Source organism: Misgurnus anguillicaudatus, chromosome 7, assembly GCF_027580225.2.
Source record: "Misgurnus anguillicaudatus chromosome 7, ASM2758022v2, whole genome shotgun sequence".
NCBI lineage: Eukaryota > Metazoa > Chordata > Actinopteri > Cypriniformes > Cobitidae > Misgurnus > Misgurnus anguillicaudatus.
Genome location: NC_073343.2, coordinates 30,306,269 through 30,594,626, shown reverse-complemented (window position 1 = coordinate 30,594,626; position 288,358 = coordinate 30,306,269). Strand labels below are relative to the sequence as shown.

The window sequence follows — 288,358 nt, the reverse complement described above, 5'->3', positions numbered from 1 at the left end:
TTTCAAATACAAAATATTGTTTGACTGGACGCCCAAGTGCATCGAATTATTAAACGAATGATTGTTTAATGAACAAAATGCTGGTTTTTCCCGACCTTTAAGAAAACATTCCCTGAGGGCATAGACAACAGAAATCTTCCCTTTATTAATATAATATCAAGTCTCTATTGCTCTTCAAAATGAAGATGGATATCTACTTCAGCTTGTCAACACATCATACACGTTTTCCATCCTGAAGCTTCACTCAGTGGGTTAAAGAACACGCACGATCTTAATACGTGCAGCCGTAATGCATTTCCAATTAGTGAATATTCAGGGTGCTTAAAAAAATATAACATTAGTAACACACGCTATCCGGGTTGTTTACAAAGCAATGACATCCCATGATGAAAATATTGCATAAATAAAAAGTAAAACGGTCTCGAACAGTGAGGACACTACCTTTAGTCACCATGGCAACAAGAGCCAAGCAGTTTCTACAAGGGCAAAGTAGTTTGTTAGTACTTTCGTCCACTTAAAAGATGCTTTGAAAGCAAACAGCCAGCGGCACTTCCAGACGTCATCTCACCACCACCTCTGCAGGTCAAAAGACCTTCAAAAGAGTATCTGACCCAGTCTGATGGCTAAATAAATGGTGCGGTCTTACTCTCGTATAACTAAAGAACGTTTGGCAAGATGGACATGGCAGCATGATGGGCATATACAAGAACAAAATATGAAATTTATTAGATTTTAAAAAAGCTTTGCATGTTATTGGACATTACTTTTTTTAGAGAATGTATAATGAAAGAGATGTTAAAAAAATAAAAATTTCTCCCAACTATTGCTTGAAATCCCTCGAGTACTAAATCCCAATTACTTCCAGTTCCAAAAAAGCAGCGTTTTTTCTAAGAAACAAACAAATAAACCAAACAAAAGCAACGCCAGTAGCACCAGTAGACTGCGTGGACAGTGATGCAGACAGCGTGGCAGCACGCGATTGGAAAAATCTCTACAGCAACACAGATGAAAGTGCAGCAGCGGTGTGAGGGACGGACTGCCTTGTGCATTCTCCTGTTAGACTGCGTGATAAATGATTCAGTGCATCTGAATGTGTAAAAAAATGGTCCCAAGCGTCACTGAAAGTCCGAATATGTACTATTTAGGTATTTATGTATAGATTTGGCACTATTATGAAGTATTTATGTACAACGGTGTACTTCAGTACCTCAGTGACAGCGAAGGATCATTTAAAAAAAAAAAATTGTGTACATAAGTGAGAATGCATAAACTGTACATGTGTATGAGACGTGGACCTCTGAGAATGTATATTTATATGCTTTTTTGTGCGTGTATATATGTGCATATCAGTGAGGGTGGTCACACCAGATTTAATCGTGTTAGTCCGTGAACCAGACCAAGGTAGTAGATTCATTAAATTGGTTAAAAAAAGAACACAACACAAAATAATATCAGCAAAGTTAGTAAAATTCTTACTAAGAATGTTTATTAAAATAAATGCCAAGGAGGTTAATAAGAAAAAAATAACAGCATACACCATAAAAACTAAATGCAAGCATGTAAAAATACCTATGACAAGAGAGAATAATAAGTCGCTAATGAGTTAAACAAGCTAAGAAATCAGCAAGAAAATATAACTAGGAAAGGCAACGCTCCCGATGAGAGAGAGACAGATCTGAGTAAAGAGAGTGGGCTGAGACGGAGGCCGGAGGAGAGAAATTAATGTCATGTAAAAAAAATCATCATCATCATCATCATCGTGTAGTGGGCTTCGTCACAAAAAGATATCAGAAAAAATGACTTGTACATAGAAAATGAAGTTAGAAAAATACATTAGAAACCTGTAACAATGGCTGTAATTTACATTATTACACATGTAGTAGGCAGGCGGAAGAGAACGAGAGATTTCTCTCCTTACACCTGATAGACTAAACCCAAGTCCAAAACATTAAACAGCACATAGTAACACAGCAGAGGGGATTCTCATAATACTGTCCATTTCTCTGCAGTCTTCTCTCTGCTCCTCTCTAATATTGCATTTCATTATTTCAATAGGCTTATAAATGCTTTATAACACTGAGAAAAAGAAGCATTGACCTTTTATGTGTAACAAAATTAAACAACAAGACCACACCAGAGACTGCCAGGGTTACAAAACTTCAATCTTTTTGTCAATGAGATAAACGCTCCCGGTTGTTTCAAAGATCGAAAACTGGGGCTGGGATTTGATACTGTGGCTAAGCTTTGGCACTGTGAACATCCCGGCAAACCCTCTTTCCACATTGTAAAAAGTTAACTGGTTGCCTTAAAGAATTAGTCAATTTAGTAAAAAAAAATCCAGACAATTTACTCACCATCATGTCATCCAAAATGCCGACGTCCCTCCCTGCTCAGTCGAGAAGAAATTATGTTCCCTAAGGAAAACATTCCAGATTTTTCTCATTTTAATGGACCCCAACACTCAACAGCTCCAATGCAGTTCAAAACCGCAGCCCCAAAGGACTCCAAACAATCCCAAACGAGGCACAAGGGTCCCAACCAGCAAAACAACCGTCATCTTTAGCAAGAAAAACAAAAAATATGCACTTTTAAACCACAACTTCTCGTCCTCCTCTGGCTGTGTGACAAGCCAGCGCGACCTCACGCAATTGCGTAGTGACATAGAAAGGTCACGTGTTACATATATGAAACGCATGTTTGCAGACCATTTTAAACAATAAACTGACACAAAGGCATTAATTAGTATCATTCCACATACAACATGGGGCGTAGTTTCGCATACGTCATCCGTGACCTCCTGATGTGACGACGTATTACGTAAGGTCGCGCTGGTGCGAGGAAGTAAAGAAGTTGTGGTCCAAAAGTGTACACCTCTCATCTTCTTGCCAAATATAACAATCTTTTTGCAAGATAAGACCCTTATGCCTCGCTTGAGATCGCCCAGAGTCCCCCGAAACTGCAATTCCAAACTGCACCAAAACTGTTAAGTGTTGGGGTCCACCAAAGTCCATTAAAATTAGAAAAATCCCGAATTTTTTTTCCTCAAAAAACAATTTCTTCTCGACTGAACAAAGAAAGACGTCAACACCCTGAATGGCATGGTGGTGAATAAACCGTCTAGTTTTTAAGAAAATGGACTAATCCTTTAACATTTTCATTTGATTCAACGTAAATTTTAAGGCAACCTTTTTTTACAGTGCAGTAATACTTTAACTAAATGCAATATTTCTACTTCTCCATTGTTTGATCAGTGCAAGACTTTTCTCGTCTTTGTCTAAAAAAACACCATGTGAACAAAAAACTTTACCCTTTACCCCTAAAAAATAAAATAAAAAACTTCCTTGGCATAAAAATGAGAGTAAATTTTGGCAAACGATTTATGCTTTCAAGAAAGAATGAGACCGTGATCGAAAGCTTCCAGTTTGCAAATCTTGAAACAATGAGAGGTTTAGGGGTAAAACCCCGAATCTTAAAAAACAACCAAATTTACACCTGGCAGACTTCTATAACATGATTGGCAGTTGTTCTTGACAAAAATCACAGTAACCAATTATATAGACAGCATTTGTCCTCATAACACAAGAATATAATGCAATAAAATAAAGACAAACAAAACACTTTGTTCAAATGGGAATTAAAGAAACAAAAATTTTGGGAAGACGAATCATGGCACATAGTTAGCTGGTCAAATGACTGCTATTCCTTTGCATAGAATAGATTCAGTGGCACAACACTGCAACAGCCTTGTGGTTTAACTCCCGGGGAGCTTCTGAACCCCTCCCGCGCTCTGCACTAACCTAGTTGGTGTGCTGGATATTATTGAACGACGTAACACTCGGAAAAAGAAACGACCGCGGGTAAGGCACTTATGTCCGTTTAAGATGAATTTTCTCCTTTCAGAAACATCACGCGATTCCACCGACATTCCATGGTTTGACTATTTTGGTCTGTTTTTTTCCCCATGTCAATAGTATCCAAAGTCACGCAACGTCTTCTTTCGCTGTACTACTCTACAAACTTTTTTATATTTATATCTTTTTTACGTTTCATATTTTATAACTGCAAGTTAAGTATAAAAAGCTAAAATTGGCAAAAATATATATTTCTTCTCCAGCACCCTGTAAAAGTATCTAATTTTGATCTTTCTGGATTTTAATATGCAATGACGTATCTACATTTGTATACATTTTATATATATATATATTTATCTATCTATCATGTATGTATAAAGCAATTTGAACAGGCAGACATGGCTTTCACATCCTATGTTTTCTTGAAAGGGTGTACAGAAATGAGGGTGGGCTAGTAGCTGGGCGTGTGCGGGACACATTGTGGATAATGGCGCATCTTAATAAATCATTCGCAGCTGATGAGGAAAGATTAAATTAACACCTGCATTTTATTTCAGTGGGCTAATTTTAGTAAGGTGTGACGGGGGAGACAACTTAGTAATCGACAATCAATATTTAATCAAATAAAATACATAAAGCAGAAAAGAAAAAAGTTTAAGCTCCTCCCCCGATCTCACGACCTCATTCATCTTCCTTAGTGTTCATTGGCTTTGCACATCCTCAAAGAAAATTAGCGTCTCGTGGGAAAATTCATCATCATTTCATCCATGTTTTGACATACAGGCATGACATCAAATCTTTTCAAACTCTATAGACTAAAACGACAGAACCCTTGGCGATTAGATACATATGCTCGTATATAGAAATTAATCAAAATGGAAACCCTTTGGCTAAATGCGCACACGTAATACTTAACTATTTTTTGTCTTTTATCTCACAGCTCGTTCAGAAAGATTTCTAGAAAGTTCAGGCACTGTATGTGGGGGTTGAGTGTTTTTTCGGGATGGCATAGTTCGGTAAACTGATTCCGGTTCGTATCCCAGCTCTCCAACCCTGAATATCCTAGATTTAGATTAACTCCGTAAACACTTCACCCCAAATCTATCGCCCCCTGCCAGTCTCTGCATACTGCCCCCTAATGAGCTGACACCAATACTGCAATTATACCAGCACGTATTGCGAAACACTAATAGGATATATGGAAACGTAAGAAAGTCAAAACAGAAAGTAACAGGAAAAAACAAGCCTTTTGCAATCGGTCATTGTAGCCATGCTCTCAGTCAGCTGATCAGGCACACCCAGAATGTGTCAGCACAGTAAAAATAAAGTCAAACTAAAAAAAACACACAATTACATTATTGGAGAAGGACAGGAAATTCACAAAAAGTTGGTATGTGAGTGCGGATTTCTTTCCTTCTTTTTCTTTTGTTGTCGATTCAATGACCATAGACAGATTATATGGGTGGGGTACACAATGTTTTTTTGTTTAAGAAATCTGGATGCCCCGATTATGACACCAAGGTGACCAGGTTTGTCTTACGAGTGTTTAATGCATTTAAGGGCTGAAGACGCTTCTTTATTGCTTTTCAACTTCAGTGCAGATTTGTGGGCGACGCAACATCGCTGTTAACATCCACCCAATCGTTTGATTTGAAAAGAAAAAGAAAGAAACAAACTAAAGAACTCATATATAAAATAAAAAGAGTATCATCGTTGTTATCGCTACACAACGTGTTGGTATGGAGGGTTGCGTTTTATGTTGGTTTGTGTTAGGATCACTGCTTGGACAGGTGCCTCTCTCTGCGTCCACCAGGCTAGCAAAAGGCAATTACCAGTTAATCTGATCAGCAGGCAGGCTTGGGCGGCTCATCATTGGGTGAAGAGTTCAGAGGTCATTTGTTAGTTGCCGGTGGCGGCTAGGTGGTTAGGAACAAAAATGAAAACAACAAAAAGGAAAAAAGGTAGAAAAGATATTAGTCAGCAAGAAGAGACCGGAATGACAACATTTTAACAGCAAAATGAATGCAATCTCTGTGTGTTGAACCCCTTAACTCCAAAACACAAACACAAGCTAAACCTGGGTTAAGATCATGACACGCTAACGTCATGATCACGGTTTCGATGTAATTGAAGCGCTAAAAATGCCCCACGTACCCACAAACAAAAGCAGAGAGGTATCAGAGACAAACACATACAAACTAGTAATATTTTAGTGTCGAGTTGAAATGCATGTTACCAACAGTGTCATTAGTTGTGAGGGGAATAAGATGGCTAGCGCGACGTTACGCAAATAAAAGGTCGCGAAATCTCGCTTTTGAACTTTTTATTTTTCTGCAAACAGTCAAAAATACATCTGCTATTAAAATACACTTGTATGAAAGTGTACCTTTCATAAGTGTTTGTCAAATCTGACTGGGCATGAGGTACATACATAAACAAAATTTGAAATAAATGCGTGAGGTACGCTTAAGAAGTAGCTGGTTTGGCAAACAAAACTTATTTCAGTCCATTCTTTGCCATACAAGTAACACAAAACAAAAGTTTCTGGAGAAGGATTTGGTCAAAAAAATACATCAAAGCTACCGATCAATAGCATTTACATCACTTACAATCAAAAGTCTATTTGAGTCAGTTTTTTGGTAAACCTGAGCGTTTCAAGAGGCTTTCGTAAACATATTTCCATAGTTGGCTCACTGAAATTCACCTATTCAGAGAAACAACACAGAAAGAATTAAAAAAAGATAAAAGTATCTTTTCTAACTAACCTCTGTCTGCGGTCACTATCCTTTGGTAAGGATGGACCCGTGAATCATGTCTCCGCACTTTAGTAGCCATTGCACCTAGATTACAACAGGTCCATAAGGTTAGACATGCGTCAGCCCAAGAGGAAAACAGATATGAGTAAAGCCTGTGGAAACACGGCCGGCATGACTTGCCTCAATTGCTAGGTTAGAAACCAGCGAATTACAGAGTAAAATCACAGAGTAAAACTTAGATACAATTTCATATCTAAATCTAATGAAAAACCTCTTTTATTTAAAAGATTGTTTAAAATAAGGCTAGACGTGCGCAGGCTGGGTGTAAAACAGGCTTTACTTGAAATCTCATCTATATTTAAATGTGCCATATCGTTTTTCACATATACAGTAATGCATGTACACATTCACATAATCAACACTTTAGAAAATGCATGAAAAACAAATGCATACAAAAAAGAAAAAAATTACACAGTAATTGCGGTTTGACTCACAAGATTTGAGACGGGCGGGTAAGGACTCATGATTTCAAAAACATCTCTCAAAAAAAAGACACATTACAGTGGAAACACACAGTGAAAATTTCCATCAAGTTTTGACACCCTTTGATTACTACGACATCACCTGGCTAATGCTAGAGACATTTCGGCTAAAAAAAATAAATAAATCACTCTCTGCTCCGTTTACAGGAATGCATCAGCAAAAAAAAAAAAAAAAAAAGGATGTGGAATGTAGAACTTAAACAAAAAGATTGCATATGCAAAGCATGCAAATGCTTACAAAAGGTATTGTTTATCACTATCTACCTGCATAGTCAACCTCAAGAACTTGTTGACATGGCCAACAAAATTTCTTCACAAATCTGAAATAAAACACTGAATACCTATGGACCTGTTCACACAGGGACAAAATGTAATATTTGATGTGAATGGGCACAGAGACGAACTGGTGAAAGCAGCCATATATAATATCACGATCATATTATTGATAACAATTCAAAATATTAATTTCACTTTTGACTTTCAATACAGTACGTATTTAAACTACACAGAATGAAACAAACTAATGCACCTTTCACACAGGACGCGGTGTGTGCTATGAAACCCATTCATTTAAATAGCCTGGAATGATCGCGAGCGCCTCGGCCAAAGTTTAAAATAGTTAACTTTTGCACGCGCTCTGCGACGATTACCCGCGTGACCAATAAAAACGGGGCATCCAAACAAGCGCAAAAAGCAAAATGGACGAGGAGCTTGTGTGTCAGAATTCCCGAAGCTGTATACTACATGTTTACGCTCCTATAGAGCTGTGTTATGAAAACAAACATCAATTCAAGTTGGCATGTCAGGTGTTTAAATTCAGATAGCTTGTTGTAGGTGGGCAGCTTAAAGGTGCAGTGTGTAATTTTTAGAAGGATCTCTTGACAGAAATGCTAAATAATATACAAAACTATATTATCAGTGGTGTATAAAGACCTTTCATAATGACTCGTTATGTTTTTATTACCTTAGAATGAGACGTTTTTATCTACATACCCAGATGGTCCCCTTACATGGAAGTCGCCATTTTGTGCCACCATGTTTTTTAAAGAAGCTCTTAACAGACACACTTTTTTATTAGTTATCTTCAACAGTGATATGTTTGTCCTGTGGCGGCTACCGTAGCTTCTCTATGCATTTCAAAAGCGAAGGGTGAGCTGTAAATTGAGTTGTTGGTTGCAATTTGCAACCTCACCACTAGATGCCACTAAAATTTACACACTGCACCTTTAAGTTACGTGAAACGGAGACGGGCAACGGCAGCGTCTGTATTCCTCCCTCCACTACTTAAAATTTTTGTCATTTATAGTAATCCCACTGAAAGTTTTGAAAACTCTACCTACTTTGGTCTAGCCAGCATTGCGCAAATCGCTTTGCTGCGCTGAATTAAAGGCGGAGTCCACGATGTTTGAAAAACGCTTTGGAAAAGGAGACGGGCCGACTACCAAAACACACTTATAGCCAATCAGCATAAAGGAGCGTGTCTACTAACCGACATCCTTGCCGGGTTGCGTATGTGTGGGGCGGGTCTATCAACAGAAGGTCCAGATTCTATTGGGGTAGTGGCGTGTTTGTTTAGGTGATTTCAAATATCAACATTGGCTTTCAAACATCATGGACTCCGCCTTTAAGCGGCGAGCGCAGCGCACACCGTGTCCTGTGTGAAAGCCGCATAACGCAGAGGAGATGCTAAAATTCGCTTTAATAAAAATGAAGCGATTGTTTTCCCAAAAATTACCCTTAAATTGTTACAAACCCGTTTAAATTTCTTTGTTCTGCTGAACACAAATGAATACATTTGTAATTAAGCTGGATGCAGGAGCATTATTGCCTTCAATAATAGAAAAAAAATAATACTATGCAGCTTTGGATACTTACAAAATATCTTCCTTTTTGTTCAGCAGAACAAAGTAACAACTTGAGGGTGAACTGTCCCTTTAATTATAATACCAAAAATTTCCTTAACATATGGCACCTACCATAAAAATACATCACGTGACGTGACACTGTCACTAAAATGACTATACAGAATAGCTGCTAAGCAAACACTCACTCTCCTCAGGGGAAATTCAGAAGAAGTACTGATGTTTCCCTTTTTACTGTGTGTACACGGGTGTGTGTGTGTGTGTACACCCACACGGCAAGCTGCAACAGCAGATGTCCAACAAATCACTCCTGATTGCACAAAAGCCCAGAGAGCGAGAGACAGAGAGCGAGAGAACATGGTCTGGTCTGGGGGTGGTTAGATGTTGGATCGATACAGTAAGTAAATAAAAGGCTGCTAAGCTTGTGAGTGCTGAAAGTGTAAACCCGCTACAGTCAGAACAGCAGAAGACCCAAAGGTCCCGACTTGAGATGACTGTACAGCATTCAGTGGGCTGAACTTTAATCGGCTCTGGACGACCACACGAGTCAAGCTATTCAAGCATTCAACTTCTGCCAAACGCGTCATCATCATCAATAATGGTTTTAACCAAGGAAGAGAAACTGATCAATTTGATTGATGAACTCTCACCTCGCATCTAAACACTTAAAGGGATAGCTCACTCAAAAGTTTAAATGATGTCATTGTTTACTCACTCTCATGTTGTTACAAACTTGCATACATTTCTTTGTTCTGCTAAACATAAAAGGAAGATATTTTGTGCAACCGTTTTTGAGCACCACTCACGGTTCCCACACTTTAGTTAACTTTAAATTCAAGGACCTTTCAATGACTTTCCAGGTCCAATACCCTCAAATTCAAGGACTAAATGTGGGGACACATTTCAATTGTGTTACCTTTTAAGATACATTGTTACAGTTCCCTTTCGAGGGAACTCGCGTTGCGTCACTGCGGTGATACTTTGGGGACGCCTTCAATGGTAAGTGCGTATGAATGTGTATATCAAATTCAACCAATGGTGAGGCTTAACGACAAAGACAGGGTGAAGCGGGAGCCAGGAAGTATATCGCTATCTGAAATATTGCCAAAGATGGCGTTACAGGGACGTAGGAAGTATAGCAAGGGAGACGGAGCGTCTCGTTCCCTTCTCAGGGAACAACAGTTAAATACGTAACCCGAGATGTTTTCATGTGCCAAACACAACTATGCAAAAAAGCATTTTGGTATAAATCAACATTCGCATACAGAAGATGAGGGTGAGTAAATGACAACTATAATTTTTGGGTGAACTATCCCTTTAAGGTTTATGAACAGGACGCAAAGTGTTGAGTTAATGATGTAACATCCTATTTACTAACAATGTTTATTATCTTCCTTTTGAGCGTTTGCGGCAAACCCTCGCACCAGGCGAAGAAGTACGGGCAATTTTCTACGAAAAAGGTTGAGCGTGCAAGTTCATAAGAGTAAAAATAAGACGATTGGAGACAGTGAGAATAGTGGAAAAATTTAATGAACATCCCCAACGGGACTCTGGTCTCTTTCTCTCTCTGACGCTCAGCATGGGTACCAAGGCCTGCTACAGTGGAGAAGAGAGAAATGATATCAAAAGCCAAGAGAAATCCGAGGGGATCCACCAGTAGCCTGCCTGACAAAGCCTCCGGCAAGCGAGAGGGAGGAGGAAAAAGCTGTGTGCGAGCAAGCGTGTCGCCGCCGTCTGAGAGTGTGTGTGTGTATCCTGAGAGGAGATTTCTTACGCAGCAGTAAAAACCAAAAATCAAAAAGAAAGAAAGACCGATACAACTCGTTCAAAACAGAGTTAAGTCGTCCCTTTCCCAACCCGTCTCAGTGGTAGCTCAATGCTCCTACAGGCTCATGAATACAGGTATTTTGTTAATTACCTGGGTAAGCTAGTCAGCTTGCATGAGCTAGTCGTTACATATTTACCTTTCATTGAGTCCTGAACGGGGCCTGGCATCGGCCAATCCAACAAGCCCCCGTAAAACAACCCGGCTGTGCCCTCTTGCGGGGCACCAAAGGGTGAAGTGCCAAGCCCCCACGCCCGCTTACCTAGGACTCCGCTGTGCTCGATGGGATATTCCAGCAGAGACGTGGGCGCCAAGGCATAAGGGTAGTCATAGGGCGTGGTGTAGATGATGCCCGCCTCAGGCGACGGGGGCACCAGGGTGGGGGTGCCGTTGGGTAGCACGGTGGCCATCTGAGTTGGCCGCATGATGTTCATGATGGGGGTCCCTGCCGGAGTTGGGGGCCTGAGGGACTGGGGGAGGACCTGACCCCCGGGTGCCGCCATCAGGCGCGGACCTTGAGCGGCAGCTGCCGCGGCTGCAAGAGAGAACGCAAGGGTGGCTGCCGTAAACGAAAGAGCGAAAGACAGAAAGGGATGGAAAAGAGAGAGAGATGGATAGAAAGAGTTTGGGTGTGTGAAGGTGTATCAAATTTTCAGAACCAGAAAAAGTTACAGCAGATGTGAGAAAAGCACAGGCAGAAACAGGACAACAGGAGTACACAAACAGAGGGAAAAAAAGGGGCAGGGGAACAAATAAAAAAAAGGAAATTAGTCCATGCGATGGCCAACAACCACAAAAAAAGTTACACCCACAACCAAAATCATTGCACAAACTTAATCCAAACTAAAATAATGAAAAACTGATGATTGATCATACTATGGCAAAGCAATCCCCTCTAATGCACAATACAGAGTAACTGATCAGATAAGCACATCTGAACTCAATGTCCTGTAGCATGTAGAGGAAGACGTAGTGCTCAGTGTTCAATGTGCCTTTTCATAGCTTACGGGTATCATAGTTGTTCCCCAATTTTGTTTCCATGTTGGTTTTGCATTAATCTAAACCTCTACATGCCACTAGGACCTTTTATAAAGATGTGGAGAACTACAACACAACTGAAAATATGGCTTTTGTTAACATTCTGCATAAAGCCAAACTAAAATCACATTGTAGAAAACAAATGAAACTGATATGCTTGCTTTCTTCATACAGATCTATGGTCATGCATGCATACATAAATGCATACATATACACATCTCTTCCCATCTATTTGTGCAAAGCATTCATGCAAATGTGGAGTACCTAGAGATTTATTTAAAAGCCCAAATCAAAGCAAAAATCCATTAAAGGTCTATGATAATGAATATGTATGACATGGGAGGAGTCATTTGTGAATGTGTTTTCACATTTTTTCATCATGCAGCAAAGTGATTCTGTATGCAACACCAAGAAATCTGACGTTGAAATTTGATTGCATTTGGACCGGCTTTAAAAGCAGGTGGGAGAGATAGAGAGCGAGAGAGAGAGCCAAAGAAAGGGAGAGAGAGCAAGAGAGACTAGACTGTGGGTAGGTCAGATGGTTTATATGAGGAGTTTATGCATTGAATAGGATTCTACCTAGAATAAACAAGCATCTAATGACTGATGAACTTGTGAACTTAATACTTTGTTTATTTATAATAATAAGATAGCACAGAAAAATACCACTGCATGTATATTTAGATAGAAGTAAATTAAGTCTAAACGGGTGGATTATGGTTGGTTAAAGGGCACCTATTACACAAAATCCACTCTACCAGGTGTTTGGATACAAATGCGTGTTGGCCGTGCGTGAACACAACCACCCTGCAACGAAATAAATCTATTAACCACTCCCTTTTAAACCCCTATTAAACCAAAGCAGTCCCACCACACATGCTGCCCTGATTGTCTTAGCAATGTGATGTCACATTGCTAAAGCCCCACCCACAGCTGTGACCGACAGTCTTGTATTACCATAGCTTCTGCCTTCAGTGAGTTGGACGTTGTCTGCTATTTTTTCTGTGCTTTTTGCATAATCAGATCTTTTTTAACCAAATAATTTATTTGGGTAAGGGAGAGAAGAGCAATAGCTTATTTGCATTTAAAGGTACAGACACAAAATGTGCGTTTTTGCTCCCAAATAAAGAGGGGCATTTTGAACATGCTATAATAAATTATCTGTGGGGTATTTTGAGCTGAGACTTCATAGACACTTATATTACATAAGAGTATAGTTCCTAGTCATATCTGTCTAGAAAATCACAACGTTTAATTTCCTGTCTGTCCTATTACACGATGTAACTACAGAAGGATTTTAAATAGGAAATATCCAAACTCTTTGGTTATTTTTAGCACGATGCTAATGGTCTAATCAGATTCAATGGATTATGCTAAGCTATGCTAAAGTGGTAGCGTCAGACCCGGAGATCGGCTGAATGGATTCCAAAACGGTAAAAATCAAATGTTTAACTCTAGAGGAGCTGGAAAATTAGTATATTTTCCAAAAAAGTGGAGTGTCCCTTTAAGCACTCAAGCAAACCTGTGTAGTCACATTACAACACAAAACACAGATTAACTTACATTAAAGGGCACATATTATGCCAATTTGTACAAGACATAAGTGTCGAGTGTGCCTAAAATGTGTCTTTAGTTTCAGCTCAAAATACCCCAGAGATGATTGGTTATAGCATGTCCAAAATGCCCCTATTTGGGTGGGAGCAAAAAAGCGCTGTTTTCTTGTGTGTACCTTTAAATGCAAATGAGCTACAGCTCCTCACTTCCTTACAAACAGACAGTGAGCGCTTTCAGTTAGACATAGATCTGAATAGCAGATTTAGCCACATTAGCACTAAAATGGTAAAATTAACCAGTCAGTCAGTGGCCATGGGCGGGGCCCCGTTTGTGCGACATCACATTAACAAGAGAAACAAAACAGCATGTTCAATAAAACCCCTTTGGTCTGGGATTTAAAAAAGGAGTGGGTGGATTTTATTTTTCATTGTAGAGTTGTTGTTGTGCCAACACACATTTATGTCCAAACACCCTGCAAAAATGTACCTCGCATAATATGTGCCCTTTAATCCCTAACAGTTAGTCTTTCATCTGTCTGTGTTGATGCTCAAGTATTTTCCTGGAGTGTATGCACAAGTGACTACTAAGCCTCTTTTTGAACATGCGTGTCCTTACGTGCTTTGATGTTGGTGTCTCTGTATGTTCCATTCAGAATGGCCAGCTCCATCAGCTGCATCTTCTTCAGATTATCTTCTCCCTCCGCCTAGCAAAAACAAATCAAATTGACCAATTAGAACAACACTTGTACAGCCAATCATCAAAGAGCATTCATAAATAGAAAATTGGGACAATTTGGTATCAACACGCTAAATGTGTTTTCAAAAATTCTTGTGGATTCCCACCCCTAGCAAATAAATACGTCTTTCATTAATTATCACCATCTTGTGCTCTTATGCACAACATGGGCTCAAAATAGAGTCGAATATAGTAACATAACTCTCTGCAAGAACTAAAAGTCTGATGGCAGATGGAGAGAGATGCCCAATTACTGAGAAATAGAGAAAACCAAACATAAGAGATCTCAACTCAGTGCAGCTTAAATACAAAATACGTGAAGCAAGATGGGGAGAGGAAGTGATAAAGAGGAAAAGCACAAACCATCTCACAATTCAGATTTACACATCAAGTAACACTGAGATACACTGGAGATCTGAAATACTTTCGATTTTTTATAGTGTTTCTGAGTAAGACCGCACATCTAAGGCCAAACCGCTTTGATAGACAACATATTTGAGCGTTATCGGGAAAGTTGTCCTTAAAGGACTGTAACGTTTCTACAAATCTACACACCCTTATGACTCAAAAGCTGAAGACCCTGAATAATTTTCACAATCAGAAAAATATGCCCGCAAGTGAAATCACTCATCTATTCCCGAGTGCATCAGTAATTCAATACAAATACAAAAACATTCTTCTGAAAAGCCCAGCTTTTGTTCGATTCAAAAATTCACATGTGAGGAGCTTGTGGACAGCAAAATGAACATCTCGGAGCGTGTTACAATAACATCAACTCAACTTCAACCATCGGTTTCACTTATTCCATGCATCTACAAATTTAAACAAACCTGGGCTCGACAATAAGAACTGCTTGATGGCCCAGCTTGAATGATGCTCGGGACAGTTGATTGGTCAGAAACTGAGCGCATGTGAGCAGAAAGCCACACATTTTCTTGCGCTTAAATTAGGGATGTCAATTTATGGAATTTTCCATATTCGATGATCGTTAAAATTAACGATCAATCAATCGAATAATCGTTAACTGTAATAGTGCGAAAAGCCTTTAATGCAGTGGTCAATGATAGAAGAGTGTGCGTAAAAACGACAGCTTCCTAACGCAAATATTTTATTTTGTCGAATTTGGCATGTCAAAATAAAAGTTTCATTATCATCAAATGTTATTGTTCTAGTCGTTCACCTCGCTTTCAGAGTTGTTGATACATCATTTGTTGTAATTTTGTCCATAAAGCACGCGAAGGGCACTTTTCCCATCGTCACCTCAGTTTAGACCTGCGACGTACTTTCAGCAAAGATGCTTATATTATGGAGATGGCAACCTTGCATGAGAAAGCATGTCAACTTGGCTAGCGTGTAGCGCCTCAGCCAGTCAATAATGATCAGTGATATATGTTGCGGGCGTTCAGAGTTTAACGACATTCTACAGTTTTCTGACAGAATTTAAGATTACATTTTAATCTGTTCATTAAAAACGGCTTCTGGTCTTCTTCCCTGTGTAAAGCAGCGTTAGCAGCGTTGCCATGCTAATCTTGCAGGCTTTCATCTTTGCTTTCAATATGCTAACCGTATTTGCATTTTCTGTATCAGACCCTATCAGATTCACTGCGGATGCCATTTCGTTGCGTTGACAGCCAGCCTGGACTTGCATGACGTTAAAAAACCCAGGTGTGTTTGGCATCGTTGTGATTATGGCTAGTTTAACTTATGCTCGCTCGCTTCATTTTTTTTCTCTGGCTGTATGTGTTTTGCGCAAGCGCCGCACACACTGCATGATCTTGCTTATTTGACAATTGTTAAGTTTTATCAATTTCATTCTTATTGACAATTAATCTATTAATTGTTAACATCCCTAGCTTAAATTAAAATATTTACATTAAATATCTCAATGCCACAATTTTTCTTGTAAACATAATCTGTTATGCTTTTTTGTAGTGGGGCCTGTGAAATGTTTTTCAGGGCAAGTAAAAATCTGATTCTGCCACACATGCTTTCAATACTGTTACCCGTTCAATCATATTCTGTCCAACATATCTTAGTTCAGGATGTGTTAGCCAAAAATGCTTTATTATGGTCTGTACAGAGAGAAGGTCAAAGATGCTGGCTAGGTATAAAAGTATAAAAAACAAGCCTTCAGCCAGTGAAAGTGAACTTTCAAAACTCTTATTTTGTTTAAAAGATTTTCAAGCTGTCTAATAGTACTAGATTTGTGTTGATCTTAACTTATTGATTTTATAAAACTTGCTTCAAGAAACAGCAAAAAGATGCATCACCTAAAAAACAAAACATCAGCTGTTTTATAGAAGAATAAAGAAGAAGTATTGGGCAAATAACGGATGGGTAAAAAAAATCAGTGCCTCTTTATAATCTCTGTGGCTAGTCTGTTGACAGCATTCATGCCTATTTGTCCCTTTAAGAGAAGTGAAGCACAGCATAAACTCTCACTGACTCAAAAAGCCCCAAAACACCATAAACCATCACACGCTCTCATTTCTGCTGACGCAGGACTTTGCGTGTTCGGCTCGGTCTTAAATCCAAATAACAACATCTCGGAGCCGCCCGTGAACGCCGATGGAGTCGATTTACTCTCCAGCGCACTCGTCTCACGAACAAGGCCTTTGTTTTATGATCATTCTGCGGGGTATTTAATGAGGTTGCAGTGCCTTTGGTCACTAGAGGTAACTTCTCACAAGTCCCAGAAGTTAGGGGTTAGTGGAGCACTGAGGGCCTGTGATGCTCCATCTCAGAGCCACTGTGAAAGAAAACTGGACATTTCGGTTTGAGGTCAGGTTTTTTTTAAACATCCTATTTCTATTATTGCCCGTCTCTTTATAGCCAGAGGCATTCTCAGGATGTGTGTAAATTATGTAAAGTATATTCCAGGCAAGAGAGAGAATGAGTCAGAGAGGATGTATTAACATAGCAGCAGGGTATGGTTGTAAGTCCTGTTATACAATTGTGTTTGCATACAGTTCAGTTATGAACGAATTTGACATCCACATTATGCAACCTTTCTTCAATATTCATGCCACTCACAAATACATTTTAGAGAAATGTTGGTTAGATGGTTAAAGAGATAGAAAATAACAGAAGTGTATTTCCAAACACTTGTGACTCAGAAGGCTAACAGGAACCTCTCTCTGAATTAACCAACACTAACAGACAACTTTTCCCCAAATACAGGGCGTGAGACATCAGGGACGACCGCTCGATAATACTGCTCTATACACAGGACTCAGATTCAAATCAATGGCATCTATTTGTAAGGGCAGCTGAGTGAAGTGGCTCCCATTGGCCACGGGGTAGAACGGAGGACAGCGGGCTACATGTGACAGATCTGACCTCATTGACAGTGTTACACAGATAGCACAACTTTAATTCTTCACAGCAAAAATGTTCATAGTAGCTGAACATTTATTTTTCAAAAGCTAGTGTAAACAACCACCAATATATGCAGAGTCCAAGCTACATATACATCTATATCAGTCCCTCCAGAAAAACACGATTATGCGATCACATGATTCAATGCATAATTAGCCCGCATAATAAATGATTTCATAATGACTGCATTTTTATAGTAAAAAGTCATATATATCTTAGCAGAAAGTTGAAAAATGTTGCATTTACTTCACACATGCGCAGCCATGCCCCCTGTTGTCATGGGAATGCTAGGAAGTGACGAAATTACGCAACGTGAACATCAATAAAAAGCTGCACGCAGTTATTGCAAGTTCCCGCAATTCCATTGCATAAATATCCTGCATATTCCATCTCATTGTTTAAGAAAACGTGCCGTAAGATCAAGGATTTTTGCCCGCAACAATCACAAAAACTCAGCGGTTTTCTGTAAGGACTGCTATATGGGGTCTTCAAAATTTTCTTTTAATGGATAGAGAAGAGGAACAGAGACCCCCACGCACATGCCAAAGACTACATATAAAATTAAGATTTACTTAGTTATGATAGTTACAAAAACGATACAGTATGACATACCGTTACCACACTACATACCATTTTAATTTTACTGAATATATTTTAAACTGGGAACGTTACGCTCTTCAATGAATTGTCACTATTAGCCCAATTCTATTTTCAATATTTGGAGGACCCCTGGTAATACAACCAAGGACCCCCAGACACCCCGTTGAAGCCCATGATCTATATACATAGAGCCAAATCAGCCAGGGTAGGGGTGGGCGATAAATCGGTGGTATGGTAAATTGGTAGAAATTAGTGTCTTTCAAGGTTACGCGCCCAGGTCACGTTGCTGTGCGCATATTTAAGCGCCGCATTTTCAAAACAAGTAATTTTAAGCCATTGACACACAACATCGCTCAATGAGATTGTAAGCATTTTTGCCGCTTTTTTGGCCTTAAATACACACATGCGTCAAAAAGTATCCTCAAAGACAACGATTTAGGTCTTAAGAGAAAGTAAACCTTTAAAAAAAGCAAACGCATGTGTAACAGTATATTGGGACCGGAGTGACTTTGGTCTTAAAGGGGAAGTTACCCAACTTTACTCCTGTATGTCAGGCATGTTAATCAAACAGCATTGAGAGAAAATCTCTCACTGCTCTCGACTAAATAACTTTTTTTTTTAATAACATACAAAAACGTACTAAAAAAAAGAAAACTATCGCGATACACAAAAAGGCGAGATTCTCGCATTTCACATGCTTTTCTATGGCATAACCACATTAGGCCTTTAACACAGCTATTTTCAGAATGCCACAGATGGAATTCAAGCTATAGATTGTATAACTGTATACAGTTACTTTACCATCTAGTAATGCTTTACATTTCTTAGAGTGATCAATAAACTCTTATATATACAGCACAGGTTCAAGTTCACATGAACAAAAACCCATACATAAAAATAAAGGATGGTGTTTAATTTGCAGGCATTGAAAAAAACAAGAATTCCCACTGCACCTGATTTTACTATTCATAATATTGAGGAAGCCTAACGGTTGTATCTCCAGGCAAAAAATGCAAAAGGTTGCAGGTTTGATCCCTGAGAACAGCAGTCTTGCCCTTGAGCTAGACATGTAATTTGTATCCTGTAAAGCGTCTATTAAATGACAAGTAACCGTACATCTGGGTCAGGTTGGAGCGTGAGAGCTGTATTTAAAATGCCACACAGATGTTGACATGCATCGGACACGGGCATCCATAGGGGATTACGCTGGATTTTACCAAAGAGGGCTGTGAGCACACAAAACGGGTTGGAGAGGCCGGAAAAACAAAGGACACATTAAAGCGATCAGTGATTTCTATTGGTGCAACTCACTTTAAAACCTCCAGCTGACTCGCCCTTTTTGCTCCCGCTCTCATTTTCCCTTCCTTGTTGCTTTCTCTCTCTCGTCTGCCAGACGATGTTTTGTTCTGCTGCTATGATCCTTTAATGCCACCCAATCGAGCCGAGAATATCTTGAAAGGATTTGGGAAGGCTGATCTGGAGGTTTAAATACTGCCGGATTTGCATCAGATTCTGAGATTTTAGAGTCAAAGCTGATCCGCGTGCCGCCCGGGCTGTCAGCTCGGGACTGTGACCCAACCTCAACAACCTCTCAACCTTGTTGAGGCTGTTAAAGAAAAACCCAGAACAAATAAATCGCCAAATCCCAATGAAAGCTGCAATCATATGACCACCTCTTGGCCGATAGACTGTGAGCGTGTTTCATAAATTCATTTCAAAGCACTGCTTCCCTAAAGGCCTAACAGGGGTTATGCCATAGTCAAGGTTAGCAGCTGCAAAGCGAATGCGCAAAATGAAGTTTGTTGGCCCGCACAGTCAAGGTCTCACCACTCATTGCCAAACTGCTCTATGGGTCAGGGCCAATACATTAGCAGGCAGAAAGAACAAAGCCTGATTTACCAATGCATTCAGTGTGGAAATATGTTTTGCTTGAAACATGCATGTGAAATCTAGAAAGTACTTCCCTGATGTTGTGGTCTGTTGTGCTTACTTTGAAAGCAAGGATTTGTGTCAAACTGCAAGCAAAGAATGGCCTAGTTATCGATGAAATAACCTTTTCATTTAGTCTGGTAAAACCCAGACAACTTCCGGCAAATTAAGATTTGCTCTGCAAGTTGTCTGGCAAAGAAGCCATTCAAGCCCATTTCTAATCTGTTGAAATCGCAGCACCAATCAGAAAAGTTGGGGCGGGCTTTACACAATGGCGACAGCGCAGTGACAGTGAAGCAGATTTTGTACATTACAAAGATGGATGGCGGCGTGGAACATCACTCGTTCTAATCAGATATCGCTTCTGTTTTAAGCGATTTAAACTTTTCTTTTCGTTAAAACACGAGCAAAGAACAACACTTGAAGCCTTCATATCTATAAAAGATGTTATTGATGTCTTACTGACTAGATTCTGCAAAAGTCTAGTATAGCTCTGCATACGTCATCTCCTTCATCGCTTTGATTGGTTTTAGGTCTATCCAATTGCGCCCCGAGGCATTTGAGTGGCATCCGTTGGTGACGCCCCTTTGGAAATGATTTGTCTATGAAGCTTTGCCAGACCATAACTCCGTTACTACCGAGAATGGTCTGGTTTTAACCAGGCTACTTTTCATTGCCATTAAAATGAAGTCACGGAAACTAAACATAAGAGTCCGATAAAAAAGCTCATTCGTACGAAAACATGTCAGACGCACTTCTGCATCTGAACTTATATAAATCTGTGCCGTGACCTGCACTAATAAAGGCCTTAATGCAATCCTGTTACGCTCTCGAAAACAGTGCCAAAAGATGAAAGAAAAGCATTCCAAATTCAATGGCCAATAGGAGCCACGAGATTGGTTGGTTGGATTCTCTAGACGCCAGGGCTGATCCTTATGGTCCCTGCCCCTTCTAACGCTGAATGAGCGAGTAATTATCCCAGACACCATATAACGGGAGCAGGAGTGTGAAAAGCCGAAGAGGGGCGAAAACATCCCCAGAATCAGGCTACTGCGCAAACACTGGCGTTCTCAGTCTGCAGCTATTCTCCCCAAGGTAAAAGGATTAGCTGCCTGTTCAAAGAGAATGCAGTTGGACTGATGTCTGGAGGGGATCTTTTATGGGAACCGGAAGAGATTACAGCCAACTGTTTTCTGAAGAGTCATGGGCTGGACTAACCTCTGGAGGTGGGCGGCAAAATAAGAAGTTCGTTATTCATCCAGACAGATTGTTAGAGGAAGTTGAGCTTGGGGATGGTCCAACTTTTCAAAGTTGCCAGTTGACTTTGTGCCTCTTACCAGAACAAGTGATGTGTGCGAGGAATGCCTACAGAATCTTTATCCCGGAATGTCTTAAGCAGGCATCTCAAAACAACTACAAAGGGATGTCACACCTACTGACGGTTGTTGCCTAACTATTTCACTATACAGGTGGTCTGTCTCACTCAACAAACAGCTTAAATCCCTACATCCCTTCCTGATTCCCAGTCACTTATTGCAACTGCCCGTTTTGGCAACAAATCAACAATTAAAAACAACAAGAGTGCCATGCAAATAATTGGAATATACTAAAACTTTGCTTCTGGGCTCGCTGTATAAAGAATAGGTTTAAGTGCAGCTTCAGCGAGTAAACAATTGACAGTTACATAGACAGACTGTTCTGCCTCCGCTTTCTAATTTTATTAGTCATTTATGTTTTTTGGGTAAAACCCAGAAAAATGCTCGCTGTGGAAAACTCTGTTCCCCATGCGTCACTTGCATTTGCAGAGAAAAAGTATAGAGCCGAACAATGGCTTGACAGTTTATTAGTAGAAGCAGCTCACTGGTAAAGGTCAAAGCCATGCACGTTTTCCCACTAACTTTTCCCAATAATATTAAACATGTTTAATAACATTGAAGAATGTGGTCACACGTACAGACTTCAATATTCTGATGCAAGTTTCACATAAACATTTGAAAATATAAAGAAAATGCCAACCTTAGATCTGCGTACCTCCCTCATTTAACTGCCCTGATCCCCATTTCACATCACCAATGAATGCAATGAGCCTTCTCTATTACAGATTTACTCTCCACTGCTCCGACTTTTTGGCATACCACTTTACCAGATTTCCAATATGGAGTGTGGGAGTGGAAGATATTGGAAATTGAAGCAGATTTATCTCTTCCTATAAAGAATCCTCCTTGATTTCCTGCAAGCTTAAGTAAATATCGTAATTCCTCCAAAAGCTCTTTTGCCAGATACAATGTTACCAGACAAATGTCTGCATCATGAATCACAAAGGTTTGTAGATAAAATCCTCTAAAAAAAATCTACATAAGCTTTTCTGTGTTTGATTTGCATTTATGTCATGAATACATTTTTGTGGAGACAAAAGGGTAAAACTCCCTGTTCGGTAATTCTGTGTCACCTTCCTAACACCCAGAGAGACAATCATTGGACTGAAGATCTAGAACGGTCACCTGAGGCTCTTACAGCACCATCTTATATACTGTAACACTTGCAGATTAAACAGAATCCAGCAGAGAGAAAGCTGGTCTAAAGGGAAGTTGTACACCTGAACCAAGCTTTACCCAACAGGAGGGCGCATAACCTGGGTGAAGACCACCTGTTCTACCCCTGGAGCACATCTAATTTGGGCATCTAAATAAACACTTTATAAGTAAGCAGCAAAAAGGTCACCCCAAATGAAATTATAAGCCCAGATTGGCAATTCAACTCCATAACTTGGGGGAAAGCATAAATCCCAAGCACAAATTCTATTCCAGCTCCATAATGCGATGTAAGAGTCTGATCGTTGATGAATCAGTACAGTTAGCAGATTGCTGGGTGGCAGGGTCACAGTTTGAAGTACATAAGAGGGGCATTGCTGATTGTGAACATTGGGCAATTTAAATCCCAGAGAGAACAACAAGTAAGAGACCGCCTGTTCACTAACCGGGATAAGTGGCATTAAACCAATTCATACAAAAGAGATGGAAGCCTCTGTAAATTATGCATCACTTTCATAAAAAGATGTTCTAATGGCACCATCCAAAAAACAGGGCAGTTAAATAAAATGATCCCAATAGCATCCGTTTATCATTTCTACATCAGAAAGGCAATTAACATTACTGGGAATATTTTTCAATCATAAAACAGCTAAGTTGCCAACATGAGGCATCTAAAATACCAGATACAAAATGTGCACTTCAAAAAGTGAGTACAAATAATGACAGTCTTATTTCTAACTATACAGTATCTTCTGTAGTGCCGCTTGTTTTGCCAGGAAACGCTTTTTGAAAACTGGAAATTAAATGACAAATCCTATTGCACGGTGTGAAGTGGATCATTTCGCACACTGCCGCTTGAATTTGTGCTTTTAAATGGCAGGTGCTCAGGTGAAAATAGGCACACAATAAATCGCAGTGTATTCTGGGTCTGCTGTTTCTATTCTGTTAAGTATGAGGAACTGCCAGTCCACTGGAGCGTTTGAAGCAGCTGCCAGCTAACACCGGATTAGCATACAGACCCCAAGAGAAGTCTTTCCTGTGGTGGTTCTGGTGGTCGATAAGCCTGAGGTGCAAACCATGGCTATAATCCAGAAAACCTAGAAACTAAGAGGACAGCTGCTTTGGGGAATAAGATAGAGAGGGTGAACATACCATAAAGAAGGCCTGACCTTGTCTGGACACAGCAGAGAGAAATAAACCTCCAATCTTTTTTTAGATGGGGTTTTAAAACTTAAAAAGGCTACTGCATCATCACCATCATATCGGACTACCACATGGTCACTTTGGTTTGCCATAGATTTAAAACACCACAGATGCACAAGAACAACCCACAGATTGGGGACGGACAATTATTACACAAGGCGTTGTTTTTTGTCTGCATATAAAAACAGATTATGTCTAAGTGTCTACAATATGTAATGCATACAATACTACTCATTCACCCTTTGTTCTGTTTGTAGCAACTTTCATACAACAACAACGATGAGAGCTAATGTATCTACAGCTAGCTATGAGTCACGTCACCAAGCCAGCGCATGGGGCTTTTACAACCTCACGGCTGAGGATGTTCCCATTACCCATGATCCTTCACTTTAAACCCTGCAGCTGGGGCTTGAGCCTGACTGGATGCGACAGATGCACCGAAAACAGGGACATAAGAGCACTCGCAGACGGGTTACACTGACCCGGGGCAACTTGCACGCATTTCAGGAGGCTGTCGTCACAGGTGGTTGCTATCACTGCGATTCCTGTCCTTGGACGCCAATGATCTCGCCCTATGAAACTCGAGGCCCATTGAAGTGATGCAGTATACTACCAATAATGAAAGCAGCTGCACAATAAAATCGAGCTTTCTATAAAACGAAGCAAAAAACTAAATTACGTATTTTTTACGACGAAGGAGTGATCATGAAGTGGGTTCGCGTTTTTGCATACACAAGCAGAACCAAGCAAGCAGCCAGATGGCATTTTTGCATACACTCTGGTTTGTCACTTGTGTCTGATACGAGGTGAGTATGCATGTTCAAGAAAAGGTGTTTATTGATCAGGATAAGTTGGCCACCCAGAACAGACTCGTTCAGGCAGCGCTCCACAACGCACGAGGCCCGCAAGGTGACGGCAAGAATTTGGCTGATGAGGACGTTATGCACCACAGACCACGATGCCTGTCTTTTATTATACACCATCTGTCTGTTCTCTATACTTCAGGCGAAGAACAACCAAGAGGTCTATAACCAGGTGTATGGTGTGAAATTAACTGCTTTTCAGAATTGGGGAAAAATTAGAAATGCAAAGCATCTATGACAACTCGGAGAAGCTTGAAACATCTCCAGACTGGGGACTCGTTGAGCTCGGCACACACTGCTGAGTGTGATGGTTAACGGCGTACACTGGATAAAAGACATGCCAGAAGAAGGAGAAAGAGTGGGAGTGTGCACGAGAGAACGAAACACTCGAGTAGGGAAACAAGGCTCCAGGCTACAGTGCAAATACTGCTAAACCAGTCACTTTGTTACAGGCAAGGACAAGCCCATTCATGGAGAGATGCTGCTAGCGTTGTGTGAACACAGCTTTCTATTTCTCTTCTCTTTCACCCACTTCCCCGCCTCCTTTGTGGCCTTTTAAGATATTGGATGCATCATGGAGGACACGGGGAGCAGCTAGTTGGTTCTCTAGACGAATTCTGCCTACAAGCGCAAGCAGAGTTGAAACGAAATGTTATTGGGAAAGAAGATCGTTCTAAGTAAGGAAGGAACAAAGAAAAAGGCCAGACAGCTACGATACGAGCCCACGTTAAGATCCAATATCACTGAGCTCTGGAGGCAAAATGTTACTACAGATACACCGCAATCTAGGAAATGCCTCTTTGATAAAAACAGAAAACTTAAGATTCAACATGCTCTACATAGCTAGGAGCATCCACGAATGAAACTACAAGTGGTACCATGCTGAATTTAATTCCCGGATTGGGGTTTTGTCCACCGTTGTAATATAAAACCTTTGCTCACTCCTGTCACTGACACTAAAATAACCCAGAAAAATATTTTGACACTCCGTTTTAATTAGCCGAGTTAAAGGGAATGGACACACAGTGGCCTAGATTCTTAATGAGGTGTCATAGGTGTGAAGTTCCATTTCCCATCATTCCCTAGTGCACCGATACCAACCGGGAACTCAAGTATGCTTTCGTGGAAATGGCTTACAATTCACAAGTGGACATTTAGGGTGAATGTCAGGCTCACATTTTCCCAGAAGGCTTTTTACTGGGCCTCTGAGAACGTAAGGACAACAGGATTAACACAGACCTCAGATATCAACGCAGCAATTGTCATTCGTTAATCAAGAAATGGCTGCTGTCTCTCTCTCCTTTTCTCTCATATATAAACCCTAAGAAAAATGTCACATTGTAGCACAGCATCTCTCCTGGCAACATCTACACTACAAATGACATCTTTTAAACATCTAAATGCACAACACCTATCATGGGTGTCAGCTCTAGTGGGTTTAGCACCCCTAATGAGAAAACTGATTTGCCAGGTTTTTAACACATCTGAGAGGCTAATTACCTCGTAGGAAGAAAATCGTACCGCTGTTTCATTCTCTCTTATCAACTCCAAATGAGTGAGTGTATAAACTAGTAAATTGAATTAACGGGGATCTGATACGTAGTCTCCCTGGACTACAGACGTCATTGTTTACAGGCGTCTGAGCTTGTCATCGAATCTGCTGGAGATTAGAGGTTTCATGTTGGTATAATTTGTGATACGGTGCTGAATGTTGCAGAAGCTTACTCGGTCTTGGAAATACTGGGCTGGATTTTGAGGATTTCACAAAGGTCAACAATGCATAATCTTGCCTTAATTAACAAGTGCATTAAATGTACACATGGCATGGATTTACTCATGCAATGGAGGAAATTCAATGTTGTACGTTAATATGTTTGCAGGCATTAATAAACACACTGATGTCCAACACAAACTGACTAGGCATTTCTGTGTGTGAGGATATATAGACGGTTTCAGCGGACGCATGTACATTTACGCGATACGCATCTGGTCCGAACTTTACAAACTTTAAATTTCACTTTAGTCATTGCATTATTTATTGCATTGTTTAGTGGATTCTGCCGACAAACCAATATTTCTGATTGACGCAAGGCAGATTTGAAACTAAGGTATTTGATAAACAATGCACATGAAAGCATTCGATCATTATCAAATTTTTGACAGAGTTGGCTTTTGCATCTGAGCTCTTTATATAAATAGCAAATACCTTAATAGAACAGCGTATGCTGTGTTATATACATGTAATCTGTATAATTTGCACTGCGTGTATATTATTTTACTTTACAAATCAATATCTACCTTATATACACAATATAAAATCTGTTAGTCAACTATATACTGACTGTTTTGGAGCACAAGAATTCCAACGCACATGTGCTGATGATGACGAAAATAATGTCGCTTTTCCATTGCATAGTACCCCACGGTTTTGGTCAGGTCAGTTCAACTCACTTTGGCTTGGTTAACTTTTCCATTGAGTTTAGTATCACTTCGAAGTGGGAGGGATTATAGGCGTGTCGTTTTATTTGCGCTGCCCACTGCTGTGACATCATACAAGTGAGAGCGTTGTTAGAATGCTATACATTCTAGAGGTCTTCACGGGTCCACTCAGATCCGAAAACCCGAGGTCCGACTCGAGACCCGATCGGGTTCGGGTCTAAAAGTTTCACATGTGCCTCGGACACGGGTTGGGTACAATAATAGCGGCATCGGGTCTCGGGTAATTTATCAACAAGACCCGAACTCTCTCGCCTGTGTGCGTCAATGTCCTTTTCAAACCTCTCATCTGTTAGCCAAGAGCGCTTGCGACATTGTGTGGTTGTCGGAAGGTTCATTTTCGCTGAGACAAACATGTCAGTCAATTATAAATGTACATTTTAGCGGTTACGTTGGTGTCGTCGTCAGATAACAAAGTAAAACGAATGGAGCAGCTTGCCAAATTGGTTGCAAGGCCACCAGAGTTTCTTTCTGTCTGACTGCTGCGCGTGGGTCTGCAGAATGCACACACGTCAGTGCCATTTACATTCGGTTCCAGTCGGGTTAAAAAAATTTTTCACTAGTTCGGGTCGGACTCGAGTCTAATTTTCTCGGGTTTGTCTCGGGTCGGGTCTTTCTTTAAAAAAATTTATTTATGCACGTCGGGTTAGGGTATGAAGTGATTCGGGTCATTTCGGGTCGGGTACATTTCTTTGGACCCGAGAACACCTCTAATACATTCCCATACATTCATTGACCACCACAAATAGATGTTTGCACATCGTGTTTATCACTACCTCTTGTAGAGTTACTGTACAAACAACCGTGGCATCAGTCGACGCGCTCCGCTGAGCCTCATTTAAGCTGCATTTAAGCATATATGAGGACATGCGCGTCACAAATGTGCCGCCACAAACTTCAAGTCTGGAAAAAACTGGTATGGTGTTCCTGATTCTTAGCCTGTGGATGTTTATCGCTAAAAGGGAGTTTGGGAACTTACAGCAAAGCACAGATGACAACAAGTTTACTCGAGACAGCGCAAACTAGCACGAAGGTAAAGCTAATCTTTTACATTATAGCGATGATGCTGGTAGTGACGATTCTCTCAGACCAGTCAGCGATCTACAGTGTAACGATTTGGTACCAGCTTGGGTCGCGTGGAACCCCAACCGAGGTGGTACTAAAAAAAAGTATTGGGTACCACGTACTGCACCCAGTGGAAAAGCCCCCAAAAGTAAGCTGACCCGACTCAAACCATGGGGTACTCTGCAATGGAAAAGCGCCATATGTGATTTGATATATTCTGGTGCTCTTATCAGCATTATCATGATTATGTCATATTCACAGTGATCAGCTTTCTTCAGGTATTTCATATACGTATTCAATCCTTACCCCATTTCCACTCCTTACTACTATTATTACCAGCTCGCCTTCATTTAATTCTCTCCCCGTGCGTCTCTTCCTTACTATATCTCTCTCACTGGGAGTTGAAAAGTTCACAGGGCCTTTGAGTCGAAATCCTCAATCACCCCCCTCTAACCCCAGCCTCCGTGTATGTGTGCCGTTCATGCACTCGCGCCGACTCCGATGATCATTCAAATGCTGTGTGTAGAACTGATTCTTTGAGCAAGGCTGAAAATTTCAATTTGGGCACTGCGAGCGGGAACCGTTCGGCTGTGGCAACTCTTGAGAGCCCGAGTCAGGATTACAGATTCATGCTGTAATGTGCTAGCTGCCTCTCAAGGTAGGCAAAAATCAATATCGCAGATGTTTATAAAGCAGAGAGTCTCTCAGAAGCTTCTGCCCCCTTCTTCCCCCTGCCCTAACCAATCAAATCCTTTTTTACAATGACAAAACGAAGAGAGCCGTAGGGGAACAGACTGTGACCCCGTCTGTTTTATGATGTATTTAATAAGACAATTTCATGCCTCCAAATGAGCCGCCGATATCCTTCATTAAGACTGCACGGGTTGAGAGATGGACGGTTTGTCGTTTAATCCACTTTAGCTTGGCTTGATAAAGGGCATTAGAGTCAATCTTCCACATGCAGAAGCAGCAGGGATATGACATGCTTGAGAAAAATGTTATCTGAATGAAAAACTAACATTAAACACTTATTCCATTACAACTAATCAAAGTGAGAGGATTCGAGTACGGTAAATTAATGCTGAGCAACACACACACGCTGCAAAATCGTTCAGATCTATGCACCTATAAATGCATAGACAGTGCAAAAACAAGCTCCTTAACTGCAAGCATGTATGAGGGATATACACTTTGATCTCAGGGGTACATACGGTCGAATTTAAGAGTTTAGAGAGAGCATGTAGCCATTTACTCATCTTCCACCCCCATACACACGGTTAGAAATGACTCACATATATTCAGTCAGTCGTGTGTTTGTTTTCTTTCTGACTAGTGCTTGTGTATACCCATGAGCATGTGCATGTAAGGTTTAAGGCCTCTCAGCTCAACATTAAAAGAGACTAATCCCTAAACAAGAGACGAAATGTGTGGTTTACTGCACTATTGTGCCCTAAAGATAGCGATGACAACAACAACAACACGAAAAAGCAAGCAAGGAAGAAAAAAGCAGAGCCTGAGTATAGTCAAAAAAATCCAAGGACTTTATGTCCCGCTCTAAAATGAAGCAAGATGCACATGACTGGGTGGAGCGGCTGGTTCTGGCTGGGTTTTAGCGGGTCGAAGACTCTCCACTATGTTGCCTGATAGGGAACAGGCACTTGCATCTGTCCGCCCATTCTGTTCACGGCAGGCACTGCAGCCCGGAGCCACCGACCCTGACTTCATTGGCTTCAGCCCTTATGGCAACCAACGGAGGCCGGCAGGGAGCGAAGATAGCAAGGAGGAATGGGGCGGAAATATGTGGGAAGGAGGTTGCAGTGCGCCATTTGTTCTCTGCTGGGAGCTTGAGATAAAAATATCAAATCCAACAGTAGCCAGACTACAGGTCACGGGTGGGATTAAAACTCTGCCCATATGCACAAAGGCGCCCTTCTGGGACACACCCAGAAGAGGAAGCAAGAGGCGCCAACAACTGTTGCGTTCAAATCAAACGCTCACGACTTTGCAAAGCAGTAGAGCAAAAAGTTATAGACTATCACAAGTATGGTTAGGATTAGGAAATAATGTAACTTACTGCAGGCACCAGTAGCTTCTTGACCTCTTCGACGGCTCTTCTCATCTTGATCTCCGCACGTGTCTGTGTGTCCTCGACTGTGATCAGTACATGCAATTCTTCATTTAGATGCTCCCAGTTCGGTTTCCCTCTGTTCTGCTCTTCCTGAGAAAGAAAGAGAAACAGATGTCAGTAGTTGTGATAGGATGTTAAACTTTGAGTCAGTGCGAGAGATAGAGTGACACATTTTCTTGCTGTAAATGACAGTCGGTGTTTCATTATAGCCCTCGCAAAAAGTCAAGCTGGTTTTTAAACGGCAGCCATTACGCTATAGCACATTAACAACATTAAGAGGGGAATATTTACCACAACATTTATAAATAGTCCGCTAGCGGCCGCATGCATTCACAAGTGCAATGAGTGTCAAATTTTGGTAACTAGTACCCCATGCATCTAGTAGTAAATGTGGTTAGATGTTAAGATATTGATTTTTCTCATAAATTAGATTCTAAAAATCAAAACTCAATGTTAACTTAAAACATAGACGTCAACTAAAATTACTTTTAATTTTAAGATTCAGGGTTCCCACACCTTGGCTAAATTCAAATTCAAAGACCTTTCAAGGACTTTCCAGGTACAATACCCTCAAATTCAAGGACAAGTGAGAGCAAGGTTACATTGTGTTACCTTTTAAGATACATTGTTACAGTTCCCTTTTGAGGGAACTCGCGCTGCGTCACTGTGGTGGCACTTTGGGGACGCCTCCAAGGGTAAGTACGTCTGAATGTGTATATCAAATTCAACCAATGGTAAGGCTTAACGACAAAGACAGGGTGCAGGAAGTATATCGGCATCTGAAATATTGCCAAAGACAGCGTTACAGGGACGCAGGAAGTATGGCAAGGGAGACGCAGTGTCCTGTTCCCTTCTCAGAAAACAACAGTTACACTCGTAAACCGAGACAAATGCACTAAAATAGAGTGATCTAAAATGAGTTAGGATACCAATAGGTGATAGTATTAAATATATTTTAAATTAAAACTAGGGTTGTGCTAATAGCTATCACTGCAAGGGAAACTTATCTCTTTTTCGCCGCGAAGTGAAAACGCACTCCCGTATTTCCGAAGTGAAAAGGCACTCCCGTATTTCCACTCTCAGTATAAATTTCAGACTAATAAAATGTTGACATGTCTCATATGCCATGCTGCATTTTCGATGGGTTGCACAAGTATTAATAACTTTAAAACGAGTAACTTAAAATAACATTTGAAGACACGTCACCCCAAAGAACTTGGTTACACTAAAGTCTCTTATTTCACTACATTTGTGGTTATTTCACTACACTTTTTTTGTGGTTTTGTATTAAAAAACGTACGCTGCGTACAGTGTGCATGGTGCAATTTTCGCCATGTGCCTAAAGGATAATGTAATATGTAGCCCAGGAGGTTCATTGCATCTCCTCGCAATGCACATGTTCAAACGTCTGTGTACATGTACAAGTCAAATAAACTATACACGTTCAACTCTGGGCTCAAGTCATATGAATTTTGTGGGACTAACGCTAATCATTGCTATAAAAATTACGCCAGTTAGGATGCACAACATGCTGATTATAATGGCCAAAAATGCATTTTCTCTGCAAACGTCCAGTGCAGTCTTAACACACTAATAAACGTGGAGTCCGAAAATATTAAAATTCGAAGCAGAATGGGCGAGACAATGAGGTTCTTTTTAGTGCAATTCTCGTGGTGATCGTTTAAAATGGCCTGCAGTTGGTGTGCATGACCATTTGATTGGCCCGGGTTAACAGTGGTCTCTGAAGAAAGCCATTATGCTCGAGTCGAGCTGTCTGAACGGTCGGAGGTGCTAAACTGAACAAAAATGCGTTACGCTCTTGAGGGTGGGCCATTTTCAAAGCCAACAATTACCAACCACCCAAGCTTTCAGCGCCTCTCAGCAGCCTGACAGTTCATCCTGCTCTGCATAGATGAAGCACTTTTGAACCAGCTGGATGAAAGGTACAAAGAATATTCAACAGAGCCCATTGTGTAAAAAGAAATTAATATCCAACGATTGAAGAGGTGAGAAAAAAGTCTGCATTGAACACTTGCACCATTTTAACCTGTCCAAAAGGATGAATCATCTTTTAAGGATGTTTAAGGAAAACGCTTCAAGGTTTGAGAAAGCGTTCCTCATAATTTTAGTTTCAAATAGATGTTTGATTTACAGATTTAGAGGGTGAAATGGGATTATCTGGGACATGAGGCAATGTGGGGTACCTAAGATACATTTGCTTGATCTTTCTTCCCCTAACCATTCTATACCAAAATTACAATCTAAACAAGCTGTAGTCTTCATCTTAACTCCTTGGTTAAAGTAAATGACAAAGTTTAAAACAGGAAATAACATCCTAGAAAATTCATAACAAATAAATTTTGCAATCAGGCATTAGTGCTAAAAATTAGCCTAACAACTTTTAATGTAAGACTAGGGCTGCACAAAATATTCAAATTACAGAAATATTGCAATTGTGCACATCACAATAGTGAGCATTTTTTTTAAACATTAAAAAAGGAAATTATGGTTAAAGTTTTAGGTAGATGCAGATAATATAATATCTGGCAAGCCGAAGTTAGTTGGGATATGCGTGTGCATGACAGCAGTAATATATTTTTGTTGTTTACATTGTCTGATTTATTTTATGCAATACCAAAACATGGTTGTTAACTTTCAGCAGTTGTTGTTATGTTTTCGATTCCCTGAAATAGGAAACATATGTTGGGTATATAATTATTATAATTCGCATATTGAATATTGCATAATATAGCATGCTAATATCGCATAACCTTACATGCAAAAACAAGACCCCGAATGCCTCATGTCCCCCATGGTGCTCGCAGATGATTTCTCAGTGGAAACTTCAATTACCAACTACCAAGCCTGTATCACAAGCAAGCAAAGCATGGTGGATTTTAGCAGAGAGGAAAAGCATCCACGTAACAGGCCTTGCTAAAACACAAACCAAAACACGTGTCTGATGTCACATCCACAAGCACAAACACTGTTGCCATGGCAATAATCACACATATACAAGCATTTCCAAGCCAACTTTCAAATTTCCAATTTAAACGGGCAACTTCCTGTCCAGCGGCCAATCAGAAACTCTGTAGTGGTGAATCACATAATCACTTACAGTTCATTAAATTATGTTTATGCAGATTCAACCTCCTACACGATTTATTACTGGAAAAACAAGATTTTTTTAAAATATTGTATAAATTTGCTTTCTTTTTATAACACCTGGTGAGCTGACAATAATCCATATCAGGGTGATTCTCACGAAACCATTGAAACACCACGGCACTAATGATTTTAGCTTTAAAATGTGTAATATAGTAACATTAAAAAGCATCAGATTTAACACAATACTGTGTTCTACCTTGCACAATGTGTGATTTCAACATAAGAATTTATAATTGTAAATTTTATCTCATTTTCTGCTGAAATTCTCATTACCGCAATGTGTCCGGCTGTGTTTGAACATGCGATGTTTTGCTAGACTACTTTAGATGACAGAAAATATATTTACTGAATATTCATGTATAATAATACTGAAGAAAAATTAGGAAAATTATGTGTCCATGCCTGATGTTCTCATTCTCCGCAACACTTTTTGAGAACAGTTTAAGCACACATACAGAATTTTAATAAAGTTTGATTTTGAGTGACCAAGCACATGGACCAGTTACTTCAAGATGGCTACCAGGTAAGATCATTTTTTTACAGTTAATTTAAAATATTGTCTTGTCAGAATGCTTACACGACATTGATTATCATTACCGCAACAGATGCTTATTAAATGTTAATTTAATTAATAGAAGCATAATACTTTGATTTTAAATGCATGTGCAGAATCTCCAAATTATGTTCTTTCAGGTTTGTCATGTCATTTTGAAAATATGTCAGTGTTGATGTTTTCTGACTGTTCCGGTAATGAGATATTTTAGGACTAATTTTTTAAATTATGTTACAAAAAGTGTTAAATGATAAGTAAAAGTTTTTAAATTAATGTTCCCATTTACTCCAGACTTTGTTTTTCAATGTCTGGTGGGGAAAAAGTAAATTTAAGCAATTTTTACATTTTCATGCTTGACATTTTTTAAACCAAGTTTTCGTGAGAATCACCCATCAACTATTACCAACCGAAATCTTTAACACTCAGCTGTTTCATAAAGCAGTAAAGGCTGTGCAACCCATGTAAGGACAGAGACCTTATGCTCGGAGCAAAGCAAAGTCACAGACTGTAAACAAACACATTCACGCTCTCGTGCCTATTTGGGAGCAAGGTCATGGCATGTCCTTCAAGACTGGGCGAGGGGTACGGAGCACAAGCAGGCACAACACAAAATCCTTTTGAAGTGGGCAATATTCTGTTTACTGACATGTGAAACCAGCACCAAGCGACACAAATATAATGTGTGAAGTGTGATGTCAAGATCTATAACGAAGCAAAAATGGCGTGTGAGAGTGAGAACCCCAAAATAGGCTGTCAGCAAATGTGAACCGGTCTGTACACCTTCGGCATGTGGAGCATGAAGCCCGACCACATGGTTGATGGCAGTGGTCTCCAAGCAAGTGTTACCACAATGAATAAAACAATCTGGAGGGCTTCTTTTATAATCTTGTCTACTTAAAACTTTTATTGTTTAACTTGATCTTATTTTATTTCACTGTCTAAAATGTTACCATATATAAAATAAGCCAAGCTAATATAAAAATTTAATAAATAACTATTAAAATGAAGGCTATTAATAGAATGTGTTTTGGCGGGCAACCTGTTGAAGACCAATGGTTTATGGAGTTTGTTTAATTTATAATCGAGGGCCATTATGCACTGAATAAGCACCACACTAACAGTATCACAACAAGCCAAGATTTGCAAAACAAAAGTTTTACCATTAATCAAATGAGGCTTAATCTCAAAGCTACAGTATCCAATGCCTGTAGGCCCGCCTGCTTTAACTCCACTGCAGAGGGTGGCTGGCAGTCAGCCTGGAAATAATCCTACCAGCCTATAAATACTGTTCATATCAACCAGAGCAGACTAAACCCAGGCAGCAGTCTTAAACAGCTGTCCTGGGTGGAGTAGTTTACAAGCACCTGTTTCTCAGGAATTGAAAACTCTCTAGAAAAAACTCAGAGGCAGGATGAGGTGTTTGAAAACAATTTCATAGAAGTCTCATGAACAAACATGAGTCAGAATCTATGTATTACAAATTTACTGACATGTTAACATTTATATTTTTGGCATTCTCTTATAGTGACACCAGTATAGGCAACTGAGGACCAACATGTGTATAGACTTTTGACTGTGAAACACAAAAGACCTTTTAAAGATGGATATTCAACTCTTTTCTATAAACCATTTTTCAATATAGGCATTCAGTGACCAGAGCTCTTCTGAAACAAGTTGGGTTTGACCAGCAAAGGGACAAGACCAATACCATTTTTTGGGTGAACATACTAAGAACCTAGAAAAAAATTACGTTTTAAAGCTTTGTTATGCTGCTTTTTATAAAATATCATATGGGTCAATTTGAGATTTATACATCATCTGAACGCAGAATAAATAAGCTGTCCATTGATGTATGGTTTTTGTTAGGATGTGTTAATATTTGGCAGAGATACCATATAACTATTTAAAAATGGTGCAAACTGCAAAAAAAAAATCTAAATATTGAGAAAATACCCTTTAAAAGTTGTCTAAATGAAGTCCTTAGCAAAACAATTTACCAAATAACTATATATTTAAGGTAGGAAATTTACAAACTATTTTCATGAACATGATCTTTACTAGAAAATATTTTACCAAAAAATGAAAATAGTGTTGTTACAAACCCGCATACATTTCTTTGTTCTGATGAACACAAAGGAAGATATTTTGTGAAATGTTTGCAACCAAAACCGTTTGTGGACCCCATTTACTTCCAGAGTTGGAAAAAATAATACTATGGATGTAAATTGGGTCCACGAACAGTTTCTCACATTTCTTAAAATATCTTCCTTTGTGTTCATCAGAACAAAAAAAAAAAATGTATACTTGTTTGTAGGGCTGCTTTCTGATGGAGCGGCATTTACTACACAAAGTTGTAGTTCGTTGACAATCGGGGCAATTTCGCATTAATTATCGAGGACGTATCGGCCGTGATAATTAATGCGATATGGCCCAGCTTGTCAGTGAAGTACGGCTCTGTGTAGTTAATGCCGCTCCATCTGAAAGCAGCTGATGGCGATTTACTACCAATCAAGGAACCGACTTCACCGATGAAACACGCATGAGAATCCCCGAATATATATCGCCCAGCCCTACATGTTTGTAACAAGATGAGGGTGAGTACATGACATAATTTTCATTTTAGGGTGAACTAATGATTTTTGGCATAAAAAAATCTATTATTTTGACCCATACATGCATTGATAGCTATTGCAACAAATATACCCATGCGACTTATTGCTGATTTTGTGTACCAGGGTCACATATAAGCATTCGGGGAACAGAGCTCTTCTGAAACTCCCTTTGACTTCGACATGACGAAAGCAAGTGGGGTTTGACCGACAAAGATACCAGCATATTTAATTTTTTGGGGTGAACAGTTCAGACCTCAAAGCATAAGTTGCTAACTAAGATAATACCAGATTCTGATTAATGCAAACACCCAAATGCCCGATATTTAAAAGAAGCAACCAAACCCGTGACAAAGACGCAAGGTCCTAAATAAACCTTGACCTGAAACTTACCCTGCGCCCGAAATCTCATTCTGTGACAAATACGTCATGAATTAGCTGAAGGACATACTCATCGACCATTAAATCAGCGCGTTCAATATTGTGAGAGTATGGTGTGAATGAAATTCAGACGTACTAACTTGGATAATATTAAACAAGCACAATTTAACCGTAAGGAACAACTGTTTGAGTATGTATTTACAAGGCGCATCACTACTTTCCGTAAAATTTTAATTTTTTGAACATGACAAAGATACTACAGTATAGAAGTGTCTATCAAATGCAAGCTTTTAAATCTTGCAAAATGTAGCAGGTCATCGGTACTCGCCTCACCTACTGATTTTTTGGTGCTAAATGTTTAAGTACATTTCATAGTATGTACATTCAAGTACATTGCAATTTACAAGACAAATATAAAGAAACAAAGAAATAAAACTCAATTTTGGCAAGAACAAAGAGCCCAAGACAGAAAATAATATAGCTATAGAAATCCTATTGTGTGGCTCTGGAGAGGATGTGTGATGTTCTGGTGAGGGTGGCCGTCTGTTACATTTGATCTGCGCTGTGGTTTCTGAGAGCCCTCAATTTGAACAGTGTTTGATCAGAGGAAGAGGCTACACAGTGGGACAGGTTATTATCCAGAGTTTGTCTGTCCTGTCCTCTCCCATTACATCCGACTGAGCTCGGCGTCGGTTCGCGCACACACACAGCAAGCGCGAGGACGTAGCGTCTCTTGAGGATGTGCGTGCAGCTCTTGAGAGGGTAAACGGGGTTAAACCACCGTTGGGGAGCTGCTAAATAAAATGTCTGTCTGATTTAAGGCTAACGAAGGGTTTTCTCCCGAGACGAGTCTTCTAGTGATCCATGATGTTACCTTTGAGAGCGAACAGTATATAACGCTGTACCGGCCGATAACAATATAAGCTACGCAATCACTCTGAACTACCTTGTGCCATCCTCGCAAATGAGCTAAACAAACCTTGTTGTGATTCAATAGACTCCTACTTCAGCCTTTCTCTGAATAAAGGTCACTTTTCCCATTGCCTCCATTTTTCTGTCTCCATTGCTCTGGGTCCCCAGAGGCTCCAGCAAACTAAATTATTGAGCGCACAAAAACAGCTCTGCTAATGGACGCTAAATAAACAACCACCTCGGTTCAGGCCTGTCTTGCTATAGAACCGTCGAACTTTGCTAACAGACTTGGTTTATTTGTGTATGTCTCTCCTGAGACAAACAGGATGACACTGACAGGAAAACAGCTCATCCATGTTTATTCCATTTACATAAACCAAGTAACCATTCTAAATGACTAATACCTCTCCTGGGCGATACCCAAACTGAAAAGGTTTTGCACTGCCCGTTTAAAATTTGCTGATTTCAAACCAGAAAGGGGTCAAAATCAAAGGACCAGATTAGCAGGAGGTTAAAAGGTCTGCGTGGGTTGTTAAAGATACTCGAATAAAATCTGCATGATACGTATTACAGAATCCGTCATTCTTTTAATTTTGCAGCTTGCTGTATGGAGTAGTTACACGTGCAAATGTCTTTTTGCCTCGACCCTTGAGTAAGGCTCCCCTGGAGCTGACAGGGCAGTACTGTAATGTCCCTGTGCTACATACCCGTCACCTGAAGCTATAATTTCCCATCATTCAGGGTTTAGTTGCTCCTTAGCTGGTCGCCCAGCAGGTCTCGTCTCAGAGTATAAAAGATATCGTCCCTTTTCTTTCTCCTGGTGTGTCTACCATGTGCTTTTACAGTCTGTGACACCTACACCACTATGGGCAGGACTGAAATAGACGTGGGCCTAAGCCATACCCCTGCCAGCCAAAACTAGGGGTGTAAGAAAATACCGATAGATGGGAATACCGTGATATTTTGTTTGGCAATGCTGTACCGAATATCCAATATCAATATTTTTTAATACAAAACAAGATTCATGGCAGTTGTTTTATTTGGAGTCTCAACCCAATCCCAACCACTAGAGAGGATTCTTCTCATGTCTGCAAATAAGCAGTGACAGGAAGTACTAACATAGGGGCGCACGGCAAATTGTTAAGGTTTGCATATGGTGGTGTGTTCTCAATGACAGCTTTACAAAAATTATATCCTATTATATGCAAAAAAGAGGAAATAGCTAAATGTATGACCTCATTTTACAATTCTGCAATGTTTTGAAACATATTGCACAGCAACAACTGTATCGTGATCTGTAACATACCATAAGACTCATGCTAATACACAGCCCAAGCAAAAAAGTAAAAAAATCCACTTGATGTCAAAAGTAGACTGGCTCATTAAGGGCAACCAGGAAGTCTCACCTTCTTTCTGTCTCTCATGGAGCTTCGGCCTCTCACCATGATCTTGCAGCCCGTTTCGGCTTCCAGCTGCTTTGCTGTAAGTCCACGAGGTCCAAGAATCCTCCCCACAAAATTATACTGAAAAGAGAAGAGACAGAAATTAGATTTAGAAGCTTGAAAGTTGAGCTCTTTTCCTAAAATAAAGTCATACGTAATTTTCCCCTAATATCATTCCAAACACAAATGTTGATCTTTTAAATATGATGAGATCATAGACCACATCTGTGTCCTTTTAGCTTTTGGGAAAAGAACAAACAATTGGAAGATTCTGCTATAAAGAACAAATTAGACAGGTTTGGAATGGTATCAGGGTGAGTATACTATGACTATTTTCATTTTAGGCAAACTATTTTGTGAAGTAGTTTTTGCCAAGAAGTTCTGTCTCTGTAGCTGTAACACACGCACGCAGAATAATTGCAGGTACATTTGGTGTCAAGACAGGAAATGTGAACTGCCATCTCGTTTGAGGTGTGGATTGCCTGTAACAAATGCTGAGTTTCCTGAATGTTTCTGTCCTTTGAAGTACTTGCAAAACATTAGGTTCTCCTCAAGAATGAGCCATGGGAACGTTTTCTGCCATTACGGATTAAAATGGTATTTTTCCGAGTAATTCGCGTTTGTGCCTCACCACTGTGCGCATTCGCACACATAAGTCAGTAGGCACGCACGCAAGTACCCAAGTCAGTACGCACCCAAGTACGCACGCACACACGCACCCAAGTACGCACGCACGCACCCAAGTACGCACCCAAGTACGCACGCACGCACGCACCCAAGCACGCACCCACGCACGCAAGCACGCACGCACGCACCCAAGCAAGCACGCACGCACCCAACCAAGCAAGCACGCACGCACCCAACCACGCACGCACGCACCCAAGTACGCACGCACGCACCCAAGTACGCACGCACGCACCCAAGTACGCACGCACGCACCCAAGTACGCACGCACGCACCCAAGTACGCACGCACGCACCCAAGTACGCACGCACGCACCCAAGTACGCACGCACGCACCCAAGTACGCACCCAAGTACCCAAGTACCCAAGTACGCACGCACGCACGTGCACACACAAGTAAGCACGCACGCAAGCACGCACGCACGGTTATGGTCTGTACACATCTAAAGTGTGTGCATTGTTGGTTATAAACATCTAGTGCATCACAAGATGTTTGTAATAACCAACAATGCACACACACAGAGACACATGACCGATTACTCTGTGGCATCAATAAAACAAGGAAAAGCGATGTTGTAAGCCACATAAATCTTGAAGAACTTGGCGTGGAATGATTTTGGGAACAAAAGGCACAAACATAAATTAAATTAGCTGCACTATATGACTCCTTGGAGCTTTGACCTCATGTGTAATTGTGTATTTCAGGAGTTCAAAAAACACAAAAGAACCCCCCCTCCCGCACTAATGATTCAATTAGTTCCAGTGTAGCTTTCTGACCAGTACACGTCAACCTTATTTTGAAACACTTGCTCTAATGCAATCCAAAAAAACCCTCAAGTGAACAAGCAGCTAATAACTCTTCCTTCTCCAGCAGCAGGTTATGAGCCAATCAAAAACTGAGAAAGAAACACGAGATCTCCAAAACACTGGCAAGCTCATGTTTGCCAAACAGAATGCTAAGCAGCACTGCAAAGCCTCTATTTTTTACATTTCCATCTCTTCATTTTTTTATTTCCTTTATAATTCTTTTTCTGTTATCGCACTCGGAGGCATTGAAGGAGGAAAGCCGGCTGAATTTAATGTAAATAAGAAATAAAACAACGGGAGAGAATTAAGGGGGGTCTTATCGTGGCCCTTTTCCCTGGACTCTGTGCTTTTGGGCTTTGCCTGAGAGCGCGCATTATTTACTTTCATAATCCTCCCAGCTGTAGCCCGCCTCTGAGAGCACATATCCAAGTAAAATGCTAAAAACAATCCACTACTCCTTTTTATAGCAGTTCATTTCTCTGAACCCGGGTAAAGGGAGGGAGAGAGAGAACGCCAATGGGATAGTGGTCATTTTAAAGCTTGCCTCAATGCAATACACAAACATCATCGAAACTTCATCCATCACACTCTTTTTAGGAGCACACCTGCTCTATCGCTCTCTCTGTGAGAGATGAGAGAGAGGATTCTCCTCTGTATGCGTGTTGATGTTGATTGGACATGGCAGAGAGCAGTGGCCTGATGCGATGGGGGAAATTGCTCACTTTGAATACTGGAACCAGACAGTAATTACAGCCTGGAGGAGACGCCACCATTTCACTTCCTGTAAAGAAAGGGATGCGCAAGAAAAATGATACGAGAGTGAGAGAATCAGAGAGCAACCCCACCGTTTTTAAATGGATGAATAAGAGAAATGTCTTCCCTGTAACGTGGCACGCAGGTGGTCTTTGTCTTTGTGAGAAACACTCGACCACAGAAACGTTGGAAAATTCCACACAGCCACCACGTAAACGTCAGCCACAAGAAAACAAGGCTTTGGGTGCGTGTTAAACACACAGACCACATATGAGCTCATTATAGGATCTCACCCATATGGCAAATCTAATAAAATCAAGATGCACACCAGATGACGAAAACCAGAAATAAAAATATCATTAACATTCATAATAACATTTGCAAATTAACCTGTGCATCAGGAAAGATTTTTTCTTATTGCCATTTACTTCGCTCACATCATTCTAGTCAGTTTATTTAAGTTACTTTTAGTGCGTGATATGTATCACGATCCACGATTCGGCTGGCATGCGATTCGTGGATTAATACGCTAATTAAAATGGGGAAAGTTTATCATTTGCACGCGTTTCAAAAGCTTGTGATTTTAAACCATTTAAATGCAAAAAGGTGCAAAAGTGAGCAGTTTTCTGTATGCACAAACGGCTGAACGTGTCCAGTTGAGCTCCAGTCAGACGTGATCATCCCTATGTCCTTCAAAGATCAGAACTCTTGATGTGTAAACCTTAGAGAGAGCTGTGCTGCCATGTATAATACTGTAGTAGATTCAAATACATTTGGTAAATAGAGCAATGAAAAACAACGTAACGTTTTTATGTGGAGCGACTATTTATGCTGCGCCGTTTGCAATTCGTCCTCTGTGTGTGCCCGTTTAAGTGCACTCAAAAGTGCATACACGGAGAGACGCGTTTCAAAAAGCAAGCAAACTTCTTGACAAAGGCCCATACAAACAAAATGATCTCCAAAGTATTCTTTTTCTAATAAAAACATTTGTTTATGTCTTAAATTTATGTATAGATTTTAAGGTAAGCACGGCCTGGTCTCTGCCTAGAGACAGTAACCTCAACTAACGCACTTAAGTCTGTGTCATTATTTGTTAAACAGCCCAAGACAAAGAGAATCACTTCTGTAGCTCTAAAATAATAATAATTATATTTAATTCATACAGTAAAGAGTGATATTATTTATTTAATTCAATTTCTGTACCTAATGCTAATTTTAGACCTTACTTAATGTGCAACTTTTAAATGTTTGTAATTTCTTTATTTGTTATTAGATTTTCCCACCCATTTTTTTGCTGATCCGAAAAATGATCCAATCCGTGTCTAAAAAACCATAATGTGATCCGAACCGTGAGTATTGTGACCCGTCACACCCCTAGTTACTTTATTATTGTCCCTCTTTATTCTGGCTCAGGACCACTTTGTTTCTGGTGGGGAACATGTGTAACAGGCGAGTTCAAGAACTGACAGCCTGTTGGTGAAAAATAAGCTGCTAAAAGGGGAATACAAAAATCAGTCTCGTTTATCAATCTTATTTATTCATAAATATAAATAAAACAATGCTCAGAAATCACCCTGGTGCTCTGAATAAATAGACAAATAAAAGTGGGTTGAAAATCAATATTTGGGCTGTTGTTGTCACGTCACAGTGATCATGGTCATATATCTGCTTAACTGAAAAATCCATAAGCGCAGTACGGGGTGCATGTGCGGGTATATGTGAAAGTGCGGGTGTTAAACTGTAGGAAAACCCTAAATGCGAGCAAGCCGAGAGTTCAGGGACGCAGCCAAGAGACCTGACAGAGACAAATGAGCAATAACGCAACATTATACCTCCTGCCAGCCCCCTTCCTACTCTCTCTCGTCCAATCACAATCACTCCACCCCACATTTAAGGTCACGACCCTTTAGTGCTGAACATTTACACCTATCAGAACTGGCAGCACTTTAAACGCACGTCTGTGCTGATGAAGAGGAAACAAAAAGTTGTGACGATCAAAAAGGCTGTCATCAGGGACAAGAAAAGATTGACGTGAAACATTAAGTGAAGAAGGATAGAGGTCAAACTGCCACTTTAATTTAATGACGTGGAAAGGTCAGAGTTCAATAGCTTTGGTCTAAAAGATCAAACACATTTAGAGTAAAACCGTTCACCATCGGCTGTGTCGTATCTTGTCTGGGGTCTCTGTTTCTAAATAAGGAAATGTCTGTGGATAGGCTACAATTCTTATCATCTTAACATCTCCACAGCCAATCAGAATGCAGACAGTCAGCATTTACCCAAATCAGACTGCAACTGTCAGCATTTATTTAAATCAAACCTGTACAAACCCAAAAAACACAGGGTCAAAAGATCAAACTACACAAAGCACTGAATAAGCTTGCATGCATTTTCTTAAATGAGTGGTCAGCATTAAACCCAAATCTAATTTATAGCATCAGAGATGTAACGCTGATGCTAACCGCACGCGCACACACAGCACTACATTAATATTAAATGGCTTTTTGTGTACCCCCGTTATCCACTGAGTGCACAGAAAGAAAGCCAAAGCTTTACGTGTTAAAGCTTGTATGTGTAATTTTCATGCCACTCGGAGCAACAGCGTTTCTCAGGGTTCCTCAACTCTCTGGCATTGTTTGCAAAAATCCTTAATATCCTGGCATAAACTCGCACCCATTGGCTAGAAGTAAGCATAGCTGTCTGTGCATGTAAAATGGGAAAGAATAAAATATATCGAAACGACATCACTGTTCGAAGACTTTCGGAGAACCTTTCTGCATGAAATGATCTGCTGAGCAAGGTTCCAGCTGAAATTGGGGGAAAAGATAATCCAGTGATCTGGAAGAGGAAATCTGTGGAAATGCATCCAACTGCAACCTCCCAAAGGAGTGATATGACACACACACATAGCAAAATAATCAGCTTGCCACAGTGTAAGCACATCTGTCACTGGAGTTGTGAAAAACAGCGTCAGAAATCTCTCTCTCTCCACAGATCACCTCTGTATTTTGTCCTCTGTATTTTTCAGACTGTTCTGTAAACAAGTGCCAGCACACAAGCATCACCTTTGCAGCTTTCTGACTTCCCCATTCAGCACCTCATTTTCTACCTTAGTCACCCTTATACAACTCTTCCTGTCTGGTTCGACCCCACTATTTTTATTTCTCTCTCTCTCTATATATATAGAGGGTATGCATTGACGTCACTTTTCCACGTGACCACGCCGGAACTCGCCCTGTTGAGTGGCAAACGTTCATCAAAACGGCTGGCTTTCATAGCGGCTGCGGCAAAATGCCAGTAAAACTGACTATTATCAGCTTAAATTGAATTTAGTTGGACTTGATAGCAGAGGTGGACAATACGTAGTTACATTTTTTATAATAATATTGCACAATAAAACAATACAATTTATTTAATACCTAGTTACATTAAAATTGTGTACGTTTACTTGAGTAAAAGTACGTTAATGTACTTAAATATTAAATGTAAAACAAAAAATTGTATTTATGGAATGTAATAGAGTAACAATTGAAATAATATGCTTTGGAATGTATGTTTTTAAAAAAACTTTTTTTTTCCCGGTCTATAAGCCGCGTTTATTTCATAACTTGGCTGGTGCTGCGTCTTATAGTCAGGTGCGCCTTGTAAGTCAGTATAAGTTCATTTTGACATTTATGAGGCAAAAGACAACATTACAGTCTACAGTCGCGAGAGACCGCCATATGCTTGTGTATTTATGTAATTCAATGGATTCAGTAATGTGGAATGACGAGTATGCGAACTTCACGCTAGTTGGCTTGTTCGGTTAATTTAGCCTATTTAACCTTCCAGGTAAGTTCTCTATGCTATGGTTTATCATTTAAATAACTGATAATATTACTTTAACGTACAGACATCTATTCAGCCTGCTGTTCTGTCTGCTATTGTTTAGTTGAATAACTCGCCTTTCCAGATTAAATGTCTATTCTTCAGCTAAGATTTTGTGAAATAATTTTCTATATAAATGCGACGTATAGTCTAATGTGACTTATATATGTTTTTTTGTCTTAATGACGCATTTTTGAATGATGCGGCTTATACTCCAGTCCGGAAAGTATGGTTCTTGAAAAAATACTTTTAAGTAGAAAGTAAAACCTCTACTTGATAGTGACACTAGCCACTTGGCAACCCACCTGTGGTCAGTGGACGTTGGCATGAACAATCTATTTACTTCGTGTTTTTTGGCAGTCTGTAAAACAATATCTCCGAATTCTTGTTAATCTGTTAGTACAGTCTATCACTCAACAGCTTTTTCCCATTTAGATGCGTTTTCGCCTATTTCACACTGTACTCAAATGCTGCCGCTCTGTCTTTTGCCACTCAGTGGGCGTAACCGCAGTCCTTTTCACCAAAGGTGACATCACGTGCATACCCTCTATTGATCACATTTGGATGAATCCCTTGGAGGATAGACATAAGGGCAATTAAAGAAAAGCAGTTTTTGTCTTCTCTGACAACAGCCCTGTTTTCATTATTAATTTATTTACTACAAAATGAATCTCAAGTCTCTCCATATCATTTAATTAATCTAAAAACTCTAAACTGGAGAGAGTGACACAAAGAAAGAGAGAGAGATATACAGAAACAGAGAGTAGAGAGAGATACAGAGGGAGAGACACTATTGAGTGACCTTGCTAATTACTAATTAACCTGTGATAGGCAAGCGTGTGGTGTGACTGTGAACCAGTTTAATCTTTCTGGATGGCTGATGATCTCAGTAGGGATGGCAATCGAAAACCGGTTCTAGTTTAAAACCAGATCCTTTCATGAAAATAAAATATCAGAACCAGATGTCGCATTCTTTTCTTAATGTGGATGGAACAATGTACCGAAATACTTTTCCACGGTTTCCTGCCCCGCTATTACGCACACCACTTTACTGCTACTGAATCTAGAGCGGCCCTGCAAACCAAATAACGATTTGGCTGAATTGTGAGCTTGCAGCCTGAATTGAATGCAATGAAAAAGAAAACCTGAGTGCTACAAAATAACACAAAATAAATAGACAATTGCATTTGTTCTCGCTGGCTGCACACAACAACAGCAACCGATGAAAAGCTACCAATGTGGTCCGAATCGTGAACGGATAAGTCGATCAATGGTTCTTTTTGGTAAATTGCAAATGAGTGTTGACGCCATTCGCAGCCACGCATTAAAAAAAAAATACAGTCACACTCCAATGGACATTTTAAATGACCTAATCTAAAAGCACATAAGATAAAAGTTGCTTAATAAAACCTTAGATAGCAAGACCAAATTAGAGCCGTATGCCACACTCCTCACTTTGTGTGCATGCATGTGTGTGTGTGTGTAATAATTTGGAGGGCAGAAAATCCAATCTGAAACATTATGACACGAGTCCTTTGAGAGCAAAGTAATTACTCTCTCTAAAGAGAATAAGAGATGGATGGATGAATGGGAGAGATGGAGAGAAGCAGGCTGTTATCCTTAATATAAATCATCTTTTTTCATCTAGTTACCTCTCTTTCCCTCTTGTTTAATCCTTTCTAAACACCAGGAGCAAAATCAATCTTTGTAAGCTCCCAGCATTTAGTCCTGACACACCATAACAAAATATAAACAAACAAAAGCCGCACGAGTGCCGAAGCGGTGTGGTAAACAGGCGGTTTAACAGATGACTAGTGTTACTGTAAGACAACAGTTCCATTTACGTTTAATCATTTAAAAGACGCTTTTATCCTAAACGACTTACGAATGGGAAAAAGCACCAGCAATTTATCACGCAAGAGCAAACAATATTAGCGCTCTCCCATTACCGTATTTCAAGAGTAAACCAGAGAAGATGGATTGCCGTTTTATTGTTGTCCTTTATTTATGGTTATGGATTAAGTGCTTGCTGAAGAGGTTCTCAGACGTTTTTTGAAGGTTGTGATGTCTCAGCAGATCGTGAAGAATCAAATGAGAGAAATTAGAGAAAATGCGCGAGAGAGTGGGATGGGCAAAAAGCACGCAGAGCAGATCCCAACTCAAGACAAATGAGAGAATGAACCTACGTCACTCGGCCTTTCTCTAACAGCCAAATGCAATTTGTGTTTGAATTAACACAAGCATGCTAAACAGGGCAGGGAAAACAGCGAGTAATCTCTCTCTTTCTGAGTCAGCCCTCTGCAATAGACGCACACATGCATCTCGCATGCATCCCTGAAGATGCTGTTGGCTTCCCGTCTACCTGCCAAAACTGTCTGTAGAGGGATCCAATTACAGTTTCTAAAATTTATTAGCCACACAAACACTGGCTACGTTTTAAAGCCTAGTGTGCTGACTACCTAGACAGATTTTTTGTGCAAACAGGCATTAAATGTTATGAAAGCATACATCTCTCTCAACATAAAAACAGGCGTGTTAACGTTACAGTTTAAAGTGCACATATTTCATTACTAAAAACAACGGTATTTTGTACATTTAGTATAATACAATGCGTCTGCATGGTTTATGGTTAAAAACACATAGCACGCGTGCAGACTTCTTAATAAAATTGCATCACGCGCACCTATAAAATAAAAATAAAAAAGGACTATACTTTGCCTTTACAGGCAACCCTGGCTAGTGTGGAATACCTGTAAAGGCCAAAGTATAGTAATTTTTTTATATAGGTGTATACATGTATAGTTTTCCACTGATCTCTACTAGGTAGGCAGCTTACTACGTTTTAAAACACAAAAATTCAAATTGCGATAATGGCATCGTTCCTTTCGCGACAATTATAGAAAAAAAGCTGTGGAACATTCCCATGGAGTTCTGCAGGACAACCGACATTAAAAATGTTATGAACAAGCGTCGTAAAAATAATATTTTTTAAACGGCACATCTGAGAGAACGCACACACCAGAGCTAGAAAACATTTGCATGCCCAAATGGCAATTAAAAGTAAACGTCAGGGAAATGAAATAGTGTCTTTAGAAAGCCTGAGAAAATGGTAAGTGGTGACTAGGGGACCATGTGTGCAGGCGGGCGGTGGAGACTCCGATGAATCAGTAGGCCTTTCAGAAATGGTTGAAAGTCATTTGCGAGGCTAAATTAAAGTCCTCTGGCTTCAAAAGCCCCAGTAATAACCTGCAAATTAAAACTGGAGGCTTCGGTCTGATCTTTAAGTTAGCAATCCTCAATATACCCTTGCATAAATAAAAACAAAAAAGCAGCTTTCCTTCCCCCAACAAGCCCACCCTGCTCTCTCATATGCAGGGTAATGCTGTCTGACAGGGCAGAAAATCACGATGAAAAACCTTCAATAACATTCCCAGCACTAGACAGGAGACCCATCCACCCTCAGCTCAAGGATGACTCTATTAATAGCTTGTTGCTTCAACGAGCTGATTGCAGACGAACAGAAGCGTCGCAGACATTAAGCGAGCAACGCTGAAAGAAAACCTTAGTCTGCGGCTCTAATGGACGCGACCTGACCAGTCACATCAGGAAAAATCAGATTTTTGGATTTGCACAATTTAACATTTACTGATAATAACAAAATATGCTAAGACAGGTGGGTCTGCATACAAATGCACTTTGTACAGGTGTTTGTAAGGCGCAGGAATTAAATTACATAACCAGCTAAATAAAATCAATAAAACAAAACCCCAAGGCCACAGAAATTAAACTGAAGATATGCTTCTTGTTTTTAAACACAAAGAGACACATAGGGCTGGGTGGTATATGGAGTTTTGGTATTATATTGATATTTTTAGGAGGAAACCCTTGAATTATTTTTATCATATGCTGTTTAAAGGGGACATATCATGAAAATCTGACTTTTTCCATGTTTCAGTGCTATAATTGTGTCCCCAGTACTTCATCAACCTAGAAAATGTGAAAAAGATCAACCCAGTAACTTAGTTTTGGTAAACCATTGTCTGCAAGCATGTGAAAAAATAAGTCATTGAAATATGGCTCCCCTTGTGATGTCAGAAGGGGATAATACTGCCTCTTAACCTGCACTATCCAACCACAGCATTGCCTTTTGGTGCAGAGATCAGCTCATTTGCATTTCAGGGGACACGCACAAAAACTATATGTTTTTGCTCACACCTACACTCTCAGAAATAAAGGTACAAAAGTTGTCACTGGGACAGTACCCTTTCAAAAAGGTACACCTTTGTACCCAAAAAGTGCATATTAGTACTTTGAACTGCCAAAATGTACCTTTAAAGGTACATATTTGTACCTAAATGGTACATATTAGGACCTTTTTTAAGGGGTACTGCCCCAGTGACGGCTTCGTACCTTTATTTTTGACAGTGTACAAAGAGGCAATTTTAACATGCTATAATAAATTATCTATATGGTATTTTGATCTAAAACTTTACATACATATACAAATTATTTTACAACTTAAGTTTTGTGAAATGTCCCCTTTTGATTGTGATCTTTCACATGAGGCTTTGTAAATATTTATTTCTATTTAATGATATATGTGACCTTGGACCAAAATAGAAGTCATAAGCTTAAATGTGGAAATTGATATTAAATATTAATAAATAAGCTTTCCATTGATGTATGGTTTTTGTTAGAATAGGACAATGTTCGGCCGAGATACATTTGAAAATCTGGAATCTGAGAGGGCAAAAAATATAGAAAAAAATAACTTGTCCAAATAAAGTCCTTAGCACTGCATACATTCACTTTTTTATATATTTATGGTAAGAAATGTACAAAATATTTTCATGTAACATAATCGGTATATAATATCCTTAATGATTTTAGCATAAAAGAAAAATCTTTAATTTTGGCACACATAATGTATTCTTACTGTAGTTTTGGCTACAAATATACACATGCTATTTAAGGTTTTGTGGTCCAGGGTCAAACAAACAAAATTACCAACATATGCATTTTGGTCAATATCACCCAGCCTTACAAAATCACAGCAGAAAGTAGCTCAAATAACTGGTGACGTAATAAGATTTTGTCCAAAAGATGTGCTAAACCAGTCACTCCATTTCCAAAACTCAGGAGACGGAGACCGATACTGTATTTAGACACGAACGGGGTAACAACTTTAGTGTGTTCAAAGGTCAATACAGACTTTTAATATAACATTAGATGATTTCATTTGCCCGCTGATGCATGCACAAGCACAAACACGACTTTGTAAGGGAATGTGAACAGGGTCACGCTGACAGGACAAGTTATTTTTATGAAATTGACATTCTGTGTCGAAGACAGAAATCAAGGCAAACTAATATCCTGCGTGTGTTTTAGGAGAGATGGAGAGGGTCAAAGATGAGTAAAAGATGAGATAAAAAACATTGAGTGCATAGTGACTTTGCAGCCGAAGATATGGAAAAACAATTGCAGACTTGCACTCAGACACACACATGACCGGGAAAAGATTGGTTTATTTAGCCATTTTCAAAGCATAAAGCAGAAGCGGACGTTTAGTCTGGAACAAGGAGTCTGGCCTTGGTTGATGAGCCCATATGTTTTTTACCTCAACCGTGAAGGATTTTTTTAACTAAACACTTGAAACAAAACATCTCTGTCCTTCATTAGACTTTAGTGCACCTTCCCAAAGTACCACTAGAAACTTAAATAAAGCTAAATATCTAAAACAAATCCTTACTACTTAAACCGCAAGTCGACCAGGCTTTAAACCTCACATTGTTAAATATACAGTGACTTTGCATAAAACAAAACTAAAAAAAACTGCTCTCATCCGAAAGACAAAAAAACGTAAAATGTCAACAGGTCTTAAAAGCAAATCATGCTAATTGGATGACCGAGAAACCCTCCTATCTCAAAGAGGCAATCAAAAGAGATCCTGAGAACAAAGTGAATGTTGGAAGAGCAGCAATGCTTCAATGGTTTCTCTTTTATAAATGCACACTTTTAGCAGCTACAATTATGCAGCCTTTTCTTACACGTCTAAAACATTAATCCTGCAATATGCATGCATGTTTAGAGATGGTGACTTGTGTCAACCACCAGGGGGATGAATAATGAGACATGACTTGCAGAAAACTTGGTGATAAAGATGCAGACTTTAGGGGTCAACTGGGGATTGTGTGTACACTTATGCATGTGTTCATCATGCTCATACTTGCAGTCGGTTAGTATTTTCCATGGCGTGGTGGGGATGTGGGTTTCATACTATACAGGTCGGCCATGTTTTCGAGTAGCTGTTACGGCTATTCTGGGGCAGAGGGTCACATAAACATACTTCTCACACACACACACCTCTATAAATAAACTTGAACAACAGGACACTACAGGAAAAAGCGACCGTTTACAGTCCGTTACCTTATAAAATAAATGCACCAGTATGTGGGTGTATCCCACTGTATAAAAATGTCAATCCCAACTATCAGTTACCAGGAGTTGCTGATATGTTTCAAAATGGTGTTATGCTTAATTAACAAGACAGTCGCTAAAATAATATAAGATTGAATTTGGTGACTTACACACCCACCTCAAAAACATAAGATGAAAAAAATAACTCCAATGCCTCTTTGCTCAATATCTTAAAGGACAAGTTCGGTATTTTACACTTAAAGCCCTGTTTTCAGATTGTTTATGATAAAATAGAAAGGTTTTGACTGAAATTTAGACATATGATGCTGTACCGAGAATTTTCGGGTGTTTGTTGTATCACCTCTCACCTCTACAATGGATGTATAGGTACACTGAAACAGTCCTTCCTAAAATGCATTAAACTTTCGTTTACAAAGACGGAAACTCACTGAGTGGTTCACTGATATGCTCTCACAAAAATCGGTGCAAAAGATGCTTTCCAACAGGTTTTATCGTAGTTTTTGTCGAACTCCATTGACTTGTACTAGATGTGCTGTGAGGTACGATATTACTCCGCGCTGGGAACTTTGTTTGTATTCTTGCAATTGGCAAAGGCGGATTATTGCCACCAACTGGGCTGGAGTGTCTATTATTCAAGCTCTCAGCGGAAGAATGTACGGATGTGAGGCGTTTGGAAAAATAGGTCCACAAGTTTAAAACAAATGCCAAAACAGCTGTTGGAAAGCATCTTTTGTAGCGATTTTTGTGTGAGCATATCAGTGAACATCCCTGACCACTCGGTGAGTTTCACGTCTTTGTAAACGAAAGTTTAATGCATTTTAAGAAGGATTGTTCCAGTGCACCCATGTAGCCATTGTAGAGGTGGGAGTAGGGATGGGCAATATAAACGATATGCAATATAAACGATAGAAAATTGGCATACGATAGAGATTTTAAATCTATTGCACTATCGCGATAATGCATGTTGATGACACAATCTACCCGCGAACTTTAGAGCCACGAGCTGCAGCCGAATAAACATGGATGAAAGCATCAGCGAAACAGAGGAGCTCATGAAAAAGACCGATGCAACATCTATTTTTTGGATTTAAGCCATAAGTTACATAAGTTAACTGCTGCTCCATGCGCGAAATTGGCATTATGGTCTAGTAATTGTGAAACATGCAGTATATATATGTGCGGTATAGTCCCCACAAGCATTTAAAGTGTTTAGTGTTATAAAAATAATTAACTGTGTTTTTTAGCAGATAGATCTTGTCAGCTTTATCATTTTAAAAGTAGATCACCACACAAAAAGGTCTGGACACGCCTGCTGTAGAGTGTGTCAGGCAAAATTTCCAGCTTAGAGAGGTAACAAGACTAATCTGGCCATAACGGTTTACTTTTACTTACTTTTTTAGCAGTTTGGCTTTTGTAAGGGTCTATATAACCTGTTTTGAAACGAGTCTATTGAAATTATTATATCGCAATACATATCGCTATCGCAAGAGGCTGCAATGTATAACGCAATATGGATTTTAGGCCATATCGCCCATCCCTAGGTGGGAGGTGATACAACAAACACCCGAAAATTCTCGGTACAGCATCATATGTCCAAATTTCAGTCAAAACCGTTCCATTTCATCATAAACAATCTGAAAACGGGGCTTTAAGTGTAAAATACCGAACTTGTCCTTTAACCAAACCACAATCAAAATTTTTCTCAAAATAACAGGAGATCATCTTCTGACAATAAGGTAAAAAGACCAAAAGCGCAGATTGCTCAGCCCTGTATAAATATCTAAAGTAGCGGTTACAATTAACCCCGGTAATGTTTAATATATCAGTCCTTCCAGAAAAACGCGGAGTTTTTTTGTGATTGTTGCGGGCAAAAATCCTCGATTTTGCGGCACCTTTTCTTAAAAAATGCGATGGAATATGCGGGATATTTATGCAATTTATGCGATGGAATTGCGGGAATTTGTGAAAATTGCTGAACTTGCAAAAACTGCGGAAACTTGCAAAAGCTGCAATGATGTTCACGTAACATAATCACGTCACTTCATAACGTTCCCATGGCAATAAAGGACACAGCTGCGCTTTTGGGAAGTAAATGCAACCTTTTTCAACTTTCTGCTAATATATATGTGACTTTTTGCTACGAAAATGCGGAGATTATGAAATCATGCAAGCCCCGCATATTTTGTGCGCGGAAATATGTAATTAATGCGGCGAAAGTGCGTCGTATTTGGAAAAAATGCAGCCCCGCATAAATATGCGGACTTTGGCTGATTATGCAATATATCGCGCGATCGCACAATTGCGTTTTTCTGGAGGGACTGATATATAAAAATATATAATATAACTCTGGCTGCACAATCTGAATCATTGTAAAAGCTCATTGTTAAACTAAATATACCCTATACTAGGGATGCATAATGAAAAGTTTTTGTTTACATTGTACGCACACACATGCATGCCTGTATATATTTAAGAAATGTTTACATGTGTATATACACATTTGTATATATATTATATATAAATACTTAATATATAAATATATATTTTTTCTTGAAATTATACATCCATGTGTGCATATTTATATACATAATTATTATACACAGTTCACAAACATATGATGTAAACAAAAACATTTATACTGCTATAGATTAATCGTGATTAATCGTTATGCATTCCTAGCCTATACATTGTGCATTTATGACGATCAACTTTAATTTTATATTGATGTGTCCATCATTCGCTCATAGAATGATTTATTCTAATGATACTTTGTGGTCAGTGCTTGTTTCAAGATATTCATGTCAGTGAAATAATTTCACCATAATTGCACCACAAGCCAAACCATAGGGTACAAACCAATGCATAGTAAAATCATTGTAACTCACAGCCTCACATATCAAATAAAGGTGAACTTAATTCTGTAAAGCAGGCATTAAACAACGCAATTAACAGCACAAATGCCTCAGTGAAAATTTCAAACGTACCATTCTGCACAAAATAAAGATAAGCGGAGCAGTAGCCTTCATCATAATTAACTCAATTCTAATCGTAGGGAACCTAAAGTACAAGCGTGTTTGCGTTTGTGTGGCGATCCATTGGGACGGATGGTGTGGTCTTTATCAGGGCTGTCTGAGGGAAAATGCATTTCATGCTCTGCTGGCCCCCTTTCTCTCTTCTTCCCTCCCCTCTAACCCACCCAGAAGAAGAATTAGGAAGTAAAGTTGTTCCCCATGCGGCACATGGTATCTGTGCGCGTGCATTTGTGTCTGTGAATAAGAGACAAACGTCAAACACTGGCGTCTAAAAGTCAGGCGACATTGTTGAGTATGTGTGCGTTAGCTGGAATCCCTCTCTCAAACTCCTCAAAAGCAAACTTCAGATTTCCAGGAAAATTCGGCGCCATTTCCAGCTACCACCAGTAGGGATTAAATACTGTAAAACCTCACCTTCCTGGACTTATTTATGAAGAGGTTATTAGGATTTGTGAAAGTGTTTGTGCAAGACTCACGTCTGGATATTCTTTGACTGGTACGAAGAGTTTCTCCTGCAGGTGTACGATGGCTCCCACTGCCTCAGGTAACTCCAGCGGGTGTTTGTCCACAAGGCCGTTTATCGAGTCGTTATACATGTCTTTCCTCACTCTGGTTATCTCTTCGGGTAAACAAAAAGATCAGTTAAGAGAGCCAGAAACAAACACACAAGAAAAGCAACATTCATTGAACTAATTTGCCACATTCCAACACGTATCAACGCAAGATGCTTTAGCACGCTTCACATTCCAACACGTTCTCTGTCAAACTCAATTTGCAGACGTTCATGAGCAAGAACAAAAATGTACAAAAACCCCAAAACCTTTTATAACTAGCAGTCCCCAATAAGATTGAAATGCTGATGTAAAGACATGATTAAGCGTATTAAATTTCCATTATTACACAAAATGACCTCCCTTTTAGATTATTTTCTCTATACCCACAGGGGCTGTGCAGTGTGCACCAAAATTTAGTTAGAGCTACCTAACTAGTTGTGGTATACAAAGCAACCTTTTTTGAATCAGTGGTAAACAGATAGGTGTAATAGACTTCAGAACCAGAGAAAAAGATGACTTTGCAAACATTTGCAGTTTTCTTTGTCATCGGTTTACCTCTAGCATGCAAGTGCCCTAAAGGCCGAAGTATGCTGAAATATTTACATGTACGTGAGGGTCCGCAATTTTTATCATCCAAAGAGTGTGTGCGTAATGTACGCACACGGCCTGACTTTTGAAACCTTGCGTACATTGTACGCGTAGGTAGCACTAGGGCTGTCACAATAATTAAATACTTGTTTTATCACAATTGTTTGACCTTATCGCGATGATTTCAGATCACCGCAATGATTGCACATCTCTCTAAAAAACACAAGGGGGAGCTGCAGCGCCTATTTGGATGGTTTCAGCAGTAACAACATAAACAAGCAGCTTTCATGGAAAATCCATAACTTCCGGGAAATCAGCCATAAGTCCTTTTAAAGTAGTTTATTTATATATCAAACTAATGAACAACACGTAAATTACCTAGGAAACCAATACATTTGTTATTTTCGACGAGGTATTTGTTTAACAGTTTAGTTTAAGAACTAGTCAGACCACCGGAAGTAAAGTAACGACCAGACGCATAGTCGTGTCACTGCACTTGCGTCCAATGAAACAGACTATAAACGAGATCATATCAGATTACTTTTAAATATGTGTTATGTTTATTAATATATACTGCCAGGTAAACCTTGTAAAAGATTTTATTTAAAAAATCACAACAATGTGTTAGGGATGGGCGATATGGCCTAAAATCTATATTGCGTTATACATTGCAGCCTCTTGCGATAGCGATATGTATTGCGATATAATACTTTCAATAGACACGTTTCAGAACAGGTTATATAGACCCTTACAAAAGCCAAACTGCTAAAAAGTAAGTAAAAGTAAACTGTTATGGCCAGATTAGTCTTGTTACCTCTCTTAGCTGAAACTTTTGCCTGACACACTCTACAGCATATATATTATTGTATATTACCATAATGGCAATTTCGCGCGTGGAGCAGCAGTTAACTTATGTAACTTATGGCTTAAATCCAAAAAATAGATGTTGCATCGGTCTTTTTCACGAGTTCCTCTGTTTCACTGACGCTTTCATCCATGTTTATTTGGCTGCAGCTCATGGCTCTTAAGTTCGCGGGTAGATTGTGTCATCAACACGCATTATCGCGATAGTGCAATAGATTTTAAATCTCTATCGTATGCCAGTTTTCTAACGTTTATATTGCATATCGTTTATATTGCCCATCCCTACAATGTGTGAAAATTATTTTATAAACAAGCACAAAAAAATGAGAATTAAATGTCAAATTAAACACCCAATTAATCGTCATAACCGTCACAATTTATTAGGCAATTAACGTCAGCCAAATTTCATCACCTTGACAGCCCTAGGTAGCGCATGCCTGTACAGGAGAATGTGATATGTAGCCCAGGAGATTGCATTTTGTCACAATGTGGGCTTAAAGATGACGTGGAGAAAAGCTAGTACACTGACACACTGTTTTTCCACGGGGCCACGGGACGGGTGTAGTGGTGGGGTGAGATTGGGGGTGATGCAACACCCAGATGGGAACAACAGCAGCTAACAGGCCACGTATGGATGAAACCTTCAGCCCAGGGTATCTTCTCAGTTGCACAGAGTCCCAAAGGAGGTGACGCATCTACTGTAAACCTTCCAGCCACATTTACAAAATCCAATTCATCTTCCCTCTTCTGACCCGAGAGCAACCTCACTTCTCCACCCTTCTCTCTTTCCACGCCACAGAAAAAATCTCTCTCTCTCTCTCTCTCTCTCGGTTTCATTGGAGTAAGCCTGCTGCATGTCTGCATGTTTAATATTCTTGGACTGCTGTGAGAGAATTAAAAAAATATCAAAATATCCTTGACTGAACCAGAAGTGGGTCATGAACAAAAATCTCGTTCATGTAAAAAAGCCTGGTAGGCAGAAACACACGTAACACTTTCCCATCCATGTGACCTTTTAATCTGTGCGTACATCATACATTCGCGTAAACAATGAATTTGCGGCATTCATACAGCAGTGCAATATTACTTTACTTGAAATATTTTAGCTGCCTTTTGTCACGCATACACTCACACAGCCTTTTAGTGTGCACTTAAAAAAGAGCCAAAGAAAAATAGAAACTAAAGTGTTTCTGTCCTCTGGCTGAACGAGAGAGGCACAGCGAAATGCCACATTACCATAATGCAAGAGAAAGCGCAGGCCATTAGCAGGCACAAACTTCGAGATGAGTCCTAATTTTAAAGCCCATGCTGCTGGTTGCCTAATGGTTAGAATATCCTGTTTGCCAGCACAAAGGTCGCGGTTTAAATTCAACTGTGGGGTGAGGCACAAAGTGAGACATTCGCTCATGGGTCGGGCTGGTTGCGTGCTCGCTGGTTATTTGCGTGGTGTGGCTGATCTGAGGGTCAGTGTGATGGGTAAATGCTAATGATGAAGATTCAGTTTTTTTACTGAAAAAAAATGGGCTGCCTTTACTATGACACAAAACCTGGGTTTGTTTTAAGATTTCAGGAGGAAGAAAACGTTAAGAAACTTTACAAATGTTTTGCAATTGAAGAGCTCAGATGCAAAACCGACTGACAAGTTTTCTTGTAAATTAGCATTAGCATTCTGCCAACAATTCGGTATTTCAGAGTGGCCTAAGGGCGGGATTAAGCTGGTTTGAAGCTAACATATTTGATGAACGCAAGAAACTAAAAAAATTTTTTGGAATTGAAGAGCTCAGATGCAAAACCAGCTGAGAACGACTGACATGTTTTCTTGTAAATTAGCATTAGCATTCTGCCAACAATCCGGTATTTCAGAGTGGCCTAAGGGCGGGACTAGGCTGTAAGTATTTGATGAACGTACAATATATGCAGCATTTGGCTAATATTATTAGAGGTCGTCCGATATTGGATTTACCTACACAATAACTAAGTTGGTACCTGCATGGCGATAACCGATTGAACTATCGGTGCAGATTAATCGGCAAAACCGATTAATCAGTATACCTCTAAATATCTCGTTTTTGACAGATGTGACATTTAGCGACCTTTGCATCCTAGCTACCGCCATTATTTATCATATGATGAAGTGCATTCATCACGATATCAGAGTGACAATACGCAATTGTGTTTTGCACAAATGTAAACGTGTTAGTAGCCAAAAACAATGACGTTAAACTATTAACCAGAATTATGAATCATTAACTGATCAACGACGATGACGTATAAACTGGCTTAAATGCTGATTCAAGGTTACTGTGTGGCTTAGTAATATCAGATTTGAGCAGACGTACATTTCAGTACACAAAACTAATCGAGTCTGAAAACAGACATGCGTTCACAATTGTTTTCAAAATCGCATTTCCCACCCCTTCTAAACAGAGTAACACAGGGTGCAAGTGGTAGATAAGAAACAGCAGAGAGATGGAAATGTGCTTGCAGTCGCTGATGTAACTTCACGCACAATATTGGTAAGCAAGACGGACAGAGCGCATTTAAAGAAGCAAAGCAATCCTCAAAGCCAGAGAGCAGGTAAGCAAGGTTAAACATCTTGAGACCGCGAATCAAAGGCTGTTTGAACAGACTTCACTCCCTCTCCTCTTCATCCCGCTCCAAAACATTCACTGCTATCAGCATCCGTCAAAATAACCATCCTGGCCTTTATACATTTGATATACAAGTAGCATCAACGCCGCAGTCAAGATGAGCTAAAACCATACATAAAACGGTTTTATATATAAATGCTATCAGTGGCGTCCAGAGGTGCCCATCCTCAGGGAATGCAGGTTTGGCTCTCGTTTTAAAATGAAAGGGTTATGGTGGCCAAGAAAAAGTACACACATAAAATGCCATGAAACCTGCTGCTTTCAGCAGTTCGGCAAACATCAGCATCCATCCATCTGTAAACTAGTTAGCTTCTAGGAGCTATTAAACAGTCATCTATAGTAATAAGCAGGAATGAAAGGGTGCAGAAATTACTCGTAATCGGGTATAGCTCGAAAACAGCGACCAATCAGATCGCTGCATTCCATCACAGGAGAATATCGCTTGAGACAGTTAAATGCACCAGCGTTATTACAGCCAAGAACAACGTAAAAAGCCTTACCGCACCCAAACAAGATTACAGACATAAAAAAATGGTTACACGGGGCTTTCTGGCTTTTGTTCAGTTCAAGGAGAAAACTTAATTGATACGGAAAAGAGAACGAAGGAACTAAAAGCAGGAGGCTTAAAGAAATAGTAATTCCACCAATACTGTAGTAGATGCCACACAAAAGGATGGAGAGTGCTCAAAGCTCTTAAAGATTAAAATAAAAGAGATGTGCTTGAGATGAAAGTCTGATGTACAAGTTTTTTCACTTTGAAGCAATGCACTTCACCTAACATCAAGCTGCAGCCCAAAGATTTCTCCTTAATGCATTCGCTGCTTATTCGACCTCTTAACAGACAATTCAATTCTACTCTTAAAACCTCTAAACAGAGAATGGGCGGCAGTCTTATCAAATGTCCACACCTTCTCTTAAAATGTAAAGTCGTCTGCCTTCGTAACCAAACTTGTGTATTTTTGCTGCTGACGCCCAGCAAGTAAAACTCTTAAAATGTTTGAATTCTGTGAGCTCAGCACTGCATTTCATGTTTTGCCTAGGAGAATATTTGCTGGCAGCATTAATACAGAATTTTTGCAGAAAAGAGATGCAACAGCTTGTCAGATCAGGTGATGGGAGCTTGTTTACGCAGATACAACACTCGGGAAAGATTCAGAAATTTCCTTAAAGCAGACAGAATAAACAAAGAACGTTGAGGAATTTAATGGTAAACACTCGTTATGGCAAAAAATCATTACGTTAATACACTACGCAACGAAACTCTGGATAGGTATATAAAAACTCTATTTTACTTTAAAAGAAAAAATCTAGAAATGTAAGACGGCCATCACTCCTGGTCTCAGGGTAACCGATTTTTGTTTTTAACATATTGCTTCTCTTCTTTACGTGACTAAAACCTAAAACAAAAACAGCTTGGAGAATCACATTTCCGCAGTGACTGCCTTCTGCAAATATTGAAGCTGAAAAACAAAATTTCATAAATAAACATTCATTATTTTGGGCAGCGCCTCAGTCCCCTGTCGGGAGAGAAGAAATTTGAAGCGAATTGCGTTTCAGAGGGGAAACGGGGGTGAAGAATCCGTCTCTCTTATCCGAAGCTTGGTGCTGCCACGAGCCAAGTAAAAAGTAATAAGTAAACAGAAACCAAACTATAATCTGATAATAGAAATTCCTGGATCATTCAGCACAAGTTCAAGACGTTATTAGGCCCCGTTTACACGTACATGGTTATTTTGAAAAACTGAGATATTTCCTTTCGTTTACACGCAAACCAACAACTCGCCTCTGAATCCGATTCTTTCTAAAAACTCCGGCCAGAGTGGAGATTGAAAATCTTCGGTTGCATGTAGGGATGCGCGATAATTTGCATGCAATAGTCATTGTAAAATAGTAAATTGTCATCACCTGCTTTCAGATGTAGCCACACTTACTACACAAAGCCGTAGGTCACGTACAAGCTGAGCATAGATTATCGCAGGGCCTATTATAAATGAACTACGGCAGTACAGTACAGTAAATGCAGCTCCATCTGAAAGCATGGTGATGGCGATTTACTACCAATCAAGGAACCAGCTTTACTGACGAAGCGCAATGACTATTGCATGCAAATATTCGCGCATCCCTAGTTGCACAGTTGCATGTAAACTCAGACAAACGGATGTTTAGGCAGCCAACGTCACATTATGTGCCAGAGCTTGACCGACGTCAAAAGTGCGACCTTGTTCAAAAGAGTTGTCGTTTTCGGAATTCTGCTCGGCTTACGTGGGCTTGAGCTATTCGTTACACCATATATACACAGGTACGTGTCAATGAACACTCTTCTGAAAACTGACATGTGTACACAAAGTTATTTTTGAAACCGGAGAGGTTAAAATGTCCGTTTATGAAAATAGCCGCCCACGTGTAAACGTAGTCTTAGATGCAACAAGTGTTTTCCTGTTGTCTCCACTGTCTTATCACGATCTTGTCCAACTTTTCACATTTAATTCAGAGTACAAGCTCACAACTGGGTTAAAATTTTTTGCTGCAGCAATGGCTATATTGCATTCGAGAAAGCACTGTTATAGTATTTAGTGCAGCGTTGTCTAAGCCAAGTTTAGGCACTGTTTTCCAACCAAAACCTTACAAATCATTCAGTACACATTCCAGTATTTGCTTTCCGCTGCAACGTCAAAATGATTGCAAATGTGCATTTGGATTGTTTTAATAATTTGTATAGTCTTGAAGTGAATTATCTATAAACTTTGTACAGTCAAAGTTTTAGACAAATGCAAATAGATTGTAAAACAAATGCTGGTCGCACATGCATATTTTATTACAATTTAAATGGATTTTACAAACTTTGCATTATTATATCACACATAACTTGTCTAGCAAGTTATTCGACAATCTTATTTTTCTCAGAATCGTGCAGCCTTGGCGTTTTGTTTAAATACTGAATAAGAACCGGTTTTGGATTCATAACCCGAGCATTGGTCTGGGCTCTAAAATGAGCACAAATTTACTGGACATGACACTAACATTGAACTTTGTTACTAACATTGACAAAAAAACACTTGAGTTTACTTGAGACCCTTGAGCACTCAAGATTCAAAACCACATCCACTTAAAAACTCTCTCGCTCTCTTTTGCTCTCTCACATGCACACAGACAAACTTTAAATAAACAGATCATTTAAGTTCAGGCCAGATATTGGAGTGACAACAGAGACAGAACAGAGATCATCAGTCATGAGGAAAAATATCCTCTGTATTAAAATCAGCCAGTAAGGAAAGGGAAAAAGACAAGAGGACAGTTTCAAAGAGCATCAACAGGACCAACTGAACCAACAAGTTAGGAAAGATTATGCAGTCATATCTGACATTCTGAGAGATCTCAGCCAACAAAAACAAGTGTTTCTGAGTTATATGATATCAGAAAGACTGCGGATTAAAAGATTACAACTCTAACATCGGTACTGGAATGAACCTGATCCCTAACCAAACACACAGACTGAGCTCTCCTTCATCCCCCTGCGTATTCCCAGATTGTCCTGCTGCAGTCCGGGTTTCCGCAGAGCCATTATGAAGAGCTAAATTTAGCAGTGAGGCTTGTCACACTTGATGATATGGCGCAGGGTTATAGAGTAGAGCGGTTGGGGAGGGGTTGGGTTTGGGTTATCATTCAGGACGAGAGCACACCACAGTCACTGCAGTGGTACGGGTCTAACCACAGCCTTGTTGGGGACTCAACCATACGTTGTTTAAAAAGCTAGAACATGCTGTTTTAGTGAGACCGATTACAGGTGGTCAGTACTTTGGGTTTTTAAGACCAGTGTCAACTCTCATGGTTTGGTTTAATATTTAAAAGTCATGACTCATGAAGGCAAAAATTTTTTTACTCTGAATTAGTCTTATGAATCTGAACGAGGGTAAATTATCATATGACTCCGTTATTAGATGCTCACATTAGAGCATGTAAAAATCTAATTTACAGCTTTGATATGATTTTTTAAAATATAATAAACTAAATAATACTAGAATTTTTTGTTTATTATGTAGTTAGCTAGAGATGTAACAATTACGATTTTAATGGTTAACTGCTATAATGTCAAACAGTTTGTATAACCGCATAATTTTTTTAATCACCGTTTAACCATGCCAGTGTCACGATCTGAAAACCCCTGTCCAGCATCAACCAATTAAAACAAGAACGTGAGACAAACACATTCATTAACGTCTGCTTCCATGTGTTTGTGATGACAGCGCTTCACTGACCAATTTTTTTTTCACATTTAGGAAATTTAGTTGTACATCGACACATACTTAATATTTCTTTAGACAGATCCATCTTTTCTATAAATTTTTTATTAAATTATGTGATCTAATAAGTTTAAAGCTAATTTTTACTCTGTTTCTTTTGCGATTAAACATTTATCTCACGTCCCCAAATGTGCCACGGTTAATGTTATTTATTTAATATTTATGCAAACAAAAGTGCACTTACATTTAAAATACATTCTAAATTTGGTTTGCATTAGTACTTTTTTACATTTCTAGAAATTGTTCGCAAACCATGATAATATTGATAACCAGTGTTGGCGGAAAGGCATTACAAGTAACGTGCATAACGTAATAATATAACTTTTCTGAAGTAACGCATTACTTTATAAATGTACACATTAGTATTTGAGTTACTTTTTAAAAAAACTAATGCAAGTTACTTTTCAGTTTAATTAATTTGATTTAAAATATATATATATATATATATATATGTAGTGAATTAAACTGAACGTATTAACTTAGAATTACTCACTCTGTGCGTGCGCGCCTGAGCAGGAACAGTTTAAGTCAGAAACGGAAATGGCAGAACAGAGCTTGACATTTTTGCGATAGAAATATGCTATTTCTGAATGCACTCATAAAAAACACCTGCAAGTCATGAAAGAGATCAAGCCTCAGCCAATTAAGAAAAAGTAATGCAAAAGTAACTTAAAAGTAACGCAAGTAAAGCAATTAGTTACTTTTGAGGGAATAACTTAATGCATTCCATTATTACTTTTAAAAGTAACTTTCCCCAACACTGTTGATAACCATGGTGAATATAATTGATACTTTTCATATAGTTTCATACTTACAAATTAAATTTATGGATTTTTGGGTTATCTATGCATGCCTATGTTTTTAAATAAATGCTTTTCAAAAGTTTCCAATCATTCAAAATGTATTTAGGTTATATAGCACTTTTTTAATGTTACATTGTTTCGAAGAAGCTTTAAACAAAAACGGCAGAACTGCGGAAATTAACTATTAAATTTTATACTAAGTGATGCCATCAAAAGAGAGATGGCAATAAAGGCGTTTGTTTGGATGCAAAGCAGAATTTCACCAAATTCTGTAGTATTTGTAAAACCAAATGCGGAATACATAAAACAAAATTTAAATGCTATTAAAAACAAATTGATTATCAACCAACGAGGCATAATTACAACACAGCCACAACCCAATAACGCAAATTAATGTTCTGTTAACTGGCCTGAAACTCTCTCAAAATGGCCTAGAGCCATCCTCATTGTTAAACCCTGCAATGTAACATCGCACATAAACACATCAGGGACCAAGAAATCTCTCTCTTACAACAGACACCAAGCAGATGTTTCTTGAATTAAACAGGGTGTAATGGAGAGATGAAAAGAAACCAATTGTAATAACAAATGTACAGATAATTCACTTCATTTACCATATGACTTGAAATGAAATCCATCTGTGCGCACACACACACGCATAGAAAGGAGATTCAGCAGGATGTAGGATAGAGGAATAACAGGATGTTAACGTAGGAAGTTGAAGTGATGCAGAAAGGAAAAGCCATCGATGTTTTAACAGACCATCCACTGTGTGCTCAGACTTCCTGCTATGCTCAGGAAGACACCGTGTGACTTAAGAAAAGAGGAACCTGGTCCCAAGTTTAGGATTGAAAAAAATCAGATCAGCCGCAGGTTACACGCTAACAAATCACTCATAATGCAGATTCATAATTTGGATATATAATTATTCTTCAGGACTGCTCTCACGGGTAGTCACACATACAGTGCAGTAAACATGCTAAACAATGACAGGAAGATCTAAACGCAGAAAGGAAGGAAGCAGTCAGAAAATGTGCTAAGAGCAGATAACCAATCATCCCTTTCCTCCTGGACAGGACACACCCCCACATCCTCCCAATTCATGGTAACAAAGTGATTTAGTGTGACAAATTATGTCTTTTTACTAGCTAATAAGTGCGTGCTGCCAAAAAGCAACGCAAAAATAATACCAAACGCACTAATAAGCAGTTATGTGCAGGACTGCATACGGATATGGTGGTCAAAAGCAAGCGTTGGAAAAAACTGCAGGCCTGCGAGTCTGCATTCCTCATCATCTCATCTTTTCAGTTCTCCATCAGCGTGAGAGATGGAGTGGCAGGGCTGCATTCCTCTGCTTTTAATTAGCAGGAAATGAGGGCAGCCAATGACAAGGACCATTTACACCAGCGCTCGAGAGGGCGAGAGAGAAAGAGAGAGAGGGAATGTGTGATCTCAAGGTGCTAGTTTCACTATGTAACTGATCTCATAAGAGATGCCTGGGGACACAGGAAGGCAGACAACACAAAGTGCCGTCCTTCACGGGAGTAGTAATGACAGCAAAGCACTCTGGGTAACGGCATCACAACAACAGAAACTTCTCAGACAAGCCTGAGCAAGTCCCTGTGCGACGGGAAGGAGACCGTCTACCACTCTTTTGAAGATACTGTAAAGCAATTTTATATAGCCACACAAATTAATGAGTGAGAAAGGGAGGCATTACAGTACTCTTTTTTTTCTCATTCTCGCACTTTATCTCACACAACGGTGATGGCGCTCATTTGGGAAAACGGCAAACCTCTATCAGTAGCGACCAGCATACACACTGTACAGCAAAACAACGCTTTTGAAGCAATGGTCATACGCTAAATGTACACATGAAATTTGAAAAGAAAACTTTGTATGTGATGTGACACACACAGGAATGGGGAAATGCCCAAGGCTGTGAGGTGGAAACACACGGAGCAGTTCAGGAATGTCAGTGGAAAACAACCAAGTGATGGTTTGTGAAGCCTCGCGCTTAGTTATCTTGTGCTGCTCGAAACCTATAGAGCGATAAGGTAGATAATTATCACAAAATTTGCAGTGCCGGTCTGTAGATGTGTAAAACCTGTTCATTTGCATTTTGTAATGAAGATTTGCTTCCAAAAGCCAATGAGAGAGCAGTGCTGACAGGAGGTTTAGTCATTTAAATTCGTCTGCCTACGGCCATCCGAATAAAAACAAATATTTACAGCATTACTCTCCATGTGTGTGAGATTTGGGGGCTGTGATGTGAGCTGACTAAAACTCTTCATTATTAGATACAAAATTAATAGATGTGATTCTGTTTCTGTTTTAAGTCTACCTGTGGTATAAATTTACAGTTTAAAAAGTTTATATTATTTATTTTAATGTCTATGTGGTGTTTTAACATTCTTTAAGACAAACCATGTGCAAATTTATCATTCAACACCATTGCTAATTATGTCCTACATAAAATTGGAGACAGCCTTGTTGAAAAAGCAGTGTTTTACAGTTGTATCTATCTGCCAGGACCTGCGACAAGAACCTTCTCATTAGGCACATGCGCCGTTCATTACACTGGGCACTACGACCGCAGCAAACGTTCAAAAGTTTGGTTAAACTTTGTAAAAAAAAAAGACTACCAAATGCAATACATGTGTGGTAAGGATATTTTGTGCAAGTGAGGAAATACATCTAATATGATGAAACATTTGCTTCAACATGGCATTAATCTGAAGCAATGTACCGTGTTTAAGCCGGGAGTCCTCCTGCAACGCACCAGATACAGCTAATATTAGCATCTTAGACTCAGGTACAAAACACAGATTCACCATAGTTTATTAAAAATTATATAAATTTGTATCATTCATTCTTAGCACCTTATAAAATGTAATGTTTTATTCATTAAAAAAAAAATTATTTAATAGACAAGCTATAGCTTTAAACGACTCTAAATGAAAAAAAAAACGGTCACTTGTCGTTACCTAGTGTACTAATGTATTCAGTATTATTATTTGAAGACAATGCGTTCACCATGAAGGGTTTTATTCTCTCTTACTGTACATAACTGCCTCCAATAGAAAACTGCCTGTTATATCTTTTATGTTGTATTGTTTTTTTATGCCTAAATAGTTTTGGTTTGTAATTGCTTCTGATCATTACTTAATATTGTTATTTATTTCATTTTTAGACGAATTGTCACAGTTAACAGTTACAGCTAACAGGTTATAGACTAAATGGTAGCAAGATTTTAATTTAAAAAAATCTTTAAAGTATTTGCTCTTTTTCCGCTTACTAAAAATATTGGAATCGGAACCACGAATCGGTAAGAACCGGATTCGATATGCGGAATTGGTATCGGAATTAATAAAATTAAAACGATACCCAATTCTACTCGTGCTGTGTGAATGGTCTAACCTGTTAACATCAGCGTAAAAAAAATGTAAAAACAAGATCTGAAGAATGTAGCATCTGTTTACATATACATCTATGATCCGACATGGCGTGAAAGAGTGAAGGCAGGGACTAATTTGCATATTCATAGATCCACATATACTAAATGAGGCAAGGGTATAGTGTTACATTCAAGTTGTATTAAAGCCTGAAAAAAATTACTGGCATAGGAAAAACTTTTACATATGCCATTATGATGCCAAAAGACAAGCTTTAAGTGATAAAATGATCAACTACAGGGGGACTTTAAGGACATAGAGTTGCAATTTTGAGTTCGTAGCTGCCATGATGAGTTTCCAACTTATGGTCCTAAGGACAAAAACAGAAAGATGGAGGAGGGGTGGAAAGTACGAGTAACATGCTAAAACAGTGTGTGCATGTGACTCTTGACTAATGCAAACAGACATTGCTATGGAGTTTAAATGTGACTAACAGTACTTAGTTAAAAGAAAGAAGATGCAGGCCTCTGGCACAAAAACACATGTTTCAACACATGCTTACTAATAACATGCATTGCTTTGTGGGAGAAAAAGTTTTAAGCAGCATTAACCTTCTACAACCAGAAGCCCCTATCAGATTATCTACTGACTTTGTGGATCAAGAAAATCTTGTCAAGCATGTTAGTTTAACAGTTTCATACTTTGTTTGATTGCCTGGCACGAACCACAGCTCGAATGCTTCCCCTTCCTCCGCTGATCTCTGTTCACATTATATTTTATGGGTCTGAACTAGGGAAGCATAACGATTAATCGCGATTAATCTATAGCAGAATGAAGTTTTTTGTTTGCATCATGTGTGTGTGAACTGTGTATAATAACTTTGTATAGATAAATGCACACAAATGCATGTATGTATATATTTAAGAAATGTTTACATGTGTATATACATTTGTTTATTTATGTATAATTATACACACAAATACTTAATAAATATTTTTTCTTAAAATTATACATGCACTTGCACATAATTATTATACACAGTTCACACACATATATGATGTAAACAAAAACTTTTATTCTGCTATCGATTAATCACGATTAGAGCCCGACAGATTTATCGTTTTGCCGATTTTATCGGCCGATATGAGCATGTCGCAGATATATCTGTATCGACGTATATGCCGCAGATATGAAGCCGATATGAACGTTCCTTACAGAAAACATCTTTTGAAAGATGTAAGTACTTGTTTGGCCAGCAGAGCGCGCCCTATTGGTTGCTAATGGCGACCCAGGTCACTCACTGTAGTGACACCAGCCAATCCCCCACCCCCTTCACTTCAGTCAGTCAGTCTCTCAGTTCAGGTGGCGGCCGCGGCAGTCACGCGGTTTCTTCAAAACATTTTACAGCTGGTATTAAGACGCGCTTTGGTCGATTGGATTATAAGTGGACGAGAGAGACACATTCCTGTTTACATTTGGTGTTTTTAATCCGTCTCTTTTGTCCCCTTGCGAGTTGTTTAAAACGCAAGCGTAAGAAATGACGCGAGGCGGAGAAATGACGCGCTTAAACTGACGCGCAGTCTGTGGGAGTACAGCTGCTTGTGCTGTTACATGCTCATTTCAAAGCAATTGATTAAATAAGCTCGCGCAACTTTACACCCTTTCTTAAATAAAAGAGGCGGAGAGCAGACGCTTTAGTTTTATAAAAGTTTAAAGTCCCGGCAGAACACTGTGGGTTCGTGTTATAAAAAAGTTGTGCAGTACATTAAACATTAGCCTACATCAGTATGTTGTCAGTAATTCAAGCATTGTCGTCTTAACGGTAAGTTTTTAATTAATTTGTGAAGTCCATAACTTACTCTAAAGCTAATAAACAATGACTTTATAATTTTCCATTTTTTAAAATAAGCCCAATATAACATTATTCTCGTAAAACTGACAATGGTTTAAGTTATATGTATTTTGTTTTGTTTGTGTTTTAAAGTTATTTATAATAAGTCAAATTTACTGTTTTGTGCACTTATATCAGAATCATTTTGGATAATAAAGTTTATTGTTAACTTGTAAAACACACCTGCCTATATTACATATCTTTGTCACGTCATTTTAAGTGTTTGATCACCACATTTGTGGTGTGATCATAGAGTGATCATTGCAAAAAGTATTTATATATAGTATATTCTGTTAATGTATATAGTCTATTCTATGTACAGTACTGTAGTAGTATAATATACTGTAGTATATGTGTACTGTACTATAATATGCACATAATGAATATCGGCCGATATATCGTTATCGGTCTTTTTTTACTCTCTAATATCTGTATCGGCATCGGCCCCAAAAAATGCATATCGGTCGGGCTCTAATCACGATTAATCGTTATGCATCCCTAGTCTGAACCACGATAAGTGTGCATCTTTGAGGCAGTTTACACCTGGTATTAAGATGTGTTTTCGTCGATCGGATTACAAGTGGACGAGTGAGACACATTCCCATAACAATCTCTTTTGTCCACTTTCGACCGTTTCTGTCCCGATTACTTTGAGGGGGAGGTCTGTGGAGACTGTGGGCGAGTCTGTTTTCGTTTAAACACGAGCGAGAGAAATTATGGGTTTAAATTGCTGAAACTAATATCAGGCGAGTCCACTGCTTGTGTTGTTCCTAAACATGCTAAACAGTGTTTTGTACATGTATATGTAAGAGCTTTCTCTGATTTGTCAGACCAATTAATAAAACATTCTTGCGCAACTTTCACACACTCGCAAAATTAAACTAATAAAAGACTCGGATAGCTGCCGCTTTGGTTTAATCAATGAAAGGCTAAAGATGGCGCTGTACACTGTGGGTTCATGCTAGAAGTCAGAAACTATGTAAAACATTGTGCTCGGTACATCACATTAGATAAATGAGCGGAGAGTAGGTGGTCTCTTGTGGCCATTCGACCACATGCGTGTTTACACCATAAAACCAATCCGGTCGAAAGTGTTTTCGACTACCTTTGAATGTGGTCGAAAGTGTACGAGCTCAAAACATTTTACACCTCATTTAGAGTCGTCAACTTGTAATCCGATTGACAAAAATGCATCTTAATACCAGATTTAAACGGGGCCTTACAGCTTACAGCCGTATAGCAATGTTGCTAGGCAGTGGCTAAGAATGAAAAGGTGGCAAAATGTACAATAGATGTTTACACCATTCGGGTTCGTTATCTGGTTTTGCTATTAAATACAACAAAATCAGAAACCCACTTCCATCTGTGTGCTGCGAAATTACAAAATTCTACCGAAGAAAGCAGGCTATCTGCTAGGGTTGGGCCAATAGAAGATGCCATCGTCCAACCTGGTATTAAGATGCTGTAGACATTGTCTGATGCTAATTTGGTAAACCTACTGTCTGCGAAGTTAGCGGAGGTAAGCAGAAATCAGAAAAAATGCTTAGTGCCGCCACTACTGCTTGTCATCGATGTAAATGAGCACACACGCTTGCACATTATTAATAGCGGTTACTTCCACAAGAAATTAGAGACCACCCGTTAAATGCAGACTCCGACTTTGGTCGTTTTTCACATCAACCAAACGTACCAACCTCTGATGTCAATCGAAACCGGGTGCGCACCAAATGTGCTAGTGTAAATTCCCTTTATTGTTTATAGCTTGCTACATACACTTTAAGATACTTTGGTCAATCTATCATGCTTTTAAAAACAGATCGGCCATCACCACATTAATGCAAACATGTTTATTATGCATGTACAACACGACTAGGCTTGGGCGGTAATACGGTAATATGGTATACCGCGGGATCTAAAATTAGCAAAGGTATCAGTTTCTATACCGCCATACCGGCATTTAAAAAAAAACAATGAACTTATATAGCAGACAAGGATTAAATATTAAATTAGGGATGGCGAAAACTAATCCTTTTCTTCACCGACCACCGAGCCATTAACTGATTAGTTTAAAACAAGTTACGCTGTTTGAAATAACAGCCATTTCGAGCTGCGCCTGCAATTTCGCAACTCTGTCGCATCTCTGTGCTGCTCTGCCTCCGGCTCATCCGAAACATCGTTCCCGCAAACGCGTCGCCGCGGAGCTTGTATGCTGCTTGTATGTAATCGGAGGACAAATGACTCCTTAGTTTCAAAATGGTTTTGGTAAGGTGATCGCGTGGAAAATAAAGGCGTTTGTCTTATTAGAAGCTCATTTGAAACATTGCCGCGGCTTATTTAAGAAAATGACAGACGCCGCTTAAGTTTGAGGTAGTGCTAAAAATAATAAAGAAAGATGATGATCATCATCACCTTATCAGTTAGCACTGAAATGTAGATGTAATGTATTTCCAAATCTAAACCCAACTTGTGCGGAATGTTGCCTAATAGACGGCAACACGATAAAACAGGCACCTTCAGAATGCATAAAAGACGCACCGCCAAGGCAGGTCTAACTCACTCTGTGCCTTCTAGTAACGACTAGAACAACTCTTGTGTTTTTGAAAAATGAAAAAGTAATAATAATTATACAAAAGTGTCAACTTCTGTTAAGTGCAACATGGACGATGCAATGCTTTGCTGATGCGAGCCGCGAGAAAGCCCTTGTCTGTTTTAGAAAGAATGCAGCAAATATATTTAATGCTAATGTATGAGTTTCATTAATTTATGATGAGGTCCGTGCGTTCTAGTTAACAATGCAATGCAAGCGAACGCGCCGTGCCGGCGCCTCCATGTCACGGTTATTATATTGTCTATATTTGCTTTTAATTTATTAAATACATGCAATTGGTTGATAAAACATTTATTAAAATTAAGACACAATTTATACAAAACGAAATTCACTTTAAAGAAAGGCTTTCTACAAAGCAAAACCTAATTAAGTGGTAAAAATGTCTAATGATTTACAAAAACAAAACTTAATCTGCACTTTACTGTTAAAAGACGTGAATGTTAATAATTTGGAATACAACCAGGAAAGACTTTCGTTTTAATTATTTAATTGCTGGATTTTACAAAAAATATTTTTATTTTTTATGCTGGAATATGCAGAAATATAAGTTAACAGAAGGAGGACTTTCTGTATTTCATTAAAATATGGCGGAATGTGCAGAAAATAGGTTTAAATGTTCAGCAATTTTCTTCAAGTCTGAGTCTGTTGCTTTGATTAAATTTTAGCTTGATGCAATGTGAGCGCACAAAACCAAACGCCGTGACCTCGCGCCAGAACCCAAATGCCGTGACCTTGCGCCAAATGTTTTTATTGGTTTATAAGTACAAACAGGCGAGTTACGAAATATTGAGTGTGAGGGATTTGTTCACTTCAAACAAAAATATCCTGGAAATTGGAATGAGATGGCTAACTCTAGTCGCGTTTAGTCCACTGTCTATAATAGCCTAATTTAGAGATCATTTTTTAACCGACAACTGGTTAATTCTGTTTGACCTTTTGTATTTATCTTTTTTATAAACTGCTAGTTGTTGCTAATAAAAGTTGTTAATATTGTTGTGCATGTTATTTTGTTATTTCAGTATTAGTGTTTGGTATTCAGTTGCTGAAGGGTTTAGCCAACATTATAGTGACGCTGTCTGATTACGTCATAATTTTATAATTATTCACGGTAATACCGTATACCGGGGTAAAATAGGGAGGCGGTTTGATGGTATCAAAATTTGGATACCGCCCAAGCCTAAACACGACTGCAGACGCAGACCATCCATTACATTTACATTCATTCACTCAGCTGTAATCTAAAGCGACTTACAAATGAGGACGTAAACAATAAGTGTACTTTACCAAGCTATGTTTACATGTATGAATAGAGTTGTAGCTAGCTGTAGCCATCAGCATAGTTGTGTAGAGTATGTTATTGTTATTTTTCACAGTGCACATACACACACAAATGCATCGGCCATTCACGCTTATCTAAACTACTTTAGCCATAAAGCCAAATTCATTTATGGCCTCTATCAATGCTTTGTGCGGCTACTGTTGTTCAGTTTGCTGAAAGCTTATGGATTGTGTAAGTGTACACAAACCCTCATACAATCAGCATTGTGTTGGTCGCACCGGTTGTAAAAGAGGCTCATACAGGAAACGCCAACAGAGGTTAACGTCCTGTTTGCTTGGGCAATGATGTCATGCGTGTACACGAGAGTCATGTCGAGCACATAATGCTTCATTGTCCGAGCACAGGCACCCTGTGAAACCGCACAGACACCCCACCTACCCCCCTCCATGCAGGCTGACCTTATTCACAACACATACTATTTGTCTTTCCATGTCTCCCGCCACTGCGTTCAGTTCCCCATCTCTCTCTGTGCGCACGATCAATCAGTTCAGTGCCGTGTTGACCTGACTAACACACAACTAACCCTTCCCACAAATCGAGTACTCTCTCTCTCCCATGATGCTCTTTTGTTTTTGACACATTTAAGAGCTAATCGAGCACAAATGCAGCAGTGTAACAAAAAGCTAGCAGACAAAGCTATGAGAAATATATGACAGGAAAATTGATGGAGACCAATGTAATGTTCACAGCAGAAAAGAAATCACACACAACACACACACACAGCTGTAGTGGCATTTCAACAGGTGAGTGAGTATAAGCTTCAGTGACTATTCAGTTTCTGTTTATCTATGAAACTTCATACTTTTTAACAGTTGTTAAGTGCTGTAGAAACAAATGGTTTGTACAACAATTAAATGTTTTTTAATTCCAGAATGTCAACATGTTTTTTATAGTTTTTAAAACACCTTTACACATTCAGAATAATGAGGGGCTATTCACTATGGATGTGCGAGAGTAGTCGACTAAACGGTACAGATGCAGGGAACTACACTAACCTTTTCCACTGGTGGCACTTGCGCTACCAACTTTTTCAGTTACTGGCGCAAAATATGATTTGGTCGCACATATTTTTTTCAAGTTATATTAAGGCGCTCTGGTTAATAATGAACAATAATGAAACTGTATTGCATACAGATATGCTTTTTATTTTACTTGCCATCTTTTAAACCACATGCGCCTTGTTTTCTTAAATGATTCAGTCAGTGTTTCCCACAGATCTGAAATTTACTTGGTGGTGATAACCGGTAAAAAGGGCAATCATTACCCACTGACAAATAATGGTCTACTATACATATGACGAAGAACTAATAATGTGTGACACAACACAATACTTTGATTTATTGAAAATTAATATTAATTTCACATTATATTTCATTAATCTAAACACTCCAAACTTTCTTTGCCATTAACAAAGCTGACACTGTTTGTCAAAGCACCACGAAAACACTTACTGTTTTTGCACTGATATATGAAGCAATTAGACCCCTTTTATCAAACTCAATATAATACAATACTATGTATAATATATTAATAGACAGTGCAGGTCTATAGATTATAAATGTGACTGATGTTATGACTGATGTTATAATGGTAATAATTTCTATTAAATAGGCACTTTTACTGCTTCTGCTCTATCTTTCTATTTCTCTCTTGCCGATTTAAAAAGCTTAATCCACTTATTATTTCAATAATATTATTCCACTTATTTTATTTTCAAATCTACTTGCAAACTTTACATTGCTTTGCTCGTTTTGTGCAATGGGCTTGACATTAGCACTGCTTTTTTGCTACAATCTGTGCAAACTTAATATGGATATGGTTTTAGAAAATATATGGTTTATTAATAATAAGATTATTAAAATGATTATACATGTGAGAAAGAAAACGCAGCGCGTGGTCGTAACAAGAACCATCGCCATAGAAACCGAAGGCACGCTAAACTGCACTCGAGCTTTAGCGCGGTAGCGCTCATGGCCGTTTTCCGATCGACTCGGGTTATAAACTCAATATTAATCAGACTTGGGACCCAAAGTAATTAAACTAGGACCTAACCGGACCCGACAGACCATTTAAAATATAAACCCAGAACCATACGGGTCCCGCGTCCTCAGTGAAGAAAGACCTCTGCTCAAGTTCAGAAACATGGAAGACACTGCGCTTGCGTCGCGTCGCAGCCAATTCATTGAGAAACAGCTGAGCACGCAAACGCACACTGATGGGGAGAGACACGACGTGCTTTCACGCAAAATGAAGCCAACGTGTTGATGGCTCAGAGCACGTTATAAAACGTATTCTTAAAATCCACATTTATTTTTTAATAAATGCTCATAGTAAATCATAGCATATTGTCTAAAACATTAGGTAGCACATTTGCGACCCATTAAAAATTAGGGTCGCAACGGCAGTTCAAAAGGTCGCATATGCGACCATTTTGGTCGCAGTGTAGCTCCCTGAGATGCTATACAAAACACACAAGATTTTTAATTTAATTTCACATTTAAAAAGATTGTTTTTAAATAACACTGTAAATTGGTTTCTCAAATGAGTTTTCTTCCTGTAAGTCGCAGCAGGCTCACAAATGCCTAAATGTTAAATAATCTTACTACTGGCCCATCGTGACATCCCAAGGTATTTTATTCCCCAACAACAATTGTTTTAAATTAATAACAGCCTCGTCTGGGTACTGCGAGTCATCTTGAGAGGTGCAGTTTAATGCAAAAATATTTTAAACAAATATGCATAATTAATAATAACATATGAGATTTTATTTGCAAAACTTATGTAAAAAAGTTTAAACAAGACAAACATCCATTTTGTTTTTTATTTGTGTTACTTACAAATAAGCTAATAATATCCCAAATCAACATTTTGTATACATTTATGTACTTGTTGCAAGTAGCCGTGTAATTGTACAACGTACAGCCAGCCAGATGTTATACATAACTCAAGACATGTGCAACACAAATTTATGATCTGTATTAAGTAGGGCTGCCTAACAATAAGTCACGATTAATTGTTTGCAAAATAAAAGTTTTTCTTTACATAATATAATATAATATAAAATATGTAGGTAGAGCTGGGCAAATAAATAAATAAATAAAATTGCCTGTGATCCTCATGCGGATCTCATGCAGTAAAGCATCTTAACAGAGAAGCTAGCAAAACCGCATATATTATCGGAGGCAGTTTTCCACAATTATGAACGTGATTTTTCCTAGCTTCTCTGTAAAATAAGTCTCCGTGTAGTAAATGCCACTGCATCTGAAAGCAGGTGATGGCGATTAAATACTAATCACCGAACGGGCTTCACTGATGAGGTACACATGAGAATCGCAAACGATTTTTTTGTCCAACTCTATATGTGGGTGTACGGTTTATAATAATTATAAATAATCAAATCGACACATGCATGTATAATTTTAGGAAACAATAAATTATATAATATATAACATCTATATATATCTACTTATATCTATAGATAAGTGTATATACACTAGGGCTGGGTATTGGGAAGGGCCTCACGTTAAAATATGTATACGAGATACGTACTTGAGTCATGATGCAATGTATCACGGTACGATACAATGCGTTGCATGTTGCGCTACATTTCAATACTTTCTTTTTTTATCAAAAATGTAAAAAAACAGCTGAATTTTTTAAAACTTTTTTAAAGCCAAAGTGCTTCCACATGTCGGCTTTGAAAGGCATGTTTTTTAATTTTCTGCCATTTTCTCACTCCCGCTAACTTCTGAGACATTGACCTAATGGCCGTATAATATGACAGACAACTGGACAGCAACAACTACAGCGGCGGAGAAGGTCGTTTGACCACACAGACGGATTTGATGGGTTTTTAAAAATATCGATAGTAGAGATCGAAATATCGACACACTATCTTGGAAAAATTCTCACGATAGTTAGCCGTATCAGTACTTATGCACAGCCCTAATATACACATGCACATATTTCTTAAATACATACATGCATGTGTATGTATTTATATATACATAATTACTATACATAGCACACCCACATATATTTTGTGAAAAAAAACTTTTATTATGCAAACGATTAATCGTGACTAATCGTTAAGCAGCCCTAGTATCAAGTAGCTTACGTAGTTATAAGATTTCATTGTTTGAGTCATAGATTAGATATTTCTAATGGATCATACACACAGAATGTTTCCTACAATTAGACTTAGGGCTGGGTATTGGCAAGGGCCTCCCGATACGGTACATATCACGATACATGGGCCATGATACAATGCGTATCACGATACAATACAATGTGTTGCATGTACTTTTTTGCAATACTTTTTTTTTTTATAAAAAATGTAAAAAATAGAGCCATTTTCTCACTCCCTCTAACTTCTGAGACATTGGCTGTATATGGCAGACAACTGGACACGATAGTTAGCTGTATCAGTATTTTTGCACAGCCCTAATTAGACTAGTCAACTAGTTGGTTATAAAACTTCCGTTTCTGAGTCCACTTAGTCGCACATCCCTATTATTCACATCGGACATACATGGAGGAGTCCAATAAAACAACTGTGAGAATGCATCGTTTAAATTACCCCATACAGGAAGAGAAATGAGAAATACATTCCTTTTCTTTAAAAAAAAAAAAGAGAACTACGATGAAACGGGAAGTAGTGATGCTGTAAGCGAATAACAATCAGACTGGAACGACTCTGATATCACTTACTGTAGAAAAGATACAGACAAATAACCTACTTATCACACAATGACATCTGTGTGCTCCCATGAGGCCTGGTGCACCGTACGCTCCGATTGGCCCCTTTATTAGGTAACGAACAAAACAGACAGGAAAAATCAACACGTTTGGTCTGGAGACACACATTTTTACAGCGAAATGCATCGCTGCGTGTTTTACATTTACTGCTGAGAGCGAAACGAAGGTGAATAGTTGAAATCACAGGGTGAGACAGTCAAACACTAACACCTCTCGCAGTCCACACAGATCGATTCAAGGACCATTTTCCAGCCCACAAAAAAAAAACTAAAAACAATCATAATTACGGCTAATTGCACCGTTTAAAGAGATATAACAAACATTAGCAAGATTCAAGCACTTAATGAACGAGTTGATGAGCACATGGAGGAATACCGCTGTCTGATTTAGCCAAACAATGCCTCTGTTACTCAATTACAGAGAGGAACAGAGCGCTTCTCTCTCTAGACATCAAGGAAAACAGTTAAATAAAAACAAAGAAAAACACAGCGTCTCCGGTGCCAAAAAACAGACGGAGAGAAAAGAAAATGGCACGAAAACAGGAGTGCAAAGAAGGGGTGTGGAGATATTTCAGGCAGCTGTGGAATGTGAAGGGTGAGGCCCTTCCCCCTTCTCCAAAAAGGGGAGAGAGAGGATAAACACTAGACACTCCTGTACGGACCATGTTGAAACTACCAGAACACTGAAGTACACACACACACACCCTGCCTTGTGCTATAAAAGCATGACTTCTGGATATGTTTTGCATTTCGTTTGGAGACTGTTATTCGTTTTGTGTGAAAAGGGCTCCTCCCCTTCCCAAAACACAGAATGAGCCTTTTCCTGTGAAAAGTCTTGCTGTTCTCCTCCAGGAGGCCCGTGTGTGTGCGTCATGGTGGTTGGGGAGTCGTGACAGAGTTTGAATAATTGCATCAGCTTAAGTCCATTGCACTAGTTTAACGATAGAAAAAAAAACGAACGATCGAATTGTTTTATAAACTTAAAAAGCCTCACTCCGAGTGGGAAAGTGTTTGGAGGGCCCGTTTTGGTGTCTGTGCGGCATCAGGCGGACAGCAGCGCTGGCAGGGTAGAGTCTGATAAGAAACCCCTGGGCTCGTGAGAGAGAGCCCCTGATAACGGGGCACAGCCTGACGCACAGTGACATGACTTTATCAGGGGCCACACAAGGGCCGTGGCAGGGGCCAGTACACAGACACACACCCAGCCATGCCACTGGAGAGAGAGAGAGGGAGAGAGAAAATGAGCGAGACTTCTCCATTCCCTGTGCTAACCCTGTCAACCTCTTCCTGCTATCCAATTTATCACCACCCAGCAGGACACAGAAAAAGAGAGAGAAACAAAGATAATTTTATTCTCTCTCTCTCTCTTTCTCTCCACGTGCAACATACTGAACCCCTGGCTCGAGCAGAGTACCTGTGCTAATGGATCTAGCTAGCTAATTAAACTAAATGCTGTAAGGGGACGAAGGTCCCGATCTAACAGAGCAATAAACCCACACCAACCTCTCAAAGGATGAGAAAGTTTTAGGTTTCCTTTATAACCGAGGCCTTATCCACACTAAAACGTCTTTGTTTAAAAATGCATCTTTTTCTTTCTATTTTGGCCTAAAACAGCTTTTAGAAAACACTCTCCGAAGTGGATAAATGTGAAAATGTTGTATTGCGGAATCCGAAAACTGAGGCTTTTGAAAGCGATGATGCATTTGAATCATGTGACCAATTTAGCCCAAAGCAAAATGCTAGACAATATTGTATCGCAATTGTTTCAGCTGCCGTCCAGTTTGATAGCATCGTTTAAAGAGCACCTATTTCATTGCTAAAAACAAAATTGTTTTGTGTATTTGGTATAATACAATGTGTTTGCGTGGTTTATGGTTAAAAAACATTATTTTTCACATACCATACATTTTTGTAGCTCCAGATTTCACTCTCTTCCTGAAACGCATAGATTTGAAAAGCTTGTGACCCTGATTGGCCAGAAAATTTGTATGTTGTGATTGGCTTGAATACTTCTGACGCTCCTTACCATGTTTGAAAGATTTGGTCACAATGCAATGCTAACAGGAGTTAACTTACAGGCTGTGAGTCCAAAGCGGGATGAATTACGATAATGTCGGACTTGTCTACATCACTAATCCAAGGAAGTAAACTGCTGCCTACAATCCGTGTGCTTGTTGTAGTCCAAGAAAAGAGGGCAATACTATGAAATATACCTGGTCGGAAAAAGTTTATTTTGCAACAACGACTAGCTAGCAGTATAGTATCGCGCCAATCAACAAATAAATACAATTTGATAAGCTCAATTTTTTATGTGTGAAGGAGGTATGTTACGCAGTATTTAGATATAAATAAAAATTGCAAAGCTTTGTCAGAAAACCATGTATTAAACATAGATTTTTAGGAGGGCTGCACGATAAATCCCATGCGGCAATCGAACTACGGCATTTACTACACAATACCTCCGCGATAATTAGGGATGCTCCAATCAGGAGTTTTGTAGCCAATACAGAGTACTGTTCATGATAATCCGATACCAATGCCTGATACGGATTCTTCAAGCAAATATGCAAGCACTTTGATTTTAATACAGCACAAAATATCATCAGTCAAGAGCATATAGTGATTTTATTCAGGGATGAATTACTTTACTGTAGCTTTAAGACTTAAGCGAGATCTCCCTGTATGTGTGCGCTGATGACAGGCTGTCTGTTTGCATGTGCGTCGTGTATATGCAGAAAAGAGCAGGTGCGAATAAAATTGAAGTTTAAACTGTGTAAACGCATGCAAATAATAAACTTTCGGCATGAAGATGCAATGTCCGGGAATAATGTGTGTTGTATACACTGTTTGATGGGGATGTGAAGACGCATTGCGCTGTTAAAACCGGAGCATACACACATATCTTTGCAAAAGAAATTCTAATTTGCCAGTCGCACAAAAGCAACGGGTTGTAAAAATGCTCGCACTGCGTAAAAATTGTCTCCAAATGCGGCCGCATTCAGGAGCCCTATGATGACAAAAGTAAATAGAAAGATTGGTTCATGAGATCTGCAAATATAGTGAGTACCGATCGAGTCATTTAATGCAATGATCGACCGATACTGATCTGAGGCTGATCGATTGGAGCATCCCTAGGGATAATGATGACTGCAAAATTGCCCTGATTGTAAGTGAACTACAGCTTTGTGTAGTAAATGCCGCTCCATCTGAAAGCAAGTGATGGCGATTTACTACTAATCAAGAAACCGGCTTTACTGACGAGAAGCGCATGACAATCGCATGCGATTTATCATGCAGCCCTAACTTTTATATATGCACCCAACTATTTTTTATTATGCCCTCCTAATAAGACGTGACCATGATCAAATCTCTCAAGATCTTTAACCTTGACTTTCCTCCATCGCAGTGTCCGTTTCTGCATCTGCCTGCCTGACTTAATCTCCAGCACCGGACTCAGCTGCCACTAACTTATCAAAGACAGCTCTTCAAAACACCCGCAGGGTCACCTCTAAAGATCACAAGCACACTACGAACCTGTCTCTCTCACGTCAGCCTGACACAAGCACTCACAAACACGGCACATTGAGAGAGAGCGAGCAGTTGTCTTTTACAGGGATCAAACTGGGTGACGGCATGGGTGTTGGTTTTCGTTTGCCATGACAACAGCTGCAAACACATGCAATCCTCTAGAGTTATAAGCATTTGTGCGCAGCTGTTACAAGAACTCTTACAAGGAGCCAACCGAGAGTGTGTTCCCACTTCAAACTTCCCACTTCCGAACACACGGCTCTTTCACTCAACAGAAATGTGTGAGTGGACTTTACAGCAAAAGCCTCAAATTAAATCTGTGGCTTATTTACCCCATGAATGCCTTCACAATAATAATTAACAAAACATTTAAAATAATACCACCTGTAAAACCTTCTCCATTCAATCTCTGCTTGAAACAGCAACACAACCAGATGGACCTTTTAGTTGACTTGCAACATTAAATTGGAATGAAACATGATCTTAGATCAGTGCAATAGCCATAACTGCAGAAGTAGCGAAAACTTGCAGTAGGTAAACACATCAGTCAATATCTGTGTACGACTGACAAAAAAATAACAAAAAAAGGCATTCAGCCTAGTGTGGATGGGTCAACCTCGTCAAAGGATAGTTTAACCGTTTTCAAATACCTTTCCAATTTGGCTACTGACCAGTATGGCCATATTGATCAACCATTTCCCAGAACAGCTGTTGTAAAGCAGAGGTTTGGGAGAGATAGCGGACGATGTGCATAACTGTACAAATTTTCCTAAGCATTACGTCTGGGTATTTACCATGACTGGCCCACAATGCTGCTCATTTGCATAGCCGAATCGGTATGCAAATTCAGCTGAGCACAGCAGAGATTTACACCTAATTCAAACTGAGAGCTTTTAAAATTGTGTGTCGAAGGACAAACAAAGACCTGTGGGTTTCAACTCCTGGTTTCAAAACTTCCCCTATGGTTCCTACTCATTTCTGAGTGGATTGAGGAGAACGGATTACAGCAAGAAAGAAACAAAGTGCAGGTAAACAGACGGAAATCAGTGCAAATACACACACGACAAGAAAGATTACGGCTGGACGAACTAAGAGCTCACTGCTTGGTGTGAAAGTAGGCAGCTACATGAGAAATACCTCACGGTATCACTAAAAAGAGACTAAGCAGAAGACTGTGCCATTTGTGAATAGAGTTAAAAACCCTACAGCAGATTTGTAACTAGTAATAATGTATAATATATAAAGCACTATATAGATGGTAAAGTTTTAAAAACTGAACCAAATAAGATAATATAACACAACTACAATAATAAAGAAACAGGGGAACGTTATAGGTGGGATTAGTTTGTGATGTTTTTATATTTATATTTATGCATTTGGCAGATGGTTTTATCCAAAGCGACTTAAGTGCATTACAAAGTAGACATTTTTGCAGCTGATGAACAATAAAACACTGACAGGCAATCAAAATCTGCTATAGTTGAAAGGGCTTGTGCATTTAATTAAATAAAATTAAGCACGAGACTAAACTCAAAAAAAAAAAAAAAAAAAAAACACTTAACAACGTTATTAAAAAGTGAAGTGAAAATAAGAGCGAGAGGGGAACGTAAAAGGGATAGTTCACCCAAAAATTTAAATTCTGTCATCACTTACTCAATCTCATGGTATTACAAACCTGTATAAATGTCTTAGTTCTGATAAACACAAATGAAGATATTTTGAGGAATGTTTGTAACTATCATAAGCCCCATTCACTTCCATGGAAGGAAAAGAGAATACAAAGGAAGTGAATGGGGCTCGTGAATGTTTTGGTTACAAACATTCCTGAAAATATATTTTTTCTGTTTATCAGAACAAAGACATTTATACAGGTTCGTAACAACATGACAGTGAGTAAATGACAACATTTTTATTTTTGGGTGAACTATCCCTTTAAAACAACGTTATCGTCTATTGGTGCGGACGCTAATATAGTTTTCGTTTTAGTGTAAACATTTTGCGATTCTAACAGGTATAAAAATAAATAAATTGGTAACTTAAAGCATGTTTACTTTCCTAATAGAAAAACAAGGACTATAAATCAAAGTTAAAAACGCACACATAAACGAACTTAAAATAGTTGACAAAATGCATTAATTAATTTGTTAATATAAAACGCAGACGAGTTCCGCAATATGGCTAAATAGTTATGTTTAGCTCAAAATCTGTGTAGTGTGCTATATGTGTGTCGGTATGTGGAGGTGTCATCAGTCAAACCAAACTAGTTTATCCGGTGACGCACAGGGCGATTTTGCAACACGCCGAGAGAATAAAGCACAAACAAAGCGACTATTTGATAACATGACAGCAGATTTTGCGGCTGTTTGCGTGCACGCGTGTCAACAGTGCGGCCATTTGTGTGGTTTACGAAACCGTACAGACGGATACCGCGTGTGAGGGAATTCAAAGACCTCCTGACAATAAAGTACAAACGCTTCAGAGCAAAAAATATACGCGAAGTTAAGTGCGATAGAGATAACGTTACAAGCTGTAATGGTAGAAAAAACAAACATCCAGCTTCACCACGATCCCGCTTTCATTTCCTCTCTCTCTCTCCTCTTTCTAATCTCTCTCTCCCTGGAGCGCATTTACGCATCAAAACCGCACGCCTGAAAAATCTTAATCTGCAAACAAACACCTAATTGTTCAGATTAAATCTATTGTATTCAGTAGATATGAATACAAAGCTGTCTTAACTCGGGTAATCATACAGTTACACGTTTAATAAAGATTTAGGAGGTATTAATATAAGTTTTAAGTTTCTTGCGCGTGCGGCTACGCAGCTCGGCTAACGTCACACCAACCCAAAAAGATTTAGTTAGCAACCGTACTTCAAAATTCTAGGTATTGTCTCATTTTAAACACAATTTCATGACAAAAATAAAAATAGATTCAAGTCAAACTTGTTGAATTAAATTCTGACAGTAAAACTAGTACAAGTTTAGCAAATATTTTGGATGTAAAAAGTTGGCACTGCTTAGCAGACTGCTAGCAGCGGTAGCGACCCGCACACAGGGTCAAACACACTGAGGGGACAAAAACTTTTTCAACACGAAGTCGACTACAAATAAACCCCACAAAACATGTTTACTGCCAAACAAAAACTTTAACCACCTTTGTGAGCCCATCAGAACTGAGAGTTTGCAAAGTTGTGAAACGCCACAAACTCAAACACACAAGTTTAGATCGAAGCACACAAGTACCTTCGTCCAGAAGTCTTTCCAGGTGTGTGAAGATGCCGCACAGGTTCGGTAAACTCGTCATGAGCTTCTTCTCGTTCAATAACTGCATGAGATAGTCGGGACTCGGCCTCGGTCTCTCCTTCACCTCCATCTCCCCGACCATCATCTTTACAACCGAACCCTCACAATCCTTCCACAGGAAAAGAAAAAAAAGAAACACAAAAGGAAAAATAACGGTGCAGATCAAATCCCTTGTTCCCCCTCCACGCTGCGGCGACCCTTTCCAGATATAACGGCTGATTTTACGGTGCTGTTGATTTTTAGCGCGGAGAAACACAAACCCTTCAGTCTCTTTCTTTTTCCCTCTTCGCTAGAGTCGCACGATGTGTACTGCGCTCGCGTTCACGCTGTAGACTGCCACCCGTGCACGCCAGCTGAGGATCCTCTGAAAGCGCTTGACGCGGATTGGCTGGCTGCGAGTAAATGGGCCGGACTATGCGCGGAGGTAACGCCAATCATCGCGTAGCGTCGGAGAGGCGGGGCTAGGGTTTAACCATTCAAATTTGAGCCTGGGATGATTGACAGCGATCGAAGCCAATGGCGTGCATCTTTATAACGGTTAGGAATCACTGGGATGGGATAACAAATGTGAAAGGCGTGCAAGTGTTTGTGTCGTGTTTTGAAAATATTTGGGGTTTTATTTTATTTTTATAATTAAATGCTTATGTTTATATGTTTATATATTTTTCTCTTTTACAGAGTTGCAAAGTCTAGGAGAGCTGTGTCCTATATCTGTTTGTAAAAGCTGAACTGAATATGTAGAAATATCTGCCATTACCTGTATTTGCATAAAGTTACACATTTATAGAGAGAGAATAGAATAGAGATAATATAATCCTTATATCAATAAAATATTGAAAGTTAGATATTTAGTCGATTAAAATGGATATATAAAAATTATAAATAAAATGAGAAAACTGCAAATAAATGACATAATAGATATTATATTATGCATATTTATTTATAAATCACATTAAAACATCAGCTAAAAGGATAATATTTCTGATACATTAAAGTTGATCATAAGTTGAGTGTTTGCTTAAAACCAAATTAATAAACTAATAAGCTTTTTAAATAAGCTTTTTATGTATGGTTTGTTATGATAGGACAATATTTTATTGAGATACAACTATTTGAAAATCTGGAATCTGAGGGTGCAAATAAAAAATCACCTTTAAAGTTGTTCAAATGGCAACTGCATCCACTCACAAAAATAAATTTTGGATATATTTACATTGGAAATTTACATAATATCCTAATGTTTATGGCATAAAAGAAAAATCAATAGTTTTAACCCATACAATGTAGGGATACATAACGATTAATCGCGATTAATCTATAGTAAAAGTTTTTGTTTACATCACATATGGGTGTGAACTGTGTATAATAACTTTGTATAGATAAATGCACACACATGCATGTATATATTTAAGAAATGTTTACATATGTATATACATTTATATATTTATGTATAATTTATATAATATATAAATATACACTCACCTCAAGGATTATTAGGAACACATGTTTAATTTCTCATTAATGCAATTATTTAATCAACCAATCACATGGCAGTTGCTTCAATGCATTTAGGGGTGTGGTCCTGGTCAAGACAATCTCCTGAACTCCAAACTGAATGTCTGAACGGGAAAGAAAGGGGATTTAAGCAATTTTGAGCGTGGCATGGTTGTTGGTGCCAGACGGGCCGATCTGAGTATTTCATAATCTGCTTAGTTACTGGGATTTTCACGCACAACCATTTCTAGGGTTAACAAAGAATGGTGTGAAAAGGGAAAAACATCCAGTATGCGGCAGTCCTGTGGGCGAAAATGCCTTGTTGATGCTAGAGGTCAGAGGAGAATGGGACGACTGATGTAAGCTGATAGAAGAGCAACTTTGACTGAAATAACCACTCGTTACAACCAAGGTATGCAGCAAAGCATTTGTGAAGCCACAACACGCACAACCTTAAGGCGGATGGGCTACAACAGCAGAAGACCCCACCGGGTACCACTCATCTCCACTACAAATAGGAAAAAGAGGCTACAATTTGCACGAGCTCACCAAACTTGGAGAGTTGACGACTTGAAAAATTTTGCCTGGTCTGATGAGTCTCGATTTCTGTTGAGACATTCAGATGGTAGAGTCAGAATTTGGCGTAAACAGAATGAGAACATGGATCCATCGTGCCTTGTTAACACTGTGCAGGCTAGTGGTGGTGGTGTAATGGTGTGGCGGATGTTTTCTTGGCACAGTTTAGGCTACCTGAGCATTGTTTCTGACCATGACCACTACTTCCAGCAGGATAATGTACCATGTCACAAAGCTCGAATCATTTCAAATTGGTTTCTTGAACATGACAATGAGTTCACTGTACTAAAATGGCCCCCACAGTCACCAGATCTCAACCCAATAGAGCATCTTTGGGATGTGGTTGAACGGGAGCTTCGTGCCCTGGATGTGCATCCCACAAATCTCCATCAACTGCAAGATGCTATCCTATCAATATGGGCCAACATTTCTAAAGAATGTTTCAGTACCTTGTTGAATCAATGCCATGTAGAATTAAGGCAGTTCTGAAGGTGAAAGGGGGTCAAAACACAGTATTAGTATGGTGTTCCTAACAATCCTTTAGGTGAGTGTAAATACTTAATATAAAAATTATACATGCATAATTATTATACACAGTTCACACACATATGATGTAAACAAAAACTTTTATTCTGCTATAGATTAATCACAATTAATCGTTATGGATCCCTAATACAATGTATTTTGGGGTTTTGCTATAACGCTCAATGGCAATGATACTAAAAGGGATAGTTCACTAAAATCATTTCCTAACCTTTATGTTGTTACAAACCTGTATACATTTCTGTGTTTTGATGAACACGGAGGAAGATATTTTGCAGACGATCACGAGCTCCATTCACTTCCATAGTATTCTCTTTTCCTACTATGGAAGTGAATGGGGCTCATGATTGGTTTGGTTATAAACATTCCTCAAAATATCTTCACTTGTATTTATCAGAACAAGGAAATATATAAAGGTTTTTATCAAGACGAGGGTGAGTAAATGATGACAGAATTTTCATTTTTTGGGTGAACTACCCCTTTAAGGTTTTGTGGTCCATGCATAGTCACATAAAAAAGCAATGTTTCAATTTAATTCTCTAATTTCTGTGCCTTAATTAATTTTTTTACATTTTGTTTTCCTCTCCTGAACATTTATACATCAGTGCTTAGTGAAGTTAAGCATTAAATATATTATGAAATAAATGATTATTATTATTGGCAAACGCCATTTCTCTCTCAGGATGAAAGAGGAATTTACTAAATGAATATTCCAATCACACATTCATGTTTATCAATATGCGAGACACATTGGCAGAAAGAGACTATATCAGCACTATAAGAGGTGCTTGTGACCACAGGCTAAGCTGACCCTCTCCAGATCCTCTGTTATCCATGTGAGATAACACGACACATTCTTCCAGCTGCTGACAAAACACAGCAGCCAATAACATCAGATATTGTCTATCAGAAAAGGATGCCGTGTCTTGTGACCTTTCACTATACCAGAGTTCACCTGAACCAGTCAGGATCTCAAACACATGTACAGATCTACACTGGTAAGCGAACAGTTCCAGGCTCAAACCCCTAAGGGTTCGATCGATGTCCTGATAAGTTACTGACTTCCCCTAATGCCATTGTACCTTAGGGAAAAGTCGTCTTGAGCAAGATACTTAATACCAGGTTGCTGTAGGGTCGCTTGAGGCCAGCAGTGAAATGTACTTTCTGTCAATGTAAGGGCTGAGAAAAATAGAAATGTTGTAAAAGCATTCAATGAAAATGTATGAGCTGTGATATACAGTAAGTATATCATCTGACAGAGCTTGAGGATATAACAGCATAAAGCAGAATGCTTTTAGTTAAATGACAAACATCAGTAGATTTAACTTAAATATAGAGAGAAAGTGACGTTTCCATATAAGGTCAAGATTTGTCAAGCATCATTACTGTAAAAAAATCCTTGTTGCACTTAATATTTTTGTTTAAAGGGGCCATGGCATGAAAATCAGACTTTTTCCATGTTTAAGTGATTGGGTCCGCAGTGCTTCTTTCAACCTAGAAAATGTGAAAAAGATCAACCCAGTAACTAAGTTTTGGTAAACCATGTGAAAAAATAAGTCGTTGAAATTTGGCTCTCCTTATGATGTCATAAGGAGCTCTTATTATAATAATACCACCCCTTAATCTGTACTATCCAACCACAGCACTGCCATTTAGTGCAGAGAGAAAGAGAGAGAGAAAATAATTCACAGCACAACTTAGTTTCACTTAGTTCCACCAACATTGTGATCAGTGTTTGCACCTCATCAGCTCATTTGCATTTTAAAGGACACACCCAAAACGGCATATTTTTGCACACACCTACAAAGTGGCAATTTTAACATGCTATAATAAATTATCTATATGGTATTTTGAGCTAAAACTTCTCATATGTGCTCTGGGGACACCAAAGATTTATCTGACATCTTAAAAAAGTCGTGTGACATGGCTTCTTTAATTAACTTGATTTTACAATTCATTTAGCTTTTTGACTAGTGAGGAGTTGCAATAAATTACACACACAAAAAAAAAACAGTGGCGGCCGGTGACTTCTTTTTCGAGGGCGTACGATGCGAAGTTCGTCACAACATGTATGTAGCCCGTCATGTGTGTGGTTTGTCATTTTAAAATATGTGTTTGGCACTTCGAGTGAACCCCCGTGCATCACGTGTTTTGTCAAAATAAGTGCCTGCTGCAGACGCGTCTAATGGGTTATGATAAAAAAAGATGCTCGCATTTGCCAGATACTCGCAAAACTCATGCGTAATCAGAGTTTTAACAGTTTTGACGCATGTGCTTATTTTGACAAAACACGTGATGCACATGGTTCGCATGACGCAACAAACACATATTTTGAAAACACGAGCAACACACATGACACTCCGTACACATTTTTTGAATTTGCGCCCCTCGTAAGAGCAGTCACGAGCCGCCACTGATATAAATAAAGTTGAAATAACTTAAGATAATTCAAATTAATTTTTACAATTTATAGACCGTTTCATCGGACGCACGTGGGCTGACGCGATACACGTCTGTCGGTTTCGGTTTTTTTTTTAAATGGTATGACTGATAAACTGATCTCTTGAACAAATGCCTCGTCGAAAATAACAAATGTTTTGGTTTCCTATGTAATCTATGTGTTGTTTTTTGCTTGTTATATAAATAAACTACATTTAAAGTACTTTGTTGTTATTTATTATTAGCGAAGTTTACCAGAAGTTACGTGCGGGCCACAACAGCGGCTTGTTTATGTTGTTACTGCTGAAACCGTCTATAACAACTCCTCATTAGTCAAGAAGGTTGAAATAAATTGTAAATTCAAGTTGATTAAACTTAAAAATTTAAGTGCAACAAGTTTGTTTCACAGTGGTTACTCTTACAGTAGTTTAAAGTTTAAAAGACGTCTAATAATATGCGTTCAAACACAGCCCACGTCTTGGCTAAAATTTTAGCTGTCACTGAAAATTTAATACACTGAAAAAACGAACTTTTTGGTGTAGTAATATTTATTAGATTAACTCTCATAACTTCTACATAATAATATTAACATTTATTGAGAACTAGATTTTCCTAAGTAAAATGATGATAAATACACAATTAATTCATGTAAAAAATGAACTGTGTGGGAATAGTAAGTCTTATTAGATATTTTCTTGTATTATTTAAGTAAAATTTACTTACATTTATTTGCACATGTTGTAAGGAATACCTACAATTCTTTGCGCCTGAATATTTGTATTTTTTAAGCTTTATCACAGAATAAGAACTGATAAGAACTTTAACTACTTAAATATTTGTTAGCAAAATGTCAAAAAGGTTTAAGCTCTTATATTATTGATGTTGTTTTGTTGTAAATAATAATTTTGTGAAGTCACCGTTCAGGTGATCAGTGTTTCTTTACATGAACCCTGTTCAGAACATTGTATTGTAATTCTCTCCACAGTGCTGATAATGCATGTCAGAAACACAGTTTGTGTGCCTTTCTGTTCCGAATCAAGTTTATTCAATGACTGACTTGTTGTCAGTCATGAATTTTGTGTTATAATGCCATTTATAACACTAAAAATAACCAAGTCCATAGGAATATGTTAAAGAAAATAACAAACAGAAAATACGATTTATTTAATATTATTAGGACAGCAATGCTTCAATTAAAAAAAAACCTAATAGACTTTACCTAAACGATTAAAATAAATCTAACTTCTAAATAAAATAATTAAGTAACATTTAATTATTTATTTAACATATGTTTTATCATGCAATTTTAAGTACATTTTATTAGATTTTAGTAGGTAAGTTTTACTTATAAAAAAGCAGTACATTTTACTTAAAAAAAAGTTCGTGCAAATTGTTACGAGGATTTTTTTAAGTAAATTTTACAAGTTGTTTTTTTCAGTGTAGACATCTAACACATTTTAATCACTTTTGACTTTGCTTACCTCATCCAAAACCAAATTCATGTTTATTTGGGCTTATTTGTAGCTGGACTACATCAGGTCAATACTTAACCTAATCAGTGAAATGAGGGTGATTGCTTGCTTGGGCATCTGAGAAAGGTCACATGCACTGTTTATATATGTGCATGCATTGTGTGTTGATAGCACATGTGTTTAGCGTTTCAGTGAGAAATGAATCCCCGCCCAACCCCTGTATTTTCCTCTATTAATAACACGGTTCCTTTCGGCAATTAATCCAATTAACGGCACTTGAGATAAAACTGAATATGAAATCAGGTGGTTGCGAAGCAGCAGGGAGCGGAGTCAGGCGCAGAAGGTGCATCATTCGTGATGCTACGGTCAACCCCGTGAGCCGATTAGAAAAGCAGTAGGTGGCACGACTGCGTCTGGAACGCAATAACAGGAGCTCCCTCAAAGCATGCATGCTTTTTTGTTTTGACTCTGAAAAGCTGGGAGGCTTTGAGTATGTAGTAAACCAAATAAAAGCACGAAACAAAAGAGATTATGTGTGGGTGCAAGAAAGCTGCGTCAAAGTGAAATCTGGGTCAATTCTGAGAGAGACATCACATGCAAGAGTGGCACAATCTCACTCAATGCACTAGTGATTTGGAAATAGCAATGGAGCGTCATCGACTAGGCTATTTTTGGGTGGTGATAGTGAAATATAAGAGATAGTTGTGGTAGATGTTGTGTGCTGGATTAGGGTGTTGACAGCATTGATAAATCTCGTTCGGTCCGGTGCGGTGTGGAAATCTATCCGCAGGCCGCGACGCCACAGGCCACAACGTCACTTATGGCTCTACAGCTCCCGGGAGGTTTGCAGTGAAGATTACAGCAAACACAAACTCCTTCATCAGTCACTCGGCTCCTCCCTCAGGGTCCGACGGCCTTTACAGTACATGGGGGACGACAGACTCAACTCTCAAAAGTAAAGGAATAATCATGGAGTTGTTACATTTATTTATTCAGAAAATCTGACCTTTTGAAATCACATATATAAGAATGGAATGTAAAAGCACTACTGGAAAATGAGATCTCTGAGAACGGAGCTGTTGTGTGAATTGTGTGGTACGTTGAGGGGTCACCTTGCATGCCTGCGCGGAATGGAATGCGTGTATGAAGTGTGCAAAGAGCGAGGGGAATGTGCGAGTGCACATGTGAAAACCGTAAAAATAACGAGGGGTGTATACTGCCCTCCAAAAGCTAAGTGCAGTAACAACGCAAACACTGAAACCGAGAAAAAATGCCCTTAAAGTTTTTACACCAGCCACTAAAACGTGCAATTTTGGCACACACGTTTCTCTGAAATGGGACAAAATTGAACCAGCAGATCTCAAAAAGCCCATTTCAATTCTTAACTCAATTTTGACCAAATGCATACTGCTCTTTGCCTTTATAGGGCAGTATAGATGAACCAGGGTTGTGGCGTTCAGCATGAAATGAATCAATTTATTTGGATGCTGAAAGGCGACCCACACTGTTACAGCAATGAAATATACAACTATAGTAATAACACATTTTGTTTTTTAGGTACAGAAACATGCAAAATAATAATAATGTACACTCTTAAAAATTAAGGTGCTTAAGGTTCTTCCCAGTGATACCAGAAGAACCACTTTTGGTACCTTTTTCACTAGAAATGTTAAAGGTTCACTCTAGTTGTTTTCAACCCAGCGCTGGGTCAAAAAGGGACGAATCCAGCCCACTGGGTTTTAAATTAACTTATGCTGGGTTGTTTAACCCAATGTTGGGTCAAATATAAACAATTTCTGGGTTAATTTAACCCAACAGCTGGCCTCGACCCTTTTTGACCCAACACTGGGTTGAAAATAATCCAGCAGTTGTTTTCATATGTTAAAGGTTCTTTATGGAACCATACAGCCAGAAATGGTTCTTCTATGGCATTGGTGTTATTGTCACCTGAAGTACAATATAAAATTGAGTGAAATTCAAAGACATTCATGCTGTAAATTTGAGTTTTATTATGTTTCAGTATAAATTACACATTAACATATCATATGGGATATTTCAAGAAAAATTCATGGTCATGGGTTCGAACCCATGGGAACACACATGATAATAAAAAATGTATACCTTGTAGTGGAAGTCGCTTTGGATAAATGACAAATGGATAAAAATGCATATGCAAAATAATGGTAAAATGGACCAACCCAACCTAATGTGTTGTAATTTAAACTGTAAAAATGCAACATGAAATTAAAACAAAATTGGTTTTGCAAGTCAATTCAACCTACACTGAAAAAAACACCGGTTCCATGTGACTGCATAAAAATTTCTTAAAATTAAATAAAAAACAATCTACTTTATTCAATTATGGACACCGGGTTAACATGATTGAATCAAGTTTTCAAGTCGATTAATGTTATTTTCATTTTAAGACAACTTAATTCAATCATGTGAAACTGGTGTTCACAAGTTTTTTTTGTTCAGTGTATTATTTTAAGTTTTGACCTGTAATAAGTTCACATATCTTATAAAAACAAGTTGAAATTGTTTAACTTAATTTTTACTTGAATGCTAATTTGACAAAAATGCCGAATTTTTTTTACAATGTGGGTTGTTTCAACCCAAAATGCTGGCTTGTTTTAACTTATTGTTGGGTCAAATGTAAACATTGTTTGGGTTATTTTTGGGTTTTTCCCTTTTTGACCCAACACGGTTGAAAATAACCAGCCTGATTACACGAGAATTCGTACATATTTTACAAGTTGGCTAATTCGTATGGATTCTCATGAAAAAACAACAATGAAACCCAACCCCTAACCCCGCCCCAAACCCAACGTCACAGGGGTCGAGGCAAATCGTACACAAACTTACGAATGTGGTCGTATTAATTAATACGAATTAGCCAACTTGTAAAATATGTACGAATTCTCGTGAGATAGCATTGAAATAAACCAGCATTTTTTTAGAATGTATACATTTCATTATGTTTTACAACATTACCTGAAGCCCCATTCAGATCTCATTCATTTTAATGAAAGCTTGGTGACTTCTGGTGGCATGTGCGAAAGTGACCGTTGTCGACTGGATGGTCGTGTCTAGCGACACGAGAAAATGAAAACTATAACTTTTCAGGAGTGACTACACTGTCAAAAATAAAGGTACAAAGCTGTCAATGGGGCAGTAAAATGGTCCTTATATGTGCCAATACGTACCTTTTGAGTACTAACATGCACTCTTTGGGTACAAATCTGTACCTTTTTGAAAGAGAACTGTCCCAGTGACCTTTATTTCTTGGGAGCGACGCAGTGGAAGTCACGTCAGTAACTGGAGTAAATGGTACTCATTTGTTTATAAAAAACAGATTTAGAAACGCCTCATTGAAAGAAACGTGCGACACACAACAAGAAAGTCGCTGGTGGTCTGAACAAAGCTTGAGTTTGCTCATTTCGTTGCTGTGCTGGCCTAATAACAATTCCATAAATCCACTCATTTTCTTGTGAATTAAACTTTTTAGTCACGGCTAATTCAATAAAAATTTAAGCTATGCTTTGAAAGGAGGCCAATACTTCAGAATTTTACCCAGCAGTGGTATGAGCTCTGTGGAACAGCTGAGGTTACATTTTTACAACAGACACACTCAAGAGTCACACAAAATGGCAAACCCAAAGAGGAAGTGTCAAGGTTAAAGAATGTGTGTGTTTAAGTGTGCGTTTTTTGCCTTAGGGTGGTTGAAAGGATAAGGCCAATGACTGTGCAGGCATGTGTGTGCGGAGCGTCAAAGAATAGCAGTTGTGTTTGTGTCTGATAAGAGCGTCCGGCTGAGGAAGAGGAGGAATGAGCATCAGAAAGCAGAACCCCGTCGATCTGGAGGACCAGGGAAAGGAAGATCTCCCCAGCCTCCCGCCGAAAAACTATCAGCCTCCTGTGAGCCTTCTTCAAAACGCCCCACGCTCGCACACTCTACAAACCAGCGAGGGTTGAGTCCGGCAACAGTGATTTAAAGACACTCAATTTACAAGCAGACCAAAGACTGATGAATAATACAGTTAAATACTGCTGCTTACATGGAACAGCCAAAGGCATTTTGAAAATCGATATCTTTAAAGGGACACTCCACTTTTTTTTAAATATTCCAATTTTCCAGCTCCCCTAGAGTTAAATATTTGATTTTTGCTGTTTTGAGGTCCGTTCAGCCGATCTCCGGGTCTGGCGCTGGCACTTTTAGCATAGCTTAGCATAATCCATTTAAACTGAAAAATAATCAAAAGTTTCGATATTTTTCCTATTTAAACTTGACTCTTCTGTAGTGACATCGTGTACTAAGACCGACAGAAAATTAAAAGTTGCGATTTTCTAGGCCAATATGGCTAGGAACTATACTCTCATTCTGGCGTAATAATCAAGGACTTTGCTGCGGTAAAATGGCTGCAGCAGGCGTAGTGATATTACGCAGCAGCCGAAAATAGTCCCCTTAGTATTTTTCAATAGCAGGGGACTATTTTCGAGCACTTTGTAATATCATTGCACCTCCTGCAGCCATGTTACGGCAGCAAAGTCCTTGATTATTACGCCAGAATGAGAGTAAAGTTCCTAGCCATATCTGCCTAGAAAATCGCAGCTTTTAGTTTTTTGTCAGCACAATGTAACTACAGAAGAGTCAAGTTTTAAATACACTGTAAAAAAAAATCCGTAAAAAAACGGTAAATCTCTGGCAGCAAAGTCGCCAGAGAAATTCCGTCAAATTACTGTAAAAAAATGTTTTTCAAAATTACATACAAAAACTGTAAAAATACAGAGAATCTTTTACAGTCCTAATTAATTAAATTACAGAATAAAAAACTGTAGAAAAACAGATACATTATGTGAAAATACATGAAATACAACTACTTTTCAGGTCAATCCCTGTAAATATATGGCTTTTATTAGTTATTTTATTAAATTGCTCTGTATTTATACAGTAATATTATTTTAATAATAATAATAACATTGTTTATCTTTGTAAAATAACTAAAAAACACCTGTATAAAAACGTATTAAGTATGCGAAAATACATGAAGTATAGGAAAAATATCAAAACTCTTTGATAATTTTTAAGCGCGATGCTAATGGTCTAATCAGATTCAATGCATTATGCTAAGCTATGCTAAAAGTGCTAGTGCCATACCCAGAGATCAGCTGAATTGATTCCAAAACGCTTAAAATTAAATATTTAACTCTAGGGGAGCTGGAAAATTTGTATATTCTTTAAAAAGTGGAGTGTCCCTTTAATAAAATGATTTGACTTAGTAACTTTGTGTTAAAGATTGAAGTTAAAGTAAAATCAAACTTTGATGCTCATGAACTCATATTTACAGATTTTAACCTGGATTTCACAGACAGGGAAATAAATAGTTGAGTTGTCTTTTTTATTCATTGGGGTCATCTGGTGGACTGGGGTTCAGAGGTGCCGATGACACCTGAATCATGAAGCCGCTCTGAAATAAATCTTCATTCTGCTCAGGGCTTCTGCACGTGCTCAGTTGCCGGCGTTGGGTTTTCATGTGGCCCCCGGCAGATGCGCTGAACGAGAAGAATAGGTCCCCGAGGGCCATTTATTCCTACTGCTCTCTTCCCCTTCCCTCTGCACCGTTGCTCCTAACAATCTGGCATTCAAATGTTTTCCCATTCTCTCTGCTCTCACATACACATCTCCATCTATTCATCCGTCTTTTATATATGCCTGGATTTCTTTGACTGGTTCACCAGAGATCCAATTAGAGCAGAGGCAAAGGATTTTACCCAAAAATGATGCCCTTATTTACTCACCTTCTTGTCATTCTGGATATCTTTCAGTTGTGGAACACAGCAGCTGATGTTTAACAGGCTATTCATATCAATAAAATAGGTGCTAAACTGTGTCAAGCTTCAAAATTAAAGTATTTATTTCATGAACTCTTCACCTCTGTTAGCTGTGTGCATTTGTATAACCTCCAGTGCTTCATCACAAATGTGATGTGAATTATCATTGATTTTTGCATTAGGTCATTTTTAATATGAATAAATACTTGTGACTGTTGCCTCACGACAAGGTGGTACACGGTTCGAGCCCAGATGGTAGGATGTAGCGTCTTGTCTCATCTCCACTACATCTCCTACGCTACGTCTTACGACATATGCTGGAAACGCACTCTCCCATGAATGTGCGTTGGCCGTAACCAGCGGCTATTTATTTTAGTCTTTTACGTTTTAAAGGGGACATATCATGAAAATCTGACTTTTTCCATGTTTAAGTGCTATAATTGGATCCCCAGTGTTTGTATCAACCTGGAAAATGTGAAAAAGATCAACCCAGTAACTTAGTTTTGGTAAACCATTCTCTGCAAGCATGTGAAAAAATAAGTCATTGAAATTTGGCTCCCCTTGTGATGTCAGATGGGGATAATACTGCCCCTTAATCTGCACTATCCAACCACGACATTGACATTTAGTACAGAGACCAGTTCATTTGCATTTTAAAGGACACACCCAAAAGCGGCACATTTTTGCTCACACCTACAAAGTGTCAATTTTAACATGTTATAATAAATCATCTATATGGTATTTTGAGCTAATACTTTATGTACTCTGGGGACACCAAAGATTTATTTGACATTTTAAAAAAAGTCTTGTGAAATGTCCGCTTTAAATAAAGATATTTTTCTTACTAAATTGCATCGATTGCCCTGTTTATTAGCCCCCTGGAGTCGTGTTCAAATCAGATGCACCATTTACTACAATTATAAAGCTTGAAAAACCAGGACCTTTTCTAATATAGGGGGCGAGACCACTGACCTATATAAATGACTGGATTGCGCATGACGTCACAACTGTGAAGCCACCGCGCCGCCATGTTGGTATACCCAAACATTCCATTAAATCAATGGACGTTATCATATTTTAATGGTAAAACATCACTTTACTAGTCTTCGTTTTTTTATCTGAAGTTACCCTGTACATTATTACAACACAAACGTCCTAAGTACATAGTTATTTACTGGAAGTTGTACATTTTGCTTTTAAATCAGTTATTATACATTCATCTTCATTACAGTATCAGATCAGCAGCATATTTAGCATTAATGACAAACGTGCTCATTCTGAAATCTAAATAAATAATCATACTTTGTACCGTATGTGCATGCAATCATTTGCTGGTTTTATGTTATGTAAACTTACAAGTTACCTAAACTTATTTAGAGAAATAACGCTGACCGTGTAGCTGAATGTCAAAAAAAAACCTTTATTTCTACCCGTGTCATTAACAGAACGCAGCAGACACACTCACCTTAAAGTTTTTTTTATAAATCCATTTTCCTGCCCGATTAAAACATAAACATTGCAAATAACACCAGAATTAACAGTTAATTTACGTACACATATCCTAAAAATAATCTTGGGTGACTGATACGCTGTAAAGCGGGTGAATTTAAAACATGATTTTGAATGGAAGTCAGTGACGCCCTTTGCCGCTTGGGTATACCAAGATGGCGGCTCGAACTCTGCGCTGGCTTCACCTCACGCTGTTACGTTAAGAGTTCTATGCGCAATCCAGTCATATAGATCAGTGAGCGAGACACACCAAAGCTTTTTTACGTGGCTGACAACACCTGGAGGATGCCCAATGCCAGCTGTTTCTTCAGCTGAGCACCAGCTTTCTTCAGCCGAGCACTTTGGTAGCTGTGATACTTGAGCTGTGAGCCGGTTGGTTGTTGTGATATTTGTCTTGTCCCTTGGATTGGCGTGTGAGAATTGACCTTGACGAGCGGAGCTTTTCACCCAAAATTGAATCTCTTTCAACTCTCTGCGCTCAGAGCTGAGTCCGGAAAAACCATCGAGCGCCGGCTTTCAGCGTGGAAAAAAATGCCAGCTGCTGGCTTATTTGGAAAAACGTGAGCTCCCATTGGAAACAATTGAAAACATGCGCCGACCGCCGGCGTAAAAACTTTGGTGTGCACGCTCCCTAACTCAGATTGTGTTTGTTTAAAAAAAGATAATCATATTCAAATCAACCAATTTTGGGCTGAGCTATCTCTTTAAGAATGAATAATAAACCCCTCTCACTACAGTATGTTCTTCTCATTGTCTAGGGCTTTAGCTGGGACTCCAGGTCTCTTTATTGACCCTGATTGTTGCAGTAAAACTGATTTGAGGGCAAATCCCTGCTCAATTTCCTCTCGTGTCTGTTCTGAGCTCTAATTTACAGGCAGTGTGATGAAATCCAGATTAAACTGAAAGTGAGCTCAAATGTTGTAGAAAACAGCTTATGGGAATCCCCTTTACTAGTAAACAACGCTGAGAGAAAGTCTAAAAGATTTCAAGATAATGGCTTTTTGAGATAAAGAAATTGTTAAACACTCAAAAAAAGAGTATAACACAATGTACTATAATAAAATAACAAAAAATGGTCCCTAGCTGTCACTGGGGCAGTGCACATACTGTACATTATTAGGGTGACCATACATGCCATTCTTCTGGGACGCGTCCTGGCCAGGATTTGGGGTGCGTCTTCCGGAAGTTGTACTTGTTGACTGCATACGTCATCAAGGTTCTCACATTTCAGTTGAAACATAAGACATACAATCATAGTTTCATTCTTACCTTAAAATTTAACAAATTAGACCATGAAATAATAAACCTCAATGACGTATGTTGTTGACAAATATGACTTACGGAAGACGCACATGATATCCTGGCCAGGACACGTCCCACACTGAAAAAAATTATTCATTGAATTTAATCAATTGTTTTAAGGTAAGTGGTTGCAATCAATTTATTTAAGCTACATTTAAACAAAAAAGATTAGTAAAGTAAAATAAAATATAAAACTTTTGTTTAAATGTAGCTTAAATAAATTGATTGCAACCACTTACCTTAAAAAAAAGATTAAATTCAATGAATAATTTTTTTCAGTGCAGAAGAATGGCACATATGGTCACCCTATAAATTATTGTTGCTCCTCTATGCCCTGTCTCTCTTAAACGTGTTGATTATGTCTAATGCTCATCGTTTTAAAAGGTGCGGTGCCTTCTGATTGGCCAGCTATCCAGTGCGTTGTGACTGGCCGAATACTTCTAACGTTAACAGGAAATGTGATGTTCTTTACCATATTTGGAAGATCAGCTCCCAATGCAATGGTGGCTTCTAAATTCATCCTTGTTTGGACCCTAAGGAATGAATGGGGCTAGGCCAAATGCCAACACACTCACAACGCGCTGCACAAAGATGAAGTGCATGCATTGAAAAAAGACAGGGATGTATTCATTCATCTAAGTTGAGGTAAGAACATAGTAAAATATTGAAAAATGGTGCTGTTTTCCTTTAAGCCTGAAAGAAATGCGTCTTTGGTTTCTGATAAATGCGTTCATTTGAAATAAACGTTTCATTGTGTCTGGCACGCAGGCTCCAGCTCATAAAGCTCATACAGGTTCATGGCTTTCAAAAGCACAATGTTGCTATTTGAATAGTTGAGTTATTTTACACTCAAATTTTATTAGATTGTAGATAAAATGTATAATCCGAAACATCAAAATTCATCAAAGAAAAGCCTAAAAACAAACAAATTCATTGCTGAGACTGCAGACTTTAAGATAATTTCTGGCAAAGTTACTTTTATCTCTCTGCACACTTATAAAAGAAGAGGCAGTCAAATGAAATAATGAACCGATCAATGTTGCCTTTTGGCAGGGATGTTTTTTACCACTGCCAAAAAAAGATCAATCAGCCAAAAACACTCCAATATAAAACAGAAATATCCAACAAACCGTTGCCCCGAAGAGACAGAGAAAAGTACATTTTAGTCATTAATATGGTTTTAAATGCCCGGTTGCCCAAGACATACTTAGTAATGCCAAAATAACCCAGCATCAGAGAGATGAGTCAGATCCACGGTACAAATACTTATGTACTCCAGTTATTAAAAATTTTAAATTGTATACTTCCAGGGTTACATGCACCAGATGAGCACCTACAAAATGGTCAAAAAATTCTCCCTGCAGGGCAGTACCCTTTAAAAAGATCCTAATATTTACCATTTAGCTACAGATATGTATACATTTGGTACCAATGTACATTTGAGGTATAATATGAACTTTTTAGCTGCAAAAGTGCACTTTTTGGAAAGGTACCGCTCATGTGACAGATTGGGACCATTTATTGAAAATTTGTTAACCAGATACATCTGAAACACCTTGGATGAGCTCTGGGAATGGGATTATGATTTACCGGTTGTGCGTTCATTCAGACCACAGCAACCAGTGGGGAGAGGCTTCTGCTTGGTATTAAAATCATTTACACAGCTGGCTATAATTTTTTCAACCTTATATACAAGCAAAATAAAGCTTTGAAGTATTATGATAAGTTATTTAAAGGAGCATTTTACCTGTGGAAACATTAATCTTTATTAAAAGTGGATCATATTTGTAGTCGAAATGTAACATAAATTTAGAATTTGGTGCCTATTTGACAGAGAAAAGGAGTGTTTGTAGTCTCACCCCCTCTACAAAGATATTGGACTTCCTTCTTTCAATGATGCAAAATGATGATTTTACATCATTGAAAGAAGGAAGTGCAACACTGAAATCTGTATTTTTCCTGTCTCAAGGGAAACAGAGGGAATGATGCATGACCATTCAAAAACATGACTGGGTTTCTAACTATACAAAGCTTAAAGGATTAGTCTATTTTCTTAAAAGAAAAATCCAGATCATCTACTCACCACCATGTCATCCAAAATGTTGATGTCTTTCTATGTTCAGTCGAGAAGAAATTATGTTTTTTGAGGAAAACATTGCAGGATTTTTCTAATTTTAATGGACTCCAACAGAGCCCAACATTTAATACCCAACTCAACACTTAACAGTTTTTTTCAACGGAGTTTCAAAGGACCACAAACAATCCCAAACGAGGCACAAGGGTCTTATCTAGCAAAACGATTGTCATTTTTGACAATAAAAATAACAAATATATACTTTTAAAGCACAACTTCTCGTCATGTAGATCCGGTCGTGATGCACCAGCGTGACCCCACGCAATACATCATGACGTCACAGAGGATGAACGCGAAACTCCACCCCAGTGTTTACAAGTGTGTTGAAAGAGGACCGTTCCTACATTGTTGTATGTCAACTGATACTAATTAATGTCTTTGTGGCAGTTTATTGTTTAAAATGGTCCGCAAATGTGCGTTTTATATATGAAATACGTGACCTCCCTACGTCACTACGCATTTACGTTAGGTCGCGCTGGACCGGACCTAGACGAAAAGTTGTGGTGTAAAGGTGCATGTTTTTTATTTTTCTTGTCAAGGGTAACGGTCGTTTCGCTGGATGGGACCCTTGTGCCTCGTTTGGGATTGTTTGTGGTCCTTTGAAACTCCGTTGAAAAAAACTGTTGAGTGTTGAGTAAAGTATTGAATGTTGGGCTCTATTGAAGTCCATTAAAATGAGAAAAATCCTGCAATGTTTTTCTCAAAAAACATAATTTCTTCTCGACTGAACAAAGAAAGACATCAACATTTTGGATGACATGGTGGTGGGTGCATTGTCTGGATTTTTCTTTTAAGAAAATTGACTTATCCTTTAATGCAAATGGGTGAAGTGTCCCTTTAATGGGAAGTAATAAAGAGGGGGCGTAAAGAATAACAAGAGAAGATTATTATTTCAGGAAACAGCTTTATCTAATCTGTGACCTTTAAAAGTGGTATTCTACATAACCTTGCCAGTGAAAACCTTTTTTTTTTGTGATTTACTGTTTTCTACATAATATCATCCTATATAATGTAAATCATATTTTGTTAATATAACCTTTTAATATTTACTAAGTAAGATGATATGAAAAAATAAGATTGTGAGACTTTAGCCTGGATTTCACAGACAGTCTCACAGACTACCCAAAACAGATCTGGTGGCAAACTGAGATTTTTATACACACTGGTGGAAATGAAGAGTTTGGTTTCAAAACACAATAAATTCATTTTGACTAATTTCGGTAAAACGTGTTTTCTATACCAAGAAAGTGACAAAATGAAAACCACTATTTTCCGTTACAAACTTTCATATGGCATCTTTAGGTTATAATAACATTAAAAATTCAAATCCATAATTTTATTTTCAAAGATTTATTACAAAAAATGATTATTTTTTATTTTTGAAAGTTTTTTTTTTTCAAAATGCTATAAATCTATTGAATCAATATATAAATGTGCATTCATCTTTGCCATGTTATATTCATTTAGTTGACTAGTGGTATACACTGATTAAAAAAATTAACATTATTGGCATTAATCAAAACACCTACTTTGTCATATTAAGAACACTGTCAATGCTGCTGTCATCCTCAGGACGTCATCTCTGAACTTTTTTAACAGCGATCAGCTGTAAAATGTTTTGGTCCTGCTCGATTTTTGTTGACTTCGCGTAAAATAATGGAAAGTTTTTCATAAGATCATCTGGGGTCAATGTGTTAGCATGACAGAAGCTTGATGCTGTCGGGAAAACAAGCAACAGCCGGCATTTTTCCGTCTTCCGAGTGCCTCTCGCATAAATTATTCGATTTTGATGGCTTACGTTTCTTCCCCGTCACAGAAAACCACCGCAGGTCAATGCCAAAAAAAGTATTTTTTTGTTTTTGTTTGTTTGTTGATCACGAAGTACAAAGTAGATGAGAAAAACTATGTGTATTCAAAGTGCCGCCATTGTTGTTTACAATGCGTGAAATGGTGCGCTGTGATTTGTTGAGCGGATTTATTGCATTCTGCAGAGAAGGAGGACTGGTGTTTGTTGCGGTTTGGAGAAAAGGAAGAAAAGATGAAAGAATAACACGGTGGATATTGGATTTTGCGTAAAATTAAGAATTTACTTTTTAATACTGACCTGATACAATACTGAACTCTTTTTTTTTAAATGCCGCTTATTGCGTTTTGGAACCAAACTCTTCAAATATTATCATCTGATCAATATGTTCATAGAGGTGGCCTAATATATAATTTCTCGCAGAATAAAAGTAAAATGCAGGTAAGCGTAATGAGTTTTTCCTCTTTAGTTTGCTTAGCCGTGCATGTGAGTGTCTCCTTTGATACAAACTGCAACGCTACGCACAAACACCCCAGGACACGTTCCACTGAAAATCAGCTGTATTATGAGTTTAATAAAGTCTGAAATTAAAATTGTGTAATATTGTGAATGTGATTACATGGCTTTATGAGTGTGCGTGTGTAAGTCAGTGTGTATTCTCTTCTCTTTTTTTATTTTTTAATTGAGGAGGCAGGACTCGTAGGTGGGCACCATGTATTTGATGTTGATGAAGGCGTCTTCTCCCCCGTAGCGTTCAAACACCTCCAGGGTCTCCTGGATCAGGTCTCCAATGTTTTCCCTCTTCTGTTGACTGTAGTCAATACCATCGCCTGAGTTTACTGCACACAAAACGCAAACAGAGACAGAAACAAATGATGAATGCCTTACTTTAGGACATTACTAGGACAGTGAATACTCATATTACAAAAAGCACACAGAGGAACAGATGTGTCAGGGTGCTTAATTCTGCAGATCTGTTTTCTGTCATGTGGTCCGACTTTAATCACTATATATCATCAGCACTCCAGCGATTTTATAGTTGTAAAAGTTTAAAAGCTTTTAACAGCCATCCCTATTAAAGTGTGTGAGAGTGTTCGCAAGCATATAGCCGCACACACACACATCAGCAGGATTCAGGATTCATTTAGCAGTTGGAAAATGGGGGTGTGGATCAGGTTCGACCAAATGTCCCTCCACAAAAATCAATGAATCTTTGTGAAGACCAGCCAACGGGTCCCATGAGAATAAATGCACTAACTTACTTAATAGACACAGAAAGTACGATAAGAATGAAAACATAAAGGTTATGTGAATCATTTTTTGGTCAATGTAATACTTTAAATTTAATATTAAGCTCATGTTTCTATGAGGGTTAGAAGTAGGACTGGGGTGGGCTTGGGCTATAGTAAATATCACTTAAAGGAACACCCCACTTTTTTTGAAAATAGGCTATTTTCGGCTGCTGCGTAATATCATAGCGCCTCCTGCAGCCATGTAGGGCAGCAAAGTCCTTGATTATTACGCAAGAATGAGAGTTTAGTTCCTAGACATATCGGCCTATAAAATCGCAACTTCTATTTTTCTGTCGGTCTTAGTACACGATGTAGCTACAGAAGAGTCAAGTTTTAAATAGGAAAAATATCGAAACTCTTTGGTTATTTTTTAGTGTGATGCTAATGGTCTAATCAGATTTAATGGATTGTGCTAAGCTATGCTAAAAGTGGTACCGCCAGACCCGGAGATCAGCTGAATGGGGGGAGCTGGAAAAAAACTATTTTCAAAAAAAGTGGAGTGACCCTTGAAGGCTTCGGTATTATTCACTTTTTAGGCGTATGCGTGGGGTCAGTGTACAGCGCATGTGACACACAATTTCGTCTTCAAAATAGTATGCACATACTATATTCACACCACCAGATTTTTGTAACTGATTTTTGATACTTTGTACTCGCAGGTCGCAGATGTCGACAAAGGTGGATGTATTTGTGACAGATAGTGGTATTGCCACAATGTGCATAGATCAAACGGCTTTGTCTGCATACCAATACATAAAGTATACTTGCAAGCCTACACTGACCCCACCCAATAAATACCTTTATTCTTAACTCTTTCCTAGGGATGCTCCGATCAATGCCGATCTCCACTAATAATACGTGGCCGATCACTATTCTGAATCGGACAGCCGATATTATTACAGCTATTTCATGTACTACAGCTTTTGATCAGTAAGTCCTTATCGATCTAAAATCACTGTTAGTTTGAGTCGTTTATAACATGCATTTGAAAAAGCAACACTCGCCAAACATAATTATTAAACATATTCTTTATTATCATGAAAATACCTGAAAAGGTTTGAAGAACGGCGATGTAGATATATCCTTCAGCCATTTCATGGAGCTGCGTGTCATCACATCTGCGTGTGTATTGTTCTTCGTCTACAGCGCATTTTGAGTTTCTGCACGGGAGCGCCCCCTGGCTTTTGGATGTGGCGGCATTTCACCGTAGTTCATTGAGAAACATAGCAAGCATTATCGGCCGATCGATCGGAGCATCCCTACTCTTTCCCCGCCAGCATTTTTCATGATTTTCACAAATGCCTCCCAGAAAATAATCTTCTTTAAATCTATAAACATACAATATATTAAATGAAAGAACAGACACTCTGCTTTAAAAAAAAAAAATGTCATCCTACCTTCATTAGTTCTCTTTTATCACCTCTCAAATATGGGTTTCATCAAAAACACAACATTTTGAGCAAAAAGCTGAGATAATTCAATTTTTCTGAAAGACTTTTGATAAAGATCAGATTCAGAGCGATTCTCAAAACATACACGGACATACAGCTGTTTGCCCTAGGGCAGGGATGGGCAACTTCGGTCCTGGAGGGCCGGTGTCCTGCAGAGTTTAGATCCAACCATAATCTAACCATAAACACCTGAAGCAGCCAATTAAGGTCTTACTAGGCATACTAGAAACTGTTAGGCAGGTGTGCTAAGGCAAGATGGAGCTAAACTCTGCAGGACACCGGCCCTCCAGGAGCGAAGTTGCCCATCCCTGCCCTAGGGCGATACATCCAGGATTTATGAGTTGCGGAAGTGAGTCACCTGGTAGATAATAGCGGTATTGCGGATTGACGAGATAACTCGTCAATGGCGGGGAAAGAGTTAATAAGTACTAGCTAGGCAATCCATTTGCACTTTTCAAACAATTTCTTAATTTTTATTGAAATAAATGCCTTTTTAATGTAACACATTAACGGAAATGGGAGACGTGCGAGGTTGCGGATTCTAACCAGGGACATCGCTTTAAAAGCTGTGTATTATATAGCCGTTTTATATAAATAGCATTTGCTAAGAAGGAAAGTTATTTGCACTGTATAAATGAGACTCCAAATGAATAAATATAAATGAACCAAAATTTGTATTGCATTTACAATCCTGTGAAATAAGGTGGCCAGCACCCCTACTTCTCGCACACCTGATAGTAACAGACCTAAAGATCATGTTGTCTGCTCTAGACGTATGTGTTTGTCTGCTGGTCTGACATTAGAGAAACCCATCAATCACAGAGTAACCTACAACACACAAATCAATACAAACACACCCCTTCACTTACAACCATATACAACACACAAACACACTCTTAACCTGACACTCTCTCTTACTGTATGAATATGTGTCTTTATTTAACCTAAATCCTAAATCTTTAACCTATCTAAAGACTCATTCTAATCGACTTTCTTGTTGTGTGTCGTTCGTCTCTTTCGATGAGGTTGCTAGGAGGCGTTTCTAATTCTGGAGTACCGTCCGTTGCAGTAACTGATGAAAGACAGATTACATTAGCTTCACTGTTTCACTCTCATTGGTAGTCGCTCTCGAAATTCACTCATCATTTCCCTAAAGTTAAAGGGGAATGCTATTTCAAGCATTCTGACTTGTTAACACAGTTTAGGAGTTGTAACCCTTATGCTAAACATAAGCAAAGTGTCAAAACACAGTCTCAGTTCGATGCCGGATTTGCCACTTGTTTACAACTGATGGAGAGGTCCCAACTTTAAAAGACCCCATTTAGGAGTCGCAACTACAGGTGTAAGTAAATCAAAATCTCACATGTTTTGTTTGCAATTGGCACATACATGCTTGTAATGTAAACAACGCGAACAACAGCAAACATTTTTCTCCTCAGTTGGCATTGTAATGCACTTATGACATTTACATAGTTTAACTGTAGCCTGGTTAACACCAGACCAGTCTCATAGAGAATGAGACATGGTCTGGGAACCATATGGTCATGTTCGCATATTTGAGGCGTGGTTTACGAATGCCCAGAGCCGTTTATTGTGGGCTACGAATGTCTATCAAATGCATCTGTACGTAGCTCATAGCCAATCGTTTCAATTATACCAGATGACGTATGTAGAGCGACACCAACTCAAACGTAAACAACTTTTATCGGTACGTGCCCACAGCTGAAAGCTTTGCAACTAAACCGGTAGCTGTATATTGATATTGAAAAGCAACACAATTTAGTGGCACTGTGACAACCACAGTACAGGCATAATGACAATATGATATTAATAAATACCACTTAACATTTATAAGTTAATTGTACTTTGTAGACGACAATGCCTAGCAGGTTGGTCCTATAAAACTCCGTGGCTATCATGTCTTGCCATATCCAAACATCCTTCTTGGATATGAAATTGTTTAATGCCAAAAGTTGCTCTTTTTTAAATAAAGTTGCGTTCAAAACTACTTAGAACACTGTCTAAGCCTGCATTGAAAAGTAACTTCACGTCTGCTGTGTTAGATAAACAAAACGGCTTCAGTGTGTTGCATAGACGTCATCATCGTCCTGCTGCCCCCTCCCCGTTCTGTGATTGGTTCCCTATTTCAGGTGGAAAAAAAGTCCATAGTTTCCATGCTAGACTTGCAGCGTGAATAAATTGACGCGCAAGGCAGCATGGGGAAACCCAAGCTAGTTTAAAATTATTGTTAAAATAACGGATAAACAAACAAGGATAAATTACCAGATAGAGACGTCCTCCTGTAACCGTTGCTGCTGTTGTTCCTGTTGATCAATTACTGACTCAGTATCTGATTCTGGATAATATGTGTAAGGCAGTATCTGACTGTAAGTCATAGTTATTTAAAAAAAGTTTTTATTTAAGTTGGATTTCCACCAATGTCACAGCTGTCAGATTGGTATCCAAAGGCTTGCGTGTACTCTTAACTCTTCAGCTCCGCCCACCGTACGCCTTCAAGTATTCAAGTATTCAAAAAAAGAAATGGCCATTCTGTTTTTAAAGGGGGGGTTTAATGGTATTTCAAGCATTCTGACTTATTAACACAGTTATAGAGTTGTTTCCTCATGCTAAACGTAGGCAAAGTGTCAAAACAGCAGTTGGGCGTGTTTCAGAGTATTTCTGTGCCGAATGCACTTCGCCAGAGATCGTACAAGTTTCGGCAATTTTTTTTCGATTACAGTTCTAACTGACGTTTCAGGGGTTTTCGATACGTATCACTTCTTTATATGGGCTTCCGCCGGAAAACTTCCCCCGGAAAACCCCGCCCAGCCGTCAGTCAGCGGGAGACGCTAAAGCTTGCTAACAGCTTATCACGCCACTCAGCTTTGTTTAATTTCAAAAGTCAACAATGGCACAACAAGAAGTGTGTTTTTGGATGTAAGGAGAAGACATCCAGCCTTATGGAAACAATGGATATAGTTTATTATCCGGATTAGCAGCGGAGTTTTGCATGTGTGTTTGATGCGGTGGATTTTCAGAACCGGGTCATGACGAGTTACACGTGGTAAGACTTCTGTCTTATGTTGGAAATAGGCGCGTGTATATTATATAAATGACACGAACATGTAGTGAATCATAAGTTAAAACAGTGTTGTATATTGTTGTATGACTCGTACTCGCTCCTCCTGCGGTTTAACTCCTCCTTCTTCATTTTTTCGTACGTCATCGGAAAGATTCGGTAAAGCTAATCTTTCTTTTATAAATCTGATTAAACTAAAGACTCTTCAGAGATATAAAGGATGTCATTCTACTCTATAGGTACTCCAGATTAACATCAGAAATGCAGAAACAGCGTGTGTTACGTGAGCTTTAATAATCTGACAACACGAAAGACTCTGAAATACTACTCTGTAGGTAACAAAGTTTAACATTAGATTGGCAAAAAAGGTGTTATGTGAGCTTTAAACATTTCCCCACTTCCTGCCGCCAACAATCGCTGGAATTCGCCAAGCTTCACTCTGCCACTGCTAGCATCTGCCATTCCAAATAGGGCTTAACATTATGTCTTTTTTGTCCTTTCATCTCCTGTTGACATATCCATGTCATTTTTGTATTAGCACCATAATACAGGCACTCACCACCTACAGCCGATCGACAAAACATGAATACAAAGACAATAAAATCCCGGTTTGTTCATTTGTACATAATCATAGTCCTTCACAAGCAAGTCAATTCACTCGACAGCCATCTTAAAGAAGCCCCTTGGTAGCAATTTTCTTGTCTCACAATTGCAGCTCTTATCAACTTGGACACTTTTCCTTTATTTGTAGCCAATTAAAAGCTATAAATAGCCAAATCAATTTGAAATCTTCTTTAGAATGGCAATTGGTATGAGCTTTTATGTGCTATGAATTACAGTAATTGTACACTTCATTCATAACGATGCACATTGGTGAAAGCTGACAAAATATGGGTGGAATGTGACCCAAAAACTGTTGCTATGTCCGAAACAGCTCCCTATCTTCTACTGTATATAGTGCACTATATTAAGCTTCCGCCATTTTTAGTGGTGTCCGAAACCACTTCATTCCCTACATTTGTTTACTACTTTTTACCCACAATGCACTCTGATTTTTGATGTAAAAGTACATACAGCCACACAGGTGTATATAGGGTTATGTTTATTATTAATCTCTTCCCTATATGGTAGACTCAAATATCATTCGCTATACAGGGAATAATAAAGAAGTGAATGGTTTTGGACACAGCACATACGGGTGATTCTCACGAAATCCAGATTTACTGAAGAAGGTGTCCAGCATCAGATTTTTTTTTAAAAAGCCCTTGAAGCCTATTTTTTTGCATATATAAGATTAAGGTCTGAACTTACTATAACCATTATTTTTAGAGGATTTAAAAAATATTTCCTATAGAATGATTTACATTTTTTAGATTATCATTACCAAAAAATATCATTACCGCAACATGATATTACATTAAATATATGCATTTACAAACTCATGTTTAGGTAATGAGTTAACTAAAATGTTGTCTAGGTACTATGACAAACATAATTTTTACTTTTATCTGGAGAGAAAAAATAAGAACTGCTTACCTGGTAGCCATCTTGAGTGTCACAGTTAATTATGTCCCTTTCAACAATTTTTTTAAATGTTAGTAAGGGCTTAAACAATGATTGAAAATAGTTGCGGAGGATGAGAAATTTTTTCTTGGTCACATTTATATTCCTTATTATTGTCTCTACATTTACCAATGATCACCATATACCACATGTTTCTTTACTGTAAATGTTTATAGTATAACATGCACTGAAGCGTTTATTTATTATAAATATTTCCATGTCAAAGAACCCAAATCCAGTCATTGACACGTTGCGGTAATGAAAATTTTCCCCTTAAATGTGGAAAAAACAACAAAATTGGTTTGTATGTCATTTGAAATCATGTGGAAAATAATACGTGAAGAAATGTTTGTAACTGTATGCTTCTTATTTTGATACTCTTACTCTGCATTTACTTTTATATCAAAATGTGGTAACACTTTATTATAATGTTCATTAATTAACATTAGTTAAAGGTAGGGTAACACATTTTGAAAAATGCTAACGGTAGCCGCCTAGCAATGAAATCCCGATCCCACCCTCAAGTCAAATCGCCATCCAAAGTCACGCCTCTTTCAAAACACATGAACATGCACAGATCAGACGGTCACATCTCATGTCTCATTCAGCAGTGAGAAAACTTTGCAGTACAAAGACGAACTTCCAAAATAACCAAACAACTGGTTTACATCAGAATTAGTTTAAGCACACGTTCGGTTGTGTAGACGTAGTAACTATATCGTTACGCTAATCCGTAAACGAATACAAATTTCATAAGCAACACAATGTTTCATCAAAGTAGAATATCTGAATCCATCTCAATGCAAAAATATCGCGTACCTACCTTACCAAATTAAACAGTGCAACGACTCTTTCAGACCCTTTGCAGCTCCTGCAGCTGTTTCATCTCGTGGTAAAGCAGTAAAGTTACCGATGTTCATTTAGGTTTTTGCTCTTGCTGATCCAGGCAGTTTTTGCTGTTGTTGTTATAAAAGATGCCTTTAGTTTTGTGCCTCCTGTGTAGGTTGTCAATTTAGCAGAAAAGTTTGCTGTTCTCACTGTTTACAGGCAGGAGGTGAGCGCACGTGAAAGCGCCGATGACGTCTGGTGTCTGCGTGGACTCGCTGCGCGGTTGGCATTCAAATTATGCTTACGTATGAGGGACAAAAATGGAAACGTCCGTTCGGACCGAAATCTATGATTTGTTGAACATTTTTTGGTCCTACGCCTTTCACAGATAACATAAATTTCTACAAATACATTTAAACAACTTAACACAGTGATTGCTATCAGGATGTAAGGAGACTTTTAACCAGCATAACAAAAAAATTTTCAGGATCAAATCTGTTACCCTACCTTTAACTACATTAGTTAACATGAACTAATGATGAACTGCACTTGTGCAGCATTTATTAATCTTTATTAATGTTAATTTCAACAATTACTAATACTTTATTAAAATTTGGTTAACGTTAGTTAATGCACCATGAACTAACATGAACAAACAATGAACAGCTTTATTTTAGGGCTGTCAAAAGATTAATCGCGATTAATCGCATCTAGAATAAAAGTTTGTGTTTACATAACATATGTGTGTGTACTGTGTGCGAACACTAAGTATATACAATTACACACACATTCATGTATATATTCAGGAAACATTTGCATTTATATACTGTATATAGATTTATATAATTTATATTATATATAAATATAAATATTTTATATATAAATATAACAAATTTTTCCTAAACATATACATGATTGTGTGTGTTTTTATATATAAATAATAATTATACACAGTACACACACATATGTTATGTAAACACAAACTTTTATTCTAGATGCGATTAATCGCGATTAATCTTTTGACAGCCCTACTTTATTTCTATTAACTAACATTAACAAAGATGAATAAATACTGTAACAAATGTATTGCTCATGGTTTGTTCATGTTAGTTAATACATTGACTAGTGTTAAATCATGAACATTGTAATAAAGTGTTACCCAAAATGTTTCATGACACCTCACAAGTCTAATTTCGCGAAAATCACCCATATGTATATTGAGTATGTGTGCTGTATAGAGTACTAAACTGTATTAAAAGACTAACGAGATGATTGCGTCTTCCTTTGCTACATCTCCCAATATTGTTCCCACCTGTGATTTTATCCTTATACCATTTCAGACATACAACAGGGACCTGCTGAACACTTTCCACCCCTGTTGTGTGAGCATCAATCCTGTAATAGACCACCTTACATTGTTTGGACCCCAGACCCCACATTTCAATAGTGTGACAGACACAGCACGTTGTGGGTCTATACCATAGGCCACACGTCTCCTTTACTAACACCCTCCAGGGGTTCAGATCCTGGGGAAGCTGTCAATCACACCGCAGGTGCTGCTTCATACATATCAGTACGGCCCTCAAACACAGGAAAATAAAATCAACTCTCTTCGTTAATCCTGCCTTCAGGCTTCCTTTTCTCTCGCTCGCTCAGCATCTCGCTCAATCTATTTACAACAGAGGCTCTGAATGCAAGAAGAGAGAGAGAGTTAGAGAAGAGAGAGACTGTGTGGTGAGAGTCTGAGCAGAAAAATCCTCAGCAGAGGGTTTTAAAGAAAATAGATGTATCGAGAATGCTTTGAAGAGGTAGGAGAGCTTCATTTGCCATATGTGCATGAACTGCACACAGATATGCTTCTGTTTGGAGTCATGCGGAGAGCAGGCAGCGACCTGGAGGGTTCAGGGGTAGCGTGAAGTTCAAGCGGGAAAAGTTGAAATCTTACTCCTAACCCCCTGGATAGTGATTCTCTTAAAACACAATAAAGATGACAACAAAATGAGGATTATTTTCATTTACACCGAAATCACTTATTTTGTAAGCTGATCCTGTAAATACTTTGTCAAAGGCCTCAGAAAGCAGAATGCATGAATTCCAATGGACTGTGCAACATTGCAAGCTCCAATCTGATTCATATGCAATTTCTAAGAATCTGAAGGCGCCGGTTTTTAATCAATCTGCCAGGAAACAAAGTTCCCAGACTGCTACAATTATGCCTGGCAGACTTTTTTTGTTCATTTTGTGTGCTGATTTGGAGAAGAAAAAAAGCACAGTTGAATTTCTGCTGAAAACATTTAAGCATGGTAAAAATGTGATACACTGAGCTGAGAGTTTAACACTATTGGCAGCAGGAAGCAAGATCAAATTCGCAAAATATGTAAAAAATGAACACGCGAGGGGCGTTTATAAGATCCTATCAATGACAGGAATTTGGATTCTGCAGAAGGAGCATTCAGCCAGAAATACAAGTATAACAAGTAGTTTACAAGGTTTGTGGCATTAAAAACTGAAAAAATGTAAACGTTACATGTCTGTCAAGACATACCAGTTCTGTCTAAGTGGGGGTTTTCAACAGATTTATCTGCTATAGCTTTTTAAAAATATAGGTGCCTTACGATGTCACATAAAAAACATTTTTGGTTGAATGGTTCCATAAAGAACATTTAAAGACATACTACGCTGTTATTTTACCTTAATATAACAGCTTCAAAGTTATATCGGTGTTAAAAAAGTCATAGTAGGGCGAATCATCCTCCTGTCGAAGCTCGGGGAGGACGCCGCTAGCAAAACCATCAATGCAAGCTTGAGAGAACCGCCCCTGACAAATCTCGCGATAATCACGACTTGCTTTACGGCAACAACGTCACAAACGTTAGGTTTGTTCGACTTCGTGCGGTGCTGCAAGAACCAACCGCCGGATGACGTCAAAGTGCCGCAAGAATGATCCGAGACGGCACTTTGGCGTCATCCGGCTGTTGGTTCTTGCGGCGCCGCATGAAGTCGATCAAGCCTATAACAACAACTGCACGCGCGAATTTAAGACGTGAGGCTAAACAATTTAAAAGTTAAGAAAGCGCGTTCGAAAGAGAGAAGGAAAAGAGAATCTGACCGCGTTAGGAACCGGACAAGAGTCCCACTCGGTCAGGTTTTTACTCGTTGGCGTGAGCTAAAAGACAGCACTGGAGGGATGCTGATCTGGCGATCTTGTTGATGGACTAGTAAGTAAATCTCTTATTTATAAACTTGTTTGCGGCCTATGTTGTATGTTGTTGCGCTTGCTTGTAGTATGTCATGCGATTATCATGACAACAGTTGTCAATATCTCACATAATTATCAGGACATAAATAAGCCTAGAGGTTGTAAATAGTGTAAACATGCACAATATTGATAAATAGCAATAATCATGTATAGTGACATTATAACGAACAATGTTATGAAATAATGCAATGTACACAATTAACTTTGTCATGGCATTTTGTAATGTTTACTTGTGATTTAGCTGCAATCATGTAAAAACGTTATAAGCCAGCAAACGTGGTAGGCTACTTTATTATTATATGCACTTTACACTTGGAATAAACTTCTTATTATCCTATTAACATCATCTGTAGTTTAGTAGACTATGCAGTAGCCTAATATTTGTATGAAATTGTGAAACATCACCTGGTCATTATCTTCGAAGGTGTACTAGAGTGGGAAATTACGACAGTTGCAAGTATTTTCCAGCGACTCTAGGGGTCGCTGTTTGACAAAAACGCCGAAAATGCATAGAGCGGCTTTAAAGTTAGAGATCAGATTCAGAACGATGATCAAAACAAACAGGAGTTTTAGTGGATGCACCTGAGTTTTATAAGCTGGGTAAGAGTGTGACCTGGTGGATAATAGCGAAAATATAGATCGCAGTAAAAACTCGTCATTGGCAGGGAAGTGTTTTCTTTTAATTGATGAAATAACTCGTCAGTGGCAGGGGAAAAAGGTAACATCTAAAGCATTTAAATGCTTGTCAGCTAAGCTCTTTGGTTGCGATGATACTTCTGTTTTGTTTACCAGTCGTTGTACGATGTACTAGTTGGTTGTTGTGGTATTTCTCCTGCCCCTCCTCCACTGTGATTGGACGCCTGAGTGAAAAGTGACGTTTAACCCAAAGCAGAAAATGTCCAACTCTGGGCACTCAGAGTCGAACGTGGGAAAAGCGCAGAGGGTCGGCGCTCAACACTGAAAAAAATCAATTGATGATGTATTTGAAAAGCACGCCGCTTCCATTGGAAATCGCCGGTGTCAAAACACCTTGGTGTGCACGACCCCTTAAATGTCACAAAAGGTTCTTTATGGTGAAAAAGATTCCTTGGGTAATAAAAAGGTAAAATATGGCATCGCTCTAAAAAGCGTTTTAAGCACCTTTATATTTAGTTTATAGAGAAGACGTCCAACTAACACTATGGTCCAGAATCTGTGTGTAAACCATAGAATGTAAAAAATATGGACCTAGTGTCTGTGACGTCACCCATTGGTATGTGAAGATCGTTTTTGAAGCTTATAGTAGGCGTTGCCTGCCGTCGCCATCTTGGCCGCGCATCACCGCAAATCACGCACAGAAAACCAAAAATGGGTAAGAGGCGGGACGTGGGTGAAGCTGAGGTGGCTGGTTGCTGAAACCACGCCCGCCTAGCTCGACTCAGTGGCTGTTCAGCCGTCACTCAAGTGGCCACGCCCTAAATTATGCAGAAGTTTGAGGCTTATTATAATTTAAACGGATGAGTTACAAAAAAATTCACCCCCCTCACAGTTGTCATGAAGGGCAAAATAAGCTATATAGACCAAAAACTATTTTTGTACCAGGCTGTAAACATATTATTTTCTACTGTAAAGTTGGGCATTTTAACATGGGGGCTACGGGGAATCACCTTCATGGGAGCCTGCCTCTAGCGGCCAGTCGATGAATTGCAGTTAAGACATTTCCGTATTGCGTTCATCAGAGAGATCGGAAGGTTGCCCCTCGGTGTAAACTGGGCAAGACAAGGTAATATTGTCTGAAACTATATCATTATCATCTAGTAGCAGAACAAGAGAGAGCATCAGGAAGCTCACATCCATCTGTGAAAGCCCAATGTCCTCTCTCTCGCTCCTATTCATTGTAAGCGTGAGATGAGGTTCAACAGCTGTGTCTTTCCTGTCCTCCTCTTCAACTCCATTTCCACACCTCTATTCTCACCCCTCGCTTCATTCTTTCTCTCTTGCTCCAGTCTCTTTCCATCAAGGCAGACAGGTTGGCGTCGAGAGGGTTGTCACGCCAAAACGATGTCTACATAACTAATCCGTCTCTCTCTACAGCTCTGTTTCAAAACCTAGTGAGCTGCCGTGCTATCTATCTATATAGGCAGCTGTTATGATAGTCTAATAAACTTAAAACGGAGCACACATAAATATTGTGTCATTTTTTTATTACTCTGCACTGTATTATTAATACTTGTCGGTAATATATGTTAATATTTTGATATATGTTTGCTTATCAACGTTTCTCTCACAGCAGTGCATTTTGGGATTGTAAAGGATGCATGCAATAATTCTATGCATCTATGCATAATTGACTTTTACCATTTGGTAAAACTTTTGAGTCAGTTGCGTACCCAAGATGCCCTAAAAAATATCCTAGTAAGTAGCTCAGCAGGTTTTGAAACAGAGCTTCTTTATTCTCTGGATTCAATCAGAGCTGGGATTTTGCTTTGGGGTAGCAGCTGGAGAACTGACAGCTCCGGTGTTTGGGTTTAAACTAGACTGATCCAAACAGAATGTTGATATTGGATTACATCGCCGCTAACCACCGGCAGGGTGTAAAGAGAGTACAAACAGTACAACACACTGCGAGGCCATACATTTTCCTAAACAGAGAGAGAACGTCTGTCCTTGTCAAAATAAATTCATTAAAAGTGCTCATTGCATAAACTTATGAATACTACAAAAATGAAATGGGTGATTATAAGGAAAGTGAGTGCCAATGAGAGGTGAATGAGTTCTTTGCATTGGGACGGATGGATAGATGGATAGTAAACCATCTAATGGGGCGTACACATCACTGAATTTAAAGGAAAACACCACAGTTTTTCAATATTTTACTATGTTCTTACATCAACTTAGAAAACTTAATACATGCCTATCTTTATTCAATGCGTGCACTTCATCTTTGTACAGCGCCTTGTGAATGTGTTAGCAATTAGCCTAGCCCCATTCATTCCTTAGGATCCAAACAGGGATGAATTTAGAAGCCACCAAACACTTCCATGTTTTCCCTATTTAAAGACTAGTTAGAGTAGTTACACTAGTTATGGTGGCACAAAATAAAACTTTTGTTTGGAGCCATAGGAATGAATGGGGCTAGGCTAATTGCTAACACATTCACAAGGCGCTGTACAAAGATTAAGTGCACGCATTGAAAAAAGATAAGTATGTATTATCATAGTCAAATATTGAAACAGGGTGGTGTTTTCCTTTAACAAAACTGTTCAACGCTTCTGCTAACTTGATTGTTTGTATTTATTGCTCTGTAAAAGTATGCATATACATGTAGGCGTGTAGTGTTTCTTTACAAATTAACATCACCATCTATGCATTGTACGCATAATACAGTGTTTTAGTTGTAATATGATCTTTTTAACAGCGTTATCAAGCATACGTAAATATTTTCAACCACGCAAAGGAAAAACTTTCTGTTATGTGTAAACATAGCCGCAAAGATGCATGAAAATAACATCCAATAAGATTCTCCTGGGAAAAGACCTAAGTTAATTTATAGTGCCTACCTTATAGATATCAACAAATCAGAGATTTTCTCATTAAATGATGAACTCAAAGTTAGTCTTGACCACAAGAATTTAGCATTAAGGTTTGTAAGACACACATTGATGTCACTGTAACCACCTCAGTACTGTATCATCTCTGTGTTATCATACGCACCTTATTACCAGATCACAAACACCCCTCACATAAATGCAGTACACGGACACACAAATAAATAGCTGTTGTATCTTACATAACCCTAAACCCCGTACATATGCTTAACGTACACACATTACATATATACTTGACTGGCATTCCTATACTTACACATATACAAAGTGAGAAACACAGATCAAATTAAATATATATATATATATATAATACGTAAAACAGGATTTAAAAAAAAGTGCTATCTCTCACTGGTCCTGACCTTGTTTGAGCTTTGCTAATGGTCCTAGCATTAATATTCATGTCCAACAGCTTGATGAAATGTACCTTTGCACTGTGAACAGGTGTGCATGTGTGAATAGCTCATTTACACCTCTTAATAGGCGAATGAGCATTTGTTCATGTAATGACAGGACTTTGTTATTTGTTTAAATTATTGCTTTTTGCATATAGCAAAAGATCACAACATAACGTTTCACACATTTGCCAGATGCTTTTATCCAAACCTATTACAAACCTATAGTAAAGGCGTAATTTTATCATGTGTTTCTTGGGAATACAAACATGCTGTACTAGTTATTCAAATCTAATTGATTCAAATTGATGACCTTTTGTGTACTTTATATAATTAAAATAAAACACTACACTACCACTACAGCAAAGAAGTTCAACATTCGGTGACAACCACCAAACAGTTACATTGAATCTGCCTCTGCACACTGTGAAACAACTTATATATATATTTTTACTCAAATTTTATTTCAAATTACTATGTTAGGAAATCCTAAGCATACAAAAGCATACAAACTCTGTTGTCATTGTCACCTAATTCCAAATAATCACAGCATGAGTTGTGATTTGTTTTTTTCTTGTCTTGTCATGTCTTTTATTTTGCATGGCCGCAACGCTAGTGCTTGTTCCCAAGATGGCCCCTGCCACGCCTGAACCTGTTCCCAAGATGGCCGCTACACCTGAACCTGTTCCCAAGATGGCAGCTTCATCTGAACCTGTTCCAAAGATGGCCGCCACCAAACCTGAACCTGTTCCCAAGATCGCCGCCACCACACCTGAACCTGTTCCCAAAATGGCCACCACCACACCTGAACGTGTTCCCAAGATGGCCGCCATCACACCTGAACCTGTTTCTCAAGATGGCCACCACGCTTGAACCTGTTCCCAAGATGGCCACTTCACCTGAACCTGTTCCCAAGATGGCTGCCACCACGCCTGAACCTTTTCCCAAGATGGCCACTACCACCAAGATGGCCACCATCATGCATGAACTTGTTCCCATGATGGCGCCATCATGCCTGAACCTGTTCCCAAAATGGCCGCCACCACACCTGAACCTGTTCCCAAAATGGCCGCCACCACACCTGAACCTGTTCCCAAAATGGCCACCACCACACCTGAACGTGTTCCCAAGATGGCCGCCATCACACCTGAACCTGTTTCTCAAGATGGCCACCACGCTTGAACCTGTTCCCAAGATGGCCACTTCACCTGAACCTGTTCCCAAGATGGCTGCCACCACGCCTGAACCTTTTCCCAAGATGGCCACTACCACCAAGATGGCCACCATCATGCATGAACTTGTTCCCATGATGGCGCCATCATGCCTGAACCTGTTCCCAAAATGTCCGCCATCATGCCTGAAAGTGTTCCCATGATGACCGCCACCATGCCTAAACCTGTTTCCAAGATGGCCGCCATCATGCCTGAACATGTTCATAAGATGGCTGCCGCCACGCCTGAAGCTGTTCCCAAGATGGCCGCTGCCACACCTAAACCTGTTTCCAAGATGGCTGCCATTATGCCTGAACCTGTTCCCAAGAGGGCCGCCGGCACGCCTGAAGCTCTTCCCAAGATAGTTGCGGCCAAGCCTGAACCTGTTCCCAAGATGGCCGCCACCACGCTTGAATCTCATTCCAATATGGCCGCCACCACTCCTGAACCCATTTCCCAAGATGGCTGCCGCCACACCTGAAGCTGTTCCCAACATAGCTGCCGCCATGCCTGAACTTTTTTACAAGATGGCTGCCACCACGAGTGAACTTGTTTCCAAGATGGCCGCAACCAAGCCTGAACCCCCAGCCAAGATGGCTGCTACCACACCTGAACCCACAGCCAAGATGGTCGCTCCTTTAAATATTTTTGGGGAAGGGTAAGAAGGGATGAGGCAGAGTGGAGGATGTTGCTGGTGTGTCCGATCCGCTGCTCCACAGCCCATGCCCACCATTGCTTCATGGCCCAGGCCTAACATTGCTCCACGGCTGAGCCCTGCCACTTCCTCACGGTCCTAAAGGACTTGCATTTATGAATATTGTAGTTTTGTGGGCTTTCTATCTATTGAGTTATTAAAGTTATCTGCATTTAGATCCTTCTCAAGCTGTTTTGTTCAACTCCTCATTACAGGAAGTGGAAAAATGGCGCCTGAGAATTAGTCGTGCCAGAAAGTTCCACAATAAGAGAAGCATTAAGCTGACATGCACGCACACAAAAAATAGTAAAATGTTCCTCGTGTAACATGAGTGTTTGAGAGAGATTCTTAAGAGCTGCTGTTTGTGAAAGATGAGCTGGAGGCCCGAGACAGCTGGGTATGAGGGGAAACAGTGTGACAAAATCCTCCGAAAATATAGAGATGGGAGAGACTTTTTATACTGAGGTTCACCATGCAGAAGAGAATATTACGTGCTAGGAAAGAAGGAAGGTTATTTCAGTGTTAACCTTGTCATTTGACCTGCCCTACCGAGGACAGAAAGTCAGGAGACCTACTGGTGAACTGTCAAGCTGATGAAATAGTGACAATGGCTATATATGTATAATGCATGTGTAAATTAGATAGCATTACGATGTATTTCTGGTAAGAGGTGTCCTGGATTTTTATTGCTACCTCCCAGGACGACTCAGCTTTTTTTGCAAGGTACACTGTAATAAAGTCCCTTTAGGGAAGTTGTAACGCCTCTGAGCAGTTATTTAAGTCATGCAAGACTAAAGTCCTATCTTCCCAAATGGGAAAAGATGGATATCTCTAAAATCACATGATAAAATTACAATTACACAACATATTTTTGACCAACAATTAAACTTGACAACATAGTTTCTTAAGCTCAACTTGCGCAAAACACCTTTTTTGTTCAAGGTCGTTTCAGTTATTGTGCAAGCGCACAAGTTGGCAAGCGCCTCACGTAACTCTGTACAGAGTCCCTCCCCATCTGTCTTTGTCGATTGATGATTGGTTCCTTTAACTGGAAGGCGGGACATCCAATGCCAAAGTGGCTACGTTGAATGTTGCATTGCCTCCTATTCATAATAGCAGTCCTCATTCTTGTTATATCCAATATCTTTGAAAGTGGCACAAGCTTAAATATTTTAAATATAGTGACAAAAATAGTACATGTAGTAGTATAGTAGTTAGTTTTATATAGTATTATTATTGTATTTTATATATTTCTAAATATGATATTTAAGGCATATCTAGTAGGGATGTACGATATAACTGCTTATTTTTAATATTATCGGTTATCGGCCTGATAGCAAAATTAGGCCGATAAATGAAAGCCGATAAATGAAAGCCGATAAATGATGGATTATTTTGGTTTGTTGAACCACTTCACTTGCTCATTGCTGGCCATGTGGAGTTTTGATTGGTGCTTTCTGTGACATAGCACGAAGATGACACGTGTTGCGGGCTTAAGAAGAGTATGCTAGTCTAGCGCAAAGACAAGATGTCCGCGGTCTGCAAGTTTTTCATTGTGAAAATAATATGAATATTTATCGGCCTATAAATATCAGTTATCGCCCCAAATTTAAAGAGTTATCGGTATCTGCCAAAATTTCCATATCGGTGCATCCCTAATATCTAGTTATGGGTTTAGTGACCTGCAGCCGTCAGATATCTGTTTTTACTGTCCCAGAGTAAAATGTTCCCAAATAAAGTACTATAAATGGTAAGAGACAATGGTACAGTGATGGTTATACGGTATGAATATTATACTCATATACTATAATTGTTAATGTGGTACATTATGTAAAGTGTTTAGAAACTTTAAGTGTTTCCCACCACTTCCTAAAACTCTTAAACTTGGACTTCAAGTGATAATGGAGGTCATTTACCAATGAAAGTTAAAAAGATACTGTATAAAAACAGCCTGTTTAATGCTAAAGATCAATTATAGAGAAGAAACAGTCATGTAAAACTACATTATAAGCTTATAAAATAAATAAAACTAAAAGTGCACACTATAGGCCTTTTATTATCATTCAGGTCTGCATCCCTTATATTAATGACATTAAATTTGATCTTTCTGCCAGTCTTCCCTGTGTTTGCAGTGATAGAGATATTCTTACCGCCATCAGTTAGACGCATGTCAGACTAATGAATTAATGGTCTGGAGCACTTATGAACCTCTCTTCATCCGTCTATGAGTTAAACTGCTTTCAGCCTCCTCCGTTAATGGAATAAAGAGTCTTTAGACGCAGCGTCTGACCCAGTCTCTCCTCTCCTCTACATTCCCCTGAGGCCTATTAGCATTCCAATCCATTCCACTTTAGTGTTTTTCATTGGTCAGGGTGATTCGTTTCCAATATGATTGGCTGAAGAAATAGGAAGGCGGGAAGGGAAATCACAGCCTGTCAAAGTGATTAACTGCATAGGCCGACCAAGACACCAGCGCATTGACCAGCTCTCATATTCTCAGTCTTTCTTTCACCCCATCTCACCGAAATGCAAAGCGGCATCACCTCTGTGACACAACATGTTTTGGAGGTTTGTCAAGGCCAGATCATGCACGCTTTTGAAAGGAGGGGCGGCTCTCTAGTAAATGGGACTTTTATTGGGTCTTTAGGCAGGAGCTTGTTGTGTTTATAGACAACACACATATTAAACCAAGAGTGTTACTTACATAAAGCTCAGCATGTGGGTGTGTGAGTGGTTCAGGGCTAGGTTATGGACCGGGTCAGCGCCACAGATTTCCAGACTTTCAAGGCTTTCAAATGCCTCAGCTCACACAGTTTTTTTTTTATGTAATATTGCAATATTGTGTTTATTATCATTATTAGTCATTATTTAAAGAGCACCTATTGTCGATTCACGTTTTTACATTTCCTTGGTGTGTTAAGTGTGTATAAGTAAAGTACACGATGAGGCGAGTTATCGTCTCCAACATAAAGCTCTTTTCTTGGACTACAACAAACACCCGGATTGTAGGCAACAGTTTACTTCCTGGGATTGGTGATGTAGACAAGACCGACATTATCATAATTCCTCCGGCTTCGGACTCAGCTTGTAAGTTAACTCCTGTTAGCGTCACATTTCCGGTTGACGTCAGAGGTATTCAGGCCAATCACAACGTACAGATTAGCTGGCCAATCAGGGAGACAGAGCTTTTCAAATCCTTGCGTTTCAGGAAGAGAGTAATATCTGGAGCTACAAAAATGTACGGTATGTGGAAAATAATGTGTTTTTTTACTATAAACCACACAAACACATTGTATTATACCAAATACACAAGTTGCTTTTTAGTAATAAAAACTAAAAAAATCTAAATCTAAAAATGTACTTCTGGCCACTTGTGGCGATTATACATCAGCTAGACGGGAGCATCCATTAACTCTGCCCCCTCCAAATGTAAGTCTAATGCCAGTTCCATTTCTAAACGAAACACCTACTTTTTTATCCAATCAAAGCACAGTGGAAAACACAAGCCACACCCAATTTTTTCCTCACGTGATATTCTGTTTCATTTGATCTCGACTTCCGGTTCATGGGGACTTTAAAATTCCCAATAGAAGCCGAACACTGAGGCCTTAGAGGCATACAGTGAAAACTGATCACTGATCAGTAGCTTTCCAAGGCCACACATGGATTCATGGGACATGAGGTATCATCTAGCAGGAAAGCAACACATGGCATCTTTCTCGAGTAACAACAAACCTGTTACATTCACATCTGCCACTCCCAAAATGAAACAACATTTTTAATCCTGTTTAACCAAAATACAACAAACATCTTTAATCCTGTGTGAGAATTTCACATGCATAATTTGCTTTATTGGTAGCTTTACACTTGTATGTGTGGTTATTGCAGATCCCCACTGTTCAAAAGAAAGAGGAAACATCAGTAGTGTTAGTATTCTAATCTACTTCCAATGACATAAATGTGCCTGAAGTTACTGATAATACAGAGCACTAACATTTTACACACAAAAAAAAATAAGAAAGAGGAAACATGCCGGCTATCGCAGCAAACATTGTCCCTCTAATCGGCTACTGAGAAACACATTGTGGTTTCTCTAAGCTATAGTACAAACAGGGCCGGTCCTTGGGGTTATGGGGCCCTAGGCGAGACCTTGAAAGTGGGCCCCACTGGTGTAAAAAATTTCATAGCAATGCAATTTGACAAGTGAAATTAAACAGTAAAAAATGAAAATATATATATTTAAGAGCAACATATTTAGCAATGATGTTAAAGTGAAACAGCTGTAGTACAACAGAACTACAGTACTGTATGTATCAATACAAATATCATGGATATTAATACAAAATAACTACTATAGGGTGATACAGTATTCTGTATACTGTTTTTCAACCTTACTGCAGTATATTTTTAGTATCTAAGAATTTTACTATACAGTTTACTACAGTAAATTATATAGTATAATTGTCTTTTTTTCATGTGGGTAAATTCAGAAAGGGTGATGGACATTTTTCTAATGTTTTTAAATTAGCGTAGGCATTAAAGCAAAAAAAACCTTTACTTTGTGCTTTTCTTCCTCTGCTTTTCTCTTTTTTTCTTCAGCTCCTAAAATGTATCATTTTGATGCCATAGTATGCCAAAGCCTACCACCGCAACCTCACCAAAATAAGTCTTGACGTAAACCTTGCGTTGTTATACGATACTACATTACCCATAATCCAAGACGTTTCATTTCCAAGCATGCGCAATGAGACACACCTCCGCTAGTGCAATCGCGTCATAAACATTATGCAAATTAGCCCACTCTGTTCTTATTTTGTAATGTTTTATGTCTTTATTTATACTAATGTTTTGTATTTATTATCATTTTACTGTAGATTGTGGGGAATTTATCCTGTTATTAAATTCCATTTTTTTTCATCTACCGTCTTTGTGATCCCTATTTTAATCAATAAGGTCCTTGCGTATGCAGTGTGTACTGCCTGCTGATCGCGTCTATGAGATTTGTGCAATGACCAAATACATTTTATGCATGGAGGGCCCTCGTCTTGTCGCGGGCCCCAGGCAATCGCCTGTATTGAGTGCAAAATAAATGCATTATCCCTTAATAAACATACATTTAGGTCCAGCATACATGTCCAGGTCTTACTGGAAGAAGATATAGCAATATCTCAATGTGATCTCCTGGTTAAATAAAGCAATAATAATTTATTAAAGAAGCAGTTCCTCCATACATTATTGATTAATCATTTTCATTATTATTCAAATTTTGCTGATGCACAATAAGACTGGCATCTGTTTTTCTTTTCTTCTTCCATTCTCATGACATTGAGGATACATGTCACTGCTTTTAAAAATTATGTTGAGTCAAAAAGGGACAAACCCAGACATAGGGTTAAAATAACCCCAAAATTTTATTTGGGGTTGAACCAACCCAGTTTAGGTTAAATTAGAACCCAACAGGTTGGGTTTGTCGCCCCTTTTTAGAGCGATCAAATACAGCCAAATAAATGTTAGAAACTAAACATAAAGAGGAAGAGGCACAGCCTACTGTGCCAATTTAGCAAATAGAAAATAATAGAAAGAGTAAAAAAGACTGGAAGAAAAGATGTATTTTTCATTGTGTCCCACATGAGTTGCCTTCTCATCAGTGGTGCAGTGGTAAAGGAATAGGCTCTCACAGTTCACCTCATTACCGTCTGTACACATGACACAGACTCTTTCTCCGTCTCTCTCTCCTCCCTCGGGGTGGATGCTTAAATGACAGCTATTAGCCAAACACAGGGCTATTTGTTTTCATATTTCCTGGCCCCGGTGCTGTCTGACATGATTCTTTTGTGCCTGCAGTGTTACATTCCGCACCCGCACGTGTGTGTGCGTGTGTGTGTGTGTGTGTGTGTGTGTGTGTGTGTGTGTGTGAGATGACTGATGGGGCGGCAGGCAGAGCTGGTTTTGCTTGACTGCTAAACTGGGGCATTTGCGGAGGTGGGGGGCACAGCATACTGATACAACTCGTCCATCATATGAAGAGAGACAATTTATATATTCCATTTTTAGGAAATGTTGTATTTCTTACATTTCATACCAATGAAAGTCTTTGATTTTGGAATGAAGAGATGGAGAGTTGAGAGAGAAAAAGATGGGATGAGAGTGATGGATGCAGTAAGCATATAAGGAAACATGTGGCCTCTAATGTATTAGTGGACAGCAGATTTTAATATTCAATATTTTGTCCATTAATAGTTAGTTAGATTCTTGAAGCCAGATGCGTCATGACACTTTGGGCCAGATTTACTAACAACTTACACCAGTGCAAACCATCATTTTGGGTGTTAAAAAACGTAAAAAACAAAAAAAAAAATTACTTAAGGTGCGCAGTGGATAATTATCGCTGAAAAGGTGTGGTCTGGGGTGCAACTGACCTTATTGCATAGGCATTTCTATACTGATTGTTTTGTGGTTTGTATATGGATATCTGTTTTCTACTATTCTCTCATGCAGCTGCATGTGACTCTCGTCCTGGGCAAATGTCCGACGAATATGAATTTGTATTGTCTACTTTTGTTGAAATTCTGTAATGTGTGAAGCGACCTTGAGCTTGGGAAAGGCGCTATATAAATTAAACATATTATTATTATTATTATTATTATTATTTCTAGGAGTTTCACACAGAAAATTTATTGGAGGAAATATTTAAATGATTCTGAAGGTTTCGCATGTGATATGACTGGTATTTGCGCCATTATTTAACGCTGAAAAAAGTATGTCTTAAAATTACTTTACGCTTGAAATGGCTGCAATTATTGCTAAAAAAAAGAGGCATAACAGAGAGCGTGTGATACAATGCAGATAATTGTTTTAACATCTAACAGTTTATTTGGAATGCCAGAGGAACATATTATTCAAAAATATTGTTTGCCAAGCTATGCTATTTTTCATTTGTTGAAGTAAATAAAATAGGTGCCACTAGGAGAAGTCACACAATACCAGACGTTTCAAAACTTCATTGTAAACCTTATTTTTTGTCCTCCAGTTCTGTTCAGTGTACTATGGATTCGTTAGCTGGAATTACACACCCCGAATTTTCCGCTGGGATGTCCGTGGTGCTAAATTCAAGATTAGCTCTGCTTATTTACGACCCTGAACTAATATGCGCTGCTCTTAGTAGATTGCGTTGGACATTATGGAAATCAGCTGTTGCGCTTGTATTATTTAATTTGCGCTTTCTAAGTAAATAACCCGCAGATATTACCACTCCCATCTGCGCTTTTTTGGAATTGCGCTCTCACGGTAACTTGCCCCGTTTAGTAAATCTGGCCCTATGTATTCTAAAGTATATATTAAACATAGAAAATATGTTTAATACACACTCTTCTTAACTCTATTTAACCAGCTGATAGACACAGAATTCAAGAAATGAAGAAGTCATACCAGTTAGTGTGAGTATACAATTGATGGTGGGTTTTATTGCGTTTTGGAACCAAACTCTTCATATATATATATATATATATATATATATATATATGAAGAGTTATATATATATATATATGATGTTTTATACACTCCGAAATACAGGTAAGAAGTTGTCACTAGGATGGTACCTTTTAAAAAGGTCCTAATTAGGGATGCTCCGATCGATCGGCCGCAGATCGGTATCGGCCGATAACGGCATTAAATGACTCGATCGGTCCTCGTTAAATTTGCCGATCTCGTGAACCGATCTTTCTGTTTACTTTTGTCTGTCATGATATGGCTCCTCAATGCGGCTGCACATAGAGACCATTTTTACGCAGTGAGAGCATTTTTATAACCCGTGGCTGATGAGCGACGTGTAGATTTGCCTTTCTCTCTTTGCCTTTACAGAGATATGTGTATTTTCTATGAGGACGCGGTCCGGTCCTAACAGCGCGACCCGTCTTCACATCCCCATCAAAAAAGCGTATACAACACATCTATCGCGGACAATTGAATCCTCATGTCAAAAGTTTATTTTTTGCATGCGTTTTCAAAGTTTTGAGCGTTTAAACTTTAATTTTTCTCACAGCTGCTCTCGTCTGCATACACCCGCCGCGCGCACACACAGCAGCCTGTCATCAGTGAACGTGAACAGAGCGATTTCTGTCAAGTCTTAAAGCTACAGTAACCTAATTCATCTCTCAATAAAATCACTCTTAAATTCTTTAATTCATACAGTAAAGACTGTTAACTGTTTTATTTTTCATTAGTTTTACAGACATAAGCCTTTTTAAAGGCATATTAAATTTCACTTCTATTTGTTGTGCTAATTTATTTGATTCTCTATTAAAACAATAATATACCTAATTACTGCAAGTAATATAACAAAGGCAACATCTGTGGTTTTACTTTATCTAGAAAAAATGTTAAAAGTTACAGTCATCAAAGAGCTTGCATATCAGCTTGAAAAATCGGTATCGGCATTGGTATCGGCCGATCACGAAGACAACAAATCGGTGATCGGTATCGGCCTGCAAAAATCCTGATCGGAGCATCCCTAGTCCTAATATGTACCATTTTGGTACAAATACACTGTAAAAAAATTCTGTAGAAATTGCAGCTGATCAAATTATGTTTTTACTGGCAACATTTTGCTCAAAGTTAAATGAACATCAAACATTTACAAGTCTTTGTCCTTACAGAGCAAAACTAAAAAAACAGCATCAAGCAAAATATTCTGGGAAACAAAATCTGAAGCAAAAAACAGAAAAAGGTTGATGATGATTTCTGGTTCCCAGAATGCTTCGCATGAGGCTGTTACTGTATAGTTTTATTTTGTAAAGATAAAGACTTGTTAACTTTGAACAAACTCCTGCCAGTAAATAACATAAATTTAAATCTATGGTAAATTACCGGCAACCCAGCTGCAATAACATTGTAATTTCTACGGAATTTTATTACAGTGTATGTACCTTTTACATTAGGTACAAAAGTGTACTTTTAAAAAAGGTACTGTCCCAGTGACAACCTTTGTACCTGCATCTTTATTTCTGAGAGTGTATAATATATAGAATATGTAAAGCTAACAATTTAATAAATAAATTTGAATTAAATTATTATTAATAAAATAATATTCAATGTGTTACAAAGTCTGTGTAGATTACCCTTGCTCTCCCTATACATATTGGTCCCGTACACACTGCATATAAATTCAATTGTCACTTCACCTTTCTGTACACACACAGTTCAGTAATTTACTAGTGGACGAGAAGTTGTGCTTTAAAAGTGTATATTTGTTATTTTTATTGTCAAAAATGACAATCGTTTTGCTAGAAAAGACCCTTATGCCTCGTTTGGGATCGTTTATAGTCCTTTGAAACTCCGTTGAAAAAAACTGTTACGTGTTGAGTTAAGAATTAATTGTTGGTGTCTATTAAAGTCCATTAAAATGAGAAAAATCCTGGAATGTTTTCCTCAAAAAACATAATTTCTTCTCGACTGAACAAAGAAAGACATCAACATTTTGGATGACATGGTGGTGAGTAAATTATCTGGATTTTTCTCTTAAGAAAATTGAATATTCCTTTAACAGAAGTATCCCATGAAACCACACAAGCTCACATGACAATGCATTTACACAGACATGCACAGTCATGTAGCGTAAAATGATTCAGTACATTAGAGCTAGGTCCGTCTGAGGTCATATGACTAATGTAACCTGCCATTTTCTGCTATTGTATGTGTGGTGTTATACAGTAAGTGTAACCAGAGCTGCAACAATAAACAGGAGGTTAAATGAAGAGAAGCTAAGTTTATTACATCAGTCAGAATAAAAGAGAGAGAGAGAGAAAGGGATTTACAGTATGGGCCACCAGAGGCTACCACACACTTTCTCTATCACTCTTGTTAATTAATCGTCTCTCTCTCATATCCATCCTGTGCAAGTGTGTACATTAACAAGGTGTGTGTTGATATTTAAGCTAATATAGCATTATGTATATGTATGTGTGGGGAGGCGTATGCTGAAAGCATTAACGTTGTGTACAGCACCGTTAAGCACAAATACACATTTCAACAGAATAATGTCTGTGCTCAGCAAGTGTTAAGGGCCATTCACACTATGACGATAGCTATAACTAGATTAGCATCCACACAAACGGATGATAACGATAGTGTTAGGTTAATTCTAAATTCAGAAAAATAGATGTAGATGAACATCTTTCCTCCAAAATATGACTGAAAAGCTGGATTCTCTCTCTGAAGGCTGCTGAAGGTATGCATGCAAAGTATATGAGGGGATATTCGTGGAAAGGTACAATTTTGGCCTAATGGTTAAAGGGACACTCCACTTTTTCTGAAAATATGCTCATTTTCAGCTCCCCTAGAGTTAAATATTAGATTTGTATTGTTTTGGAATCCATTCAGCTGATCCTCGGGTCTGGCGGTACCACTTTTAGCATAGTTTAGCATAATCCATTGAATCTGATTGGACCATTAGCATCAGGCCCAAAAATACCCAAAGAGTTTGGATATTTTTCCTAGATTTAAAACTTGACTCTTCGGTAGTTACATCATGTACTAATGCTGAGTTTACACCAACCGCGTTTCAGGCGTCAAAATCGCGTCTACCGCGCGTGGTTTGCCGCTTGAACAATTTGGATGCATTTGCGCGTCTAGAGCGGAGTAGACGCGCGGAAAAAGCAATCATTTCACGCGCGTCAGAGGCAAACTCTGCTTCTTGTGGGAGGGGCAAGTGCTATGCGCTTGTCTGTTTGCAAGATGACTGTTGATTGTGCATTTATCGAGAAAGTTACCAGTTTGTATTTGGTAACCTTACTATAGGGGGAAAATAAACAATGCGGGTCGATAAACGTCACGTGACTCAAAAGTGAAATGTGTATTTACAACTTACCAGGTTGCCCAATGTCCTCACTGACACCTTTTTTATTCCTGTCTCCTCTATAGAAATAAGAACTTGTGTTGTATAGCTCTGGGTGACTGCTTATGGACAATATCAAGCGTTGGTTGAATGAGTGACTCCGGGCGGGGCTGCCACCACAGCAGCAAGCAGGCTTCTGATTGGTAAACGCGGCGCGAAATTCCGCCAAAAGGTCAAAATTTTTCAACTCGGGCGTCAGCCGCAAATTCGCGTGAAACGCACCATGCACAAAAAGCACCATTCGCACGTACCGCGCACAACGCTCAATTTGCTTTACGCGTGAAAGAGGCGGAAACGCGTCTTCCGCGCCATGCCGAACGCTTCTTCCGCGCCGCGGGACCTCCTAACGCGCGTCAACACGTCTTCACATTGACTTAACATTGAAATCACTTGCGCTTCACTCCTCTACCGCGGTTGGTGTAAACCAGGGGTCTCCAACACGTCGCTCGCGAGCCACTGGTAGCTCGCGAGCCACTGGTAGCTCGCGTCTTAATTGAAGGTAGCTCGCTCGCGGGTTTATTTATTTATTTATTTTCTGTGGTTATGGCGCATTTGGATGTCTGGTTAGTGTTACAAGCGCCTGTGGTAGTAAAGACTGTGTACGTGTTTGACCTCGCGTTGAGCTGTGTAGACCGGTGTATCATATGACATCAGTAATTTAACATGTATGATTTAAAAACAAACAGATAAGTCCGCGCACCCGCGCCGGACGATCCGCGCAACGCGGTGAAGCACGCGGCGCGGCAACCGGACGATCTCCGCAACGCTGTGAAGCCCGCGCCGGGGCAACGGACGATCCGCCCAACGCTGTGAAGCTCGCGTCGTGGCAACCGGACGATACGCGCACATCTCGAGTCGAGGCACTATGATTAAAATGGATGCCTTCATTTTCGGATTCATTTTTGATAAAACGAAAATACAGTCGTCGCCACAGGTTCAATGGGTTATCATCTCATATTTAAACATCAAATGTCAAGAGATACCAGAGAGCCATACATGCACATCCATATTATGAATCCAAAAGCAGTAAATACTCTGTTTGGATCATCTTTCTATATCTGATCTTTAATAATTGATTTTTTTTATTCAAAATGTGGTATTTTTGGACGAATCCTACAAGAGGTGATAAAAAAGTATAAAGACAACATGAAAGTTTTTTGTTGTTGTTGTAGGATGTGTTCTTTCATTTGATGTATCGTATGTTTATGTTTAAAGAATGCATTTTCTGGAAGGTATTACAATTTTGTGAAAAATAAAAAAAATGCTTGCACTGGCTGGCACAAATGCTGTCAGGAAAGAGTTCAAATCACAGTGAGTTAATAGACCGGTGTCTATTAACTCACTAATTTACGTATAACGTGACACAAGTAGCTCTCGACCACTTTTATTTTTTAGAAAGTAGCTCTCCAATGAAAAAAGGTTGGAGACCCCTGGTGTAAACGCAGCATTAGACCGACGGAAAATTAAAAGTTGAGATTTTTTTTAGACTTTACTGCCGTAACATGGCTGCAAGAGGCTCAACGATATTACACAGTGCCCGGAAATAGTCCTCTGCTATTGAAAGTTACCAAGGGGACTATTTTTGGGCACTGCGCAATATCATTGTGTACCGCCAGACCCGGAGATCGGCTGAATGGATTCCAAAATGGTAAAAATCAAATCCTTAACTGTAGGGGAGCTGGAAAATGAGCATATTTTCAATAAAAGTGGAGTGTCCCTTTAAAGAGTTGGGCTTGAAACCCAAAGGTCATCGGTTTGACTCTCATGGTGCTGCACAATCACATCCCTCGATTTTTAAAACTATAGTTATACCATCCATTTAGAGAAGGCAAACTGCAGACTACCAAAACACAACACGCTGTCAGGGTGTGACAATGTCTGGGTTTCCAGCAAAACGTGAAGCGAATCTTTCTAAAATTTGCAACAACAAAGAAAAAACAGAATTAGGTGCATTTTCAAGTTGTTCAATCGAATGATGCTGATAACCTAGTAACCACCAACAGTAAATAAATGGCTTGTAATTGCCAAACTGAATGATGTGCACATAAAAAAATTCTAAATTTTTGATGCAGGCACTAGCAGCAAGGGCACTGCAAGGATGTTGAGCTCCATATATGGTGAAGGGAACGTCAGCTGATACAGCTAGACAATCAGTCAGGTTGGTTTAATGTTTGTTACATCAGAATGTATTCGGGAAATGGGTTTCCATCTCCCTTTATTCGCATTTACCCAAAAAACACCTCAAGCTAGCATAAAAACTTTTTGCGCATTAAAGGAATAGTCTACTCATTTTCAATATTAAACTGTGTTATTACCTTAACTAAGAATTGTTGATACATCCCTCTATCATCTGTGTGCATGCACGTAAGCGCTGCAGCGCGCTGCGACACTTCGATAGCATTTAGCTTAGCCCCATTCATTCAATGGTATCAAACAGAGATAAAGTTAGAAGTGACCAAACACATCAACGTTTTTCCTGTTTGGGACGAGTGGTTGTACGAGCAAGTTTGGTGGTACAGGGTAGAGCCTAGCGCTTTTCTAAGCGGATTTAAAAGAGGAACTATATTGTATGGCGTAATAGCACTTTTGGGAGTACTTTGACTCGGCGCATTAACACCCTCCCTCTCCCATTATGAAAGGGAGAAGGGGAGCGGACTTTTCAGGCGAGTCGAAGTACTCCCAAAAGTGCTATTACGCCATACAATATAGTTCCTCTTTTAAATCCGCTTAGAAAAGCGTTGATGTGTTTGGTCACTTCTAACTTTATCTCTGTTTGATACCATTGAATGAATGAGGGCTAAGCTAAATGCTATCGAAGTGTCGCAACGCGATCAAGTGCTTACGTGCACGCACACAGATGACAGAGGGATGTATCAACAATTCTTAGTTAAGGTAATAACATAGTTTAATATTGAAAATGAGTAGACTATTCCTTTATGCGAGTTTTACGCGCAATTTGGCGTTTCCATTACTCGTTTCTTATGCGATACTTCAAAATGCGCATAAAATCAGTGTGATGAAAACCCAGCTAATGTCTGCACATGTGACCACACCAACTTGTGCACAACAAATCCACACAGAATGACCAAACAGACTATTAATTTATTTATGTGCGTCTAGAGCATTAGTTACACACTGCCACGACTCAATGTGTGAAAAAGCATTGATTCTTCTAATACTACAATTCTCTGTTCCATAAAACCTGTTCGAGAAGTCGACAAAATCCACACGTTTACACACACACATGATTGATAGAGATAAAGATAAACACACCCATACTGTATGCTTCACAACCATTAGTATTCAGGCCTAACCCTCTGCTCCCTAGTGTATGTCTCAGCTATGGCTGCAGGTAACAGTTTTATGAAAGCGGCGGAAGAAAAAGAGAGAAAAACGCTTGCCTCTTTTTCTCGTAGACTGAGAGAAAGAGAGAAAGAGAGAGAGAGACAGAGATTAATCCTGTGATTTCAACTGCCTGTATCTGCTCAATAGGGGAAATTACGGCTGGCACAAGGCTCTATTTTCATTAAGAGTCCAGACTACATATATATTCAGTCTCTAATTGAGGCCAGGGCCCTCCTGCTCTGTAATCGGGCCCTCCATAACTGTCTGTTTAGTGCTTTCTGTTCCTTTCCCTGCGTTTTAATGATTTCTGTGTGTAGCGGCCCATGGCGATTTAACGGATCGCTTCCTGCCCCGGCTGCCTGTTCATTCCAAACAAAGTTTGGTGAAGAAGATTCATCACTTTTGGATTGAGCTTTTAGAGATTGAAAAACGAAAAAAGAGGGAGATAGCTTACATATTGTTTCCATACCAGACGCTACGTGTAATGTCTACTGGCGTCAGAAAGATGCAAACTGGGTCATTGTTTAAAAAAGTAGGGTTTTGATTGTTTTCATCTTTTTGACATTGTGTTGATGTCTGTATGATTTAAGCCCAAGACCACTCATAGACATCCAACCAAAAACTGCTCTGTAGCAAACAACTAGCAGGCAAAAGCATATCAAATACGGTAATGAAGGTTCACTTCAGTGTGATTGGGTTTCTCTTACATAAACAAATGATTTCTGACAGAGAATAAGACTGAATGGACAAGTGCCAGGGATGAGACCATCACGTCCTGTAAAGAGGATGTCTCTCATTGACCCCCAGATACTGATTTAAATCTGTTCCACTAAATTGCAGGACTTCCTTTGCATGGTCATGTGGCCAAACCAGGTAAGAAAAGGCATACGTAACACAAGAGGATTGTGGAAGAAGATGTATTTTGTTGGCACAGTGCTGAGCCAAAACAGGAGGCAAGAGATTACAGCGGCTTCTGAAGAGGAAAGAAGGAGAGATATTCTTCATAAATTTCGTCTGAGGCGGTAACAGATCCAATCTGGCCGAAGATGCAAATCGTACAGCGGCCCGGGCACAACAGGGTGCAGATTCCTGAGTATTCGTGCGGAGACAGGATGCTGAGGAATCGGTTGCCACGGAGATTCTGACACATTGGACCCTACTCCCTGTTGCCCTCAGTTTAGCCTCGACAAGGCAGAGAAAATGCTCAGAGGCACGCAGGCTAATTTACCATCCCTCTCTCCCTCTTTTTCTTATTCTCTCTGTTTTCTTTCCTGTTTTTCCTCTCGCTCTCTCGCTCTCACTGTGAGGTCTCGTTACAGAGTTCGAGGGTACTTGAGTAATTAATGTGGAATTCAAATGAGCTTATCAGGTCAAAAGCAGCTTTGCTCCTTTAGGATACTCCGCACTCGTGAAAAACAGCTCTGACAAGCTTACGGTACAATACCGCATTGTGAATACAGATGACAGGCCCAGATTCATTACAAAACAAAACTTACACACTTTCTCTTCTTCTCGGGGAAAAAGGGATTAGCCAGCTTAACTTTATAGTGTAACAAAAATGCATTATTAACTGTCACGGCTGAAAATAACATTTGAACGACCTGCTGGGATGACTTCGGGTTCATCGCTTTATTGAGTTTGTTGCTTTCAAGGATTTATTATTTGACAGTAGGATGGGCAAAATTCAAATTTAAACAATTGACTCCTTTAAGAGTTAGACATTGAATTGAATCAGCCATGACCATTGGGAGTGAAATATGAATTGTAATAAAATAAATGAAATTAAGTGAAAATTAAATGAAATTATGGCATCCATAACAAACGCTGTTTCTGTGTGTCTGATGTTAATCTGGAGTACCTGTAGAGTACTATTACATCCTTCATGTCTTCGAAGAGTCTTTAGTTTAATCAGATTTATAAACGACAGATTAGCTTTAACTGATTCTTTCCAATAACGTACAAAAAAATTCAGAAGGGGGAGTTACGAACTGCGGGAGGAGCGAGTCACGAGTCAAGCAACACACTGGATAACTTATGATTCACTACATGTTCAAATCGTTTATATTATATGCACTTATGTGCCTATTTCCAACATAACATAGCAGGCTTACTTACCGCATGCAACTCATGTCCCAGTCAGGACTTTTCAATGAAATCCAGCGTCAAACAAACACATACGCAAAACTCCGCTGCTACCCCGGATAAACAAACAATCTCCATTGTTTCCATAATCCTGGCTTTCTTCTCCTTTCATTCAAGAACACACTTCTTCTTTCGTGCCATTGCTGAGTTTGATATAAAACAAAGCTGTCGAGTGAAGTGATGCCTGTAACTTAAGGGGAACGCACACCGGCTGCGCAGCTCAGCATCGCATCTAGGACAACTCGGAGGTATCGTAAAACCGGAAGTGCACATTAAATAGCGCGAGCTTCGTCAGATAGCGTCTAGTTCAAAATGCAAAATATACGTTAGCAGCCAATGTTAATCGTTAATGATTTGGGACAAATATGATGTTATTTAATGTTAAACTATGTGAGTGATGCTGTGTGGAGCGACAGGGATTTGAGCAACTTCCTGAGTCAAAGCTGGGTGGCGTGGACAGGCGCCACCTGGCGGCGCCGGTGTGGGTACTCATAGAAAACAATGTATTTGATTTTTCTAGAACTGTGCGGCGCTGAGCTGCGCAGCCGGTGTGCGACCCTCTTTAACGTCCTCGGTTCTCGCTCTCCCGCTGATTGTCGTGTGGCCGTGGTTTTCCGGGGGAAGTGCCCATAAAAAGAAGTGATATGTATGGCTTACCCTTGAAATGTCAGCTGGACCCGTATTCGGAAAAAAAACTTTCAGAAACTTGCACGAACCCTGGCGAAGTGCATTCGGCACAAAAATACTATGTAACACCTCTAACTGCTTTTTTGACACTTTGCATTTGTTTAGCATGAGCAAACAACTCTTAAACAGTGTTAATAAGTCAGAATCTATGAAATGCAATTGAACCCCCCCTTAACTGAAACTGAAAATTTATTGAAAATTAAATTAAATTAAGTGAAATTAACTGAATTGCAATTAAAAGAGATCATCGTTATTAAAAAGTTGCATTATTATTTAAAAAAATTATGATGATTAGATTTACTTTAAATCAGACTCAATAGTGTCAAAAGAACTTACACAGCCAACAAAACAGATATTTTCCTATAAAATACCACAAAATATCTACCATATTGTTTTCAGGTTTTGAAGACTCAACATTCAAGAAAATGTTCTTTCACAATTGTCTAAAAAAATATTAATTAAGTAAATGATGAAGTATATGTTATATACCAGGGCATCAAGATATACAGAGATTATTGCAAATTATAAAATAAATTATATCGCAATGGTTTGCTACAACGTCAATGTCCATGTTTTAAGTTGACGCAAATAGCTGAGAGACTGGCAACACTGACAGATGCTTTGTTTATCCAGTAAGAATGTGAAACATGTATATTGGTTATATAATTATAATTTTTTTTTACATATATCTATTTATAATTTATTAAATTTACAAACATAAAGCAGCGTCATGTCGTATATCTCATAGCGCATTATTTAGCAAGTTATCACATACAACTTTTTTTTCTTCAATATCATGCAGCCCTGACATATTTTAGGAGATGTAAGAAAAATATCAATACATGTAAGTACCATGATATTTTGTTTGGCAATAGTGTATCAATTTCAAGATTCATGGCAGTTGTTTCGTTTGGAGTTTACATTTAGGGTGGTCATTCATGCCAGTTCCACCGGACACGTCCCGAACATGTTTTTGGGTTTGTTCTCCGGAAGTTGCGTTGCTCGACCGCATACGTCATCAAGGTTTTCACATTTCAGTTAAAATACATTAGAAAATTAAGATTTATTTATTTTAAGACATACAATCATTCTAGTTTCATTCTTACCTTGAAATGTAACGGTTGCTTTTCTGAAATTAAACCTGAAATATTAAACCTTGATGACGTATGCGGTCGACCAACGCGACTTCCGGAAAACGAACCCGAAAACATGTTCGGGACATGTCCGGCGGAACTGGCACAAATGGCCACCCTATTTACATCCCGACCACTAGACAGCATTCATCCCATCTCTGAACTTAAACAGTGACAGGACGTAGATGCGAATATATATATATATATTCAAAACAAACTTTTATAGATGGCATTTCACACATTGCTTATTAATGTAATTAAAAATTTCAAAAAATTCTGAGAACAAGACAGGAGAGGAGAAGAGGGAAGAGACAATCACACTAACTCTCCACGAAATATTGCTTGTTTATTCTGGGAAGCTGTCCAGAAAATGCAACAGCTGCAGAAATAGGATATTTCATTATAGCACGAAAATGTGTGTAATAGAGAAAACCAACAACTGGATGAGAAAGAGGGGAAGGAAGAGAAAGAAGACAGAAAATGAGAGGAGAGAGGGGGTGGAAGATAAACCCCTCTGCTGCATTTCATGTTTCATTGAGGATTTCCATCTGCTTCAGCATTTCATTTGCCGTGATACAGCTAGACTCAAATCCAATCGGTTAGAGGTGCATCTCTGTGTGTGCGCGCACATCTTGTGATTTCCCAGGAAAACTAAATTTGACACCATTTGAGACACCACATTTACCATCGTCTACAGATCTCAACCAATACTGTAAGGAAATAGTATAGAAACAACATACCACACACACACACACGCGCACACACACAGACACTTAACATTCCCCAAGGCAAACACAACCACATTCCCCAAGATCAAACCTACACACAGGAGCACCTTTCACAGCACAAAAACACAGTTATGCTCGGAAACAATGATAGAAAAAATAGTCCTAAGTTCCACAGTGGACCCCTGGTTGAAGACCCCTGCTTAAAGGTGCAGTGTGTAATTTTAAGAAGGATCTCTTGATAGAAATGCAAAATAAAATACAATACTATATTATCAGGGGTGTATAAAGACCTTACATAATGAATCATTATGTGTTTATTAACTTAGAATGAGACCTTTTTATCTACAAACACCAAGGGTCCCCTTACATGGAAGTCGCCATTTTGTGCAGCCAATTTTCTACAGAAGCCCTTAACAGACCAAATTTTTTACTAAGTTGTCTCCGACGATGACATGTTTGTCCGGTGGTGGCTACTGTAGCTTTTCTATCTGTTTCAAAAGCGAGGGGTGAGCAGTGGACTAAGCCGTTGGTTGCAATTCGCAACCTTACCACTAGGTGCCGCAAAAATTTACACACTGGTTAAGGTGCCAAGGTGCACTTTTTAAAAAGGTACCGTCCTAGTGACAGCTATGGTGCTTTTCCATTGCATAGTACCCCAAGGTTTGGTTTGGGTCAGTTGGGTCAGCTCACCTCACTTTGGCTTGGTTAGCTTTTCCATCGAGTTTAGTAACACTTCGGAGTGGGAGGGATTATAGGCGTGTAATTATATTTGTGCTGCCTACTGCTGTGACATCATACAAGTGAGAGCGTCGTTGTACATTTCCATACATTCATTTATTTCCGACACAAAATTAAAATTGACCACCACAAATACATGTTTGTACATCGCGTTTATCACTACCTCTGTCTTACATGACAGTTTCTGTACAGTTTCTATATAAACACCCGTGGCGTCAGTCGACGCGCTCTGCGGAGCCTCATTTAAGTTGCATTTAAGCATGTGTGCAGACGTGCGCGTCGCCACAAACTGCAAGTCTGAAAAAAAACTGTTATGGTGTTCCTGATTAACAACCTGTGGATGTTTTTCATTGCTAAAAGGGAGTTTGGGAACTTACAGCAAAGCAGAGATGACAACAGGTTTACTCGAGACAGCGCAAGCTAGCATGAAGGTAAAGCTAATCTTTACATTATAGCGATGACGATGTTAGTGACGATTCGCTCAGACCAATCAGTGATCTACAGTGTTTTTGTGTCACGTTGTGGTATCAGCTCGGGTCGCTTGGAAAAAAAATATTGGGTACTACATACTGCACCCAGTGGAAAAGCTCCCAAAATTAAGCTGACCCGACCCAAACCGTGAGGTACTATGCAATGGAAAAGTGCCCCTAGAGACAGAAAACTTAAAATGCATCGGCTGAACATGGAACTGTGGGTATTTTATGTCCCACCTGTGGGATTAAATTTGGTTAAAATAATTTTCTCACTTTAGGTCTGATTACCTGTTGGTGTCACATCAGATATGATCTGTTTACAGTAATGAGGTTCACCGGTACAAAATCAAATTACTCTAAATACACAGCAAAACAGTACCTCTATGTTTATTTATGTTACTTTGAGCGTGAACGTACAGATGCCGACTCTTTCATACAGCCGCATATGGTGTTGATTAATTAATCTCTCTCGCTCTCACTCTTTATCATTTCCTCATTCTTGCTGTGCTTAACACCTGTCAACAAAATCTGAACCCTCATCTGACAAACTCAATACAAGATGTGGATTACCCAGCATCCGTAGCGAGTGCAGGCAAAGGTGGGAGTCCACAAGCGTCACGTTTTTCTTTGAAATTCGAAATGCAGAATAAACAAAACTACAGCAGATGTCCGGTGTACGGATAGACGGCCAAAACGGATTTTCTCGCTAATTAATCCATTTATCACCAAAATGAACAATTCGGTGTGAAGCTTAGATGGAAGTTGTCGGTGTGACACATGCAGAGGAGAGCCTTAGGGGGTGCGGGAGTTTGGCTGGTTATTGGGAGTCATTAGACTTGCTGAGACAGCAGGAGGTACCCCCTGCCCCTCTCCCTAGGATGCTTCTTTTAGCCAGAGGAGCTTCTTCATAACCAAGTCGAGGAGAAGTTGTAAATCTCACACCTAATAATTCTCATCCATGTTACTTTTCTCTCGCTCTACTTTTTTAATAAATCAGACACATATCTATTTCTTCTCCATTTCTGGTCTCTTTAAAACATTCATCAGAAGTGCTTGCTAAGGTGAGAACTATACAGAAACTATTGCTCATACTGAAGTTAGTGACATTAAAGTGTAAAATCAATTTTTTCATATTAAATTGAAGAAATCCTCTACTTTACCTTACAATTTATTCTCAAGCTTTTCGCAGATGCTTTAATCCAAAGCAATACACAATGCATTTAATGCATTAAAAATGCATTTGAATAATTTGGTACAATAGGACTGACAACAACGAATTTGGACCAAAGTATATCATGATATTTACCTATTTACGACACTTTTTACAGAAAATATTATATTGCTATGGGCTGTAACATCTTGTTATTTATGACAATGTCCACCATGTTATTAAAATGATAAAAGTTTAACCATATAAAAAAGCAGATCATACAGATGATAAAAGCAGCTCTATCATACACCCGGCGCAATGTGCAACGCAAGTGTCTTTTGCTAGTTTGAACCCGGCGGAATTATCATTTTAATGTCTAGCGCCACGTTGTTTAAATAGCAAATGCATTTGTGCCCAATTTTGTGCACATGGGCGTTCTGGTCTGAAAACCAGGTGTGTTCGGGCGCATTGTTGGCGCGTTGCTATTTTGAGGCAATTAAATTAGACTACGCCATTGACCAACTAAAACCTGGTACTAAGTCTAAAGTCTATGGCGCAATATTGTTTTTGTTATTTAATGAGCGCGTTAGTATTATGCGCCTATAAACGGAACGACAACGCGCTTTTGCTTATCACACACATGGATGCGCAGGACACAAACGGTTTTAAATATGAAAAATTAAAGGATTAAAATGTAAAATATTATTATTGAATCGCTTGGACATAAATGAGGACCGATTATGAGACGTTAGAAGGCGTAAAGAGCTGCTTCACCTGTAGCATGGTAAGTAATTAAAGGTTTTGTTTTAAACAAATGCAAATATTGCATATATTTTTAAATGTGTTTTTTAAATGCTACCTCATGGATTTATTGTATATAATGACTTTGTACCTGTGGATACGAGCACTTTTTTATGTAATGCTTTTCAAAAAAACTCACTGTCCGAGTGCTGAAATGTTTCGGTTCTCCACACGTTTGTAAATTCTTTATCTCCTGTTTGTTACAGATAAAGTATTTTTTTACAGTACAAACCTTTTGTTGCATATTTGTAAATTATTCTTTGAGATGACACTGATCATGTAGGCTATCCATAAATTTACAGCAATTAAAAGCTTGCTAATTTTACTTTCATGACTGAAAGAAAACGGTTTTAATACAAAAATAATAATTTCAATACAAACAAAAACAAAACAGTTTTTTAACATCAATCTTAAACTGGTGGTCTTCTTCCTCCGCTTAGTTTTTCAGTTTACAAATTCCCCCATCTAAATAGGGAATCAGCATTGCGCCAACACAACTGGCTTTTAAAGGAGATGAGAGCTGAGACTCTCATTGGTTTATTCCACGTTATGCCCAAAACACACCTTACACATTACGAGAAAAGGAACAACGCTTTTAGACCAACCCTATATCACGAAATTATGTACCTATAGGCACATATGGACCAACGTGACAATATCACGTTTCGCCGCGTTTGAGTGTGAGCATGTCACGCTTTTCTGTTTGTGTCACTGTCACGTATTGGTTACTCAACTTTTTGGTCCTATTTTCAAACCATTGTCACTTCGGTTTAGGGTTAGATTTGGTGCTTGCGTTAGTCTGTCACTTTAAGTATTGGCTTATAAAAAAAGATACAAGACTTTTTTATATTTTCTAAACTTTAACCAATTGTCGCCTGAGTTTGGGTTTAGTGTTGGTTTTTGGTTGGGTTGTATTTTTATGTAAATCTAACCCAAAACCGACGCGACAATGGTAAGAAATTAGGACAAAAAAGTTGAGTAACCAATACGTGACAGTGACACAAACAGAAAAGCGTGACATGCTCACGCTCAAACGCGGCGAAACGTGACATTATCACATTGGTCCATACGTGCCTATAAATAGATAAATTCGTGATATTGGGTTGTTTAGACTGTGTGCTAGGCGCACAAACCAGTTTTTGCGTCATTGAATTAGCAAATGTGGATTCGGACACGCCCTTTTAGACTGTGCGCTTTAGACAATGCGCTTCGATCATTAAAATAGGGCCCCAAATGTGCCTGCAATTATACAACAACACATGTCTGTTCCCTAGGTATCAAACCTATGACCTTTGCTAACGCAATAATGAGCTCTACAGCAACACCAGTTGATGCCAGAGAGGTATTAATGAACACTCATAAGATATTCACCACCCTCTATTACTTACAGTACAAGACACATTAGTAAACAGAGTATGATCATTACCTGCTAATAACATGAATTTATAACAAACCCATAAATATCTCAGTGCACGATGACTTCCCACCAGATGGTTAGCGACATCTTATTTCAACACAGCAGTCTGTACGTTCAAAATGAATGCTCTGTCTCTCTCTCATAGTTTTTTATATTCCAGGTTCATTTAATGAGCTCACATTAGTTTCTGATTACCAATGTCTCCCACATGTTCAAATATCAGCCATGCACTGAAAGAGAGAGAGAGAGAGAGAGAGAGAGAGAGAGAGAGAGAGAGAGAGAGAGAGATTGAGAGAGTGTATGATAACTTCATTTTTAATGGAATTGCGATTGATGAAATATCAAGTGTTAAAAAAACACGTGTGTACCATGAGGAATCGATGGCGATATTCCCGGAGAGATGTGAGGCGGAGCGGGAAAATGTCACAGGCGACGGCTAATGAAGGGAAATAAGTTTGATAAATTATTTAAAGGTTGTCATTAAAAAATGTCCAGAAAGAACTGAGGGTTGATGCTGGAAAGGTCACAGCGATGAGGGAGAGATTCATTAACCTTCCTCCACCTCAACCACACAATTATCACTGTGACTGATCTCTCTCGTTCGCTCGCTCTCTTTGGGATGTTAAGTAAACAGCAGGAAAATGGAGACAAGGTCGATGCTTCAGCTACCAGGAGGACTTTAGATAGACCATCTTGTCTGCTGTAAAGACCATCCAAGACCAGGATGAATTGATTTTCTTAAGCCTGCTTTGTGGTTTAACTCTGATCTGTTGTAAACTTTCACCATTCAGCACGGCCTTCCTTACAAAGCTTGTTGGGTGAAAGAGACTTGCTAACTAAGCTAGTAAGGAAGACTGCGTGTTGGGGACCCTTATGTGAACAGCAATGCTGCTTAATTTCAAGAAGGTCTTCTTTCTTTTTTTAATTATGCATGTGTAAATAAATCGAGGGGAGCTAATGGCTTTTTATGAAAATCATTTATTTAGCCTTCAAACGCGCTTTCTCTGTTTTTCCTCTCAAGGGTTACTATTGCATATGTTTGAGTGTTTTAAGTCTGGATCAAATTGGCGAGGTTGTGGGGTTTGGGGAGGTGTTCCTGGAATGGTCTCTGGCATTCCCGCAAAGCTGAAGAATTCGGGTTTTAATTGCCAAACCATTCTGGTAATTCTTCATTTTCTAGGTCATGGGCCAGCTGTGGGCTCCTCAGGGCATTAAGCTTTGGTAAGCACCTGCCAAACACACAGATTCGGGGGAAATGCTTAGTTTTATTATATTCATTTTTTTGCCCAGTCTCTCACTCTGTCTCTCTCTGAACAAAACAGGAAATGAAAGTGAAACACATGATGGGTGGGCCATGGTACACATTTGCATCACATATGTACTGTTTTTGCTTAAATAGAACCTAGTCTTAACAAATTTGACCATAAACCTTATTTTTAAACCTCTCCCTCTCTTTCTTTCTATAAATCATTATTAGGGGTCAACCAATATGGGTTTTTTATGGACGATGCCAAAACCGATATTAAGAAAGCTGTATGGCCGATATGAGACTGATATAACACTAATGTAATTACAGTAAATAAGAGACAAACAGAAAAACGGTGAAAAAAAACATTTGTTATGCATAACATTTATAAATATACACTTTTGAAGTACTTAAAACATATTTAGAAGACATAATTAATGTGGATCTGACATCTTATGGTACTGTTTGAATAAGTGTGTTGAACGAGTGTAGTGTTGTGTGTGACACAACATAAAGTCATGTTAAAAAGTGAATAATGATTTGTCATTTTGCTGTCTAGAATGTCAGACTATGGCATTACATTGAGTGACACTGAGTGTCTTTTTATTACAAACATCAAATTAAAGTAATAGAGAAATTTACTGGCCGATTGAAAAGATTTATTGGCCGATGCCGATAAAAAAATCGAAATACCGGCAAATATATCGGCATGTGCAATATCATTATCATACAAAAGCCTAATTGGTCTAATTTCTGTCTTCATGCCATCTAAATTCTTAACCTCTCCAATATAAAATGTGACCCTGGATCACAAAACCAGGGCATAAGGGTAATTTTTTAAAATTGATATAAATAATCTGAAAGCTGAATAAATAAGCTTTTTTATTAATGTACAGTATGGTTAGGATAGGACAATATTTGTCCAAATACAACTTTTTAAACTATGGAGTGTAATGGTGCATTCATACCAGCCGCGGTAGAGGCAACAAAAATGTGCTATTTTCGCATAGTTGGATGCTTGAACATTTGAGATTACTTGCTTTATTCGCGCGTGAAAGCCGCGAGTAAAATTGTAGTCATTCAAGACATTCACGCAGAAATTCGCATCATGGGAGGGGCTTCTGCGACTCCGCTGAGACTCTGCTCGCTTCCTGTAGTCACGTCACTAGTACAGCAAGGTCCTGATTGGTAAACTTGGTGCGAAAATCCGCCGAAGTTCAGATTTTTCAACTCGCGTGTTTCCCGCGGCAATACTTAATTTGCGGGGAAGGCGCCACCCGCGCCACACTTACCGCGCCACACGTACCGCGCCACATGATGCCTAATCGCGTCTTTGTATTGACATAACATGTAAATCACCTGCGCTTGCAGCCTCTACCGCGTCTGGTGTGAACCCTGCATAAGGGTGCAAAAAATAAAATATTGAAAAAATCCTGTAGCCTCTTATGGAACAGCTGAAATTCCACAAGGGGGCGTATTTGTTCCTCAGACGTTGTAACACAGTCTCACCCCATGTCGTCAATTTTTGACGACACTTGACCATTCGTCAATATGTGACGCGGAGGGTATACCTTTCGCGTCATTTTTTGACGAACTGGGGACTTCAATACTATTACGTCCGTTGCATTCTCTTCTCCTATTTTCTTACCATTTTCGCATCGGTTTAGGGTTAGATTACGCAAAATTAAACAGTGTACGCGAAATTAAACAGTGTACGCGAAATTAAACAGTTGTCACCTGGCGTTGGGGTTAGAAACAGTTGTCACCTGGCGTTGGGGTTAGAGTTAGGTTTGGGTAGGGATGTCATTATGTAAATCTAACCCTAAACCGACGCGAAAATGGTAAGAAAATAGGAGAAGAGAATGCAACGGACGTAATAGTATTGAAGTCCCCAGTTCGTCAAAAAATGACGCGAAAGGTATACCCTCCGCGTCACATATTGACGAATGGTCAAGTGTCGTCAAATATTGACGACATGGGGTGAGACTGGGTTGGACGTTGCACAATAAACATGATATCCGAATATATTCATTATATATCGTGAATGAAAAGTGAGATTCGTCTGTTAGTGAACTAATTGTATACAGTATTTATATCGTTATTCGATCAGAAACTGCAAGATTGTGAGATGAACAAATCGTTTTGGATTAAAAGGCTTGGATATTCCATTTCCTTGGACTTTTGGGGATTTATGAACAATTTGTTTTGGACAATTTCACCGAAGCGGATAAAGGGAAGATTTTGAAGGTAAGTAAATTCGCCGCCCGGTTCAGGTAACTAACAACTAGATAACAGTTTTATGACTGCTAAAAATCATATGATGCTTTGTGTGTGCGCTTAATGGAATCCCGAAAGTCTAAGCTTTTCAACGATGTGCCGCATGACCGTATTTTTTGAAGATTTAATGCTTTAAAGTTACAATGACGTTTATGCAGCCTCACATGCAAGGTAGGGGGTGTGCCGTGTACGGCACAGTGATCCTTATCAGGTTAAAGTTGTCCAAATGAAGTCCGAGCAGTACATTTTACTAATGATAAATACATTTTTATATATTTACTGTATCTTTACTTAATATCCTAATGATTTTTGGCATAAAAAAATATAATTTTGCCCCATACAATGTATATTGTTGGCTATTGCTACAGGGTCACAAATGAATTGGTTGTGTGACAGATCCGTCCTAAAATCAGATCACATCCTTCACGGCTTTATCTGAGCTTTGGTCCTCAAACCCTGAGACTAATTCACCGGCTTTCTGCAGACTGTTCTTATCATACACACTCAGACTAAAACTCATTTTGATGTATTTAGGTCAGGACTGAAATCAGCTGGATTCCTGCAGGAGTGGCACACAGGTGAGAGATTAATAGACTGTAATCTTTGTGATTGAGGATACGAAATGAGAACAAGAAGAGGAGTGAAGCAGTGCTTAAGAACATGAAATGACATCAGGCACGTGTGAATGTTCTCTAGATCGCTTAACATCTGTCTTCGCTTAACAACCACATTAAAACACTGCTTTTCTGTGTGCTTTTCATCAAAAACTAAAGAACAGTCCAAATATATACAGTGCAAAAGTCCTACTGTACGTTCACACCGCCACAGGCGAGAGCGTAAAAAAAATGCTCTCATTTTTCAGCTTCCCTAGAATTAAACATTTGATTTTTGCCATTTTGAAATCACTTCAGCTGATCTCCAGGTCTGGCAGCTGATCTCCAGGTCTTAGCTTAGCATAATCCATTGAATCTGATTAGACCATTAGCATTGCACTCAAAAATAACCAAAGAGATTCGATATTTTTCCTATTTAAATCTTGAGTCTTCTGTAGTTACATCATGTACTAAGACCGACGGAAAATTAAAAGTTGTGGTTTTCCAGGCCGGTATGGCTAGGACTCTCATTCCGGTGTAATAATCAAGGACTTTGCTGTTGTACCATGGCTGCAGCAGACGCAATGATATTACTCAGTGCCTGAAAATAGTCCCCTGCTATTGAAAGTACCAAAGGGACTATTTTTCCTGCACTACGTAATATCATTGCGCCTTCTGCAGAAAAATATCAAAACTCTTTGGTCATTTTTGAACGCGATGCTAATGGTCTAATCAGACTCAATGGATTATGCTAAGCTATGCTAACACCAGACCCGGAGATCGGCTGAATGGATTCCAAAATGGTAAAAATCATGGGCGTTGGAAAATTAGCATTTTTGTCCCTTTAAAGACGAAACATATTTATTTATTTTTGCTCTTTTTAATAAGATAAAAAATTAAAACACAGGAAATACATACACAAAATGTAAAAAAAACATTCTAACAAAATGGCTTTTCAGGCAAAAGTCAGAATTTAGTGTGACCTCTCTTGGTACATGTGCCTGTAGGGTCATGCTATTGCTTAAGTGTACTAGGAGTTCACACTAATTAGCTTACAATTTTATTCTGTTTTTTAATACTGCATACAAATTTCCTGTATTTTCTGGTTGTATTCTAATAAAGAGACTGAGAAATAATTATATATGGTAAGTATACTATTAAAAAAACAACTAATCTAATGGTGGGATGGTGACCAATGAGCATTCTGCTAGAAATATGAATGGCCTGAAATATAATCACAAGCGGTCACAAGAGACGCATTTGAGATTCATGTAAATTCCAGCTGTAAACTGCAATCCGACTTGTCGGACCCCAATTGGATGCTGATGCCAAGTGTACAGAGGTCCAGATACTTCAAATTTGGCTTTCACGGAGTGGTACTCCCAGCCGCCCAGGTAAGTGAAAAGCAGTATATTAACTCCCACTCTACTCAACTTTATTCAACCACACGATAGAAACAGAATCCGAGGTGTGAGGAAGTCAATCCAGCCATTAACCGAGTCCCTGCTGCAGAGTACTGCCAGACTCACAAATCTAATCTAGAGACCTCAACCCTGTGGATGAGATGCTATTTGCATTGAAATAGAACCATCTTCATCTGTCTGGTGTCAGGTATGTGTGTGTGTGTGTGTGTGTGTGTGTGTGTGTGTGTGTGTGTGTGTGTGCGCGCATCTGTGTGTATTTGTTGGGGTCTCAGGTGGTTGTGAATGAGAAAGCATTCGACTGGAGGGCTAGTGGTGAATATAGTAGGCAAAAACCTGGTCTCACTGTTAATACGTAGTATTATTACGTAACTTTCAAAAACAGAAAACTTATTTTTTGTACATTTAAATAGATTCTGAAGCATACTATGTAGACGTATTTGCAACATTTATTCATAGCATTATTACGTTTTTACATACAAAACATAAAACATATTTCATACCATAAAGATTGCTGTATAATTCCGCTTTAACCACTTTATCAATAATAGTGTTTTATACCCAAAAATTATATTATGCAACGTAATGGACAGAAATGTGTAGGAAAATTTTCACAGCAATAGTAACAGGGAGCATTTGAAGGGAGATATCATGAAAATATCATGCTAAAATTGGGTCCCCAGTGCTTGTATCTACATAAAATATTTGAAAAAGATCAACCCAGTAACTTAGTTTTAGTAAATCATTCTCTGTAAGCATGTGGAAAAAATAGGTAATTGAAATTTGGCTCCCCTTGTGATGTCATAAGGTGATAATACCGCCCCTTAATCTGCACTATCCAACCACAGCACTGCCATTCAGTGCAGAGATCAGCTCATTTGCATTTTAAAGGACACACCCAAAACGGCACAATTTTGCTCATACCTACAAAGTTGCAATAAAAAAATGATCTATATGGTATTTTGAGCTTTAACTTCACATACGTACTCTGGGGACACCAGAGATTTATTTGACATCTTTAAAAAGTCTTGTGAAATGTCCCCTTTAAATGATTACAGAAATGTTATTTATTTTAAGATTTTAAGACATTATGTAATTCTCTGAAACTTAAAGTCATGAACATTTCATTATGTAAATGAGTAAACTGTTTTAAAGCAACACAAAAGAGTTTTTGCTCTTTGCTCCCCCTACAGGTTAGAAGCGTAATTGTCCATTACCACTGTCGTAAATACCGCAGCTTAGCTGGCTCTGATTGGATTGTAGGTCTGCCGTAAAGCAAGTTTTTGTAGTTTTCACTCGAACACCAGAACCGCGACCAAACTTCTTTAGTGCGGTTTTGGTCGATAGACTGCAAAGCAAATGTGAAAGTGCCGTTCACCCTGTTTCGAGTGGATGAACGACTGAAACGTTTTTGGAAACGTTATTTTAAGGTAAAAAAACCTCTTTGGTGTTGCTTTAAAGGACAAGTTCGGTATTTTACACTTAAAGCCCTGTTTTCAGATTGTTTATGATGAAATAGAACGGTTTTGACTGAAATTTCGACATTTGCGGCTGCCCCGAGAATTTTTGGGTGTTTGTGTTCCAGCTCCTACCTTTACAATGAGTTTAATGGTGCACTGGAACAATCCTTTCTAAAATGCATTAAACTTTAGTTTACAAATACGTGAAACTCACCGAGTGGTCAGGGGTGTTCAATGATATGCTCACACAAAAATCGCGTTAAAAGATGCTTTCCAACAGCTGTTTTAGCATTCGTTGTTAACTTGTGGACCTATTTTTCCAAACGCCTCACACCCGTACATTCTTCCGCTTAGAGCTTGAATAATAGACACTCCAACCCAGTTGGTGGCGCTAATCCGCCATTGCCAATTGCAAGAATAGAAACAAAGTTCCCGGCACGGAGTAATACCGTACCTCACAGCACATCTAATACAAGTCAATGGAGTTGGCAAAAACTACGATAAAACCTGTTGGAATGCGTATTTTGCAGTGATTTTTGTGTGAGCATATCAGTGAACACCCCTGACCACTCGGTGAGTTTCACGTCTTTGTAAACAAAAGTTTAATGCATTTTAGGAAGGATTGTTCCAGTGCACCACCAAACCCACTGCAAAGGTAGGAGCTGAAACACAAACACCCAAAAACTCTCAGGGCAGCCGCACACGCCAAAATCTCAGTCAAAACCGCTCCATCTCATCATACACAACGTGAAAACAGGGCTTTAAGTGCAAAATACCAAACTTGTCCTTTAAATAAATAATTCTGAAAACATGTCATTAATATGAGTAAGAAATGCCAATGCACACGATTTTAATATTTATGAAATACGTAATCTGTTAAGCTGTTAACACGTAAATAATTAACATACACTATTAGTCTTGTTAATTCTCATGAGATCATGTTGGAGGCACACACAGATGATGTGGGGTGGAAATGGGGTTTGGATTGTATCTTATAAAATGTAAGAATTAGGAGAATATTTTTTATTTTCACTTTTCACTCAAATTGATATTGTAATTTGATAATAAAACATTGCATAATTTGCAATAATACGGTAAAATAGGTTTTCTCTACTAGCATTCTCATTATTTTTAACCCTATTATATATAAGTTGCAAGTGTGAGCCAGATGTACACACACACATAATGAGACTTCAGGTTCAGGTGAGGTACATTTGCCCTTTAGAACAGATGGTATTACTTCTCACCACATATGGTGGCAGGTCTGGTCAGGTGTCTGTTCACGCTTTCCTATCTCCTAGAAGAGTGTGATGGTGTGATTAGGTGTGCTGGGGTCACAGATAAAACACTTTATTTCTGTTTGACTGTTTCTGCATTACTGAACCCATACGGTGCTGCCACGCCATCATTTCCCACCCCGGTGAAACGATTTTTATGCATACCTGGGATAAGCAAGGTTCAATGTTACTACACATATTATTTTTCCCTCTCTCCTCAATTTCATCCCTACAGATCTCACCGGCCTTTTGCTTTGTGGAGGTGCAGCTGCTCAGGGGAGCACTTGTAGTTTATGCATTAGGCGGCACACACATTCATATGGGATGTCAATTGTATCTGTGTGAAGGTTAAACAGTGCCTGTCTTCTGAATCTGGAAGATCAGCTCATTAGACTCGAAAAAAGGCCACTGTAACATTAATGAGGACTTGAGCATTAAAGCACACCGAGTGACACTGATAAAAAAAAAAACAGATCACCAGTCATAAACAGATGTGCTGTAATGGCAAGGTCTATAGGGGGTCCACCCTGTGTCTCTGAGTTGATCAAACATTAGTTTACATTTGGGTCAGCAATTTTACATTTTTACATACACTTACAAATAAAGAGAAAAGAAATACATGTGCATGCAGTCATAGGTGTGTATATGAGCGACAGGCAGATTTATGGAGAGATGGGCAAGTGGGGGTATGTTTTAGGATATTCATGAGTCTGGGCTGTTATCAGTTGACCTTTAAATTGGAGCCTCCGCTCGGCAGGAAACCCGAGGGGTTCGTCTCAGATTTGACTGGCTCTGAACTCCCAACCTGCAGACAATAAAGATTGCGACTGCCAACGGCCAAATCCACACCGCATGCTCTTATGCATATATACATATATGTTACTTTCAATGAATACAGTACGTTTTAGTGTCCTATGATTTTTTTTCCAAAAATTTCCCATTGTGAGAACTAACAGATACAGTATGTACTGTGAGATAAACTATTATTTAATACGCTTAAGAAAATGCTGGGCTCTTTTTAACTCATGCTGGGTAAATATTGGAAAACATATCTCTGACCCAATGCTGGGTTGTTACAACCTGACTGCTGGGTTATTACGCATGGTTGGCTAACAACAACAACCTAACATTGGATAATTTTTAACACAGTGCTGTGTTCTGTCCAATTTTGGGTTAAAACAACGTTACTTTTTTTGTTCATTTAAGTAAAATAAGCAATTATCAAAATTTGTAGTACTCAAACTATCTGGCCGCCGCCTAATTTACACTTAAAGGAAAACAGCACAGTTTTTCAATATTTTACTATGTTCTTACCTCAACTTAGATGAATTAATGCATACCTATCTTTTTTCAATGCATGCATTTAATCTTTTGTACAGCGCCTCATGAATGTGTAAGCATTTAGCCTAGCCCCATTCATTCCTTAGGATCCAAACAGAGATGAATTTAGAAGCCATTAAACACTTCCATGTTTTCAATATTTAAAGACTGTTACATGAGTAGTTACACAAATAAGTATGGTGGCACAAAATAAAACGTGGCAATTTTTTAAGTGGATAAAAAATGAGATTTATAGACCGTTTCAGCAGTAACAACATAAACAAGCGGCTGTCGCGGTCCGCATGAACTTCCGGTAAACTCCGCTAAAAATACATAGCAACATAGTTTTTTAAACGTAGTTTATTTATATAACAAGCAAAAAAACAACACATAGATTACCTAGGAAACCAAAACATTTGTTATTTTCGACGAGGCATTTGTTCAAGAGATCAGTTTAGCAACTAGCCAGACCATAAAAAAAACGAAACCGGAAGTAAGGTTCGGATCCAGACGTGTATCACGTGCGTCCGATATAACCGTCTATATCGTATGGCGGAAGAGCACTTAGTTTGCAGCACTTTGATCTCGGCGCGCAGTAACATCATCACTCCTGACTACTCCCCATGTCGCTCAAACATCCGAGGTCGAAGTGCTGCAAACAAAGTGCTCTTTCGCCAAAATCACACGTTTAATTTTGTGCCAGCATACTTACTCGTGTAACCACTCATGCAACAGTCTGTAAATAGGGAAAACATGAAGTGTTTGGTGGCTTCTAAATTCATCCCTGTTTGGATCCTAAGGAATGAATGGGGCTATGCTAAATGCTAACACATTCACGACGTGCTGTACAAAGATTAAGTGCATGCATTGAAAAAAATAGGTATGTATTAATTCGTCTAAGTTGAGGTAATAACATAGTAAAATTTTGAAAAACTGTGGTGTTCACCTTTAATTATATCCATGATATGATTTAAATAAATCATTTTATTTTTCTAATTAAAACGTTTTATTGCATTAAGACTTGTTCTAAAATGTATGCAAACACTTCAAACCTTATTTACAAATATACAAAATAAAGCTTATAGATGTAATTCAACAACACTTTCCAAAGCATTTACTGATCATTTGCTTTAAAGAAAGTTTTAAGAGTTTTGTAGCCCTGTTGTGGAAAGTGGCATATATAAATTGACTGTCTGTGTTAACGCAGCGTCATTAAGGGCTATGAAGCATGCTGGGAAGGGTCAGACAAGCGCAGATAAAGACAGACGTGTGAGGCAGGGGTTGACTGAATTCTTCTCCTCTCTCTGGGGGCAGCAGTGTCTAAAATGATGAATTCATCACTGCTGTATATGTGTCCTGCAGGAGGCCAGATTGGCTCAAATCCCCCATGAGGCTAAGACACGTGACAAACAGGAAAATGACGATGGAATTGGTATATGAAACTTATATTGCACTGATTTGCATATGTGTGTGTTTGCGCTCCATCATTGGCAGTGTGCATGAACCAAAAATCAAACGATCACGGACAAATCCCGGACGCATTTTCCGTAATCTCGGTGTGAAAAGGACTGAAAGGAGATTGGCTCAAATCTCCCATGAGGACGAAAAGAGGTTACCAAAAGGAGGTCCAGACCAACAAAGCACTACTGGGAATGTGTGATAAGACACACTTCTGTCAAGGTTTCTACAAAATCAAAGCATGGACCACCAAGTCCACCAAGACAATAACAGGCCCACCACCTACTATACCATGCCTCTGTGTTCACCTACCTCTGCGTGTTAGCTCTTATCAGACTTGTCGGCATTGCCGGCAGGAAGATTCATAGGACCTAAAAAACGTGTATCACAGCAGGTCTGGTGTAGATTAATGTGGAAAGCAGCACAAAGATAATGCAGGCCAATAAAGAAGACACACACAGACGCTGGAGGAGAGCACACCAGTGTAGCAGGGGCTAACAGCAGAACAGCTCGGGGTCGTTAAGCATCATTAGTGGGACATTTGTTCACACACATTTGTCAGGAAGCTTCTTGCTAAGCAGGGAGTTGGTTTTCCTCAAGGAGCGTGTACTGGACAGAAGCAAGCAGGCAGGAAATGAAGTTACCGCCTTGTGTGTGTGTGTGTGTGTAATCTACTGCATGATGAAGCAGATCTCTCCCTCATAAGAGACGTCACCGTGTTTGATTAACAATAGGACTCATCCCAGCCGGAAAACAACAGAAGCGTGTAAACCGCATCTGTGATTCGCAAACAGACACCAACGCATTCACATGCACGCATTTATAATTTCTGCATTTTCTGGCGTTCCTTACAAGTACAGCAATAAACATATGCACTTGCATGTGTGTTGAAATAAAACTGCTAGATACAGTTCAGGTCAAAAGTTTACATACTACTGAGATTTATTGACTTTTTGAGCATCACTGAATGTTTGTATGTATTGTAATAGCTGCGTATAAGTATCTTGACTATCCTCAATGTGAAAAGATAAATCTCAACATTATCAAGTCACTGTTGAATAGGGTTCAAATGCATAGAAGATGCTGAAAAGCAAAGATTTGGAAGGATTTTTATTGGCTCAGGACAAACCAGAAACCTTTGAACAACTACCACAAAAAAACATATAAACTGTCATTGATTGTACAGGTAACATTGTGCAATATTAAGAATCAGGAGTATGTAAACCTTTGAATTGGGTTATATTTAGAAATTATTCTGTGTTGCAAACTTTCTCTATTTCTCATGTGAAATAACTTGTCCAGGGCAGAACTAAATTAAAATTAAACCTTAAAGGAACAGTATGTAGGATTGTGGCCAAAACTGGTATTGCAATCTTAAAACTTGTGGCTAAAACTGGTACTGCAATCACACAACTGGTGGCCAATACACAAAATGACAACATAAACATCAGTTGAGGGTTGCAACTCCACTTTTTAAATGACAATATCCTGGCCAGACCACTGTTGTCAGTGATATAAGTATTTGAAATGAATATGATTTCTTAATGTCTAGTGACACATCAGGGCCATTTTATGATTAATTGATATAAATTTCTTACATACTGTTCCTTTAATGTTCAAAATCCAAAATGTTCAGCTTTTTCCAGACTCTGCAAGGTTTATGTAAAGCTATGACCTCAACTGTAGCTACAAACGTAAAATAGTTTAGCTGAAGCTTGAATGACCCAAAACAGCCATAGAAACTAAAATAACTGTGGCAAAACGCCAGTGAAGATTTACAACTTCCAGACTCTTAATGATTTAAACAGACAAAAAACACTGGAAAAACATGCAAAGTTCTTTCTGTAGAGTATAACTGCTTAGAACAGAAGTACAAAAAAAACTTGACAGATGAGTCAAGTTTTAAATAGGAAAAATATTGAAACTCTTCGGTCATTTTTGAGAGCAAAGCTAATGGTCTAATCAGATTCAATGGATTATGCTAAGCTATGCTAAAAGTGGTACCGCAAGACCCGGAGATCGGCTGAATGGATTCCAAAACAGTAAAACTGAGATGTTTAACTCTATGGGAGCTGGAAAATGAGCCTATTTTCAAAAAAAGTAATTATTTTTGCGACTGACCTTATTGCATATGCATTTCTAGGAGTTTCTCTTGCAGACGCAAAATTTATGGGAGTAAAGTAAATAAATAATTTACAGGTATGCAATGTGATTTACTAATTTACTAATGTTTGCGCGTGTGATATTACCAGCCTGATCTCAGATGAAATCGTACATATACACAAAGTTAATCGTGCAAAATCGAATGATTCTCATGAAACAACAACAACAACGAAACCGAACCCATATCCCCACACCTTACCCCAACATCATAGGGTCAAGGCAAATCATACCAAAACTTACGAATGTGGTCATATGAATTATTTCCAATTAATTAGCCAATTTGTAAAATATGTACGAATTCTCGTGAGATAGCATTAGATATCATATTACTGGTATATGCACTGTTATTTAACGCCGAAAAATGAAATGGCTGCAATTGTTAGTGATAGGAGGAGGCATCACAGAGATTAAAGAGTGTGTGGTACAAGGCAGAGGATATTTTCAACATATAACAGTTTATGCCAGAGGAACATATTATTCAAAACATATTGTTTGCCAAGCCATGTTATTTCTATAGAGTCACTAGGAGAAGTTACACAATACCAGGTGTTTCAAAACCTCTTGTAAAATTATTGTCCTTCAGTTCTTTTGAGGCTATGTCCACACGAAGCCGGTGCATTCCCTATCCGATCATTTTTTTTCCTTGCTCTGAAAAAATAATCCGTAAACACGAAACCACTGAAACCGACTGAAAGCGGTGTAGTATATATGCCGGACCAGTATGGGGCACTGCAATTCTGCCACAGATATACACTATACACGGAAAAGAAGACTTTGAGCATGCGCATAACCAACGTGGTGTTGTCCATTATCGCTTGTTGGTCACCACAATTGCATAGAAGCAATAGATTTTGCTGTAATAAAGCTAGTAGGCTTCAGTAGCTTCTGTAGCACGAACACAATCACGTAGTCCGCCGTTATTGTTGTTGCTGTTACGTGTGACCCTTCCGACACGTGATGTGATGACGTTTTCGCTTCACAAAATATACGGATTGGCTGTACAGACGAAACCGCCAGGGTGTCGGTTTCAGATTTATCCACTTTAGGACCCGGTTTCAAAAAATAGCGGATTCAGTCTCCCAAAACGCCCGATCCGTGTGGATGAAACGGCAATACGATAACAAATTTATACGTATACAGTGATACGCGTCTCCGTGTGGGCAGCCCCTCAGTGTCTTATGGCTTCGCTAGCTGGGATTTCACACCCTAAATTTTCAGCTGCAATGTCCGTGGTGCTGAACTCAAGCGCATCAGGCGTTAGTAGATCACTCGCACCTGAGGACCATCAGCTCTGCTTATTTGCGACCCTGGACTAATTTGTGCTGCTCTTAGTAGATTGCATTGGTCATTATGGAAATCAGCTGTTGCGCCTGTGTTATTTAATGTGCACATAGTAAATAACACGCAGATATAACCACTCCCATCTGCACTTTTTTGGAATTGTTTAGTAAATATGGCCCAATGTCTCCAAAAATAAGATTTTTTTTAAACAAAATAAAAAGCAGCGTTGCAACCCCTTTATTAAAAACACTATAGCTAAAAAAACAAGTGTGAAGTATATTCACACATATGTGTTGAGTGTTAGACAAATGTGACCTTGTGAGAAACTTCAAGATGTAACAAGCACAGCGAGAAGTTAGAGAGCACACACACACACACACACACACACACACACACACACACACACACACACACACACACACACACACACATACGCCACCACAGTGCCAACAGCTGCATCCTGGGGAACAAAAGACCACTATGTAGACACAATTTCCCTCTGGTCACACTGCCACAAGGCATAAAAACACACACACAGATACACAATACTTTAATTCCACACACATTCGTGCTGGACAGAAAGTGGCCTGAGCCTCGGAGAGCGATCCAGCACACAACCAGCAACTCCCCACAGAGGAATCCAGCAGAGAAAAGTGGATAATTTTTAGCCTGAGTTAAAGTAACCACACATTTCTAAACATCTCTCTTACAGACAAAAAACACTTAACTACAGAACTAAACTACACTACTAGTTTCTTTTTTGTTTTCCTGAAATTAATGGCAAGCATTTAACACATGCTAAAGACACACAATTTAATGGTAATGCTTTACAATAAGATTGTATTTGTTTACATTAGTAAGTGCATTAGCTAACATGAACGAACAATGAGCAATATAGTTTTTCAGCATTTTGTTAATGTTACTTAATGCCATGCATTTGTTTATGCTAGTTGATTGAGTTTTACTTTAACTTTATATTTTAAACATGTATTAATAAATGTTGTAAAAGTATTGTTCATTGTTACTGCACGTTAGCTAATACATTAACTAATGTTAACAAATACAACCTCATTGTAAAGTGTTACCACTTAAATACTATTTTCACACTTAATACGCATAATTTAATAGTTTAATTATTTTGATTAAAATGATTAAAATATTTTTAAAAAGCAATATTTACGTTGACCTTTTTTAGCATACTCTCATATCGTGTCTTATATATAATCTCATGCATTACATGACGACACGTCTAGGCCTGATTTTTACAGACAAGGCTTAGATTAAACCATAGTTAAATTAGGACACTTAAATATCCTTTAAAGTGTGTCTTAGATAAAAACATTTCTGGTGTGCATCTTGAGATAAAACAATGGCACTGATATATTTTAAGATTTGTCATTGCAAGTTATTTTCATTTAAACACCTCACACATTCATTTTAGTCTGGGCCTAAGCCCCACCTCCTTGATACTGAAGAAGTGAAAAGTTGGACCAACTTAAAAAAATTACTTTAATTGTTAACACTTACAAAATTGCAACTTAAAATTTTACTTTAGTTTTAATTATGTGAATAATTTAGGTTGAAAATACTTAATTTTGTAAGTGTTACCAATTAACCCTTGTGGGATGTTGAGGCCATTTTTGGCCATTTTTATGTCTTAATTTGGCCACAACTTTCTCTGTATTTCAGCAAATGGAATGATTTTTGGTGACAAATCTTGAGAAAATGTTTTGAAATTTTTCAAAAACTCAACAATATACCAATATATATGGGCAAATTTACTACCCTTTGGGATGTTTTGTGTACAAAAAAAGCCACAAAAATAAACGGCTATAAAAAATTATCAAATTATTTTTTTTACATTTCTTTTGCAATAAATCTGATGATGCACAAAAACTAAAAATGCACCAAAGCCAATGTTTTTACTAATCTTTGACAAGCCCAAAACACTGGAAAAAATTATTCATTCAGTTTACTAATTTTTTGGTTGCAATCAATTTATTTAAGCTACAATTAAACAAACATGTTTTGTTTTTCAAATTTTTTGTGTTTAAATGTAGCTTAAATAAATTTATTGTGACCACTTACCTTTAAAAAATTGAGTAAATTGAATTAATCCTTTTTTTAAGTGAAGTTAAAAAAATCCAGTGCACAATAATTTTCTGTATTTTCCCCAAATCAGTGACATCACTTATGAACTTGGCAATTAAAGAGTTAAAATCATGGAGATTTTGTAAACATTTTGTAGTTTTGATCAGTAGTGAGGGTAATTAACAGACTTATGCAAAACAAACAAAAAATGTGAAAAAATATATATTTAAAAATATATTTTTCAGCTGTTTTATTTAGTGGCTTTTTTGTACACATATAACCCGAAAACGTAGTGCATTTTAACAACCAACAAAAGTTAAAGTACTTTTTTAAGTTGGTCCAACTTTTCACTTCTTACAGTGTATCAAAGAGATGGGGCTTAGGCCCAGACTAAAATTCATGTGTGAGGTGTTTAACTAAAAATAACTTGCACTTGCACTCATAAGTTGATCTAACTTTTTACAGTGTAGCAAACCACACTTCTAATTTAACCTCTATGTTATTTTATGTTTGTTGCAGAATCAACTTAAGCTGAAAAGTAGAAATCTATTCAAACAACCCCTTGGCAATAAAAGTGTCTGAATTTGAAGAACCGCTGAGCCTTTACTTCTCCTGTTAACCAGATGCACAATGGCTTGTAGTGTCCAGCAGTCAAGGCAAACCGCAGACAGATGTGTCTGAAGTTAAACAGCCCTGATCTGGGCCTGTAAACCAGGCATTAAGCACTTAAGAGATGTTACCTACTGCTAATTCACAGAGGAGATTAGTATGGAGCCTTGAGCTAATGAGAGAAGCTTTCTCTTTTCCTATGAATCTCCTTCTTGTTCTCAAACAAAACATTAGCAGATAATGTAACGGAATTAAGAAGACAAAAGATTCAAATTGGATATTGATCAGAGGAGTGAGGTGGCAGCGTTTCCACTGGTTAAGCCTGTGAGGAGGTGATTGATCCACAATGCTTGTCCTCACGCCTGGAGATGTCTGGCAGGCCTATAGTCTGCCTGACAAAGGCGGTGAATGGAACGGGCGACCGGTCCGACACCAGCACGCAATGAATACAGAACATCCATGTCAGACCGTTGAATGATAGGTGAAGGACGTCAAATAAAAACACGAGTACTACTATGTAATCGGTGGATATTCGGGCATTCAGGATGAGTTTAGACAATTGGATTGACATGTAAAGAGTCGTCAAAAAGGATTCATTAATGATGCTGAATGTTCAATAAGAGGTACTGAGTGCCGCGGTGATGGCTGCTGATCTGAGACCAGCTTTACAGATCAGAGCTGAAGGCTTGAATTCTGAAAGACAAGCACTGATCGCCAATAGAGACAAGAGCTGCAGGGATCAATGTTAAGTCAATGTTAATTGTCAGGGATTTTTCTGCGTGGCCAAATTAGTAATAGACGAAATCGCTCAAACATGCCAAATCCAGCAGTGTGAAAAGTAAAGAATGTAACCGTATAAAACTTTTGTAATGAAATCAGTCAAACATGCAAAACCAAGCAGTACAAAAAGTAAATAACTATTTAAAAAAACTTGTAAATCAAGTAGTTACAAATATAAAATTTGATTGGATTTTATGTAAGGCATAATGTATAGGCACTCGGTTGTTATCACAGAAATAAGCCCCGACCGTGTGATCATATATTTTGCTATAACAACTGGGTGCCTGTACATTGTCCTGTTTATTAAACGGCTATTTACCTCATAAGGAACATTAAATATTGATTTGAAATATTTTATTTGCTAATTTTTAACAAATGCAGACCTTCCAAGAGAAAACTTGTTTACTTTCAGACGTTTAAATGTCACGTACAAACAATTTGGTTTAATAATTTGTAAATATAATGTCATATATGTTATTAAAAACATATTTATATTTTATTTTTGTGAAATAAAATCATGTGTTATTAGTTTTGAGTGGTTGTTATCTGGGAATAACCAGTGTTGGGTAAAGTTACTTTTAAAAGTAATGCATTACAATACTAAGTTACTCCCAAAAAAGTAACTAATTGCGTTACTTAGTTACTTTTCATGGAAAGTAATGCTTACGTTATTTTTTATTTACTTTTGCGTTACTTTTCTTGGCTGAGGCATGCATTCAGAAATTGCATATTTCATCACAAAAATGTCGAGCTTTGGCCTGCCATCTCAGTTTCTTACTCAAACTGTTCCCAGACAGGCGTGTAAGCATAGAGTGCATAATTTGACCATGTTTAATTTAATTCAGTACATATTTTTTATTGAATAAATTAAACTAAAAAAGTAACTAGCATTACTTTTTTTTGAAAAAGTAAGTAAAATATTAATGTGTACATTTAAAAAGTAATGCGTTACTTTACTCGTAACTTCAGAAAAGTAGTATTATTACATAATGCACGTTACTTGTAATGCGTTACCCCCAACACTGGGTATAACGAACCTGCAAATGTCGCGACTGGCCAATCAGAATCAAGCATGCCAATGAGCCGTGTAATAAATATTTAAATCATTATTTACAAACATACTGTGATATTATGTTTTCAAAAGTAAGATCGGTCTTTGAGCTCTTGTAGCAGCCAAAAGAAATTGTGATTTTGGTTGGTGGGTTGCTTACAGTTCATGTTCTTGAAGATGTTCAGGATGGGAAGGATCTGTCTGTAGTACGGGACCAGCGCCTCACCTACCATCTCCGCTGATACAACCAGATGCTGTAGAACCTTAAGTGTGGTGCAGATCACCTGCCTGTTCCTTGTGTTGAGAGCATCTGCAGACACAAAGAGACAACAAGGGCACAAAGTTAAAATCATTATGGCAATGTGTGAAAATCTGCACAATGTGATATGTCACGGCCCTTTACTACAACCCCCCGTTTTGTGGTTTTTCTCTGTGTCTATAACTCGAAAATTTTTGCTTTTGCAAGCAATATACAAAGATATTCACACTGTAAAAAATCCAATTAATGAAATGTTGGAAGGGCAAAAATATATAAGTTAAACCAATTTTCTTGTTTGGGCTTAGTTGAGTAGACATATTATTTTAAGTCTAGATAAATCTGTGTTTAAAACATTAAGTAAATGGTTATTTTCAAATTCAGTCAACATTCAGAATGGCTATGTTGACTGAACTAATTAAGACAAATCTGGTCAATATGTGGACTTATGACAGCTATGTTTCCTGACAACAAAATGCTCATAATATTACTGTTATTTGGTAACAAAATGTAATTTTAAGAGTTGTTCAGGCGTGAATGTATGTGCTTTAAGTTTAAATATGCGGTCGGTTAATATAGATAGCGTCTATTTAAAAATGTGCTCGGACACTTTCGGACGGAGATGAGCTCCAGAAGAGCTCCAGAAAATCACAGACACTTAAGCGCTCACACCCCGCCCAGCGCAGCCTCGCCTCGGCAAGCCCATCAGAAATCGACTGCTGGCTCTGATATCTCTGTGGCGTTTAAACATGCGATTTAATTCATTTTAATTTCTTATACTTAATAATAAAAGGTTTACCGGTATGTTTTAAATCATATTTTAGGATTGCACTTAAATTATATCGCTGTTGAATGATATTTCATATCTTTCACATTCGTTATAATCGGACTGCGTACTGCCTGCGAATTTGAACTTCAGAGCTGAAGGTGCGAGTGGAGAAATAGTCCCAATATCATAACAATCTTAAAACTTCTAAATATACCCGTGTGTGTACCCGTGTGCGTGCGTGTGTGCGCGCGCGCGTCCTCGCGCGTGTGCATGTATGTATGTATGTATGTATGTATGGGCGTGCGTCTGTGTATTTTGAATTTAAAATGTTTTAACTCGGAAGGATCTGGATCACAGGTCATTTCATCTGAGATCAATCCGCACGCAACGGCTGGAATCACTTACTGTTTCACACAAGGAAGGACACACAAGTCAGCCGTTTCCTCAAGTTTACGTCAGGTAAGTGTTTGTAATTAAATGTTAATTTTAGAATATATTAATTGGCAAAGACGCAAATACTCGACGTTTTTGTAATTATATTTTTGTAAAGATATATTAGAAGTGTGTTATGTTATGTGACCGAAGTAAAGTGGAGCTATTTTAGTTAAGATAAAAAGCCTGGATATAGGGTTGGTTTACCGGAGTTTAGAACTCGGTCTTTATTATAATTGAGACATTTTTACAAACAAACCTTATATAATACAATACTGGCGTGCATTTTGAGACAAAACAATAGCACTCATATGTTAAGAGATGTCAGTAAGTTATTTTAGTCAGTGAAAAGCCCTGTCCCCAATAGTGTTTAATTATGTGTGATGTCTGAGGGAATTTTGGCCTAACATTAACGTTATTTAGGGAATAAAGTCTTTCACCGTCAAGCTTTATTATATTAAACATGTATTTATGTATGTTTGTGTGTTTATATTCCTCAGAGGGATACATGGCGAGACAGTCTCCGCTTGGACTGGCTGAGGAAAGTCTCCTAAATGGCCCTGGAGATGTTCTGACTGACTTTGGAGGCTTTTTGGACTGTTTTATGCCCTCTATTTAAAGACTTAATTCTGTATGTTCAGTCTGTATGATAAGTGAATAAAAAGCTTTTGTTTTTATGTGACTGAAGTTAATTATTTTGTTTACAACACCAGCATAAATTATTTGATAAATAATTTAAAAATGTTATTAAAAAAATCCCAAATAATAAATATTAATTGAAGTAACACATAAAACATTGAGTGAATACTTAAATTTTAATTGACAGAGTCTTTGCTGTAAGTTTTTAAAGATTCAACTGATTAAAACATTTTAGTTGAATGAACTATAAAGCTAATTGAGCCAACATACTTTTTTATATTTTTGTCAAATTTGGGCCAACTAAAAAACATCAATCCAGGAAACACTTTGGAGACAGAAATTGAGTGAACGTAAAATTTCTGTGGAACTAGTTACTAAAAAATAATTCATTGAGCCAACAATTTATTTTTTACAGTGCACTTCATTCCATTGCATGATCTCTGAAAGCCAATGTTGATATATGAAATCACCTAAACATACACGCGCCTACCCCAATAGAATCTGGACCTTCTTTTGATAGACCCACCACGCACATACGCAACCCAGGCAGCGATGTCGGTTAGTAGACACCCCCCTTACTGCTGACTGGCTACAAGTGTGTTTTGGTACTTGGCCCGACTCCCTTTTCCAAAGTGTTTTTCAAAAATCATGCACCCTGCCTTTAATAGAATGCGTTGTAGCTTGAAACTCACAGACTCTCTGCGGGCAACCTGGTGCCCGCAGGCAAAATGTTGAAGACCACTGGTTTAAATTATAAGTAAATATAATTGTAATGATTATATTGACTTTTAATACAATAGAAGTCCACACAATACCCAAATAGTAGGAATGCAGGCAGTATTGATAGAAACTTGTTGGCTAGCATTGTTGAGCCTCCCGGTTGGCAGCTGGGAAAGCATCAAAGCATGTCTGAATTCAACATGTGTAAAACATCCTGTCTACCAATCTGCTAGATTTTTAAAGGGAGCATCCCTATGATATCCCACAATCCTGTGCATGCAGTTTGGGAGTTGAAATGGTTAAATAAATGACTAAGACTCAGCAGTTAAGCATAAAGAGTAGATCCTCTAGATATTGCCATGCATTCCCACATAAACAAGTGGCTGTTAAGCGATTACTTTTTTAATGTAATTAATTACATGATGTGCAGAGGAAATTAATTATTTGTATTTAATCACACATATATTTGCATGTAAATGAAGAAATTACCCTAAAATTGAATAAATTAAGCAGTGATTTTCATGTTTTTCAGGTGGGTCTGTAGTTTTCAGTTACAGAAATTGAATTTAATAATCAAAAATCATTTTAAGATAATTATGTGTAAATAGGTCCGTTCAGCAATGGGCAACCTTCCGATCTCTATCGTAAAGCCGGAATTGATTTAAACTGCAGATCATCTGCGTTCCGTTAGAGGCAGACTTCAAAAGGGAGTAAATTCTCATAGACCCCCATTTTAAAATGCCCAAATTTACAGCAGAAATAAAATGTTTACAGCTTGGTACAAAAAGTGATTTTGGTCTATATAGCTAATTTTGCCCTTCATGACAACTGTGAGGGGGTGATTTTTTTGTAAGTCATCCGTTAAAATTATATTAAGCCTTAAAGTTCTGCATAATTAAGGGGTGGCCAATTGAGTGACGGGTGAACTGCCACCGCTGTCACTACCGTCAAGCTAGGTGGGCGTGGTTTCAACAACCAACCACTTCAGCTTCATCCACATCCCGCCTCTTTACCCATTTTTGGTTATCAGTGAGTGATGTGGTGTGACGCGATACCAAGATGGTAACGGCAAGCCCGCCAACTATTGGCTTCAAAAAAGCTCTTCACCAACCTATGGGTGACGTCACAGACACTACGTCCACATTTTTTACAGTCTATGGGCCCTATTTTAACGATCTAAGCGCATTGTCTAAAGCGCACAGCGCAACGTCTAAATGGGTGTGTCCGAATCCACTTTTGCTAATTTAACGACGTGAAAAATGGTTTTTGCGCCGAGCGCATGGTCGAAAAGGGTAGGTCCTATTGTAATGGGAGTATTTTGGGCGTAACGTGCAGTAAACCAATGAGAGACTCAACTCTCATCCCCTTTAAAAGCAAGTTGCGCTGGCGCTATGTCTAATCCCTATTTAGATGACGGACTTTGTAAACTGAAAAACTAAACGGAGGAAGAAGATCCCCAGTGTAAGATTAATGTTAAATAATTGTGTTGTTTTTCACTTGTATTGAAATTGTTATTTTTTTATTAAAACCTTTAAAACCCGTTTTCTTTTAGTCATGGAAGTAAAAAGTAGGCGTGTAATTGTTTTTCACTTGTATTGAAATTGTTGTTTTTTTATTAAAACCTTTAAAACCCGTTTTCTTTTAGTCATGGAAGTAAAAAGCAGGCGTGTAATTGCTTTAAATGTATGGCTATCCAATATCATCAAAACATAATTTACAAGTATGTAAGATAAGGTTTGTACTCTAAAAATACTTTATTTGTAACAAACAGGAGATAAAGAAATTAAAAACGGCTCTCCTCACGTTTCAGCACTTTGGACAGCGTTTTTTTTAGCAAAGAGTTTTTTTAAGCATTACTTAAAAATGTTTCTCATCTCACCATATCCACAGGTACATCATATACAATAAATCCGTAAGGTAGCATTAAAAAAAAAACATTTAAAAACAGACGCATTTGTTCAAAGCAAAGCATTTATTTACTTACCAGGCTGCAGGTGAAGCAGCTCTTTGCGCCTTCTAACGTCTCATAATTAGTCCTCATTTATGTCCAAGAGACTCAATAATAATCTTTTACATTCAATCCTTAAATGTTTCATATTTAAAAGCATTTTTGTGCTGCTGCGCATTCATGTACTTTGTGATAAGCAAACCCGCGTTGTCCTCCCGTTTATAGGCGCATTTTACTAATGCGCTCTTTAAATAACATAAAACACATTGCGCCATTGACTTTAGACTTTAGACCAGGTTTTTGTTGGTCAATGGCGTAGTCTATTTTAGTTGCCTCAAAATAGCAACGCGCCAACAATGCGCCTGAACACACCTCGTTTTCCGACCAGAACGCCCATGGGCGCAAAAGGGGGCGCAAATACATTTGCTATTTAAACAACGCGGCGCTAAACGTGAAAATTAGGGTGGAAACTAGCGAAAGACACTTGCGTCGCGCATTGCGCTGCATTGCGCCGGGTGTAAGATAGAGCCCTATATGATTCAAGTGCAAAAAAACACAAACTCAGCATTTGCGTGCTCTCAACTATTGTCTGAAGCCTTGAGATGCGGCTTTCCATGCACGTGCTGTTGGTGTGCGCACACACAGCCTGTGAGTACTGCATCAGTTTTGCATTTTTTGTGCCAAAATATTTAAATTGGCCAGGCCTGAAAGCATGTGAAATGATAAACTTTTGCAGCGATAGAAGATGCAGCACTGGCTCAATCAGGTGTGTTATATAAATGTGTTAAAAACTTCAATGCGTTATAATTAATTCAGTGCTATAATTAATTATTCTAATTAACGTGTTAAAGTAACAGCCCTAACAATTACATTAACACTTCACGCATTCTGACAATTTTTTGGCAAAGTAACTTACAAGCAATCAAAGTACACATTTATGTATTTTCGAAGGCTGCTTGCAATGCAACCTTAGAATGCGAAGGATAGAACAAATGGATCCATCTCAGCCTAGGCTATCCCGAGATTCATTTCATCCCTGTAACAGCTGAGTATAACAGCTGGATATTTTAAAATTAAAATTTTTTGTAACACTTCACTTGAAGGGGTCATAAGACTGACATGACACCTTCATAATCATGGCATGACACGTGTCATGATCATGAAGGAAATTTTATGCACGACAACTGCCATTAAGTGTCATTTGTTCAATTATGTCATTTTTAATGCAATGAAGACATTGTTTGAGATGTCTTTGTTGTGACAACTTGACATAAACCAATACATCATAACTTGACATGATGATAAATGATTTATTTTAATATAAATTTCCAGCTGTATGGACCCAGCGCTGCATGGCTTAACCCATTATTTGACATATTAATGACAAATGATATTTTTACCACTGTAGTTGAGGTCAAGAAAAATATTCATGATGCTGTTATAAAACTATATGACAGCGTATTACCACATAATTCAATTTTAATGACAAATTCAATTTGTATCAGTGGTAAAAAGTGGTCAGTTATGTTGTGTATTAGTTTATGTCAAGTTGTCATAATAAAGACATCTTAAACAATGTCATCTTTGCATTAAAAATGACATAATTGGATGAATGACACTTAATGACAGTTATCATAAATGTGCATAAAATCTCATGTTTTATGAACACATAAAGCAAAGTGTTACCACGTTTTTATTAAAAAAAAGTGTATTTAGCAAAAAAAGTTTTCTTGTCACTGTTTTAGCATTATACATTTTTTTGTATTAATATTATTCTGTGTATGTTGCGTATATTTCTAAAGTTGATTAATTTGATATGTTGGTTAGTTTAATTTACATCAGTGTCATATTTTCTAAAATAAATGTTTATTTTTCTAGCTCCATATTTATTTAAAAAAAATAAGAAATGTCTGTTGGGCTTGTACAGCAGGTGATGCAGCTTATGAATCTTCCGAAGGCTAGACCGTCTCATTTCAGTTTTTCACTGAACAAATCCTCGTCCTCCTTCGAAGGACCCAGCCTGCGAATTGGGATACAGCTTGTATGTTTATCAACAGTATAATTTGCAGCTCTGGCGAATGTGTTTGTTTTTAAGTGACAGCTGTATTTTCATTTCAAGTCATTTCATTTACTTCCTGCATGCTTTCCTTTACCTGTATGAAACACTATGAAATTCTAATTACCTAATAAACACCGCGCACTGTTTTCCAGCGGTGTGACATTTGCACCGAAGCTGTGTTCAATAATTCATGGCGTGTGACTCCACTGGAAGAGTGAAGATCTGTTTCTAAATCTCTCTAAAGGAACCATTAATTCCTCCCCCATATTAGGCTCTAAAAATGAACGACCTCATATACCTTTCCTTCTCTAAATACCACAGGTGCACGACATTTAGATGCTTCAGTAATTGAGTTAGTTTAACTCCCAATATAAATATATCAGAACCTATTCCTGTGAAAGAAATAAAGACTCTTATCTACCTGTTGAAAGCACCTTTGGTAGAAGTCACAGCTGTAGTTATATGTCTGTTAGTGTTAAAAATATAAAACTTGTCATTTATTCAGCTGTTTAGGCTTTGATTGGGCCATTCAAGAACATTGACCTTTTGGTTTAAATTCACATCAGTGTGGCCTATTCTGTATATGCCAGGTCATCGTGTTTCATTCTCTTCTCTTGTAGCACTTTCCTCCACATTTTTATTCATTCTTTCCTCTATTCTATGAGGTGCCACCGTTGCATATAAGCCAGATTTATGAAGCTATAGCTCTGCTTGTCTGGACAAGGATAACTAGCTCACTGTAGACTCACAGTTCATCCTGATGTCCTCAACTTGTGAACATTTCAATGTATATTTCACGCCCCCCAAGCTGTGCGGCTTCATGCACCTTGTAATATTTTTCGTTGGAAAAACAGATGGCCTGCACCAAGACAGACTTTAAACTTTTTAAACTGAAATGAACAGCACACAAATAGAAACCAATCAAATGGTTTCATGACTTACAGAAAAAAACTAATAGCGTTAGAGAAAGGCAATATATAGTAGCATATATGTATGTCAGTGCAATGTAATGAGAATAAACTAAACTGAGTATTTTGATTAGATAGGAATAATAAGAAGCAAAAAGTCATCAAGAACCATAATTGTATTTATATTCAAGGCTCGGCAGTGTGAGCATTTGATGACTAAAAATAAATTACGTGTGTGAATGTGCGAGATGGTGAGACGCAAACACAGAATTGCTCGAGAAACAAACACCATTTTAGTCTGGAAACATTCACGTGGCTCATTCTTGAGGAAAACTTAAATGTTTTGCAAGTAATGTTCTGCAAAGGGCAGAAACAAGTGGGACACCTCAAGCAAATTCAAATTTCACGTCTTTTGTGCACGCAAGTTCGTTATCTTAAATGTAGATACCAAATAGGGTGCGCCACACTCTTTTCTATAAATGAAATAAATAACCCCCAGGGTTTCCTGCAGCACTTTGGGAAACCCTACCACCTTAACTAGGTCGTCCAAAAAAATTATAATAATCGCGGCGCAAAAGGCCGTCAAGTGCATGACGGAGAATAGCTCGGACGCGCTTCACAACATGAGCGGGCACATGGCCAAAATGAAACACGTGGCCTGTCACTGTCTGGAGGATAACTAGCCAGTTGAAAAAACATCTCGGAGAGTAGCGCGTCGGAGCATTAAGTTTTATAAGAGTGTTTTTAATAAAAATATTTTTATTTTCATCATGACACATAGCCTGCTCCTTTGATTGCACGCCCCACCATCTTAACTAATACATTTTCTGCGGGAAACCCTGACCCCTTACCTTATAATCACTGCTGACTTTGCTTACATGATGGAAAATTATACATCCCACAAGTTATTTTGTAAAAAACCACATCTAACCAAATTCAAGTTTATTTTAGATAGGAGTGAGTTACTCATAGCCGGACTATATTAGGTCCACAGTTAACCTACCATACTTTCCGGACTATAAGCAACATCATTCAAAAATGTGTCATTAAGACGAAATAACATATATAAGTCACAGTGGATTATACGTCGCGTTTTTTGGAAAAAAATTTCACAAAATCCAAGCCGAAGAACAGACATTTAATCTGGAAAGGCAAGTTATTTAAACTAAACAATAGCAGACAGAACAGCAAGCTAAATAGATGTATGTACGTTAAAGTAATATTATCAGTTATTTAAACGATAAACCCAACATGATCTCACAAATTTCCTTGGGATAGTCACGGAATTTTGTGCTCATTTTTCCGTGGCATTCTCACGGATCTCCGCATTTTTCCGTGGCCCTGCTACGGACTGTCTTTTTCCGTGGCATTCTCACGGATTGGTTACTCAACTGCTTTTTCCTATTTTCAAACCATTTTCGCTTCGGTTTAGGGTTAGATTTGGTGTTTGCGTTAGTATGTTACTTTAACTATTGGTTTATACTATTTTTTCTGATTTATTCTTTTATATTTTCAAAACTTTAAACAATTGTCACCTGGCGTTGGGGTTAGAGTTGGGTTTGGGTAGGGATGTTTTTTTAATGTAAATCTAAACCTAAACCGAAGTGAAAATGGTAAGAAAGTAGGACAAAACAGCTGATTAACCAATCTGTGAGAATGCCACGGAAAAAGACAGTCCGTAGCAGGGCCACGGAAAAAAGCGGAGATCCGTGAGAATGCCACGGAAAAATGAGCACAAAATTCCGTGACTATGCCACGGAAATTCGTGAGATCAGGTTGGATAAACCATAGCATACAGAACTTACCTGGTAGGTTGAATAGGCTAAAATAACCCAACAAGCCAACTAGCATGAAGTTTGCAGACTCGTCTTTCAACATTACAGAATCCATTGAATTACATAAATACAGAAGCAGCATATGGCGGACTCTCACGGCTGTAGACGGTAATGTTGTCTCTTGCCTCATAAATGTCAAAATTAATTCATACTGACTTACAAGGTGCACCTGACTATACGACATTCATTGAACACCATTTTCATAATTGATTATTATCGATTCATCAATAACCAGACCAGACTTTATAATATAAAGTTTACTTTACTATATAATACTTTATAGTATATTTCTGCCTTATTCTGGCCAATATATAAAGTTTAAATCAGTATTAAAAAGTAAGGCTTTCTAAAATGCCACTCACTCTTGGCAGGTATGATGAGCTGTGGGACAACAGGGAGGATCTTACTGCCACCATGTTCCAGCATGTCATGGATTCCCTGGCGGGCAAAGAACTCATAAGGGTGAACTGTCTCACATAGGCCGTCAAAGAACAGAGGGAGGTAATGATGATAGTCCAGTTTTTCAATCTCCACCTGTTTAAAACACACATACACGAGGAGTTATTTTAAAGGAAGCTGCTTCAAATGACTTGAAGTGTTTGTGTGCTTTAAATAACGTCTTTCTCCGTCTCTCCTTATATTAGCCACATGCTTATACAAGCGTCGGATCACATAATGACCAGCCCCCGCTGAAGTGGCCCCAAGCACGTCGCCACACATTCTGAAGGGGAGACTGGGGGCGACAGGTGTCCGGGGGCTTCCTGTTGGATCACACGTTCACAGCTGCCGTGAATAGATGCGAATAGACAAGGCATGTTGAATGTCCTTGAGTATTTGATGTAAAGTCACACACACCATTGACATTTTCCATGAATAGAGTACGTAACCTTCAGAAAATGTTTGTCAACCTCAAGAGGTCAACCTAAATATTATATGAGCCTTCTAAATGTGGTTTGAAATTTGTGTAAACATGTTACCGAAATGTTAAATGTCTACAGTTTAAAACCCTGATGATGTTATAGCAATATAAATAAACATCAAAAATAAAGAGAAACATTTAAACCTTTTCCAAAAACCAACTAAGGGAGCTTGTGTGACAGGTTTGGAGGTAAAATAATAGAGATGCAACAATATATCGGCCTATACTCGTATAAAAGCCATTTAGATTGTTTAAAAACATCTAGGCAATGAAAATGGGCAAAAAAAGCATCAGTACTCACACTGTGTGATTATTTTTAATTGTGTGACAGATTTCCAGTTTGTACGCTCTGCACTTCTAGGATTTCAGAATTTGAAACAAGGAGTAAATAGCAAAACTATCAGTTTAGGTAACTGTCACTCTAAAGCCCGGAGTATAGTCTGTTTTTATGTGTATGCGACTGTGCATGCATGATCAAATGCACAGCCTTGCAAAGTATAGTTTATTTGACTCGTACGTGTACACAGACGTTCAACGCATGCACATTGCAACAAAATGCTAAGCATCTCATGCACGACTAACGAATACAATGTATGCAGGTTTAAAAAAAAAAACGATGGTGCGCGCATTGGGAGTGGTAATATCTGCAGGTTATTAACTAAAAAGACGCAAATTGAACAACACAGGCGCAACAGCTGATTTCCATAATGACCAACACAATCTACTAAGAGGAGCGCAAATTAGTTCAGGGTCGCAAATAAGCAGAGCCGATGAGTTGCGGGTGATCTACTAACACCTGATGTGCTTGAGTTCAGCACCACGGACATCACAGTTCACAAGGCCATAGGACACTGAAAATAACTGGGAACAAAAATATGAATGTTTACAAGAAGTTTTAAAACGCCTGGTATTGTGTGACTTCTCTTAGTGACTCCTATTTTATTTTATCCAGCAAATAAAAATAACATGACTTGGCAAACAATATTTTTGATTAATATGTTCCTCTGGCATTCCAAATAAACTGTTACGTGTGGAAAAATCCTCTGCCTTGTACCACGCACTCTCTGATCTCCACCAAGCCTTCTCCTATCAACTACAATTGCTGCCATTTCAAGCGCAAAATGATTTAAGACATGCTTTTTTCGGCATTAAATAATGGCGCAAATACCAGTAAAACCACATGCACAAACATTAGTAAATCGCGTTGCGTGAATCATTTAAACAATCTCCTTCCATAAATTTTGTGTTTCTGAAAGGGGAACTCCTAAAAATGCAATAAGGTCATTTGCAAAAATAAGTAGACCACACCTTTTCACACTAATGAACTGCGTGTCTTTAGTAAATCCAGACAGTCGTTATTTAATGCCAAAATAATGGTTTGCACTGCCATTAAATATCGGTATCGAGTATCGACACAGAAAATTGTTATCGGGGCATCCCTAATATTAACAAACTCAGTTTATAACTACTAACCATAACCATACTGTTACTCAGTAGTTTTACAGTAAATAGTTTAGAACCAAATATTGGTTGTATGTATATATTGTGCTTTTCCATTGCATAGTACTCCATGGTTTAGGTCGGTTCAGCTCACCTCACTTTGCCTTGGTTAGCTTTTTCATCAAGTTTAGTAACACTTCGTAATGGGAGGGATTATAGGCGTGTCGTTATATATTTGCGCTGCCTACTGCAGTGACATCATACAAGTGAGAGCGTTGTTGGAATGCTCTACATTCCCATACATTCATTCATTTCTCAGTCCGCCACAAAATTAAAATTGACCACCACAAATAGATGTTTGCACATGGTGTTTATCACTACCTCTGTCTCACATGACAGTTTCTGTACAAACACCCGTGGCTTTGGTCGACGCGCTCCGCTGAGACTCATTTAAGTTGCATTTAAGCATATATGCGGACATGCGTGTCGCGAATGTGCCGCCACAAACTGCAAGTCTGGAAAAACTGGTATGGTGTTCTTGATTCTCAAACTGTGGATGTTTTTCATCGCTAAAAGGGAGTTTGGGAACTTACAGTAAAGCATAGATAACAACAGGTTAACTTGAGACAGTGCATGCTAGCACGAAGGTAAAGCTAATCTTTTACATTATAGTGATGACGCTGGTAGTGACGATTCTCTCAGACCCATCAGTGATCAGCTCGGGTCACATGGAACCCCAACCGAGGTGGTACTAAAAAAAGTATTGGGTACTATATACTGCGTACTGCACCCAGTGGAAAAGCCCCCAAAAGTAAGCCGACCCGACCCAAACCGTGGGGTACTATGCAATGGAAAAGCGGAAAAGCATTTACTTTCCAATAAATAAAAAGTTATACATAATTGTTTGTCCTAATTTCTTATAAGGCCTTACATTGAATGGTTGAGCTTGTTGAATTCAGTCAGCACTACCACATTTGAAAAAACTGAGAAAATTACTAATCTACATGCCACACTTTACAATCTAACTGGCTAAACTTTTCCCATATAATAGTCCTCAAAAATGCATTTGTGCCCAATGCTTTTTCAAAAAGTAATGCGACACTAATTTGTGTAATTATCATACTTGTTTTAAATGCTTACTGCCATGTGCCTGTTTATATGTGCTATTTCATTATTGTTGGGGTTTAGGGTGGGGGATTGCTAAAGTGTGTGTGTGTGTGTATGTCACACGACTCCTCTATACGTAGCTGCTCTTTGTAGTTGCTGCATCACAGATACCTGAAGCTCAGAACATGAAAGTGGCCAGACCTCATCAAACCCCTCCTTAAAGATGAAAGCACAGCCACAGCGAAAGCTTAGCAAGAGGGTTGATTGCTTAGAGCCAATTTACTGGCTAACCTTGACCTTTACTGACATGGTCAAGATCAGCTCGCTGAGTCATACAGCGAGACTCAAGTAGAAAAGTAAATATGTGCTCTCTCTCTCTCTCTCTCTCTCTCTCTCGCTCTCACACACACTCTCATTCTCTCTCACTCACTCTGTTTAGTTTCCTTATGCAGTCAGGTATACAGGGAATTTGGACATGAAAAGCAAGAAGCAAGAGGAGACGCAACAAACCACAGACAGATGTGTCACATCACTGGGGTGATGTCTTTGGGATACAATCTCTGCCTGTAGCATTAATCACTGATAGACAGCATGTGTGGCTGTGTGTGTGTGTGTGTGTGTGTGTGTGTGTGTGTGTGTGTGTGTGTGTGTGTGTGTGTGTGTGTGTGTGTGTGTGTGTGTGTGTGTGTGACAGAGAGAGAGGCGAGACCGAGCGAGAGAGAGAGAGAGGGCACAGGGGCTATCTATATAGAAAGTCGACAAGGCTGTCAAACACATGAGGATTTGATCGAATATCTCATTTACTAGTTAGTGTGAATTTAGTAGCAACACATACACTCATTAGAGACTAATGTGTCGAGTCACTTGGTCTATAACAAAACTCGCACCCTTGCTCTGAATGACAAACATACAACAGCCTTGGCAGAATATACTTTACAAAGCCATGAACATTATTCAGGAAAGACATATTATTTCATGTGTGTCCATTCAACAGGTCTAACATTCTCAATAACAAACGGGCAAGACTTTCAATGAATGATAATGACAGCATTTATTCGGGTGAACTATTCATACAATGGATAACATGTGAGATTATTATTCAGTTTTGTGGCGCATGTGAAAAAGGATCTGCCTGTCTCTTTTGTATCATCCTTGTTCACATTCACCTAACATCTGCCCTGCAAAAAGCTTCTGCTGGATTTGATAAAGCACACCTGATTTTAATAGCAGTTTATCACTTCGGCCATAAAACTCCTTTAAACCAAATGAAACCCGATGTTCCTTTAATCTCATTAAAAGTCCACGCCGTGTATCAGTACGTGTGTGAATGCTTGTCTTTTTAAAGGGTAATTGTACATCCCAGCCTCTTTGATAAATCTTACAACACTGTTTGTGTACCACTGATTTAGAGCAGCTGAAGATGTTAAAGGAAAGACAAATGATTTGTCACCGGTGGAAAAACAAAGAAATATGATGAGTGTCACACATGCTGCATCTGTGAAGTATGAAAACCACATGAGAATCCACACATGGACCAGTTTAGACAAATAGTTTTGGAGACCCAGTGAGTAGACAACACAAGGTTCTAATGGTGCTTTTCCATTGCATAGAACCCCACGGTTGGGTTTGGGTCAGGTCGGGTCAGCTCACCTCACTTTGGCTTGGTTAGCTTTTCCATTTCGGAGTGGGAGGGATTATAGGCGTGTCTTTATATTTGCGCTCCCTACTGCTGTGACATCACACAAGTGAGAGCGTCGTTGTACATCCCCATACATTCATTTATTTCTCAGTCCGCCACAAAATAAAAATTGACCACTATAAATAGATGTTTGCACATCACGTTTATCACTACCTGTGTCTCACATGACAGTTTCTATACAAACACCTGTGGCGTCAGTCGACGCGCTTCGCTGAGCCTCATTTAAGTTGCATAAGCATTAAAATTATACAAAAAATTAGTGCTTTTGGTTAGCAGCCTTATTTTTTTTTTAAATTTAATTACACAGAATTCACGATAAATTAATGTATCTCATAAAACTGGGGCCCCCTTGGCACCATCTCGCGGCCCCCAGTTTGAAAACCACTGATCTACAGTGTTATCGCGTCACGTTTTGGTATCAACTCGGGGCGCTTGGAACCCCAACCGAGGTGGTACTAAAAAAAGTATCGGGTACCACGTACTGCACCCAGTGGAAAAGCCCCCAAAAGTAAGCTGACCCGACCCAAACAAAACCGTGGGGTACAATGTATTTATATATATATATATATATATATATATATATATATATATATATATATATATATATATATATATATATATATATATATATATATATGAAGAGTTTGGTTCCAAAACGCAATAAATCCATTTTGACAAATTTAGGTAAAAACGTGTTTTCTATACCAAGAAAGTGACAAGATGAAAACAACTATTTTCTGTTACAAATTTTCACACAGCATCTTTAGGTTATAAAAACATAAAAAATTCAAATCCATAAGTTGATTTTCAAAGATTTATTATAAAAACTGATTATTTTTTCCACAAAATGCAATAAATCCATGACAAGTTTTTATTCAAAATGCTATAAATCTATTGAATCAATAGCCTATATAAATGTGCATTCATCTTTGCCATGTTATATTCATTTAGTTGACTAGTTGTACACACTAATTAAAAATATAAACATTAATGTTATTAATCAAAACACTTACTTTGTCATATTAAGAACCCTGTCATTGCGGTTACTTGACGTCTTCGCTTAACGTCTTTCACAGCGATCAGCTGTAAAATGTTTTTGGTCCTGCTCGATTTTCGTTGACTTTGAGTAAAATTATGGAAAGTTTTTCATAAGATCCTCTGGGGTCAATGTGTTAGCATGAGAAGCTTGACGCTGTCGGGAGAACAAGCACCCGTCTCCCGAGTGCCTCTCAGGGAAATTATTAGATGTTGATGGTTACGTTTCTTTCCCATCACAGAAAACCATCACAGGTTTATCAATGCAATTAAAGTATTATTTTGTTTTGTTTGTTGATCACAAAGTACAAAGTAGATGAGGAAAACTAGGACTCCATGTACTCAGCGCGCCGCCATGTTTGTTTACATTGCGTGAATGGTGCGCTGTGGGATTTATTGCGTTCTGTAAAAAAGGGGAAGTGGCGTTTATCGCATTTTGGGAAAAAAGGGAGAAAAGATGACAGAATAACACGGCGGATATTGGATTTTGCGAAAAATTAAAAATTTACTTTTAACTACTGACCTGATATAATGCTGATTTTGGCAGTAACTCATTTTTTGCTTATTTTCTACCTGTCCCATGGTTTAGCTGTCATTACCAACACGCTCTGCATAAAGGGACTTTCCAACTGTTTTATCATCAAAAGTTTATTTGGTAGCCATGGTAAACTAATGACATAGTGGAGCACATGGATGTCAAGCTGCAAGACTGATGCCTTGATGTCCAGAAAAGTAAGTAAATATACTCTTTATTCTTTGTGTTGAGCATATACACTTATTATGCGTCATTACCATATGTGTTGTATTTCTGTATTTTTAAACATTTTTGAAATATTTTTATCACTTTAATAGTTAAAATGGTGTACATTACAAGTAGAAAACTATCTACACTTGTTTACTCATCATCTTAGCTAGTAGGGCTAGTTTTTTGACAAAAAGGTCATTACCAGCACAATACATATTTTTGCCAATAAATTATGTATAAATTACAAAAGCATCCTACAATTATACATTTCTGCCAAAGTTGGACAGTCTAAATGATCACTGTATTAAAAAGTTTTGATATATATGGCATTCACTCAAAATAAGCTTATATTCCAAGCCAGGGTAGATCGATGAATCAGAAATTTAGATACGTAAATTACTATAATTCATCTTGCAAGTGAAAATCTCATTCAGTTCAAGAAAAATTAGATTCCATATGAAACCACAAAATGCTTTAAAAGCTCTAATTTATCATTTAAGTTTTATTTTTTACATATATTCGATGATGTGATGTGTAGTGACACATTTACTTAACATAGTTAAGAAAATGGCAAAAAAATCATAAATTCCCTTATCTTATGGTCTCAACCAAGCTCATAACATCACTCCTGACTTAAGGACTGATAATTTGATGTATACCAATGTGTCAAATTTGGAATTTTAATTTTCAAAATTGCAGCAACCCAATTTGGCCCTTAATCTGAGAAATACCCATATATATAAAGTAAAATAAAAAAACTTTTTTTTTTTTGAAGAAAGCAGGTCTACTCCTACAAGCCCGACAAAGAAGTGCCCAGTTATCCCACCAGGTTGTCCAAATCTATGATGGCAGCATAGCTAATCGGTCGCTATGACGACAGCAAAAGATTTCAGTAGCAAATAAGGGACTGCAGGTGAGGGAAAGCAGGCAAATAAGGAGTCAGTGAAACATGAAAAGTGCTGGTCTCGCTGAAAGACTTTCTGTCGAATGGATGCAATTATGATCCTTTTGGAAGCCATTAAAACCGTAACTGCCCGTGAGCAGTGATGTTGAAATCCCTTAATGCCTGGCAGACCGGTGAAAAAGACAACTGAGGCGAGGTAAGACAAACGTGTTTGAGAGATTGAGAGTCAGAGCTAAACTTAACCGTCGTGAAGATTCAGTCTGGCGTTTGAGGTGAAGCACCAGGAGTCGTACAGTACAATACAGTAAGGCTTGATGCGAGCGCCGGCAGCACATTCCTCGCAGCGTGCCGATCGCAAAGACACCTCGGGGGAAACTGGCCAACCCCATCATGAAGATGAACAACCAAACTGCCCGCTTCATATTATCCCATCATTAGAAGTGGAAGGGTGAAATACCGACTCACTTCAAAGAGTACGAACACAAGGACAGGCTAAGGACTTTCTAAGTGCCGAGACAAATGAGACAAAACCAAACGCCATTACAGACGTGATCTTGACAAGAACTACACAAATCTCATGCCGGACTGCAGATCTGACACTTCCGACACACGTTATGACAGTTTGAAATTCGCTTTCCATTTGAGCGAAGAGGTATATGCTCAAAGCAATGTCCTGGCTAGAGGACTGTGACCAGTACAAGTGAAATATGTCACTGCATATCAGGGGAGGAAATAACCTGACATCTTTTCTGTCTCTCTAAGAGTGTGCTTTTTCTAGCACGAGCGAAAAAGAGTCCTCCGTCTCATTCTGAAGGGAAATCACTGTGATAAATATCACCAGCGTTTATCCAGGTGCGCTGCTAATACATTGACTGTGAGGCTGTAACGGTTAGGATGCAGTACAGTATCCTATGTAGTATGTACAGTACAGTTCACATGCTACATGAATATATATCGTACGCACACGCTTTATACTCCGAACAGTGTTCAAGAAAGACAAAAGCCCTTCTGAAACATAAAAGGTTTTATTTAAGAAACAAGAGCAGAACAAATTTCTTTGTAAATGCTTCATTCTAACGTAAATTTCCATGTAAGAGGTTTGTGAAACCATTCTCTCATAAATTGTTGTACTCAATTCAGTGCAACGATTTATGAAAGAATGGCTTTAAAAATGACTTGCACAGAAATTTGTCCTGCTTATGGGTGGATAAAATAGGATTTGATACAAAACATGGCCCTTTTGGGCATAATTGTTGTGTACAATTCAGAATTTAAATAAACAGAATTAAGAATTGCATTAAAAATGCTACCTTTCTTAAAGTTTTTAAGTAAGATATATTTAATATTTAATGATTTTGCTGTTTAATAAGTTCTTAATTTTATTCCAATTCTAATTAAACCATCGTGGGCTGTTGAAAATTTAATTGAACTTTCCCCTAAGTGGCGTTAGAAATGTGGCTGTGAACAGGACAGATGTACTGTAGCCTAGTTGCAGTCGTAGCCTAGTGGTTAGAAAGTCGGGTTTGTAACTCGAAAGTCAGCAGTTCAAATATATAAAATTATAAATAAATAGATACAACTAAATAGAAAAATATTAAAGATAAAATAATATTAAATTGTACAACTAATATAAATAAAAATGTAATATGTATGAGCTGGGGTGCATTTTATTAAACAATTTGGTTACTAGACCCATACTGGCTTCTAGCAGATAAAGAGATTATTTAATAGGGAACATACTGTTTTATGAAAATCTGACTTTTGAATTGGGTTCCCAGTGCTTCTGTCGAACTAGAAAATGTGAAAAAGATCAACCCAGAAACTTATTTTTGGTAAACCATTCTCTGCAATTATGTGAAAGGATAGGTCATTGAAATTTGGCTCCTTTTGTGATGTCAGAAGGGGATAATACCGCCCCTTAATCTGCACTATCCAACCACAGCACTGCCATTTAGTGGAGAGATCAACTAATTTGCATTTAACCAGACACACCCAAAACGGCACATTTTTGCTCACACCTACAAAGTGGCAATTTTAACCCTTTAACTGCATTTCTTATCTCCTTATGTATTTTTTTAACACATCCCATCATTTTTTTTTTAATCGGCATCTACCAAATGGTTGATATGTCACTTAAAGGAATTCAAACAAATACTATGCAAATTAGAAAATATGAACTATAATACTATTTTGTTTTAAAACACAATCAAAATAAAACAGTTTTGTATATTAAATCTTCTTTATTTAATGAAGTATAAAATATTAAAATATTTCAGGTTTTCATTTTAACACAAGAAATGTAATGTTTTCATTTTTTTGCAATAAAAATTACTAAAAGTAACAAAAAAAAAGGACTTTCTGAATTTAAAACCTAAGATTAAAGAAGGCCAAAGATAATAATACAATGGCATTTTATGCTTTTATGATTTAAGAAACACACTGTCAAGTGTGGTAGTGCATTATAATTTTGTCTTTTTTTGGATAAATTAAAGGGGCCATGGCATGAACATTTTTGTCCATGTTTAAGTGCTATAATTGGGTCCCCAGTGCTTCTATCAACCTAGAAAATGTGAAAAATATCAACCCAGTAACTTAGTTTTGGTAAACCATTCTCTACAAGCACATGAAAAAATAAGTAGTTCAAATTTGGCTCTCCTTATGATGTCATAAGGAGCTCTTATTATAATAATACGGCCCCTTAATCTGCACTATCCAACCACAGCACTGTCATTTAGTGCAGTTTAGTGCAAAGAAAATAATTCACAGCACAATTAAGTTTCAATTTCAACAAACCACTATCAATGTGATCAGTGTTTGCACTTCATCCGCTCATTTGCATTTTAAAGGACACACCCAAAACGCCACATTTTTGCACACACCTACAGAGTGCATAACACTGCATTTTGATTGGTCACTTCATACACTTGTTGTTGCGCTACCATTTTCGCATTGAGTCGTAAATAAATTAAGTTATTATTTTGACGGAAAAACAAACTTCACTTATGACTACAATAAAAGTAGTGCCTTTAAGGTAAAATCTAAGGTTTTTTGCTATAATGTTTTGGAGTAAAACGTTTCGGGTACTACGAGTAATCTTACAACGTGTCGTTTAATACCTATTAATGTATACAGTATATATATGCATAATTATTAACATATTTGGCATGTTATTTAGAAATTAATAAATCGATTGTTTATCTTGTATGGACTTTGAACTTGTTTTAACGCAATATTAAAAAAATTGTGTTTTTTTATTTACTCGTATAGGAATCGCCGTGTAATAAGTGGGATAATGTATCGCCAACCAGGTCACAAATAAATCCCTTAAGTGATATCACCCTGTCGGGAACGTGTCCCTTACCTCCCCTAACACCTAACTGTGATCATTACTTACTAAATTATGAATCTTTCTCGACTATATTATTAATCAAACATAGACTTAATTTGATAAGAGCGAACGTTGGCGACCACAGGTTGCGACTAATTGCAGGCTGCAACAACGCAAATATACTGGTTTATTTGGTGAAGCAAAGTATATAAAGTGGGAGGAGTTGGATCTAGATCCAACCTCGCCATCTGAATGTCGTGTTCTGCAGTGAGGACCATCTCCTTTAATGGGCACTTTTATATCTTTGGTGCAAGCTAAAAGCAGCTAAAGTGAAAGCGATGAAATCATAGCACAGTACTGCTAAAAACCTGGCTAAATCACAATTAATTTTCATTGACGGGGGATGAAACTGGCACAGATGAGAGACAGATGAGTGAAGTTAGTTTCGAAGAGCCCGACAGCATCTGCCAGGATCTACCAATGGATCTGGTGTTACTCATATGGGTCATCTGAGGACATCTACAGCAGCTGTACTGCAAACAGGCAGACTGACCGCAGTTACAGTATAACCAAACATGAACCATTCATTCAAACTGAGGGTATTGTGCAATCCTGGCTGTAGCCGTGAGAATGATGATGAACAATAAGGAAAAGATGGAATTCACTATTAAGCTTTGGGAGAAATCACCAGAAATAAAAAAGATGAGCATTATTGGCAAAATGTAAGGATTTTTGTGAGGTTTTTAAACGAAGTATTGCAGATATTGTATGTGTTCGGTAAAGACAAGGCTGTCTGTCATTAGCACTCTGTGGGCAGAAAATATAGGCTAAGTACTCAGGCCATTTCTGTTGCCTTTCCAAGTGACTGCATAGATATGAGGATTTCACAGCCTATTACACATGATAATTGGAGAACATATTGAATTGGAGGCAATTTTCTTTTCTTCTTTATATGCATAAATGTTTACAGTATTCACAGTAAAGGCTTGTCTGTGAGCATGTGACAGAGCATGCTGGATGATGGATCCAGTCACGTAGCAAATATTTGTTTTCCTATAAATGCGCCTTGCACTTTTCAAATAATAAAAACCTAGCATAAGAGAGAAGGCCATTTAAATGATGAATGTTTGTTTACTTGGTTCATAATAAATTCCCGACACGTAGGAATATTCAATAACGGCACTTTACCAAGAGCATGGCTTTACTTCACTTCATCGCTGAAACTTCTCCAAATTAATCAGTAAAGTGGGAAAGAACAAGCGAAAGAGAAAAGCCAACTCTGGACAATAATTAGAAAGCACTCAAATGGTTTTAATCTTTGTCAAACAAATCTTTCTGAACTTCAAGTTCTGGGTTTTTTGCTGTTCGGATAAAAGTCTTGATTTGCCACTGGTTTTGTGTTACCATACTGCTAAGCTAATGCATCACTAATTTAATAACTAATTGAACAACATGAAATATATTTAGAGTTGTAAATGCATTGCATTATGGGATTGCCTTATCTACAAAGGACACATGCGATGTGCATAGGGGTCCACAGAATCTCTGGCAGAGGTGGTACAATCATAAACCAGAAAAAATAAAAAAAAGAATGTGAGACATGAAAGAACAAATAAAATATTAAGTGCCGAATAAATGTCTTCATCAAATCCATCAGACGCATAATCAGACACATCTGCTGACACGCACACACATCCCTACAACTGACAGCAATCAAAACAAAAGTGCCTTGACTTGACAAAAAGACCAAGAACAGAAAATCTAAAGCGTTAGGGTTTTAGTGAAAGCGACAATGCATGTACTTTTAAAGGAATACAACTATAACTAAGCAAAAACAAACACTATGATAAACTAACCCACAATTCTGCATTATTATTTTATTGTTAAAACATTTCAATATAGTTATGCATTTATTGTCAGAGACTGACCAGGGGTCTTATTTATAAAACTTTGTGTATTATTCTTTTTTTAAATGTGTACCCAAAAACAAAAATGGCGTACGCAAAAAATATTTAGAATTGTAAAATCGTGCCTATGCACAATTGTAAGCAATTTTTAACGATAAATGCAAAGCAACTCATAAATGCTGATCTGCATATTAATGAGCCTGGCATGCAATCCTTCTTTGGTACGCTGGTATGCAACCCGCAAATAAATCCACACCATTGGCATAATCCTCCAGCAGTGCCATCATGCAGCATTACACACAGGGATCACCGCAGCATTTTAATCTTTACAGCAGTTAGACTGATCGTTAACACCTTGCCAAAATCACAGCATGAATTACTGGGATCATCCACCCGAGATAAAATTTGAAGACGACAATGTAATAGGCGAACAAATGTTTCCCCATGCTGGTTTTGTTAGTAACATAACGATTGTGCGAGAGCTTAACTGCTGTATTTCCACACTTTGACATCTGATGACATACTGTATGGAAAACATTTAGTAATGTACACTTTGTTCTGCAGTTATGGAATGGTAGGGTCTTTGATGCTATTCTGAATTGCATGCAGTCGGGCCATCCCCTCCTTACAAACTCCCGTAGTGGACAATGAGATGGTGAGACAGCGCAGATTAAATATTTAAAATGAATTTTGATTTAAGATTTAAGTTGGATTTTACAAGAAGGTATATATAAAACTATTATCACTCAGTACAAGCGCAAATAACACTGCTTGATCTGAAATGGATCTCACGTATAAAAATATAGTAAAATTAAATGTGTGTGAGGCATCAATACTTATAATCGTTCTTCTCAAATTTTCTCAATCTGACTTCAGTTCACCATCTGTGTCGCCAATTCCCCTTAATTCTAGAATGTATGTATTGTACACATGGCTAAGAGTTTACTTACAGGTGCGCGCAATTTCCCATCAAGTTTTTTTTTAGAGATTACAACCTTTGTGTGGGAAGTGGCATTCGCACGTTTCCAGATGCGCTTTGTGCGTATGCCATGTTTATAAATGAGACCCCTTGACAAAAAACACATAATTTATTGGAATACGTCTACACATGCCCTATATTCAAAGTTTTGTATAGGCATATGATACAGTAAATACACTGTCAGAAAAAATTGCAAACATGGACCCATGCTTTTACTGGGGCAGTACCCTTTAAAAATTTCCTAAAATCTACCATTCATGTACAAATAATATGTATACATTTGATAACAGTATGTACCTTTGATGTAACTTTAGGTGCAATTGTGTACTTTTTGAAAGGGTACTGCCCCAGTGACAGCTAGAGGCCCTTTTTTGACCAGTTTGCGTGGACACATTCACTGATAATCCCATTTGTAAATTTGAAATATATTTATGATTCTTTTATATTTGCGATCATTATGCTTTTTATCCTTAGTTTGATTGCCCCTGGTCACCATAAACTATTTTCGAGTGATCCATTCCTTTAACTTGTCTAAAGTACAATAACATGCTTGACTCGATACCTAAGATACGGATACATAACTGCATAGACTTTAAGTTGCTATGGTAAGAAATCATTTGTCCAGAACATCAATATAAATGTCACTTTATCACTAATTAGATCATAAGAAAAACTAAAATAACCTTGGCTTTACATTACTCATACATTACTTATATAAGGAGTTCAGTGGTACAGACTTTTATGGCACTTTTTCAATAGATAGTACTGCCTGGTACAGTTCAGTACAACTCACTTTTGGGATGGGGTTCAACTGTAAAGAGTACTTAGTACCGGATAAAATTTGAATACTTCCAGGATTAAGGTTCCAGGCGAGCCATACTGATATAAAAACGTGACATGTAATTTGCAGTCGTGCGTAGGTTATACGGCGTAGCTACGCTGTAGATTATACGCTGGCTATGCGTAGCTCTGTCAGGTAAGCGCCGTCAGGTAAAAAAAATCAGCGTCGCATTTTTACTGTTTGCTTCTTTGGCTGTTGCACTGCAACTGTGGGTTACACGCGTGGATACTGCCTACACATAATCTACGGTGTCGAGACTACGCCATAGGACCAACGCGCAAATATAATGAGCCCTTAACACTGCAGATCACTGATCAGAGAGAATAGTCACTACCAGTGTCATTACTACATGCAAGATTAGCTTACTCTTTAGCGCCGTTGAGCAAACCAAGTGATGTCATCATCTGTGCTTTTACTGTAAGAGTTCCCACACTCCCTTTTAGCACTGGAAAAAATCCACATGCCAAGAATCAAGAACATCATTCCATCGACATGTTCCAAGATTGCTTTTATCGCATTTATGATGATGTCACGGCAGTAGAGGTGGCGCAACTGTAACCATAAATCTATAATCCCACCCACACCGAGCTGAGCCCAGGCTCGTTGTACCACACAATGGAAAGCACCATTAGTGGCTGGTTTAGTGTTTAAGAAAATACAAGTGTACTGAGTTATCAGTTCTGTTCTCTCCCTGTGAGAATGTTCTTAATAAGTCCCAGACCAGACCAGGAACGCCCGGAGACTCCAGCGAAACCCATTACACATGCTGATCTGATTGCCTTCATGTATTATTAAATCAAAATGCTGTGTGGCCTTCATGTTGGGCACTTTATGAGACTTTAAAATTTAAACACTTGAAACCGACTGGTAATTTTGACTAAACCATATAGTAAAAACGGCAGTCAGCAAAATGCCCAATCTGCTCCCAAGTGCTCTGAGTCATGATGCTAACAGTTAAAGCCAGCCCATCAACAACAGCTTTGAGACTAAATAAACAGAGTGTGTCTACTGTATGACCAATTTACACAAAACAACATCATTAGAGAACTGTAAGCCTATATATATAACCAAGTGATGTGTATCCAAGAGACTCAATAATAATCTTTTACATTTTAATCCTTTAATTTTTCATATTCTAAAGCGTTTGTGTGCTGCCGCGCATCCATGTGTGTGATAAGCAAACGTGCGTTTTCGTCCCGTTTATAGGCGCATATTACTAACGCGCTCATTAAATAACAAAAACAATATTGTGCCATTGACTTTAGACCAAGTTTTGGTTGGTCAATGGCGTAGTCTATTTTAGTTGCCTCAAAATAGCAACACGCCAACAATGCGCCTGAACACACCTCGTTTTCAGACCAGAACGCCCATGGGCGCACAAATGGGCACAAGTGCATTTGCTATTTAAACAATGTGGCACTAAACGTAAAAATTATAATTGCACCGGGTTTAAACTAGGAAAAGACACGAGCCCAATAACATCAAATATTAAACCGTAGGTCTAAAATATGCATAATTTCATACATTTATTATATCTATTGGTTGCACAATTGCCCAATAGCTTCTTAAGAGTCTGATCACATATGGGATGTATTCCTGGTAAAATAAGATGTCATTCAAATTGAACAAAGAATCAGTTTCTTGCTAGTAATTCACATTCAGCAGAGTCCATCATGCGTGTAGAAATTGCATCAGTGCATCGTGCATTATAGTAAAATTAAGGATTATCAATGCTTGAATGAAAGCCATTCAAAATGCAGACGATTTTTGACACACATCTATCAATTTTTTTTCTCAGTAGAGAAAAATCAGTACAGGGAATTGCTGTAAGTCCATTTTGTCTCCACTCGACTAGGGCATCTCACAGGTGACCAATCACCTGCATTTTACCGTCTACCCTGCCGGGCATTTGCTTAAAGTTCAAATGTGTGTCAGATTTTACACGGCGACAGAAGTGCGCCAATAGCATCCCAAATGGTTGCTCGTGTCCGCCAGCTCTCATTGTAAATGAATGACTTCTCCTTCAAACTGGTGTCAGTGTGAATGCCCTTTCAGCCCGACCACTTTAAATAGGCTGCAATTATGTGTGGTGGTTTTAATGAGACTGCAGCTGCGGGCAGACCCTGCAGAGGATCCTGCTCAGACAGAGTCTGGCAAAGGTCTGGTGACCACTGCTGTGCTTTCAATCTATACAGCACACTTTGCTGCCCTTAATATTTCTTTATTTCACATCCTCTCTCCTTTCTATCTCTCCAGGCAGTTTAAAACGGATTTTAATGAAATTATAATCAAGGGAGCAGTTTTGTGACAGATGTTTGTTTGTGTTAATGCGTAAGACAAGCTCTCAGATGTATTTTACGGTTTGCAGAGGTCACACCTGAGCTGTTTGAACACACAAAACAAATGTATCAAAGAAATCAAACATTGTTTTTGAATAGTTAACAATGAATAGACACATCATACAATCATGAATCCGTAAAGAAATGATCTAATGCTGCAGGTGATTATGAGCACTGAACTGATCTAGAACCTGTCTGTTTTGAACAGTCTGTGTAGCAATCTGCTCTCTCTTCCTATGCCACATAAAGAGGTGAGGCATTTAAAACCCCTGTGTCAAAAATAGGGTGGCCATTCGTGCCAGTTCCGCCAGACACGTCCCGAACATGTTTTCGGGTTCGTTCTCCGGAAGTCGCGTTGGTCGACCGCATACATCATCAAGGTTTAATATTTCAGGTTTAATTTCAGAAAATGTTCTGATGTATTTAACTGAAATGTGATGACTTATGTGGTCGAGCAACGCGACTTCCGGAGAACGAACCCGAAAACATGTTCGGGACGTGTCCGGCGGAACTGGCACGAATGGCCACCCTAGTCAAAGAGCTGAACCCTAAATTCTTGTTTGCGAAGACCTGTTGTCCCCACTAAGACACGCTACTTTCGGCACTAAACCTGCCTTTTGTTCACACAAGTGGCTTTCCGTAAATTTTACTAGGTCCTCCTTACAGGAACAATCCCAGAAACAATAACGCAACATTTTTGTGTTCACACGCTGGCAATTTTATGGGACTTTTCTGTGATCATTGTGCTGTGTGAATGGGGTTCTAATGAGCTACCTAGTTGTATACACTAGGCAGTTTTTTAACAGTATTAACAAAAAACCTCTGCTGAACACTTGACATTAGCATGATGCTAAACTAGCTATCGGCTAAATTTACTAGTGTTAGGCACAAAGCTTGGCACCTTTCTTTGCATACAGTAGCATGTATAAATATTGGCAAAAGAGTGACATTTTGATCACTAGTTTCGGTATAAAATGAATCTATGGCTGTGTCCGAAATATCCCCCTATACCCTCATTCCCAATCCCCTACATTAGTTCGCAAAAATAGTCCACTTGAATGAGTGAATAAAAATGAGTGAGTAAATTCGGACACTATAAGCGCGGCAGGTGCCATTTTTGTGTAGAGACTTGGAAGTTAATTTGGCACGCGCCTCACAGTGAAGTGGTAGCAGCTAGCCGTTGGGTTGTACCCTCATTATTGCAGTGCATTATGGGATTAAATAAGGATTAAAACAATTTCAGACACCACAATAGTGCACTATTTAAGGGTATAGGGAGTTATTTCAGGCATAGCCTATTTATGTATAATCAGCATTATACTTAGGAAGCATGTACACCAAAGCCACTAATTGCAGCTGAAATGCCAGGCGGACATGGACTGTGAGCGTTTGCCGTTTTTTTTTTCAGATAAGCGTTTTGGTTGCTATGATACTTCTGCTTTATTTATCAGACATTGAACAATGCACCGGTTGGTTGTTGTGATATTTGTCCTGCCCCTCCTCCACTGTAATTGGATGCCCGAGTGAAAAGTGACATTGACGAGCTGAGCGTTTCACCCAAAGTTAAAGAGGTCATAGCGAAAAAAATTGACTTTTTCCATGTTTAAGTGCTTTAATTGGGTCCCCATTGCTTCTATCAACCTAGAAAACGAGAAAAAGATCAACCCAGTAACTTAGTTTTGGTAAGCCATTCTTTGATGATGTGAAAGTATGTGAAAAATTTGTTCTTCAGATTTCGCCTGTTTTGTTAGTTATGTAGCAAGGCCAATTACAATAATACCGCCCCTCAATCTGCACTATCCAACCACGACACTGCCATTTAGTGCAGAGAGAAAGAGAGAGAGAGAGAAAAAATAATTTACAGCACAATTGAGTTTCAATGGCAACAAACCACCATCATTGTGATCAGTGTTTGGATTTCATCAGCTCATTTGCATTTTAAAGGACACACCCCAAAATGCCATATTTTGCTCTGACCTACAAAATGGGATTTTTAACATGCTATAATAAATTATATGTTGGGTATTTTGAGCTAAAACTTCACATAAGCACTCTGAGGACACCAAAGACTTATTTTACATCTTCAAAAAATCTCATAATATGACCCCTTTAAAAAAATCCCTAATGTAGGTGCTCAGTGCTGAGCGCAGAAAAAATGGTGGGTGCTCAGCATGGAAAAAAACCTTCCATTGGAACTAATTGAAAAAATAGCGTAAACGCCTTGGTGTGCACGCCCCCTTACACTTTATCCTTTTTGGTTCCCAAAACAACCATTTCTTTCATACCGTTACTCGAGCAACTGTCCATAGTAGAATCATATTCAGCCAAAGATATATATTTTTTAGTGTGTACGTGTGTAAATACTGTATGCAGCAGAGATCCACAGATGGCTGGATGTGATTGTCAAACACTACCATTTCGCACACTGCCAGTTTACTAATGGCTGCCGCAACCGTAATTCATTATTATCAAAGATCTTTTCCGTAGTGCTGGCAGGGGAAAAATTATCACTTAAAAAGTGCAAACAAACGCACAAGCGGAGAGAAAATCAAAGACATCTGGGAGACAACAGCTTCAAAACACATAAAAAACAGCACTATATGCGTGCAATTAATAGTAACTTTATGTTAATCGGATGAATGTGAAGGATGAATGCGCTTTAAGGAGCGACATGCGGTGCGGCCTAGACAGAGCAATAATTAAGCAACATGGCTTACATCACACGTACACTAAAAGACAGATGCACAAAAACTCCCAACAGGGAGCAATTCATGTGTCTTCAACCATAAAATGGCGCCTTTGATGAGCTGCATGGTCAGGCAAGCTTTGATGATTTGGTCATTTGGATATGATTAGTCCACTATCAGTAATAAACAAGCTAAAACCATACAGCTGACGGCAGCAAACCACTGAAATCGACTTGACAAGAAGAGTTTACGATCCAAAACATTGTAAATCTGAGCATATTCAATCCAGTGCACACATATACACACATGGCAGTCACGTGACTTTAGTCACGCACATGCGCATCACAGACGTGGAAGAGAAGATAATGCTGAATAACGTCGTAATTTTTGGACCAAAATGTATTTTTAGGTCTTACGAGTTTGGGAGGACATGAGGGTGAGTCATTAATGACATTATTTTCATTTTTGGGTGAACTATCCCTTTAAGGGAGTCGCACACCGGACGAGAAGCGTAGTGCCATGCCGCGCCATAAATCTAAAAACAGAACACATTATTTTCTATGTATGTACGCACACCAGCAGCACCTGGGGGCAGCTGTCCGCTATGGCTCTGGACACTGCTCAAATCCCTGTAGCAAAACAGAGCCCCACTCACATAGTTTAACATTTAATGACATCACATTTGTCACAAATCGTTAGCGATTAACATTGGTTGCTAACGTAAATTTATCAGTTTGAAGTAGGCGCTATCTGACTAAGCTCGCGCTATTTAATGTGCACTTGCAGTGTACGATACCTCCGAGTTGTCCTAGACGGGACATTTCACTGTGCTTCTCGTCCGTTGTGCGACCTCCTTAAGGCTCCATCCGAAATCTCGGAACTTCGCAGGCAGCATTCCAAGGCATGAAGGCACATCCGAATCCTGTCTCCTGAGAAACCTTCATGATATTGTCCCACATTTCTATGTGTGGGCGTGCGCGGGGAATGTAATTGGTCGAGCCTGGTCGAGTTTGAAAAAATAAAATGGTGGCCAAGAAAGCGGCTGGAGCACAAATTTGGTGTAAATAAGGTTATATTTTCACTTTTTACAACTTTTAATTGCATTTCCAGCGAGAGATTAATATTGTAGTTTCAAATACGGGATTAATTAAAGTCTTAGAAAGCAGATTTTATTTAACTCTAGGGATGTTTTGGCGAAAAAATCATAGTGCATCAGATGCTGACAAAAGAAGGACTCTCATACAGTAAAGCCCTGTGTCCACTGGATCGTTTTTTCCTTCAGCCGCATATGACTTCATTTTTTTCCAATGAAAGTGCAGCGCTTTTAAAAAACACCAGCAGCTGCCATTTTTTGTTTGTGCTGAACTCTGTGTTTTACCAATGTGTTGAACATTTTTTAACTTTGGGTGAAACGCTCAGCTTGTCAATGTCACTTTTCACGCAGTCGTCCAATCACAGTGGAGGAGGGGCGGGACACATACCACACAGACCAACCGGCTCATCGTACAATGACCGATCAACAAGACCGAAGTATCGTAACAACTAAACCGCTCAGTTGAAGAAATGCTGCCAATTGCTTTGGTTGACGCAAGGCCTTGATTTTGAAACATTTTGTGCATTAGGATATTGTACTGACTTTGCAGTGACACATTGGCCAGGTTGTGAGTTTTGATAGTTTTCTTAATGCCCCTTACTGGAAGGCCAATGAGGACAGATCTGCTCGGAGAGACGGGCACAAAAACATGTCAGACGATAAGGACTGCGCCCAGATCAGCAGCCAATAATCAGTATTTCTATGAAAATGTGGTGGGGGGCTCACACTTGAGTCTTGACTTTGCATCTTAATGCAGGTAAATGTCACCTCCTCCTCATGTACATGAAAGCATTAGCACTTAGCCTGAGGCCATACACACAGGCTTTGACACTTAATTTACTCACATACTCCTCCCATGCACCTTACGTATCATATTCATTTACTCTGACACTCTCTCTCGCGCGCGCGCTCCCTCTCCTTAGCACTACAAGACAAACTGAGAGTAGAACTGATCTGTAATGGTACTGCTCACAGGGAGTCATACACATTTAAAGTTATTACTGCTGCGGCTGATGATGATGATGTGTATGTGAATGCACACAGCTCATTTCACAGGAGAGTTTGACTTCTTCACCCCAGCAGATATGAGGCGTGTCATGTTCCAAGTGGCTGTTTGAGGGCATAGAGTGGTTTTGTACAGTTGAGAGAGCACAACACTTTCAGAGCCTGTGTTGCTCTTTGTTTCACACACTTATTCTGGTTCCACTGATCTTGTATGTGTAGATGGTTTCCTCTGTTTATTTCCGTCCTCTTCTCTTGCACAAATTGAGTGTTTATAGTACATGTAAATTAGGGAAATAAAGTTTTTTCTTTTTTCAGAAAAAAATCCAAAACTTTACTTCTCAAAAACTTTACTAACTCAAAAATGTCTTATTGATGCAGTCTGAAACTTCATGCATGCTTTCCTAATGTTAGAATCACATGGAAGGCTGCAACAATTAATTGATAAAATCGCTGAAAATCAATAATGACATTCGTTGTCAACAAATTTCATCATTGATTAGTTGGTCTGTGATGTCACATGCTCCCGCACCACCATCGGACAGCACGAGCGCACATCTTGTGCTGTATTTTATTTTATTTATTTTATCCTAATAAAATAAATAAAATAAAATACAGCACAAGATGTGCGCCAATAATTAAAGTCAGGCGCTGTTTGAAAGTCTGGCACTTTTTCTTTATACAACACGAGCTGCACGTGAGGTGCTTCTTCTCACCACGCGACCAGCTTGGTTAAAACAAGGCAGCGTTGCCAGGTCCTCGCCTTTCTGCGGAATTCTGAGTTGGGACACTTTTAAACTGTTTCTGCAGGTTGATGTTATTCTACAGGTTAGAGATGGAAGGATTTGGTTCATTAGTTGTTGGTATTTGGGCTGTGAATAGTCGCTTTTGGACTAATTTTGAATGGCCATTGGACTGGTTTTGTAACGCAGATCTGGCCACCCTAAGAGGACAATGACGTTGCAAAAGCACAAACGAATGCTGGTTAAAGAGCACCTATTGTCCGATTCACGTTATTATTTTTTCTATGGTGTGTAAGTGTGTATTGGTACATATTAACGATATGCAAAAGGTACATATCCCAAAGTAAACAGGAACGCGATTTATCGTCTCTAACGTTAATCTCTTTTCTTGGACTACAACAAACACACAGATTGTAGGCAACACTTTACTTCCAAGTAGACATGTAGACAAGACCGACATTATCATAATTCCTCCCGTTTCGGACTCACAACCTGAAAGTTAACTCTTGTTAGCAATGCATTGTGACCGAATCTTTCAAACATGGTAAGCCGCGTCGCATTTCAGGCTGACGTCAGAGGTATTTAGACCATTCACAACGTACAGATTAGCTGGCCAATAAGGGAGCTTTTCAAATTCGCACGTTTCAGGAAGAAAGTGAAATCTGGAATACAAAAATGCACAGTATGTGGAAAATAATAATTTAACCACGCAAACACATTGTATTATACCAAATACACAAAAAAACATTGTGTTTAAACAATATAAGTGGGTTTGTATTTGTTTAATTGTTGTTGAGTATTTTGTTAATAATAAATCATGTTTATTGCTCATAAAGGTCTGTGGCAAAATTTCCTCACCAGCACATCCCTGATGACTCAATTAGTTTTGTTTATTTATATTTTGACATTTAAAAATGTTTTTCTATTTAAAAGTTTTTTTATTTAAGGTTTAAAATATCAAAATAAAAATATTATATTAGTAAAACTCTGTAGTAGTGTGTGGCTTTTTTACTTTTTAAAGTACACTTAAAGAGTTTCGTTGCAGAAATCCCGTTTTTTGGTTGTGCATTCCAATTAATATCAATTCAACTGCAGTTAGTTTGTTTCTACATTCATGACCCTTTTAAAGAAAGTTTCTCAGTAAGGAATAGGGTTGACAAGCAAAAAGCATTAAAATAAAAATGTCCTCGGCAATAACAAACGTGGCTCATGAGCAGGCTCGCAGCTTGCAGTGTTTACAGTACGTTCAAATCTAAAAGAACAGCGTGCATGAATTTTTATGAAGCTTTTTAGAAGTCAAGCCTTGACTCTTCACACTCAGTTGTGTGCATGACAAATACAAAAATAATACGAAAACAAGGTTCTGTTCAGTCATGGGCATACAGACAGGCAAACAACAGCAATAACGACACCAATAACTCAAGGGGAGGTTGTTTAAAGGGTTAATAAGCACCTAAATCCAGGGTTCAAAATTAACACTTGCCAAGTGCCAAGTGCACATAAAAATTGGCTTTTAAATTTAACAGTGCAGTTGAAACATGCATGGTTTAAATGGAAATGTAAGAATGATGGTCTGACCTGCTGATGTAAGTGAAAACGAAAGTCTTTATTGTCTTTGTATAGCCCTACATACAAGGAAATTAGGACAGCAGAGAATTGAAACAAAGCTCAAAACGTATAAGAAATAAAAGTAACACTTTTACATGTATTCATTAAAGTCTATGTAAAGTCAGAGAATTGTTTCCAACACAATATAATGTTAGAAATGTGTTGCTAAAACAAATTACAAAGACTGTGAACTATATAGTACTGAACTGTTTCTGAGTTTAGGATTTTGTGTTTGGGCCTGAAATCACGGTTCAATGGTTCCCACACCTTCAAGGACCTTCAAGGATCAAATTCAAGGACCTTTCAAGGACTTTCCAGGTCCAACACCATCAAATTCAAGGACTGAATGTGGGGTACATTTCAAGTGAGAGCAAGGTTACATTGTGTTACCTTTAAAGATACATTGTTACAGTTCCCTTTTGAGGGACACTTTGGGGACGCCTCCAAGGGTAAGTGCATCTGAATGTGTATATCAAATTCAACCAACATTGAGGCTTAACGACAAAGACAGGGTGATGTGGAAGCCAGAAAGTATATCGCTATCTGAAATATTGCCAAAGACGGGGTTACAGGGACGCAGGAAGTATGGCAAGGGAGACACAGTGCCTCAATCCCTTCTCAGAGAACAGCAGTTACATACGTAACCCGAGACGTTTTCATTTGTCAAACACAAGTATGCAAAAAAGCATTCTGTTATGAATCAACATTCGCATACAGAAGATATAAGCATTGAAAGCGAACAGTTTAGAACGTGTGCTTAAAAAGTCTAGAATTTTTATGATATTATCCTACACTACACAGGGAATATGGATTTTTTTTTCAAGAAACCTTCTTGCATAAAATAGATTCAAGCACTTTCAATGACCTGTATCTATGTAAGTATATTTTAAAAAACTTCCCAGGGCCTTGAACCCCCACAGATTCACAAACTTTCAAGGATTTTAAGGACCTGTGGGAACCCTGAATGATGCACTGGATCCACCAAGCATGGTCCCGCCCCTTAACCAAATATAACTGGAGTGCATAAGCATCAGCAGTTCGCCCGCTCAATCACAAGCATCCATTAAGTTGTAGAGATAAAGAGATGGCAGCTTCTTTGCTTTAGGCCAACAAAATAAAAATGCCTCTGTCATCGCAGATGCAGTTTCAATAAAAGAGTCTAGGAAATCCTATTTGGTATATGCCAGTAATATATTACCGCTAAATGGATGGTAAATTTACTTAATTCACCTGCATAATTCACTTGGAAAAACAGCAAAAGTTAATTTTGGACTCAGCCCGAATGTATTCATCCAGAATTAAGACTAACACAGTAAAGGTCGTCTAACCGTGTGCATCCTTATTTCCTCAAGCACATTCCTCTCATGCACCCCGATGCCTCAGAGGAAAAGGTTATCCTCGTTAGCCAGATTAAACCTTTAAATGCCCTGTCATGGGCTTAATCGATGGGCCACTTCATTGCTGTGCTGTATCGATCTGTGTCGTCAGGGGGTCGGCCTTAGCGTGGGGTATAACGCAGCAGGCAGGGATGCTGTTAGGCCCCTCCGGAGACAAAACACCCACTCATCTCCAGAGAGCACAGAATCTGTCTAAGCTTTCCAACCAGGAGAGAGAGAGAAAGAAAGAGAGAGAGAGAGTGGACAGACTCAGCAGAAACCTCTTACCTTCAAACAGACAGTAGCTTTTACAGTCAGCAGGGATTCAAGCTTTTAAACACAAGGAAAGTCCAATAGTATAGTTTGTAATCTGTCAAACATGTGTCAAAGAGATCAACATCTCAGCTGGTTTCTCTAGCATGTTTTCTCTCCGCTTTAAAAGATTCGAGAACTTCACAACTAATGGACTGGTACTACCTTGATTTTAATATAATAATTTGTTACATTTATATAGCGCAGCACTCAAAGCGCTTTACATATGAAAGAAGGAATCTTCTCAACCACCACCAATGTGAAGCATCCAACTGGATTATATGACGGCAGCCATATTGCGCCAGAACGCCCAGCACACACCAGCTTATTAGTGGAGAGGAGGCAGAGTGATATAGCCAATAAGTAAAGGGATGATTAATAGATCAATGGACAAGTTTGGCCATGATGCCAGGGCACACCCCTAGTACTTTTCGAATGACATCCTGGGATTTTTAAAGACCACAGGGAGTCAGGACCTCAGTCTCATCCGAAGGACTCTGATTTTGGGAATATAAATATCACAACTATCTTCTGTATTGTGTACATCTGTCCCAGCCCTTTTTCAAGACCCTTGTGATGGTACTTCGACTTAAAATAGGTTGAATGACATGTCTACCGTAGCCTGACGGGGCTGAAATTTCTTTGACTCATACTTTTAAACTTGGGGTTTCGTGTAGTAACCCGAGCACAAAAAGAACTACAAGATTTGACTGCTTTCCGGCATGCGTCACTTTCTCCACATCCTCAAATTCGGACATGAGAGCGCAACTATTTATTTTCCTGATGTTTTTGTCATGGCCAAAGCAGCAACTAAGAAAAAGAAACCTAAGGTTTTGTCAGAGATGACCAGAAAGAGAAAACGGGAGAGTTACAGAATAAAAGGAAGAACGAGGATCAATTATATGTTCGCTTGCTGGCGTGAACTAAAGGAGGAGGGGTTCCTGAACAATGCTGAGTTGGCCGTCATGCTTTTGGACTAGTAAGTAATGTTATATTGCTTACATATATTGTATATATATATATTGCTGTCTGGCGCCCGAACACTAAATTATTTTCTTTTGAACGTGAATTTTGCTGGAGGCTACTTGGGGAGTGTAGAGAGCGACTTCCATCACGTGACTCTGTGAAAACCCATTAAATTATATTCATATGACGTGCTGGTAGGCCTGGTGTGACCTAAAGAGTTGTCTTCTTTTCCTTTGCGAATGTGCTGTGGCCCTTGTGGCCTCTAGGGGCGCTAGATGTGAAAAATACATGTCTTGCGCCCCCTAGTAGCCAAAAAGTTCTGAGATGTGCCTTTAACAAGATGCGTCACTGGTATTGATATGAATGGGAGAGATCGCAATTGTCAGAATGGCCGCCCTAGTCCTGCCTCCCAATGAAAAGAGCCAATCGAAATCCTCTGAGAGAGGGACTTTGCACATGCACAGAATCGACTGTGTTGTTAGTGTTGTTCTAACAATAAGACCTGGAGCCATTGCAAATATAATCGTGGGTTGATGCAAACTCCTTAACTCTTTCCCTGCCATTGACGAGTTATCTCGTTAATTAACAGAAAACGTCTTCTTGCCAAATTTGGTATTTTGGAAAAAAACTAGCCATACTTGAGAGGTGATAAAAAGAGAACAAATGAAGATGAAACTTTTTTTTAAAGCAGAGGGTCTGTTCTTTCATTTGATATATTGTATGTTTATATATTTAAAGAAAAACATTTTCTGGAAGGCATTCAACTAAAATGTTTACACTGGCTGGCAACTTTAAAAAAAAAACACTGGTGGGGAAAGAGTTAAAAGGACAAATGTAATTACATAAAATGAGAGGCTAACAGAAAATTGGTGAAACTCAATAAACATTTGTTATGCATAATATTTATAAATATCCAATTTTCAAGATATTGAAAACATATTTAAAAGATATAATTCATGGGGATCTGACATCTCACGGTACTGTTTGAACACAACATGTCATGTTAAAAAGTGAATAATTATTGGTAATTTTACTGTCTGTCAGACTTTGGCTGTACATCTAAGTGTCTTTTCTTTACAAACAACAAATTTAAGTAACAGAATGGCTGTTAAATGGCTGTTTGAAAAGACAGATAAAAAAAATCAAATATCAGACGATAAAAACTAATATCTGGCAATATAATATCGCCCACTGCAATATATTGGTCTATCACTAATGGTTTCCCCAATGAATATTTGATAAAGATGTCTTCAGTCAATAAACCTTTCACCATACATTCAGTTTTAACTAGATTCCTACATCTTGCATGAGCGTTGGAAGAAAAACATATACTGTAGTAGATGCAATTTTCTTGTATAATCATGCCTTTTAATTAAACAATTGTTTTTATACCCTAAAAGCTTTGTTTACCTTGTCGTGGAGTTCATCTGGCAAAAGTAGTAAAAAATACGAAATGGAGTTTAATTTATATGGACTAAAATGAGCCAAGTGGAATGGATTTAAGGAAGCAGCAGAGTGAAAATCTAAAACGCAGAAGGGAGTTTAATTTATTGGGGCATTCCTCTAGTGGAATGGATTTGATTGACGGCGCTCTGACAAGTGAACAAACATCCAATATCAATGGTCTTAAAAGTAGGTGGGTCTTGTCCCACCCACATATAATGGTTCTGACACCCATGGTGAAAAGAATCATAATTCTCTGTTATTGCCTACTGCTTTAGTATATTTTTCATCAGTAGTATCCTCTGGTAAAGTGCTATGATCTGACACACACAGAGAAATAGCTAAGATTATTGAACATATGCATTTCCTCTGAGATAAATCAAACCCCATTCCTGCATATGAGCTCTTTACACACCCAGTCCAGGACCAAAGGGTTTCTGTCGTGAAAACTTCCACCGACGTGTCATTTTGCTCTTAATCAGAATATAAATGAGAAGGAGGAAGAAAAGACCCCTGTATGCGGGTTTGCTCCAGACACCTGCTCGGCTCTTCTGAAGAGAGGAAGTGTAATGGAATGTATGTGAGCGCATTAAAGGCGGTGAATGGAGCACTTTACTGCCTTGAATAGACTGAAAAGCTCACTTGTTCTCTTTTCTTGACTCTCTCACTCCATCGCTCATTCTCATTCAGCATCTCTCTCTCTCTCTCTCTTACACCTCTGATATCAGAACGGCAATATCATAGAACTAAAGCAAGCCCTCATTTACAAAACCCTGAAATTCGACCTCATGTATGATGTTATTTCTCATAGTAGCTTGAAAGCCTGATTAAAGATACTAAAGAATCACTTGACGAGTTAAATTTTCTGTGTTTTTTATTTTCTTGTGGCAGGAAGTCTGGATGTGCCTATACGCACAAACGTCATAGAATGTCTTTGAACATGTTCACGCCCACTTTTAGGGGAAAACAAACTAGACTTTCCACAGACTTCCATAAAAAATAGCGGAACAAAGCAACTTTCGTACACAGCCGGCAGGTGTGAATAACTAACCATGCCTGCTATAGAGCGTGAAAGCAACAAATTTAATTTGGTCAATTTAAAAACCTTTTATTCTCCCAGCATCAAATTTGTGTAACGATGCTAACCAGTGATATATTAGATATAAATACGAAGTAACTTTAAATACGAAGTAACATCATTCAGTGGCTTCCCTGCTGACTTGATGAGGTACGAGTAAATGTCTGGGTAAGACACCTCTGGTCACTGGGTAGCGTTGGTACACAAATTTAAAGCTGGGAGAATGAAAGGGACAAGTTTTTAAATTGACCAAATTAAACTTGGTGATGTATCTTTCGCGCTAATTGGCAGGCAGGGTGGACATATAATATTACTCAACATGTTTAATCTGAGTGATTTCTTAAGTTATTTATGCCTTTCAGCTTTGTACAACATTGCTTTGTTCCGCTATTTTGTATGGAAGTCTATGGGAAGTCTAGTTAGTTTTCCCCCCAAAAAGGGGCGGTGACAAAATTAACAGTCAAGTTCCCGGATGTGCCGATAGTCCGTATAGGCATTACATACGTCACAGCTATGAACTATAAATCGCTATTTATATTGTTGGTGGCAGGTGTTATTTTACATCTCATTAAATCTGATTAGTGCAAGATTACTTATTATTACATATGCACCGATTGCAATTCCCTTGGCCGATTCCGATTTCCAATTTTTCTGTAGGTGTGACTTGCTGATACCGATTTTTGCCTATTCCGGTAATCTTTCTAATGCTGCGTTTACACCAACCGCGGTAGAGGCGTGAAGTGCGAGTGATTTCAATGTTAAGTCAATGTGAAGATGCGTTGACGCGCGTCAGGAGGTCCCGCGGCGCGGAAGAGGCGTTCGGCCCGGCGCGGAAGACGCGTTTCCGTCTCTTTCGCGCGTGAAGCTCGCGCGAAAGACGCGAATTGAGCGTTGTGGCGAATGGTGCTTTTTGTGCATTTTGCGGTTCACACGAATTTGCGGCTGATGCCTGCATTGGAAAAATTGAACTTTGGGGGAATTTCGCGCCGCGATAAACAATCAGGAGCCTGCTTGCTGCTGTGGTGGAAATTAATATATGCACGAAAGTCCATTTCAACTCGTTTTCGTACACGCTGAAAGTCAAATGTTTTTAAAAGTTTTATTTGTGTTTACAGTCAGAAGGTTTCTAATAACGGCACGATTTTTGGGTGCATCACGTGTCTTGTCAAAATAAGTGCCTGCTGCAGACGCGTCTAAAGGGTTTATGATAAAAGAGACGCTCGCATTTGTCAGATACTCACATAATCTGCGTAATCAGAGTTTAGTTTTAAGGGAATGTCTTGCGTGTATTTTGTGAACGTGAGCGTCTCTTTTATCATAAACGTTTTTTTACGCGTGTGCTGCAGGCTCTTATTTTAACAAAACACGTGATGCACATGGTTCACAAAACACATATTTTGAAAACACAAGCAACACACATGAAATTTTGTGCTGCAAAACTCCCAAATTAACGTTTGAAATTAAACTCAAACTAAACTAAACAATACCTAATGCATACAAAAATGCATTTAAATTATTATAAATCCTTATGTACGCTGAAATTGCACGATTCTTTACGGAAAAAGCCTGAGACGGCACAACTAGCAACCAGTAAATCCCTCTCAATCATGAACAACATCATTCTATATCATCTGAAAACCAAGCTCACTCGTCTTCCAAATTTACCCAAGGTTGCAATTGATTTGACTCGAGCTCTGTTCAGTCTATTTGTGTAAACTTCTAGCTCTCGTTTTCCATCCTTTTTTTATTACACCCATTTGCATTTGTCCTCTTCCTGCCCTTTGCCGGTAAACGAGCTGAGCCGTGTCCTCGGTCCCCGTGCCTTTAATGAAATCACATCTGCATGTGAAAGGGACGGCAGATACGACTATCAGGTTGGATGGGCTGACTGCGTTGGGCGTACGGATAAGGTCTTTGCATGTGATTCCAAATATTCATCTCACCTCTATCTGTCAAGTGGGAGAATGAGGAAAGCGTTCTGGCCAATGCTGAGGACCAGACAGTTTCTGTCCACTTAGCGAGTGATTTAGCACTGCCTAAGTATGGATGCTGCTGCAGACCCTGTCTTTTAGGGGGATGGGAAAGAACCGGTGTCCTTACGTGAGGCTTAAACCCTGCAATGCGTACTCCTGCCCGGGCCAAGGGTCATTTATCGTAAGAGCCATTACGGTTATTAAAGTGCTCAGACAGGAAGATAAATCGTCCGTTGGTGAATTCGAGGTGGTAGAAGAGATGCTAGACTACAGCACTGATGTTCATTAAGTCAGAGCTTTCTATAACGCAGTGAATGCTCTAAACCGACCAATCAAATGCTGCCCTGCTTGCCAAGCACCTTCAATAAATATACAAATTCAATGGCTTTCGATTCTAACCTACTTTGTTTCTCTCTGAAGTGCTCTATTTGGCTCCAGTCTAATTTCATTAAATCTCAAATTCCTTATGGGTTGTTTTATTGTTTTATTTTGAAACGGAGAGCAATGGTACAATGTTTCCCATAATGGAGTCTCCCTTAGCGTGCCCATTTCTTATAAACGGCATCGCCCCCAAACTGACAGATTGCATTGAATTTTGTCATAAATAAAAGCCCTGACAAAGAGCCATAATGAAAGGTCATTAAGAATGTGGAAATGGAGGCCATTTCTCCAAGCAGAGTCGAGGGCGGGAAGGCTCGGAGCGCTGAATGAACACTTTGCTTCTAATTTACCTCGAACAAATTTGAGCTCCAGGGTTTCCTGTCATCTCATCAGAGACCAGAGGGAGTAAAAATGATTTTTGTCTGGCACTCTGAAGTTGTTGGGCATTTGAAAGTGAGCAAAATCAGGTGTGACATTAAGGAGCTGCTGCGTTTAAAGACCTGATCAAAGATGAAGAAATCGGGGATGACCAACAGACACATTCAAGCACTTTAAAGTCTGGGGCCAAACATCAAAGCATGTGGCTTACTGGGATGCACAATTTTAGATAGCTACCGCCTCGTGCAGAGAGTTTAACTAGGAAATGATACTAGTTCACAGCAGGTTCTGAAAGATTCAAATAAAAATGTGGAAAAAAGCGCAGGACGGTTAATAATGTAAAACTCGACTGGCATTTGAAGCCTTGCAGGTCATTGGACAGCATGCGGCCCCCTTAAATGGGATCATAAAGATGAGCTGGATGCGAACGCTGGCAGAGCTAATTAATTGACATGTCAAAAAGACATCAAAGATGTGGGGCCATTGGATTGGTTGCCTCAAAATATTAATACATAGATACATACGGTCTCATCTGACACACATGCGTTGACGCGATTACACGTCTGGTCAGAACTTTACTTCTGGTTTCTGTTTGTTTAATGGTCCCCCTGTAAAACTAATCCTGTCTGAATAGGGCTATAGTCACACAGCTGCTGTATTTGGAAAAAATCCATGTTTCGTTACTAGTACTAGACAGATGTCTGAAGAATGTAAGCTCATGTCCTTTGTGGCAGTTGTGGTTAGCAAAATTAAAAGTTTTGCCATTCTCAAAACGTTCAAAAAATGTTTTTAAAGGAGCATGCACAACATAAACATGATGTATTTCCACATTTTTGGACTACAATTTTTCATGTTACTGTAATTGCTAGGCCTTCATCACTTCATCAACTGTGTTATCTATTATGCTTTTTTAGTGAAAACATCACTATAGTAGGTGTAAAGTACGTGGCTTTACATGCAGGGATAACGGAAAAGGGTCATTTAAAATTCCCATAAACACGTCTGTCGTGTGGTCTGTGTCTCTCACACAGTGTAAACAGTGAGAGGGGATCCGTGTCCCAAAGGACATTGGTGACAAAGAGAAAATATGCTGATTTGTGGAATTTAAGGGAGGTGACAAATACACCAGCTCAGCACTTTCAAGATGCTGCCTACCTCTGTGCCTCATGCTAGTGACAACAAATCACACACCTACATACACAGCAGGAGACGTAAGACCAGCCCCTGCGCCAGAACGCGTGAGCGGGGGGACTATGCCTCCTGTATGTGTCAGCACCAGTGGGTGTTTAGCAATCACATTGGTATCTGTATGTTTTAATCAATTAAGTCCCGCACTTTATTTTCTTTTGCATATTCCTCTAGAAAACAAAAACATCAGATGTGCTTTACTTCCGATGGATATATGCAACTTTTGTATTAATATGTAATGGGTGTACTTTATTTAGTCTACAATAAAACTTGCCAGCCAACAAAAGTTTAATTCCTTCCAAAAAAAATTCTTATTTAAATATATAAACATGCAATATATCAAATGAAAGAACAGACCCTCTGCTTTCAAACACAAAAAAAACAAAAAAGTTTTATCTTCATTTGTTTTATTTTTATCACCTCTCAAATATGGATAGGTAATTTTTGAGCAAAAAGCTGATGTAATTGCATTTTTGTAAAGAACTTTTCTTAGAGATCAGATTCAGATCGATGATCAAAACATACACAGAGTTTTTACTGTTTTTGGATCAGTGGAAGCTTCAGTGTTTTATAAGTTGGGTAAGAGCGCCACGTAGTGGATAATAGTGGAAATAAGGATTGCCGTAAAAACTCAGCATTGGCAGGGAAGCGTTTTTTCTTTGTTGATGATATAATTCGTCGATTTGTTTGTTTTTATGCAATTGTGTTAGTCCCTTTCTGACTAATATATGCACTGTCAGAAAAAAAGGTACAAAACTGTACCTTTTTTGTCGCTGGGGTGGTACCCCAAGGTACCGTTTTGTACCTTTACAGGTATATAAACATAATACAATGTTGTACCTTTTGAGGTAAATTACTGTTCCTTAACTCTTTCACCGCCAGCGTTTTTTAAAAAAGTTGCCAGCCAGCGCCAGCGTTTTTTATGATTTTCACAAAGTTTAATGCCTTCCAGAAAATGTTCTTCTTCAAATATATAAACATACAATATACCAAATGAAAGAACAGACCCTCTGCTTTCAAACAAAAAAAAAACTGTTTCATCCTACCTTCATTAGTTCTTTTGTAATCAGCTTTTGAATATGGGTAGGTTTCTGCAAAAACACCACATTTTGAGCAAAAAGCAGAGATAATTCAATTTTTGTGACGGACTTTTCATAGAAATTCCATTCAGAGCGATCTTTAAAACAGACACGGACATGCAGCAGCTTGCCAAAGGGCAATACTTCCGGTTTTAAAAAGTTGCGGAAGGGCCACCTGGTGGCTAATAGCGGTATTGCGGAAAGACGGAAATACTCGTCATTGGTGGGGAAGCGTTTTCTCTTGATTGACGAGATATCTCGTCAATGGTGGGGAAAGAGTTAAGGATCTATTTTGTACCTTTAAAGGTACAGTTAACTGTTTTGTACCCCTAAAATTTAACTGGTACAAAATTATTCCTTAAGGTACAACATTTCAATGTGTTTTATAGCCATAAAGGTACAAAAAGGTACCCTATCCAGCGACAGAAAAAGGAACAACGTCTTAGGTGAACAACAATGGAAAAGCGCCATATATGTTCACCTAAGACGTATACGATTGTGTTTACGAGAACACTTGCTGAGACTGGTATCATGTGTAGGGGTGTCACGATTTCGATTTTAAATCGAAATCGATCGAAATTAAATCACAGCTTCGAACTTCGAATTAAAAAATGGGATCGTCGATGCTGCCACGCCCCCATTTCACGTACGGTCGGCTTGCCAAGCGAGGAAAAAAAACTCTCAGAGATGCCTTTAAAAACATCTGTCCAGCGGAACGCGATCATATTTTAAAGACGAGGGATGCTACAACTCCTTGAAATGCATATCATAAACAGGATTACCAGTGATCTGACTTTGGACAGAGCGCAGCTCTCTGCACGTGCAGCGGGTTATATTAAACAAAAGGATAGTTTGCCTCAGCTTGCATGAAACGCATAAAACTGAACAAATACGTAAGGGTTACTACTTTAGTTTATGTTCAGACGTCGGACAGATGCGAGCACGTGCACGTGAGACAGAGAGAAGCGCAGCTGCTTATTATGCTGGATTTATTTCAGATGCGAGTCCAAGACACGCGCATTAAGTCCAGATGCGCGGATGGACTATTATTTCATAGCCTGCACTGGTGTCATCCTAATTTACCACGTTGGAAAACTTATTCCAGGCAACCCTTTCTCACATTCTATTTCCTTTGTTTTTAATTCTCATTTTTTGAGTTTGCCACGTACCTCCTTCGCCAGCGTTGATAAGAGCTGTGTCAAAATGCGTCCTCATTTCTCCGGGCTGTTAATGATAGAACGAATGGATCCTTAACAGCCAAGGATTTCCCAAACAATTAAAAGCTTTATTAAATAAAAGTGTGTATTTATTAGAACACTTTTTCTTGTCACTGTTTTAGTATTATAAGTTATGTTTTGTGTTAATATTATTCTGTTTATGTTGCGTATATTTCTAGGTTGATTATTTGATATGCTGTTAAATAGATTAATCTACATCAATGTGTCATATGGTCTGAAATAAATTAATATTTTTCTGATTACATATTTATTTTAATAAGTCAGAAATGTCTCCGCAGTTTTCTGCTGACAGGCGCGGTGGGCGCTACTGGTGGCGTGTGCAGCAGGTGACGCAAATTTTGGGTCCACAGAAGGCTAGACCGTCTCATTTCAGTTCTTTTCTTGAACTTCTGTGGCTGCCACTATGAAAGACAGAGATGTCGCATGCTTAGAAGGACAGAGCTAATAACAAGCAGTCGATCCGGCACCCGCCCGAATTTAATTAAAATATTATTTTTCGTCACGTCATCCGCCCGATCCATTAAGCCAACCGCGCAGAGTCATGTGCGTGCAAGAAGGAATCCTCTCTCTACAAGCTCTCGCGTTAATTGAAGCCCACAAACCCCCATGCGAGTTGTGCAATGTGCATGTTAATGTTAAAGTATTATAATAATAATAATAATAATAAATAATGGCATATAATTTTTGTCTAAATTATATGCCATATAAAAAATATGTAAAAATCGAGAATCGGATCGAATCGTGACCTTAGAATCGAAAATGTAATCGAATCGAGGATTTGGAGAAGCGTGACACCCCTAATCATGTGTGGACGTTGTCTGAACCCCAGCTCTCAGTATGAGCCCTTTTCTGTGAGAGTATGTGTGTGCGCGCTTTTAAGTGTGTGCGGCTATGTCTCCGTGTTTTTGAGTGTGTGCGCTGCTGAGTGTGTGTGTGCTTTAGAAATGTCAGATCAGATCGACCCGATGCCGTCACGATACCCGATCCAAAATTACATTCCATTTTGAAGCCGATACCCGATACAAATATCGGATCATTCCTATGTATAGCCACACACCTTGCTACAACCACAAAACGCTTGCTGTCCATAGTCAGAGGTGCTCCGGGGCTCTAATAAGATTTAGTCACAGTGCCGGGTCAATTCTCAGCCATATTGGGGTCACAGATGTGGCTGTCACTTTGGGCCCTCATCCATAATGCAGTGTTTTAATATAGCGACACTTCCTCTGCCCTGCTCTCGCAGGCATACAAGACACAGTCCGCTTTCCTTCACTGTATCGTCGCTCAATCTCCCTTTCCTTTTGTTTTGGCTTTTTTCTCTGACACAGAATGACAGCGGCTGTCCGTTCGCTGAGAACATTTGCCTGGAAAGGAGGCGTTTGATACAGCAGGCAGGACGTCGTGTTGCTCTCTGGCCCACGCGGTCGTTGTGCCTATTATGTGCGACGAGAACAAAGCAAGGTGACACTTTGACAGCGTTTCTGCCTCGTCTCGTCCATCACTTTCACATTATCACAAAAGAAAGAGAGACGCACGTAGTCACCCTCTCCCCTCGTTCTCTCTTCCATCCATCTCTATTTCTCCTCATATCACACGTGTTTGCGCGTGTTAGGTGAGGAGATAAGGACGCAGGACAGGATCATCAGTTGTGATTTAGTGACTCAAAGACGCATCCATCAGGACACAAAGGCCGTCACACTCCATAATGGAGGAAACTGTGACAAATTCGGTAATGAGCATTACAATGTGACCTAGACAGAAATTCGGTGGCATCTGCAGAGAATAAGACTGATCTATACATCTGCTAATGTAGCTAATAAGGTGCAGCGTTGTTGAAAGCACCAGCAAACAGTATGTGTTTTGATTCTGGCATTTTAACTAACTTTTTGGTTAACTTCATCAGAAAAACCATGTACCATAATGTCATCCCTAAATATTTTCAACAAATCGCACCTATGTCCTAACCACAGTGAACAAAAGAGGCATGCCGTGACCCAATCAATCACACAACACAGCCAATCTGGGAGGTTTTTTCTATTTATGCATCCTCTCGACTTACAGCAAAAGAGCATATACATGCACAGAGATATATCACTTGATGCTAGGCCTTTTAATGACTTTTTTTTTAAATAATTTCTGATTCTAAACTTCTATAATCAGTCTCTCCTTGTTCATGTTTAACGATTAATATTCATGAGGTGCATAGCTTTTAGCGAATGAGGTCTCTGTGTAGGTGGAGCTGTCAGCCGGGACGTCGCAGTAATAGAAAACAGAATCTATTGTCGCTCATCGAAAAGATACCTTGTCTCGTGGCATCGCTTCACGTCTGGTTAGGACACAATGTTAAAGTAAGCTTTAGAGACAGTCAAGGACATATTTAATCAATGCAATGCATTTCTAGGTAGACGATATGTTTTTATAAATTAATTGACTTTTTTCAATTTGAATTTCAATTAGGCGCACTGTATTGTGGTGCATTGCAGACAGTAAATGATTCATCTATTGTGTGAGACCTTCATACTGTATAATGTCTGTGAAGGTTTAAAGGTTGAATACGGCTGAAACCAAACACAGAGACATACTACAAACTACAGTTAAACCGCTGGAAGATCAGACAGTGTTCTGCAAATGTATGGGGGTTCTCAGAGCTCCCCAGAGCACCAGAAATAGGTCGGTGATTGTACCTAATCTCACCTACCTTTAAATGTCATGAGAGAACGAGAGAGATAGAGAGGGGGGGGGGGTGAGGCTACAGCCTACCTACTCACATTGCCACCAGAAATTAGTCTCAGGTGGTAGTGGGAAGATAAAATGATTTTGAAAAACTACTGTCAGGATTTATTAAAGGTGTGGAAAAGGTGTGGACATAGTTATTTTTGTGACTGACCTTATTGCATATTCATTTGTAAGAGGTTCCCTTTCTGACGCAAAATTTATGGGAGAGATACACTCATCTAAAGGATTATTAGGAACACCTGTTCAATTTCTCATTAATGCAATTATCTAATCAACCAATCACATGGCAGTCGCTTCAATGCATTTAGGGGTGTGGTCCTGGTCAAGACAATCTCCTAAACTCCAAACTGAATGTCAGAATGGGAAAGAAAGGTGATTTAAGCAATTTTGAGCCTGGCATGATTGTTGGTGCCAGACGGACCGATCTGACTATTTCACAATCTACTCAGTTACTGGGATTTTCACGAACAACCATTTCGAGGGTTTACAAAGAATGGTGTGAAAAGGGAAAAACATCCAGTATGCGGCAGTTCTGTGGGCGAAAATGCCTTGTTGATGTTAGAGGTCAGAGGAGAATGGGCCGAATCATTCAAGCTGATAGAAGAGCAACTTTGACTGAAATAACCACTCGTTACAGACGAGGTATGCAGCAAAGCATTTGTGAAGCCACAACACGCACAATCTTGAGGCGGATGGGCTAAAACAGCAGAAGATCCCACCGGGTACCACTCATCTCCACTACAAATAGGAAAAAGAGGCTAGAATTTGCACGAGCTCACCAAAATTGGACAGTTGAAGACTGTAAAAATGTCTCGATTTCTGTTGAGACATTCAGATGGTAGAGTCAGAATTTGGCGTAAACAAAATGAGAACATGGATTCATCATGCCTTGTTACCACTGTGCAGGCTGGAGGTGGTGGTGTAATGGTGTGGGGGATGTTTTCTTGGCACAGTTTAGGCCCCTTAGTGCCAAGTGGGCATCGTTTATATGCCACAGCCTATGAGCATTGTTTCTGACCATGTCCATCTCTTTATGACCACCATGTACTCATCCTCTGATGGCAACTTCCAGCAGGATAATGCACCATGTCACAAAGCTTGAATCATTTTAAATTGGTTTCTTGAACATGACAATGAGTTTACTGTACTAAAATGGCCCCCACAGTCACCAGATCTCAAGCATCTTTGGGATGTGGTGGAATGGACGCTTTGTGCCCTGGATGTGCATCCCACAAATCTCCATCAACTGCAAGATGCTATCCTATCAATATGGGCCAACATTTCTAAAGAATGCTTTCAGCACCTTGTTGAATCAATGCACGTTGAATTAAGGCAGTTCTGAAGGTGAAAGGGAGTCAAACACAGTATTAGTATGGTGTTCCCAATAATCCTTTAGGTGAGTGTATATCGGCCTATAATGGGTATTGGTATATAAAAGGATTCCCCCCATTGGACATCTTCTGATTGTTTAAAAACAGGCAGATTGTATCCTGTCAATCAATATGGCTGGAAAATGCATCAGAACTCATGCTGTGGGACTTTATTGAATTGGGTCACAATGACAACAGTTTGAACGCTCTGCAATTCTAGGAATTCATGAAACAATAATTTGAGTAAAAAGCAAAACTATTGGTACCTATGCATATAGCAAGATGTTATTTAAAGTAACTGAATATTGATTTACAAAGTTTTACGCTTGCCAAAATGTACTGGTATTTGCGCCATTATTTAATGCCCCAAAAACGTGAATGTACACATGCAGATCGCTAGTAGGCAGCTTGTTGTTGGAGAAGCATCAGCAGTGATGGAGGTAAACAGACAGTGACTTCACATCTTTGTTTTCATCGCTGCAAGTGGAAATGCGTCTGAGGAAATGCAGATTTTTTTTACTTTATGGAAGGGGTTAGCAGACCAATCCTAGCGCTTGCAGTGCATGTAGAACGGACACATTGTTACAATTTTTGGAAAGGTGCGTTTCAGGCTACACATAGCCTACGGCATCAGTCCTCCGCGGAACCATAATTCCCCCTTCAGTCATTTTGGAAATTAGATATTGCACCTGTGTTCCTTAACTTGCTCCTTGTTAGTAAATCAACGGGAGAAATTTCCACTCCAATTGGCAATTTTTTGGAATTGCATTCATACACGAACTTGCCCTGTTTAGTAAATCTTGCCATGCCTGTTTTAATTACTACCCACAACTTTATTAATCATACCGAAGGCCTTAGAAGCAGTCAATAATGATTAAAACTGAATTGCATTCAAAACACATGACTCAATAACACTGCATTACCCTTTGCAATCTCATTCTCTTTCCCAGACTAAACTGAACATTCCTTCTTATTTATCAGAGCTTTGCATGTTCACAATCCAGCTAAATCGCTGTGGTCGTCCAATCAGATGTTCCTTGATGTTCCGAGATCTAGGCTAAAGAATAAAGGAGACCGAGCCTTTTCAGTGCCACCTCCTAATTTATGGAACAGTTTATCTGCGTGGCTACCGTTGTGGCATTTTTGGACCCCGAAGTCCGTGATTGCGTGATTGGTAGATTTTGAGAGGTCCGTCATTCATTCATCAGCCTATCACGTCAAGCTGAGCAGACTGCATAGCAGACTGAACGACCGCCAGGCCACCGGGAAAAGTGCTGGGAAAACAGCTATGATTTGAACTAAGGTAATCTACTTGTTGTTTATTAAGCTTGTTATCAGAAAGAAACTTTTCTAAAAGGACTGAAACTGTCTATACTTCCAACAACAAGTTCTTCTTAGTTCAGTGAAGATCAATCTAGTGAGTAGATGGGGCATGAGAGGAGACACAGAGAGAAAGACAATCAAAAAGACTGTAGATAGACAGACAGAACAGCTGAGACAGGAAGAGCAGTCGTAGAGACAGACAGTGAGACAGGCTCTCATGATCGGTGCAGCTGCAGGGAGAGAGAAGGTCAGATCAGTCGCCGACAGTTACAGAGCAGCCGTTTTGGGAGACAGACAATCAAAGAATCCACAGAGAGGGAAAGATACGAGATCAGAAAGGTGGTGTAGGTACACCTGGGAGACATGAACAGCCCTGTGGGCGTCTGAATTTGAATATGAATGTAATTTCCGATGCACAACAGGGGCAGTGAATTGGACACATTTATCTGCTCCGTGCCGTGCGTGTGTGTGCACCCTTTGCACGGTGTATTAATCACAGAAATGCGTGAGCACTTCCATCCACCCAAACATACCGACCTTGAGGTTACGAGAAAGACATTAGGCCGTCTTTCCTCTCCAAAGAGGGGGGCTGAAAAGCTTTCAAGGTAATGAAATTCTGCCATAAGTTAACGAAAAGACTTGTGGGTACGGGCCTACGCTAAAATATATTAAGAAAAAGAAACGAGTCAGGGTAGATTAAATTGGATTTCTTTCTCTCCGCCGCCACCCCACCCATCATTTCTTTTAAATTAGGCTTAAGTGTGGCGTATTTTTTCTTTCTCAGGATAACGGCATTACCGTCCAGAATGAATAGAATCATTTCCAAACCAATTAACCTCTGACAGAACGGATGAGTGGACAGGAATGAGAGTGAGGTGGGAAGAGAGGGAGTGCGGTGGTATCTTTGAGAAAAATAAGAAATGGAGTTAAAAACTCTGCGCAGTGGGACGTGGTGAGTGACAGGGGTCTAGATAGCGACGAGACTGGCATGACAGTGGCTGTTATGCTGGGGTGCGGAGAAGGAACCTACCAACCCCCCTCTCTCCAAGGGTCTGTTTCTTTACTGGCAGCCCTGGTGCGCTGCTCGCATTAGTATTTGACATAAGCGAGCGCCCTGCTCATTCTTTATGCTGAGGAGTGTTTGGCATCCAGCTGCTATGGCTCCATTTAGTTAATTAAAGGCTCCATTTAGATCTGCAGCCCGCTGGCTACGAGCATGTCAATCAATAGGAACTCAGTGGCTCATGGTGGGGCAAGGCGAGTGATCCGCCACACCCCCCCTCTCCCTGTACGCTTTCGGGCCAAAATCTTAGCTCCCAAAGGTTCCCATATCGAAGTTCTGATACATAATGATGGAAAGAAACATGAATGCGGGATGAATGCAGAAACTCTTCTGACTTCCATATCTTTCCTCATAAATGGCAAAGGGAATCTTTCTTCATTCCGAACTGGAAAGACAGATGGAGAAAGAGTCGGAGAGAGAAAGCTAGAACTGAAAAGACCATCAGCAGAGCTGGAAAGAGAATCATTCATTCAGAAAATACAGTACAACGTCAAACTTTCCAACATTTCGCATCATTTTATCTTTGCATTAAACCCCGGTAGAATTGGAATGCTGTTACCACACAACATCATGTCGGTCTGTTGATTCTGACATGCATATCTTCAAATGCCCTTCTCTAAATTACCCAGAATGCTCTGCTGGAGTTATTACAGCCCATTACATTAGACAGGACTACGAGCAAATATACATTAGTGGATCGATAAAACACATTTCTGCTACCAGGCCATAAGTAAAATTAATTAAGCATTTACTTTTCATTCCCCTGAGAGCAGTGTTTCACTTTTATTCCTCTCTTTTTTATTTGGCTCTCTCGGATGATGTTGCGGTTGGGTTACGTAATTAGCTGCGGTGATGGATGGAGGTGTGGCTAAAGTAGATGGAATTAATGCAGGGGTTACGTTTTGGCTTGGCATCACAACAACGCCCTTTTGCAAGTAACTAGTATATTTAATTAATAGCCAAATTAGCATACAATTAAACTCACAGCTATTTGAAGTAAATTTACAGTACACTGTCAGTAAACATACGGTATACACTGAAAATTTTATTCATTCACTTTACTCAATTTCTTTAGGTTAAGTGGTTGCAATCAATTTATTTAATGCAACATTTAAACAAATTTTTTTTATTTTTTATTTTTTTAAATGTAGCTTTAAGGATTAGTAAATTTTCTTTAAAAAATCCAGATAATTTACTCACCACCATGCCATCCAAAATGTTGATGTCTTTCTTTGTTCAGTCGAGAAGAAATTATGTTTTTTGAGGAAAACATTCCAGGATTTTTCTCATTTTAATGGACTTTAATGAAACCAAACACTTAACACTTATTTAACACTTAACATTTTTTTAAACAGAGTTTTAAAAGATTCGAAACAATCCCAAACGAGGCATAAGGGTCTTATCTAGCGAAAAGATTGTCATTTTTGACAATAAAAATAAAAATTATGTACTTTTAAATCACAACTTCTCGTCTATCTCCGGTCCTGTGATGCGCCAGCGCAACCTCACACAATACGTCATCACGTCAAGAGGCCACGGAGGACGTATGCGAAACTCCGCCTCAGTGTTTACAAGTGTGGAGAAAGAGGACCGTTCCGATGTTGTTGTATGTCAACTGATACTAATTAATGTCTTCGTGTCATGGTGGTGAGTAAATTATCTGGATTTTTTTAAGAAAATTGACTAATCCTTTAAAAAAATTGATTGCATCCACTTACCCTAAAAAAATTAGTAAATTGAATGAATAATTTTTTTGTGTACCGGGCTGTCCCTTATGCAACAAAAATATATTTCTCAATATATTACATGACAATATATTTAATGTGTCTCCATATATTGTGAAATTTACATAGTAATATATATCATGATATATTATATAAAAATATATTATATATATGTAAGTGATATATTGCAATATATTATACAATACTGCAATTATTGCCGTTTTCATATATTGATTAAATACATCTCATTATACGATTTAATATATCCCATAATATATTGGAAATATATGAAGTAATATATTGATGCATATATTCTAAATTTATGTAATATATTGAAGTATATATTGGCAATATAGTAATATGTTGATACATATATTTTAAATGTATGTAATATATTGATACATATATTCTAAATGTATGTAATATATTGCAGTATATATTGGCAATGTATGGAGTAATATGTTGATACATATATTCTAAATGTATGTAATATATTGCAGTATATTAAATCATATAAAGACAAACTATTACATGGAAAAACATAGTGCCCTTTTTGGTCTTGGTTACAATATGTTTTGTATCAATATATACATGTATGGTCTATTCATATACTGCAATATAATGGAAAATATACATATTAAATCCTATATATGGGAATATGCTGCCTAATATATTACATGATATTTTCTATGCATATATTACAATATATTGGGAAATATAAATATTAAATCCGATATATGGGAATATATTGCCTAATATATTACATGATATTTTCCAATATACTGCAGTATATTTTTGTTGCATAAGGGGTATCCTTTGCATCTACAGAGTTTATATTAGTACCTAATACTGGTACCTGGTATACTGGATGACTATTTTCCTATGGATGAGGGCTCAGCGGATTGGCTCAGAAATTGTGTCCAGAGTATGCATGGCGAAAGATGTCAGTATGCAAGTCGCTTAGTTACTGAGCTAAACCAGACCAGCAGCAAAATATTTTTGCGAAATGGAAATCCTTTCTCTTGAATTTATATCAATTACCTCCGTATGAAGGGCGAGAGAACATTTATTGACTGGATGTTTTCTCTCCAGCTCTGAATTGAAATAAAAATGTACAAAAAATATATGCTGGCGGCTACCACTGACAGGATGTTTTTGAAAAAAGATTAAACGCATACACAGGGAGTCAGTCGTCTTTTTTCTCAGGTGTACGCCCTGCCAGGTCTATAATGAGTCAGCTCTCTGATTCCAAAGTGGACTGTGGGATTAACTCCAGAGAGTAATGCCTCTCCTTGGACGGGTCATATAACTGTCAGAAGAGGGTCTGTGCTCACATAAGGTACCGCCCATTAAAATGCTAATACGCAGATGGAGATAAAATAGAGGGGAAATAAAAACAACCCACCTTAGTGCTGTGTTTGCAGTGTTACACAGACGTACACAAACGGGTCTTCTGACCCCCCTCCTCCGGGCATAATTTAATCAGGGGGATGAATGGATGAGATCGCTTACCATCTCCATTTCCTCAAGCACTTGATCAGATTAATTGATTGACCCCACCCCCTGCTCTACAGCATGACAGCTGGAAACAAGTTTACATTGATATTTTCTATTAAATGCTTCTTCGATTTTTACACCCATGCCTTCACCCTTGACAGAAAAAAAACTACACAGAAAAACAAAACATATAAAGAAATAAAAGAACAAAGAGAAAGGATGCTCTGCTCTTGCTGGATTTTGTTATGGAGATAAAAATTCGGATTGGGTATTTTTTTGTAGTTTTGCATTATGATACGAGTGTATATTAGTGTGATTTTTTGTTATTTTCCTGCATTTGAGATCAGTTGGACCCGGAAGTGCTGCATGACGTCAGACTTAAAGAGCAACTATGAGCAACATTTCCTTTGGCTTGTAAGTGTGTATTAGTACATGTTAACAATATGCAAAAGGTACATCTAGCCCAAAGTAAACAATGACGTGAATTATGCTGCATTCAGACCAGCCGGGTTTTGACGCACGTCTGGAGGTGTCGCGGCGCGAATGAGGCGTTAAGCGCGGTGCGGTAAACGCGATTCCACCTCATTCGTGCGTCCAGTTCGCGCGAATGGCCTGAATTGAGCATTGCCGCGGCAAACGCACAAGTTCAAAAACGTGCCGCGTTAACCAATCAGGAGCTTCCTCTAGTAGTGACGTAGTTACAGGAACCAAGCGGAGTCGCAGAAGCCCCTCCAATGACGCGAATTTCCGTGTGAATGTCTCGATGACTAAAATTTCTCGCGTGGCTTTCACACGCAAATGAAGCGAGTAAACTCAAAATGCTCAAGCGGCAAACTAGATGCAGTTGATGCGATTTTGACGCTTCAAAAACAGCTGGTGTAAACCCACGGTTTTCGTTGCCATTTTTTTCTTGGACAAACACATGGATTGTAGGCAACAGTTTACTTCCTGGGCCTGTTGAAGTAAACAAGACCGACATTATTATAATTCCTCCCGCTTGGACTCACAGCCTGTAAGTTAACTCCTGTCGTCATTGCATTGTGAGCGAATCTTTCAAACACGGTAAGGAGGAGTGTCACATTTTCGGCTGACGTCAGAGGTATTCAGGCCAATCACAACATATAGATTAGTGGGCCAATCAGGGACACAGAGCATTTCAGATCTATGAGTTTTGTACAAAATCAGAGCGTTTGAGGAAAGCAGTATATCTGGAGCTACAAAAATTAATGGTATGTGGAAAATAATGTGTTTTTTTAACCATAAACCATGCGAACACATTGTATTTTACCAAATTCACAAAAAAACATTGTTTTTAGCAATGAAATAGATTCACTTTAACAAGCAAATAGGGAAGAATGAATTTGGAAGAATGAATTTGCAAGCTAATGGATGAACACTTGATGGTTGGATTGGTGGATGGGTTGAAGTATGGATAGATTGACAGATTGATGTGCATGTATAGAAGGAAGGATGTAACTTCAAAGGATGGATGGACTGATGAATGGTTGGATAGATTAGATGTGTTGGGTTGAGTATCAGCGACTAATTTTTTTTATTTTATTATTTAACATGCATAGCATTCTTCTATTGCTATGTTCATGACGAGGGACAAGTTATTCGAAAATAAATCTAAATAAGATTTTTTTTAATTTGTGTTTCCTAGTCTCTTGAAGGAGACCCTTTGGAACGCAGTGAAATTGATGCAATGCTTGATAACAACAGGGCCATGTGCGAGAGAAACAGCAACAGATACAAAAAGAGACCTCTTGCTTGCTCTTATCAGTCTGCTGCACAGGTTCCCTAACACAGCACATGTCAAAGCTTCAACTGTGGCGAGAGCATGAGAGAATTGAGTGTGGTGACAGCGGTAGTGGTGGTGAAGTGAACGGGAGGGGGTCTTAAAGCCCATAGAAAGAAACTAAAAATATCACTTCTCTACTTAACCCCTCTCTGCCCATTTAAACATCAGTGCCAACAGTATTCTGATACATACAGTAAATAAACATACACGCCTCTACTGAACACACACCCCTGAGTGTGGGGCTCAAACACAACCACTGTTTACATTGTTTATCTTTAAGGAGAAAGAGACATGGGGTCATAGGAGAGGAAAGAGAGAACATGCGCAATACCTGCAGGAATGCACTGCTGCTCCCTGCTGTCCAGAGAGGGGGAGGCACGAACAAGAGAGGAGAGGTCAAGGGAAGATGATTTGAATGTCAAGACATATGACCATGAGTCTCCTGGTGGGAATACAGATCTGCTGTGTTTCAGTCCAATATGGCGAAAGACAAATTAAACCAGCAGGATACAAAAGTATAACCACAAAAACTAAATAAGCAGTGTCTCAGAGGTCTATAGGTCATTCTATGAAATGGTTGCCTTTGAAAAGTATGAAAAGGCAATTTCTGAGATTTTAAGCAATCTATGAAATGTACGATGTGTAATGTAATATGTGAGATGTGTTTTAATAGTTAATGCATTGCATTGTGTCAATGCGGGTTACACAGACTGTTTACATTGTTGCACAAGGTTGAGCGTTTTGGTTTTCCGGTATTTTTTCACGCTGCCAAAAGACGATCTCCTGCAAATTATTGGCAATGTATTATATTTTTCCAGAGAGTTATTGGTGAACGAGTGTTTTGGTGGCATGTAAGTACATTTTTTCATCATATGTTTTTTTCGGTTTCTAAGTTGGGTGTGTAAGATACCAAATCCAATGCGATGTCATATTAATCAGTGTCTTGTTGACTAAAACATAGCATCGTTTTGAAATAAGTCTGCAGTTCTTAGCAACTTTTTTGGTGGGCTTGAAAATATTTGGACCCAGCGGGGTTAATTGTAACGCTGTGTTACAACTAACCCTCCAGCACTTACGATATGAAAACCGCTAACGTTAACGTAATTCTTGCCGTTGTTTTAAATAGGCCACACGAATGGTTGCTGGTTGCCAACAAAATAAATGTGCCTGTCTTATCAAAAATCGTTTGTCAAATTTATTTTTGTTCATATCTTTAATATTGATTGAATAAGGTCACGGCAAAGATTGAAATAATAATGAAATGAAGGGCTAAAATCAGACTTTGATGCTCATTATCTCAGAATTTGATTTTAAAAACTGTAGTAGGATTATTACACATTGGGTCACATATAAAAAATGTTTTGTCATTATTGTGCTGCTTTTTCTCACATATTTAGACATTTGTATCCATTTATAATTGAACTATTGATAGAAAAGGGCTTGATGAATAAATACAGTGTAGATACCTGTCTATTATAGACAGATATATAAACAATATCCACTTCAAGTATATAGACAAAATAGTATTGAAATATTTGCCTGCAAACTTAATTTTTAGCAAGTGTTACAACTAACCCCCTGCCTGTTACTATTAACCCCACCTATGGGGTAAGTTGTAACGTTTCCACTTCTGTCACGTTTGGTGTAATTGTCCAAGAATGGTAAGTACTAGAAACAAACTTCAAATGTTCATTTTTAGCAGAGATATGTGTGTTGCTTGGGTAAAAATATAATTAATCAAACTCAAATATTTTTTGAATTATTGAGCCAAAACCAAAAAAGGTTAGGTTGTGCCTTGCTCATAGTGGCAACTATAACATCTTATTGTTTTTTAGTTTAAAAGAGGTCATGAATTGAGATATTATATTTTTATTGATCTTTTGACATTTAAAAGGTCATTATAGTATTAAAACATTCTGTACGTTTTCGTATTCAGAACTTCCTTATAGTCCAAAAACAACTTTAAATCGAACCTACAGGTATCTGCCAAAATGGTTAGATTGTTCGATTTTGTCTCAGTATGACATCATAGTGCAGGGGTCTCCAACCTTTTTATGAGCAAGGGCTACCACAATGGATAAAACAATCTGGAGGGCTACACCACGTTGGTGACCCCTGTCATAGTGTGACAAAAGGCCACCGCTATCAGATAAAAAAATGTAATATAATAATATATGAGATGTGTTTTACACTGAACAAAATTATAAACGCAACACTTGTTTTTGCCCCCATTTTTCATGAGCTGAACTCAAAGATCTATGACTTTTTCTATGTACATTTCCCTTAAATATTGTTCACAAATCTATCTAAATCTGTGGGGGCCAACACTTTTCACACCACTTTATCAAGATGCTAATTAGACAGCATGATTATTACACAGGAATGCCTTAGGCTGGCCACAAAAAAGGCCACTCTCAAATGTGCAGTTTCCATATTTTCATCAAAATGTACGTATTTGAAAATGCAAAAAAGATGAACAAACAGGATGGAAACAAAAAAGGTGTCCTAGTAAAGAAGTTGCAAGATTTGTACTGATGTGCCTACCAAACTATTGTATATTACAATAATACAGTATCGGATATTCATATTAAAGTAATTTTTTTCACATATGTAAATGAGTGACACAAATGGCACCAATTTTGTAGTATGACCTCACTATGCTTTCTCTCTTTCGCCCAGACAGATGGGTAACCTCATCTTGAACTGCTGCCCCAAGGGTTCCTCTGTACTAACACAGCTGTGCCCACACATTTCAAGTAATCAACCAGCCTTTCATACACACACTGTCATGTACTTCTATCAGTTCCACCCCACATCCAATCACAGACTCACTCGCACTAATACTCTTAGCCCGAGGGTAACCTGTATGTGGTACCAGGTAAGAGATCGCAGAGAGTTGACAGAGCCCTGATTTAACACACGTATATGCTTATTATATTTACAGTGCGAATGGGTGTAAATATTGTGCGTGAAAAACAGAATCAAATCAACGGCGGCAGGCGGAGGAAAATCAATAAGCATTACAGATGCATTAGATATGACAGCTACAATTTCATACACCGCTTCCTGTCTGCTCCCAGCAATTTCAGAACAACACAAAGAAAAAGAGACATTATTTTTTAAAAGTGCAGGAAAATTTATTTTGAAATTCGCTTTTAATAATTCATGCCACAGCTTGCGAAAGAAAAATGCGAGGCGAGGAGGAGAGAGCGAGAGAGGAATGTAAAAGAATTTAGGAGAGAGAGAGAGCATTCACTAAGTTGTGTTTGTCAGTGGCTAAAAGCAAAAAAATTATGATCCCACTGGATAATATATTTTAATAATATTCTATAAAAAAATTTATTCTAATATATACTAATAATGGTACCCACAAAAAAGTCTAACCCACATGTACAGACTAACACATAACAGTACGTTATTGGTAAATCACAACTACTGTTACATGTAGGACCATGGGCTTTGCTCTTATTGATCCGAGCTGATGCTTCTTATCAACAACATATGACTCCATCTATCTCCACACATTTCATCATGACCAGTGTTCGAATTATGCCAAAGATTATGGGGCCAAGCCCCCCTCGTCATTATAGGGTGGCCGTGATTTCCCAAAGTAAGATGTGATCCTGAATCAACATTTTTTGTTTGGACTAGATCAACGTTTTAATCAAAGAAACCTCAAATTACTCTTAACGCAAACCCTACCCATTTTTTACCCCTCAAATTAGTGTGAAATAATAGTTTAATAATTTTTTAAAGCCCCTAACCCAATCCTAAATCTAAAAATCGGTCAATTCCTCCAGAAAACAGCGTGAGGTGCACTTGAGAGTTTACATTTATTTCAGATAGAAATCTTCTGGATTCCTTTATTTCAAAACTGGGACAAATAATGGACAGTATCGCTTTGTGTTAGCGCAGCACGACAACTTTAAATTCATGTAGTATTTTAAAGGGACACACCACTTTTTTCAAAAATAGGCTCATTTTCCAGCTCCCCTACAGTAAAACTGATCTCCGGGTCTGGCGGTACCACTTTTAGCATAGCTTAGCACAATCCATTGAATCTGATTAGACCATTAGCATCGCGCTCAAAAATGACGAAAGAGTTTCAATATTTTTCCTATTTAAAACTTGGCTCTTCTGCAGTTACATCGTGTATTAAGACCGACAGGAAATTAAAAATTGCGATTTTCTAGGCTGATATGGCTAGGAACTATACTTTAATTCCAGTGTAATAATCAAGGACTTTGCCGCTGTAACATGGCTGCTGGAGGTGCAATGATATTACGCAGCGCCTGAAAATAGTCCCCTTGGTTACTTTCGATAGCAGTGGACTATTTTCGGGCACTCAATGCATATAGGAGGTCCGGGACCATCACCCCCCCCCCCCCAATTCAAACACTGACCATGACCAAACTTTTGGGTTTAATTGTTGACAGCGGTATATGAACACCAGAGGTATCATTTTAATGTACCTTCCAAGCAATACGGTTGCCTTTAGAGTCATGTTCCAAGGCGATGGGAAAGTCTCCACGCTCGTAGAACTTCCGAAAGGCTGTTGGTTTAGCAGGTCTCTCTTTGAATGCCCCACAAGCTGGAGGACCCACCACCTATAGGACACAGAGAGAGAAAGAAGCTTTTCAAATATTATCAGGAGGGACCTTCAGTCCTAAAACATCACAGAAAATGAAATGGTTTTGATGCCCTTTTATCGTAATGTTAATTTCCTCTCTCTCTGATGTCAGCAGAGACATCTATCTGTTTTATAGTGACACAAACCATCCATTACCCAACTTCTCTACACATCTAATCTATAAGATAACAAAGAACTTCAAGGTAAACCGTAATTGTGTGATTCTTTAATTAGGGCAGTGGTTCCCAAACTTTTAATTGTGCGCCCCATCCCCACCCTTTGTGAATGATGCATCCCTTTTATCCCGCCCTCCCAAAAAGTAGCCTTATTTTTTAGGTTTACTTACACTGAATTTATGATAAATTAATGTATTTTATAAAATATCATAAAACCGGGGCCCCTGGCACCATCTTGCACCCCCTAGTTTAAGAATCACTGAATAATGGGAACTTATCCCACAGGATGATTTTGTAGAAAACTGCTTTTCAAGACAACGCTTATTTTAGTTTAATGGACTGATTATAACAGCTTTTTATAATGTTTTTTATGGTCTATTGTTTTTATTTGGTTTCTAAAAATATAATTTATCAGACTGGAAATGTTCCATTTGCCAAATTATTTTAGGTTTGACCCCATCAGACTTCATTAACTATACGCCATTAATTATAAAACACATAAAAAGTGTCTGAAGCAATCCACAAAGGAAAATGAAATGTGATTTGCTTATTCAGGAACACATGACCTCATGAAAGGGCCCTGCTTAAAATCTGGCTGCCCAGGGCTTTGCTGCAGGCCTTAGAATTAAACTCTGACTTTATCATAAAAATCCTGATGTAACACTGATGCTGTTTTTATAACTGAGATGCTATAAATGGATACATTTAAATGAAAGGATTTATTTAATGCTCAAGAAAACAACAAACTTGCTGAAAATGGCATGCCAAGAATAGTTTAAAAACATCCTGTATGTTTCAACATTCATAACTTCCTTGTAGTCCAAAAACAGCTTTAAAATCGAACCAATTTGCCAAAACTGCTCATGTTACATTTTGTCTTAGTATGGCATCATAGTGTGACAAAAGGCCAGCACTTCCAGTGTACAGTGTCTTTGTTTTGCCTTCCATGTGATCTTAACATTAAGAAAACATGAATGCTGTTTTAGATTGCATCAATAAGTCCATGACACCTTAAATGTGCCAAATAATGCATTGAAATAATATGTTAAATTGCTCTTTGATGTTTACATAGAAGGTATGTGGCTTTATTAAAAATTACCCAGATACAGTTTTACATGTCCATTCACAACCCTAGGATTTGCCTTTAGAATTAAATAGTCTATTATTACCTTATTTGAAAGAGTCATGAATAATAATGTTGAGCTCTGCTCCGATTGGCTGTTTCACGGAGGTCAGAGCAAGAGTCCAAGATGCGCGCATTAACAGGGCTCGACATTAAGGCTTGTCTGCTTGTCCGGGACAAGTGGGTTTTTTTTAGGACAAGTGTTTGAGAAAATTAGTTGTCCGACTGGACAAGTTAAATTTCAAACAATGTTACTTAGCGTCATGTGCCGTTAACGACAGAGCAGAACATGCAGCGCAAACACAGAGCGGAATTTTGAACAGAGAGCGCGGCGCGCCGACACACACACACACACATGTTTACATGTAACTGTTATTGTTACTAAACAAACTGCGTGCGCATTAAACTTGATCGACGAACACGGAGGGGCGGGAGTCGTGGGACGGCATGAAGTGGAGAGTGATGTTTCTTACAGCTCCGGCGTGAATATAACTGACAGGCACTTCAACCGCGTTTTCATCACTGTGTGTCAAAAAAGCCGACTTAAGTCCGTATTTATTCTCTTCTAAAGTTCGGTAAAAACACATAATGGGCTTAAAATCTTTAAGAATCTGTTTTATAATGAGAATCTCTCTTTCAGCGCGCCTACGTGTGTGCGCGCTGCGCGACAGCTGATTTGAATCGACAGAGTTCGTCACTGTACATTAAAAATCCCACACAAACATTACAGCGTAAATGCTAGGTTTAAGATTGATTTTATATATATGTAACAGATAATCTAGATACATTTATCCTAATACGTTTTTTAAAACATGGTAATGTTTTAATGTTTTGCTTTAGTGTTTTAATATCAGACAATCACTGAAATGTGGGAAAAATGAAGAGAAAGGCAGCAGATATAGCATCCTTCTTCAGCAAGAGTAGCAAGAAGCAGCCAAATTAATCTTAGTAAAAATACTTTCAGTGGCCTACAAATTTCACATGATTTTCTGGTCTCTATAGTTTTTTCAGCAATGGGAGATATAAATCCTGGATTCAAAGTAAATTTCAAAAGTTTTATTTGATTAAATAGTTTTAAAAACATGAGGTTGAATTATGACTATAATTTGTATGTTAATCTCAATTCATTTTAATTAAAATTAAAGTATTGTAGCAATTGTATGTTATACATTATTCTGATTAACACACCACTTAAAAGTATTTTAAGGTTGGATGATAGAGATTTTATATGCCACCCCAGAGTAACTGCTGGCCCCTGCCTGGCCACCACTATGAAAAATCCCTTGCTCTGCCACTGATTAGCAAAACCACAAAAAAATACATGATATTATAAATCTTTACTCGGACAAGTGACTTTTGTGCATGGACAAGTAAAACACAAATTTACTTGTCCGAAGGACAAGTTCCTCAAAAAGTTAATGTCAAGCCCTGATTAGGTCCAGGTGCGTGCAAGAAGGAATCTGCGTGCGTTAAAAGCTATCTCGCGCAAAGTGAAGCCCACAAACCCTCTTATGCGAGGAAAAGCACGCAATGCACAATGTTTGAAAGCCAATGTTGATATTTGAAATCTCCTAAACAAACACGCCCCCAGCCCCCTACCCCAATATAATCTGGACCTTCTTTTAAAAGACCCGCCCCACACATACGCAACCCGGCAAGGATGTCGGTTAGTAGACACGCTCCTTACTGCCGATTGGCTATAAGGGTATTTTGGTAGTCGGCCCGTCTCCTTTTCCAAAGCGTTTTTCAAACATTGTCCACTCCGCCTTTAACTATAATGATAATAATAATAACCATCGCCAACTATTGTCATGAAAGCCTGCTATTGGCGATATGTCTGACGATCGTCGATACACGATACTATCACCTATCGCCACAACCTTATGAGGGGCGGTTCACATATCCCTTTTTTGCACTCGAGGTCGTTATTTCAAATGTAGGCACGTGGTATGCACGCTCAAAATTGAAGTAAAGCGGTCACGACGCACACGCAGTGCGATGCACTTGTTTTTCCAGGCGCGTCCGAAACGCATTGAGTTATAAACATCTCAACTTTTCAAAATGCTTCAAGTGCACCGCAGGTCATGTGACAAGAACCAACCAACCAACGTTCACGTTTCCGTGCGGTTTTAGACGGGAAATGTGAACTGCCCCTAATTAATTATTCTGAGATTGTTAATGGACGTTTTGGAGTGGCAAGTTTGTGTTTTTTTCAGTATAGATCACCAAAACCTAACGGTAACGTCAATAGTACAGCCTAAGCGCTAGCATATAGCGCTAACTCAGTACTCACAACTTTGTTTTCATCATTGTAACAAAATTGTACGTAAATTTAATGTTGGAGCATACATCTCGACTGTAACATCACAGTTGGTGTTATTTTGAGATTGGGCTGTTTTCCAGCAGATGCACAAAGTTTACATTAGGAGGAGGAAACAATCGTGTTTAAGGCTCACGATACGTCATTACCATGTACAGAACTCTTATTATTCATCTATGTCTACGTAAATACAGTTTCCCATTCGATACAGACTACCGGCACATCCGGGAACTTGACTGTAAATTTCGTCACCGCCCCTTTTTGGGGGATAAAAAAGCAGCCCTTCCATTGGCTTCCATTCAAAATAGCGGAACAAAGCAACGTTTTTACACAGCCGGCAGGCGTAAATAACTGATGAAATCACTCAGATTAAACATGTTGAGTATTTATCTGTCCACCCTGCCTGCCATAGAGCCCGAAAGATACATTAACGCATTTAATTTGGTCAATATAAATGTCCCTTTCATTCTCACAGCGTCAAATTTGTGTAACAACGCCATCCAGTGATTGCTGGAAATATCGCTAAGCCAGTTAGTTTTATGACTCGACGGAAAAGTGCACTCATTACTCTAAATATTAAGACATAATAAATAAATACGAAGTAACTTTCAAATACGAAGTAAAATCATTCACTTGCTTCCCTGTTGACTCGAAGAGGTACGAGTAAATGTCCGGGTAAGACACCTCTGGCCAATAGGGAGCGTTGTTACACAAATTTGATGCCGGGAGAATGAAAGAGACATGTTTCCACACTGACCAAATCAAATATGTTAATGTATCTTTCGCGCTCTATGGCAGGCAGGGTGGACAGATAATTACTCAACATGTTTAATCTGAGTGATTTCATAAGTTATTTACGCTTGCCGGCTGTGTACGAAGGTTGCTTTGTTCCGCTATTTTGAATGGAAGCCAATGAAAGGCCTAGTCTGATCTCCCCCAAAAGTGGGCATGAACCTGTTCAGAGACATTCTATGACGTTGCGCCGGTTGTGCGTATGGCACCTTTAAAACAAGAGCTGATAGAAGAAGTTTAACCCATGGTGTTAACTACATTTTACAATACCACACACCTGTTATTTTTATCTAGTACTTGATTACGGTTATGGAGCCTCTTCTGAACATCGTGCTCTGGACACCTCATACTACTTTATATGTCACTGTGTTAACAACTACAGTTTGGTTCTGGGCAGGTAAGACACATTTTTTTACACAAAACCAGTAAGAAGTCTCAGTCTGGAACATATGACACACTTCAGTACATAATTTATTTAGAGGTAGGAGAAAAGTTAACATTCTGCCATTCATTCGGTGATGGACAGGCAGGAAGTAAATGAACTCTACACAGTGGTGGTCAGGTGTTCCTGTGAGTGAAGGGAAATGATTACAGCACCATTCTATCTGTAGTTGACCCCCAGATCACACACACCTCAGCTGGCGAGTGAGCTGTGAGTCCTCAGCCATCTCTTTCTATGATAGCCGTGTTTCAATCACTGGAAACAGCTCTACCACAGAGAGAGAGAGAGAGAGAGAGAGAGAGAGAGAGAGAGAGAGAGAGAGGAGCTCATTAATCCTCACACTGACTTCGCATTGGAGATGGTGTAATTCCATGAAGGTGATCAATCACTCGCCCGAACTGAGGCCACATCTCTTTCTCTCTCTCTGGGCTCCTAAACTGCTTCTGAGAGGCTCTGATGGATGCATGGTGAGAAGCTGCAGCTCCCTGCTTGGGCAGGTGAAACCTGCATTATAATTTCCATTGCTCGCACGCTCTCTCTCTCCTTCCTTCCTCTCTCATAGGACACATTCCCCTGACAATATCATTCAATTTCTTATAATGCATTTGTGTGTGTGCGTGTGTGTGTGTGCGCGTGTGTGAGTCTGGTGACTCCAGGTTTAGCAGAAAAAAACTCAGACTGCTCTGATAAGGTCAGACTGCACACAACTGCTGCAGGCAACTAAATTACCTCCTTTTATTCATGGAGCATTCACTTCACACACTCACATATTCACCTATCCACACACTAATATACACACAGACATACACACATGGACTAAACAGAAGGTCCCAAGAAAGTCACCAAGAGCCAAACAACAGAAACAAGGGAAGGGATCATTTAAATGTTGAATTAACATTCAATACTTCCTGTAAGCTCCGCAAAGAATCAATAACAACAAAGTCCTTTTAGAGTAGTTTACTTTTAATAACAAGCAAAATAAAGAACAAGTAGTTTACCTTAGTCCATATTTCATAGCTATAGTGTATAAAAAACGACACTGAACTAACGCTGCTGTGTAAAATGTGTACTATAATGTATACAATATGAACTACAAACTCACATAGTGGTAATTCATGGTCGCCGTCTCCCCCTGTCTTTAGGAAACCAAAACATTTGAAGAGTTTTGTTGCAAAATGAGATAAATCCATTTTTTTTACATTTTTGACAAAACATTTTTATTATTATGTTATCATGTTATTATTTTGTTTTATGGTGCTACTTAGCTGTATTTTTTAAGTTATGAAGGTTTAAATCAAAACAAACCAAATGCAGTTGCATTGAAATTAATTGGAATGCACAACCAAAAAACGAGATTTCTGAACAATTAAAAAAACGGTGGTTATCTCGTTTTGCAACGAAACTCTTCATTTGTTATTTTTGACGAAGTATTTGTTCCAGAGTTCATTTTAGCTACTAGTCAGACCATTAAACAAAACTGGATGTAAAGTTTCGACCAAATTCGTAACCGCGACAACTAACGTGCGTCTGGTGAAACCGTCTATAGCTAAAGCGTATTAACTATAACACTGAGCTAATGCTTTTATTTTTAACAAGGTATTTGTTCCTGATGTAAGGGCGCATTCATATTATACCTAACCCAACCGAACCGCGCCCGAGTGTGATTGTCCCCCCATACTCCCCAAGAAGCACGCCCTTCATTGTATTTTTATCGATCCGAGCCCGAGCATACTTTTGTCATGAGGATGCAATTGTTTTGAAGAAAACAGGAAGAAAAGTGCTCTCTTAACCCATCGTAATGTTAAGTCTGTGTTTTTTATTCATCGTTTGGGGCGCGATAACTACGGAGCCCTTAAAGGAATAGTCTACTCATTTTCAATATTAAAATATGTTATTACCTTAACTAAAGAATTGTTGATACATCCCTCTATCATCTTTGTGCGTAAACGTAAGCGCTGGAGCGCGCTGCGACGCTTCGATAGCATTTAGCTTAGCCCCATTCATTCAATGGTACCATTTAGAGATAAAGTTAGAAGTGACCAAACACATCAACGTTTTTCCTATTTAAGACGAGTAGTTATACGAGCAAGTTTGGTGGTACAAAATAAAACGTAGCGCTTTTATTGCGCCGAGTCGAAGTACTCACATAAGTGCTATTACGCCATAAAATATAGTTCCTCTTTTAAATCCGCTTAGAAAAGCGCTACGTTTTATTTTGTACCACCAAACTTGCTCGTATAACTACTTGTCTTAAATAGGAAAAACGTTGATGTGTTTGGTCACTTCTAACTTTATCTCTAAATGGTACCATTGAATGAATGGGGCTAAGCTAAATGCTATCGAAGCGTCGCAGCGCGCTCCAGCGCTTAAGTGCACGCACACAGATGATAGAGGGATGTATCAACAATTCTTAGTTAAGGTAATAACATATTTTAATATTGAAAATGAGTAGACTATTCCTTTAAGGGGACAAGGAGCAAAAATTAAATAAAGTTTAGCTAGAAACTATCACGTGAGCAAGCAAACTAAACGTTAAAAAAAATTCTACACATGAAGGTTTTGCGTGAGCACATGAAAGTTTCACGTGAGCACATGAAAGTTTCACATGAGCAAATGAAAGTTTCACGTGAGCACATGAAACTAAAATTTAGATTTTTTTACTCCAATGTCACCTTAGGGGCTCGGTAGATAAAACACATCCCCTCAAAATTATATTGCTTAGTGGATCTGTCACTTGTGTAGCTCAGACATTCACGTATGTTATCACTGCCGCACGCATTAAAAGGTTTTTATGAAGGCAGATGAAAAGTGGTCACACAATTGACGTGTCTCCTTTTGAACTGCTCTCTGGCATGATTTGCGTTTACACTGCTTGTTCTGTGCCTGAGCCCAAGTGAACCATGTCTGAGCCCAGCTCTGCAAGCGGCCCCAGGCACGATTAACCAAACCGTGCCCAGGCACAGTACAGAGCGATTACACTACTCAAACGAACCAGCCTTTGGGGGTCAGACGAGCTCGGGCGCAGTTTGGTTTGGATAATGTGCTTAGCCACAACCAGACCAATAAACAAACACAGACCGGAAGTTAACATTTTGGACCAGGTGCACAACCGTGACAACATGCGTGCATCTATATATTTTGAGCTTTTGTTTATTTATAATTTTCATTCTTTAAAATACATAAAAGTAAAATAGAGGTTTAAACATGTTGTTTTTTATAATAACTTTCAATGCGAAATTTATTGCATTTGTATATTATTCCATTTTTGTCACCGCAATCTGATAGATTTATCTGGAGCTCATTTGAGTTATCTACTGTATCTCCTCACCCGCTCTCTCTCATTTCTGGGGAGGAGAGGAAATATGCAAATAATTTCACTGCCGTCAGGGGAATTGGATTCTAAAGTCGTGTTTAGACCTTGATTTAACACTCTTCCCTACTGGTTGCCTGCTAAATACTAGTCAGTGTGTTGCCCCTGTGAGGAGACAGAGCTCAAATGAGTCATTTCTGATTGTGATCAAAAAAGACAAAACAAGGGCAAAGATACCAACATGCACCACATTAAAACTCACTGCGGAGAACAAAGAACGAAGCTAACAATATGATTTCAATTATGGAAAAGAGATAAAAGGTTGAAAACGGTCACAGAGCACTGAAGTACATTAATTCTTCTTGCAAAAGAAAAATAAATCTATAATGATTTAGTCAGCTTAACAATAAAGCACACTACAGAGAGGGGAAACTAGTACCCATCCTTAGTTTGGCTGATGACACACAGTATACACACTACAGATGATACACATTTCCTCATCTTTGTTGCTTTAGTTTTAAACATCAACAACTCTCTAAATAGAAGAAAGCTGAGTTACAGTAAAAATATCCTCCTTGAAAACCTCATTTGCATATTTAAACTTCCAGCTCTCCCATAATCTTATAATCCTATAAATACCACCTTCACCCTGCGCTTGCCACGAAACGTTTTCTCTAACCTGACTTGCAATCAGAATTTGGGGAATGTAAATTTTGTTTGAAGTTCATTGCTCAGCTTGATTGTCCTAAAATATATTGGGTGAAATAGAAACAGATATAAATGAGACAATTTATGATATACAGTATGGAGCTATAAAATTAGACCAATTTTACATACAAAATAGCGATAATTCGGTAACTGTGGGGGTTTTTTTCGATATCATTTTCCCGATAAAACCTAAATGGCCGTTCGATAAGTAATCAATAACGTTTGCGTAATGCTGCATAGGCATTTTGCAGACTTCACTTCCGGATGCCGCAGCTGGACTTGGTTTACAATCACAGTGTCAATCACCCAGATAGACTTGGAGTGAAGTAACAAAAATGAGCGACAGTAGCTGGGTTTCCATCTTAACGTGAAGCAAATCTTTTAAAAATTAGCAAAAAATTAAACACAAACACGGTGCGTTTTCATCAAGTTGTTTGAGCGAATGACGGCGGTATTGGTAACCTACTAACCAACAGTAAACAAAATAAGGCACGCTTTGAAAATGGAGACAGGATGTCACGATGGGGCAAGTTATTCATTTATTAGCAGTGCAGCTTGTAATTGTCAAACTAAATGCTGTGCACAAAAGAAGGAATTCAGCATTTTTTATGCAGGCACTAGCAGCAAGGGCATTAAGATGACGTTGTGATATAGATTTTACTAGTAATATTCAAATCTGTATTCTACCTCAATTGATCACTTGTTTGAAAAGTATGTCTCATGTTTTGAAAAAAAGTATTTAAAACCATAATTAACTGTCTGGTTTTTACAACTTTCATTTAGGAGCAAAAATCTGCCTTTAAATTTTACAGGAATAAATCATAGGTGTGATTGGCAAGGGACAAAAAAGCAGGAAAATAAACCAAATCATTTTGTGCTTTTAAAGGTAAATACATCAATGCGGTGCATTTTGAGAGTACAAATAAGTGACTAGATCTATGAGGATTTTTATGTTCTTGTAAACAAATTTGTGCCCTTTTAGTAAAATCTTTGGTTGCATATGATAATAATAATAATAATAATAATAATAATAAGGCACACAAACCACATACAAAACATGATAAATGAGATTTGCCATTGGTCAAAACATGTTTAATGTTTATAGAATAATTAGAGGGGACATTTAATACAGATTAATTATTGATAACAACATTTGAATGCTGAATTTAAAGTGGATACAGTAACATTCATTCAAATGTTGTGACCTTCTGGAAAGGCAGTCAAGTGCATTTGTCTTTTGCATAGTTCTTTTGGCACAGCCGAGCTACGCGTTTCACCCGCAAACGCGCGCGCACACACACACACACACAAACACACACACACACACACACACACACAGGGAAACCAGATCCATGAATGTGTGTGTTTCTCATTATATTATTCTGTAATCGCAAGCATTACTGCCAGATTCACAAACCATTAAGAGGAGCAAATACAGGCGTGTGTTCGTCAGGATGACGTTGGATCTGATTAGCGTAACTTATATGCGTGCGTTAACGTGAGTGATTACAGAATAATATTGCAAGCAAACATTTTGACACAAACACAACTTTATATTGATACTGCGAGACAGCATTTCATGTCGACGAGAAATCTGATATTTACATTACTGGCATATAACGTTAGCGGTCTAATTTGAAACGGACAGTTTTGTAAAAGCAGCAAACACCTGGCAGGTTCTCTTAATTTCTTACTACTAAAATGCTGTTTGTCTCTGCCTATTCCTTCTATCCATGCCCAGCGCCACTGATTCAAGTCTTTAATCAAATAGGTCGTCTTACCTAGCCTAGGCTTCATATACATACTCTTCATCATGCTGACAACGTTAACTTGTTATGACTTCTCCGCGGCCGCGCGGCATCTGCAGCTGGATCTCAGCCACACCTCAAAGACCCCTCCCCATTCTACTTCTGATTGGCTAGTTTGTTAGTTTGGTTGAGAGTGAAAGATGTGTTCCTTTCATTCTATTTGTTGGCAAACGCATGTTTTTTTTTATTCGCAGCCAAGACCACACACCGGATCTGACTGCAAGCTCTTTGGTGAGCTCTGCTTTGAATAGAGTTCGATCGTGACAAATAAATAGACTACTTGCGGAGTGATATGCGGTCATTTATAACGGTGCCTTGCGACCCACCCCCCCCCCCCCACATAAACACAAAACAATGGATTTGCACGATTCACGAAAGCCTCATTTTCAGGTCGTAAAAGCCGGAATTCCGGATTTTTCCGGAAGAATCACACCCCTGATAAATACTTTTACAGAAAAAAAAATGTTTTGGCCATATCACAAAGCCCAAAAAAATTATTACATTTTAATTTATAATTTTTATATTTCATTTATAATTTAATTACACATTTAAAAATATTTAACATTTTATTTATTTAACTAAAATTTGTATATAAATATAGATTCTAGTTTAGGGCTGTCACGGTTATGTAATTTGGCTGACGGTTAATTGACTAACAAATTGTACCGATTATGACAATCAATTGCCTGTTTTATTGCTTTGACATTTAATCCTCACAAATTTTTGTTTGTTCATGAAATAATATTCACACATTGTTGCGATTATTTAAATTAAATCTTTTACAAGGTTTACCTGGCAGTAAATATTAATACACATTTAATTATTTAATAAATATCTGTCAATCTATCTTTTTCATAATAAAATAAACACAATAAAGTTTCAGAAAAAAACTGAAAATAAAAATGCTATCAAAATAAACTGACTATACCAAAATGAGCCTCAAATAGTAGTCAATCCTACTAATGTCATATTTGTACTGGACCACATGTCTGTAGTGGCTGCAAAAAAAAATCAATTCCTTACAAATCCTTAAGAATAGCATCCTTTACTTTCCTAAATTTGGAATTTGACATCTGATACTGTATGGTTTATACACGTGCTGCAGCTCCCCCTTGTGTTTTTTAGAGAGATGTGCAATCATTGCGGTGATCTGAAATCATTGTGATAAGGTCAAACAATCGCGATGAGACGATTATTTAATCATTGTGACAGCCCTATTCTAGTTTAGGGCATTTGCTTTTGGATGCATTTAATAAATGTTCAATTGTAAAATCTAAGCACAATTCGTGACATACCCCTCTTATCCCGCTGTAAAGAGCAAAAGACTTTTGCTTCATGTATGAATGCTTTTTAAATAAAACAAACAGGGATTAGACTACTCCTAGACTAAAATAAATGTAAGAACTGTCCAAACTGAAAACAACGTGCATTGACATATCTTAAAATACACCAGTGCCCTTTATTTTGCCTTAACATGCTTACAAGTGATGTTTTTAGTAAAGCATGTTTGTTCAAAACTAGTTATATTTCCTAATTAAACTAAGGCCTAGTCCTGGCTTAAGCTAATCCCTGTCCGGGAAACCACCCCCTAATGTGTTAAAATAACACAAAATGTGTTAAATAGCATAACACAAAACAATGTGTAAAAGATTAACACATCCTTTCTTAGAGTGTACCTTCTGCAAGCTAAAGGCTATTTTTTTAAAGTGGGGGGACACAATCGACAAGAACATTATGAAACCGAAAATTATGAACCGAAATTATGCCTACATATTTTTGAGATCCCTTGATAACTACATTTATTTAATTTCTATAATTTGACACTAGGTCTTTCTCTTGTGTCTTTTTCTAGGATCTGACACACAACTGATTGTTACATAAAACATTACAGAAACTTTATGTCTCATGAGCCATGAAAGAGCAACCTTTTAAGCCATAAAATCCTCCTCTGGGAAGCTGTGATATTTTATTCTAGGTCGTTTCTATTTTATCTTGTTATTTGTTTAGCTTGTGTTTAGTGCCTCGGCTGACACTGTAGTGACCCGCAGCCATCAGATATTCATCTTTGCTTTCTCGGAGGTGAAAATCTGTCTTCCTGTGCATCTTTTCCACTAATGTAGAGCCACACTAGTAGTGATCGCTCTAAAGTAAATACACACACGTATGCACACATCTCTTCCTGACATTTTGTTGAGCCAGCTGAATTAATGATGCACATTGATCAGTCTTGCCACACCTTACAGTTCCTGTAATGATCAATAATCAGACCTGCATCTATAGGACTGTGCAGAACTTACGGCCATCACTTTTAACCTCTTCTCCTAAAACATCACCAAAAACACCTTGAATTTCACCTTGAATTAAAAACAACTTAGGTTGATGTTTTTAAATTCTAGCTTAAACCAAACAGTGGATGTCCACTCAATTGAGCTAAAAATACTCCACCCACCATCTGCAGACTTCAACTCAAATCTTTACCTTTACTCTAAAAAATGCTAGGTTATTTTTAACCCATCTTCAAATTGTTTTGATTGTTTAGCGATGCCCTTTTGAAGTGAACTAATATTTTTAAATGTTTAACAGAAGCAGGGTTCCCATACCTTAGTTAAGTTCAAATTCAAGAACCTTTCAAGGACTTTCCAGGTCCAATACCCTCAAAATCAAGGACTAAATGTGGGGACACATTTCAAGTGAGAGCAAGGTTACATTGTGTTACCTTTAAAGATATATTGTTACAGTTTCCTTTCGAGGGAACTCGCGCTGCGTCACTGCAGTGACACTTTGGGGACGCCTCCAAGGGTAAGTGCGTCAGAATGTGTATATCAAATTCAACTAATGGTGAGACTTAACGGCAAAGACATGGTGACGCGGGAGCCAGGAAGTATATCTGAAATATTGCAAGACAGCATTACAGCAGTGCAGGAAGTATGGCAAGGGAGACACAGCGTCTCGTTCCCTTCTCAGGGAACAACAGTTATACGTAACCCGAGACGTTTTCATGTGTCAAACACAACTATGCAAAAAAGCATTTTGGTATGAATCAACATTTGCATACAGAAGAAATAAGCACTTAAAGCGAACAGTTTAGCACATGTGCTTAAAGGGGCCATGGCATGAAAATCGGACTTTTTCCATAATTAAGTGCTATGATTGGGTCCCTAGTGCTGGTATCAACCTAGAAAATTTGAAAAAGATCAACCCAGTAACTTAGTTTTGGTAAACCATTCTCTACAAGCACATGAAAAAATAGGTCGTTGAAAATTTGGCTCTCCTTATGATGTCATAAGGAGCTCTTATTATAATAATACCACGCCTTAATCCAACCACAGCACTGCCATTTAGTGCAGAGAAAAAAATAATTCACAGAACAATTGAGTTTCAATTTCAACAAACCACTATCATTGTGATCAGTGTTTGCACTTCATCCGCTCATGTGCATTTTAAAGACACACCCAAAACGGCACATTTTTGCACACACCTACAAAGTGGCATTTTTAACATGCTATAATAAATTATTTATATGGTATTTTGAGCTAAAACTTCACATATGTGCTCTGGGGACACCAAAGATTTATTTGACATCTTAAAAAATTCCTGTGACATGGCCCCTTTAAAAAGTCTAGAATTTTTATAATATTATCCTACACTACACAGGGAATAATATGGATTTTTTCCAGAAAACTTCTTGCATAAAATAGATTCAAGCACTTTCAATGACCTGTTTCTATGTATGTATATTTTCAAAAACTTCCCAGGGCCTTTATTTGTTCCCCTAGATTGATAAACTTTCAAGAATTTCAAGGACCCGTGGGAACACTGCAGAAAACAAAATAATTTACACCAATTATCTTGTTCGAAAGTTTACATACATACATACATATGGCTCTCATTGTATCTTGTTGCCTTTTTGAGCATCAGTAAATGTTCACACTTTTTGTAAAAGTTTTGTATAATTATAGAAAATAATATTATTAGTCTTATACACTGAATAATCTTTAGTGTATAATCTTATACTCATTATACACTAAAACTGCTGAAAAAAGGACTAGTTTAAAGGCTCAGATCAAAAAAGGATAAACTACAGTTTATCCTGGCTGGTCATCAATTATTACTAGAAATAATTATTTTTGTTTTTTTAAGCGCTTGTTCTACATCATTAAACAAAAGATAACAAGCGTGTTAATTATTTCAGCTATCTACTGTAAATGCTCTATTGTTAATTCCATTAAACTGCTGATCTGGTTTTTGCTTGAGTAATCAAAACAATTAACTGCACAGGACCAACATCTGAAAAAGCCTAATCATCAAATCCACAGCATTCGCTACTGTGTTTTTAGTGCAGTCTTTGTGACTAATAAATATAACTAATCCCAGATGAAATCTGCATGCTTTATTGTACATTTCCTGCACATCCAAGAGGAGGAGCCTGGGGATTTGTAGAACTTTTGTGTATGATGGGTGTTCCAATTCTGTGAAAGTCAGCAGAGCTTTCAGTGGGCATGCGTTGGGCCCGCTTACAGCCCAACCTGCCACCGCTGGTTCTGCAGTAGCCAGGACCTGAATCTTTAAATTATGGGATACGATCTGATGGCTACACTCTGTGTGCGCTCTCATAGATATGTACACTAGATGTCGCCTTGGCTACGGCAGTTCATTGGACCGAATGCGTCAACTAGAGCCGCCATCTTGAAACAGGGGATCCCCGCATCAGCGTCATTGTAGGCAATGGTGTAACAGAAATAAAATCACCATAAATCGTCATGAACACGATTTTCTTGGTTTTCTTTTGGTTCGTTTCAACAGTCAGACATGTATTTAGCATTGAGTCCAGGAAAAAATAAAAGTTTTGATTTTATGAAAATTTTCTTTTTCTAACTGTAATGCATAGTGCTAGTAGCCCTAACATCCATATGCAGCACAAAAGTCCGGCATCGTCCATGAATTCGAAGTACAGGCGGAGATACCAGCTTTACCTAGCTACTTCCTATGACTAGACCCCTGTTCAAAGTGGCAGCGGTTTTGACACATGATCAGAGCCTCAAGGCGACATCTAGTGTATATATATCTATGGTGCACTCTGAGCTAAACTGTCCTGGGTGACGGACCCCAGACCCTGATGATAATGAAAGAAAACCCGTAAAGTGACTACAACTGCAGGATACGGGATGAGACAATACTGTTTATACAGTATCCGTATGGTCTGATGATTTTTTGTCAATATCACCCAGCCCTACAACTAACATCTTTGACTTTGGCACAATTTGCATCTTGGAAGAGGAACCAAACAACAGATGAAATGTGCACAGAAGTCTTTGCCAAAGAATTTCCACCTAATCAAAGTAGAAAACTTTATAAGAGAGAAAAGGGATGTTCCCTTTAAAGTACACATAAAGACTCTTCAGATGAGAAAGCCCTGCACTGCAGTTAATGTGTTCAAAGGCTGAATGATAAAACAAGTACTAAAAGATTCAAAGAAACAAAAATATAAAGGTTAGAAATAAAAAACATAATTCACAGAAAAAGGAATTAAGCAATGATCGTTTATGAAGTTTTTTAAGACCTCGCCACTTTCACAGAAGTTTCTGTTCTTCTCATAAACAGAATTTAGGCTTTTCATGAGGTGTAAAGATTAATCTTAACTGGAAACTGAAAAGTTGTAGGTTTGAATCCCACATTGGCCTTATGTCGTCTTTTATTATATCTTAAAGGGGTCATATGACGTTGCTTATAAAACATTATTTTGTGTATTTAGTTTGATGCAATGTGTATATATGTACATATTGTACATTACTGTTGCTCCTTTATGCCGTGCTTTTCTGAAATGCACCGATTTTTACAAAGCTCATCGTTCTGAAAAGCGCAGTGTGCTCTGATTGGCCAGCTATACAGTGCATTGTATTTAGCAGAATACCTTAAGCATGTGAGGGACATTTTACCATATTTGAAATATATCAGCTCCCAAAGCACAGTGTCTCCATGACATGGCGGCAGCGGCAATAGTATTGAGTCCAATTTATAGTCGTGCGTAAGGTCTACACCGTAGCTACGCCGTAGGTTATCTGCACAGGTTAGCCTCTGCGTAGCCTTACGTGCACCTCACCAAATTTTTAACAGCACTTCGGTTTTACGCGGACCTCAAGCCCTATGATTGGTTCACTAGAACTCCTCCCATCAAGTAAAAAAACTTTGTCATAGGTATTTCCGTTTGCTACAGTGAGAACAAAGATAGGCCAAGTTGAGGAGTGATTTAAAGGATTAGTCCATTTTCTTAAAAGAAAAATCCAGACAATCCACTCACCACCATGTCATCCAAAATGTCAAAATGTCTTTCTTTGTTCAGTCGAGAAGAAATTATGTTTTTTGAAGAAAACATTGCAGAATTTTTCTAATTTTAATGGACTTTAATAGAACCCAACATTTAATACTTAACTCAACACTTAACAGTTTTTTTCAACGGAGTCTCAAAGGACTATAAACAATCCCCAACGAGGCACAAGGGTCCCACCCAGCGAAACGACCGTCATCCCCGACAACAAAAAAAAACAAATATACACTTTTAAAGCACAACTTCTCGTCGTGTAGATCCGGTCGTGATGCGCCAGCTGACCCCACTACGTCACCGCAATACGTCATGACGTCAAGAGGTCACAGAGGACGAACGCGAAACTCCGCCCCAGTGTTTACAAGCGTCTTGAATAGAGGTCGACCGATTCATCGGATTTGCCGATGAATCGGCGCCGATAACGATAACAATAACAATCGTTCATCGGCAAAAATTCTGACCGATAGTTTTTTACGGTTGTGTTTGTTGCATAAGCAACACAGAAGACAGTGGGGAAGCTCTGATACTGCTCTGCATTATAAAGTGGTAGATCGCCCTCTACTGGTGAAAACTAAACCTTTAATGCCTCGTGGTGGTTGTTTGGACATGTGACGTGAACCTACACACCGCAGGGATCCAGTGATTTGCCGAACAGAGGATACATCGCAGGTGGATGAAAGAATAAAACCAAGTGAAAAGGTACACTACACTACAGTTCACGTTGTCATATTATCTAATAAAAATTATATACCCGTACAAGTAAGAAATAGATTAGATGCTGCATTGTTTGTAACTTGTATGTTTCCCAATAAGGCTGAGAGGATGCTAACTTTAATAGGCTACCTTAAGCGTAAAAAACCCAACAACACACAAATACAAAACAATGTATACATGTCTTGATTGTTGCTGCGTTTTGCCTGCCCTTAGTTAATACCACATTTCACATTTTTAACGTGTCATAGCCTATAATATCAATATTTAAAGCGTCAGATTAGAGAATGGCGTTTAGCATTCATGCAGCCGAGAGAAAAGTACAAACAGTTAAGGTTTGGTCTCCGATTATTTTTATCATCATTGAAATACACAATTTGTTATTTTGATTAGATTAATGTGGTCTTAAGGCATTATAAGAAATCACATGACTCGACAGTGCGATCGAGCTGCACAGTCAGATATGCGGTTTCTTTACACAAAGTCAGATGGGCCTGCACGAACTGCTTGTCCTTTTCACACAGCGCAAGTTCCTAAGTCAGTCTGATCTTGCGAGGTTTTATGATCGCTGTACACAGCGCAGTATAGTCAGATATAGCATGCTGTAAATGATAAACTTCTGATGGTAACATCATGCCCGATGAAAATTAAAAAACGCGCTCTGTAAAAAAAGTTTAAACCGCTCGTTTGTACACTCTAAAAAAAGGTGATTTGTGTTATCCTATTTAACACATTATGTGTTATTTTAACACATTGTGTCATTTTGTGTTGATTTTTTGTTCAAATAAATTAAAGGGACAATACAAGATGTGTTAAAACAACACAAAGTGTGTTGCTCCAATATTAATACAAAGATGTGTCTAGTTAAGGACAACACATTAAATATGTTGTCTTTAACTAGACTCAACATGTGTTGTTTTAACACATTCATTATTAGAGTGATGACATGGTTAAAGTATTCCTGTATATAGTTATTAAATTTTAAATAAGTGCATTATATTACTGTTTTTATTTTTTAACATTTTAAACTTTTGATTATTTACTTTTACCTGTAATATTTTAACTCCTATTTTTAATGTTTTTAGATGGCAAAGGCTTTGAGGAAAGTACCAGTGTGGGAGTATTTTGTTGAAGTGTCACCAGGAAAGGCACAGTGTAATATCTGTGACAAAATAATCAGCATGGGCTCAGCTACATCTTCAGGTAAAAATACCACCAACCTGTGGAGTCACCTTAAGCATGTCCATCCAGAAGCCAGTGAAGAAGCTAAAAAGAAAAAAGACACAAAAGACCCTTCTCAACCCTCAGTATCCCAACTTTTTGACAAAAAAACAGAATGGAAGAATACAGATCCAAGGTCTGTCAGGATTGATGCAGCTGTCACAGAAATGATTGCTGTTGACAACCAACCATTTTCAGTGGTGTCAGACATCGGATTTAAAAGGCTTGTGACCCTTATGGAACCAAGGTACAGGATTAAAGATGAAAAATTCTACAGAACAAAAATGCTGGATGAAACGTATTCCAGAGTTTTGACCAAAGTAAAAAGTCTAGTGAAACAGGACAAAGCCCCTTTCATGGCCTTTACAACTGATTGCTGGTCTGGTACCACCGAATCCCTGATGAGCCTAACTGGCCATTTCATTTCTGAAGACTGGTCCAGAATGCAAGTGATGCTCAATGTCAAGCCAATGACTGGATCACACACAGGCAGTTATATCCAAGAAACATTCCTCAAAATGTTAGAAGATTGGGATATTGCACCAGAGCGTGTAGTTCTTGTCCTAAGAGATGGAGGAGCAAACATGGTAAAAGGAATGACTCTAGCTGAACTACCTCATGTAAGCTGCACTGCTCACACCCTTCAGCTCATTATCAATGATGGTCTATCTAGTCAGAGAGCTGTCCTGGATATTATTGGTATTTTGAAAAACTGTGCAACTCACTTTGGGCACTCTGTACTGGCCAAACAGAGGCTAAAGACCATTCAGGAGGAGCTGGGCCTTCCAGTGCACACCATCATCCAGGCAGTTCAAACTCGGTGGAACTCAACACTTCACATGCTGCAGAGAATGTACGAACAGAGACGGGCACTGAACGTTTATGCTGGTGAACACGGCCATATCTCCTGCTTATCTGCTTCACAGTGGGACATTGTCTGTAACTTGATTGACACGCTGACTCCTTTAGAAGAGATCACATTGGAGATGAGCCATTCTGAGTCATCAGCAGCATGCATTATCCCCAGTGTATCTGTTTTAAAGCTGATGCTGCAAGCAGAGGGTCCATACACGGGGGGGATTAAAACATTACGCAAGACAATGCTAGACAGCCTGTCAAAGCGATTCTCTAAGGCAGAGGAAACAAAATGTTTGGTCCTAGCAACTCTCCTTGATCCTCGATACAAGGGCCATGCCTTTGCCTCAGAAATAACACTGCAAAATGCAAAACTGTGGCTACAGCAGGAAGCTGAAGAGCATGGTGCACCCAGAGAAGAACGTCCGAGCTCTACTGCAGAAACACCTGAAGGGGATGAGGGTTCAGAATCAGATCCTGAGGCAAAGAAGCAGAAAATGCATCAGTCCACCTTACTGGACACACTGTATGCCAAGGTCCTTGGAGCCACAGCTATTTCTAAGGGGCTGTACAGCTTTGAAAGTGAGCTTGAATGCTATTTGTTGGAGCCTGTCATTGAACGTGGTGACAATCCTCTGCAGTGGTGGCAGAAAAATGAAGTGCGGTTTAAAACACTTGCACCAATGGCCAAGAAATTCCTGTGCCCCCCACCATCCACTGTGCCAAGTGAAAGAGTGTTCAGTGAGGTGGGCATAATTTATGACTCCAGGAGAAGCCGACTGACTGGACATCATGCTCAGCAACTGTGCTTTTTGCACTATAATTTAAAAAGTCTGAAGTTTGAGTATTAAAACGCACATGCCAAAACAAACTTTTCCTAGACTTTTTGACATTTTATTTTATATCTGTTTGATGTTCTTTGAATAAGTGATCTTTGTGAACTTTAGTTCAGTCTTGTTATTCTTATTTTAAGTTTTATATTTAATATATAAATATATTTTATTTAAAAATTTATACCAGGCATTTTCAGCCAATGCTGTATTTATTTTGTAACTTTTTTTACAATAGTTAATGTTATACTGTTTACATATTTTGAATCTGTTTTTATTGTTCTTTAGTGTGTTACTTGGGTTTAGTATTATTTTAATTGGCCTACTTTATTTGTTGGTTTTGTAATAAAGTATGTTTAATTTCAGTGAATGAGTGTTGTGTTTTGAATTCAGTAAATGGTCAAAAACTATCGGTTAATTTATCGGTTATCGGCAGTTAGGTCCCACTTAAGCTATCGTTATCGGCAAAATCCAATATCGGTCGACCTCTAGTCTTGAAAGAGGACCGTTCCTACATTGTTGTATGTCAACTGATACTAATTAATGTCTTTGTGGCAGTTTATTGTTTAAAATGGTCCGCAAATGTGCGTTTTATATATCTAACACGTGACCTCCCTACGTCACTACGCATTTACGTTAGGTCTCGCTGGACCGGACCTTGACGAAAAGTTGTGGTTTAAAAGTATACATTTTTTACTTTTATTGTCAAAAATGACAATCGTTTCGCTAGATGGGACCCTTGTGCCTCGTTTGGGATTGTTTATGGTCCTTTGAAACTCCGTTGAAAAAAACTGTTAAGTGTTGAGTTAAGTATTAAATGTTGGGTTCTATTAAAGTGTATTAAAATTAGAAAAATCCTGCAATGTTCTCTTCAAAAAACATAACTTCCTCTGGACCGAACAAAGAAAGACTTCAACATCCTGAACGACATGGTGGTGAGCAAAACATCTGGATTTTTCTTTTAAGAAAATGGAATATTCCTTTAACTCAAACTGCAACATGTCGCTGTTTATTTACTTCCATCACTCCTGGTCTTCTCAAAACATGCACAGCAAGTTGCTGTTTCTTCTTCGTTTATGGGTTAAACTGGCCAAACTACTTAATTGACGGTCATGCTGCTACGGTTTTTACACGTGTGGATACTGCCTAACAGCGGTCTGCATGTATGTTTGCACGTCGACGACGACGACGCGGAAGTATATATGAAAACTGACGCATATCCTACGCCGTCGCGGCTACGCCATAGGACGTACGCACAACTGGTATGAGTCCTTTACAGTAAGAATAAAAGTTATGCCTTCTTTCTTTGTGTATTTCTTTATTGGTTGATAATGTGTGATGCACTGATTGGATGGCACTTTAATTTTGTTGTTATTACAATGACAATAAAGATTTGACTTGACTTGTATACATTTGGGCGGTGTTATGCAAAACTTCCCACACAGTGACGTAGATATGTGGGGGCATGTTTGATTAAGGCATTTTAAAATGCATGCTTTTCCTCGCATGAGAGGGCTTTTGGGCTTCACTTTGCGCGAGAGCTTGTAATGCGCATGGCACAAGCTCCTTCTCGGACCTGAACTTGTAATGTGCACGTCTTGGACTCTTGCTTGCACCTGAATGCGTGCGGCAAGGACTTCTTATCGTACCTGAACTTGCAATATGCACGACTGAGACTCTTCCTCGCACCTGAGCTTATAATACGCGAGGCTCTGACATTTACTTCCACTAGAGAAGTTGTTAGGCACGCAGGGGTTTAAAACCAGTGAGTGTGTTGTTACCGCTGCCTGGCATGCAGGAAATTTCAGAGTGCCTGGGCGCTCGTATTAATGGCATCAGGTTTAAGAAGGGTGTGGTCGTGACAGTGTTGCCAGCTGCCCTTAGAGTAAATCAGCTTCTTTTAATGTCCACCAATTCAGTGGCTTGTCATAAATAAGTAAAAATTAATAAATAAATAAATAAATGAGTAAACTACCTGTACTGCCCCGCCTCCCGATACTATCGTGTATCAGCGATCTCACAGCCGGATGATAGAATGATCTCACTATGGGGTATATCGCACAACATATTGGGCAGTGTACTGTAATGTAATAGTGACGCAACTTATCATTTTTAGGTGAACTATTCCTTTGAGCACGCCACTTAACCCCAAGTTTCTCAAAAGGGATTGAAGTCAATTTGGATAAAAGTCTCTGCCAACTGGCTACTAGGGTTGGGCGATGTCCCCATAAATTGGCAGTTGACGATGGTTACGTAAACCATCGCGATGGACGATGATATCGTCTATCGGCACAACCCTACTGGCTACTTACAATAAACACTAGAGCAAGCAGTCTTAGAGGAGCAAAACTACAACGCAACACTGCATATTTCATTTATAATAACTGCTATAACCTACTCTGAAATGTCAGGTCAACATAAAAGCAATGCATTTCCTATGGATTCAAATGAAGAATATGTCAAAGAAAGGACACTGTGTAGCATATCTTGGCATCATGTGACATACACTTTCCTGAGTGTATTGATTTTCTCCCTACAAGGTCTCATGTGCTAAGAGCATGTGGGCAGTCGCAAGGCCTTGAGATAAATAAGAGTCCATCGCACCTGGTTTAGCTTGAGGCTGTGACCCTGAGACTGGTACTGTTAATTTTACTGTCAGCTAAATCCTCACTGATGTCTCCTATGAAATATTTTGGTATTCATCTTCTTTTGCTTACTGTCATTAGATTCTGACATACAATCCTGGCTCTGAACCAAATACTGTATTTACATGGGTGCCGCCATATTTACTGTATTTATAAGTACCACACCATACAGTATAAGACTTTTGGGCTCTTCCATATCACAGGGCCAAGTACAATGCCAATGGCTCCAATTAAAAAAAAACTTATTTTATACCAAAACCTTCTTTGCTATTAAACTTAAAAATGTGCCGTGGTATTAAATTGTGTAAGAATGATTTGTTTCTCCATTTTGAAGTACAGGTGATATTGACATTTTCCTTCCTGCCAAGCGCTTGTAAGTCGTCTTATCTCAAGAGCGGCCAGCATATGTTACGTATCGATTGTCTTTTGTCTGCCTTGTGCTAACCCCTATTGACAAATGCATCCAATCATACTTTCCTAAGCCTGCTGCCCATAAACACACAGAATCGAATCCCAATCATGGGTCACAGATGCTATCTAACAGCTTTATCTGAGTTGCGCTCAAACTCTCACTATTTTCTCTTTGTGCTGCTGTCACTCGTATTGCTCTCATCCTGGGCATCACCATCACTCACGCCGAGTCAAAAACTCTAATTGATCTCATAAGCACACTCATATAAAGCTTATTTTATGGCACATTTTGGTTTAAATTAGAAGGTTAACACTTGTGTTTAAAAGCATTAGACGTTGCAGCTGTTACCATGATGAAAATAATCTGTTTTATTTTGTCTCATTGGTCATTTGTCTCAATTACCCTACACTGCTATACTAAAAATAAGCAGCTTAAAGTAACACTATGTAGTTTCCATGTAAAAATGACTTATAGCTCCCTCATGTGGTTGAAAAGCGCAACAGTGCCTGGTATCAGACACTCTTCTGCAGGTAGGGGGAGGAGCGGGGCTGTGTGCTCTACCCTCCACCGCCACTTTCAGAGTGTGCTTGTAGCAGCTAGGAGGCTGCTCAGGTTGCAGCAACAGTACAATTTGTCCAGTTAAAAGTTGTTCTAACACTGAAATAATTTTAGAGACATTATTTAAAGGTGAAAAAACTACATAGTGTTGCTTTTAAGTAACAATGAAATTGAAATTAAAAGCTTTTTAAAAAAAAACTTAAAATTGTGGTATTTTTTACAATTGACTTATCTGAGAGCTTCATTATTTATTTATTTTTATTTATGTGCCCTTATACTCATCAATCAATCTCCTCTCCTCCTTGAAACAATCTCTCTTCATTTCCGGTAATGAGGAATGGCCAGAGGATGGAACCCGGGAAAAGATCCCAGCGATTAGCAAACAGCAACATGTCCCAACTATCAACGTTCCAATCAATTCTTACAGTTCTTAAAGGCAGGATAGGCAGGAATTATCTAAAAAACATTTTTACAAATTTGTTTAAACTGTCTTTATATACAAATACATAATTAAAATGTAAGTACTCTGAAAAAGATAGTATAAAACTCGAGTGTCTGTGGACCTCTCACGGCTGTTTTAAACACAGTTAATTATTTCCATTCGGGACGAAACAAAGATTGGCTTGCGCGACTATCACTCTCTCTCTCGACCATGGCACCACCCCTGTTGCTATGGGATCTGTGCGCATCTGTCCACACATGCGCACACCCGATTGATTTGAATGTGCACAAGGCACTCTAGGAAGAGCAAAAGTATGGTAGAGAAAGTGCATTCAGAACTCACAGTACCTGCATTATCCAGTCAGCGAAGGCAAACAAAGGAATCAACGAAGCAATCAAACAAGAGTAAATATCGCGTGGCTTTTCCACGAGTCAACGATGCGATAGCGGTATTGTCTCCAGAGTGTAGTCCTCATCAGAGTCAACAATGCTTTCATCACGGAAACTCTTCCGTGCAAAACACTGGCTTAATAGTGAGTACTAAAAGCCATCCTATTTGTTTATATTCATAGTGATAAAGTTAGGTGTATTATTACATGTGATTGTGACCTTATGTTACTACATGCAGAACACTCCTTCCTCTCCGCTCGCCTGGTAAATGCTTCTCCCAGCAGAGCCGGTCAGCGTCACATGTTCATGTGTTTTGGGGGCGTGGCTTTAGAAGAAACCCAGAAGAGAGGGGGTGGAGTGAATGGAAAAATTTGCTGTGTCAGTCATGAGAGGTCTACAGACACTCGATTTTTATACTCTCTTTTTCAGAGTACTTACATTTTACGTATGTATTGGTATATAAAGACAGTTTAAACAAAATTGTAAAAAAGTTTTTTTAGATAATTCCTGCCTATCCTGCCTTTAAGTCCTGCCCTAACTTTTTTATCATTTCAGATGTCGTGGATATGTCACCACGAGAAAAATAAGACCACATTCTTTTTCATTGTGACTTTAATTGAAGAGTGATGTGATGTTGGGCATCAAATGTTTTATGGAAAAGAAATGATTAACCATAAATTACTGATCAAAAAATTACTGATGATTTTTATTAAACAGCAAAGATTACATTTTTTATAGATTTGAGTGACAGGCACAATTTACAGAGGCTTGCAAAAAACAAAACAAAAAAACGCCAAAGAAAGGTCACAGAGACCCTGATAGTCAGACACAAAAACATTCTTCTGAGTTCTTCTATTATCCATTTATCTTAAAGCCTTTAAAGTGTTTTCATAAGCAGAAACTTTTGGAGATAAACTACAAAGCGCAGTGCAATAAAGAGTCCACAGCTGTCTAATTTTAAAGTAAGAAGGCATTTAGATGTTTCTGTGAATATGCAGCCTCTGAAGACCTAATCCACAGTTTCATGTTGCCTTTTGAAATGTGAAATACACTAGAAAAAAGCCCAGGGCAAAAAGGTGAAAAATTATGCAGGCAATAACATTTCCAGTTGCTGTGCGTTCCGTCAAGGACCTTTAGAGTCGAGACCAAGTGCTTGATCAATAGAGAAATGCAGATACCCTCGAACTGTCTCACATCCATTTCTCCATCAGACATGACAAGCAGTTACTAGAATGAATGGATGGATGGATGGATGGATGGATGGATGGATGGTGAGTACAAATACATGTGGAGTGGCAGCCAGTAATCCCTCTTTTGGCACTGGTGCCCAAACAAAGAGGCTGTTTCTGGAAGTGACATTTAATTTATTCTGAATGGCAGAGAATCAACTTCAGTCCTGAAGACAACAGCACAGATCAATGCTACAAACATTAGAGCATGTCTTAACAAAAACCAGGTATATTCTCTTTCCATACTCAAAGTGAAATGCAACTAGTCATCCCCAGATACAGTAAATCAGATTTTCTTGCAATAACATCACCACTTGTGGGCAGGACCCCTAAGCTCTCCCCTATTAGAAATGTCACTAAAAAGACGCACAGTTTTTTATATCAATGTTTCTTTAAATTCTGTCTTTGTAAAATTACTTTAAATTGGGGGGTTAATGCTATTTTACGCATTCTGACTTATTAACACATTTTAAAGGGACACTCCACTTTTTTTCAAAATATGCTATATGATATTTGCTAGATGAGCTAAAAATAGTCCCCTTAGTATCTTTCAATAGCAGGGGACTATTTTCGGGCAGTGTGTAATATCACTACGCCTGCTGCAGCCATGTTACGGCAGCAAAATCCCCGATCATTACACCAGAATGAGAGTATAGTTCCTAGACATATCTGCATAGAAAACCGCAGATTTTTATTTCTGTTGCTGTTTACGTCAGCAGAGTTACGTCTTCCGTCTCTTGTTCGTTACTGAAGTGGACGTTACTGATTTGTTTATGACAACCAGATTTAGAAATGCCCCCTAACGACCTCATTGAAAGAGATGAGCGACACACAGCAACAAAGATGCTTATAATGTGAATGTACCTTTACGGAAACAATGGATATACAGTAGTTTGTTTATCGGGGGTAGCAGCGGAGTTATGCGTGTGTGTTTGTTTAACGATGGATTTCGTTGAAATAGGGCAGTCCCAAATGGGTAATGAGTCGGAGGAGGTAAGTAAAACTGCATCAAATGTCTGTGTTTTGTTGGCAATCGGCGTGTAAGTGCATAGAATGTAAACAACATGAACGTAGTGAATCATAAGTTATCCAGAGATAGTGGGATAATGTTTTGTGTGTGCTGCTTACTCGTGACTCGCTCCTCCTGCTGGACGCTTCCGGGATCTCATGCTTTTCAATTAAACAATCACTAGAGCTGATCTGTTTTTATAAATCTGATAAAACTAAAGACTCTTTAGAGATATGAAGGATGCAATACTACTCTATAGGTACTCAAGATAAAATTTGATAAGCAGAAAGAGCATGTGTTATTGGAGCTTTAATAACTAACATCTTTGCGCTCCTCATCTAACGGGCTAGAAAAGCTGATGTGTTTCTCTAAAAGAAAGGTGAGGACCTCCACGTGGAATATAATACATCATCCACTCTTCCAACGTGGCAGGATAAATGGGCGAGAAGAAGGCCTTGTATTGATTCGGTTTCTATGGCCACAAATATCTGGCAGCATAAGAAGCCTGTGTGCTTCAAGACTTTTGGCATTTAAGGGATCAAATGGCCTTGCTGCTATCTGCAAATCACGCTGCTTACCGCACCGTCTGGCTATACATCAGCGAATGGAAAGAGAGGAACATTTATTAATACCTTTAGAGGAAGATCTCAGGTCAGTGGTATGTGTTGGAGCGATGCTAAATGTCCAGCAGTTTGATTTGTTGTATAGGACTTGATGTTGATATCCCTTAATGCATACAGTTGTGTTCAAAATTATTCAACCCCCCAATGCTGTTAAGGGTTTTAGGGAATTTAGTGTACATTTGTAATTGTATTCAGAATGAAATCCTACAATGACTTCTTAAAGAACCATATGCAACTAAAATGACATCAATTGGTTTTGTAATATAGTAGTAAATGTTTCTTTTGTGAATTCTTCATTGACACAATTATTCAACCCCTTAAAGAACTACCACTCTGAAAAACAGAGGTTCATTGAAGTGTTTTCAATCAGGTATTGAAAACACCTGTGGATGTCAGGGAACAGCAATAAAGCCTAATAAGCACCAATTAGGCAGCTTTAAAATGACTGTGATACTCAACTCCTTCTAAACATTTACTGGTGTGGTTACAAACATGGTGAAGTCAAAAGAATGGTCCAGGAAGACAAGAGAAGAGGTGATTAATCTTCACAGGAAGGGCAATGGCTATAAGAAGATTGCAAAGATGTTAAACATACCAAGAGACACCATAGGAAGCATCATTCGCAAATTCAAGGCAAAGGGCACTGTTGAAACGCTTCCTGGTCGTGGCAGAAAAAAGATGCTAACTGCGACTGCTGTGCGCTATCTGAAGCGTAGAGTGGAAAAAAGTCCCCGTGTGACTGCTGAGGAACTGAGAAAAGATTTGTTAGATGTGGGTACTGAAGTTTCTGCTCAGACAATACGGCGCACCCTGCGTACTGAAGGCCTCCATGCCAGAACTCCCAGGCGCACCCCCTTGCTGTCTCCAAAGAATAAGAAGAGTCGACTGCAGTATGCCAAAAGTCATGTGGACAAACCACAGAAGTTTTGGGATAGTGTTCTGTGGACTGATGAAACAAAATTAGAACTGTTTGGGCCCATGGATCAACGCTATGTTTGGAGGAGGAAAAACAAGGCCTATGAAGAAAAGAACACCTTGCCTACTGTGAAGCATGGTGGGGGGTCAATCATGCTTTGAGGCTGTTTTGCTTCTGCAGGTACAGGGAAACTTCAGCGTGTGCAAGGTACTATGAATTCTCTTCAGTACCAGGAGATATTGGATGACAATGTGTTGCAGTCCGTCACAAACCTGAGGCTTGGGAGACGTTGGACCTTTCAACAGGACAATGATCCCAAGCATACCTCCAAATCCACTAGAGCATGGTTGCAGAAAAAAGGCTGGAATATTTTGAAGTGGCCATCGCAGTCACCAGACTTAAATCCGATTGAGAACCTCTGGTGGGACTTAAAGAAAGCAGTTGCAGTGCGCAAGCCTAAGAATGTGACTGAACTGGAGGCTTTTGCCTATGATGAATGGGCGAAGATACCCGTAGATCGCTGCAAGACACTTGTGTCAAGCTATGCTTCACGTTTAAAAGCTGTTTTAACTGTAAAAGGATGTTGTACTAAGTACTAAGATTGAATGTCACTTGGGGGTTGAATAAAACTGATAATGATGTGAGCACAGAAAATACATTTGTGGTTATTTCATTATAAATGTTATGTTATATTTGTCTGACCTACACATGCCTCTTTGATGTAATTGTAAGCAGGATGACTGAATGATCAAAATCAATGTCAAACCGGCCAAAACAATCAATTTCAGTTGGGGTTGAATAATTTTGAACACAACTGTACTTGAGGCACCCATGAGACTCTGTGGGATGGTCAATTAAGTGATGGCCCCCTCTGCCACACTACTCCTCAGTCCTTCATTCTCCTGAAGTTGCTCTTTTCTCGTAATTCAGTGAAAACCCTTGACATGACCTTACCTCCATATCTAACACCACAAGCTCACCACAACCCGACCATACACGCCAACCCGTTTGACTAAGGCCCGAAGCCCCACTGTCGTCATTAATGCAGGTTCAGTGGCAAACGGTTCTGCATGGCATACTATCTACCTCAATACACAACAACACCGGACCACAAGAAAACGGCAAAATCTCACCGGGACCCGACCATATGTTCCAACCCGATTTGACTAAGACCAGAGGCCCCACTGTCGTCGTTAATGCAGTTTCAGTGGCAAACGGTCGCAAACTATTTACCGCAATAACCCAGCAACTCTGGACAATTGGACTTGATGTTGCTACTTACCTGAGGCACCATTGAGACTCCGTGGGATGGTCAAATGAGTGATGGCACCCTTTTGGGTTGTCCTTCCTAGGTGTTTCGCTGATAGGCCCATGAATCCCAGCGTCCCAGGTTCACTCCCTAGGTGCCATCAACTCACTTGAAGACCCAGGCGGAGTCTGGAGGGCCCTTGATAGGGACATTGTTTATGACCCACAAAGTGGGTGGAGTGAAGGAGTCACTGGCCGTCTCTAAAACTGAAAGCGACTGGCTTGCTGCCTCGCCATTCAACGACTTAGCAGTTGTTAAGCCGCATTATAACATCACTTCTTATGATCTAGAACTAATTTTTGGTAAATAACCAAAAATACTTAAAAAACAATAACAAAGGCAAGCTCTGTGACATTATGACAGATAGTGGAATGATGTGAGATGTTGTTTTCACTACTTGAATAAACAGACCCGAGAACACACAATTATGCCTACCAACCCAAAATACCAAAAACTGCACTTGTTTTCTAAAACCCTTTTACAACAAGCATCAAATAAACATTTTTTCGCTGTGCCAGTTGCTAATTTACACATGGAACAGGCATAAGGCATCTGAGAATATAGAAACGACACACGAAAATATTCCAGTCAGCCTCACTGCAATCGCTAACAGTAATGAAAAGCATTGTATAATCGGTAAGACGGCCTCAAGATTAACTGCTAGTGAGTTTGACAGGAGACGTACGTCGGTGTAGATTCTTTTCATTTTTGAAAATCTGCGTGCACAGAAGCGCACGCTTCAAACTGGGCGACACGCTTTGTTGTATTATGAACTTAGCGCTCCTTTGCCTTTCATTTCCAAGCAGACGGATCAGCGTGGGAGATATTAAACGTCGCATCGATGATGAGCTTGTCATCGGAGACAAGATGCAACTTTTCTGGATGATTCAGCCTCTGACTATACTACCTCTAACACACACATAACAAGCAATGCACCTCTAAATGTTTAATGCAGCTGGTAAAATGTGTGGGCTGCTGTGTCAATATACTGTAGATTAGCAGCTTTAAAAGAAGGCCTGTGTACAGTGAAGTGACAAAGCACAGATAAACAAAATCCCCATGATATTAACAGACAGCTTTTTATTTTTGCAGAAATCATCACTTTACTGTTCAATGGCACTTTACATCCCACACAACAAACAAAGCTGGAAGAGTTTTTACTGTCCATTAGTCTAATTCTGTCCAGTTTTACCCAAAAGATTTATAAATCGAAAATTGTGTTTGAAAATTGTATCAATATTCCTCAATAAAAGCTCCTTTAAGGCTTAAAGGGATAGTTCACCCAAAGATGAAAATTTGCTGTTTATTTATGCACCCTTAGGCCATCCGATATGTTGGTGACATATGTTTTTTCTTCAGTAAAACAATAAAGATATTTTGCAGAAACCCCAGTGCTCTGTGATTCATATAATGCAAGTAATCGGTTTTCGCCACTTTGAGATTTCAAAAAACAGATATATCCAATACAAAAGTAATCCCCAGGACTCCTGGTGACATATTGACATCTTGTGAAGCCAATGAATCGGTTTATGCAAGCAATTGTGCTTTACCCTACCGCTCTATAGTAGCGGTGACAGAATTTTCCCACCGGTTAATCAGCGCATGACAAACCCGGTGATACCAGTTTCACCGGGTGGGAGGGGCTTATAAATGCACATACAGACGTGCGCATTTTACTTTCACTTTTGAATTAGATGCAACTGTTGTTTAAATGCAGCGCTTGCGTGCGCTGCGTTAAATCGCATATGAATTTGCGTGCAAATGCGAGTGCAACAGCTGGTTTAAGTGCTTGAGTCAATGTGTGCAGGTACTTCTGACAGAAACCCGCCAGTCCCAAGCAGAGCAACCGGCTATTCCTCCATAAACCCAGCTTGAATCATTGATGGGTTTATTATTATTCTTAATGAAAAACACAACAACGAAACGATCTTGCTTATATTAAACATCATAAATGTATATTATAACAAAAAGTAAGCACGCGGTTTCTGCCATCATCTGGTCAATCAGCTCGCCGCAGTCTGACAGGAATAAATGAAATCTGACACCTGCAGCCGCTGCTCTGTGATGACACGCGTTCAGCTCCGCTGAATTCAGGCAACAGACACATTCAGTTGTTACAGTAGTGTTTGCTCTCTCTAACGAAACTAAATGATTTAATTACAAGAAGATATCAAAACGACGGTGAAAGACGGTGTCGCGGTGGGCAAGTGATCTAACCGGTGAGAGGCTGAAGCACCGGTAATCACAGTTTCACAGACTATCGCAACAAGCCTAGGTGGCACGGTACATGAAAAAACATCCGAACCGTTCGGTTCGCTTGTCTTGGTTCGGAGCGTGTGTGTCACACGATTCAACGCATGCACAATGTAGCATCGTGCCCGTATGTTACCTGTAGTCTTGTATACTTTCATTTGGGGAGGTGTTTATACTCAACGCACAGACTGGGTGCCAGCGTGATAAGACGTCATGCTCCGCTAGATTCGCCTGGAACTCTTGTTTCTTGGGTTGCGGAGCCGTGCGCAAGGTTACAAAATTTGACGTGCACAGCGCCAAGCGAAATGGGGTCTCGCGCAGTCAACGCGCACTACCGCGTTGACATAGTTTTTGCTGCGTGCACCATTGCGCTTGTGTGGACGCGTTGAGTATAAACAAGGCAAGTTACACTGAAGTTGGCAGTTTGATAAATGCAAGTTAATTCTTCAGTTAAATTTTTTGTGTGCTTCAAATTCAATCTTTCTGTGCTAAAAAGGTACTGTATCCTAAATTGTGAATAATTAAGCTATATATCATATGCTGAAGTAAATTTCTGGAGTGTTAACAATTAAGAGAAAAAACAACAACCGTACAGAACCAAAAACCATGACCCTAAAACTGTGATATGAACCGAACCGTGGGCTTTGTGAACCGTGCCACCCCTACTCTATAGGTGGCGCTACTGTAAGAGGCTGTTTTGCCAACCAAAAAACACAAGAAGAATATCTCGCTCATGTTTAGCAAGGTTGTGGCTAGAAGGGATACAGAGATTTTATGGCCAAAATCTTGTGAAATGTCACCGAATGAGCCCCGTTTTCATCCTTATCCTATGCCCAAACCTAACCCTAAACCCAACATTTCACCGGATTTAGGCTGTAGCTGTGTCCTATCAAGCCAGAACCACTGTTTTCATCCTTATCCTACCACCAAATCTAACCCTTAACGCAACATCTCGCAAGATTTGTCCATAGCTGTTAACGCTAATAATGTTGCAGGCCTCAACACAAATTACTGCCCGGTGGCTTCGCCCTCAGTAACTAAAATATATTTTCTGCCTGTGGCCGTTTGTCTGTATTCTTATGCAATGTAACTTACAATCAAGACGCATTTTAAGCGTTGCAAACGTTAACTTCACAGCAATGTCATGAGGTTTCTCCTACCTTATTAGTTGTTGTGGACACTGTTATGTGTTACGTCAGCTGGTAGAGCAAAGAGACGTTAAGATTGCGACCCCCTCTAAATATAAGTCCAAACCAAAATGTAATTTTTCAACATCTTGGGAGCAGACATTTACTTGGATAAAACATGACGAAAGAAATGATGCAATGTTTTGCAGTTTGCCGTCATTTTCCAAAAAAATCAGACAAGTCGGGATCCTTTTTTGTTGGAACCATTCAACTACAGTAAACAAAACTTCAAAGCTCATTAAAAAAAGTCAACAGCGTGGTGTCTAAAAGGGTTGCCGATAACCCTTCATCTGGTCCACTATATTGTTAATGGCAAGACGTATGAATGAAGAGAATTTTAAGCACATAGAGAGACATATTAATAACACTGTTTTATTAATATTGGTTTGTTATCTTCCTTACAACAAGATTTCTTTGATCTGAGTTCTCCATTTCTGTGCACAGTTAATCCTGATATACCTGAAACTATTGACTTTGATGACAGTATTGTGAAATTTCAGAATTAGAATTAAAATTGCCAATTGTCTTAAAGGTGACATAGAATGATTAAAAGGGGTATTTATCCTTGTTCTGTGATGTGACATGTAGACAACAAAGTTTTGGTTGGCTCTGTAATGCCTTACGGCAGTGGTTTTTAGGGGGGCTGCGAGATGGTGCCAGGGGGGCACCAGTTTTATGACATTTTATAAAATACATTAATTTATAATGAATTCTGTGTAATTAAACCTAAAAAATAATAAGCCAACTAACCAACAGCACTACTAAGTATAATTTTATATGTTTTGTTTAATTAAAATATTACTTATTTTAAAACTGTTTTTGTCATAAATTTTCTTTCGGGGGGCTGTGAAAAAATGCACTGTACACAGTAGGGATGCTCCGATCGATCGGCCGCAGATCGGTATCGGCCGATAATGGCATTAAATGACTCGATCGGTCCTCGTTAAATTTGCCGATCTCGTGAACCGATCTTTCTGTTTACTTTTGTCTGTCATGATACGGCTCCTCAATGCGGCTGCACGTAGAGACAATTTTTACGCAGTGAGAGCATTTTTATAACCCGTGGCTGATGAGCGACTTGTAGATTTGCATTTCTCTCTTTGCCTTCACAGAGATATGTGTATTTTCTACGAGGACGCGGTCCGGTCCTAACATCGCGACCCGTCTTCATATCCCCATCAAACAGCGTATACAACACATATCTATCGCGGACAATTGCATCCTCATGTCAAAAGTTTATTATTTGCATGCGTTTTAAAGTTTTGAGCGTTTAAACTTTAACTTTCCTCACAGCTGCTCTCGTCTGCATACACCCGCTGCGCGCACACAGCAGCCTGTCATCAGTGAGTGCACGTGGACAGAGCGATCTCTGTCAAGTCTTAAAGCTACAGTAACCTAATTCATCTCTCAATAAAATCACTCTCTGCTCTTCACTAAAGAACTGTTGTACTTCATACGAATGCGTGTATATTTAATTCATACAGTAAAGACTGTTAACTGGTTTATTTTCATTAGTTTTTACAGACATAAGCCTTTTTAAAGGCATATTAAATTTCTCTTTGCAGAAGAAATATTTGTTGTGCTAATTTATTTGATTCTCTATTAAAACAATAATATACCTAAATATAGCTGCAAGCAGCAATGCCGGGGTCAAGCCGAAAAGGGCACAAAAGGATGTAAAATTGAGGTTGGATAAGCAGATTGAAGAACTTAGGTAAACCTAATAATTTTAGATGAAAAAACAAAAAAGTTATCAACAAAAATAATCTAAGTTCTTGTCAACTGCAATCGTCCTTCTGTTGTTGACAATCATGGAACATTAGAGCACTGAAGGACATGTGAGTGGTGTTTGCAGTGGTAAAACGTAGGTCACATCATGTTACAGCAAGTTTAATCAGTCAAAAGCGACCATCCCCGTGTCTCTACGATGTTCTGATGCAGAGAAAAAGCTCTTGAAAAAACGGTTGATAAGGTATTCTCAATGGTTGCTAGGGAGTGAATTGGCAACCACCAGAGATTATAGTCAAAGCCATGAAAGGAATAATCCATGATGACTCATGATTTTAGATGTGTTGTTGCAGTAGTTTTGGGCAAAAATAAAATTTTCTATCTCAAAACCAGTAGGTGGCGCAATGAAAAAATTGTGCATGCAACATCAGGTCATGATTATGTTACATCTAGCTAGTTTTATGACTATACACTTTAGTTTAGTTAAGAAACAGTTGTATGACCATAAGGCTGGCTTGTTATCAAAGGTTTTGTTCAATCATAAGGCCATCTAGTGGTGCAAGCATACAATTTTTTTTGTGTGGCCTCAGAATGTGCTCATACATCAGTGTATCAAATCTGGTGTAAAAATCTTATTTTGTTGCAGAGTTATAACCATTTATGTGTAAAAAACACAAAATTTGAAGGTAATTTTTCGTTTTTTGCATTTTTCGGCCATTTCTGATGAAAATTTTAATATAACGCCAATAGAACTTTTTGTTCAGAAGGTAAGGTTAGTTTCTTGCTATGGTGTTTTCGAGTCGATCGGAAAAACGCTCGCGGAGATATTCACGCGTGTTTTTTAAGCGCTATTTTGCTGCGCAGGGTTAACCGTAAGGCGAATTCTGGCATGTTTGGTATCGTTGGACTCGGCAACTATTCAGAACTCCAAGGAAACCAGTCCCGTGAAAATACGTCAATCGGAGCCAAAGTTATAGGCGTATAAAACATTTCTCTGGCCACTAGGTGGCGCTGCAACGAAACTGTGCATGCTCCTTCAGTTCCTGACTGGCATCACAAGTACCAAGTGTCGTGTCAATAGGCCTAAGTTTGACAAAGATACAGCCTAAAATCTGTTTTTTTGCGCTCTACGTAAACTTCGTTAAGGCGGTATTCGACAACGGATTGCTGTATCGAAATTCTTTTGATAACTTTCTGCCATGAGTGTCTCAAGATGATACATACCAATTTTCGTGGCAATCAGACAAAAGCTCTAGGACGAGTTCGAAAAAGTAGGTTTTACGAATAATACAAAATGGCGGGGAATTTTTCTTGACGGAAAATGACGTCATAGGGTCCAATCGAATCGTCTTGAGCCAAGGAATCAGAGGAAGCATGAATTTTGTTTCTAGGGCTTACGGATAAGAAGTTATAGGCAAAAACATAGGTGCAATTTTGGACTGTTGGTGGCGCTAGTGGGTTAGATATAGAGACTCCAAATTTGCTGTGGGGACACATTGGACTGTCGTTTATCAGTGTGCCAAATTTCATAACTTTCCTACGTACGGTTCTATGGGCTGCCATAGACCGCAATGGCGGAAGAAGAATAACTAATAATAAATATAGCTGCAAGCAGCGATACCGGGGTCAAGCCAAACATGGCAAAAAATGATTCATACGTGATGACTGCCATGATTTAACATCTAAGTTTGCATTAGTTTTATGAAAAAAAGCAATTTTTTGTATCTTGAGACCACTAGGTGGCACTGTGCCAAAAGAATAGATGGTGCCTCAGGTCATGACTGTGATGACACCTACCAAATTTAGTGTAAATACAATAAAGCGATACGGAGATATAACCTTTAATTGCATTGACCACTAGGGGTCACTGACCAAAAAATAAATTGTGACTCAGGTCTTGATTGTGATGACACCCACCAAATTTGGTGTGAATACAATAAAGAGATGCAGAGATATATCCTTAAATGACTTGACCACTAGGGGGCACTCACCAAAAAATAAATTGTGACTCAGGTCTTGATTGTGATGACACCCACCAAATTTGGTGTAAATACAATAAAGAGATGCAGAGATATAGCCTTAAATGACTTGACCACTAGGGGGCACTGACCAAAAAATTAATTGTGACTCAGGTCTTGATTGTGATGACACCCACCAAATTTGGTGTAAATACGATAAAGAGATGCAGAGATATAGCTTCAAATCTCTTGACCACTAGGGGGCACCGGAAAGTTTACAAGTCCTCCCAGAACATGTTGCTGATGAACTATACCAAGTTTCATAACAATACGCAATTGCGTTTCTGAAATACTTGAACTTAAAGAAAAATTCAAAATGGCCGACACACAAAATGGCCGACCAAAAACCATTTGGTATCGTTTGACTCGCCATGCCTCACGAAATCTTACCAGACCAGCCTCATAATTTTACATTCAAATTTGCAGTAGTTATAAGCAAAAATAGACATTTTTATATCTCGTGACCAGTAGGGGGCAGTGTGACGAAATGGTGCATGCACCCTCAGGTCATCACTGTTATGACATATACCAAGTCTCATATTAATACGCAAAAGTTTTGCGAAGATACAGGCTCAAACACATTTTGGCGTGCTCGCCCTCGCATTCTTTGATGCGTTATACGACAATGGATAGGTCTACCGAAAAGCTTTTGATAACTTTTTGTCTGGAGTGTCTCTAGATGATGCCTACCAAAAATCAAGCCAATCAAAGGAGCGCTCTAGGAGGAGTTCGAAAAAGTAGGTGTTCAATATAATTTAAAATGGCTGACAGGAAGTAGGTTTGACTCAGACATATTTGGTACAGTCGGACTCAGCATGAGCCAAGGAATCAATTGAGTGAAGTCTTATGTCATAGTGGCAATTTAATCAAATGATATAAAGATTTTAAACAATTGATTTACATATCCTGACCACTAGGTGGCGCCGTCCTAAAGATTTATAGGTGCACTCAGAACATGTCACTGATAAACCATGCCAAATTTCGTAGCGATACGCCATTCTGTTTGTGAAATACTGAACTTAATGAGAAAATTCAAAATGGCCGACACCCAAAATGGCCGACCGAAAACCGTTTGGTATCGTTTGACTCGGCATGCCTCAAGGAATCTAACAAGACCACCTTCATGATTTTAGACTCAAGTTTGAAGTAGTTATATGCGAAAATAGGCATTTTTCGAATCTCGTGACCACTAGGTGGCGCTGTGACGAAACGTTGCAGGCACCCTCAGGTCAAGACTGTAATGACATATACCAAGTTTCGTGTCGATACAATAAAGTTTTGCAAAGATACAGCCTCACGTCCGTTTTGGCGTGCTCGCCGCCATATATGTTGTCAATTTATACGAGAACGCATTGGTCTATAAAAAAGCTTTTGATAACTTTTTGTCTGGGGTGTCTCTAGATGCTACATACCAAAGGACATGCAAATCGGACGAACGCTCTAGGAGGAGTTCGAAAAAGTAGGTTTTACGGAAAATTCAAAATGGCGGAAAGATGTGCATGACACAAATGACATCAATGTGTGCAATTGAATCAACATGAGCCAAGGATTCCGAGGAAACAAGAATTTAGTTTCTAGGACTCACGGGTCAGAAGTTATGAGCATGAACATAAGTGGACTTTTGGACTGTTGGTGGCGCTAGAGAGTTTGAGTTAGACACACCGAATTTGCTATAGTAACTTCTGAGACTGTCCTGTACATGTGTGCCAAATTTCATAACTTTCCTATGTACGGTTCTATGGGCTGCCATTGACTTCAATGGCGGAAGAGGAAGAATAATAATAATAATAATAATAAGAAAACTAACAATAACAATAGGGTTCTACGCCCCTTCGGGGCTTGACCCCTAAATATAGCTGCAAGAAGCGATACCGGGGTCAAGCCAAACATGGCAAAAAATGATTCATACGTGATGACTGTCATGATTTAAGATCTAAGTTTGCATTAGTTTTATGAAAAAAATAGCAATTTTTTTGTATCTTGAGACCACTAGGTGGCGTGGTGCAGAAACAATAGATGGTGCCTCAGGTCATGACTGTGATGACACATACCAAATTTAGTGTAAATATGATAAAGCAATACAGAGATATAGCCTTAAATGACTTGACCACTAGGGGGCACTAACCAAACAATAAATTGTGACTCAGGTCTTGATTGTGATGACACCCACCAAATTTGGTGTAAATACAATAAAGAGATGCAGAGATATAGCCTTAAATGACTTGACCACTAGGGGGCACTAACCAAACAATAAATTGTGACTCAGGTCTTGATTGTGATGACACTCACCAAATTTGGTGTAAATACAATAAAGAGATGCAGAGATATAGCCTTAAATGACTTGACCACTAGGGGGCACTGACCAAAAAATAAATTGTGACTCAGGTCTTGATTGTGATGACACCCACCAAATTTGGTGTAAATACGATAAAGAGATGCAGAGATATAGCTTCAAATCTCTTAACCACTAGGGGGCACCGAAAAGTTTACAAGTCCTCCCAGAACATGTTGCTGATGAACCATACCAAGTTTCATAACAATACACAGTTGCGTTTCTGAAATACTTGAACTTAAAGAAAAATTCAAAATGGCCGACACACAAAATGGCCGACCAAAAACCATTTGGTATCGTTTGACTCGCCATGCCTCACGAAATCTAACAAGACCAGTCTCATAATTTTACATTCAAATTTGCAGTAGTTATAAGCAAAAATAGACATTTTTTATATCTCGTGACCAGTAGGGGGCAGTGTGACGAAATGGTGCATGCACCCTCAGGACATCACTGTTATGACATATACCAAGTCTCATATTAATACGCAAAAGTTTTGCGAAGATACGGGCTCAAACACATTTTGGCGTGCTCGCACTCGCATTCTTTGATGCGTTATACGACAACGGATAGGTCTACCGAAAATCTTTTGATAACTTTTTGTCTAGAGTGTCTCTAGATGATGCATACCAAAAATCAAGCCAATCACACGAGCGCTCTAGGAGGAGTTCGAAAAAGTAGGTGTTCAATATAATTCAAAATGGCCGACAGGAAGTAGGTTTGACTCAGACATATTTGATACCGTCGGACTCAGCATGAGCCAAGGAATCAATAGAGTGAAGTCTTATGTCATAGTGGCAATTTAATCAAATGATATAAAGATTTTAAACAATTTATTTACATATACTGACCACTAGGTGGCGCCGTCCTAAAGATTTATAGGTGCGCTCAGAACATGTCACCGATGAACCATGCCAAATTTCGTAGCGATACGCCATTCGGTTTGTGAAATACTGAACTTAATGAGAAAATTCAAAATGGCCGACAACCAAAATGGCCGACCAAAAACGGTTTGGTATCGTTTGACTCGGCATGCCTCAAGGAATCTAACAAGACCTCCTTCATGATTTTAGACTCAAGTGTGAAGTAGTTATAAGCAAAAATATGCATTTTTCGAATTTCGTGACCACTAGGTGGCGCTGTGACGAAACGTTGCAGGCAACCTCAAGTCATGACTGTAATGACATATACCAAGTTTCGTGTCGATACAATAATGTTTTGCGAAGATACAGCCTCACGTCCGTTTTGGCGTGCTCGCCGCCGTATATGTTGTCAATTTATATGAGAACGCATTGGTCTATCAAAAAGCTTTTGATAACTTTTTGTCTGGGGTGTCTCTAGATGCTACATACCAAAGGACATGCAAATCGGACGAACGCTCTAGGAGGAGTTCGAAAAAGTAGGTTTTAAGGAAAATTCAAAATGGCGGAAAGATGTGCATGACAGAAATGACATCAATGTGTGCAATTGAATCATCATAAGCAAAGGATTCAGAGGAAACAAGAATTTAGTTTCTAGGACTCACGGGTCAGAAGTTATGAGCATGAACATAAGTGGATTTTTGGACTGTTGGTGGCGCTAGAGGGTTTGAGTCAGACAAACCAATGTTGCTATAGTAACTTCTGAGACTGTCCTCTACATGTGTGCCAAATTTCATAACTTTCCTATGTACGGTTCTATGGGCTGCCATTGACTTCAATGGCGGAAGAACAAGAAGATGAATAATAATAATAATAAGAAAACTAACAATAACAATAGGGTTCTACGCCCCTTCGGGGCTTGACCCCTAATAAATATAGCTGCAAGCAGCAATGCCGGGGTCAAGCCGAAAAGGGCACAAAAGGATGTAAAATTGAGATTGGATAAGCAGATTGAAGAACCTAGGTAAACCTAATAATTTTAGATGTAAAAACAAAAAAGTAATCAACAAAAATAATTTAAGTTCTTGACTACTGCAATCGTCCTTCTGTTATTGACAATCATGGAACATTAGAGCACTGAAGGGCATGTGAGTGGTGTTTGCAGTTGCAAAACATGGGTCACATCATGTTACAACAAGTTTAATTAATCAAACGAGACCATCCCCGTGTCTCTACGATGTTCTGATGCAGAGATATAGCTTTTGCAAAAACGGTTGATAAGGTATTCTCAATGGTTGCTGGGGAGTGAATTGGCAAACACCAGTGATTATAGTCAAAGCCATGAAAGGAATAATCCATGATGACTCGTGGTTTTAGATGTGTTGTTGCAATAGTTTTAGGCAAAAATACCATATTCTATCTCAAAACCAGTAGGTCGCGCAATGACAAAATTGTGCATGCAACATCAGGTCATGATTGTTTTACATCTAGCTAGTTTTATGTCTATACACTTTAGTTTAGTGAAGAAACAGTTGTATGACCATAGGGCTGGCTTGTTATCAAAGGTTTTGTTCAATTATAAGGCCATCTAGTGGTGCAAGCATACAATTTTTTTTGTGTAGCCTCAGAATGTGCTCATGCATCAGCGTATCAAATCTGGTGAAAAAATCTCTTTTCGTTACGAAGTTACAACCATTTATGTGTAAAAAAACACAAAATTTGAAGGTAATTTTTCGTTTTTTGCAATTTTCGGCCATTTCTGATGAAAATTTTAATATAACACCAATAGAACTTTTTGTTCAGAAGGTAAGGTTAGTTTCTTCCTATGGTGTTTTCGAGTCGATCGGAAAAACGTTCGCGGAGATATTCACGCGTGTTTTTTAAGTGCTATTTTGCTGCGCAGGGTTAAACGTAAGGCGAATTCTGGCATGTTTGGTATCGTTTGACTCGGCAACTATTCAGAACTCCAAAGAAGCAAGTCCCATGAAAATATGTCAATCGGAGCCAAAGTTATAGGTGTATAAAACATTTCTCTGGCCACTAGGTGGCGCTGCAACAAAACTATGCATGCACCCTCGGTTCCTGACTGGCATCTCAAGTACCAAGTGTCGTGTCAATAGGCCTAAGTTTGACGAAGATACAGCCTAAAATCTGTTTTTTTGCGCTCTACGTAAAATTCGTTAAGGCGGTATACGACAACGGATTGGTGTATCGAAATTCTTTTGATAACTTTTTGCCTTAAGTGTCTCAAGATGATACATACCAATTTTCGTGGCAATTGGACAAAAGCTCTAGGACGAGTTCGAAAAAGTAGGTTTTACGAATAATTCAAAATGGCGGAAAATTTTCATGTCGAAAAAAGACGCCATAGGGTCCAATCGAATCGTCTTGAGCCAATGAATAAGAGAAAGCAATAATTTTGTTTCTAGGGCTTACGGATCAGAAGTTATAAGCAAAAACATAAGTGCAACTTTGGACTGTTGGTGGCGCTAGCGGGTTAGACATAGAGACTCCAAATTTGCTGTGGGGACACATTGGACTGTCCTCTATCAGTGTGCCAAATTTCATAACTTTCCTACGTACGGTTCTATGGGCTGCCATAGACCGCAATGGCGGAAGAAGAAGAAGAAGAATAACTAATAATAATAATAAGAAAACTAACAAATACAATAGGGTTCTACGCCCCTTCGGGGCTTGACCCCTAAATATAGCTGCAAGCAGCGATACCGGGGTCAAGCCAAACATGGCAAAAAATGATTCATACCTGATGACTGTCATGATTTAGGATCCAAGTTTGCATTAGTTTTACGAAAAAAATAGCTATTTTTTTGTAACTTGAGACCACTAGGTGGCACTGTGCCGAAACAATAGATGGTGCCTCAGGCCATGACTGTGATGACACATACCAAATTTAGTGTAAATACAATAAAGCGATACGGAGATATAGCCTTAAATGACTTGACCACTAGGGGGCACTGACCAAACAATAAATTGTGACTCAGGTCTTGATTGTGATGACACCCACCAAATTTGGTGTAAATACAATAAAGAGATGCAGAGCTATAGCCTTAAATGACTTGACCACTAGGGGGCACTGACCAAAAAATAAATTGTGACTCAGGTCTTGATTGTGATGACACCCACCAAATTTGGTGTAAATACGATAAAGAGATGCAGAGATATAGCCTTAAATGACTTGACCACTAGGGGGCACTGACCAAAAAATAAATTGTGACTCAGGTCTTGATTGTGATGACACCCACCAAATTTGGTGTAAATACGATAAAGAGATGCAGAGATATAGCTTCAAATCTCTTGACCACTAGGGGGCACCGGAAAGTTTACAAGTCCTCCCAGAACATGTTGCTGATGAACCATACCAAGTTTCATAACAATACGCAATTGCGTTTCTGAAATACTTGAACTTAAAAAAAATTCAAAATGGCCGACACACAAAATGGCCGACCAAAAACCATTTGGTATCGTTTGACTTGGCATGCCTCACGAAATCTAACAAGACCACTCTCATAATTTTACATTCAAGTTTTCAGTAGTTATAAGCAAAAACATACATTTTTTATATCTCGTGACCAGTAGGGGGCAGTGTAATGAAATGGTGCATGCACCCTCAGGTCATCACTGTTATGACATATAACAAGTCTCATATTAATACGCAAAGGTTTTGCGAAGATACTGGCTCAAACACATTTTGGCGTGCTCGCCCTCGCATTCTTTGATGCGTTATACGACAACGGATAGGTCTACCCAAAAGCTTTTGATAACTTTTTGTCTAGAGTGTCTCTAGATGATGCGTACCAAAAATCAAGTCAATCAAACAAGCGCTCTAGGAGGAGTTCGAAAAAGTAGGTGTTCAATATAATTCAAAATGGCCGACAGGAAGTAGGTTTGACTCTGACATATTTGGTACAGTCGGACTCAGCACGAGCCAAGGAATCAATAGAGTGAAGTCTCATTTCAGTGTGGCAAATGAATCAAATGCAATAAAGATTTTAAACAACTTCTTTACATATCCTGACCACTAGGTGGCGCTGTCCTATAGATTTATAGGTGCGCTCAGAACATGTCACTGATGAACCATGCCAAATTTCGTAGAGATACGTCATTCTGTTTGTGAAATACTGAACTTAATGAGAAAATTCAAAATGGCCGACACCCAAAATGGCCGACCAAAAACCGTTTTATATCGTTTGACTCGGCATGCCTCAAGGAATCTAACAAGACCACCTTCATGATTTTAGACTCAAGTTTGAAGTAGTTATAAGCAACAATAGGCATTTTTCGAATCTCGTGACCACTAGGTGGCGCTGTGACGAAACGTTGCAGGCACCCTCAGGTCATGACTGTAATGACATATACCAAGTTTCGTGACAATACACAAAAGTTTTGCAAAGATACGGCCTCATGTCCGTTTTGGCGTGCTCGCCGCCTTATATGTTGTCACTGTATACGAGAACGCATTGGTCTATCAAAAAGCTTTTGATAACTTTTTGTCTGGGGTGTCTCTAGATGCTACATACCAAAGGACATGCAAATCGGACAAACGCTCTAGGAGGAGTTTGAAAAAGTAGGTTTTACGGAAAATTCAAAATGGCGGAAAGATGTGCATGACACAAATGACATCAATGTGTGCAATTGAATCATCATGAGCCAAGGATTCAGAGGAAACAAGAATTTAGTTTCTAGGACTCACGGGTCAGAAGTTATGAGCATGAACATAAGTGGATTTTTGGACTGTTGGTGGCGCTAGAGGGTTTGAGTCAGACACACCAATGTTGCTATAGTAACTTCTAAGACTGTTCTCTACATGTGTGCCAAATTTCATAACTTTCCTACATACGGTTCTATGGGCTGCCATTGACTTCAATGGCGGAAGAACAAGGATGAATAATAATAATAAGAAAACTAACAATAACAATAGGTGTCTACGCCACTTCGTGGCTTGACCCCTAAATATAGCTGCAAGCAGCAATGCCGGGGTCAAGCCGAAAAGGGCACAAAAGGATGTAAAATTGAGATTGGATAAGCAGATTGAAGAACCTAGGTAAACCTAATAATTTTAGATGAAAAAACAAAAAAGTTATCAACAAAAATAATCTAAGTTCTTGTCTACTGCAATCGTCTTTCTGTTATTGACAATCATGGAACATTAGAGCACTGAAGGACATGTGAGTTGTGTTTGCAGTGGCAAAACATGGGTTACGTCAGGTTACAACATGTTTAATTAGTCAAAAGAGACCATCCCCATGTCTCTACGATGTTCTGATGCAGAGATATAGCTTTTGCAATACGGTTAATAAGGTATTCTCAATGGTTGCTAGAGAGTGAATTGGCAACCACCGGTGATTATAGTCAAAGCCATGAAAGGAATAATCCATGATGACTCATGGTTTTAGATGTGTTGTTGCAGTAGTTTTAGGCAAAAATACCATCTCAAAACCAGTAGGTGGGGCAATGACAAAATTGTGCATGCAACATCAGGTCATGATTGTGTTACATCTAGCTAGTTTTATGACTATACACTTTAGTTTAGTAAAGAAACAGTTGTATGACCATAGGGCTATCTTGTTATCAAAGGTTTTGTTCAATTATAAGGCCATCTAGTGGTGCAAGCATACAATTTTTTTTGTGTAGCCTGAGAATGTGCTCATGCATCAGTGTATCAAATCTGGTGAAAAAATATATTTTCGTTACGAAGTTACAACCATTTATGTGTAAAAAAACACAAAATTTGAAGTTACTTTTTCGTTTTTTGCAATTTTCGGCAATTTCTGATGAAAATTTTAATATAACGCCAATAGAACTTTTTGTTCAGAAGGTAAGGTTAGTTTCTTCCTATGATGTTTTCGAGTCGATCGGAAAAACGTTCGCGGAGATATTCACACGTGTTTTTTAAGCGCTATTTTGCTGCGCAGGGTTAACCGTAAGGCGGATTCTGGCATGTTTGGTATCGTTGGACTCGGCAACTATTCAAAACTCCAAGAAAATAAGTCCCGTGAAAAAACTTTGCTCACAGCCAAAGTTATTGGCGTATAAAACATTTGTCTGGCCACTAGGTGGCGCTGCAACAAAACTGTGCATGCACCCTCAGTTCCTGACTGGCATCACAAGTACTAAGTTTCGTTTCAATGGGCCTTAGTCTGTCAAAGATACAGCCTAATATCAGTTTTTTTGCCCTCTACGTAAAGTTCGTTAAGGCGGTATACGACAACGGATTGATGTATCAAAATTCTTTTGATAACTTTTTGCCCTGAGCGTCTCTAGATGACACATACCGATTTTCGTCTGAATCGGACAAAAGCTCTAGGACAAGTTCGAAAAAGTAGGTTTTACGAATAATTCAAAATGGTGGGAAATTTTTCATGACGGAAAATGACGTCATAGGGTCACTTCGAATCGCCTTGAGCCAAGGAATCAGAGGAAGCAAGAATTTTGTTTCTAGGACTTACGGATCAGAAGTTATAAGTAAAAATATAAGTGCAAATTTGGACTGTTGGTGGCGATAGCGAGTTAGACATAGAGACTCCAAATTTGCTGTGGGGACACATTGTAGTGTCCTTTATAAGTGTGCCAAATTTCATAACTTTCCTACGTACGGTTCTATGGGCTGCCATAGACCGCAATGGCGGAAGAAGAACCAGAATAACAATAATAAGAAAACTAACAAATACAATAGGGTTCTACGCCCCTTCGGGGCTTGACCCCTAAATATAGCTGCAAGCAGCAATGCCGGGGTCAAGCCGAAATGGGCACAAAAGGATGCAAAATTGAGATTGGATAAGCAGATTGAAGAACCTAGGTAAACCTAATAATTTTAGATGAAAAAACAAAAAGTTATCAACAAACATGATCTATGTTCTTGTCTAATGCAATCGTCTTTCTGTTATTGACAAGCATGGAACATTAGAGCACTGAAGGACATGTGAGTGGTGTTTGCAGTGGCAAATTATGGGTCACATCATGTCACAACAAGTTTAATTAGTCAAAAGAGACCATCCCTGTGTCTCTACGATGTTCTGATGCAGAGATATAGCTTTTGCAAAAACGGTTTATAAGGTATTCTCAATGGTTGCTAGGGAGTGAATTGGCAACCATCAGTGATTATAGTCAAAGCCATGAAAAGAATAATCCATGATGACTCATGGTTTTAGATGTGTTGTTGCAGTAGTTTTAGGCAAAAATACCATATTCTATCTCAAAACCAGTAGGTGGCGCAATGAAAAAATTGTGCATGCAACATCAGGTCATGATTGTGTTACATCTAGCTGGTTTTATGACTATACACTTTAGTTTAGTTAAGAAACAGTTGTATGACCATAGGGCTGGCTTGTTATCAAAGGTTTTGTTCAATTATAAGGCCATCTAGTGGTGCAAGCATAGAATTTTTTTTGTGTGGCCTCAGAATGTGCTCATGCATCATCGTATCAAATCTGGTGAAAAAATATATTTTCGTTACAAAGTTACAACCATTTATGTGTAAAAAACACAAAATTTGAAGGTAATTTTTCGTTTTTTGCAATTTTCGGCCATTTCTGATGAAAATTTTAATATAACGCCAATAGAACTTTTTGTTCAGAAGGTAAGGTTAGTTTCTTCCTATGGTGTTTTCGAGTCGATCGGAAAAACGTTCGCGGAGATATTTACGCGTGTTTCTTAAGTGCTATTTTGCTGCGCAGGGTTAACCGTAAGGTGAATTCTGGTATGTTTGGTATCGTTGGACTCGGCAACTATTTAGAACTCAAAGGAAACAAGTCCTGTGAAAATACGTCAATCGGAGCCAAAGTTATAGGCGTGTAAAACATAAGTCTGACCACTAGGTGGCGCTGTGACGAAACTCTGCATGCACCCTTAGTTCCTGACTGGCATCACAAATACAAAGTATCGTGTCAATAGGCTTAAGTTTGGCGAAGATACAGCCTCAAATCCGTTTTTTTGAGCTCTACGTAAAATTTGTTGACGCGCTATACGACAACGGATTGGTTTATCAAAATTCTTTTAATAACTTTTTGCCTTGAGTGTCTCTAGATGGTGCATACCGATTTTCAAGGCAATCCGGCAAAAGCTCTAGGACGAGTTCGCAAAAGTAGGTTTTATGAATATTTAAAAATGGCGGGAAAATTTTCATAACGGAAAATGACGTCATAGGGTCCAATCGAATCGTCTTGAGCCAAGGAATCAGAGGAAACAAGAATTTAATTTCTAGGACGTACGGGTCAGAAGTTATAAGCAAAAATGTAAGTGAAACTTTGGACTGTTGGTGGCGCTAGCGGGTTTGAGATAGAGACTCCAAATTTGCTGTGGATATTATTTGGACTGTCCTCTATCAGTGTGCCAAATTTCATAACTTTCCTACGTACGGTTCTATGGGCTGCCATAGACCGCAAGGTGACAGGAAGAATAATAAATAAGAATAAATAATAATAAGAAAACTAACAGATACAATAGGGGTCTTCGCCCATTCTGGGCTTGACCCCTAATAATAAAATTAAGAAAACTAACAAATACAATAGGGTTCTACGCCCCTTCGGGGCTTGACCCCTAATTACTGCAAGTATTATAACAAAGGCAACTTCTGTGGTTTTACTTTATCTAGAAAAAATGTTAAAAGTTACAGTCATCAAAGAGCTTGCATATCATCTTGAAAAATCGGTATCGGCATTGGTATCGGCCGATCACGAAGACAACAAATCGGTGATCTGTATCGACCTATAAAAATCCTGATCGGAGCATCCCTAGTACACAGGGGGGCCGCAGGCTGAAAAAGTTTCGGAACCACTGCCTTGATGTTCACACAGGGTGTAAGCGTTAACACTTCCCATTCACTTTTTATGGGTGACGTCATGCGTTGCCGTACTGAATTGTGAATCGCTTATGCAAATAACCAAGGCAGAGCGAGCCAATTACGTTTATGGAAGACCAGAGCATGTGCTGCGGCCACTGTGTGGTGGGTGATTTTAAACGCGTGGTTTTGCATCTATTTGGCATATCTTTGGGCTTAACTGGCAACCTCATTATGAAATGCGAGCACTTGACGCTGATTGGCTGCCTTTGCTGCTACTCAAAAGAATGTAAACTTCGCCGTCTTCAGAACACGGACAGACCAAAATTTTAAAGATAGAAGAACCTACCTGGGAACGCAACTCGTCATTTCGCATTGAACTTCGTGAACACTGCTGCAATTTACTTCCCATTGGAGGCGAGAGGCCGGAACTATGCAAATTATTCAGAAGGGGAGGGAATTGAATTAGAGTGGGGGGGGTGACATGCATTTTATGTAACATTTATCCGTTGTTAAGATTGGGCCATTTTCTGGCGGACATTTCTAAAGAAGGAATTTCTATGAAACGGAGATGTTCAGAATGTCTACCACTTTTCGTATGTTCGTGAATGCGGGTAGACTATCGTTATTCAACTAAGACAAGGTAAAAACGTCTTTTCATTCTCCGTCCCCTTTAACAAATGATGAACAAAATGTATATTATGTGTACAACTATATTTGACTTTTGAATTATTATTTTAAATACTGAAATCTTATTTTGGTGGGGCCAGTGAAAATTTTGGCAGGGCAAGTGAAAACCTGAACCTGAAAATATTTGCGTTGTCATTCCAGCCGAACAAAACACATGATTCGCAAAGTATGCACTGTTTTTTAGCCTGTGTGAATCTTGACATCAATACATACTTTGACTGTATAAGAAATTTCTCAAGAAATAAAAATATGGGCAAGTAAATACTGAAAGAATTACAGTTTTTAAGTCAATATTTCACCATCCAAACGCAAATAGTGTCAAACACTAACTTCTTATATGACAACTCTGTCCTGGAAGAAAAGAGTTTGTGGAAGGCCATGTGGTCTTTATATTGACACCTTCTGAACAGGTCAATGAGCAAACCAACAGCTGTTTAGCTCTAGGAAATATGTATAATTTAAACTAAGAGTGAAATGCTTGTCACATTAATGTGAGATGATGGCTATAATGAGGAACAGTCATAAATTAACAGACATGCCCTCAACAGCACTCAGCATCTCCTGTGAGGGACCGCAGCTTAGATCACAACCTTAATTAGCACATGGGGGAAATTTAGGTCAGTTTAAGTACAGGAGTGAGGGTTTAGCCATGAGTTAAGGAGGGTAATTAATTAGTCGCATACAGATGCTAAAGAGGCTCATTAGTGAAGTGACTGTGGGATAGAGGATTGTGTGTCTGTATTAGCCCCTGTCAGAAGTTAATAATCAAGAACCTAAACATTAAAACAACAAATAGATGCAATCTATGTCTAAAAGGCACAAAAGCAGCTCTCATGTGATTTAAAACTGAGGCCTTAGTTTTAAGTTATGAAATTAATAACGCAAAATAAGCTCTGAACATTTAACGTCTTCTCTCACAAATATATAATTTCACTTTAAAAGATGAATTAGGTAAATGATGTGCTTTTTGGAGCTTTTGGGTTCCATATAAGATAACATAATGGCATTTAATGTCACATTATTTCTTTGTGTTCAAATAAAAGGAGAGTAAACTATGGAACAATTCTGATATTTGGGTGGTAGGGGTGTACCGTATCGCAGCTGAGCTGATCCACGCGAATCATAAACCACTGTTCGACTGGCATGCGATTCTCGGATTCTCAAACTTAAATAGGGAAAGTTTATCATTTGCACGTGTTTCAAAGGCTGGCAAATATAAAAAATTAAGTGAAGAGTTTTGTTGCAAAACGAGATAAATCCATTTTTTAACATTTTTGACAAAACATGTTTATTATTATGTTATCATGTTATTAATTTGTTTTATGGTGCTATTTTTTAAGTTATGAAGGTTAAAATCAAAACAAACCAACTGCAGTTGCATTGAAATTAACTGGAATGCACAACCAAAAAAACGAGATTTCTGAACAATTAAAAAAACGGTGGTTATCTCGTTTTGCAACGAAACTCTTCAAGTATTTTTAAACAACTTAACAACAAAAAGGTGCTAAAGTGAGCTGTTTTCTGTACGCACAGACACACATGCGTTTACATATATACGGTCCAACCAGTGTTGGCAGATTGGAAATGTCCAAGGATCAATGTACCAGAGGCTCAAAATTATGGTATTTGGAAGAAAATTATTGTACACAAGTCAAATGTGCAGAATACAGCTATTTATCTAGAAAACAACTGATAGTCTGCAGATATTTCCAGTAGATAAAAAACTAGAGCCGTTTTTCAATACCAAGTACGCCAAACTCGGACTTGTGTCCTTCGTAGTTCGAACTTGCAAGTACAGACTCGGAAGAACGAACTCTTGACGCGAAATGCATTCTGGGAAACTTCGCTGTCATAAGTCCACACAAGTCTCCTCTGATGCATCCTCGATAAAATGGGCGGATCAAGAACACATCCGGGGATTTTATGTGAACTTGGGCTTGATGCGAACTTTGATTTGGAACAGTACTTGGTCCGCGACTGATGACGTTTCACAAGTCCACAAGAACACAAGTACAGACAAGAACGCATATTGAGAAACGGCCTAGGTGTACCTTAGTCGGAGTCATTCTCAACGATGATTGGCCGAGAAGACATAAAGTGGAAGAGATGAAAAATATTGTGGCTAGAAGAGAAACAGCAACCATCAAAACCATTTTAAATCTCACAATTCATGGGATTTAGTAGCTTTATTTCATCTAGCCAGGGCCGCTGTTTTCATCCTAAGCCTACCCCCAAACCTATCTCTAAACCCAACATCTCAGAAGGTAGTAGCTGTATTCCTTCTAGCCAAAACCAAGAGATAGAAGGCATTTGCATTCTCTTCACAATTATGTCGGTAGTTGTAGGATCCACAGATACATCTCGTTACCCCGATGTTTGGAAATCGCCCTCCGTCTGTGTGCATGCGCACATTTAAGTGCACTCAATTTGCATACACGGAGAGACGCGTTTCAAAAAGCAAGCAAATATAGAATCTTTCTGTTCTTGACAGGACACAAACAAAATGATCCCGAAATACCACATTATTCTTCTTTAAAAACTAAACATTTGTTTATGTCTTACGTATATAGATTAGAGGCAGAAATCAGGTCTGTGCTTATCTTAAAGAGACAGTAACCTCAATTAATGTTAATCAAACAAACGAAGACAAAAAGAATATCACTTCTGAAACTCTATAAAATAATAATTATATTTAATTTTACAATAATGACAGTGTTATTAATCATTTTGTTCAATTTCTGTACGTAATGCCAATTTATGACCTTATTAATGTGCAACTTTGTTCTTTTTTATAAATGTTTGTAATTTGTTTATTTGTTCTTATTAGATTTTTGCTGATCCAAAAAATTATCTGATCCATGCTTCAAAAACAGCAATGTCATTCGAACTGTGAGTTTTGTGATCTGTTACCTATATTTGCAGGTAGTGCTAACTAAACCATCTTTTAAAACATCTGGTCTTATAATTTTTACATCAAACTACAGCACCTATTCAACAATGTCATAAAAATGAGCAAATACTATCTTCAATAGACCAAAAAGATCTGATGGGCTTTTATATTTGTTATGGGAATCTAATACATCTTCATCTCTGGCTAACTTATAGGGACTATCAAAAGAAAAGCCAATATTTGACTATTATACCCCAGCCTGCACTGATGGGGGTTATGTCATGGAACGATATCAAGAATGATGGGGAACTGTCAGCTGGATGATGACAAAACTGGACCCACATCCAGCAGAAACTCCATTTTAAGGTGACAAATATATTTGTTGTATGAAATCTAATGGGGTAAAAAGAAAAAACGTAACAAATGCTGTATTGTGTGCAGGAGATGACCAACCAGGTTTAGCTAGATCAGATTTGAAGGGTTAAACCACATGCCTTTTCTTCACACACAAGTGACAGCCTGCCTTTTTGTGTTCACACCATTTTTCCATTACTCCACTGATGCAAAAACTACTTTTTCATTTCTTAAAGGAATATTCAATTATCTTAAAAGAAAAATCCAGATAATTTACTCACCACCATGTCATCCAAAATGTTGATGTCTTTCTTTGTTCAGTCCAGAAGAAATTATGTTTTTTGAGGAAAACATTGCAGGATTTTTCTTATTTTAATGGACTTTAATAGACACCAACACCTAATACTTAACTCAACACTCAACAGTTTTTTTCAACGGAGTTACAAAGGACTCTAAATGATCCCAAACGAGGCACAAGGGTCCCAACCAGCGAAACGACTGTCACTTTTGACAAGTAAAACAAAAAACATGCTCCTTCAAACCACTACTTTTCGTCTAGGTCCGGTCCAGCGCGACCTAACTCAAATGCGTAGTTACGTAGGGTGGTCACGTGTTACATATATAAAACGCACATTTGCGGACCATTGTAAACAATAAACTGACACAAAGACATTAATTTGTATCAGTTGACATATAACAATGTAGGAACGGTCCTCTTTCAACACACTTGTAAACACTGGGGCGGAGTTTCGCATTCGTCCTCTGTGACCTCTTGACGTGATGACGTATTGTGTGGGGCACGCAGGCGCATCACGACCGGATCTAGACGAGCAGTTGTGGTTTAAAAGTGCATATTTTTTATTTTTCTTGTCAAAAATGACAATCATTTCACTAGATAAGACCCTTGTGCCTCGTTTGGGATCGTTTGGAGTCCTTTGAAAAAACTGTTAAGTGTTGAGTTAAGTATTAAATGTTGGGCTCTATTAAAGTCCATTAAAATGAGAAAAATCCTGCAATGTTTTCCTCAAAAAAACATAATTTCTTCTCGACTGAACAAAGAAAGACATCGGCATTTTGGATGACATGGTGGTGAGTAAATTATCTGGATTTTTCTTTTAAGAAAATGGACTATTCCTTTAACGTGTGGTGCTTATCCTTGATGCTTAAATTGCATGTGCCTTCTCTTACAGGTAAGCACATATATCCAGCACTGACACCTGCCCAGCAACCTCAATGCCTGATCAGTCAATGACTTAACAGACAGCATATTTGGTTTTGGACCGACTTTCAAGTCATAGCAATACGACGTCTAATTGAAGTGAGCTATAGACACAGGCAAGTTAAGTAAATATTTAATAATCTTATAATTGTTTATGATTTATAAAATCTTTATTGTCACTGCACATGTACAGTGAAACTCTGGTGGTGCAACCTCAAATCCCGTCATAGAAAATACAAATGCCAATGTATAAATCTATACACAAGATTTATAAACTAAAGGGCAAGTACAACTACAATACACTATAGTTTATGATATACAACAAAATAAAATCCGGTAAGACAAAAAGGATAACCAATGTACCTAAATGTTAGAGTTATGTGCAATAAAAACAGAAAGTGACAGGTAAGGTAGTGTATTTGTCCTATAGCACTATGACAAATAAGTCATAATTGCACAATGAAATATTGCACAGTGAGAATTTCAATAAGATATGGCAATATGGAAGAAAACTTTAAGGTCTCATATAAATGGTCATTTATCAATATACTTTGTAACCACGTCATCAGATGACGTTTTGTTAAACTAACTGTCAATATGTGGTATATTATAACCAACAAAGGATGCACGTATCTACAAGTCCAGGACCAGACATGCCTTCATAACTTCCTAGCTACTGCCGTCTAGGAGATTGACAGCCAGGCACAGGTACATTACATCCTAAACACAGGGCCATTTATGCAGGCATAGCCAAATTAATACAGAAAATAGCGCAATGATACGGACCGTACAAATACATAAAGTGCACGAGGATGTTAACGCCGGCAATGAGCAGCACCGTTAAAAACACCTCAGTTAATACATTACAAACAAAATAAAAATTTGTGTAAGTGATGTGTTGTGTTTGTTAGGTGTGAATTATTAATCTGACTTTCGCATTAGTTTAACTACTAAAGTTAACTGACTAAATTAAAAACGTCAAAACATGAGGGATAACTTCATGCAAGCTCACCACTGAGTTCTTCATGGTGGATTTCACCGTAAATCCCTCCGTTTTCAGATCTCCTTTCATCAAATGTTGAAAGCTTCTCGTTTTCGTACACATCTCCAACTAAACGAAATTTAAGTAACGGAATAATACAAGTTAAACTAGTTAAGCTGTGTGAAAAGCAGGTGATAACTCAACCGCGTCGAATCGGCCCTCTCCTGTTTGGGTTGCTAAGGACTCGCGTGTACTCCGGTTGCCATGGAGGTTTACAACAACCCGGATGTTATTCTCGCCAGGGAAACAGCGCGAGGCGCGCACTCCGCGCAGTCGTTTGTCAAACGTCATTATAATGAAATTGAGATGGAAAATTACAGTGTTGCAAAATCATAATCAATACTAGAAAGCAGTATAATGTTCCAGTGATGCATAAGGCATTGATTTTCTCGATACATCTATCTTTTATTTATGGTTAATTATTTTTTCAATAAATACTTTCAGTTTTTCTTTATGACTTTACAAACCAAGCACTTTGTATTATTTGTAGCCTGATGTATATGCCCGGGGCCATCATTATTTATTTTTAAATCATGTTTGACATTTACTATTTAAAAGTTTACCTTATGTTTTAGTAAAGTAGCCTATAACTTATCAAAGAAATCATATATATTTTTCAGTGTAGTCACCCTTTGCCTACACTAAAAACGGCTGGGTTATTTTTTACCCATGTTAAATATTAGACAGAACACTTTTAAAGGGGACATTTCACAAGACTTTTTTTAAGATAAAAAAATAAGTCTTTCCTGTCCCCAGAGTACATATGTGAAGTTCTAGCTCAAAATACCCCACAGTTAATTTATTATAGCATGTTAAACCTAGGTGTGAGCAAAAATGTGCTGTTTTAGGGTGTGTCCTTTAAAGGATTAGTCCATTTTCTTAAAAGAAAAATCCAGATAATTTACTCACCACCATGTCATCCAAAATGTTGATGTCTTTTTTTGTTCAGTCGAGAAGAAATTATGTTTTTTGAGGAAAACATTGCAGGATTTTTCTAATTTTAATGGACTTTAATAGAGCCCAACATTTAATACTTAACTCAACACTTAACAGTTTTTTTCAACGGAGTTTCAAAGGACTATAAACAATCCCAAACGAGGCATAAGGGTCTTATCTAACGAAACAATTGTCATTTTTGACAATAAAAATAACAAATATACACTTTTAAAGCACAACTTTTCGTCTAGATCCGGTCGTGATGCGCCAGCTGACCCCACGCAATACGTCATGACGTCAATAGGTCACAGAGAACAAACACGAAACTCTGCCCCAGTGTTTACAAATGTGTTGAAAGAGGACCGTTCCTACGTTGTTGTATGTCAACTGATACTAATTAATGTCTTTGTGGCAGTTTATTGTTTACAATGGTCCGCAAATGTCCGTTTTATATATGTAACACGTGACCTCCCTACGTCACTACGCATTTACGTTAGGTCGGGCTGGACCGGACCTAGACGAAAAGTTGTGGTTTAAAAGTACATATTTTTTATTTTTCTTGTCAAAAATGACAATCTTTTCGCTAGGTAAGACCCTTATGCCTCGTTTGGGATCGTTTATAGTCCTTTGAAACTCCGTTGAAAAAAACTGTTAAGTGTTGAGTTAAGTATTAAATGTTGGGCTCTATTAAAGTCCATTAAAATTAGAAAAATCCTGCAATGTTTTCCTCAAAAAACATAATTTCTTCTCGACTGAACAAAGAAAGACATCAACATTTTGGATGACATGGTGGTGTGTAAATTATCTGGATTTTTCTTTTAAGAAAATGGACTAATCCTTTAAGATGCAAATGAGCTGATCTCTATACTAAATGGCAGTGCCGTGGTTGGATAGTGTAGATTAAGGGGCGGTAGTATCCCTTTCTGAAATCAAAGGGGGTGCCAAATTTCAATGACCTATTTTATTACATGCTTGCAGAGAATGGTTTAGTTACTGGGTTGATTTTTTCACATTTTCTAGATTGATAGAAGCATGGGGACCCAATTATAACATTTAAACTATAACATAAAATCTGATTTTCATGATATGTCCTCTTTAACCCTACTGCTGGGGTATTAAAACCCATGGTTGCATAACAACAACCCAACATCAGGTTATTTTTAACCCAACATTGGGTAATTTTTAACCCTGCATGTGTTTTGTCCCAATATTTACCCAACATGAATTAAAAATAACCCAGACATTTTAAGAGTGTAGAATTTACACAACTTTAAACAGATACTTCACAGAAAAAAATAAATTCTGTCATCATTTACCTCAAGTTGTTCCAAACTTTTATTCATTTCTTTGTTTTGCTGAATATAATAGAAGATGTTTTGAAAAATGCTTGTAACCAAGCAGATCTGGGGCAATGTTTACTTCCATTGTAGGAATAAATAATACTATGGAAGTGAATGGTGCCCCAGATCTGTTTGATTTTAACAAAAATAAATTATCAAAATATCTTTGTTTGTGTTCAGCAAAACAAAAACATGTATACAGGTTTAGGTTTGGAACAACATGAAGGTGAGCAAATAACAGATAACAGAATTTTAATTTTTCAGTGACTAATCTCCATAATAGCAGTTTTTATTATTTATATAGCGATTCACATGTCATTGCTTCAAAGCAGCTTTACAAGAAAGACAAAAGAAAAAACACAGAAAAACAGGGACATTTTTATTATAAAGCATATTTATTCAGCTAGCGCTTTGAGTTTGCGCCCTTAAATGTTTATTGAACCAATTCTGATGTTCCTTCGTAAAAGATTGTAGCAATTAGCAAATATCAACATGACCCAACTTCAAACAATCCAATCATATCTCAATGGACGAATTCAAGTCCAGCCCTGCCTTTTATCATTTCAGAAGCCATTCACTCGGATATACGTCACCACGGACAATCGCTACTGCGGTTTCATGGCGATATTAAGCGATATTAAGTTCCATCCAGACGGAACGGCAACAACGCGCATGCGTCTGAAGAAAGTGTGTATAACACCTGAGATATCCCCCCCAAACACACACACTCACTCACTCTCAGCTTCCTCAGTGGAGTCATAAAACCAAATAGGAGTTTTCAGAGAAACTGCTTGCACACCACACTGAAGATTAATTACTGTAGCCTACCGCTGTGAAGAGACCAAAGGCAAAGACACACCAGAGATTAAATGTGCCAAACTCTTATAGTGGAATGATTTAGTATAGTGGAATTCTCTCTAGATTTAGCAGACAATGAGCAATAAACCTGTAGGATGAAGCATGATTGCTTAAGCACAGACAGGACATCCACGGGCCTACTGACGTGACATCCTCTACGTTATCTACTAACACCATTCCAACATATTCATGGCTAGAACTGGTTAATCTACATAACCTGCATGTTTTAAGATTGTAGGAGAAAACTGGAGTAGGCCTACCTTAAGTACACCCACGCTGACACAAGGAACATGAAACAGAAAGACGTCAAGAACAGGCTCGAACGGTGGACCTTTTGGCTGTGAGGCAGTGCTCATTTTCATTTTCAAAACCATTTTCATGCATGAAACAGAAATTGCGACTGATATGACTTGCGTTATGGTGCATTTCTAAGTAAAATGGCTCATCATTGAAAGAAAACGTACAGAAGACATAATATTAGCAATCAGTTGTTGATTGTGTTGTGTAAAATGGGTGTTGCAGATGCAAATGTAATATATGCAATGGCTTATAACTGCGGTGCCGGTGTGGCTTGCATCAGTTGGCAGTCAGATACACATAGGGTCACTACGAGTGTAATGTTTCTTTTGACTTTACAAATGTTTTGAATGGCAAAAAGTGGACAAAATATTTAATTCTCAATTTTTTTTGTTTGTTCATGAATTTTTGTTTGGAAATGTTTTTGAAAATGTATGTTTTACCTGGCAGTTCTACTCAGTCTCACCAGGTTTCGCGATATACCAACCCTGTATCACGAAATTACGTTACCTATAGTCACATAATTTTGTGAGTGTTTTCCGTGACACGTTTTTCCGCCTTTTTGCGGGAACATGTCACGTATTTCTGTGAACGTGTCACTGTCACGTATTTGTTACTCAACTGTTTTGTCCTATTTTCAAACCATTGAGGCTTCGGTTTAGGGTTAGATTTGGTGTTTGCGTTAGGATATCACTTTAAGTATTGGTTTATACCTTTATTCATTATTTATTTTTTATAATTTTAGATTTTTAAACCAATGTTTTGTTTGTATCTCTGATTACGTCACCTGGACAATTCACGGACTGATTCCTCATCACACCTGTTCCTTGTTAAGTGTTTGTTTATTTATACTGCTGTCTGTGTCACTCGAGTTGCCGGATGATTGTCATTGCTACCCAGTCTGTTCCCCATGTCATATTTTGGATGTTCCTGTGTTGCTTACCTGTTTATACTCCTCGTGTTTTGGTTCCCATTTTATTATTAAATGTTATTTATTTTGAACTCTGCGTTTGGGTCCTGACTCTCCATCCGTGTCATGACAGATTGGGCTGGGCAGTTTATACTACTTTTTGCAGCATTTCTTTAAATGCTGTTTTTTACACTGTCCTGAATGGCTTCGCAATGTATCGCGTTACACTGTCAGTTAAGGAGCGCCATCTGATACGGTCTCGTTTATACAGGCGGTGCAGCTCCCCCTTGTGTTTTTAAAGAGATGTGCAATCATTGCGGTGATCTGAAATCATCGCAATGAGGTCAAATAATCGCGATGAGACGATCATTTAATCATTGTGACTGCCCTAGCTAAAACATGAATGGATGCTCGGGTTTGGGATTGGGTTAGCCTATATAATCCTAAACACAGAAATGTCAAACAATCTTTTAATGGTGTAACTCCACAATTCAGTACTATATCAGTAATGCAGTTTTTTTAATGTACTCTATTTCAGTAATGCATTTTTAACATTTATAATGTATTCAGAAGCAACTCTCTGAAATGACTAAGAAATACAACATCATTGTAAAAAAAATAATTTTCCCAACATGAATAAAAGGGAATAGATTTCTAAGAACTTGGCACACGTGTTCTACTAAAAATTTTTACAGGTTCTGCCATCCTTATTTTTTATTGACCCATAACCTCTCCCTTGTGGCCAAATGAATCATCTGCAGTACAGTATTTATAGTTATTTGCTGTGTTTTTCTGTTGGTCTAGCTGTCTCTTCTAGAAACCACATATTGGTCATTGTCAAGGCCGCCTTAATGCACGGGCTTACCTGGGCTGAAGCCCAGGGGCCTCCGAAGTTCAAGGGCCTCCCATGTTCGCGTTCATGATGAGCTGAAAATGTCATTTTGTTTTGTTACTTGTCAGGTTTTCTGTCAATCACTGTAATTGCACGTTACATGTCTGCTGATTGGTCCGTTGTAACTTACCGTGAAATAAAATGTCAGACGTAACAGTCAGATTTTTCTATTCCGCGTAATGTAATTAAAGGGCGTTTTGCAGGTAAAATTTTTCAACGAATTTGTGCAATTTGCTTGTTGATAATAAACATTTAAACTGTTATCCATTGTATTTTATGTTGTTGGGTATCACAAAACCCGAAAAAGTATGAAAAAGTACAGCAATTTGCAATGATTCTCCTTTCCCTCACAACGCACTGTATGACGTCACGCTGGGGAGAGAATTGACCAAAGCCGCCTTGAGAGCATTGAGAATGACTATAGAAAGACGAGTGAAGTACAGTTCTGATAGCGCAGATAATAGATAAATACATACATACATACATACATACATACATAGATAGATACATAGATAGATAGATAGATAGATAAGATAGATAGACAGATAGATAGACAGACAGACAGATGGATAGGCTAGTATAGAGAGATAGGCAGACAGCCAGATAGCATAAGGTTAGCATATCTTCGTGTAGAAAGTAAACAAACAATTAACATACTCGTGCATGCTGGCTTGAGGGGGTCCATGATCCTGCCTGAAATGGGTGTAACTTTATGCGATCTTCAGCACAAACGGTTTTGGCAGCATGTCTCTAATCCTGGAAGGTGAGTGAAGCACGTCACGTCTGTTCGCGGGAACCAGCGACCAAAACGCACGGAATGGCAATCGAGAGAGTCGGGACTTTCACGGGCCGATCTGATAATAGTTATACATTTCGAGTTATATTAGCAACACCGTCTGGCGGCGTGATGTGCGCCGGTTCCCGCAGCCCGCTGGTCAAACTGTGCATGCAGCCTCTCTGCTCAATAAAGTATATAAGTGCTCAACCTGTTCGGCAGGTCCAAACATGTACAGGATTTATAAAAATACGGTGATCAATGAGCGGTTCCTCCTCAAATGGCATAGTCTGTCGTGATGTAAAAAGCCGCCGAACGCCTGTTTATTACAGTATGTATGCGGTCGGATCCGAGTATGCTGCAGCTGCTGACTGCTGCTGCATATAAAATGATCGTGTGATTCGTTATAATCGCATAAACAATATAACAAAGCATCCTTTTATTTCACAAAACAATATATTTGAGATATTATTTGATAGACTAGTAAGTGTGGATTAAGGATGTTTAAAAATCTCTAGCCTGGTGGTCAGGACATGAATGGATCAAATCAGCAGATTTGCGAAGTTTTATTTATCTCCACATATATCATAAATAATAATTAGCATGGTAACTTTGCAGTATAACACATTATATATTTCCTACGATGTATATATGATTTCCAAATTATATACGTAAGTATTAAACAGCAATAAATGTCTCATCTATCTCTATCCCACTGAGCAAAAGTATGTCCAAAAGACGTCTTTTCAACGTCTTT

At 38.7% G+C, this 288,358-nt stretch overlaps 3 protein-coding genes across 7 annotated transcripts; 1 reads left to right on the top strand and 2 right to left on the bottom strand.

Moving 5' to 3' along the window:
• Positions 1-3,121: 3,121 nt before the first annotated feature.
• Positions 3,122-85,934, bottom strand: qkia (QKI, KH domain containing, RNA binding a). Of its 4 annotated transcripts, none has more exons than XM_055173096.2 (8): positions 85,523-85,934; positions 55,478-55,620; positions 39,386-39,502; positions 30,303-30,446; positions 14,044-14,131; positions 10,976-11,371; positions 6,617-6,691; positions 3,122-5,767 (listed from the first exon to the last, which is right to left on the bottom strand). In XM_055173096.2, exons 1-8 carry the CDS (start codon positions 85,665-85,667, stop codon positions 5,751-5,753), a joined length of 1,125 nt encoding a protein of 374 aa, XP_055029071.1. In that variant the 5' UTR covers positions 85,668-85,934; the 3' UTR covers positions 3,122-5,750. The 4 variants fall into 4 exon arrangements, with proteins under 4 accessions (XP_055029071.1, XP_055029070.1, XP_055029074.1 ...); XM_055173095.2 differs by having other exon boundaries at positions 10,976-11,395; positions 85,523-85,933; XM_055173099.2 differs by having other exon boundaries at positions 11,099-11,371; positions 85,523-85,932.
• Positions 85,935-105,229: 19,295 nt separating this feature from the next.
• Positions 105,230-281,790, bottom strand: pacrg (PARK2 co-regulated). 2 transcript variants are annotated; one of them, XM_055172213.2, is made up of 5 exons: positions 281,564-281,790; positions 225,916-226,050; positions 174,504-174,675; positions 164,736-164,885; positions 105,230-105,526 (listed from the first exon to the last, which is right to left on the bottom strand). In XM_055172213.2, exons 1-5 carry the CDS (start codon positions 281,654-281,656, stop codon positions 105,366-105,368), a joined length of 711 nt encoding a protein of 236 aa, XP_055028188.1. In that variant the 5' UTR covers positions 281,657-281,790; the 3' UTR covers positions 105,230-105,365. The 2 variants fall into 2 exon arrangements, with proteins under 2 accessions (XP_055028188.1, XP_055028189.1); XM_055172214.2 differs by lacking the exon at positions 105,230-105,526 and adding an exon at positions 146,737-146,777.
• Positions 243,470-246,712, top strand: LOC129432744 (zinc finger BED domain-containing protein 4-like). The gene is made up of 2 exons (XM_055191336.2): positions 243,470-243,773; positions 244,871-246,712. Exon 2 carries the CDS (start codon positions 244,871-244,873, stop codon positions 246,710-246,712), a length of 1,842 nt encoding a protein of 613 aa, XP_055047311.1. The 5' UTR covers positions 243,470-243,773.
• Positions 281,791-288,358: the final 6,568 nt, after the last annotated feature.

Coding starts and splice junctions, on each gene's coding strand:
- qkia (XM_055173095.2), bottom strand. CDS start 85,667: ATGATGGTCGGGGAGATGGAGGTGAAGGAGAGACCGAGGCCGAGTCCC. Junction 55,621..85,522: donor GGAAAGACTTCTGGACGAAG/GTACTTGTGTGC, acceptor GTTTACCCGAAG/AGATAACCAGAGTGAGGAAA. Junction 39,503..55,477: donor CAGTCAAAGAATATCCAGAC/GTGAGTCTTGCA, acceptor TTCTCTTTTCAG/TATAATTTTGTGGGGAGGAT.
- LOC129432744 (XM_055191336.2), top strand. CDS start 244,871: ATGGCAAAGGCTTTGAGGAAAGTACCAGTGTGGGAGTATTTTGTTGAA.
- pacrg (XM_055172213.2), bottom strand. CDS start 281,656: ATGTGTACGAAAACGAGAAGCTTTCAACATTTGATGAAAGGAGATCTG. Junction 226,051..281,563: donor CCACCATGAAGAACTCAGTG/GTGAGCTTGCAT, acceptor TGTGTCCTATAG/GTGGTGGGTCCTCCAGCTTG. Junction 174,676..225,915: donor GCAACCGTATTGCTTGGAAG/GTACATTAAAAT, acceptor TGTTTTAAACAG/GTGGAGATTGAAAAACTGGA.